Source organism: Natator depressus, chromosome 2, assembly GCF_965152275.1.
Source record: "Natator depressus isolate rNatDep1 chromosome 2, rNatDep2.hap1, whole genome shotgun sequence".
Taxonomy (NCBI): Eukaryota; Metazoa; Chordata; order Testudines; family Cheloniidae; genus Natator; species Natator depressus.
Window position 1 is genome coordinate 63,083,943 of NC_134235.1, and position 288,358 is coordinate 63,372,300.

Here is a 288,358-nt window from a genome sequence, read left to right on the forward strand (position 1 = left end):
ATCACTGTGCTTGTGAGAGTATCATTTCAGTGGCAACACAGGTAAATGTGTTAACTAGGAAGGCTGTAAAACAAGGCATCTCTCTTTAGTGACACTACAGTACTGTCTCCATTGAAGCCAGTGGAGCTATGCTGTGTTACACTACTTGACGATGTGCCCAGTGTATTCTACCAAGAATTTTAATGGGGGGGAATCACTAAGATATATGTCTTCAATCTGGCAACATGCTGAGTGCTCATTTGTGGTTCTGGGCATTCCTGCAAAGTGCTTAGGGCCCTCAATACTTGTTGACATCAGCATGACCTTGCAGAGCTCTTAGCACCTTGCAGATCAAGCCCTATATCTACCCCATCCTGCTGAGAAATACAAACCACAAAAATTATACTCTTTCTGCAATTATTCTGCATGTAACATTAGCAGCTGTAATAATCCCTAGTTGAGTATAATAGTATCGGACAGACCCCTTCTGGCCAGGTATAAATGTGATATTCTATGTCAGTTAGAGGTAACACATTTTATTTTCATTCATTAGGGATGACTATTCCCAGTTGAACTATGTCATCGCTTCAGTGTACCACTCACAAGTTATGTGGCCCTCCCTGAGGCATATTTAAAAGAGTATTATGCTGTCCACTGTCAACTCATGTTGTATATCTGACTTACAATTACCTTATTTGACATATGGGCAGCGACCACTTGTTCTAATAAATGCCATGTAGCACAACTGAATGAAAGGTAGAAAGTGCATGCAAAAAAATTGTACAATGGTTTAAAGAAATAAAGTCACAGCAGATGCAATTTCTTAACAGTGGATTGTTTTTATTATTATTTTTATCTATTTCCATTTCAGTGTAGGGATGGGATTCATTTTGCAAGTAGAGCAAAGAGAGAGATAACAAACTGATCTTTGGCATTTCAGTTCTACATTTCTGTTCTTCCACATTTCCTTCCAGTCAAAGTACTATGTTATATAATTCATTCTAAATTTTCCCTTTCCGATTTAACCACAGCCACCATCTGCAATCAGCAGATCCTTCTGGCTATACCTTTAGCTGATTGCAGGAGGGAAGAGGGTTAAATGGCTCTGCAGAGCTTTCATTTGCTGTAGTGACCTAAATGAAACAATCTGGATTGAACCATTAATCACCAGTGAATTTTTTCCAAAGAGTTCTCCCCGCCACACACATTTACAGACACACACAGGGCTCACAGGCTGTAGAGCTGCCTGTGGGAAAACACATTGGTAAAATTAAGTAATTGCATTTCAAATTGTGTGTGTCTGCTGCCCACGTAGCTCATTACATTTAGCTGACAGTTTTATAAAGGCTTCATAAATAAAGAATAATCTTTTCAGGGTACAGAAATAAATGAACCCTTCAAGCAGCCAGGATGATATCACATACTGTAATGTTGAATGACATTATGCTGGTGATGTTTTGGGTTTGGTTTTGTTTTGTTTTTTCAAAAAAAAACTTGGTAGGGATTGAAGGGTATTGGAGATGCTGTTATCTCAGGTCTGCGAGCTACATTAAACCTAATAATTCGACTGCACAGGTTAACTTCAAGATACTGTACTTTAAAATGCACTTAATCTAAACTTTGTTTTAGGAAAATTAAAGCGCATCCCTGCATAATGACTCAGAAAAACATCCATCTGTGCATTCTTTGTATGTGTACAAAGGAGTTCGTCCTTCGCTTTTCAGTCATTTTAATGTTGCAAATCTAAAAAGGAAAACAAATTTTTTTTTATTTTTTTTTTTTTTTTTTTTTTACAACTAGACTCCTTACTTTATCTTAGTTAGCAACCTGCACCAAAAGAAATCTCTGTCTTTGTTTAGCTTTGGCTGCACAGACAGGTGGCTGGTGACAATCGTTAGTTGGTCTGGAAAAATGAAGGACCTGTTTTCAAGCACACAGAGCGAGAGAGAGTGAGTGTGTGTGTGTGTGTGTGTGTTTAAAGCGTGTTGTGTGCTTTGCAGCTTTCTGGTGCTGTTGAAGTTTGGAAATGCGTTTGTGCGTGTTGGTGATGCAGAACTCAGTCTAGAGCCAGTAGAAGTTGGGTGTTCTCGCTCTCACCCAGTTCCTCATGTTTCAGCGTGCCAGGTTCCACCACAGACTGAGACCTGAAAGCAAAACACACACATGCTAAGAAAGAGTAAGGCAGAAATACTAACATCTTCAGCATGCCTTAGCTTCTTCAGGATATCGTGACCTTTGCTTTTTCTATGGTGCTCAATTGAAATGCATAAAAGTATTGATTTTACTATATATATTCCATATAAAATCACTGGAAAACATATGCTTAACAGGAATACCACTTGCTTATTACAAGTCCAATTTAACTATCTAACACTTACACATCATCATTCATGTTCTTTACTGTAAAGTAAAGGCCTGACCCTGAGAGGTTTAAAACAAACAAAAGGAAGTGTTTCTTCATACAATGCAGTCAACATGTGGAGCTCCTTGCCAGAGGATGTTGTGAAGGCCAAGACTGTAACAGGGTTCAAAAAAGAACTAGATAAATTCATGGAGGACAGGTCCATCAATGGCTATTAGCCAGGTGTCCCTAGCCTCTTTCTGCCAGAAGCTGGGAATCGGCCACAGGGAATGGATCACTTGATGATTACCTGTTCTGTTCATTCCCTCTAGGGCACCTGGCACTGGCCACTGTCGGAAGACGGGATACTGGGCCAGGTGGACCTTTAGTCTGACCCAGTATGGCCGTTCTTATGAGGTGCTGAAATGAAGACAATGGGATTTGTAGGGTCTCGCTTTCTGGATAAGGCCACAAGGCCCTGATCCTGCAAATACTTCAGTGGGACTTCAGATATGTAAGAATACTCATGTGTGCCCTGTGCTTGCAGGACTGATGCCTAATTTATTCTTGCTACACACCTTGAGGTTGGCAAGAAAGAATTAACCCTGATTTACAAATATGGGAAATTAAGGCACAGGGCTTCTATGACTAGCCCAAGGCCCCAGATGGGGTCAGACCCAGGATGAGAAGAGATGAGTCCCTGACTCTCAGTCCTGTGCTCAGATCTCTAGATCACAACCGTCTCTACCTGAAACAACTTGGCTTGCATAAACTCACTTTAAACAGCAGACCATTTTAAAGCCAACTCTCCATCCTCAAGCTGATGAGAATAGTTTGTCATTCAGTGCTAAGCTTTGTGGTGTGCCTATGAGCAGTTAGAGAGGAGAGAATGAGTGAGTATTAAGGGGAGTTTAATTTGATAGTGGCAAGATAACATGCAAAAACTAAAACTGAATGCATTAAACTAACAGGAAAAAATAAAACACATTCATTTTACTGGAGCTATTTGCCTCTACGTTTGGCCATGTTCACAATTTAAGAAGGGAAGGGCCAGTGTATTTTGTAGGATAGATATGCTGCGTAGCTCCAGTGATGTTTCTTGTTATAGTGGGGGATAAAGGATTTGTCTACATGCCTCAATCATCTGTTGTTTTGGGGCAGGAATTTATTCGTGTTGTTAGTTGGGGCCAAATCACTTGGTTTTAACATTTAAGAATAAACCAACGGGGAAATCATTTTGAGTTTTAAAATTAAAAAAAGATAGAAATAAAATCATAAACCACATGATAATCAGTATGGTTTTAAAGAACAGTCTTTCCTTGATACAGTTATCCAGGATTACTGCCAGTTCATTATCTATAGTACATGTCTCTAATTCCTAGTCCTTAATATGATGATAACCTCTATTTGACCACTAGCTGACTCACTGCTCACTGGTTAGATACTGCTGGACAATTGATAAGAATCATTACTTAAATGCATCCTGCAGTACTGAGAACAGAGAACAAATCCTGGTGAGGATTGATTGGTAAATTAGTAGAGTCTTCAGGTTTCTAAATCTTTTTCTTAAACCCCAAACTTATAAATAGCTGGTCTTTTACTAGCTATTTTTTCAAATTAAAAAATCTCCAAGCAACTTCATTCTAGGTTTTCTAGATCACAAGAACTAGATACGTAATATGAAGTCTTTGTATCAAATGTTTCAAGAAAATACATTTCCCCAAATATATCCATTGCATGGAGAATTCATGCATTTTAATACACAAAGATTACTGAATCCATTGTGTTTGAGTTCACACAAAAATAGAGATTGGACCCAGCTCTATACATAAAAACAAATTACACAGCTGTGAAAATGATGCAACCTGAGTTCAAATAAGAACATAGTCTCTTTCTCTTTCTTTCTCTCTGTGTGTTTATGCATATACATGCATGCACAGTACTGTAATATATCAAAGAAACTGAAACCAAGAGGAAAAACAGCATTCATAGTCTATCAGTCCTTTCCTCTGCAAAGCTTGGTTTATGCCCCTACTGGTTGCAATTAAAAAAAAAATCAACATTTGCAAACATACCACAGATAGCTCCTCTTCTACGTATAATGGAAAAAAATATCATGATTGCCAAATGCTGCCTTTCGGTGGCCACCTCTGGACATCTTTGCTCAAGCTTTATCGTCACTCCTCACTTGGGTGCTGTGACAAAGTTCCTCCTCTGCCTTGGTGGGTCCTGCGCTCATTGGCGGAGTTGCTGGCCTCAGAGATTCATGGCAGCCCTCAGTTTGGCCACTTTTGCTAGTGGCTCAAACCTGCCGTTCACTCAGCTAACCTCATCACTGGCCAGCATGGGAAAAAGGAAGAAGAACAATCCCTGCAGTCTCTGCTGACCCACCATGTGGGTCGGGGAACAGCCCAGAGACCTTCCCCTCTGGTGGAACCTACAGTCCAGGTCAACTCCTCCTGTGTCTGATCAGGAGTTGGGAGGTTTGGGGGGGACCCGGGCCCGCCCTCTACTCCGGGTTCCAGCCCAGGACCCTGTGGAATGCAACTGTCTAGAGTGCCTCCTGGAACAGCTGTGCGACAGCTACAACTCCCTGGGCTACTTCCCCATGGCCTCCTCCCAACACCTTCTTTATCCTCACCACCTGGTGTCTGATAATGCTTGTACTCCTCAGTCCTCCAGCAGTACGCCTTCTCACTCAGGTCCTAGTGCCTCTTGCTCCCAGCTCCTCGCGCACACATCACAAACTGAAGTGAGCTCCTTTTTAAATTCAGGTGCCCTGATTAGCCAGCCTGTCCTAACTGATTCTAGCAGCTTCTTAATTGGCTCTAGGTGTCCTAATTAGCCTGCTGGCCTGAATTTGTTCCAGCAAGTTCCTTCTTGTTCTGGAACTGCCGTTGTTATCTTACGCAGGGAAAATTGACCTGCTTAATCTGGGACTAATATATCTGCCTTCTTACACAATCCTGTAGCCTCCGTCTGTTCGCGTGTCCTGGCAGAGTTGCTCTGGCCAGCGTCCACTGACTCCCTTGATGCCTTCGAGGAGCAGTGGGCGCTGTCTGGGGTTCTCTGCTCGGTGTCCCTGTCTGGTTCAATTTGTTTGACCCTTTGACCACACTCCTGTCCCTGTTATTTCATTAGTTGTCCCCCGGAATTACTTGGTTTCCACGTCCTGTGGATCCCCGTCTTAGGCTGTGGGGAGGGATCCTTTAGCAGTGGGCGGGCTTCCACCCACCCACTTCCTGGATCCCAATAGGAACACTCTTCTGTAGCCATCTGACCTGACCCTGTCACAGTGCCTTTGCTCTGAAAGGCTGCAGGTCTCACCACTTCTGTTGTATTCTTCCCAGGCTCCTCATCTCACCTTTTTCCGTGTGGGCCCATACACCTGAAACTCCATTCTGGACCGGGTATGCTGTGCTTCATCTCCCTTCTTCCAATCTCCCTCTGTTAAACATGCTTCTCCCCTGAAGCCTGTCAACTCGTTTAATTCACCCTTCAAGCACCTGAGCATCCAGGGCACCTGGGTTTTGCTTCTCTGCTTAGATTGCAGGGTCCATATCTTCAGTTTCTTCCATGTGTCACCCACCACTGTTCATATTCCACACATAATTAACCTAATGTGGCCCAGTGATGTGGAGAGGAAGAGACACAAAAGCAAGGTCCCATGCATTGTAACAAACCATTCAAATCATACTCCCTCACCCCTTTCTGTGCTGTGCAGCTAATCCTAATGCTCTCTGAATGGCAGGTAATTGTTTCTTTGTTTTAATGAGAGCAGCCCCTTCCTTATGAACATAGCATAAGTGAGAAGCCCCCTCCTGGGATTAACTTGATGTCGCAGAGAATGTGCGCTCTCCCCCACAGAAGCAAAGGCTCTTGCAATGTCCAGCCTTAGAGGGTGACATTCACAGGCACACAAAGCCTAGGTAAATGATCTGCGGGCAGGAGAGCTACAATGGGGTGGGCGGGAGCGAATCCCCCAATCCACTGACAGGGCACAGAGCAGCCTTGCCACCGTACAGCTCAGGGGCTGGAATAGGAGTCACAACTCACACATGTGCACATGTAATCCTGCGCCCACTGGCTAGTCCTTCACTCCTTCCCCAACCCACCTTCAGTCTGAGTTAAAATAGCCTGAATACCTATTGAAAGATCCCTCATCATAATACACTTGTCCACTAGATGCATCACAGTGCACTTGTTCACCACATTCAAGGCCACTGCATAAACCAGGTCCAATGACCAGCACATTAAAATAATACAAACAGAGACCCAACCTCAACCTTATCTGTGTCCCAGCTCTCTGACAGCAATAATCTGTTTCCCCGCTTTGTCTTCATTAGAAGCAGCTTAGCCCCCCCTCCACTAAAACAAATAGTTCAGCCCTTTGTTTCTAATACTTAAATCCAGCTTAACCCGAGGGGCAGAGTACTGATTTAAACAATCAGCACAGTTTGCCTGATCTCGACTGCATCTCTAAGTAATCACAACAAAGTCCTGTTCGGATTTTCACTTTCTAAACATGGATATTTTTATTTGCTGGAAAATGAAAGTTTAGGTGTGTTTGGTGGATTTTGTTGTTGGGTTTTGTTTTTGTTTGTTTTGGTTGCTTGCTTTATGGAAGGCGTTAGGAAGAAACCAATGAAACAGCTGTTGATTATGTTAATTCTCACTGGGATGGAAAAGGAGTTTTTCATGTACATGGGCTCCGGTAGTTACTAAAATGTAGCTCCTCAGAAAGGAATGTTGTCCATTTACACCAGTGAGGATCTGTCTTATAATGTCCTAGATTTCACAGTGGGCCGCAATAGGGTGTCCATATTTCCCAAAGGGAAAACGGGACACCATGTGGGGCTAGCCCAAACGCTCCCCCCACCCCCACTGCAAGGCTGGCCTTAGCTGCTTGCCCAAATCCCCACATAAACAAATGGGTCTGGCCCAAGCCCTGCCTGCACCCCCCCCCCCCGCCTTCGGCGAGGCTGTTCACCTGAGCTCTGCCTGCCCCCCCCCGTCCCCCGCAAGGGGGCTGGCATCGCCGCTAACTCCTCAGCACCCAATCAAGAGCCAAGGGGAAAAATGCCCACTTTTGCCAAAAATTCGGGATAGCCGGGACAGGGCTTAAAAAAGGGACTGTCCCGGCCAAAACAGGACGTATGGTCACCGTAGGCAGGGTGCTTCTATTGATGTGATGATATGAATTGGTGGAAGGTTTGCAACATGAATGTATATTAGTGTTTTAAAATACGTCTTGAAATATTATATTCTGTAATTACTTTACCTAATTTTAGAAAGAGACTGTGGTCTATTACAGACTGCCTGTTTACAAGGCATTTCTGCCTGCCATAGATTATAATATTGTCTAGCTGCAAAAACCAGTTAAATAAATGAAATACCTGTTTTATAACAGTGAAACTCACTCTCTGGCTCCTGTTTCTGGGCCTACTTCATGTCTCTAACAAGTGCCTTCAATCCATAGAAAGCAGTAATGTTCTAGATGTGCACAAACAGATTCAACCCTGCATTTAAGGGTAAATGCTCAATCTAATAGTAAAACTAGGATTCACAGTAGGGTGGGTTTTTTTGTTTTTTGTTTTTTTTCAAAAATACCGAAATAGAGGAAGGTGTATTTACACTTTCTTCACAGCAATTCTGTCAGTCGCTCATCAAAATCTATCAATGAAATCTGATCATGTTGGCTGCATGATCGTGTATATAGCCCTAGCATTTAAATACCAGTTTAAGCCATTTTGATTTTAACTGTTAAGTGGGCAGTACAAAATTTTGCACTTATGGTAGACGAGTTTACCTTGACTTATACCATCATCCCTGATAAAACTCAGAGACTGTTTTCCTACCAGTGTCGTGCATAAACATGATGTAACACTTAGTTAAATGAAAGACACAAATAAGTGGAAGTTCATAATTCCAACATTTCTTTATTTTGTTGCCTTTAAGTGATTACCTAGTGCCAAATTCCAAAGTGATGGATAAGGTGGTATAAGTTAATTTAGATTCCTGCTCTGCGTCCATGTCTAACTTACATGCCAAGAAGCCAGAAGATGTAAGTTAAAGTAGAATGGAAAATACTTTAGCTTGCACCTTCTAGACTCTCAGTGAGTAAGGCAAACCTGTGTAGACTCCCTTAAGCATGAGTAAAGCAGGCATAATTAGGTCTAAGTGGGTATAATTAAATGTACATTTCTGAAGGTATCTCCTATGTCCCAGTTCACCCATGATGTAACTCCAATGCATCTGCATTTACTTGGCTCTGAAGGCCATTTTCACCATGCATGAATGGGATATTCTATTCCAACAATGGTGTATCCTAATAGGAAGCTAGACTTAGGGCCAGATCCTCAGTTGGATTGAATTCAATGGAGCTGCACCCACTTACACCACCTGAGGATCTGTCCCTTAGTGTTATAAACAGCTGCATTTTCACTTTATTGATTTCCATGGTGTAATAGCATGGTCTACTCTAGGCTGATTATTACACAGGGATCATATCACAGATATTATAAAAGAACTTGGATATTTTATAAGGTACAGTATCCACTGACTTCTGAGTGCAAAAATACACAGTGGAGATAAGTGATATACAGTAAAAGCTGTTTTATCTGGCATGTTGGGGGAATGGGGGTGCTGATAAGTGAAAAATGCCGGTTAACTAAGAGGGAGAGAGGAAGTGCGGGGCTGGGGGTGCAGGCTGCAGGCTCTGGGAGGGAGTTTGGGTGCAGGAGGGGGCTCGGGGCAGCAGATTGGGGCATGGGAGGGCTGTGGGGTGCTAGATCTGGGGGGCGCTCACCTTGGGCAGCTGCCCACAAGCGGTGACCTGTTCCGGTTGCTCCTAGGTTGAGGTGTGGCAGGCGGCTTTGCTCCCTGCCCCTCCCCAAGCACTAGCTCTGCAGCTGTCATTGGCTGGGCACTGTGGCCAATGGAGCTGCGGGGGCGGCGCCTGCGGGTGGAGGCAGCTCACAGAGCTGCCTGCCGCACCTCTGCCTAGGTGCACCCGGGACAGGTCACCGCTTGCAGGAAGCCGCCCGAGATTAACAGTCCCCGGTCCAGCACCCCGAGCCCCCTCCCATGCCCTGAGCCCCCTCCCGCACCCAAACTACCTCCCAGAGCCTGCGCACCAACTCCCTGCCAGCCCTGCGCCAACCGGACTATAAACCTGAATTTCAATGAAGATCAGAAATGTCGTTTTATAGAGCTTTCCGGTTGGTGAAGTGCCGGATAAAACAGCTTTTATTGTATATAAATTCAGATGTCATGGGGTTATGGTGAAATTGAGGTGATGGCTGCAGTTGAGAAATGAGTAGCTCACAGGACCAGGGAATAAGCCACAACCACTGAGAAGCAGATTTAGCCTATGTAGTCGTGCTTCCCTGCCCTTCTGTATTTGTTTTCTATATTCAAGAAGAGAATTCAGTCAGTTTCACATTGTTGTGTGTGTTTCCTAGTGAGTTAGAGAATGGAGCATTTTGATCAATTTAATTAATTTAAAACTGCATATTGCCGTGTATTCACTTTTCAAAAAAGAATGCTCTTCAGTGAATTTAGCTCTTGTGAATGTGGCTGGATGGACAGTCCTGGGTAATAAAGACCTTTGTTTATCCATGGAACAGGGGCAGTGGAAATGCAGGTGCCCCAAAACCCCTCCACTCAGTGTATCTTAACTCTGACACGGAGGATAGTTCATCCTCCCTGCCAATTAATTCCTAGGCCTTGCCAGTAAGATTATCAAGGGTGCTATCTGTGAGGTGGGTTTGGTGGTGTGGATCTCTGCTCACTGGGGGCAAAGGTAAGCACCCTAATTCACACTGAACAGCCGCTTTCAAGTCACTATGTCCTGGGCCATATGTGAGCCAATCATCTAAATAAGAAAGATGAATTATCCCTTTATCAATCTTCTGGTCCATCCAGTCCTCGTCCCCACCTCACTATATTTTAGTGATTTGCTTGCTGGTTTTCTTCTAAAGCATTTGCTGCCACAATTTACAATACCTATCACTCCAGCCTTGCAAAGCACATCTTTTGTCTCAGTGGTTTTCATACTGCAAACCACAATTGACTGACTAAACTGAAAAATCTCTGCTGAAAAACTCAAATGAAGGTTGTGGATGCAATACCTACCTCTAGTGTCACAGGAGAGGAGGAGGATGAAAACATTGGGACCTACCCGTGTTCCTAGTGATGCTAATGAAAGTTTTGCTGCCTTAACTGGATGAAGGCTTCAGTCCTTCCTGTGCATTTCAGGGAAACGTAAGTCACGATGGAGGAAAGGAATCCTGAATGGTGGTTAGCCTGAGCACTTTAGTCATGTATTCATTCCCTGCTTCCTTTGATAACCTCACTGGGATTCATACTGCTTCCGTGGTAATTGAACATTTTGTTCTAAACCCACAGGTGGTAGTGCCAAGTGATCCTTCACACACATTTTACTTTGTGCTGGTGACTCATTCCAGTTTAATACCATCCAAACATTAGCTGGCTTTAGAAAGTATGAATCATCTTCCTGATAATATTATCTGAAGTTATTGCTAGACGTGTCAAGCTAAAATACTAGGGCTAGTCAGAGCACTAACGTGTGACTGTTTTCTCCTTAAAACCCACTGATCTAAAATGGATGCTGGTTTACTTTGTATTTAGAAGTGAGGTCTGCTTGGGGGCAGGAGCTGGGCATGCAAACTCTGGCTTTGTCCTCCAAGGATCACAGCTGCTTCCACTGAAGGAAAGTAGAAGACATCCTCCACCCCTGGAAGTTTTTCTTGTCTTGAGGTAAGCCTGTGATGTTCACTGATTATTCACACAACAATTAAAGCCCCAATGCCCTTTGCTCCTGCTTCTAGGGTAAAACCTCACCTTGTGCAGTCTGATACAAAAGAAATTCCCATGGAACTTCTTTACATGATGTGATAGGATATAGTAATGCTGCTAATGCCTCATTGTCTAGGATTTTGGAGCTGTCGATGCTAAATCTCATTTAAGTATCCTTTTTAAAAATAGCATTAAAAGTATTTATTCTTGTGGCACAGACTCACAGCATTTAGTATTCAGTAAATAATATTCTACTTAAGATGTCTTGAAGCTTTTTCTTCATGGATTCTATTTTCCTCACCCTAAACCAATGAAAGATCAAAGACACTAGTGAGACTGCTTTGCAGGAGTCTAACCTGTAATCTTGTGCATGGTCTTTCAGGACCCGTCTGTGATCAGCAGATTGGTAGAGAGTACACCATTTATATGATGAAAGAAGCAGGGTGGGAGGGTTTACAGGCCAGGATTCATGTGTGGTGGGTTTACAGGCCAGGATCCATGAGCCAGGTGGTTCTGTCTCTATCTACTGTAGAACCTCAGAGTTACAAACACCACAGGAATGGAGGTTGTTCATAACTCTGAGGTGTTCGTGACTCTGAACAAAATGCTATGGTTGTTCTTTCAAAGGTTTACAACTAAATATTGACTTAATGCAGCTTTGAAGCTTTGCTATGAAGATGAAAAATGCTGCTTTTAACCATCTTAATTTAAATGAAACAGGCACAGAAACAGTTTCCTCACCTTGTCAAATCTTTTTTAAACGTTCCTTTTCTTTTTTTCAGTAGTTTACATGTAACACAGCACGGTACTGCATTTGCTTTTTCTTCTTTCTGTCTCTGCTGCTGCCTTATTATATACTTCCAGTTCCAAATGAGGTGTGTGATTGACTGGTCAGTTCATAACTCTGAGGTTCTACTGTGCATCCATTTTTAAAAGGGGTGGATTTACTTAGTTACACCCAGAATTTGCTGTCCCTCTGACAGTGTGTGGCGGTGACAGCTGTGGTCTCCCTGAGACAAGAATTAGGTGATTACGCTGTGATTTCTCTGCCTTGGAGTAGCTTTTGTGGAAGGCTTTGGAATAAATATGGCTTTGAAACCCAAGCTGGGTGATTATCACAATGATGGGAGCAGCTTGTTGGTGCTGGAGAGGGAGACACTAACAATTTCAGATTGATGTCTAGGTCCAGCGAGTGCGCCCAGAACTCCTCTAGTAAGGGAGGGTTCTATCATGCAGAAGAGTGGGAAGCACCCATTTTCAGTTATTTGGGGGTTGCCTGTTCAAAGACATGAGTCTTGCATGGTACTCAACAGTGGCAAGACGTGCTCATTCTGCTTGGGCTCTAAGGAGTCCCCCAGGCCTGGAGCTCTCCATCGCAATTGGCAACACAAATGTTTGCATTCACAGACCAGTTAGTTACACATTTAAATTCTATTATTTGCTCCCACACGGGATGGCAGGCCCATTTTAAAGGTAATTTAAAAACAAAACAAAACAGGTCCTAAATCTTTCCTCATAAATCAGTGTCTCATATATGTTGGAGGTAGAGGGGGATTTGTATTGTATCAGTCGCAAGTACAATTATTCACATCAATCCTCTTTCAGAGGACCACATAGCAACTCAGTTTTGGATCTGGCATTTAGTAGAAATCAGGTGACTCCTCTCTTCAGCAGTCTGCAAAGTCCTTCAGTCACTATGACACCTGCACAGAATATGGCCCTGATTCAGCAGAGCACTTAAGTCTCGATGGAGTAAAAAGAGCCTTGTTGAATGGGGACTTTAAATTGAGAGACAATATTTTTCACCTGTTGCAGTTACGCCCCTTCTAAAGCTAGCTCCCTCTATGCTACTCAACCACATAGAGTTAGGGGTGGGCACAAGTGAATCCCAGATTCTGTGGTTTTTGTTCAATAAAACTGTTCAGTAAATCTGAAAGTGAAAGTGCTCAGGTTAATGAGGGTCTGGAAGTGTGTGTGTGTTGGGGATGGGGGCAGGTGAGCTGGAGTTTAACCCCTTAGTAGAGGGTAGCATTCACTACATGTAAAAGGTTCCTGTGTAAGGCCCTGAGCTTGAAAACAAGTATTCATGTGTTCACTTTTATGCGTGTGAGTAGTTCAATTGATTTCGCTGAATCTGTTCTCCTGTGTTCAGTTAAGCATGAGTGTCTTTGCAGGGTTGGAACTCAGGAGTATGTCTCACTCAGAGCTATATCTGAATGTACTGAAAAGCCATTCAATGATCTTAAACTTCTCTACCAAACCAACCTTGCTTAGGAGAGCAAATCCAAAGTGGAAAGAAGAGTGAATCCTCATGTTCACTTCTGAAGCTTTGAGTAATGCTCAAATATGTTCTTACTATTGAAAGAGTAAATGAAAACAAATGGGGCGATTCACTCCTCAGTGGGGATATTCTGAAGTTGGGAAAGCCAAGAAAATCCTGCTGTTTCTCCAGCAGATTAGCCTTCGTTTTCAAATGACAGCATTATGTAGGGGTATGTATATAAATATGCGAGAGAGTGCAGCTGACTTTACATGTGTGTGTAATTATTTATATGTGATTACATTACATTCAGTCACAACTCTACAACAAGGCCCAGATTACTACTCTCTTAATCCAGGTTTATACTGCTCTAACTCCATTGGTTTCAGAGACAAGGTAGGGTACAGGTGAAGTAAACCTGTGGTGATTCAGCTGCCAGGAATTTAAGATGGCTGGATCACACTTCTGAAAGGCGTCGTAAACCAACAAAACCCCACTTCTGTACCAATAACGTGCTCATGACATGCTCACCTTGAAATCCACCTTTTCCAGTCCTATGCCTCCCTTATTTAATCTTTCCTTCCTGCTACTAACAAGCCGATGCGCTGTGGCAAACAAGACGGTCGTGCCAAGGTTGTTGTTTTTTTCCCCTCAGGAGTGAGAGGTTTCCAGCCTTTCAGACAGACACCAATTTGAGACACCAAGGACCTAGTTTTTCAGAGTACTTAGAATTATATAGCACTGCATATGTCCAAAGCCCAGCTCTCACTCACTTCAGTTTGCAGCACTGTGAGTGCTCTTCTGAAAATCAGGCCCTAGGGTCTCAAGTCTGGCACCCAGAAAATGAGGACCACGCAATTACTGACCACCTGTGAAAAGTTTGAGTTAAGTGGGTTGCTTCACGTCACATAGAAACTCTGGCAGAGGCAGGGATAGAATTCAGTTCCCCATGGCACCAATCAAGAACCTTAACCATAAGACTGTCTTTCTCTCCCTGCAATCCCGTCTCATTCACCACACACCTTCCAATTTCTGCAACAAACGAGGCAGGGGTCTTACACACAACAGTTTCCTTCACTACACCACCCCAATTCAGCCCCAAAGCAGTTTCATCCTGTGCCCAGAAGAAGGGCAGGGTCCTGTGGAAAAAAAGAGTATGTGATGAAGTAATTAAAGCCTGTATCATAAGGCACAAAGAGGCTGAATGAAAGTTACACTGGCAACCTTATTTCTGAAATTTTCTAACTTTTGAGTGGTTGACTTCACAACCTTAATAATGTTATTTTAACATAGTTTTTGTGTGTATATAGTTTCCTAGGGTTTTTAAAAAAGCAAACTGAAAAAAAAACACCCCAAAATTCCATCATGTGGCATTATTTTGATACTCATTGTTCACCAGCAGGATTGGAACCTTTAGATCCTCCACACAGACCTCTGCCACATGAGCAGAGGAGTAACTGGAACACCTGATAGCAATAGTAGGTTGTCAGACTCTGTGTGGACTGGCACTACAGGAGGAGAAGACACAATTCACCAGTGGGTTTTGTGGATATTTGGTGAGACTTAGGAGTCTTGGGTTCCCTGCCAGGCTCCAGAAGGGGTGTGTGCTTGAGTGAGCACAGACTCTTCTGCCCCATTCCCTCCAAAAAGTCCCTGTCCCAGTCCTCTCTTCCCCACCCATGGCTCCTTGTTCCAATTGCATTCTCCTTGCGTACCTAGTCCAAGGCTCCACTCCTCACTCTCCCTCTCTCTACACTCACGCCCAGCCTCCTTTTGCAACTGGTTCCAGATCCCCACTGCTGGATCTCATCTGATCTGTCTTTCCCATCCCCGCCCCCCCCCCACTGGCTTCCAGACTCCTCATACAATCTCAGTCTCCCCATTCTCACTCCCTCACCCCCTCTCTGGCTTATTGTCCCAATCTCTTTGTCTGGCCGGTGCCAGTTCTCTTCCCCATCCCAAGACTGCGCCCAGCTCCTTCTAAGATCTGTCTCTCCTCCCCTCTGCCCCCATTCCCTCCCACAGTGGTTCCCAGGCCCAATCTTCTTGTGCAGCCAGTCTGTCTCTCCCTCCCATCCCCAGCTTCTCATATGACATGTGTTATCTTCCCATTTCCCCTGTCTGCTCCCAGTCCCCTTGCCCAACCAGTCCCAGCCCTCCAACTCCCACAGTTTCTTTCTCCCCAACTCCCAGCTTGGCCAGACTCCTTGTCCCAGTCTACTGCTTTCCCTCCCCTCCCCTCTGGGCTGGCTTTTGGTCCTTCGATATTAAAATCAGATGGCTTCCTTCTCCCTGCTGCCTGGGTGCAAGCAAGGGGGTTATTGAGAGCACAGGAGAGACAGGCTCCTTGATCTCAGTTTCAGTGCTCAGCCTGGCCCAGAGCTGTTGGAAACTGCATCTACAGGAAAAGTTCAGCTTTGTTCCTGTACCCCTGGACTGAAGCATGTTTGGTTGTTCTTTGGGGATGGTCCAGCACTAGGAGCTGACTGAGTGGGCTCAGTGAAAATGGAATATTTGGAGCTTTTAGCTGCTAAAATCAAAGACATCTTTACTGAGCGTGTGCGAACTGTGATTTTTCAAAGGTTTATAATTTAGCCAAATTTGGGTGGATTTTCACAGAGATGGCAAAAGGCACATCACTGACACAAAGACCGTTTTCCCCCCCCCCCAATTTCAAGTCCCTGCTTCAAAGCATGGGGGCATTAGAGCTGTTCAAAGAAAAGTTCTTAAGAATATTTTAACATTGGCAAAACAAGTTTTTCCCCCTAGCTTCATTCTTGGAAACAGCTGTACAATTTTGGCTAAAATTTCTCTCCCAGTAAAAATCAGTCTGGCCTGGAGTATTTCAGCCCTGCTGGATAAAGTTTGGCAGAGTTATATACAACTGAAAATAGTGTGTTATAATGGGAAGCGTTGGGCCACCTTACTAATAGGCAGTGCTACCAGTCCTGGCTATAATACGTCAGCTGTATTTGTCTGCACTCCTACGGTTCACGGATCACTGTAGTACTTGAGTGCTGTGTATGGATTAAAACCACAGCCAGAGCTGCTTAGTAGAGCAGCCAGGTCTCTGCCCCATTCCGGGTATGCTCAGGATACCTAGTGTTGTAGATGTAGTCATAACCTGTTACTTCTGACCATGCCTTCAGATTCCTTGCCCTCTGCTTCTTTGGAGAACGCTCTAGCATTTCATATGCTGCCTGCCAAAGATCAGTTAACAGGGCAAATGCACCACAGCCTTTTCCATTAGTTTCTGAAACTTTAGCAAAATCCGGTCACCAGTTGTAACATTTTTCAATAGCTAATAATCAGCACAGGCTAGTGTACATTTGCCAATGTGATATATGACATTATGTGCCTGCAATGCCCCTCTGCCATGTACATTGGCCAAACCGGACAGTCTCTACGCAAAAGAATGGACACAAATCTGACATCAGGAATTATAACATTCAAAACCAGTAGGAGAACACTTCAATCTCCCTGGTCACTCAATAACAGACCTAAAAGTGGCAATTCTTCAGCAAATAAACTTCAAATACAGACTCCAACGTGAAACTGCAGAACTGGAATTAATTTGCAAACTGGACACCATCAAATTAGGCCTGAATAAAGACTGGGAGTGGTTGGGTCATTACAAAACCTAATTTCCCCCATACTAATTTTTCCCCTACTGTTACTCACACCTTCTTGTCAACTGTTTGAAATGGGCCACTCTCATTACCATGACAAAAGTGATCTTTCCTCCCTTGGTATCCTACTGTTAATTGAATTGTCTCGTTAGACTGACCTCCCACTTGGTAAGGCAACTCCCATCTTTTCATGTGCTGTGTATTTATACCTGCTATTGTATTTTCCACTCCATGCATCTGATGAAGTGGGTTCTAGCCCACGAAAGCTTATGCCCAAATAAATTTGTTAGTCTCTAAGGTACCACAAGGACTCCTCGTTGTTTGTACATTTACAATATGCCCTCAGGTGCCTCCTTGGGTATTATGGCCTCTTTCACTCATCATGAACCACTGACAGGGACGAGATGCCACAAAGAAGTAAGTAGTTTCCTCATTTTTGAACCCAAAATATGAATAGTAAAAACTAAGTGCCACCTCCACCAGTATTTTATATATTGTTTATAACGCAAGGAATAGAACTATTTTGACTCAATTCTCATATGAAATATCTGTTCCCCTCCTTGCATCCCTCCAGTTGGCGAGGGGAACAAGGCAGTTGCTGTTCATGGGCAATCAGAAGCTTTCACATATTTTCCTACTGATTTTTATTAGGGCTGTCAAGCAATTAAAAACATTAATCTTGATTAATCACACTGTTAATCGCACTGTTAAACAATAATAGAATACCATTTATTTAAATATTTTTGGATATTTTTTTCTACATTTTCAAATATATTGATTTCAATTACAACACAGAATACAAAAAGAAAAGGAGTACTTGTGGCACCTTAGAGACTAACCAATTTATTTGAGCATGAGCTTTCGTGAGCTGCAGCTCACTTCATCGGATGCATACTGTGGAAACTGCAGAAAACATTATCTACACAGAGACCATGAAAAAATACCTCCTCCCACCCCACTCTCCTGCTGGTAATAGCTTATCTAAAGTGATCATCAAGTTGGGCCATTTCCAGCACAAATCCAGGTTTTCTCACCCTCCGCCCCCCCCACAGACAAACTCACTATCTTGCTGGTAATAGCCCATCCAAAGTGACCACTCTCTTCACAATGTGTATGATAATCAAGGTGGGCCATTTCCTGCACAAATTCAGGTTCTCTCACCCCCCTCCAAAAACCACACACAAAAACTCACTCTCCTGCTATTATATAAATAGCTATTATTTATATATTATATAATTATTATATATTATTATATAAATAACTATTATTATAATAATAGCTATTACCAGCAGGAGAGTGAGTTTGTGTGTGTGTGTTTTTTGAGAAAAAAAAAAGGGGGGGGCGTGAGAAAACCTGTATTTGTGCTGGAAATGGCCCACCTTGATTTTCATGCACGTTGTAAGGAGAGTGGTCACTTTGGATAGGCTATTACCAGCAGGAGAGTGAGTTTGTGTGTGTGGTTTTTGGAGGGGGGTGAGGGGGTGAGAGAACCTGAATTTGTGCAGGAAATGGCCCACCTTGATTATCATTCACATTGTGAAGAGAGTGGTCACTTTGGATGGGCTATTACCAGCAGGAGAGTGAGTTTGTGTGGGGGGGGGCGGAGGGTGAGAAAACCTGGATTTGTGCTGGAAATGGCCCAACTTGATGATCACTTTAGATAAGCTATTACCAGCAGGAGAGTGGGGTGGGAGGAGGTATTTTTTCATGGTCTCTGTGTATATAATGTTTTCTGCAGTTTCCACAGTATGCATCCGATGAAGTGAGCTGTAGCTCACGAAAGCTCATGCTCAAATAAATTGGTTAGTCTCTAAGGTGCCACAAGTACTCCTTTTCTTTTTGCGAATACAGACTAACACGGCTGTTACTCTGAAACCTGACAGAATACAAAGTGTACAATGCTCACTTTATATTTATTTTTGATTACAAGTATTTGCACAGTAAAAAACGCCAAATAAATATTATGAAAGTTGAACTTACAAATGTAGACTTAAGTAAAATAACCCCATCTGCATTCAAAAATAAAACACTGTATAATTTTAGAGCCTGCAAGTCCACTCAGTCCTATTTCTTGTTTAGCCAATCACTCGAACAAGTTTGATTACAATTTTCAGGAGATACTGCTGCCTGCTTCTTGTTTACAATGTCACCTGAAAATGAGAACAGGTGTTCTCATGGCACTGTTGTAGCCAGTGTTGCAAGATATTTATGTGCCAGATGCGCTAAAGATTCATATGTCCCTTCATGCGTCCATGTTGATGACAGGTTCTGCTCGATAACAATCCAAAGCAGTGTAGACCAATGCATGTTTATTTTCACTATGAGTCAGAAGCCACCAGCAGAAAGTTGATTTTCTTTTGAGGTGGTTTGGGTTCTGTAGTTTCCACATTGGAGTGTTGTTCTTTTAAGACTTCTGAAAGCATGCTCCACACCTCATCCCTCTCAGGTTTTGGAAGGCACTTCAGATTCTTAAATCTTGGGTCAAGTACTGTAGCTCTCTTTAGAAATCTCACATTGGTAGCTTCTTTGCGTTTTGTGAAATCTGCAGTGAAAGTGTTCTTAAAATGAATAATGTGCTGGATCATCATCCCAGACTGCTATAACATGAAATATATGGCAGAATGAGGGTAAAACAGAGCAGGGGACATATAATTCTCCCCCAAGGAGTTCAGTCACAAATTTAATTAATACATTATTTTTTAACGAGCGTCATCAGCATGAAAACATGTCCTCTGGAATGGTGGCTGAAGCACAAAGGGGTATACGAATGTTTAGCATATCTGGCACTTAAATACCTTGCAATGCTAGCTACAAAAGTGCTGTGCAAATACCTGTTCTCACTTTCTGGTGACACTGTAAATAAGAAGAGGGCAGCATTATCTCCTGTAAATGTGAACAAACTTGTTTGTCTTAGCGATTGACTGAACAAGAAGTAGGACTAATGGACTCGTAGGCGCTGAAGTTTTACATGGTTTTGGGTTTTTTTACTGCAGTTATGTAATAAAAAAATCTACATTTTTAAATTGCACTTTCACAACAGAGATTGCACTACAGTACTTGCATGAGGTGAATTGAAAAATACTATTTCTTTTGTTTATCATTTTCACAGTGCAAATATTTGTAACAAAAAATAATATACACTTTGATTTCAATTACAACACAGAATACAATATATATGAAAATGTAGAAAAATATCGAAAATATTTAATAAATTTCAATTGGTATTCTATTGTTTGACAGTGCAATTAAAACTGTGATGAATCAAGATGAATGTTTTTGAGATAATTGTGTGAGTTAACTATGATTAATGTAGACTCCCTCCTCAGGCCCTATGCTACCAGCACTCCCAGCTATCTTCGAGACACCACTGACTTCCTGAGGAAACTACAATCCATTGGTGATCTTCCTGAAAACACCATCCTGGCCACTATGGATGTAGAAACCCTCTACACCAACATTCCACACAAAGATGGACTACAAGCCATCAGGAACAGTATCCCCGATAATGTCACGGCAAACCTGGTGGCTGAACTTTGTGACTTTGTCCTCACCCATAACTATTTCACATTTGGGGACCTTCAAATCAGCGGCACTGCTATGGGTACCCGAATGGCCCCGCAACATGCCAACATTTTTATGGCTGACTTAGAATAACGCTTCCTCAGCTCTCGTCCCCTAATACCTCTACTCTACTTGCACTACATTGATGACGTCTTCATCATCTGGACCCATGGAAAAGAAGCCCTTGAGGAATTCCACCATGATTTCAACAATTTCCATCCCACCATCAACCTCAGCCTGGACTAGTCCACACAAAAGATCCACTTCCTGGACACTATGGTGCTAATAAGTGATGGTCACATAAACACCACCCTATACCAGAAACCTACTGACCGCAATTCCTACCTACATGCCTCCAGCTTTCACCCAGACCACACCACCCGATCCATTGTCTACAGCCAAGCTCTACGATACAATCGCATTTGCTCCAACCCCTCAGACAGAGACAAACACCTACAAGATCTCTATCAAGCATTCTTACAACTACAAATACCCACCTGCTGAAGTGAAGAAACAGATTGACAGAGCCAGAAGAGTACCCAGAAGTCACTTACTACAGGACAGGCCCAACAAAGAAAATAACAGAAAGCCACTAGCCATCACCTTCAGCCCCCAACTAAAACCTCTCCGACGCATCATCAAGGATCTACAACCTATCCTGAAGAACGACCCATCACTCTCACAGATCTTGGGAGACAGGCCAGTCCTTGTTTACAGACAGCCCCCCAACCTGAAGCAAATACTCACCAGCAACCACACACCACACAACAGAACCACTAACCCAGGAACCTATCCTTGCAACAAAGCCTGTTGCCAACTGTGTCCACATATCTATTCAGGGAACACCATCATAGGGCCTAGTCACATCAGCCACACTATCAGAGGCTCGTTCACCTGCTCATCTACCAATGTGATATATGCCATCATGTGCCAGCAATGCCCCTCTGCCACGTACATTGGTCAAACTGGACAGTCTCTACGTAAAAGAATCAATGGACACAAATTAGACGTCAAGAATTATAACATTCAAAAACCAGTCGGAGAACATTTCAATCTCTCTGGTCACTCTATTACAGACCTAAAAGTTGCAATTCTTCAACAAAAAAAACCTTCAAAAACAGACTCCAATTCAAAATTGGAATTAATTTGCAAACTGGATACAATTAACTTAGGCTTGAATAGAGACTGGCAGTGGATGGCTCATTACACAAAGTAAAACTATTTCCCCATGTTTATTTCCCACCCCCCACTGTTCCTCAGACGTTCCTGTTAACTGCTGGAAATGGCCCACCTTGATTATCACTACAAAAGGTTCCCCCCCAGCCCCGCTCTCCTGCTGGTAATAGCTCATCTTAAGTGATCACTCTCCTTACAGTGTGTATGGTAACACCCATTGTTTCATGTTCTCTATGTATATAAATCTCCCCACTGTATTTTCCACTGAATGCATCCGATGAAGTGAGCTGTAGGTCACGAAAGCTTATGATCAAATAAATTTGTTAGTCTCTAAGGTGCCACAAGTACTCCTTTTCTTTTTGTGATTAATCAACAGCCCTAATTTTTATGTTATGGTATTTTAGCACTTCTGCAGTAACTAGGTGCTGACTGTGAGCCAGCATCAAACATGCCCCATAAAAACAGAAGGGGGATAGTAAGGTCATACTGGAGTTAATAACTAATAAAACAGTGAAAGACCTGACTTCCACAACCTAGCCATCAGGAGGCAGTCTGAATAAATAGGAACCCTGCATGTCTCTGCCCAGAATGAGCCCCTAGTTCAGGCTCAAAAATATTCCGAAAGATATTTCTTTGTTTATTATGCTGTCTTAAGTACTGTTTTTTTCTATTAAAGCAGGTATTCGTTGTCCTCATTAGATATGGGAAATAAAACCTATCCTCCCTAAACGTACAGCTCCTTCTCTTTGAGCACTGCAGGAATTTTCTGAGACAGTAGAAGTAAATTTGTTAATTAGATTCAGTTATTTGTCTTGAAAATGATCCTTTAAGAAACTGAATCATGAGCAGAAAATATCAAAAACATCTAATGTGTATTTAAAAATCAGTTTGATCTAATCTGGGGTCACAAACCCTAAAAATGCCTGAATCATAATCTTTCAGGGCCAGATGATCAAAAGAATTTAGGCACCTAAAGGGGCCTATTGGAATTTTCAAAGCACTTAACTAGGTCAGGCACCTAACTCCTACTGATGTCAATGGCTAACCTATTGAAGTGCTTTAAAAAATCCCAATAGGCATCTAACTACATTTTTAGGTACATAAATCCTTTGAAAATCTGGTCCCTGGTCACTACAGGGCAGAGTTAAGGATGTTTTGGTGCCTACACCATGGATTTCCACATGTTAGCATGTCTGGATTTCTTTTAAGTGTAACTGTAATTCTGAATTTTCTGGATTTATAATGTTTGATTTTTGGGATAATTGCAACATCCTTGCAGTGGCACTGGAACAGTTTTAAGAGTGGGGGTGCTGAAAGCCAGCCCCCTTATCCCTGTCCACCCCACCCCCCAGAACTGTGGCTGTGAGCAGGGCTGTGTCTCTGGGAGAGGGGGACTTGGACAAAGGTAAGGGGGCCAAGGCTGGAGCCACAGCTGGGAGCGGGCGTGGAGCCGGCATCCGGGACCCCGCATAAAATGGAGCACCACTAGTTCCTGCGCCTATGGTATTTTGCCCTTAAATCACTCATACGTGTTCTCAACCTAACCTCTGTCATAACACAGTGTTTTGGCTGGGTAGTTTTGTTAAATTTCATTTCTCAACAGTTTATTTGTAAGTGGTATTGGCTTTTCAGACCTGTCTTGATTAAGGCAAGTTCCAAGGGGTTGTGCTTGTGCTGACATGGCCAACAGAGAGAGTGGAGGAGGAGCAGTTAGCTGACAAATTGTGTCCCAGTCTACCACAAGTCAGGGATTCCCCTTCCATCTCCTTTGCCAAGGATCTAGCTCAGAGGAAGAAGTGACCCAAGACCCAGCTGTTGATAGGCGACGGCAGTATAATAGAGAGGCAGGTATTGGAAATGAAAGAGATTCACATGATAGTAAGGGCAGAATACTTACTGCTGCTGAATCCAAGCAAGACTAAGGTGGCACTCTTGGGAAAAGGGAAGATCTTCAAAGAATTACCTTCCTCTGTAACATCCACCCTGATTACTAACTCAGTCTTCAGCTTGGAGATCCTTTTGCACTCACTGCTAACGGAAGTCCAAATAGCTATGGGCAGTCATTTCCATCTGTAACTGGCATGTTGGGCATTCCTGACCCCCTTGGCTTAATTAGTTCAACCCATTATATCTAACTGTGAAGCTACATGGCCAGAAAAAAACTCCAACTGGTACAAAATGCAGCAGCTCATTGATTAAACAACGAAGATCTCCATGAGGACTTCAGTCTGGTGCTCTGGTCTCGTACTGACTGCCTATTGAATAGAGAGTCCAACTCAGGGCCCATATCTTGATATTCAAAACTCTGTGTGGCATTGGCCCTCATTAGGCGAGAGAGAACTTCTCCCTCCATAATCATGATCTCCCACAAGAGCTACATTGCTCAACCAAACAGGCTTGCCATCACTGAAGGCAGAACTTTCACAGGAGCTGGACCTAGACTGGAACGCTCTCCCAAAGAGAGATGACTGACCCCAGTTCTCACCCTATAAACAATCCAGAACCAAAGTAACCACACTTTAAGAATGAGTTGATCTTGCCATTACTGTATTAATGCTAGTTTTCATGTTTTATTACCTTGTCTATTTCAAAACATCATTGAGCTGAATCTTAGTAAACAGATCAAATCTGAATGGATTTTGTTGTTGCTGCTGCTGTTCTGGCTATTACACGCATTATCTGGAGTCATCAGCAGTTTTGCTGTGTTTTCCATCTGTTATTCAGTATTAGGGCTCTGGTATTTTTCCATGGTATGAGATAATTTCAGAGGCTGGGGCTATCATTTCCATTTGTTATGATGTTTTTCTCAGTGTGAGTGGTTGTTTTCCGCTCAGGTCCTTGGTTGGACCAAAAGGAAACAGCAGATGGTTTGAGTAAGACCCTGTTCACACTATAATATTTGCCAGGTCATGAAACTGCTTTCAAAATCATTTTAATTCCTAGGCTCAAGAACTATTTTCTGTGCTGTTTTTTAGAATGTTTTCCTCATTTACACAGACTGGCATTTGCTAAAATAAACATGAAATTGTTTACAGGAACAGATCTTGTCCAGCAGTTTCATGGTACTGGAAAAAACCTGCTGAGGATGCGGGAGTGAGGTACTGTTGTGGTCTCATTGCTAATTAGTATTCCAAAACTCGGCTCAGTTTTGCATCTCTGAGGCAGTGCATGTACCTGTTCCTTCTTCATTGTACCTGTACCATTTGCCATCATCCTAGACTTCCTGGGGTATTTTCTTATCTCTGGTGTTATGTAGTTTGATATGTGCAGGTGAGAATTTGACTAAAAGTGTCAGATATATGTATATTTTTAAGCCACTCTCTAAGCACACACCAGGTGTTGGTCATCTGATAAATTCTAAACAAAATTATGCCTTGAGTTAAAAGAGACAAGATTTTATGATGCCTGTGGAGAAGCAGAGCTTCTCTGAGAGGAGAAAAAAAGAGTGATTAAATGATGATAAGGGGAAAAACTCATTTGTATTGTATGAAAAAAGGGAGATTTAAGATCAAGAAATCACTTACTCCTAAAAATACACTAATGACTAGTGCCAGGCTTTGGTGGATAAGCAGCCAGTTATCTGCATGCTAAGGCCCTGGTTCCGCTAAGGCCCTGGTTCCACAAAGGCTTACAGATGCGGTTAACTTTGTATGCTGTGAGACGTTTCACTGAAGCCAGTCAAAGCATGTGTATGTGTATAAATCGTTACAGCAGTGGTGGGCAATTTGCAGCCCATCAGGGTAATCTGATTGTGGGCCGTGAGACATTTTGCTGACATTGACCATCCACAGGCATGGCCTGCCGCAACTTCCAGTGACCGCGGTTCACCATTCCCGGCCAATAGGAGCTGCGGGAAGCAACGGGCCACAGGTTGCCCACTACTGCTTTACAGGATCAGGGCCTAAATTTGCAGAATAAGAATGTGGAATCTCTCTTATGTGGGAAGCTTTAAAAAAATGCTTTTTCCCCCTCCAGAGCTGTAATTAATTGCATGTCATTATGGCTTGTCAGTCCTGTCAGGCTGGATTCCACTGTTACAAAAAGAGGTCCTATCCCTGTCACACGGAGTGATTCAGGGTCTGTGAGTCGTAAACGCCTCAAGTGTCACCAGTGAGGTAAGCATAGATGCAATCTTCATTGAAAACAAAGTAGTGGGTTGCAGTTTAGTGGAGTACAGAGCAGAGAGATTGTGCTGCTGCACAGCTGGTGAGACCAGTGGAGATGATGTCACATTCCCCAGGGGCCAACATATCCCTCCATCCTTGAGTTTTTCTTAGGGCAAGTCTACACTTAAAACTTACATGAAGATGCTCTAAGCTGACAGGAGAGAGCTCTCCCGTCAGCATAGTTAATCCAACTCTGCAAGAGGCGGTAGCTATGTCAGCAGGAGAAGCTCTCTCGCCGAGATAGCACTGTCTACCCGGGGGGTTGGATCAATTTAACTACTTTGCTCAAGGGTGTGGATTGTTCACACCCTGAGTGATGTACAGTAGAATCTCAGCGTTATGAACTGACGGGTCAACGACACTCGTTACTTGGAACTGGAAGTACACAATCAGGCAGCAGAAACCAAAAAAAAAAAGCAAATACAGTACTGTACTGTGTTAAACTACTGAAAAAATAAAGGGAAAGTTTTAAAAAAGAGATTTGACAAGGTAAAGAAACTGTTTCGTGTTTGTTTCATTTAAATTAAGATGGTTAAAAGCAGCATTTTTCTTCTGCATAGAAACATTTCAAAGCTGTATTAAGTCAATGTTCAGTTGTAAACTTTTGAAATAACCATAACATTTTGTTCAGAGTTAGGAACATTTCAGAGTTACGAACAAGCTCCATTCCTGAGGTGTTCGTAACTCTGAGGTTCTACTGTAGCTACAGCAGTATAGGTCTGTATAATGTGGAGCAGACCTCAAGAGTGTGGTGTCATCCAGCAATGACACTCAGAAATCCACAAACCTCACTATTCTGTACTGGGTCCCCCACCAGTCAATTAGTACAAATTAGTGAGCTTCGTGGATTTAAAAACTACCATTTTAAGCTTTGGAAGCACTATGCACAATCATCAGATCCAAAAGTAAAGGTCTTCCTGTAGGCTTAAGAGACCAGCTTTACTAGCTGAACAGATAATGGGTAGTGACTGCATAGGCACTTGAAGGAGATTACTCAGTTTTTAGAGGGCTACGGTGCTTGTTATACACCCCAACTACCAGTAGGACATTACAGGGAGCTAAAATCTATCATTGACAAGTGTGCTCAGCATGTACCAAATCAACATGTGAATGTAAAACAGAACAGAAATAATCCTGCATATTATGCCATGGAAACGGCATTCCACTGTGATATTTTTTTCATTGAATACAATGTAAACGGTCTCATTAATTTCAACTTGTTTTTGTTCACAATCATTTGTAATCAGAGAAGTAATTATGGTACTGCCAAGACACTGGCCTTTCACTGCTATGTAGTAATCACTCTTCAGGCTAAAGTGCCCCTTACTTTCAGCTTCAGCAAAATGAGCTCCTGCCTCTTACTAAATTGGGTTAGTCCAACCACTAGACTGGTGATGACTAAATACAAAACCTATAATGTGAAACAACAGGACAGAATTTGCACTCATGGCCAGTTCTCACCTTGTCATGTGTTTCGGTGAGCACCCCCTCTCTAGGTTGGAGGATGAGTGCTTCACGTGCATCGCGTTGTAGGAAGTGTGAGTGTATTCATTTTCATCACTGTAGTCAGGACCAAGTAATGTCCGAGCCCAGGTTCCCATGTCATAAGGAGGAAGCATACCTCCAAATTCAGAGGGCAGGCATTCAGGGTGTATTAGCTGGTGAAGACTGTTCAGATTGTTGCCATGGAGAAAGATCTGAAACAAAATAAAACGAAGGCACAGTCAGTTCCTTATTTCATAAAGCATTATAATTTAGAGCAGTGAATTTGCTCTGCAATTTATGGGCGGGGCTTTTCAAAAGCACTCAGCGTTAGCTTAACTCTGCTGTCACTGAAGTCAACGCTGAAAATATGGTACTAGAGATGTTCCCTGCCATTCCCATAAGATATCATATAAAACGAGGGAAAGTGGGTTGTGGAATTATTTTTGAGGGAAGGGAGGAAAGATTCCTGGAAGTGGGTTCTAAAGCAGGCTCTGAAGAAGAGGGATATGGTTCTATTATTGGGTGCCACAAGAGAGAGAGCATGAAGAAGAGAGTGAGAGAAGATAATAAAGGGATGGAAAAGGAGAGAGGTCTGTAAGGGAGCATAGGGAGCAAGAGGAGACAAGATCAGAGATATAAACTAGAAGATCATGAAGACCTTGAACATAAAGGCAATGAGTTGAAACTGGTACAGTAGCAATTAAACCTGGAGCCCAGCTCAGTGACAGAATCACTGTCTTTTTCAGATAGGCACCAAAATCTAGACCTATGTATTTTCAGAGCTGTTCAAAACTCAGTAGTTTTGGTGTGCAAAGGGTCATGTGTGAACATTTTCCTGCATTTGCATCCACATTCTCTCCAGTCAAGTGAGTTGTTTTGGGTTCAAACAAAACATGGCGTTTTGACTGATTTTTCATCAAAATTGCACAAATTGCTAATTTTGTGCTGTTTCAACACATTTATAAACTGACCCAAGTCCATGTACCAGAACAATTTTCTTTGAATTTATCCTCAGTTTCTGAATTTGTAACAAAACACTGAACCACACAAAGCTTCTAGTAATTTATGGTTTTATCTGAACACTGCCCAGCTCCAATTATCCTTCCACTCTTTAATCCAGATATGTTTTCACACGGAAGGACTCCTCAGCCTGTTCAATACTCCTCAGATGGAGCCCAGGCCAGATTTTGGTGCCTTTCTGAGATCCATTCTCGTGATTATGGACTTCAGGATAAAAGTGGACAAGGACAGTGAGGTCCACTAATCCAGGTACATCTCTTCAGCAGAGACCTGCTTCTCTTCCTGCTGTGTGAGCTGATGTAGAGAAGTGGAAGTTTTTGTGGACACCAGTGGGAGTTAAGAAAGGCAACCTGCTGAAGAAGCAAAACTGGCAAGTTCCTTGGAGTTGATGATATCTCACTGGGCAGAGGTCTAGCTCTGTGGAAGCTTTTTCATATGGGTGGCTTCAATGGGAGACTGTGCCTGTCTCTCCACTATCACAGCTCAGTAAATACTTCCTCCGTCCATAGGCATGCCTTGTCCACTGTATAATAGGATAGCGCCTGTTCTTTGTAAGTAATCAAAGATTCTCTGGGCCCTGACTTGAATTCTGAAAATAACCTACTTCTGCTGAATTACTGATTAAATCTAGGCTAATTCCAAACTCCAGCTGAGGCTTCAGTCATAGCTGCAGTTCTCAGAGGCCCATTCCAAAAACAAAAACAAAAAAACCCAGAGAAAAAAGAATAAAGCAAAGAAAGTAGAGTTATTCAAGCCACTCTGGGTCTGAAGCTTCATAGGTTTTCTCCCCCTCTAATTACCCTTTTCCTTGTCTTGTCTTTGAGGAATGGTTTGATTAGCGTGTACAGGGCATGAATGTACCAGGGCTGGTTGACAAAATGGACTCCCCCAAAACGAGCAGGAAAGCTGTCCTGTAGAGAAGAAAGAAAGGGAAGGCAATTAACAGATGCACCAAATTACTCAGGCAGCCAGCAGGACTAAAGTCAGAGGAACAAGTTTGCATCTTACTATCTGATACACCATTTAATCAGCAGTCCGCTTGTGGTGGGGGGATGGATAGTGCAGGAGGACTAAGAAAGACATGCACTGTTTTAAGGAGCCACTATCCCTTTCCCTCAGTGCAGTTACACCTTAGTTTCTAGTGCTTAAAGAAAGCAGATATCAAGATCTCTGCCCAACTTTCTTCTGACTCCACTCCAGCACACTGCAGCTTGCCGAGAAGGGAAATGCAGAAGGGGTGATGAACACAGCTTGTTTCCTGAAAATCCCTTGAGGGGACTAATTTTAACTCCTTATTGTGTTATGTAACTGAACTGCAAATTCCCTCTTACATTCCAACACACAGCTCATTTTTTCACCCTTTCTGCCACCCTTGCCCCCTGCCCCATCCCATTCCCCCTTAAATCATCATTACAATAGCTGAACTTTCTGGGTGAGTGAGCAGCACATTATGGGGAGCAGGGCGGGTGGGAAATGCTGATATGTGAAGGTGTTGACAGAGAGAGACAGAGCATGTGACAGCACCATGGAAACTGACACCACCAAGTGCTTGCTGCTGAGGTTTAGTACAAATATCCAAGCATTAACATTCAGGTAGAGTAGTCTAACAGAGGTGTTTGCTTAGGTGCAAGAGGATGCTACTGCAATGTGGTACACATAATAAATAGGCTACTGAAGTTTCTTTAAAGGTACATTGTAAATGATATTTTGTATCTACATTCACATCATGCAAATGTCAGGGTCTATCAGGGAACAGGCTAGGCTCCTTTCACTTTTGGAAACAGTGCAACGGCGGCTGCATATATGTGCTGATGACACCCACAGAGAGAGGCAAGTTGGCTGCTTTCTGACAGGAACTCGGGCCTCTTTGTAAATAACTAAGAAGATACGTTTGCTATTGATACATTTTGCTCGTCACCAGCTCCAAAGGGAGGCAATTATTATTTCCATTATGGCTATAGCATTCAGTAAGAATTTTAGGACCAGCTCCTCAGCAACTATAAATTAGTGTGGTTGCATTGACCTCAGTAGAGCTATGATGATTAACACCAGCGAGGATATGGCCCTTAAAGTAGATGCACCTGGAAAAAAATGGAAATATATGAACTTTCAGCAAAGCCAAAAGTGGATTTCTGCTCTGTACAAGGATGATGTAAAAAGAGCACCTGAAGCTGATTGGAAAATGGCATTTCCATCCCATGGGAAATTCCCATATATTGATATTTGCTTTTGTCCCAATTTGGGATGAAAAGTCAAAATATAGAAACTTTCACAGAATGACAATTTCTGAAAAATTTCCATTGAGAATGACATTATTCTCTGTGTCTGCCTGAGCCACCACAGTGCCTCATGGGAGCTGTAGTTCTGGGTCACTCTTGGTCTCTGTAGCAGAGCTGCAGACTGTCTCTCCCAGTAGCTCAGCCACAGGGAAAGACTGGAGTGCAACATAAGAGATGTAGTATGGTCAGGAAGCAAGGGAGCACAGAGGAATTAGGGACCTGGAACCACAACTCCCATAAATCACCATGGTAGCTCATGGTAGCAGACACTGAGATTAATGTTGACCCAAAACAAAATGTTTTGGTTCAAATGACCTGCTATTGCTCTTTTCCCATGGCAAATTTCAATTTCAACTGAACTCCATTTGCCAGTGAGAAAACATTTCACTTCAGAATATTGTGACCAGCCCTAATGGCACCTTCTCCCAAAGTAAATCTACTTTCTATGTGCATTCAGAATTATATGGGCCAGGTGGTCAGTGGTGTATATTGGCATACCTCCACTTGGCACTTATATACATATAATTTAGTGGGGAAAGTAAGTTTTACTACTATCAGTGCAGCACAGCCCTGGAGGTCAGTGATTCTGGCTTGTGTACAATGGGATATACTAAGTACAATAGTGAAGCCACCCATGCAACCACATTGTTTAAACACATTCACATTTAAACAATGTATGCCTTAATTACCGGTGGAAACCCCAAAAGGCAATAGGATTCCCCAAGGGGTACAGAGGGAAGCTTGCTGCAGCATCCTGCAGAGTTTTTATTACTGGGCTTTATGAACAGGAAAAAGCCCAGCTTGACTTTCAGATCCCAGCCTGGGTTTGTAGGGCTATCAGTTAGAAAGACACATCATTTTTCTTTTCAACTCTGTACATTCAATATGGATATTGCTGAGAGACAGCTCTGGAATGCCAGTGTACTATTTTTACAAAGACACCTATCATAGCAGAAATATATCTGAAAGAAAGGCTGACGTCTCAAGAAGTGTTTTGTATTGTTTTTAGCTAGTTGCACTAAGATGTGTGAGATCTCTCCCTGATCACGCCTGGGCTCTCTGCTGATTTCTCTGAGGCAAAATGAAAGTAACTAAAGTTGATTTTCTGTTGGAGAGCTTGTGCTTTTAGGAATTCTTTGTCTTCCTTGTGCCTTTGTGATTCCTTGGGAACGTGCATTTTATAATGAGAAGATTTTTTTGGGGGGGGGTCTGTCTTGAGTACATTTTATTTGAATCCATGCTGGGAAAGAGATCCTTAGTCTTTGCTCTAGCTGAGTCTTTCTTACAAAAGTTGGGCCTAAACTTTCCCATTGATATCAATGATAATTTTGTCATTGAGTTTTCTGGGAGCAGGGACTGCATCTTGCAAATAAGTCTGGAAATACATTAATGACTGGATCAAAAGCCATTTGAAATCAGTAGGAGTCTTTCAGTTTCTGCACTGGTGATGAAACTGTGACATCTGCGGATTTCTCAGACTAGCTATCTATGTCCTTATCTCACTCCATGGGGCTCGAATATGACAGCATCATACACAGATTGTAGGAAACTTTTTGTTTCTAGTATTGACTTAACTGGTACTGTAGAAAAGACTTTCTGTTGCAGAATTCCTCTTTTTTGTTTGACTGTGTTTCTTTCTCTCTCTCTTTCTAGTGCTTTTTTTCTCCAAAGAAGCTAGTAACAGAAATAAACACTGAAGTGCCAGAGTGGAACTTTCAAGAAAACTGTGAAGTCCACATCCACCTCAATATACCTTTTCCTTTCAGATTGTAAAGACAAGACTCTCCTAGTTCAGAGATCAGAAGGGAGGAGGTGCCACAAGTACACCTTTTCTTTTTGCGAATACAGACTAACATGGCTGCTACTCTGAAATCAGTTCTTTCCCTCTCTCAAGTTTTATGTGCCACCTGTGCACTGCAAGGCACAGCAGTCTGGGACCGAAAACTGTCAAGCACATAATGGTATGTTAAATAACTTGGGAGGAATATCTATGAGTTGAGCGAGAGACACTTTTTCACCACTTCCTCCCACTCCCTCCATCACCGTGTTCTTTTATTTATTTATTTATTTATTTTGCCATGTGAACACGCAGCAGAAACCTTCTACTGTTCTTTCTTCATTCTTTTGTGCTGAAGGCTAAAAATCAAGATGATCTTCTAACACTAAATAAAAACTTCTGACACCAAAGGATATTAGAGAGGGAAGTTAATCTTCTGAATATAAAAGTTAGAAATGGGTCTGAGGTGGAACACTGGATCCAAACCTTCCGAACTCAACCACCAATGATCTGAACCAACACACAAAATCCAAACAAACTTCCAAATTTGGGAAAGTTCAGATTGAAATCATATTCCAGTTCTGAATTTTGTGACTCAAACACATCACTAATGACAATGCATGTTGACAACCATTTGCAATCAAAAAGCAAAATCATATCTCCTTCAAAAGTCCAGTGCAATCTGTGTAAAAATCCCCTCATCAATGCAAATAAATGCACAGACTCTTCTATTTGAACACAGTTTTGCCTACATTTGGGGAGGATTTATTCGCAAACAAAAGTGTTTAAATTAGGTAATTTTTTTCTACATTGAGCACAAAAACTAAAGCTTCTTGCTTCTCAGTACATTTGATCATTCCCTATAATGGTTTAGAGCTTCCACAGATGGTATTAATAGTTCAGTAACAGTTTCTCCACAGAGAAGTACTGTGACTGGTGCCATAGTGGTGTAAGGAGACTTTCAGCTCTAGGTCCCAGGTCCAAAACTAGCCTAGTTTGGTGGTGATAGGAACTGAAACTTATTGCTGTCTGAAGCCTCTGCAGTGGCCTATGGCTATATGTAGGCTAGGCTAAAAGGTGTATTTTAAAACACGTTGGCTAACATGCTTTAACACATTTTGAAGCCCTCATGTAAACAGGGCAGATTGTGTTAGCCAGCTGAGGTGAATGTTTATGCTTGTCTACCCATTGAATGAGCAACTGTTTTCCTACCCCCACCAGCACAGTTCCTCAGACTCAGGGTGCTGGAGAGGCTTGTACTGGTACTGCCCAGGCTTTTGCTGTTTGGTGGATAGTTAGAAGGTTTCCTGTTCAACCTCACAGCTTCTCCCTGCACTAAATTCAATTTTAAAAAGACACTTAAGAACTCATTAATTTTCCTGTGGCTAATCAACGAGCCTCATGATTCTCACCAAAAGTCCTCTCTTCTAAGAAGGATTTAATAACAAAGGGCTGTAGCTAAATCTTAGTCAAATAAGATTTTGCCTTTTTTTTGGTAGCGTACCTAAGTACATACACTAGTATATGCTGAAATATTATCATATTGAAAACTGAAGTATAAAGTGAACATTGGGATGCACTATCCCAGGGGTTTTTATGTGTTTGTTTGTTCTCCTGCTATACTGACTAATTCACAAAATTCAGTAATTCACAACAGGTCTCCCAGTCATTAGTGCAAATTAATGAGGGCCCACAAAGCATCTGTTTGTGAATCTTGGCAGATGGTACCAATGAATTAGGGTAAAGAACACAGATTTGTTTAGTAAACTTTAATTTGTGATAGAATCACACTGTCATATCACATGGTCTAACCAAATAGCTTTTAAGGTAACCTTGGGGCCGCAGGGGGAATTCTTTCACTTTTTCCTCCTCCTCTTTCTCTGCTGAAGCAGCTCAGAACCATTTAAGAATTTTAAAAATATCCAAAACTCCAAAAAGCATGCTAAAAATTGTTATTCTGGGTTCCCCCCCGCAGACTAACTTTCAGCCCAAATCAGCCTCTGGTATGACTTCTAGCTTGAGTAACTGTCATGTCTTCACTTTGGAATCCTGGCAGAGGTGTTACATGCATACATGTCCTCTCTCCAAAATAACATGCAGTCCAATTAAATACAAAAAACCCCTCAACAGTGTGGTTGTGATTTTATAAAACAGAAGTGAGGAACTCAAAAGTTACCGGGACGCATTGCTCATCTGCATTTTGTATTACAATACCGGCCGTTCTGTATCCTCTTTATTATATGTCATATAGGTGTGTGCTTACTGTGACTAAGTTATGGTGGGTGTCAAACTATAACTTTGAATTTCTTAGCATCTGTGGGTGTAAAATCTGACCCATTAACTTATATTAACATGTTTTCGTTGTTTTTTTTTTAAATGTAGCTTCCCTGTTCTTTTAAAGGGGGTGGGGGTTGGGGGAATAAAGTTGCCAGTGAAGAAGTCTGCAAGATTATTTGATTATACCTCTGAACCCTGCGGAGTATACAAATTTTGAAATTACATGTTGGGGTAGTGGGGAGGTGTCATAAATATAAAGGGAAGGGTAAACACCTTTAAATCCCTCCTGGCCAGAGGAAAAACCCTTTCACCTGTAAAGGGTTAAGAAGCTAGGATAACCTCGCTGGCGCTTGACCAAAATGACCAATGAGGAGACAAGATACTTTCAAAGCTGAAGGGGGGGAGAAACAAAGTTTCCCTCTGACTGTGTGAGGCTTTTGCTGGGAACCGAAAAGGAATGGAGTCTTAGAATTTAGTAAGTAATCTAGTTAGATATGCATTAGATTCTGTTTTGTTTAAATGGCTGATAAAATAGCTGTGCTGAATGGGATGTATATTCCTGTTTTTGTGTCTTTTTGTAACTTAAGGGACTGCCTAGAGGGATTCTCTATGTTTTGAATCTGATTACCCTGTAAGGTATTTACCATCCTGATTTTACAGAGGTGATTCTTTTACTTTTTTTCTTCAATTAAAATTCTTCTTTTAAGAACCTGATTGCTTTTTCATTGTTCTTAAGATCCAAGGGTTTGGGTCTGTGTTCACCTGTGCAAATTGGTGAGGATTTTTATCAAGCCTTCCCCATGAAAGGGGGTGTAGGGTTTGGGAGGATTTTGGGGGGAAAGACATTTCCAAGCGGGCTCTTTCCCTGTTATATATCTGTTAGATGCTTGGTGGTGGCAGCAATAAAGTCCAAGGGCAAAAGGTAAAATAGTTTGTACCTTGGGGAAGTTTTAACCTAAGCTGGTAAAAATAAGCTTAAGGGGTTTTCATGCAGGTCCCCACATCTGTACCCTAGAGTTCAGAGTGGGGAAGGAAACTTGACAGGAGGCAACCAAAAGACCATCAGATCTGGAAGTACTTTAAGGTTTAACTTGAAGCCATAAAACTCCTGGGGTGCTATATGGAATCCTGTTCTAGAGGTCTGCTGAATGAATGCATATGCTACTGCTATACTGAGTAATCAGAAATAGGCTAGAGAACTCAGCAAAACTCTCTGAGCTGCCAAACCTACTGTGAACTATTAGCTACAGTTATTCATCTGAAGTCCTCAAAACAGCAGAGGAACTATATAGATGCCAGGTTTCTAAGAGGAACCATGTTTCCAAGCCTCTCCATGACAGCAGGTTTAGCAATAAGCTTAGGAGAGTAGTCAAGGCCTCGAAGTTAATTCTGTTTGTCTTTGTGTTACCCTCTGGTGGTTCGTTGTAGGTGGAACTTCAGGCTTGGATTGAACTGGGATGAGCCAGTGATAAGAGAGATGACATTGACTTGACCCTGACAATGTTTATGGTTAAAAGCTGTAATAGTTTTGTCTGTTGGTTAAATGATTTTTTTACCTGAAGATGTCCACATGGTTTTATGTTGTTGCTGTTATAGCTATGCCTGGAGCCAGAGTTCCAGGTCAATAATATTTCTTTGACTATTGTCACCACACTAGCTCCTGCAACAGCTCCCAATTTCCTCTCCCTTCTTTCATGAACCCTGTCCTCCTCGCTGACTGGATTAGGATCCTCTACCTCTGTGGTCTGTTGTAAGTCGCTTCTGAGAGGCATGAGGTAAGGCTGGCATTGACAGTAGTGCAGCACCTTTCTCGTATTGCAACGAAGCAACATATAGCATGTTGGCCTGTGTCCTGGTACAGAACCTTTCAAAGTAAAATGTTAGCACAGTATCCATCATTAAAAGTCAACATGTGGTCACAGTGAAAAGACCCCTTTCATTTCCTTATATTTGGAAAAATAACTGTGGGGTATTTCAGACAAAAAAAGGGAGCCAACTGTGGCTAAATGTTGACCTTTTAATGGTGACCACTAATTGAAAAACCTGATTCTTTTTAATTAAAATTTTCAGGGAGAGAGGAAAGTGGCAAAAAATTGAGTTTTGGATGGAAAGTTGAGTCAAAAATTCTAAATTCAGAGAATTTTGCCTAGCTCGAGTAAGCACAGTATTCTAAAGGAACAAATGGTGGCCACATATACATACCACAGCCACCAGAGGGGACTGACCCAGTAGAAGCCTCTCCCACTTGAGCTAAGGGAGTAACTGCTTTAATTGTGAATAAATAGGAGGCTCTTTTTCCTCTCTGGGAACAGATTTGATGGTTTGCACTTAGCCATTATAATATCCTGATTTACTGGTGATTAATGCAAGAAGCTGATTTGGACTGATGTTTCTTTATTTAGATGGTATTTAAAATGTGGCTATCACTGGACTATAGGCACATTTGAAAAAATGTAATGCAAAATACATACAATATCAATTGGACCAATACACAACATTTACAACTTACCCCAAACTATCCAGACTAAAAGTCTCCCTTCCTAGCTATTTCCTATCCTATAGAAAGCCTGTGAAAACAGAAGAGCTTTGCAGCCTGACCTGAAGGTAATAGATCCGTTATGATATCAAATCAATAGGTCAAAGAATGGGGGCACTGTGTTTCTGGAGGGCAGAGAAGAAAACACTGAGTCACTTTGACCAGATTTAAAAGGGCAGTGAAGGGAGACACATGAGTGCATGCAAACAGCCAGGGGTAAAGTGGATAAAGTACACCAGTTAATTTCTCATACATCAGGAACTGTAAAAGCAAAAGCTGCTTTAAAAGGGAAACACCTCTGTAGAGTCAGTCTCCTTAAACATGCATTGTTCCCCTGAGCCATATTGTTGAAGAAATCTACCCCACTAGTATAGCACTTTTATTCTGTATTTCCTTCACATTGGCCTTGCAGTATCTGCTCATCTATTCTCGGCTGAAAGAATTTCAGACATGACGAAAGTAGACACTGAATGACTTCTATTAAAATGTCACAGAGAGGACAAATGCCCATAGCATTGGTTAAAGTGGATAAAGACAACCAAACAAAAAGCTATTAGGGAAGGTCTGCTGGCACTTGCCTTTCACCTCCGGAGATCTATTAACTTTAAACCAAAACTCCCCATCATGCTTATGGTTGTGGCCATGTATAAAATGGGAATATCATTGCTGGACTAAGATTTGTTCTGTGATCCATCACTTTTATGTAACAAATATGACAATGGAGAAAAGAGGATTTCATTATTTATAACAATGGGCAAACTAGTTCAGACAAAATAGGAATGTCACTGAAACTTTGCGCAAGACCCAAACGGCTGGGGGGGAGGGGCGCTCTGGGTTTCGGCAGGGGAAGGGGGGCTAGAGGGGCAGGGCCTTAGGCAGAAGGGGTGGGCTGTGCTGGGGGCTAGCCTTCCCGAGCTGTGGTTCACCCACTACCCATGAATAGGCAGCTGAGAGGCTTCCACGTCCAGGAGGGCAATGAGACAACAGTGGCAGCAGCAGCCCTGCCGGTGGGGGTAGTGGGTAGTGTTCAGTGAATTTGGATTTGCCAGGGCAAGGATCACCCCGGTGTCCCTAGGCAAAGACTCTCCCCCTTCAAAATCATCTCTTCCTGGAGCCCCATGTTCTGCCTGGACAGAGACCACTTCTTCAAACCCTCCAGCTCTTTCGCAGCCTTGCAAACCCTAGAAGATGATAAGGGGATAAGTAACAGTCAGCATGGATTTGTCAAGAACAAATCACGTGAAACCAACCTGATAGCTTTCTTTGACAGGGTAACAACTGTTGATAGGGGGAGGCAGTAGATGTGGTATATCTTGACTTTAGTAAGGCTTTTGATACTGTCTCGCATGACTTTCACATAAACAAACTAGGGAAATACAACCTAGATGAAGCTACTGTAAGGTTGGCGCATAACTGATTAGAAAATGGTTCCCAGAGAGTAATCATCAGTGGTTCACAATCAAGCTGGAATGGCATATCGAGTGGGGTCCCTCAGGGATCAGTTCTGGGTCCAGTTCTGTCCAATATCTTCATCAATGATTTAGATAATGACATAGAGAGTACACTTATAAAGTTTATAGATGATACCAAGCTGGGAGGGGTTACAAGTTTTTTGGAAGATTAAAATTAAAAATGATCTGGACACACTCGAGAAATGGTCTGAAGTAAATAGGATGAAATTCAATAAGGACAAATGCAAATTACTCCACTTACAAAGGAACAATCAGTTGCAAACATACAAAATGGAAAATGACTGCCTAGGAAGGAGTACTGCGGAAAGGGATCTGGAGGTCATAGTGGATCATAAGCTAAATATGAGTCAACAGTGTAACATATTGCAAGAAAAGCACATCCAGTCATCTTCATTGTCTCTTCCATTCTTTGGGTCGCTACCACTGCTGCCTCTGTAGCTGTCATAGCCTTCACTCCTAAGCTCCTAAGAAGGAACCACCTCCTGCCACACACACACAAACCCTCCAAACCTACAAAAACACCACACACACACACACACCTTCCCTCAAACTCCCCTAACAAATTCCCCCCCAATGCTCCCCCTCAAATTCCCCCCAAATTCTCCTAACAAACTGTCCCCCAAACTCTCCTAACAAACTCCCCCCCCCCAAATTCCCCTAACAAACTCTCCCCCAAACTCCTCCGTTTTCAGCTCTGTTTGCTGTCTCCTGTGCCCCTGCTCCTGTTAACCAGCTCCAATTTCAACTCTTGTAAAAATGTAATATGACAATACTTTCTGTTCCCATCACATGCTTTAGATCCAAGTGGCACACAGCAAAGACAAGACCAGTCTTTGAATGTTGAGAAGACTTTAGAGCTAGTTGGAACAGTTCTGACAAAACACTCCAGGCTAGTATGGTCCCTCTCATTAAGGTTTGCATGTCCTTGATAAATACATGGGAGAGGCATAGCCATGATCTTGCTGAATGGTCTTTTGTGATTATTTTTCCTTTTGAGGAAGAGTTCTGTGGGGTTTAACTTCTGTAACTCCCATTGGCTTTAATGGGAGTGTGACAGAGTGCTGGGAAAGAGCAACTGAACCAGCACCCTGATCACTGTTTAACCATTTATGCTCCCAGAAATGGCCTGACTAAGGAGAGGAATTTCTGTTTACCAGATCAGATTGGGGCAGGGAAGCTAATGAGCTAATTAGCCCATTAACAGGGAAACTGGAAAACAAAGCACAGGAAGGAAGTGCAGAGCAGAAGAAAGAGAGACATAAGGCTAGCTGGACTATAAGGGAGCTCTTTGTGTGGAGAGACCTTTCCCACCTTTCCCCACCCCTTGGTAGAAGGGATAGCTAAGCTGAATGTCTCTGTAAATAGTATGGTTGCATGAGAATGGGAAAGGTGGTGAGGTGAAGCACTGTAAATAAACTACAGGGTGATATCTCCAGAAGGAAGGTCTGTGAGCAATCTGTCTGAGAGCAAAGAAAACAGGAGCAGCAGGTGCCCCATCACAGGGAGTCTCAAATCTAAATCCTGGTTCACTGCTGAAAATGTTCCCCTAGGGAGATTTAATACAAGGCAGCGCTTAATGTAATGATAAACACATTCCTACATCACTGCCTTTGATTCTGCATCACACACACATTCTTAGTTTTCAGAACAATGGAAATGTATGGAATCTATCTGATCATTTGGGATTACTTGTGTCATTCAGTCTCCACCTAATTTCTAATATGCCATTAGGTTTACTTTTTTGCCACATCCCTCCATGCAGAAGTGAAACTTGTTTCATGTATTTGTGTTTCGCAAAGACCAAAATAGCCCCAGGGCTAAATTGACAGGAGTGGAACAAAGTGCTTGCTCTTCAATAAAATCTAATCTCTTTGCGTAGCATTCTGCCCCTATAAAATCCTTTTTTTTCTTCTAATAATGCAGCAGTACCCAGATAATAAGAAACTTAATAGTAATTAACTGTCCTTGAAATATATTTTGAGGCCAAACACAATATGATTAATACCAGAGATTCATGGTTTCACACTGAGCAAAACGTAATATTCAAAAAAGTTGTCTTTACAGTGACAGATAGCTTTTTGAGTTTTATTCATGATATTTTCTATGCAATGCATTTAAAAATCAGCTATGAAGGACACTTTGGACTAAAAAGTCTACTGCTATACAGTACAGAGAGCAGAATGATTTTCTTCATCATGATTGATTATTTTATCTTTTTTAATATTATAGGCTTTGTTGGTAGCACCACCTATAATTAGGGTTACCCGACACTTTCCATTATGAGACCCTGTGTCAGTTGCTTATAAATTTACCAGACTGTAACTGTTTGGGCTGAAATGTTCCAGGGCAGGTCTCTGCCACAGGCTGATTTTTGTTTTCTAACAGTTTCAGCTAAAACAATTCACCCATTCCTGAGAATGAGGTTAGGGGGAAATACATTGTTTTGCCCGTGTTAATAAAATTCTTATGACCACTTTGTTGAAAAGCTTTATTGCCCAAATGCTTTGGAGTAAGAACTTAAAATTTGGTTGGGGGGAAGGGTCACGTTGGTATTAGGGATGTGTATTTTGATGTTTCTGTGAAAAGTTGCCCAAATTTGGCCAAGCTATGAGCCTCCAAAAATGGAAAAATCTCAGTTCTCACATGCTGTAATGCACCTGTATTGTGCAGGAGATCAGACTGGATAATCACAATGGTCCAATTTCAGTTCGCACATGCTATAATTAATTCAGGGGAGTCCTGTGGCTTGTATTGTGCAGGAAATCAGACTAGATGGATCACAATGGAGCCTTCTGGCCTTGGAATCTATGGATCTATACTCAATAGAGACTTAGAGTTTGGCAGCTAAATTTTCTGATGATTCCTTCTGCACCAAGCATGCTATAGCTTAGGGCAGATGGGACTGAGCAGGAGTTTTCCTGCAATTGCTGCTCCCAGCTTATCATAATGCATACTCACAAGGATCTGTATTAAGGTTGACTGGACAACTTTAATTCTGGTATCTCTTAACTTTTTAGTGCTTGAGTTTGCAACCTTGACCTTTTTTTACATATATATATATATATATATATATATATATATATATATATATAATATGATCACACATGTGCCATACTAAACTCTGTTAACTTACAGTGAAGGTTGCTCAAGGGAATTTCCTACAATTTCAATCACTAAAAATCATGGGAATTGCCAGTTAGGGCAGCATTAACACCCACATCAACCTCAGAGCACATGCCTTACCATACACCAACCATGCTCACAGACTTCTACAACAAACGCTTTTCCTTCCAGCGTACAACCAGCTTCAGCGCACTCATCCAATTCCTCATTCTTTCACTCCAATGCACAGTCATAACTCTGATCTCAAAAAGAGCATTACAGTTTACCAATAAAAAAATGTTGCTGAAAGAGCCCTCAATTTCCACAATCCAAGCAATTCCAAGGGAAGCGGTGGTTGTAGCTCACCAGCCATTTTGTTGCCTACAGCCAAGCATGAAAATCATGAGTAGAGGAAACTTTGACTAACTCCAGGGAAATTTTGCAGCTTGAGCAGGAAAGTTCATGCCTGTCTTGTGCAGGAGCTCAGACTCGAGGATCACAGTGGTCCCTTCTGGCTTTTGAATCTATGAATCTATGTTCAGTAGAAACTTGTTAGAGTTTGGCAGCTATATTTTCTGAAGAGTCTGCCTGTAGTTCCACCTTCCTCCACCACAATACCAATGCAGGACAAGCCTGCAGAATACAAGTAGATCTATCACTTTCCCCTCCCGAATCTCAGTAGCCACTTCCTCACCCCGATCCCAGGGAGTCCAGGTCAATTCCATGGTGCAGGCTAGATGGTTCTGTCGTATTTTTAAAATTAGTTCTGATTATTTTTATGAACTATTTTTCTTGGAGCATGAGTAGGAAACTGTGGCTATTCAGATTCGCTGAAATTTTGTGGCTAGCAGCAGACCTTGACTTCAGGTTTTGGCATCACCCACTTCAGCTTCAAGAACGCACAAAATTTCCCCTCTTCAAACTGCTTCTTGGGTTTAGCGTAAAGTCCTATGTCAAGGGTTTATTAACACTTAAAATATCAGATTAAATAAATCTTCTTTATCTGTTTGACTGCCTGTTGTACTTATAGTTCAGGTTCCCAAGGTTGCAACTGCTGCCTGGCCTGAGAGATTGGGGAAACGGGGAGTTCTCTGTGAGGGGCCCCCAGCTAGGGAATGCTCTTACTTGGATGTATCCAAAGCTCAAGACCTTTTGCTGTTGTTTCTGCTTCGTTTTGGGGGTTTGCATGTATTTTGTGTGTGCACATGTGTGAAATTGTTTGTTTGAGGTTTGTCAGACCTGTTGGGGAATTTACCTAGCCACGTTGCATACTTACGGAGTGACCATTAATCACGTCTTAGGTATGACTGCAGCTGAGTTTCTGTTTAAAGCTGAATTTTGCATCCCTTCTAAAATCCATCATAAAAATCCTGGTATATTAATGGCATGGAGGGCTAGGTTTATTTTTAAGATACAGACCGCAATAAAGTAAAGTTCATGCTTGTGAACATGACTGACAACAGTAAGCAAAAAAAAACCCCACCCCCAATTCAGACACAGCTAAATCTTTATCACAAATTACCTGCATTGTAGCCACGCTCCATAAATGCAGGATTTCTTTTATATCAGTAATGTGCTGGAGTCTAACATGAGTCATCAGAAAAGCTGCATTACCTACTGATTGCTAAAGTATTTCACACATACCCCTGTGCATATCCATCTTGCGTATGTCCATCAGCTTAACTGACCAACTACCCATTACTGAAACTGATAGCTGGCACAGTAATTTATCTAATCTTTTAAAATAGCTTCATTTATGTTGTTCCTTGGCCAGCTTTCCAGTGGGTCAAGGTTATTTCCAGTAGGAGCATTTCCAGCAGTTTGGTAACAGTTTAGATATAACATTTCAGAACCAAAGCTGGTACCTGTCCACAAAACATTAGTGTAGTGTGAGTACTATTGAAAAAAAACTAGGTTTAACACTGGGGGGGATACCTGACCAGGAATCAGAGTAGCAGCCATGTTAGTCTGTATTCGCAAAAAGAAAAGGAGGACTTGTGGCACCTTAGAGACTAACCAATTTATTTGAGCATAAGCTTTCGTGAGCTCACTTCATCGGATGACCAGGAATGTTTTTTTATGACATTGCACGTTTGCCATGTATGTGTAGTAGTTTCTCAGTGTAGTGAGTCTTTGAACAGAAATTCAAGAGAGGGGCCACTGACACACTTATGATCCAGAAGAAGGAATGAGTCATTCTGTATAATTACATCAGCACCATTCTTCTCTATCTCTACAGTCATCTGGTGGGAAAATTTAGGTGTCCACATTTGTTGGCACCTCCCCCAAAAGTGGTTTCAAGACCAATCAGAAAGCACCACTTTCATAATTACCTGATTTATTCCCTTGATTGCCTTAATCCAGCCCTGAAAACCGTCTGAAGCACACTGTGACACAGGGTATTCCATGGCTCTGACTGAATGGCCACACACCTACCAGAGAAACAGTGATGGTAGCATCTCCCTCCCTGCTTAGAGAGGGCAGGCCGGTGGGTAGCAGCAGAGGCGGAGAATAGAGAGATGAAGGCTGGAACAGTGGGCAAGATTGGACTGGGACACATGGCTAGTTTCAGTTGAACTGGCCATGAGAGCAAGACATCTGCTCTTCATGTGCATGACAACAATGGCTTTTTCATCCAGTCACACCACAGTTCTCTATAATTTGTGTTACTTCCATGGTGAATTGTTGTTATAGCTCCAATTCTTTCCCAATTCTTAAAACAAGACACAATGTAGTCGCCAGTATTGTTAACACCATCCATTCCAGAGTACTCTCCTAAATAGATAGTATACACCATAGAAATAATCAAGACTTCCACAAAAATATAAAGCAGCTAGCACCAGCGATTGTAATATAAATAAAATACAACCGCTGTTAGAATGTTCAGGAGTTCAGGTACTGCTTCCACAAGGCCATTTCTGAAAGATTTTAAAATGTGTTCTTCTTACAGAATACCCCCTTTCTTTTTTCTTTTTTTTTTTTTTTTTTTGCTATGAACAGTTAAACCAACTTCAACATGAATCAGACCAAGGATAATTCATAATCTTGCACACTGTTCATGTTATGCTCCCAAGCTCTGTTTTTGTAACTTTCTGTCTCAGGCAACGTTGTTGATCAGGATCAGGTTGCATTGTCTGACCAACTGTTAACTTCTCTTAAATTTCTCTGTTACTCATATTGATTAATGTTGCTCCCCCACACCTTTCCAAATTCCTACAGTGAAGCTGCTCCTTTAGCTTGCTGAATAGAAGTCTGTGGATGAAATCCTGGCCACATTGAAGTCATTGAGAGTTTTGCCATTCAATTCAATGGAGCAGGATTTTTTCAGCCAGTATTTTCTGGGCAAGAGTACAAGAGCTATATTCTTCATTGCTGCATAAACAGTATATGGCTCACTAACGAGCACATGTCTGTATCTTGCTAGAGATAGTTACAAGATTAACGTATATTTGTCAGGAAATGTAAACAAGATGTTAAACACTCTCTTTGAGTCACAAATATATACAAAACTTTAGTTATGAAATTCTGAAGGTCACCTGATTTGGGAGATTCGTGCCAAACTGAGTGGCTCATGAATTTGTACTACTTTATATTTTCTGCACAAAGCCAAGTGAAACTCAATCATTCTGAATGAGTTCTATTTCAAGCTTTGGGTTCAGGTTCGTGTATATTCATGAACAATGGAACTGAAGAGAAAATTGAAACCAAAAACTTACAAATTTTGCACACAGAGCAAGTTATGGGCAATATCTTCTCTACCACCAAGAGAAGCTGTATAAAACACTTCTCTGGGACTGAAGAATGAGAGCTGCAGTCAAATTTGCAGAATTCCTCTAGCTATAGAGCAATCCTGCTGTGAATATAAACTGGAGCCTCAGCTGTGGACCCAACTCCACATGAGGTTAGGGTTAGGAAAATGTCTGTATAAATGACAATTTGGTTCTGCACATGCCTGCCTCTATAGGGGTTCACCTCCCATTACAGTGAATTGGGAGCTTTTCCATCAACTTCACTGAGCTTTCGATCAATTTGTATAAATTAAATTCCTTCCTGGTGTGTTTCCAGTGACGTTATTGGAATTACACCAGGGATGAATTTAGCCCTATACATGTGTCATGTCATAAATCTGTCATGTTAAACTCACTAATGTATCTTAGTTCTGACTCCAGACTCATGGTTGTTGATGATGCGTAAAGTAGAAAATGTTTGTATCTGTAGTGTTTGCAGTTAGGCCGCTATTGCTTTATCTTTTAAACTGAACAAAATTTGGTGTGATAGTCATATGTGGAGAATAAATATAGAACATCAAGATGCCATTTTTTCCAGTCACTTTTCAGAGCATAATCACATTTCAGAGCCATCTATTGAAAGCCTTTCCTCCTTATAAAGAGGGAATCCTATAGTTTGGTAGGTATGGTGTAGCAATGTCAGGCTGTTCTAAAGAACCCATCACCATGGCATCTACATAATAGCTCAAGGCGTAAAGAACAGCACATACTGCTGAAGAATTTCAAGTTCTTTGTTCCCTTTTTTACCTCAGGCTCTGGAGAAACAACTGCCATATCAAGCAAGTATATTTTAAATGCTGCCTACGCTTTGTCTCAGGCTTGGGAAGATGAAATGATCTTGCATTTAAATGGAAATAATATGGAACACTGATCTGATGTCAGTTTGAAAGATTAAAATTATCAGTGGAAGTCTATAAGAGAGTTTGCAGTGATGTCTGACTACCATGGGGAATATTCAGCAGCCAATATTAAAGAGCACCATACAGTTGAATCATAGGATGGCTTGGATACTTGGAAGAGATTAGGCTCACCTCTTTTGTTCTCGGACATAGAATTCTTCTGCTTTGCACCGAATAACACTGTACACATCCGTCTGCATTACCACCCACCTTATTCATCCCTGTGCACACACCCCGCATAGTTGGACTTCTCCCATCTATCTTTCTCTCTGTGACTGCCTATCCCCAGCTTCTCTTTCATTCTCTTTCTTGGAGCTCCCCAAATTCCTCTTTCTCCCATAGTGACTTCTGATTCCCTCCTTCCCATCAATGATCCCACACTTTAAAATCCATCTAACCCTTGAGACTCATATATTGGGTGTCAGGGATGTCTTATCTCCAGCAGCTTTGATGGGTAGGCCTCTGTTTTTGTTCTTAGACCCTGGTGCCTTCAAATGTGGTGCCTAATGCACTCTGGGGTGTGCTCATTACAACGGAAGCCCAAAAACGGGGTAGACTAGAAAATAATCCAAGTCCCCAAGGGCCAGACCTAAACACCACCTTCCCTATATTCCCATCTTTGGCCCTGGTTGCTCCTGCCACTGTTATTTCTGGGGCTCCATTTTTTGACTCACCATAAACTTCTTTGGCTTTTTGAAAAACCATACAGTTTGATTCAAGCTCTTAGTGAAAGTAATTCACCACAGAACCCAGGATTCCCAGAGAGATGCAATTCTTGCATGAGTCCCCCAGAAGAACAAAAACTGTTATTAGCAACAAAGAGGTATAGTCTCATCTGGTTGTGCAGGGAATTGGGAGCTACCCACAGTAGTCCCTAAGCATGAGGATGTGAATATCCTTCACATACTTCAAATACTTGTCTGCCACTGGATTGTTGCCTACTATAATTCTTCTCTTGACAGTATACTGTACTCATCCTCTTACTTCCCATGGGCCTTTAAACTGTATCTTTTCTTTCAGGGCCCTGGATGAACAAGGGAAACCATACAAAACCTCGTCTAACAATATGACAGTTGCTGGGTACTATTTCAATCATTTGAGTCAAGTAAGAAAGAAAATGACCTACAGGACATGGCAAAGAGAAAAACATGTTTTCAGTAAAGGTCTTTGTACATGAGAAATTACTAAAGTTATAGCATGCTTCTAAACAAGGATCAATTGTAAAAAAAGCTATCCATTTAGAATAAACAAACATGCTGAACCATTCTGTTTCCATCCAATAGCCAGCATAAGGGAAGCACAATCCTGTTCTCCATGCATTATTGCATAATCATTTCAAAAATGAAAAAAATGGATTTTTAAATGTAAATCAGATTTTTTTAACTTAAATGTTTTTTAAAAATAAACCTATTTAAAATTAATTTGAAATTATGATAACCTAAGTTAAAGGCCTAAACTTACTACAATCTATTGAAATCATTTAAATTACATTTTAAAGAATAATATTAATCAGTTTGATTGCTGCTGAAATTTCAGTCAGATCACTGAATTGGTGGAAGTCACTGGCCAACCACCTGGAACCAGAGTTTGCAGAAGTGCCAGACCAGCTTTTGACTGCCTTTTGTAGGCGCAGAGAGAATATTTTCTTCATTTCAGTTTATTCAGCTAGTTCAGTTCAATTACTATTTTAAGAAACCAATTGGGAGTTGAAAAAGCAGAAAGGCTTGTTTTCCTCTTCCACTCTAAGATCTACTAGTTCTAAAGTCTTGAAGGATGTGGTAACTAGAAACAGTCCAGTTCACTAACCATGGGTAATACTTGCTTTGTTTAATTAATCAGTTGATTTTAAATGCAAAACACATTTTTATAAGCTTAGGGCTTGATGACATGAACATTTAGTTAATGGCAAGCTGGGGTGTGAATCTACCTCTCACTAGCCTGCTATGGACTAACTGTCTGGGTGGACGCTACTGATGTGTGTGAACTATTAAATGAATGCATGTCACCAGGATCCATGCAGGCTCTGTCTACACTACCACTGATGTCGGGATAATTTATGTCACTAGGGTGTGAATAAAACACAACCGTGAGCGACATAAGTCACACTGATATAAGCACTGACGTGGACAGTGCTATGTTGGCTGGAAAGCTGCTCCCGCTGATGTAGCTACCATCACCCGTTGGGGGTGGATTAGTTATGTCAATGGGAAAGCTTTCTCCTGTCAGCATAGAGTTGCTACACAAGAGATCTTACAGTGCCACAGCTACATCAGTACAGCTGTGCTGCTGTAAGCTCTTTAGTGTAGACATAGCCTCAGACAGCTAATCCACAGTAGGCTATTGTGGGTTGCGTCATACCCCAGTTTGCCATGCACTAATTGTTCATGTAGACAGGCCCTTATTTTTATTTGGTCTTGTGTATCTAGCACATTTCAGGTGGGTTTATTTCACTAATAAAATAAATTTTAAAGGGCTTTTTGTGCATTTTGAATTCCAATTTCCACCCAAATATTATTATTGTATTCTGTAGCCCCCTAGGATCTCTAGTCACTGGCCAGGACCTCGAGACAAATCATGAGTAAACAAATGAATAAAAACATCTACTAAATAATTAATACATCATTCACTATTTCCTAACATTAAAAAAAAAGAAGTAAAAACTGGGCTGAGCCTCTGAACAAAATACGTTAAGCTATATCATGGCTTAAATAAATGTGTATAGATTCACTATATCGGTTAGCATACAGAAGAATCAAATTTAGTGTAAAGGTTATATTTACTTGACAATCAACATGTTTTAATGGTTGTCAACGAACGAGAATCAACCTTTCTTTAGGGAAATAATTAAAAATTGCATATGCAAACCAATCCTGAAAAAAAGTCATAATTCAATAAAATCTTCTTCTGCTACCTAGAATCACAAGTATTTATTTATAGAAAAATAACATCAAAATAATCTTAAATAGGTGGTTTGTTTGGGCTATGTGTGTCAATGGCACGTTTATAAAATTGTGCTGATTGCATTTGATTAAGGTAGGCAGGCAGGTCTGCAAGGAGTGAGTGCGTGGGTGACATTATCAAATGTAAGATTTTGCTGCATTTTGTAGATGTCTCTCCTATTAAAATGTCAAATGAATGCTTTTATATAGCCCATGATATTGCACCCATCTTATTACCACCACTAGGGTAAATTTTAATTAGACCCCACTATAGAGTAGTGTGTTAATAACTGAACTGGTTTGCATATTCTTTTTTAAAAAATGAAGTGCTATGTATAGCATCATAATTATGATATTTCCTGAGGTTATTTTATGTGATAATACAAAGAAACATGCCAGATGAGACCAGCGGTCAATCTAACCTGGTATCTTGTGACAAGTACCGGAGGTTTCAGAGGAAAGACGCAAGAAATGCCAAAGAAACTCTGGCCAACAAGAACTCTCCCTGTCTAGGTAACCTGTAAAGTCTTGTTGCTGAAAAGCTCTCTCTAAACTCTGTCTTTTAGGTTCTATCTAGGGAGACTGCTACAAAATCCAGGAAGAGAATAGGAATACAGCTGTCATACTAGAGCTGGGGAACTTTTGTGAACAAAACTATTTTTTGCTGAAAAAATGCAGTTTTAGGTTGACTGAAACATTTAGCAAATCCATGTAGAATTTTGAAGGATCATGTCAATTGAATCCCCCGTTCCCCTCCCAAAAAATCCCCCCAAAATCAAAATATTTTGTGTCAACATTTTTTAATGTTTAATCCAAATATGTGGATGCTAACTCAGCATCCTGTTGATTCCCTCTTGAATTCTAACCCAATCACAAATGCTGATAGCTGCAAACTTTTCTTAAAGCAGGTACTCCAGATAGGTAGTCACACTGTGTAAAGGGCATATTTTCCAGGGCCACCTCAGTAGCTGACCAGCCCACTCCAGAGATGTGCTGTTCAGTCACTAGACGTTTGAATACGTATGTTGCATAAACTGCAGGTTTCCTACCCGCAGCTTGGAATAACATCTCCCTTTGCCAATCAGGCACCACAAGAACTATGTCCTCCAAAATGTGGAAGGCCTGAAATAATAGAAAAACTTTTGTAGCATGGCCACTGATGGGCCCCACTGCCACTACCCAAATCCAAGTAGTTTTGCAGTTTTCTAAAATAAAAAAAGCAGCTTTGTATTTTTAATTTACCATGCCTGCAATTCTTTTACTGCAATTAACCAGGCTGTGTCCAGGGAGCTTCTGTGGTCTGAAGCATCCCTTTCACAGTATACTGAAGTTCAGTATGTAAAAGCATCATTTTGAGTCCTTGAAATTCCACGAGGCCTTTTTTCCTCTGTTCCTGCACTGAGTTATTTGAGACAATAACTCTTGTGTGTCCTGTTCTGTTCTGGGCCCATTGACCTCTACAGTCTGCTGTACCCTCAACAGTTTGCACAGACTGCAGCAGAAGGCTGGGCTGGGCCAGGCCAATGAACCTTCATGGGCTGTTCCAAGAGGAAGCATTTCTGTGATGAAATTATGGCTGAAGTTCTAGAGAAGGCCCACAAGCAGCCAGGTTCAGTACCAAAGACAGAATGACCTGTGACTAGAGGAAAGGCATGGTGAGATGCAAGAGGAAAGGCCAAGGGTGCCAACTGGTGGGAGAGGGGGCAGGGGAGGGTGGCATCCCCCCCTCTCCTGAGTTTTATACAGGAGGTGTGCAAGCTCCCAGGTGGAACTTTTAACTACAGCACCGCATTAGAGTGAAATGTAAGTTCTGGGGAAGAGGAGGAGGAGGAGAAGTGCCCCTGGGGCAAGGAGTCATTTTTTTGTTTACAAACAGAGGCAGGGTGATTAAGATAAGAGAGGGCTGGTGTTTAAATTAAGGATATGGAAGTTTAGCCTGTAAAAGAGGAATCCCTCTGTGGCGGGGGGGCACTGAGCCTAGGTTGCATTCAAAAAACGGGGAGATTTGGGTGGTAGGTGAAAAGAAGAGGTCAAACCCAGGGAAGGGCTAGCAGTGTATAGAGAAGTTCCGACTCTATCTGTGGTACTTATGTGGCCCCATCACCATAGTATGCTGCGCCCCGCAATGTCTAACCTATTTCTCCTCCCAGGCCCTTCGTGAGGTAGAGCTGTGCTGTTATCCCCATTGTACAGATGGGGTACTGAGGCACACACAGACTAAAGGCCAGATTTTCAAAGGTATTTAGGCACCTAGTGAGATTTTTCAAACACACTTAGAAGTTTTGGTGCTTTGTAAACCCCATTAGATGCCTAGCTTCATATTTGGGTGCCTAAAAACCTTTCAAATTCTGTCCTTAAAGCACAGGCCTGGGGTCAGAGAGGAAGTCCATGGGGGGAGTAGAGCTCAGGTCTTTCAGAGCCAGCTCCCTGTCCAGCAGACCAGTCTCTCTCTCTGTTGTATGCGGCAAAAAAAAAGAGGACTCTGATAGATGGGAGCAAAACCAAGGCGGACTGTTCTCTGAGACTCCAGCAAATGGTCCCAGGATGGATGCCATGGTTGACAGCATGAAAAGCAGCACAGAGGTTAGGAAGGATGGCAAATGAGAGTCAGATGAGAGGAGATCACTTAAGTCCCAAAGGGAGGCAGATTCTGCCCCAGGCTGGGCTGTACAGCAATGGCTGCTGTGAAATTTTACGTTTTAACTGGAAACCATTTTGTTCAGTCAGTTTTTGTTCTGAGTTTGAGAAAAGGAAGGAATGAGAAAGTGTTGTATGAGTATCAGATATGTTTATGCCTCAAATTCTTAGGGTTTCAGCTGGATTCAGGCCAATTCCAGAACAAAGAACAGAAACTGCATCCACAGAGTCCATAAAGTCAACGATTATTGTCATGATTTGCATTATTTACTGGGCACCATCTGTATGCTCAACACTGTTCAGAAATTGCCAGAAAATCCAGTCCCTGAGCCAATGCATATAAGATGTAACTCTGGATAAGATGGCTCAGATACTTAAATGTGAAGAGTATAGTTACTGACCACACATGTTATCACATGTTCACTGTGATGCTTATATCTATGAGTGGAGGCACTGACGGCAATAGAAGTTTCAGTAGATTAAGGACTAGAAGATTTGACCCGCCAGCGTCTTTCTAAAGGAAGAACTGCTCAAAGTTCCTCTGCCTGTTTATTTTCCTTTCCTGCCTGTAGTGGCCCTGACATACCTCTGAAGTCTCAGGTTTCCCCCCCAACTTTAAAATATAGAATTTTCTTGCTGTTTGGTTTTAAATATTCTCCTGAGAGAATTGCAACTCAATCACTGTAGTGTTGTGTTTAAGAGCCTTCTGGAAAGTAACTAGCCTTTAAACAGAAGTAAAAGCAGTGTTGCCAACTCATGATTTTGTCATAAGTCTCAGGTTAATTGTTTTCCTTAAAGTCCCAGCTCCTGGAGTGAAGTGGATATGCATTAATTTCAGCCTTCATTCTTAAAGAAAAATGAAGTTTGTAGTCCTTGTGGCTGTGGAGAAAGCTTCAAAATGCGACCCCAGTGCACCCTAAAGGCTCAAAAAGCAGAAGGCAAATAAAAAGAACCCAAAATCTGTTGTGTTTACATAATCTCATGATTTTAAAGCCAATCTCATGAAATTTTGGTGAGCCTGATTCATGATTTTTTAACATGTGGAATTGGCAATACTGTGGAAGTGACTTGAAAGTGTAGGCTTCACTCCTGTTTAAGGTTAGTTTCTAGTCTATTATTTGTAGTGAGGTAACACCTCTACAGCCCCAGACAGGTGCAGTATAAACTCATGGGGCCTTGCCCTAGTAGGATGTTTCCAAAGTTAAATGATCTATTCCAAGCTTGATGAACTGCAAAAAAGTGATAGAAAGTAATCCAGATTTTTCTACAATTGTATTCAAGAGTTAGTAACAAAGAATATACATTCAAATTTTAAACCTAACCAGTGTTCCTTAAGTGACTTCTAGCAAAATGTGAGAACATGTTAGTACTGGAGCTGTGTGGGTCTAATATTTATTAAATCCTCTTGTTTTATATAGGAATTAGATACAGTGCTTCGATCAGCTAATTTCTAAGTTATTATCTGCAAAAATCCCCTAGAGTTTTCAGGTGCCTAAGTAGCTCTTAGAATCATGGTTAAAGTTGCCCTCTCCTCCCCCTCAAAATCTGAAATGGTACCCCTGGGAAAGGCTCAGGCTGGCTGCACAGCTTGAGGACAAGGTTTCAGCACAGGAGCAGGCACTTGTTACACAGTTCCTGGAACAGGAGCGGTGACTAACGCAGGAGGACAGAGCTCAGCAGAAAGAATTGTTTGAGTGGCTCGTGTCACGAATGACCGCCAGAGCAGCAGCTCCTGCTGCATCCCCCACACCACAGCCCGAGTCCCCTTCGTGCTACTCTGTGCTGCAGTCCAGATGCAGCTTGGAAGATTTCATAGCTGGGTGGCCCATGCAATCAGCCCCCATGAGTGGCTGGGCTGGGCAACCTAGCCCCATGCAGCCATCCCACCCAGCTCCTGAAGTCCTGGTCTGCGGAGGGGGCATCAGCAGCTATACCAAGTGTCATGAGCTGCATCAGCCAGTTTGAATCTGCCATGTCTGTGTATTCGTCCTCCTTTGCCTCCTCCTGCTCCATCATAAGCTCTGTCAGTTGCCTTTGGTGGGTCAGAAAATGCTGCCAAAATGTCCGCCAGCACCTCACAGAAGCTCTGCCCTTTTCATAACCCTAGAAGTTATTTAAAAGGCACCTCTTCCATGTTGCTGGCTCCAGTAGCTGGGAGTGTGCTGACCAAAAAGACTGCTTAGCAGTGTTAGCAAGCTGTTCAAATTTCCTGTAACATGCAGGGTGGGCAGTCAAGTTTTCCAGCTGTGCACCACAATCAAAGAGCTAGAGCAGCCACATTTTGGGATGGCACTGGGGAGTCTGGGATATGGTTGGTTTGGCTCAAGTCTGCATGCTGCAGTGTGGATGCTAGTGCCCCACGTTCGAGCCTGGGTTAGAAAATTCTTAATGTAAGGTTAACTATCAGTGTAGACACTCAAGCCCTGGGTTCTCTAAGCCAAGATCAGCTGATTCAAGTCCAACCAACCCTGGGATCACATTTTAGTGTAGACATACCCTAAGAGGTTGGCCTATACCCTGAAGCATTAGCATATGCTATCTTCTTTTTAAAGATTTCTCATCTTGTGAAAGGGGAGGCAGTATGATCCAGTGGTTAGAGAACTGATTCACTGGGCACCAAGGTGCAATTTCCCGCTCTGATTTACTGTGTGACCTTGGACAAGTTACTTGTGTTGCCCTGTATTTCAGATTCCTCTATTAGTGATAAGAGGGGTAAAGAGACTAACCTCCTTTGTGAAGTAGTTTGAGATCCATGGATGAGAAGCAATAATGTAAGTGTCAAGTGTTGTCGTTGTCATTTTTATTATAACTGTTTAAATTATGCTTTTGCTTTGTACTTTCTGAACTGGTAAACACGACTGATTTCATATCAATGTACTTGCTTCATGCTAGCACAGTGAGGTTATTCATTGTACTAAATCAGACCTCTCTATCTAACGCAGTGATCAGCTGTGCTGAAGATCTGATTGCTGGTTCAGCAGTTGATTGAGGAAAACCTTGGTTAATGGTCTGATGTGGAACGGAGGGACTCCTAATTTTGTCCCGCTGAAGTGGGACAGAAGGATGCTTATGGAAGCAGCCTGTAGTTCCTTGGTGACAGAGCAAATGACCAAATATCCACTGGAAATAATCACCTGCATTTGGATGCTGAAAGTAGCACAAGTTTGTGCTGAGCAGGATATTTTTTTCATCCATTGACAGGAGGGGGTAGTGTCCCCCAGTTTCCCACATTCACACACACCAGTACGGGGAAGAATGGGGAGACACGCACCCTGTCAAGCCCCCTGTTGGAGAAGGAGAAGAATGGAGAATTAATGTGTTTGCTGGATGGGGTAGTGGGCCTGTCAGTCATCTCTGAAGATGGCACATATAGGATATGTCTGCACTGCAATCTGAGGTGTGACTGCAGCTGGAATAGACGTGCTCATGCTAATTTTACCTGTGTTAGCACAGCTAAAAAAGGTGGAATAGATGACGTGGCATGGGCTTCAGATCAGGCTGTACAAATATGCAAGAGACCCTCGGTACTTACTTGTTTCTAGCTTACACTGAAGTCCCTCCCGCCATGTCTATGCTGCTAGTTTTAGCAATGCTAGCATGGGTAAAACTAGCATGGGCATGTCTATTCCAGCTGCAATAACTCTTTGGATTACAGTGTAGATTTACCCTGAGATAGCAGGTCACTTTGTCTGTCCCTTTTCCACTTCACAAGCATCTTCCTCTGTACTGAGAAGACATTGACAGGCAAGGGGATGACATGCTTTTTCCAGTTTTTGATGCTATTTTATAATATATGTAATCTAAATGCTGTCCTTCATAGCTGATCTGGTTTGGAGTTTAAAAAAAAATTTTTTTTTTGGCAAATTGTTTTTTGAAGCTTTTTAGCCACCTAACTGGGTGGTCAAATTTTTGACAAAAAAAGTTGTGAAATTTTATGTATTTTCAATCTGCTTTAGTTGATAGCCCTAGAAAAAGTGTAAGAATTATTTTTAAATTATTTGCAGCACAAAACAAGGCAACAAATTTCGCAAAAGAAAAGCTAAAACCATCCCTTGCTTGTCCCATGTCCAGTAATTACAGCGATTCAGAGAAGACCAAAGAGTTTTAAACACAGGAGATGAAATCCTGGCCCAACTGAAGTCAATGGGAGTTTTGCCATTGACTTCAATGGTGCTGGATTTCCTCCAGGATGTATAACCAATATGTTGACTTTTCACGCCTTCGTGTTGGCAAAAATCAATCGGACATAAAATCTTAAATAAAACGGAGGTGAAACCAAATATAAAATGAGCCTAGTACTTTATATTTTTAAACTTGAACTGCAGCTTTTTCAAATTCTGCCTCCCGCATCACAGTACGTTACTGTGTCATGATGGGTGGAACTGGAATCAGAGGCCCAATGTTCCTTGGAGGGGCTGTTTCTGAGGGGACACCAGTGGAAAGGGAATCGTGGAGTGTTAGGCTGGGAGCAACTCAGCCACCTGGACGGAGCAGTGCACGGAGCTTAATAGAACTTAACCTGTGTTCAGCTTCACGTTTTGTGAATGAAACACGATGGCAGTAACTGAGCCATGAATTCTCTGCAGTGCAGCAGCTGGCAGAGGGAGCCAGGCATAGGTGTGCGCAGCACATTTCATTAGGGTGTGCACACAGGGAATTTTGATTTTATTTTATTTTTTTAAAGGCGAACATTTATTGAATACTTAATCATAAAGAACGGTATTTTTCTTCATCAAACAAACTAAAGAAACTAAAATTTACCTAAACTTAATTTTTTTTAAATTAACAACTAAATTTTACTTAAAAAATACAAACTTAAAAAATGAGACACAAAATACCAAATTCTTGCTGTAGTGATAACCAGGCGTATACAAAGATACAGTCAATTTTCATGATCTTTATCTTTAACCAGATAATGAGCTAACCCAAATTGACCAAAACAGATTAAGGTTTCTTCATCTTGTCCTAGAGAATGAGATGTCGCTCACCAGGTGTTACGGACTTAAATTCCTCAATCACATCATTGTAATTAACTGACGAAGCCAATTCTTGTTCAATGTACAAAATCATGAGTGAGTCGAGGCACTGTTGGGACATTGTACTTCTTAGTTTGTTTTTTACATGTGCTAATTTCGAAAAGGTTCTTTCACATGAACAGCTTGTAACAGGTAAGACTGCAAAGCATTGAATAGATTTGTAAAAGGCCTGGAACATGGAAGACTGATCTGATTCCTTTAGCCAATCAACCCACTCTCTGGTGGTGTTCGTAGTGCTACCTTTAGGAACAGATCCGTCATAACCCTGAAGCAATCCGACTTCAGCTTCCAACTCATCCAAGGACACTTTAAATTTGTTGGCAATGAGTCTCATATCATCCCTGCCAATGTCTAAGCTCAGCAGTTTTCCCATTGCAGTCACAATTTACAAGTCTCCTGTTCAAATCGCTGGTCAATGCCGGTAATCACTGAGTCTAGGAGTGAGTAAAATGAAGTTATTCTCTCCTGCTCCTCTTTTGGATCACTTTAGACACTGCGCTGGGCAGGCCTGATGCAGCCGCTTATCCCTTATCCCTTATCAATAAATGCTGGATCAGTGTGAACTTTGTTTGCTGCATCATTAGAGGAGAAGAAATGGCAGTAAAAACAAAATGCTGCATCCTTTGATGGGCTATATTCTAACCACCTATACTTTTCATACCAATCGGACTGAAAACTTCTTTGTTTATTCCCTCTTTTACTTCTAGGAAACATGCTCAATCTAGGCTGATAAGGACCTCTAGATAATCGAGACCGGCGTTCTAATCTATTTTTTGGAATATCACAGATGGGTCATCAGTTGGAATGTTTGATGGCTTTGAATAGGAACTACACTGACCTGAACTAAGAGACAAAGTCTGTTTCTGTTGGTCATTACTCAGGTTATTGCATGCACTGGAACTGGTGGTGGCATTATCTTCATGTAAGTTCTTAACCGAGGAGTCCGAGGTATTTGCACTACTATCAGCACATGCATTATAATTCAGTTTGTCTGCTCCTTTTCTTATCATAACAATGAACCAAGCCATATTTTAAAATTAAAAGGGGGTATCATACGATTGAATTAAAACGTAAAGCCACGGGCTTGTTATGCTATTTCAGTAGAGTACACACTGAAGATTACAAACGCTGTAGACAAAGATTACAAACACTGTAGACACTGCGCTGGGAAGGCCTGACGCGGCCCCTTATATAGGTCAAATAATTTTCTAGAATAGTAGTTGGAGGGGAGGACCAATGGTAATGCGGTGCCGCAGTAGTGGGGACGTATGCTGCGAGCGAACGCGGGCTTTCTATACATTTCTACAACATCTATATTACACAATTCGGCCCTTATCGCATAATACAACAATCCATACTTCAAACTAAAAGAGAATATCATGCGATTAAATTAAAACGCAAAGCTACTTTTTTTTTTGAGACATTAGGGTGTGCTGGGCACACCCCGTATGCATGCCTGTGCAGCCAGGGAACTCAGTCTGAAGCCCGCAGAGCCCTGGAGTTTGCAGACACAAACCTCGGACCCAGTGGAAGCAGGGGTTTGAGCTGGACACAGTCCAGGCAATGTGGGAGGATGACAACAGCATGGAAATAAAACTATTACTTTATTTATCAGCGTATCAGGCAGAGAGATCTGCACCCCTCTGAAGCTCACCACTGCCTCAAGCCTCAGAGCAGTCCTAGAAGCCCTGGGGACCTACTGCTCCCCAGAGCAGAATGAAACTGTGGAGTGACACAGGTTTTTCACTAGAGACCATGCCAAAGGGAAGGGGATAGATCTCTAGGTTACTGCCTTACACACACTGGCTGCTACATGCAATCTGGGGGATTTGACAGACCCCCCCGCCCTGATTTGGGACAGCACAGTATGCAGCACATGGGGGATCACCATATGCAGGAGCAACCCCTCCAAGAAGGCAAGCTCACATTAGATAGATACTTAGTCATGGGGCATGTGGTGGAAGCCTCAACAGAGAGGATGAAACTTCTAAGAGGCATTGCACCTCCCAGGAACATGCTGTGAGACAACAGAAAAAGGGAGCAAGTAGCCATGATTCTGTACGCCCACAGTGAGATGTACTTACTGTAGGAGACAGCAAGTAAAGGAGAAGTGCCTTGCACTAGGACAGCATTGCAAGGAGTGTGCCATGGTGAACCCTTTCAGCAGTGTGGGCAAGAGCAGAGGAAGGTCCCAGAAGGATTCAGTCAGACTTGTACAAGTGTACAAGCATCAATTACATGTCCTCATTGTTTATATTAAAATGTTAATAAAATAGGGGAGTGTCACGTGATCAGTTGAACTGGAATCAAAGGGCCCATGTCCCCTGTGGAACAGGAAATGTGGGGAGTTAGGTGCGAAGCAACTCAGGCACATGAACTGGGTTTAATAAAGTGCACTGGGTTTAACAAAGTTCCACTTGTTCAACTTGAACTGCATTCAGCTACACACGCTGTGAATGAAACAATTACTCCTTCCCTCCAGAATAATTCATCCTTATTTGAAAAGAGAAAGGAAAATCACTTTTTACTTTAAGTGTTATGAAGTACACATAAAATGCAATCAAAACAGTGGGGAAATAGAATAAATTGCAGATGGCCTGAAGAAAGATGTGTGTGTAATCCTTAGTTTTAACAACCATAAAACTGTAAAGTGGTTCTGATTCAATGAAAAGAATGGTGTGACAGCTGGAAATTGATTAGAGGCAGCTTTGGGAAGTTCTTTGAAAGCCTGCCAGAAAAATCCCATTATGATTTAGTCTCAATGGGGCAAATGCTGCAGCCTGGACTTAGGCAGGACCTCCATCAATGGATGTTTTCATGTCTGCAGGATTTGGCCCAACATTAAGGCCCCATCCAACTAAAAAGGAGCCTATGTGATAAATGACCAATAGAAGCTCTACTGACCCATAGAGCTACATAGCCACTAAGGATATGTCTACACTATGAAATTAGGCCGATTTTATGGAAGTTGATTTTTGGGAACAGATTGTATAAAGTCGAATGTGTGCCTCCCCACTAAGCACATTAAGTCGGCGGAGTGCATCCCCAGTACCGTGGCTAGCGTCGACATTCCGAGCGGTGCACTGTGGGTAGCTATCCCACAGTTCCTGCAGTCCCCGCTGCCCATTGGAATTCTGGGTTGAGCTCCCAATGCCTGATGGGGCCAAAAATTTGTTGCGGGTGGTTTTGGGTAAACATCGTCAGTCAACCCTCGCTCCCTCCCTCTGTGAAAGCAATGGCAGCCAATCGTTTCACGGCTTTTTTCCTGAGTTAACCGTGCAGACGCCATAGCACTGCAATCGGGAGCCCGCTCAGCTCTCCGTCACCACTGCTGTTGCAGGCAAGTCTAAATGGTAGTGACTCTGGGACATGTGCGGGCCTGTTTAAATTTTAGCCGCATCATATTCATCTCCTTTGTTGCTGGAGAAGAAGTCTTGCGGCCATCCTCATCAGTAGGACTTGTAGCCGTCTGGAACAGCAATGGTGTTTTGCTCGCTCCCCCGCTTCTGCTGCAACTCTGCCATCCAGAGCTCCTGCAATCCAGCAGCAGATCATGCAGAAGGACTGAACGCTGTCGTCATATGTATGACTTTTAGCCGTCCTCGGAGTGGCAATGCAATGTTGCTCACTTGGCTGCTTCCACTGCAACTCTGCCATCCTGATCTCCAGCGACCTGGCTGCTCTCATAGCTGGCAGCACCGCATGGTTGCACCTACCCCAGCCTATCCCTTGCTCCCATAGCTCATGACCCCTGGATAGTAGTAAGGAGCAATGGTGGTGCAATGCGCCTTTGGACGTTAACAAGCTCGCTGCCGCTGTTCATCAAACCTCAGTGCAACTAGCATTTGCATTGTTTATTGCTGCTTGCTGTGTGCTACATGATGCCTGTGTAAGGGGGAGACGTTTATGGTGGGGTGGGCAAGGCGCGCTGTGCATTACAGAGACTTTGAAAACCAGTTTCTCATTGCTGCAAACCCGCCCCCTTTGTTGAATTTAACTCCCTGTAAGCCACTTCGAAATAAAGTAATTATTGTTTTGAAACCATGCACTCTTTCTTTATTACTTAAAAATAAACGAGATAACAGAAAAGATAGCCGCAGGTGGTTTGGGGTACATGTCGTCAGTCACCCCTCTTTCCCCTCTCCCCCGCCATGAAAGCAACGTCAGACAATCCTGTCACGCCCTTTTTCCTGGATTGCCCGCCCATGTGCCATAGCTCTGAAAGCGGGAGTCTGCTCAGATCACAGCTGGAGTTGTGAGCATTGTAAATAAACACCTCGCATTTGCCTTTGTCATCAGTCCCCCCTCCATCCCTCCCTCCATGAAAGCAATGACAGACAATCATTTTGCGCCCTTTTCCGTGGATTGCCCGCACAGACGCCATAGCACTGCAAGCATGGAGCCCGCTCAGATCACCGCGGCAGTTATGAGCATTGTAAACACCTCGCGCATTATCCTGCAGTATGTGCAGAACCAGAACCTGCAAAAGCAGGCGAGAAGGCGACAGCAGCACGGTGATGAGGACATGGACACAGACTTCTCTCAAAGCACCGGCCCCAGCAAATTGGCCATCCTGGTGGCAATGGGGCAGGCTCATGCCGTGGAACACCGATTCTCGGCCCAGGAAACAAGCACAGACTGGTGGGACCACATAGTGTTGCAGTTCTGGGATGATTCCCAGTGGCTGTGAAACTTTTGCTTGCATAAGGGCACTTTCGTGGAACTTTGTGACTTGCTTTCCCCTGCCCTGAAGCGCAAGAATACCAAGATGAGAGCAGCCCTCACAGTTCACAAGTGAGTGGTGATAGCCCTCTGGAAGCTTGCAATGCCAGACAGCTACCAGTCAGTTGGGAATCAATTTGGAGTGGGCAAATCCATTGTGGGGACTGCTGTGATCCAAGTAGCCAACGCAATCACTGTGCTGCTGCTATCAAGGGTAGTGACTCTGGGAAATGTGCAGGTCATAGTGGATGGCTTTGCTGCAATGGGATTCCCTAACTGTGGTGGGGCGATAGACGGAATCCATATCCCTATCTTGGCACCGGAGCACCAAGGCAGCCAGTACATAAACCGCAAGGGGTACTTTTCAGTGGTGTTGCAAGCGCTGGTTGATCACAAGGGACGTTTCACCAGCATCAACGTGGGACGACTGGGAAAGGTACATGACGCCTGCATCTTCAGGAACTCTGGTCTGTATGAACAGCTGCAGCAAGAGACTTACTTTCCAGACCAGAAAATAACCGTTGGGGATGTTGAAATGCCTATAGTTATCCTTGGGGACCCAGCCTACCCCTTAATGCCATGGATCATGAAGCCGTACACAGGCAGCCTGGACAGTAGTCAGGAGCTGTTCAACTATAGACTGAGCAAGTGCAGAATGGTGGTAGAATGTGCATTTGGACGTTTAAAAGCACGCTGGTGCAGTTTACTCATTCAGTTAGACCTCAGCAAAACCAATACTCCTATTGTTATTACTGCTTGCTGTGTGCTCCACAATATCGGTGAGAGTAAGGGGGAGACATTCATGGAAGGGTGGGAAGTTGCGGCAAATCGCCTGGCCACTGATTACATGCAGCCAGACACCAGGGCGGTTAGAAGAGCACAGCAGGGCACGCTGCACATCAGAGAAGCTTTGAAAACCAGTTTCATGGCTGACCAAGCTACGGTGTGACAATTCTGTTTGTTTCTCCTTGATGAAAACCCGCCCCCTTGGTTGACTCTACTCCCCTGTAAGCCAACCACCCTCCCCTCCCACCTTCGATCACTGCTTGCAGAGGCAATAAAGTCATTGTTGTTTCAAATTCACACATTCTTTATTAATTCATCACACAAATGGGGGATAACTGCCAAGTTAGCCCGGGAGGGGTGGTGGAGGAGGGAAGGACAAGGCCACACTGCACTTCTAAACTTATTGAATGCCAGCCTTCTGTTGCTTGGACAGTCCTTTGGGGTGGAGTGGTTGGGTGCCTGGAGGGCTCCCCTTCGCCGCGTTCCTGGGCATCTGTGTGAGGAGGCTATGGAGGAGGGCGGTTGGTTACACAGGGGCTGCAGTGGCGGTCTGTGCCTTTCCTGCACCTCAACCATACGCCGGAGCATATTAGTTTGATCCTCCAGTAGCCTCAGCATTGCATCCTGCCTCCTTTCATCATGCTGCTGCACCTCTCCTGTTGCTCCAGCCATCTATCCTCTCATGTGTCCCTCCTGTCCTCGTGTTCATTTTGTGCTTTCCTAGACTCTGCCATTGTCTGCCTCCACGCATTCTGCTGGGCTCTTTCAGTTTGGGGGGACAGCATGAGCTCAGAGAACATTTCATCGCGAGTGTGGTTTTTTTTTGCCTTCTTATCTGAGCTAGCCTCTGGGATGGAGATGCTATTCACAGCATTGAAACATTTGCAGCTGCGGGAGGAAAAAAGGGGATATTAAAATTGAAAAAGACACATTGGCCATTTAAAAGGAGGGGCTGATGTTTTGGGGTTAATGTGCAGCACAAACCCAACTAACCCCTCACCACACCCAATTTTCTGGGCTTATCACTTCACCCCTCCCCCTACCGTGTGGCTAACAGCGGGGATGCTTTCTTTTCAACCACAGGCACACAACCCAGCAGGAACGGCCACCTTTGATGTCCCCTTAATAAAATTCCCCTATTTCAACCAGGTGATCATGAATGATATCACTCTCCTGAGGATAGCACAGAGAGATAAAGAATGGATGTTGCTTGAATGCCAGCAAACACCGGGACCACATGCTGCCATGCTTTCTTATGCAATGATTCCAGACTATATGCTACTGGCCTGCCGTGGTAAAGTGTTCTACCATGGTGGACGGAATAAGGCTGCCCTCCCCAGAAACCTTCTGCAAAGGCTTTGGGAATACCTCCGGGACAGCTTCATTGAGATGTCCCTGGAGGATTTCCGCTCCATCCCCAGAGATGTTAACAGACTTTTCCAGTAGCTGTACTGGCTGTGAATGCATCCCAAGTCTTCAGGGCAAATTAATCATTAAAAATGCTTGCTTTTAAACCATGTATTGTATTTACAAAAGTACACTCACCAGAGGTGCCTTCTCCACCTTCAAGGTCCGGGAGCCCGGGTTGGGAGGGTATTGGCTCCAAGGTGATAAACAGTTCCTGGCTGTCAGGGAGAGCAGTTTCTCTGCTTGCCTAGTGTGCGCTATCATCTTCCTCGTCCCCAAAATCCGCATCCCTGTTGCGTGACAGTCCCTTGCAGGAGTCCAGGTACAGGTGTGGGGTAGTTGTAGGGGCACCCCCTAGAATTGCATGCAACTCATCAGAGAAGCAGTATGTCTGGGGCTCTGACCCTGACCAGGCGTTTGCCTCTTGGGTTTTTTGGTAGGCTTGCTTGAGCTCCTTAAGTTTCATGTGGCACTGCTGCGGGTCCCTGTGATAGCCTCTGTCCTTCATGCCCTTGGAGATTTTTTCAAATATTTTGGCATTTCATCTTTTGGAATGGAGTTCTGATAGCATGGATTTATCTCCCCACACAGCGATCAGATCCAGTACCTCCCATTCAGTCCATATTGGAGCTCTTTTGCAGTTCTGGGACTCCATGGTCATCTCTGCTGATAAGCTCTGTGTGGTCACGCCACGTGGCCAAACAGGAAATGAAATTCAAAAGTTTGCAGGGCTTTTCCTGTGTACCTGGCCAGTGCATCCGAGTTGAGAGTGCTATCCAGAGTGGTCACAATGGAGCACTGTGGGATTGCTCCTGGAGGCCAATACTGTCGAATTGTGTCCACACTAACCCAAATTTGACCCGGTGGTGTCGATTTCAGTGCTAATCCCCTCGTCAGGGAGGAGCACAGAAATCGACTTTAAGAGCCCATTAACTTGACAAAAATGGCTTTGTTGTGTGGATGGGTGCAGGGTTAAATCGATCTAACGCTGCTAAATTTGACCTAAACTTGTAGTGTAGACCAGGGCTAGGACTTCTCCTGATTCATTCTGCTCCTCATTACTGACACTGCATTAGGCATCAGAAAACCAGCCATGACCATCCTCTTGGTACAGACTCTGACCAGAACAGGCTCTGGGGAATGACACCTACTGATGCTACGCCACTTATATAACTGTTATTATTTCTCTTTGGATATAATATTAAGTACTTTATAAAGCTGAAATGTTTTTAACTCTAAAGACACAACGTCAGATTAAAATTCTACTTAAACCCAGTTTCCCAGTCTATGGCTAATATTAATGTATCCCTTGCATAACCCTTTACATTAGTATAACTGAAATAGTAGTTTAATTACAATTGCAGGAACATTTAACATCCGATTTCCTTTGTACCCTGCTGTTAGTTAGCGATGACTCAGATGTGAGCCATTCCTGGTCTGGGTTTTGAAAAACTCCCCCTCTCATTTTGCTCTGTTTGGAAAAAAGATGAACCCCACATGGAAGCGTTTATCTACTTTCCACCTAATTCCCAAGCTTGGAGGGGGGTAAGCAAAATGGGACCCAAATCCAAACCATTGGGTTGGAGATTACTGTAATTATTCACAATTAAAGATTGAGCAGTCTTGACTGAGTACCCGGAAGCTGTTAGTACCCTAGTGACAGACCACTGCTTTAGCTCAAATCACTGTTTCTGCTGAAGGCATCTTTAAGTTTGCCTTGGCTCAAGTAAAAGATAAACTACAAAGAGAAATCACCAGGTCCTAGGAGTGAGAAGCTGTTTAGTGCTGCATTAGTATAAAAATCTTTCCTATACTTCCCAGGAAGGCCGATTGCATTATTACCTTCTTGGCGTCACATATCAGCTCTTTCTTTACGTCTAAACTGCAAGGGCAAGATAAGGGTTGGAGGCCTTATTCTCACTCATACTTTTGCCCATCCCAGTCTCTCATTGGACTCAAAGTGCAGGCCAGGCACACAATTATCTCATTAAACACGATATTAACCATTTTGTCTTATTTGAAACAGACATTGTGTTCTCCTATATTTATAGTACACTAGTTCTTACTGGGAACTCTAAAAAAGACAGACCTGGGTCAACAAGCTCTTCATGATGTAGTTCTTCCACTTGAAAAATCAAAAATTAATTTGGGTTCAAATGAAAAGTTTTGTAAGTTTTAATAAAGAACATAATTTAGTAAAGAACAAAAGTAAATACCTGGGCGAGAAGGCCCAAGATTGACCTGACTAATAAAATTCTGTAGGTGCTGATCATCTCTTTCTAAGACTGCATCCTTGTCAAAGATTGATTGGTTCGGTGCATAAAAATGTTTCCCTTTAGATTTTAGATGCTGCCTTGTCTCACAGGAATACAAAGAGACAAGCAACATTAAAGTGTGTTTCTTCACTGAAAAGTGACTGTGCAAAAAGAGCAGAATCAGTTTTCCTATTTTTCATAGATTCCTAGATTTGAAGGCCAGGAGCAACCATTATAATTATCTAGTCTGACCTCCTGCCTAAACAGGCCATCAAATTTCCCCCACTGAGTCCTGTGTCAAGTCCTGTAAGGCCTGACTGAGCTAAAGCATATCTATTAGGAAACCCTCCAATCCTGATTTAATGATTTCAAGTGATGAAGGAGTCACCAAACCTCTAAGTAAATTATTCCAAAGGTTCATTACCCTCACCGTTAAAAATGTGCACTGTATTTCTAATCTGAATTTGTCTAGCTTCAGCATCCAGCCATTGGCTCTTGTAATGCCTTTGTTTGCTCGAACAAAAAGACCTCTTCTATCACTATAACAAATGAGTGCTTGTTGTCTATCTCACAATGATTTCCAAATCAAATATATTCATTTTGCAAGTAAAAAAAGATGTGTTCTTCCTAACAAACAAACCACATAAACTCAACCTAGGATTTGAAAGTACTGTTGGGTTCTTTTCTTCTTGTTCATTCTCACCAACAGTAAAGGGTTTGTAGGTCAAATTTTGACTTTAACACTTATACAGCCCAGTGAGTTTGCACAGGTATAAATGATTAGTGAAGAATTCAGTGGATGCACAAGCATTTCCAGCATACTGTCTCTTTGCTGGTTTGTCTCTGAAGGGCTAACAGAAACAAAAAGCAGTATAAATGTATTCTTTCATCACTGGAGTGCCTCCTAATTTAAAGGAAAACACATTTTTTAAGACACTGCCCCTCCCCTGTGATGGCAAATATCTGAACTGCAGTCAGTAATGTAATGAGGTACTTTTGTGTCAAAACTGGCCCATCCACCAGCACCCACCTAGCAGATGACTACTGACAATGTTCAGAGTAAGGGGGTAATTGAGCCCCATGTTTCCACTAATGGCACCACTTCAGATAAAGATGAATAAATAGATCTGAAAGCAGCACTGCAAAGGAACACAATTAGCACTTCCACAGGACTAGTAAAGGCCAGGTTGTGAGGAGCCCTTGCCTAAGCTCCCAGGGCAATGGGTTAGGCAAGCAGCCTTGCACCCCTATTGAAATCCTACCTGCATCTGAAGGCCCCTCCCCCAGCCTAAGGGGAGGAGCCACTGAACCTAGAATTCAAGTAGAGTTGGGGGGCAACAAACGATAAAGCAGTGATGGGATGCAGCTGCACAGTCACAATGTTGCCATCTCTCATGCTTTTATCATAAGTCTTGTGATTTTTGGCACGTTCCTTTCCAGCAGCTGGAATCATGATCTTGCATGAGGATCTCAGCTTTCATTTAAAAAAATTAGCTCGAGCCCTCATGGTGGCAGAGAATAGCTTGAAAACATGAATCAAGTGCACCTTAAAGGCTCAAAAACCTAGAAGGCAAATACAATTAGCCATGTTTTTTTTTTTTAAAAAAAACCACATGATTTTAAGCCAATGCTTTTGTGGGGCTTTATTCATGATGATTGAATGTTTTCGGTTGACAACACCGTACAAGGGCCTCCCACAGTATCAGTCTCTGCCCTCCCTGAGCTCTGGGAATTGCAAGGACAACTCACACCTGGCTCCACTGGCGAGCAAGATGCCAAAGAAAAGGCGGATATGGGCAGGGAGTAGGCGGGGTCACGGTCCAACTCCTTCCCCCTACTGGCCCAATGGTTGGTGCAAAGTGCCTGTAGAGAAGCACTGGGAAAGATGGTGCCTGTGTGAGTAACAATCTCTCCAGTGCTCATCCTGAAGGAGTACAACCACTCCACCTCCACCCCATCCCCTTTGCAAAATAAGGGGGGTAAATAACACAATTTAGCGCTCTGTGGAGATCCAACTGAAATGTTGGAATTATTTAAGGAAACTATGCTTTTAGTGCACTGAACTCTGACATGTACATGGCTAGATGCGCAAAGTGAGAAACGCAAGCAGCTTTCCACTGAACGCCAGCATTTAATACACTTTTCAACATTTTGGTTTCTTGCATGATTATTTTTATCCTTCAGGCAAATGTTTCCGCAGCCTGTGTACCTTTTTATGTAACTCAGCTGAAACATTTGGCAAGTCGTATCAAAACTGCAGCTCCATATATCATTGAAGCTGAAAATAAATGGAAATAATACATATGCATTAAAGTACAGATTTGTTTTAAAAATGAGGCCTGTAACTCAAAGAGGCTGGACTACATACATTTAGCGATTCCCTGTTCATTGACACTGCATATGATGTACTGATATATTTAAACAATATAATTCTGATGTTAATACTAATTTGTTCGCATTTACAACAGTGTGAACCAGAAATAGCTGTTGAAGTCGTAAAAGGAGAATCAGGTCTACAGTGTTGCTGTGTAGAGTTGGGCAAAAATGGATTTTTCAGTTTGTTGGGAATTTCAAAAAGTTGGAAAAAGTTTGTTTCGGGTCAGACTGAAACGAACATTTTCAAAATTTTCAGCAAATTGAAAAATCAAAAATTAATTTGGGGTCAAATGAAAAGTTTTGTAAGTTTTAGTAAAGAACAAAATTGTCAGACATGTAGATGAACATAACTTGTTGGGGAAGAGTCAACATGGTTTTTGTAAAGGGAAATCATTCCTCACCAATCTACTAGAATTGTTTGAGGGAGTCAACAAGCATGTGGACAAGGGGGAATCCAGTAGATACAGTGTACTTAGATTTTCAGAAAGCCTTTGACAAGGTCCCTCACCAAAGGCTCTTAAGCAAAGTAAGCTGTCATGGGGTAACAGGGAAGGTCCTCTTATGGATTGGTAACTGGTTAAAAGATAGGAAACAAAGGGTAGGAATAAATGGTCAGTTTTCAGAATGGAGAGATGTAAATAGTGGTGTCCCCCAGCGGTCTGTACTGGGTCCAGTCCTATTCAACATATTCATAAATAATGAGGGTAAACGGCTAAACAGTGGGGTAGCAAAATTTGCAGATGATACAAAACTACTCAAGATAATTAAGTCCCAGGCAGACTGTAAAAAGCTACAAAGGGCTCTCTCAGAACTGGGTGACTGGGCAACAAAATGGCAGATGAAAGTTAATGTTGATAAATGCAAGGTAATGCACACTGGAAAACATAATCCCAACTATACATATAAAATGATGGGGTCTAAATTAGCTGTTACCACTCAAGAAAGAGATCTTGGATTCATTGTGGATAGTTCTCTGAAAACATCCACTCAATGTGCAGTGGCAGTCAAAAAGGCCAACAGTATGTTGGGAATCATTAAGAAAGGAATAGATAATAAGACAGAATATATTATATTGCCTCTATATAAATCCATGGTACGCCCACATCTTGACTATTGTGTGCAGATGTGGTCGCCCTATCTCAAAAAAGATATATTGGAATTGGAAACAGTTCAGAAAAGGGGAACAAAAATGATTAAGGGTATAGAACGGCTGCCGTATGAGGAGAGATTAATAAGACTGGGACTTTTCATCTTGGAAAAGAGACGACTAAGGTAGGAGTATGATAGAGGTCTATAAAATCGTGACTAGTGTGGAGAAAGTAAATAAGGAAGTGTTATTTACTCCTTCTCATAACACACAAATTAGGGATCACCAAATGAAATTAATAGGCAGCAGGCTTAAAACAAACAAAAGGAAGTATTTCTTCACACAATGCACAGTCAACCCGTGGAACTCTTTGCCAGAGGATGTTGTGAAGGGCAAGACTATAACAGGGTTCAAAAAAGGACTAGATAAATTCATGGAGGGTAGGTCCATCATTGGCTATTAGCCAGGATGGATAGGGGTGGTGTCCCTAGCCTCTTTTTGCCAGAAGCTGGGAATGGGCGACAAGGAATGGATCACTTGACGATTACCTGTTCTGTTCATTCCCTCTGGGACACCTGGCATTGGCCACTGTCGGAAGACAGGATACTGGGCTAGATGGACCTTTGGTTTGACCCAGTATGGCCATTCTTATGTTTGTTTTGACAAAATCAAAATGACTACTCAAAAACATTTTTGAATTTTTAAAAATAAAATTAAAGGAACTTTTAAAATGAAAGTCATTAGCACAATATGTTTTGATTTTTTTTTTATTTTGGTGGGGGGGGGTTCAAAACGAACGATTTGGCAAAACATTTTCATGTCACTGACTCAGTGGTTTTCTCTGGAAAAAAGTTGCAGATGAAAAATTTTGCATTGTGTTGCTAAACAGTTGCCACACTCCACCCCATAGATGGCTATGTTTCAGCAATAGATGAATCCTTAGAAATAAAAAGATTTATACAATTATGATAATGATAGGAGTGGTTTATTTATTTATTTAATTTTGTGATGGGAGTGTATAAGGAGAGAGACAGATTGTCTAAAGAGAGACACCAACAGGTCTTTCTCACATGCTGATTGCAACTTCTTTCATTTTACAGGGCGCATCAGAGAGTTCTCTCTTTGATCAAAACAGTGTTAATCTACAAGTTTTATATTAATCAGAGGTAGATAAGCAAGAATTAATTAAAAAAATCATCTTTAGCAAATCTAGTTTAACAGGGTTGTTGTTTTTGCTTTTTATACACTTTAAACGTAATGGGTCCGATCCTCAGCTGGTATAAATTGGTGTAGCAATACTGATTTTAATGGAACCATCTGGTTTACACTCCTGAAGTTCTGGACCAGTGTCTTTAATGATGGGACAAATCCCAGCCCAAACTACTAATTCTTGATAGTACTTTAAGCATAGTACTCGCACGCTGATATTGATCCCACTGAGGGAGACAATGTGCTTCATACAGTTATGACTGAGATGGACAGGAAGAGACTGAGATCCCTATGAGTGGGTGTGCTGAACAGCTGGTGCCTGAATAAAGGGGGAAAGGCTTGGACATGCTGAACAGCTGGTCTTTGGACACTACTGATGCCTAGAGGCTGTTGTAGCTCCCAGAGCTCATGTGCCCCACTCAGCCTGGGGAAAATGGCTGGTGGAGCCCAGCAATAGGGTAACCTAGCCAGTCCTCCCTGTGCCCCCTCCCCCCCTCTGACTCTCGTGTGTGACCGTGCAGCGAACCCTTTATAGGGAGGTGAAATATCATAACCAGTTCTTCTGTGTCTGGGACCTCTAAGGACCTCTAAGGATTGGGGCAGGATTTCCTCATAAATCTATATGTATACTGCCCCCTGCTTGATGGAGCGTCTGACCTGCAGTCCTCTCTCCTCTAGTGGGTGCCACCAGAAGAGGATAGAAACCCTTATATTCGGTGGCTACTCTAGCTGTAGGTAAACTAGGCAGCTGCCTATAGCAGCATATTCTGCTTAGGGCATCAGGGTGGCTAGGCCAAACCTGAATGGGACTGCAAACCCGGACACTGGATCACGTCAGTCACTCAAATTTGGCCCATCTGACCCCATCATGAGGGAGGGGTGACTGGGCCAAATCTGAGTCAGTGGTGCTGAGACCTGCTGCTTGCCCCCTGCCCTCACTTCTGCTACAAATACCAAACCATTTAAAGGTTTTCTGCCCCCTTCCCCATGAAAGTCCAATGAACCTGGTTGAGAAGCTCTGTTCTCGGGCTAGGCCGGGGGCAGCACACTGAATTTTGCCTAAGGTGGCAGAGAGTCTTGAGCAGCTTCTGCTTATATTGCTACATAAGTAGGCATATTTTACAGGCATATCTACCTCTAATTTTACTTAATTTCTTTTGCCACAGGATGAAAACTAATGTATTTAATCTATGTTGTATTCATAGGGATTTTCAAGCCCCTGCCAAAAATAGGTTTATAATTTGAAAAATGTGCTGTTTCCCCCCAAATATATTACAAGTTTTTAAAAGCCTTCATCCCCAAAAGACTTTGAACCTTTCAAGATCCTCCCAGCCACCTGAAGTACATCTCTTTGAAGGAGAGACAATATCTCAGAAATCAGGTTTTAGAGGTAAAAATTATCGGAGGAAGGACGTAACATGGGAATGTGACGATTATGGCAATAAAATATGTGAAACAGCATGTTCTCTTGTATATTTAGCAAAGCAAACTACTATAAATTTCCTTCCATTACTGTCTCCTTGTAGAAAGCTTATTAATATTTGATGCATTGTCACAAAGCACGTTTGCATAATTCTGACACTGAACACAAATAAATGGCACTGACGGCTCTGCTTCATATAGTTTCCTTCATGGGAATATTTCACTACTTATTGCATGTGGATGCATGCAATAGCAAGCAGGAAGCTAAGCGAGGTCATGATTGAAGATGCAGAAATTGAGATAAAAAGGAATTGATAAAACATTCATAAGTTGCTGCTATGTTGCATTTGCATGTACAGACACTATTTAGAGATCTTTAAAGAACCGCGGTACATACTTTACATGACGAAACAGTTAAGCTGCAATGAAATTTGAGTTAAGTCAAGGAGTTCAAAGTGTCCAACTGTGTCCAAAGTGTCCAACTTTTTTCAAGGCTCTCTTTACAGAAGCGGACAGGTTTAGAAAAGAAATGCTGCCTACATACACATCAACAGATGTTTCATCTCCAGTGAAATCATTTACAAAATGTTTTTCCACTCTTTCAGTGTGCCAGGTTGCCTGATTTAAGAGAGCTCTGACTTGAAAGTGTGGCCTACAGGCCCCATGCAGAAGTGATGTGTGGTGGTTCTTTGGGTTTGGAATTTGCACACCCAACCTGTGAATGAGCACATACAGAGAAAGTCACAGATTTTTGCCTTTTGGTTGCCACAACGTCAGGAATAATAGCAACTGGTAACATTATATACTTGTGAAATTGTGCCCCCAACACAACATAAACAGTGGGGAGGACACTGTCTATGACCCAATGTCTGAGACAGTGATATTGCGGGGAAATAGAAAGTGCAATCAACCAAAACTATTGTACCAGCGGTGCCTTTAAAAATAGATTGTTACAGTTTCCAGCAAAATGTTCATGTCCTTGCAAATCATTCTATTATTAGGCGAAGCCTTCTAAGACTCATTATTCTGAACCCATGAAGTGGTTATTCAGTCAGTATTTGTACTGTATAATACAACCAAACAAAAAAATGTTGTTAAAAGAGGATTAACTGACAAAGTCGCTTTTAGGCAAAGATGATCACTTTCCAAATTCTTCCTGGCTATTAAGCTTGTGAACTTACAGACCTAGTTTCCTCCCTGGGATAGGGACATAAAATAACTCTGTATGCTGTAGTATGACTGGCTTCTCTCCCTCTCCTATCCATGCACACAGCTAGAGCTGGGCGAAATATATTGTGACTAAGTTTATCCTCTGCCTTGGTGGGTCCTGCGCTTATTGGTGGGTTTGCGTGCCTCAGAGATTCACGTCAGCCCTTGGTTTGGCCACTTTTGCTAGTGGTTCAAACCTGCCATTTATTCAGCTAACCTCATCACTGGCCAGCATGGGGAAAGGGAGGAGAACAATCCCTGCAGTCTTTGCTGACCCACCTGGTGGGTTGGGGGATAGGCCAGGGACCTTCCCCTCTGATGGAACCCACAGTCCAGGTCACCTCCTCTTGTCTCAAATAGGGAGTTGAGGGGGATGTGGGGGATGTGGGGGAACCCGGGCCCACCCTCTACTCCAGGTTCTGGCCCAGGGCCATGTGGATTGCAGCTGTCTAAAGTGTCTCCTGGAACAGCTTCATGACAGCTACAACTCCTGGGCTACTTCCCTATGGCCTCCTCCCAACACCTTCTTTATCCTCATCACAGGACCTTCCTCCTGATGTCTGGTAATGCTTGTACTTTGCAGTCCTCCAGCAGTACGCCTTCTCACTCTCAGCTCCTAGTGCCTCTTGCTCCCAGCTCCTCACACACACCTCACTAACTGAAGTGAGGTCCTTTTTAAAATCAGAGATGTATCTAAATTATTTTGCTTTGCCTAATAAGATAATACAAGTGGGATTTATTTGCCTTGCCGGCTCAGCAAACTTGTTGATAAGCCTATCTCTTTAAGAGCAGTTGCTCTACTTTTAGAGTAGAACATTTGTTAAACAGGGTACTTCATTAAAAATACCATAGCTGGCACTTTCCAGAGGCACAGAAAAAGAATATTCACTGGGTAAGTAACACATTATAAATTATAATTGAGATTCAACTCTCCAAGGGAGAAGGGAAGGTAACTTGTCAGTTGAAGCATTTTGCATTTCTGAAAATGGAGTTGGAGTTTAGACAGTATAATGATATCATTAAGAAATGCCCTTGCAAAGAAAGCAAAATTATACTATGCTGTTTCTTGCAAACCACAGGAGCTCTTTATTGTTCTGTCAGTGGCAGTTCAAAGAGCTCAGTGACCCCATTAACATTCACTCAGGCATTTATAGTAAATTGGAAGGGTGCAATTTATTGAATAGTTAATTATATTTGTGTGTTTGAATAACGATCACAGTTATTGATGTGGACTGCACTCAAGATTATCCAACTCGCACACATTCTTTGCCCACAGTTTTATTTTTTTTAAAACACTGCTCCAGGTAGAAGTTGATATGTAAGAGTGGAGAAAAGCAAGAGCATGGGACAGTCTCTGGAGGCAGGAAAAGGGAAAGAGATGTGTGAGAACATTCGGATAGATATAGTATAAAACCAGAGCTGGGCAAAAAATTCCAGCAAACTGTTTTTTGGCAAAAAAAATTGGGTTTTCAACTGAAGAATAATAACAAAAAATCTGCTTTCCATGGAAAATGTTGACTTTTCATCAACAAGCTGAGAACCCAGAACATTTTGTTTTGGAAATGGTGCGGCAGTGCCTCATAAGAGTTGTAGTTTGGCTGTCTCCTGCCTCCTTACTCCTCTATCCACCAGGTTCACAAATTGGACAATATCTCTCTTGATGCAAACTGTCCAGGGACTCCCATGATGCATCACGGTTGCTCAGTCAGAGGACGGACTGTGGTGCATCATGGAACATGTAGTCCAATCAAGTAGCCTGTGTCATGGAAGAGAATGGGAACTTGACAAACACCATGAGGCATTTATGGACTGGCATTTATGAATCAAAGTTTTTGGTTTTCTGCTGAAAGTTTTCAGTAACAAATTTTTAAAATTGGGTTTAGATTTTTTGCTGAAAAATTAAATGTTTCCTTGGGGAAAAGGACTATTTTCTGGCTAACTCTATATAAAACATACACATTGGGTAAGTAACTCTAACTAACCAATTATCCTTATCAATTCATTTTATTTTAGGTAAAGTGCAGACTCGAGAGCCCTTATAATTTTAGAACCAGATTCTAATAGCCTTACTCACATTGAATAGCACTTCTTGAGTGGTCTCACTGAATTCAATGGGACTGCTTGCAGAATAAGGTCTTATTCCTCTCAAGTAGTGTATCAGAACATGGCCTTTATACATTGTATTAAGCAACATAGAATGTACAATACAATAAGAAATTACAGAGTAAAATAAAGATGGTTATGTTATAGTTCCAACAAAGTTTAAAAAGTTTAGATCGATGGAACTGCACCAATTTATATCAGCTGAGGATTTGTCCCTGAATGAATTGACTTAACCTAGGATGTTAAAGCTTAATCAGGAAGTAACTGATAAATCAGAGACTTATCACAAGGAGATAAATTTGCTCCATGTTCTTTTAAGGTTGTGATTTTGGTATCAATATGGCTCCTTAATTCAAGTTCTTATTGATTCATCAGTCAAGCTTTATACTTTCAATATTGTTATAGGATCGCCAGTGAGACTATTAATGACAATTCAGTTAAAATTATAACGGGAGACAATTATTTAACTACTCACATGTCAGTTCAAACTTGCCTCCCAAATAACTACAACTGAGTCAAGCCTTCTTCCCACATATCACACACTAACCCTGAATATGGATTTATTGATTCAAAGCTACTTCTAATTTTGCATAGAATTTACCAGTAGTTTTAACTATAGGTAATTTGCAATTCTAATCTTAGTTTATAAAAGGTTGTGGTGTTATTCTAAGCAAATGTTTAAACAGCAGTAAACTCTTTGGCTCGTCACTAATCAATGTAAGCTTCTGTCTTTTGACTGACAACCTATCAATTTTGTGACATCCAAAATCATGTGTTAGTTAAAATATATCTAGCTGTAATTGCTCTAGGCAGCTATGCCTTTGTTCAGCTATATTTTCACTGCATGTAAACTAGAGCTGGTCAGAAAATTTAACTGAAATGGAAATGATTTTTTATTAAACTTTTTCCATATTTTGACCAGGTCTAATATAAATAGTTGGAAATAGTGGAAGATGCTTGGGTTGAAATGCAGTTTGCAAATGCAGATGATCAAATGGGTGCCTAACTTGTCTAACCAAGAGATGCATAACGTATATGTAAAGTGTTTAATGAGGTATTTACAACACATGAGGTTATAGTGGGTCAGGAATATTCTGACAAAATGTTTTTTGTCAGAAAATGCTGACTTGTCAAAACGAATACTTGTGTAGAAAAGGGTTGGTTTCTAGAAATTTCTTGAATTGGAAGAAAGTCCTGCTTCTCTGAACACAGTGGGAACCAAACAATAGGAGGCAATTTCTTTGTTTTCGCTTCAAAACCTTTTTTCAGCCAGCCCTGTGCCCAAAAAAACTTTTCCGCTTGGCTTTCTTTCAGGGGCTTGTTACCAGTGCGTCTCTTGCTGGCTGTTTCTCTCCAGAGACACACAGACCTCCACCAAACTAATACCCAAATCCCCTGTGTTTACATTCAGCCTCAGTAAAACCCCTCCACTCACATAGCTCAGTTTCTGGCTGGACTTGCATATGGTGTGTGTTTCAGGTAGTGACTCCTATTGTTTCAGCTATTTTACTCCAAAAAGGAGCTTAACTGTTTCTTACATTTGTCCTAAATGAAGGGCAGCTATCACCCCACCAACTTCAGTGCGGTTTCACCCACCCTCCATTGTGACAATGTAATACATCACATTGACATGGATCCCAGTGTGCCACCAAAAATCTATGTACCAGGACCATGCAAATTCTCAATAATAATGAGAAATAAAGTAAAAGCTTTTCTTGAGCAGATCAGAAAGTTAAATGTTATTGAGCAACCTGAGATATCAAATGACTGTGTTAAGGCTATGACAATCCAGGCATAATTTGCCATGATTATGTGCTCTACTAAGAATGTTGCTTTTTGGCAATGCAGAATGGCACTGGGATGACTAGGAAGAGAAAAGCTTTTGGGAATTAAAGAGAAGTTGTTGCAAAAGCACCAGTGTTGAAATATTTTGAATTAACAAAGATGCTAAGATCTCAGTTGATGCAACACAGGCACATTCACAATCCATGGCAGGCAGGAAGTTTTAGGATTTTACTTGACTGTATATGGCCTTGGCAGTGGGAGGTATCAGTTCACTACTGACATAAACTCTTGCTATTGTTTTAAGAGCTACTTGTAAGAAATGTTTGCTTCCTGGTTTTAAGAAATTATCAGTGTTAACATTGCTAAGAAGCCATAAAAGTTAACATAATATTCTCTTACTGTCTAATTTGTATAACCAAACTCCATGAAACCTATACTAAAATACAATAACTGCGACAGTAAAAAAAATGGCGCTAAGCTTGACATCTCCAATTTCTCTGTCTTAAGGAACACTAATGTTCATATAGCACTCTACTCTTGCCAAGAGCCAAATACTGTGAAAAGCCTCTGCCTCGCAAATATATTGTTGTGCTGATAGATTCTATTAAACAGTTAAATCTAATTTCCAAGTAATAAATGTGAGTTTATAGCCTGCTGTGCTTTTCTTTCTATTTGTTCCATTCAGTCTCTGGAGATGTTAGGCAAACAACCAGCATGGAGCTTCTCTTACTGAGAGAAAAGTCTGTTTATCTGCATTTATTTTATATATATTGAGTCAATCCCTATTTTCCTTCCCTAAAATTTCAGAGATGTCCCTGATAGAGTTCAGAAAACACTTTACTCTTCATCATATTGCAACAGCTGCGTCAGGCAGCTAGCACAAGCATGTTTTGGAATATTTCAAGTTGATCTGTTCCAATGGGTATTAAATGTTCATCATTGCAGTTTTAACTAGTTGTGACTGCACATTAAGCTATTCAACAAAGGAGGCTAATGTTATAAAACATTCCATGGTGGAGGTGGGGAGTTCAGCTCAATGAGCAAATGTATCAAAACCCTTTAGGGACAATTTTTCAAAATTTGGTATGTAAATTAAGTCTACAAAATATATTTGTATGTGTATCCATTGCCAGTGGGTACTTGTTTATCCAAATATATTTGTGTATACAATTGCATGTTTTGTGTGCGTACTTTCAGATAAATGTATTCACATTTTAGAATCCAAAGTTCTGAAATCTTTTGTCAGAGCTGTATGGGAGGCAAAGAAAGGTATCTTCACCTCCATTACAGCATCCAATAAATTGTAATCTGTAGACATGTGAAGGGTGGCGAATAGCCTTGAGGAACCTGGGGTTGTCTTTGTTCAGAAACAGTTGAATGTTTCTTGTTGTAAGGAGCAGTCTATTTTCTTTATTGAAAAGAGTAATCGGAATCTGACCAGATTTATAATCTCTGTGGAGGAAAAGTCATGTCTGGTACAGACAAATGTGAATCTTGCCTGTTTGACCATAAGCCACTGTTATTCATGGAGAAGCTAGAGGTGCCTGGGGAGCTCTGAGCTATGACTTGCAGACTTGACCCATATCCTGCCAGGCTGGTAAGATCAAGTAGGGAAGTACTGAGTCTGTTTTTTGAGGAGATTGTCAATCCCTTTCTTTGGTTGGCTTTTGCTGAAGAAACCTTGATTCTCAGAATTCAGCCCATTATCTTCTGTCTCTAATCTCCCTTTCTTGGGAATGTAATTCGAAAGGTTATGTGGAAAGGACAACTCTGACAAATCCAGAGTCCAAAGATTTCCTTGGTCACTGTCAATCTGTTTTTAGGATTGGATGTGACACACAGACTACATTATTGTCAATGTTGGATGTCCTTCCAAGAATGACTTAAAATAATGGGCCAAATACTCAGATGGTATAAATCAGTGTAGCTCCACTGAAGTCAACAGAGCTACACCAGTTCACACCATCTGAGGATCTGGCCTCAGATACCCATTCTAATTCTTTTATATATGTTACCAGCTTTAGACACCATTTGCTGACAGGTTAAGGACCGGAGCAGGGACATAAGGAGTGCTTCTTGAGTAGCTCCATTCTAGCCTGTCAAAGAGACAGCTTTGGGGCAAATGTTCATCTTCACTGAGGGAATTCTCATGCTGGGTACGAGGTGGTTCTATTCTCTCACCCCTCTAGTTCAATGTATATATCACTATTAGTGAGGTGTTTGGGTGTTCAGCCTTCAGTATGCAGTTGATACACAGTTCTGCATCTCTGTTTTTTGTGACTTATACAGTACATGAGGTGAGCCTTCTCAGTCACTAACACAGATGCATACTTAGATGTGAATGAGCTATCTTATTCTTAATTTGAATAAGAAATAATAGTGGTAGGCTGGGGAAATCACCCAGGAGAAGTGGAGAGATTTACAGCAGTTCTTTTACCTGAACGACTATGCCTACCTTTTGTTACTCATGTTTACAACCTGGGGATCTTGATCTGGATATTTAGATAGCAGCAGTGGCCAAGAATAATGTTAATCTCTGTTTAGGAAGAAGGTTGTTAACCTTTTTGCCAGTTACATATCTTGCCATGGTCCATGCCTGATGAGAGTCTTACGATGCACTGTGGTGGCTCAGCCACTGGGAGAGACTGTGGTGCACCATAGCAGATATAGTGTAGCTGGGGAGTAAGGCACGTAAAGGAGAAAGGCAGCATGAGGGAACTGGAATTATAATTTCCCTGAGGCGCGATGGCTGCTCAGTTAGACACAAAGATTAATGTTGACTGAAAATGAAATATTTCATTTTGACCACATAAAACAAAATTAAATGTTTCTATTCAATGAAAAGAGGCCCATGCAAAATATTGGGATGTTTCTGAATAGAGATTTTTTTTTAATTAATTTTTCTATGAAGAATTTCGCCTGGAGCTGGTGAAAGCTCAGAATTTCCAGAAATTCTGACAGTTTGAATTTTGTTTTCTTTTATACATAAATAAATAAATACAATCAAAATATAGGAAACAAATTCTTTATGAAATAAAAATTGAAATTCATTCTGGTAATGTCAAAATGGAATAATCAAAATGCTTCGTTTCATTTTTTTTTTCAAAATGAAGTTTTGTGGAGATCAGAAACAACGAAGAGTCTGGTGGCACCTTAAAGACTAACAGATTTATTTGGGCATCTTTAAGGTTAGTCTTTAAGGTGCCACCGGACTCCTCATTGTTTTTGTGCATACAGACTAACATGGCTGCCCCTCTGATACTTGTGGAGATCAGCACATTCCTGCAAAATATGTCAGTTTTGACAAAAAAGCATTTTCTGACAGAAAAAAATGTTCCATCAGAAATATTTCAACCAGCTCTAGTTTTGATATTTACACTCTTCATCCTATTTGGAACAAAACCAAATGCAGAAATATCAGAATTTCCCCTGGACAGAAGTTCCATTTTTCAGTCAGCTCCACTCTCAAATCTGTACTTCTAGGGAATATTTTTAAATTAATTTTTTTGCACATTTTTATATCAAATTGTTTGCATGTGATCCTAAAGCATGATACAGGTGCATCTGATTTTATACAAGAAATAAAATATCAGGGACAAATTCTCCACTAGTGTTAAGTCAGAGTCACACATTCTAAGGGACCATTATGATCGTCTAGTCTGATCTCCTGTATAGCACAGGCTAAAGAACTTTCCCAAAATAATTCCTAGAGCGTATATTTTAGAAAAACATCCCAGTCTTGATTTAAAAATTGTCAGTGATGGAGACCCCACTATGAGCCTTGTTAAGTTGTTCCAATGGTTAATTACTATAACTCTTAAAAATTTACACCTTATTTCCAGTCTGAATTGTCTAGCTTCAACTTCCAGCCATTGGTTCGTATTATACCTTTCTCTGCCCGCTCTGAAGAGCACTACTGTTAACTTGTTAACTTCAATTGAATTACACTAGCAGGGAAATAGCTCCCAAGTTTTTATAATTGTTTTACCAGCATATAGATAGAGTTGAGCAAAATCAATAATATACGTTTCAACTTGGTGAATTTTGCCTGGTTTGGGGTTTCATTCCAAACTAGGGCCAGGTCCAAAACCTTTCAAATAAACTTGTTAGCTTGAGCACATCTCCTGATATTAGCTGCTGCCCTATTTTGTGTAAATATGTCTGTACAACATTAGAGAAATTTATAATCAAAATCCTATTAGCATGTGGCTTTATTTATCCTTATTTTAAGAATTCCCTCAGAACAAATTCTGCCAATAAAATATATTGTGAACTTATTCTCTGACTAGAGCTCAAGGATATTTTTTTCAAGGATACTAGTGTCCTGTTTCTCACTTCTCTGGATGATACACACCGGACAACTTCCCAAGGAAAGTTTCTGAGTCAGCCGTAACCTGCTAAAGGAAGTTGTTAGTAATAACTTCCTCCACATTCTTAGTGACACAAGCCTGGGCACAGATGCTCAGTTGTCGTGCGGCTGCTTTGCATTGCTCTGACAGTGAAATCTGGCTACTGAGCTGGGTTAACGGATACAGACCCTGAATTCTCCAGGGGCACAGAGTAGGCATAGAGCTTTTATGCTACCTGCTCCTCCTGCACCTAACCCTTGTTCCTGGCATGGCAGGGAAAAAAGAGACCTGGTCAGGACACCTCCTGATTCTGTCTGTGGTTTTAGCCCCATGGGACTTTTGGCATGGGTGGTGTAAATTAAAGCAGCCTGAGAGCAGACATGCGTTATATATGGCAGCACCCAGTTCAATGGAGTGCCAAAATGATCTTTACGCCACCTTTGCATGCCCATCCCTCAACTGCTGACTTGTTCTGCATGCTGCTTGGTTGGACTTCCAGATCCTTTGATCTTCTGGATTTCTTTACTAAACTAATCAAATTGGGATCAGTTTTTGTGAGACACTTTTCCTGATTTTTCTCAAGTGTTCTGAAGTGCTTCTGCGTGGTGTTAAAGAAGCTGTCACATGTCAACTCATAGGTGGCTGCTCTTCAGTGCTGGCTGAGTGATCTATCTTTGTGCATTCGTATGTGTGTATACACATACTAGAACAGAGCACCAGTTGCTGGAGACATTATATTTGCGTAAGCAGGGTCTGAATGAGCTCTCCCCTTACATCTAGTGGTGAGCTGTGGAAAAAGACTTCAGAAGCTGATCTTGTTTGCTTGACACACCCACCTGCCTAGCTGCTCAGCATGATGGGATTGCTTGCCCAAATGATCAGTTGTGGCTGGTGTTAGATTCCCAGTCCTCTTGTTATTGGGGCAGGAATAATAAACGGTTGTTATCCTTGTTGTGTGAACCGAGGGCAGCAGAACTGTACTGGCATGCCCCAATAGAGGGAATCACCCTCAACTGAATGGCACTCACTAGGGAGGGGACATGAGTTCCAAAACCCAATGAGTTGAGAGAGGGTGGGGACAGGTACTTGTATGTGGTGGTGTAGGCCTTGTTTAATGGTCCTAGATACCATTTGACCCTTCCTCTCTCCATAGTATAATAAAAGAGCTAATTTAGACTCAATTGAGAGTCTTGTTACATGCTGTGGAGCTGAAATCACTCATACCTAGGTCTAAGTATTAGACCTACTTTTGGACAGTGTCTCTATTGCAAGAGACTGCCCATTGTGCACCAGCAGTGAGGCTCCCCCACTAACAGCTGAAATCACTGAGAGCTGTGTTAAGTGTGTGTGTGGGGGGCCCCTGAAGACATCTTGGTGAGTGGCCAGCCAGGCAGCTGGTGGAGAGGCGTGGCAAGTGGACAGCAGGGAGGCTGGTGGAGAGGTGTGGCCAGCAGAGAAGCTGGTGGAGAAGGTCAGAGCAGAGCCCCGCAGAGGCATGGCAATTGGCCGTTGGGGCGATGAAGGAGTGCCTGACGAGTGCAGCATTAAGGTGCCTCCTTACCACCCCCTGCCTTTCACACAGGATGGGAGGTGAACTCTGTGAATGGACCTCTGAACCCTGGGGGTGCACCGGCCAAGGACAGCAACTGTGAGTGGAGTACAGAGAAGGGACAGGCACGTTAAGGGGACTTTTGGGTTGTAAGACCCTGAGGGGAAAAAGATGCTGCTCAACTTACTTGGGGGTGGGTATTTTGCTCATGGTTTGTGTTTATGAACCCTAGTTGCGGTGTTTTCCCAAATTAATGCTGAGTTAATTCCCTCCTTTTATTAAAAGTTTTTGCTACACTCAGACTCTGTACTTGTGAGAGGGGAAGTATTGCCTCTTAGAGGCACCCAGGGGTGGTGTGTAATTATCCCAGGTCACTGGGTGGGGGCTCGAGCTGGTTTTGTGTTGTATTGTTGAAAAGGAACCCCTAGATACTGAACCCAGCCCTTGTTGCTGCTGGCTCCACCTGGCAGGAGGATTGTATTTGCATATGGCAGAAGAAAGCTCAGTGTCTCCAGGATGACCATACTCAGAGCCGTCCCTTGGGTAAGGTGAATCAGGGCAACCAACTCAGGCACCACACTTTGGGGAGCCCTGCACTTCAATAAAATCAGTACTGTCCCAATATTTAGCCCTTTGTCCCACATCCCAGCTGATATACAATCAGGATGCCATTTGTCCTGATATTCAGGTGAGGCGATGGGTGGGGAGATGGTTGAGTGGGGCGAGGAGGCAAATGGGGAGGCAAGCAGCAGGTGGGCGGGGGTGAGGAGGCAGGAGGGCAGGTGGACAGTGAGGAGGAGAGCGGTGGGCAGGCAGACAGAGGGGCGGGGGTGCTGGACGGACAGTGAGGATACTAGTGGGGAGGCAAGCAGCGGGCAGGTGGGTAAGGAGGCAGGTGGGAAGGCAGGAGAAGGGTGAGGAAGCAAGCAGTTGGGTGGAAAGCGAGGAGAGAGAGGTGTAGCGGGGGTGCCGGACAGACTGTGAAGAGACTAGTGGGGAGGCAAGTGGCAGGCGGGTGGCGGTGGGGTGAGGAGGCGAGCAGGGGCTCGGTGGACGGGCACGCCGGTTGGACAGTGAGGAGACTAGCAAGGAAGCTTATTTGTCCCGGGCCCCGCACCCACCTAGGGACAGCCCTGACCATATCACTGGCAACCCTTCATGCACCTTCAGAAAAAAAGTAGCCACAAAGACATATTTATTTTCGCATTTGCCTGTGCACAGGGAATGGGCCATAGCCCCAGTCCATCCACCCATACCCCTTCTGGGATGGTCAATGTGCCTAGGAATGCTCTTTCCCCTATGCAGAAATGCTGGGCAGGGAAAAGGAAATCTCTGTAGTTCTCCTTGCACCCAGTACAGCTTCACTGCAGCAGCTATACCTCTGCCCTAATTTTCTTAAGCATCCATGGTCTTTTCAGTGGAACACTCCAAAACGTGTGCCCCTACAAAAAGGATTGTGGTGACTATTTTCCACAGTTCACTATATTTCTTGGAATTGTTTTAGTTATCCACGAACATATTGTTTAAAGAAATGTTGTTATAGGTAAACCCTGATGAACTAATCTCCGATTAACTGAAACTACAGTCAATATCGCCCACAACCTTAGGGATAATTAATAGACCAACATCACAGACATGGAAATATGACTTCACAGCAGGAGCAATCAGAAAGAGAAAGGCTGTGAAGGGGGAAAGCTGTTCACATAGAAATGCTAACAACAAATAGAAATCAAAATCCAGCAAGTTATTGGCATAGTAAATTGTTTTTGTATAAATATCATCTTTTCCCCCTTTGCCTCTGTATGGCCATTTTTCTCTAAGATCTACCCTTCCCCCAGACATCAGTGAAAGAAACAGAAATAGAAAATGGAAAAACTCTAGAAAGAAATAGAGCATCTACTAAGACATACAGCAACTATTTCCTCACTATGAAAGAGTGGACTTCATTAATCAGAGCCTTGCTTAGAACACATTTGTCCTTGCACATTTGAGGTATAATTAAAAGCGCCACACTGTACACACAGTTATTTAGCATTAGAACGACCCTTGTTTAAGATGGTGATACTAGCACTATTTTAGGTAATTAAAAAGGGTAATTGAGAAAGAGGAGAGCTGCCCTGTAGAGCTATAATGAACTCACCGGTGTGATCTTACATACAGAGAAATCCAATAAACAATGGGAAAATGAGCAAAATGTAATTTCAGGCCAACTTCAGTTTTAACTGGAATTTGTACATCTGCAAATCTTCATAAATAAGAAATCTGCATAACATCTATATATGAATAATTTCATTACTATCAAGCATATTAGGTATAACTAGAGGAGGTTCTACAGAATGGGATTAATTAACATGTGCACTGAATAACATCCATTCTCATTACTTAGTGTTGTTGCATTGCAGGAGCAGATTGAGAAAAACTAAAAGGGCTGAGTCGCAAAGACAAGCAGCTCTCTTTCACCAGGATGGAGAACACGATGCATCTTAAAGGTGACAAGAAACATTATTACATAGACTAATATTATTCAATCAATTAATGTTTATTTTTCAATAATCCTAGATTTCAAACAAAGATGGGCCCAAAGCTCTGAGTTTGTATCCAGATCAGTTTCCCTAAGACGAGAGAGAGAGGGTTCAGATTTGGAGTTTAGGTTCAGCCAATTAGGAAGAGAATCTGCAAAATTCATATCTGAAGCTCCGTAGAGATCAGGAGTTGGGTTCAACCCCATATGTAATAATAAAATAATGAACTGATTTAATCCCTGCTATAACTCCATCCACTTCACTGGCCTGATGCAGGGATAAGTTTGGTCCAATATTGTTCCTTAAAAAAGAGAATGGGTATATTCCATTAATCTGCCTGGTTGAACATCTGCATGTGGAAATTAGTGGCTGCAGATATTTACAAAGCTCTAAAACCACTCAGATATTTTGTGGACATGATAAACCTTGAGATTAGAACCTCCTAAGTACTTCCTTTCAGATTGGGAAAAAGGCATACATTTTTAAAGGTGAGAGTAATTAACAATTGGAACAATTTACCAAGGTTCATGGTGGATTCTTCATCACTAACAATTTTAAAATCAAGATTGGATGTTTTTCTAAAAGATCTGCTCTAGGAAGTATTTTGGGGAAGTTCTATGGCCTGTATTATACAGGTCAGAATAGATGATCACAATGGCCCTTATGGCCTGGGAATCTGTGAATCCAGGCTCCCTCTGAAGTAGAAGCAACACACTCATACAGTGGTTCTCTCCCTTTCCCCCTCTAATATAGATCTTGCTTATATTTAAAAAACCATCTGAAGCAACTAAAACATTTATTAGGATAGTGACAGGTATGTTAAAATGAAAAAGTTACTGAAACTCTTTAAACAGGGAAATCAGTCACTTGAAAAGTCTGTATTTTATATAAGAGCATTTGACTTACAATCTCCACAATGATTTTGCAATTCATATGTCTGAATGCTCTAAAGAAGTTCCTGATTCCTTTATTCTGATGTCAGATGAATGGCCCAGTACTGGTTCGTGTCAGATTGGTAGATTATGTTCAACAAAAAAGAGAACAATTTTACTTTTTGGTTGGGTGAGATGAACAGAATGGTTGTTTGGAAGTCATGAGGTGTAGTAACCTTCAGGACGCATCAAGGCATTGTTTTCCAGCATTTGCAATCCAAATTGCAGCGTTTACAATTACCATTGCAAATGGAATCCTCCAGTGGTCTGCACAGTCCATGACACATTCCCCTTGTTTTAATTTGTTCTAGAAACAGTTATTTTTATTTCCACATATATTTATTGCAATCATCTGTGTGTTCTTTTTAAATAAAAAAATTAAGAAATCATCTGCCACTAAGACTGGCAGCCTGTAGATAAACAAATGAAATCCTTGCACATTACACAGGGATTTATCAGAAAATAATGCAGCCTCAGAACCTGTAATAAAAAGCTTTGGATTAAGGCACTAGATTAGGACTCAGGCAATCTGGGTTCAATCCTGTGTAATTTTGGGCAAATCACTTAATCTCTCTTTGCTTTAGTTTGCTATCTGTAAAATTGTGGATAATACTAATTCCCCATAGCACAGAAGGTATTGTGAGGATAGCTACATAAATACTTGGGAGGGAGATGCTAAAGTGGGAGCCATGTAAGTACCTAAACTGTTCACAGAAACACCTAATTTCTTGCTAATATTGTAAAATATTGTATTTTACAATTGCTAATATTGTAAAATATTTGCAGAAATTGTAGGCCTCTCAGAGTGCAGCATTAAGGTGCCTCCTTACCACCCCCTGCCTTTCACACAGGATGGGAGGTGAACTCTGTGAATGGACCTCTGAACCCTGGGGGTGCACCGGCCAAGGACAGCAACTGTGAGTGGAGTACAGAGAAGGGACAGGCACGTTAAGGGGACTTTTGGGTTGTAAGACCCTGAGGGGAAAAAGATGCTGCTCAACTTACTTGGGGGTGGGTATTTTGCTCATGGTTTGTGTTTATGAACCCTAGTTGCGGTGTTTTCCCAAATTAATGCTGAGTTAATTCCCTCCTTTTATTAAAAGTTTTTGCTACACTCAGACTCTGTACTTGTGAGAGGGGAAGTATTGCCTCTTAGAGGCACCCAGGGGTGGTGTGTAATTATCCCAGGTCACTGGGTGGGGGCTCGAGCTGGTTTTGTGTTGTATTGTTGAAAAGGAACCCCTAGATACTGAACCCAGCCCTTGTTGCTGCTGGCTCCACCTGGCAGGAGGATTGTATTTGCATATGGCAGAAGAAAGCTCAGTGTCTCCAGGATGACCATACTCAGAGCCGTCCCTTGGGTAAGGTGAATCAGGGCAACCAACTCAGGCACCACACTTTGGGGAGCCCTGCACTTCAATAAAATCAGTACTGTCCCAATATTTAGCCCTTTGTCCCACATCCCAGCTGATATACAATCAGGATGCCATTTGTCCTGATATTCAGGTGAGGCGATGGGTGGGGAGATGGTTGAGTGGGGCGAGGAGGCAAATGGGGAGGCAAGCAGCAGGTGGGCGGGGGTGAGGAGGCAGGAGGGCAGGTGGACAGTGAGGAGGAGAGCGGTGGGCAGGCAGACAGAGGGGCGGGGGTGCTGGACGGACAGTGAGGATACTAGTGGGGAGGCAAGCAGCGGGCAGGTGGGTAAGGAGGCAGGTGGGAAGGCAGGAGAAGGGTGAGGAAGCAAGCAGTTGGGTGGAAAGCGAGGAGAGAGAGGTGTAGCGGGGGTGCCGGACAGACTGTGAAGAGACTAGTGGGGAGGCAAGTGGCAGGCGGGTGGCGGTGGGGTGAGGAGGCGAGCAGGGGCTCGGTGGACGGGCACGCCGGTTGGACAGTGAGGAGACTAGCAAGGAAGCTTATTTGTCCCGGGCCCCGCACCCACCTAGGGACAGCCCTGACCATATCACTGGCAACCCTTCATGCACCTTCAGAAAAAAAGTAGCCACAAAGACATATTTATTTTCGCATTTGCCTGTGCACAGGGAATGGGCCATAGCCCCAGTCCATCCACCCATACCCCTTCTGGGATGGTCAATGTGCCTAGGAATGCTCTTTCCCCTATGCAGAAATGCTGGGCAGGGAAAAGGAAATCTCTGTAGTTCTCCTTGCACCCAGTACAGCTTCACTGCAGCAGCTATACCTCTGCCCTAATTTTCTTAAGCATCCATGGTCTTTTCAGTGGAACACTCCAAAACGTGTGCCCCTACAAAAAGGATTGTGGTGACTATTTTCCACAGTTCACTATATTTCTTGGAATTGTTTTAGTTATCCACGAACATATTGTTTAAAGAAATGTTGTTATAGGTAAACCCTGATGAACTAATCTCCGATTAACTGAAACTACAGTCAATATCGCCCACAACCTTAGGGATAATTAATAGACCAACATCACAGACATGGAAATATGACTTCACAGCAGGAGCAATCAGAAAGAGAAAGGCTGTGAAGGGGGAAAGCTGTTCACATAGAAATGCTAACAACAAATAGAAATCAAAATCCAGCAAGTTATTGGCATAGTAAATTGTTTTTGTATAAATATCATCTTTTCCCCCTTTGCCTCTGTATGGCCATTTTTCTCTAAGATCTACCCTTCCCCCAGACATCAGTGAAAGAAACAGAAATAGAAAATGGAAAAACTCTAGAAAGAAATAGAGCATCTACTAAGACATACAGCAACTATTTCCTCACTATGAAAGAGTGGACTTCATTAATCAGAGCCTTGCTTAGAACACATTTGTCCTTGCACATTTGAGGTATAATTAAAAGCGCCACACTGTACACACAGTTATTTAGCATTAGAACGACCCTTGTTTAAGATGGTGATACTAGCACTATTTTAGGTAATTAAAAAGGGTAATTGAGAAAGAGGAGAGCTGCCCTGTAGAGCTATAATGAACTCACCGGTGTGATCTTACATACAGAGAAATCCAATAAACAATGGGAAAATGAGCAAAATGTAATTTCAGGCCAACTTCAGTTTTAACTGGAATTTGTACATCTGCAAATCTTCATAAATAAGAAATCTGCATAACATCTATATATGAATAATTTCATTACTATCAAGCATATTAGGTATAACTAGAGGAGGTTCTACAGAATGGGATTAATTAACATGTGCACTGAATAACATCCATTCTCATTACTTAGTGTTGTTGCATTGCAGGAGCAGATTGAGAAAAACTAAAAGGGCTGAGTCGCAAAGACAAGCAGCTCTCTTTCACCAGGATGGAGAACACGATGCATCTTAAAGGTGACAAGAAACATTATTACATAGACTAATATTATTCAATCAATTAATGTTTATTTTTCAATAATCCTAGATTTCAAACAAAGATGGGCCCAAAGCTCTGAGTTTGTATCCAGATCAGTTTCCCTAAGACGAGAGAGAGAGGGTTCAGATTTGGAGTTTAGGTTCAGCCAATTAGGAAGAGAATCTGCAAAATTCATATCTGAAGCTCCGTAGAGATCAGGAGTTGGGTTCAACCCCATATGTAATAATAAAATAATGAACTGATTTAATCCCTGCTATAACTCCATCCACTTCACTGGCCTGATGCAGGGATAAGTTTGGTCCAATATTGTTCCTTAAAAAAGAGAATGGGTATATTCCATTAATCTGCCTGGTTGAACATCTGCATGTGGAAATTAGTGGCTGCAGATATTTACAAAGCTCTAAAACCACTCAGATATTTTGTGGACATGATAAACCTTGAGATTAGAACCTCCTAAGTACTTCCTTTCAGATTGGGAAAAAGGCATACATTTTTAAAGGTGAGAGTAATTAACAATTGGAACAATTTACCAAGGTTCATGGTGGATTCTTCATCACTAACAATTTTAAAATCAAGATTGGATGTTTTTCTAAAAGATCTGCTCTAGGAAGTATTTTGGGGAAGTTCTATGGCCTGTATTATACAGGTCAGAATAGATGATCACAATGGCCCTTATGGCCTGGGAATCTGTGAATCCAGGCTCCCTCTGAAGTAGAAGCAACACACTCATACAGTGGTTCTCTCCCTTTCCCCCTCTAATATAGATCTTGCTTATATTTAAAAAACCATCTGAAGCAACTAAAACATTTATTAGGATAGTGACAGGTATGTTAAAATGAAAAAGTTACTGAAACTCTTTAAACAGGGAAATCAGTCACTTGAAAAGTCTGTATTTTATATAAGAGCATTTGACTTACAATCTCCACAATGATTTTGCAATTCATATGTCTGAATGCTCTAAAGAAGTTCCTGATTCCTTTATTCTGATGTCAGATGAATGGCCCAGTACTGGTTCGTGTCAGATTGGTAGATTATGTTCAACAAAAAAGAGAACAATTTTACTTTTTGGTTGGGTGAGATGAACAGAATGGTTGTTTGGAAGTCATGAGGTGTAGTAACCTTCAGGACGCATCAAGGCATTGTTTTCCAGCATTTGCAATCCAAATTGCAGCGTTTACAATTACCATTGCAAATGGAATCCTCCAGTGGTCTGCACAGTCCATGACACATTCCCCTTGTTTTAATTTGTTCTAGAAACAGTTATTTTTATTTCCACATATATTTATTGCAATCATCTGTGTGTTCTTTTTAAATAAAAAAATTAAGAAATCATCTGCCACTAAGACTGGCAGCCTGTAGATAAACAAATGAAATCCTTGCACATTACACAGGGATTTATCAGAAAATAATGCAGCCTCAGAACCTGTAATAAAAAGCTTTGGATTAAGGCACTAGATTAGGACTCAGGCAATCTGGGTTCAATCCTGTGTAATTTTGGGCAAATCACTTAATCTCTCTTTGCTTTAGTTTGCTATCTGTAAAATTGTGGATAATACTAATTCCCCATAGCACAGAAGGTATTGTGAGGATAGCTACATAAATACTTGGGAGGGAGATGCTAAAGTGGGAGCCATGTAAGTACCTAAACTGTTCACAGAAACACCTAATTTCTTGCTAATATTGTAAAATATTGTATTTTACAATTGCTAATATTGTAAAATATTTGCAGAAATTGTAGGCCTCTCAGAGTGCAGCATTAAGGTGCCTCCTTACCACCCCCTGCCTTTCACACAGGATGGGAGGTGAACTCTGTGAATGGACCTCTGAACCCTGGGGGTGCACCGGCCAAGGACAGCAACTGTGAGTGGAGTACAGAGAAGGGACAGGCACGTTAAGGGGACTTTTGGGTTGTAAGACCCTGAGGGGAAAAAGATGCTGCTCAACTTACTTGGGGGTGGGTATTTTGCTCATGGTTTGTGTTTATGAACCCTAGTTGCGGTGTTTTCCCAAATTAATGCTGAGTTAATTCCCTCCTTTTATTAAAAGTTTTTGCTACACTCAGACTCTGTACTTGTGAGAGGGGAAGTATTGCCTCTTAGAGGCACCCAGGGGTGGTGTGTAATTATCCCAGGTCACTGGGTGGGGGCTCGAGCTGGTTTTGTGTTGTATTGTTGAAAAGGAACCCCTAGATACTGAACCCAGCCCTTGTTGCTGCTGGCTCCACCTGGCAGGAGGATTGTATTTGCATATGGCAGAAGAAAGCTCAGTGTCTCCAGGATGACCATACTCAGAGCCGTCCCTTGGGTAAGGTGAATCAGGGCAACCAACTCAGGCACCACACTTTGGGGAGCCCTGCACTTCAATAAAATCAGTACTGTCCCAATATTTAGCCCTTTGTCCCACATCCCAGCTGATATACAATCAGGATGCCATTTGTCCTGATATTCAGGTGAGGCGATGGGTGGGGAGATGGTTGAGTGGGGCGAGGAGGCAAATGGGGAGGCAAGCAGCAGGTGGGCGGGGGTGAGGAGGCAGGAGGGCAGGTGGACAGTGAGGAGGAGAGCGGTGGGCAGGCAGACAGAGGGGCGGGGGTGCTGGACGGACAGTGAGGATACTAGTGGGGAGGCAAGCAGCGGGCAGGTGGGTAAGGAGGCAGGTGGGAAGGCAGGAGAAGGGTGAGGAAGCAAGCAGTTGGGTGGAAAGCGAGGAGAGAGAGGTGTAGCGGGGGTGCCGGACAGACTGTGAAGAGACTAGTGGGGAGGCAAGTGGCAGGCGGGTGGCGGTGGGGTGAGGAGGCGAGCAGGGGCTCGGTGGACGGGCACGCCGGTTGGACAGTGAGGAGACTAGCAAGGAAGCTTATTTGTCCCGGGCCCCGCACCCACCTAGGGACAGCCCTGACCATATCACTGGCAACCCTTCATGCACCTTCAGAAAAAAAGTAGCCACAAAGACATATTTATTTTCGCATTTGCCTGTGCACAGGGAATGGGCCATAGCCCCAGTCCATCCACCCATACCCCTTCTGGGATGGTCAATGTGCCTAGGAATGCTCTTTCCCCTATGCAGAAATGCTGGGCAGGGAAAAGGAAATCTCTGTAGTTCTCCTTGCACCCAGTACAGCTTCACTGCAGCAGCTATACCTCTGCCCTAATTTTCTTAAGCATCCATGGTCTTTTCAGTGGAACACTCCAAAACGTGTGCCCCTACAAAAAGGATTGTGGTGACTATTTTCCACAGTTCACTATATTTCTTGGAATTGTTTTAGTTATCCACGAACATATTGTTTAAAGAAATGTTGTTATAGGTAAACCCTGATGAACTAATCTCCGATTAACTGAAACTACAGTCAATATCGCCCACAACCTTAGGGATAATTAATAGACCAACATCACAGACATGGAAATATGACTTCACAGCAGGAGCAATCAGAAAGAGAAAGGCTGTGAAGGGGGAAAGCTGTTCACATAGAAATGCTAACAACAAATAGAAATCAAAATCCAGCAAGTTATTGGCATAGTAAATTGTTTTTGTATAAATATCATCTTTTCCCCCTTTGCCTCTGTATGGCCATTTTTCTCTAAGATCTACCCTTCCCCCAGACATCAGTGAAAGAAACAGAAATAGAAAATGGAAAAACTCTAGAAAGAAATAGAGCATCTACTAAGACATACAGCAACTATTTCCTCACTATGAAAGAGTGGACTTCATTAATCAGAGCCTTGCTTAGAACACATTTGTCCTTGCACATTTGAGGTATAATTAAAAGCGCCACACTGTACACACAGTTATTTAGCATTAGAACGACCCTTGTTTAAGATGGTGATACTAGCACTATTTTAGGTAATTAAAAAGGGTAATTGAGAAAGAGGAGAGCTGCCCTGTAGAGCTATAATGAACTCACCGGTGTGATCTTACATACAGAGAAATCCAATAAACAATGGGAAAATGAGCAAAATGTAATTTCAGGCCAACTTCAGTTTTAACTGGAATTTGTACATCTGCAAATCTTCATAAATAAGAAATCTGCATAACATCTATATATGAATAATTTCATTACTATCAAGCATATTAGGTATAACTAGAGGAGGTTCTACAGAATGGGATTAATTAACATGTGCACTGAATAACATCCATTCTCATTACTTAGTGTTGTTGCATTGCAGGAGCAGATTGAGAAAAACTAAAAGGGCTGAGTCGCAAAGACAAGCAGCTCTCTTTCACCAGGATGGAGAACACGATGCATCTTAAAGGTGACAAGAAACATTATTACATAGACTAATATTATTCAATCAATTAATGTTTATTTTTCAATAATCCTAGATTTCAAACAAAGATGGGCCCAAAGCTCTGAGTTTGTATCCAGATCAGTTTCCCTAAGACGAGAGAGAGAGGGTTCAGATTTGGAGTTTAGGTTCAGCCAATTAGGAAGAGAATCTGCAAAATTCATATCTGAAGCTCCGTAGAGATCAGGAGTTGGGTTCAACCCCATATGTAATAATAAAATAATGAACTGATTTAATCCCTGCTATAACTCCATCCACTTCACTGGCCTGATGCAGGGATAAGTTTGGTCCAATATTGTTCCTTAAAAAAGAGAATGGGTATATTCCATTAATCTGCCTGGTTGAACATCTGCATGTGGAAATTAGTGGCTGCAGATATTTACAAAGCTCTAAAACCACTCAGATATTTTGTGGACATGATAAACCTTGAGATTAGAACCTCCTAAGTACTTCCTTTCAGATTGGGAAAAAGGCATACATTTTTAAAGGTGAGAGTAATTAACAATTGGAACAATTTACCAAGGTTCATGGTGGATTCTTCATCACTAACAATTTTAAAATCAAGATTGGATGTTTTTCTAAAAGATCTGCTCTAGGAAGTATTTTGGGGAAGTTCTATGGCCTGTATTATACAGGTCAGAATAGATGATCACAATGGCCCTTATGGCCTGGGAATCTGTGAATCCAGGCTCCCTCTGAAGTAGAAGCAACACACTCATACAGTGGTTCTCTCCCTTTCCCCCTCTAATATAGATCTTGCTTATATTTAAAAAACCATCTGAAGCAACTAAAACATTTATTAGGATAGTGACAGGTATGTTAAAATGAAAAAGTTACTGAAACTCTTTAAACAGGGAAATCAGTCACTTGAAAAGTCTGTATTTTATATAAGAGCATTTGACTTACAATCTCCACAATGATTTTGCAATTCATATGTCTGAATGCTCTAAAGAAGTTCCTGATTCCTTTATTCTGATGTCAGATGAATGGCCCAGTACTGGTTCGTGTCAGATTGGTAGATTATGTTCAACAAAAAAGAGAACAATTTTACTTTTTGGTTGGGTGAGATGAACAGAATGGTTGTTTGGAAGTCATGAGGTGTAGTAACCTTCAGGACGCATCAAGGCATTGTTTTCCAGCATTTGCAATCCAAATTGCAGCGTTTACAATTACCATTGCAAATGGAATCCTCCAGTGGTCTGCACAGTCCATGACACATTCCCCTTGTTTTAATTTGTTCTAGAAACAGTTATTTTTATTTCCACATATATTTATTGCAATCATCTGTGTGTTCTTTTTAAATAAAAAAATTAAGAAATCATCTGCCACTAAGACTGGCAGCCTGTAGATAAACAAATGAAATCCTTGCACATTACACAGGGATTTATCAGAAAATAATGCAGCCTCAGAACCTGTAATAAAAAGCTTTGGATTAAGGCACTAGATTAGGACTCAGGCAATCTGGGTTCAATCCTGTGTAATTTTGGGCAAATCACTTAATCTCTCTTTGCTTTAGTTTGCTATCTGTAAAATTGTGGATAATACTAATTCCCCATAGCACAGAAGGTATTGTGAGGATAGCTACATAAATACTTGGGAGGGAGATGCTAAAGTGGGAGCCATGTAAGTACCTAAACTGTTCACAGAAACACCTAATTTCTTGCTAATATTGTAAAATATTTGCAGAAATCTAATTTTAAATGCCTTTTCTGTGAACATTCTCACCAGAAACCTAATTCTGAGAGTTATGTTCATTCTTTACAGGAACAGAAACAAACAAGGTGACCTAGGGGTCTGTAATGGGGCATGCTGACCCTTTAAGACAGGGTCTGGATCCAGCACTGGCCTGTTCCTAGCTTCTACCCAGTACAAAGGCATTCAGGAGGGAAGAGAAGAGGTTGCAATTTCCAAAGCACATGAAAATTGTAGGCCTCTCAGAAAAGCATGCTGGGAAAGTGGACAAGGACAGCTCTCTTTTCTGAATTTAAGGGAGACTGGTGGAGAGTTAGACCTGTACTGGGTCTCCATGATGAGGCAGGCTGGGAAAGAGTAGGGTGTGGCTCACTTTTTTGAGAGAGAGATTGGTAAAGGGGTTTGAACTTTGGGTCTCTCCAATCAAAGGTCCTGGGAGGGGCTTTAGGAAGAAGCCTGTGAAAGGTCCTGAGAGGATACCTAAGAGACCGGCAGACTGAATGTAATATATCCCCAGTAGGGGGAGTTCATATGGACTTTATTACAGAGCCATCAAGTAGACAGAACCCTGGAGTGGGAACAAAAGGTTTCTTGAAGTATCCAAGTAAGGGTGTTAGGCCAATGAGCCAGACAGAGGACTTCATGAAGTCATCAAGTCCAGCACCTTGCACTGAGGCAGGACCTAGACCATCCCTGACAGATGTTTATCCAACCTCTTCTTAAAATCCTCCAATGGCAGGGATTCCACAATCTCCCTATTCCACAGCTGAACTACCATTACAGTTTAAAAAAAATCCTAATATTTAACCTTGCTGCAGATTGCTGATTACTTCTTGCCCTACCTTCAGTGAGCTTGGAGAACAGTTGATCACAATCCCCTTTATAACAGCTCTTTTAAAGAATGCTATGGCCCCATTGTATACAGATCTGGTTTTCATGTAGTTTTACCTTGTTCCTGTTTGTTTACAGGTGTCAGATGCACGTACCTCCTCTGAACTGGACCGTAACATAATTTAATGTCTGGTGTATTATCATGCTTGGAGGGCTTCTGCGGGAAATTAGGGAAGTCTGAATGGCAGTACATTGATTCCCACAGGGGGTCTTCCCTCCCTCTTCCTCATTACCCCCCAAACCCATATATATTTGAGGGTATGATTTGGCAGTATATTTCCATCTCCTGATAATAACAACTACTCCCCCTTCCTTTCCCTTCACTACCCTGCACATACATATGCACCCCGCACATGTATGGCATGCTTCATAAGGCAGAAGTTGTGGGATTTTAATCCCCAGGAACTCTTAAATGGATTAATTCTCAAATCTCTAAACATTCTTCTAATTGCTACAGTAAGTAATACAGGCTTGAGGCAATGATGATTTAGTGTTTAAATGAAAGCAATAGATAATCAAAAATAAACATCTGAAACTTGGGCTAGGCTATAACTGGATGATACTCAAATGATTTTCAGTTGAAATTTTGTATTGATTTTTTGTTTTCTGAGAAATATTATCCTGACTACAATGACAAAACCTAGTTAACTGAGTGCATGCTTGCATCCCACATTCAACATACCTGTAACCCTTCAATGGCCAGTTTGAGGATGGACGGCGTGAGCTTGGAGGCTTGCTTGAAGGAGAAATTGCTCCAGTCTATAATTAAAATGAAGCCGTTTATCTGAAGCTCTTGATCTTCAATGAGAACTTCCAAGGACAACAGAATAGCCCGTAGAATATCTGTGAAGGAGTTCCTAAGGCCAAAGCAGACGTAAAGGATTGTAATTATCTTCAGACCACAGGAAATGCAGATATGCCTGGGATTTTTCATGTACAAGGAAACAGATATTTATTCTGGTGAAGTTCTTTAGAGAAGACAGATATTTAAAAAGCATCACCAAGGTATTCCCTGATTTGATAACATCTGTTCACTGATGGATAAAATAGATCCTGAGTTAAATCTCTTGGCATTTTGTGGCATCCCTTATAATAGATTTTAGCTCAGCTACACTGGAAAAATATTTGTCTACAGTAAATGAAACAGCTTTAGGCTATCAGTTTAAAACACTCTGCATTAACTATGACAACTAGCAAGCCCACAGAACGAATGAGACAGACATGCATCAGCCAGATTTTCCTGTGTTTCACAAAATTCAAATGTTCTCTTTCATTAATTTTTTGCTGTTCTGTTCCTTTTTTACAATAATGCATCTGGTAACAACTAGAAACTAAATGTGATTAAACTCACACTCACAGACCCTAATAAATCAAAGACCTATGGTCAGATCTTCACCTGATGCAAATCAGCATTCTTGCTGGAAGAAAATATTCTATGAGCTATAGTCGTTCTCTTCAGAAACAGAAACATAGCCTATAATGTACGGAGTACCAGGTGTACACTAGCTGAGGATTTGACCCCTAGTATATATCCTTTCCTAGCCAGCACTGCCTGGCCATATATTGGCATGCTCCAAGGTATAGAAACAGCACAGTAACTCAAAAGTACAGATATCAGTGCTAAGATCTTTGAGTAAGGAAAGCCCGTTAGAATTTGAACAACATTTCTGGAGTAAGAAGCAATAAACTCATGTTAAACCACAGATGTTTTAAAAAACCAACAACATATGATGAAGTGGGTTATAGCCCACAAAAGTTTATGCCCAATAAATTTGTTAGTCTCTAAGGTGCCATAAGGACTCCTCGTTGCTTTTGCTGATACAGACTAACACGGCTACCCCTGTGAAACCTGAAACCACAGATTATATTTATTTAAAAAAGAGCTAGAGAACCCTGTTATAAACCTGAGACAATAGGATTCAGGTGGGTGAAATAAGTAATGCATAGAACAAGGTTTAGCTTTATTAAGAAAATTTGTTTGCGCTAGCCCTCCTATTGAATTCCTGCACCTTGGATACATTCCAGCAACAATTTGTTTGCAATATAAGGAGGAAAACCAGAAACAGACAGGCAAGTCTGTACAAGACATGCATAAATTACATAGCCATAAATAAGAGAGACTATTTGAAAAGGAGGGAAGGGTTCATTTTTTGTATAATTAATTTTAGCCATTGCCCAGCTTATATGGTTCAAGCATAAAATGAAAAATAACGACAACAGATCAAAATAGGAACTTTGTATTAATTAGCAGTAGGCTGACTGCAGGGGCTCTGTCAACTCAGAGAGAATAATTACTAACATACTAACATCTGTAGTTATGAAGAAGGGAGAGATAAACAAAGACAGAGAAGGAAACACGGTACATTTTTCTTAACATGTCATTCTGGACTGGGAAAGTTTCTTTGGTAAACAATGAGCATGAGTCTCTCCAAAAAAATATAGCTTAGTCCTTATGGAAATGATTATGTAATGCATAGGCACTGGCTTCCTCCGGGCCCGGGGGGTGCTCAACACCCCTCCCACCCCGTTCCACCCCAGACCCCATCCCATCCTTTCTCCCAAGTCCCCACCTCTTCCTGCCCCACCTCTTCCCACCCAATTCCACCCCCTCCCCTGAGTGTGACCCATCCCCGCTCCTCCGCCTTCCTTCCAGAGCCTCCTACATGCCGTGAAACAGCTGACTGGGAGGGAGGGGCAGTAGTTGATCGGCCGAGCTGCTAGGGGTGGAACGCACTGGGAGGGACGTGGGGGAGCTGGCTGCTAGAGGGTGCTAAGCACCCGCTAATTTTTTTCCGTGGGTGCTCCAGCCCTGGAGCACCCACAGAGTTGGCTCCTGTGATGTAATGTACTGGTACAGTAGCCTTTGTTATCTTTGCACTGTCTTTTTTAATTTCTAAGAGCTCTGACCATGTGGAAAGATGGCTGCCATTTTGTTTTCAAAGTTAATATTGCCTGTGACAGGGGAGGGACACATTGTGCTCTCTCATGGAAAATCTAGTTCTGTTTTATTTTGCTGGTTTTTTTAATCTTTAATGAGTCATTTTATATTGAAGGTATATTGTTTCTATTTGTATTAAACAAAACGAAAACTGGAAAGCATAGTTTTAAAGCAGGTTTTGCCCTTACTACATAAAACCAAGGGCAACTCCACTGATCTGTCAGGACTGAATTCAACCCTTAGTTTTGCTCACCCCTTTTGGCAAATTTTGATCTAAGAGTTTACAATTTCTGCTTTGAAGAAACTGTATCCTGAAGATTGTTGTGTTGTGCGTTGTTGTAGCCCTGACCTGAAGAAGAGTTCTGTGTAAGGTTGTCTTTCTCACCAACAGAATTTGGTAAATAAATATATTACCTCACCCACCTTGTCTCTCTAATATCCTGAAGAATCACTTTATTTTCTGTGCTTCTCTGTTCCCGCTTCATAACATAGTAAAAATACCCTTCAAAGTATAATCACCAGGGAAAAATATGATAATCTCAGAAGACTGCAGATGTTTGGGATGAAAGTGTGTTTAGCTTTCTTGGCATTGGGCATTATCAGCACCCTAGCAACAACAAGGGGGCTACTGGGAACCTAACCAAATAGTACCCCAAAAATCTGAGTTGGGAAGTCAAACTAAAGACAGTGCTTTCCTCGGTAGTGGAAGGCTGCAGCACAACAGTAAATTAATCTGTGTCTCATCTGAATATTTATTCTATTAATTTTAAGGATCCTATTGTCCAAAGAAGTGCCAAATGTACATATAGCATTTCCTCTCTTACCATTCTTTGGAACCACATCCAAAATAGGTGGCCAGGTCCACTCGTTAGCCTTTGTTGTGATCATTCAGATTTACCCTAATTGTGAGCGCAACTGTAAAAAGTGAGTGACAGTTTATAAAAGGTGACCATAACCTATAATAACAAATGTTGATGGGAAAAGGTATTGGAGGGAAACAGACTGAATTAGTCAAATAAAAAAAGTCTATTGATATAACTCAAGGACCGTGTTAAGATCATGCTGGTAATCAAGAAAAGTGTGGAACCAGAAATTAGTAAACAAAAATTGGAGTGTCGGCAACTAGGCCTAATCGGTGCACAAAATAATGAGAGGACAGGCTATTCCATTCATCACTCCCTTTGGAGGTCCTTAAAGAAAGAGATTTTGGAAACAAACCTGACTACTGGAGTGAGCTTCATCATCATGGCTGTCACCATCACTTCCTCATCCTAATCCTGAAAAATGTCCTGACCAGATTGGGCCAGATGATGCCACCACCTCTACTGGCATTGGCTGAATCCCGAACACCACGTAGAATGTGGGACTCCATTTCCTCCCCTGCCGCCCATGTATCCTTTTCCTTCCTTGCCTCATTTATCCTCTATCCTAGTCCTCTCCTTTTTCCTTCTGTCTGATAAGAGTCTGGCCTAGTTGGCCAAGACTGTATATTTTGCAACACTACTGCAGGCTTGTGACCAAAAAGAGGCAGCTAAAACCAATGCCCTAAATAGCCCAATGCTGGTACAAGTTTGCCAGATCGAGTAGCTGATAAGACCACCGCTGTGCCTGTGTTTTTCCAGCAGCGAGATTCCCAGTGAGAGTAGCACCAGACATAGAAGCTGCATTTTTTGTCTTTGATGTTATTTTCTCTCCCCTTTGTGAGTGTGTTTGCCTTGTTTTGTCTTCTTGGGAATGGGATTGGACTCTAACAACAACAGCAACAATGAGAGCTCCAGCCCATCTCAGCTAATTTCTTCTCTTTTCCCCACAAAGGACAGTTATTACCATCTTTAATACCATCTAAGAGACTGTCAAACAAGAAGGTTTTTCCTTCTAAAAACTCTCTCCAGCTAAAGAGAAAGGAAACATTAAAATGAAAGCCATACTTAATACGTTACATTTCAAATGAACCTCATTTGAAAGTGTTTAATGGTCAGACCAATGACTCAGTTATGTGAATACCATTGGCCCATATATAAATTAATACAACACCTCTTAGCAGGATTTAACCAATAAACACTTCAGACAACCATGAACTTCCAATAAAGGAAAAGTAATTTCTTCTTCAGACTCTGTGCCCTCAATTCACACCCCACTGGCATTCTTGTCACATCATGGGAGGGTTGCTTTAGCTTGTGGTCAGACCTCCATGAATACCAGTAGCAACTTTCTAGTAGGGGGCATTGAATTGGAAAATGTGATCATGATATACTGGCCATGCCTCCTCACACTGTGCTCTCTCTTTTTGGGGCTGTCCTGGATTGTTGTAGTTATCAAAACAGAAAGGGGATTGTAGGCACCTTGCACAATTATGCCAGGTGGATTCTCTGCCAATGGCAGCTCTGTACCCTGGATTATGTTGTGGGGGGGAGAGAATGGAATAATCCCAGTCTGAATTTAATCCCACATATGCCTTTTTAAAAACAGATTTAATGTTCATCACTGTGGGAAGCAACAAATAGGACTACACAGGGTGCAGAAATGGATTGGTCTCCTAGTTCTGGCCAGGAAAGCTTCCTTTACAGAACATTCACGGTGACGTTCCTTGTGCTGCCACCTTTGACACCTTAAAAGGAGACGGGGTGGAGTAATTTTAGGGATGGATGAGAACTGCTTGCACAAAGCATGAATATGTTTTATTTAAATTCTAAATCATACTGAAATGTTTGTTATGATTGGGCCCAAATCTTCTTCATGGATGCCTACACTTAGGTACCGAAATCTGTATTTAGGCACCTAACTAAATGACCAGATTAACAGAGCTACTGATCACCTGCATTTCCCATTGACTTTAATAAAGGTTACTTGTGGAAGAGTTGGACACCTGATTTTGTGAGTGTGGGAGGATTAACTAATCTAGCATTTTCCTGCATACTGTCACACCCTGTCTACAAATTTGCATATTCTAAGACATGGCACATATAAAACTGAATGCTAATGCTGTTTCTTTTATTGGGTGAGGTACAACTAGGCATGAAGGCAGCACAATGATCCTCCAGGTGGATTCTTTGCAAGCATGCCAGTCAATGTTTGCAGAATCTCTATGGAAATCATGCTGACTGCCATCTGACGTTGAAGCCCTCAGCTTCCTAATCTTGTGGCTGTCATATGAAGCACTCAGCTGTTTCACTGATTTGCATCCAAATCATTTTCCATACATTAACTCATAATAATTTTATGGGATTCAACTACTTTTATTACTTGGTTCAATTTTCCATTTCCCGCCCCAGCTTGACACACTTACAAAAAAGTGATATAAATTGCTGTTTCAAGAAAGGGAACTACAATACCGCTGTGTGGCCTCAGCATGGAGCCTACTTCAGCCTGCCATTAATAAATTACCAAAGATATGCACATGCCACTCAACAACAAAAGCCAGGAAGGAAGGAAACAAGCAAACAGTTTGATTGAATAGCAAGGTACCATAAAAGAAGTCCTCAAGCCAAACAAGTATCCCTAAGAAAATGGGGAGTTAGTCAAATGGAAGATAGTAGTAAGGAACCAATAGCATGATAGAAAAATGAGAAGGGTTTAGCTAAGGGATTTTGAAGGCAGATTAGTCAAACTTAGTCAAATTTATAAAAAGTAATTAAGAAATTACTTAATTATAGCAGGAGTAAGCCACCTGTGAGAGAATTAATTGACTGAGTGGAGTATTGGATACAAAGGGATCAGTTAAAAGGGATAAAGACATCGCAGAGAAGCTAAATGATTTATCTGCTTCAGTCATCACCACCACAGATGTTGAGGACATACCTACAATTTTCAACTGATAAAGATGAGGTGCTGTTGAAGATTAAGGTGCTGAAAGAAACATATATTTCTGAGAAATGGTATCACCCAGGCGTTTTGAGATCACTGGACTCAATCTTCAAAGTACTTAAGCATACTTAGATTTAACCATGTGAATACTCCTGGTGACTTCAATGGGACATAACCTGATTTCAGTGGGACTACTCACATGTGTAAAGTTGAGCATGTGCTTAAGTGTTTTGCTGCATCACTGCCATTAAGGATGAAGTGATACAACTACTAACAGAAATATGCAAATTCTCATTCAAATCTGCTGCTGTACCACAGGGGGAGGGATAGCTCAGTGGTTTGAGCATTGGCCTGTTAAACCCAGGGTTGTGAGTTCAATCCTTGAGGGGGCCATTTGAGGGGTCTGGGGCAAAAATTGGGGATTGGTCCTGCTTTGAGCAGGGAGTTGGACTAGATGACCTCCTGCGGTCCCTTCCAACCCTGATATTCTATGACTGAAGGACAGCAAATGCTGTATCTATCATAGATCACTGAGCTTTAGTTCAGCACCATATAGACTTATTTAAACAATAATTAGAGCGTTATAAAGCTGCTAGGTAAACATGATATAATGGGGACAACAGCTTCTGTAAAGGAAAAGTTTATTTCCCCAAGGTACTAGAATACGTAACCCATCTCAACAAAATAGTGGTTAAACTAGAATCAGATTAAATGTATTTGAACTTCTGATAAAGTTTTTACAGAGTTTCTCACAATAAGTTATTAAAGAGTTGAAATATCATGGAATAAGAAATAAAGTTTTGTCATGGATTAGAAACTAGCTAAGAGACAAAACAACAACTAAAATCCCACCAACAATGAGTAAAAATAGTTAATTTTCAGTCTGGGAAAGGTTGACAGTACAATACCAAAAGGATTCCTACTAGGACTGTGGATGTGTAATATATTTTCTTTAAAAAGTGAAAAAGGAGGTGAAGAGCAATGTGGCAAATTTTGCCAATTCCCCAAAATGATTTAGGTTAATCAAATCTAAAGAAACTATGAAGGGAACTCCAGAGGGACCCAAGAAAGTGATGTGTATGAGCCACACAATGGGAGGTGAAACTTAATACTGATTCATGCAAGCTAATGCAGGCAGCACTATTTTGATCAACTAAGCCACAGGAAAGAGTCTTAGTGATCATTGTGCACCTCGTTTATAAAGCTCTTGTGATCAACTGATGAAAAGTGCAGTATAAGAGCCAGGCATTATTCTTTATTATTGTTTTATTACGTAGTTCCCTTTGCTCTTCATGGAGTATCAATGAGAGGGGCCCAATTTCCTTGAATTTATTTATTATTAGAAAGGGCTTGGTCATTTGTGCAAATTGTTTAACTTCATGTGACTTTATCAGTGATCTCTGCTGAACAGGTGACTAGCAGGGATTACTATTCTCATCACTATAGTTTGTTCAGATCTTTGACTCAAAACCTGCAAATTGTGGACTGACGCACTCATGCAATGCCTCATTGACATAAATTGAACTCTGCATGGGCACAGCAGTCAGTTCACACATTGTAACCGCAGGATCAGAGCCTTCAAATTTAAGTTCTTTGGGGCAGAGTCCATCTGTTCCTATGTTGGTTCTGTCTGTTCCTACCACACTCAGCCCAAACTGATTGGAGCCACTGGGAACTATGGAAATATAAATAATAATTAATGATAATGATTGTGAACAGGTCTATAGAAATATGTTTCAGTATTTGATCTTCAAAATGTGATGGTTTGATCTTCAAAATGTGATTCACTAACAGAGAAAAAGGGCTAAATTCACAACTAAGATTATTCACATCAAATATATTAACCAGCCCTAATTATTTTCTTCATGGAATCCAACAAGTTAAGTTAGTCATTTTCTCTTATCTCCTGAAAAATATGAGCAATTTAGTAGCACACTCAAAACAGAGAATTATCTTACTGCAATACAAGATTTTGATGAGGCTCAGACTCATTTTGCTCATCACAGTAAATCAGAATTTGCTCATATCTCTACAGAACCAGAACCAGCATTAAATTAGTTGGTGTTAACTCCAATTTACTCTTCTCTAACATCAATTTAGTTAAAGACCATTATTGTACGTCATTTCCAGGCAGGCATCTCTAACTGTTTTGTTACTGGAACTCATTTAATTTTTCTGTACAGCATTGTTACCCATCAGCTCTGTGTTCTTGGGGAACCAGGGCGCAGTACCCAGCCTGTCTGACTCACGAAAGACCACTGCCCCTCCGCCTCTGCTTGAACCAAAACCGATCAGAAGAAAGACTTACAAAAAGCAATGAAAAGGCAGTGGGAGACACAGCTAAACCCATGGGACCAGGGTGACAGAATTAAGGAAACTCCCCTAGCCTCATTTGCATCGAAGATGGGACGGGGGCATCTCCATTAGCATACAGAATGGAGAACAGAGATTCCAAGGCAAGAACTGCATGGAACGCTGGGACCAGAAAAGCAGGGAAGCACTGCATCATGGGGGTCTCTGCTCCGATGTTAATGAACCCATGCTGTACACACCCAGCTCAGTAGTTATCAGACCAATTCTAGTAATAAATCCTTTATCAGTATCCAACATAGTGATGCTCCCTAATTGCATTGTGAGCTCCTTCCAAGGAACACCACCCATAGCCAGAAATGATCAGTTCCTATTGTCTAGCCTGAACAAAACAACTTTGGTATATTCCCTTGAGCCATCAGTTTACCCCAATCTAGTGCTCTCCCTTGAACCACTGTTCTTTCCCTACAAAAACTCCTGTCCATGCTCAAGTAAGTGTTCTGATGCCTGGATTCAAAATCTTGCAGCATTTCCACTGCGACTTCATCTTCTCCTGGCTGATTGTGCTGGGGGCTCTGCCTGCCTCCAGCACTCAGGACCCTCAGCTACCACCACCACCTGGGACCCCCGATCGATTCAAGCTTCACGGAGTGGTGAGAACCCAGCTCTCTCTCTCTCGGTATAGCCTTCTGACCCTGACTTGTGTGATCAGGTATAGTTTTCTAAACCTGACTTTTATAATCAAATTTAGGTTAGATTTAATATAATAACTGTTTTGTTTGTTTGGCTCCCCTATGATTATTACCTGGTAATAAACAACTGTCATGTTAAGCTGGTTGCTTCTCTCTCTCTCTCTCCCGCACTCCCCGTCCCCCCTCAGCATTCGCTCTGCAGCAACACTCCTTATACCTAAGCTAAAGATCCCCGCAGCGCCAAAAAATCCTGTGGGGTTTGCTCATCAAGTGGGTTATTACCAGAACAACTGTAATGTGAAAGTGGGGATAGGGACGTGCTGAAGCTGGGACATGAAGGTGGCAGCTTGGAAGTTCTGCTTTATCCAATGGGCTGGCATATAAGGGTGGCATATAAGGGTGGTAGATTGAAAGTGTTGCTCGACCCAGCCTGCTCAGGTGTACGCTATTCCGGTGCGGCGCCCAGGGCATATGAGGGTGACAGCTCGGAGGTGCTGCTTGAGCCAGCCTGCTGAGTCCAGGGACATATAAGGGGTCAATTTGGGAGTGTGGATTAACCTGGTCCTCTTAGACTCTGTGTGTGTGTGTGTGTGTGTGTGGTCAATTTGGGAGTGTGGATTAACCTGGTCCTCTTAGACTGTGTGTGTGTGTGTGTGTGTGTGTGTGTGTGTGTGTGTGTGTGTGTGTGTGTGTGTGTGTGTGTGTGTGTGTGTGTGTGTGTGTGATTCTGGGGCTGGAAGAACCCAGGCCTGGGGAACCTAGGTCTTGCAGGAGAGCTCCATTGGGAGGGAACTTGCAGCAGGGAGAAGTAGAGCTCCATATGAAAACACAAGTGACACAAGCAATACGTTGATAGAATTGCAGAACTCCCCACCCCGGCCCTGAAGAGTAACCCTAATAAATGAGCGTACGCCAAAGTAACAGGCAAATCTGGTAACAGCATGTGTGTGGGAATATAAATATTGTTTCCAGGTAACCATAGATCTAGGATAAAGGGATGAAATAGGTCAGCGCAGTAGCTTTGTGGAATCCTTGGTTCAAATCTGTATGGGGTAACAGTAAGAAGAGTCCAGTGGGCTAAGGTTAGGCTCTAAAAGATATTTGTCCATGTCAAAAAAATACCATGTAGTTTAACATGATTAAAAGGGGGACAGATTCCCCCCACATTTCCTGACTGGCTTTGAATTCCTCTGGATATATTTCTTTCCTCAAAGCAAGTGGGAATCTTTGAGGTTTCCCACTGGAGTGAAAATATTCCAACTCCCAGAAGAATTGCATAGCCATTTTTTCTTATCTTTTCTCAGAATTTGCATCTGTCAGCGAGTGCTTCTTAGATGTACAAAAATATTCACCATATTAGGTTTCTGTTTGAAGACCTTTTATATACCTGTATTATCCCTTTATGAGGCTTTTTGATACCACTTACTGCTTCAATAGGGCTCTATAGCAACCAGTAAAAAGCAAAGGGGGAAAAAAGCATCACACGATCTACGTTCAACCCTATGTTACAAATCTCTTCCTACATATGCTCATTCATATGTGGACACACATATCAAATGACTGGTTATTCCTTGATCATAGTATGAATATGCAAGGGGCGGAGGAGGAACTCCTGATGCACAAGGGCCAAAGACGTTTACAGTCCATGCACTTGAGGGGTGGGGGAAGCATAGGAACTGTGCCTGCAGTGAAACTCTGGAAGTGGGAATTGCCTCAAAAGAATATGGGGAGGGACAGGCAGGAGGTGGGGAGATGGCAAAGCGGTTTCCCTCTGCACCAGTCCATGGAAAGAAGAACGAGCTGTTCCATCCCACGGTGCTTCGTTCCAAGGCACAGTGAAAAGTGGGTACTCCCCCAATGCTCTCTTGAGCTCCAAAAATCCTTCCCTGAGCTCTCCTGGGGCTTGATCTGAAAAGCATTCTGTCTCGATCCAGCAAAGCACCAAAGCACATGCTTAACTTTAAGTATATGAGCAATCCCCTTGATTTCAACAGGACAACTCAAATGCTTAAAGTTGTGTGTGTGTCTAAGTACTTTGCTGGAGAGGTATGGGGGTGGGGGCAGTGTCCTCAGCACCTTGCAAAATCAAGACCCTGGCAGATGACAAAGAGGTACGTGGCTACACACTGCTCCTTACTGCTCAGGGTAAATGCTACAATCTAGCTCCAATATGTAATATGTGCTCTGATTTCTTTCATTTGTTTGTTAAACAGGAAAATGCCTCTAAAATATTCTCTGGCTATTTTCTTGGCTATGTAGTTTCCAAACCTATGCTGGATATACACACAATTCTTACATTCAAAAGGAGTGGGGAACAGGATGTCTGTCTTTCACTGTGGCTGCCAGTCCTGGGCAGTATGTTGTTTTTACTTATGTAAATGCACCCTGAGGCCGTGGCAGTCCTTACAAATTCTACAGTAACGGCCACAAATACAATCTGGTTACAACAGAGCTACTGCAGTGTTCCAATTGATTACTATAGACTCCCATAGCTTTTTTGCACAAGGGACTGGACAAAGAATACCTGTCTATACAAAAACAAAAAAGTTGACATAAATATCATGTATGGTTATTTTGGAAAGGTATTTATGACTTATTTAACTTCTTCTTTAGGAATCTAGGAAATGATGTGCTGAAACAGACAAATGGTCCGTTCAATCCTATATTCTTTCTCCATCAGTGGTCAGTGTTGGGTACTTCGATAGGCAGGCTTAAATCTCCCGTCACCCACCTTGCAATGTTGTAAGTACACCATAGCCGCTGGGCACTATCGTACTACTACTACTACTAATGATAATAAGGACATTTTCTCTAATGCCACTTGGTGAACAGTTTATGCTTGGAAGCATGAGAATTGATGGCTTTTGTAGTTTTTTCCTAGCCTGTGTAATTGCATAGTCTTTTCTTATTCAAACACTGTGTGTTATAATCTGTTCTTGCATCATATTAAGCTATTTGCTTCAATTTCTTGCATCAGTGAGTTCCACAAGTTAATTTTTTCATTACAGAAAAAAACAATTTCCTTCTGTACATTTTAAATTTAGTGTCTAATTACAACATGGTTCAGCCTTTGTTCTATTATTATGGAAAGGCATGAGCAGGAGCAATCAGCCTTCTCTGTACCATACATTGTTCTAGATAACCTCTTTTAAATCTCCTGTCTTTTTCCATTCCAATTTACATAGTTCTGGGCTTTTTAATCTCTTCGGATGTGGACACCTCCTTCACTCCTACCTTCCACAAATTATATCCGTTGCCCTTCTTTGAACATTTATATTTATGCTATGCCCATGTTTTTTCGACGACATGATGAAAAATGAATTCAGTATTCAAGGTGAGTGTAGAATGTCAACATACATAATGGCATTTTCCATTTATTCTCTAGTTAATATAACTTAACCTTATATTTTCTGACCACCACTGTGCTTTGAGAATGCTTTTTAATTGTCCTCTCAAGAATGACTAGACGTTTTCCAGAGAGGGTAAAAGTAATTCCGAATCCAACAGTGTGTACAAATATAAAGGACAAAGGACCTGAGTACCAGATATGTCCATATGATAAAACTTGGCGTTTACTTACAATGAACATCGTCTACTAGCTCATTGTATGATTAGCTAAATCTAGAATTCTTTTCACTCCTTCCTAATCTTCACTAACCCACAACATTTTGTTAAGTGCCCATTTTGCCATTTCACTATTCACCTCACCTTCTTGAACAACAAAGATCTTACTACTGGGGCAGTTTACTATTAACCTCTGCTGATAATTGGCCATTTTTGACTCCCACTCTTTGCCTCAAGTCTTTTAAGGAGTTTTAAAGCTTTTAGTTCTCACCATATCATTGCAAAGGGCTTGTCTACACCGGCACTTTACAGAGCTGCAACTTTCTCGCTCAGGGGTGTGAAAAAACACCCCCCTGAGCGCAGCAAGTTTCAGCGCTGTAAAGCGCCAGTGTAGACAGTGCACTAGCGCTGGGAGCCGTGCTCCCAATGCTGGGAGCTACGCCCCTCGTGGAGGTGGATTTTTCAGAGTATAGGGAGAGCTCTCTCCCAGTGCTGCGCCGCGACCAAACAAGCCACGTTAAATGATGCCCTCTGGTTGACTTGTACCCATCGTTTTGTTAATGCTGACAAAGATCTCTAACAACTGCCTAATAAACCTATTTGTGCACAAATTGATTATTCTTACAGTAGATATATACCTAATGGTAGAATGGGTCAAGTAGTAAAACTAAGCAAGCAAACAAACAAAAACCCCTTTAAATTCACAAATATTCGCAAATAAGTGCTGACTTCAGTTCACTGTGGTTCTTCCTACAGTGGCTCTGGCAGCTCCCAGACATTGCCAGTACAAATATGCTAGCGCTGCAGCTGCTGTGGTGGTGGTGTGGGCCTACCCTTAGAATGTTAATATGTTCAGTTATTATTTTGACAGACCTCCAAAAGTTTCCTGAGGACTGCAAAAGAGAGAAGGGAAATAATGTTTTCTAACAGTTTATAACTCAGCTAAACTGGAATGATATTTCTTGGGAAATGCACTTCAAGGGCATTCCCTCTGCTGAATTTCAAAGGCCTGCAGCAAGCAACGCAGCTGTTTGAATATCTCAAATAATACTAATTACAAAAGTATTAGACAACCTAAAATGTAAAGCAGCCTAAATATAGGGGTCACTATCAGTTCCCTTATAATATAGTGCACTCATATTTACAGATGTTTGATCCCAGTCATGGGCCAGGTGCTTGTGTTATGTTATACATACTTTTATCTCATCTAAGAAACTTCCTGTTGAGGATTTGGGGTGGTTTATGAACTTTTATTTGTGGCTGTATTGTTTATTTTTGTGAAACCAATGTAAAGAACACTAAATGTTTTTTTTCACAGTAGCAATAAGACACTCCCACACAGTGCATTTACAGAGAAATATTAGAGAGGTTAGGTAACTGAAGTCATCGTTGTGCCCACTTGTTTAATTATAAATAGCTTCTTATGTGCGAATGCATATAGCAAATAGATGTGATAAAGAGCTCATACCAAAAGCTTTAATGGTCAAAAAAGCCAGAATTTAGTCCTGCTTTTGATCTGACAGGTTTGATGCCAGTAAATGACTGTCTTTATCTTGGACTTGATGTCACCATGTTCATACCTTGATTTATTGAGGCTGTTGTTTTGTAAAAGTACCTGTGGGGAAAGACGCGGATGTACAGGACATGGAAGGAGAAACCTGAATTATAAAAAATGGAGTCAACCCTTTGGAAGATTTAATTTACGAAGACTGTAATTTGATAGGATGGGAGTCCTTGATGAAATTGCAGGGTTTGGTAATATCAGTTGGCTGGCCCTTTTTCTCTGTTGCTCTCACAGTAACATTACATCAAAAATGGAAAATCAGGACTTGGAGGTTTTACTCCTATTGAGTTAAACACATTCTTATAACATGTTTGGGCTGCTTGAAAATCTGAGGAGTATCTTTTAAAGCAACTGTGGTGTATACTTTTCTTTATTCTAGCTAGTACTGTGACTTGTCAAAAATACTATTAAAGGGCCTTTACTGCAATACCAAACTTTGACAAAATACAGCAAGCCAAGCTTTTGCAGGATAAAAGTCCCAATATATTGTTTGTTAGTTTCCTTCTGTAGCAATGCAAAGAATGAAAACTTTCCCAGCCTCCCTGCTTTTGAATTTATGTTTATATTTAAACTGAATAAATCAGAGGTCTCACAGAATTCTCTGCCATTTCATTAACTTGCATTCAGCATTAGCTAACGTTTTGTAATTTTAGTACTGTATAAACGAAATAGGGCTCTATATTTAAGGAAGTGTGCTGGTTTCATTTCCATTTAAGACATACATATCAGTGACTTAGGTTCCACTTCAGCAAGGTACTTAAGCACATACCTAACTTCAAGCATATGAGCAGTTCCATTGCTATACTTTGTCTCTGTAGTTAATGTCCACGGGACTATTCATAGGCTTAAAGTTAGGCATGTGGTTAATTATCTTGCTGAATGGAGGCAGGAGGGAAAATCTCCAGTTTTCATTACTGTGCTATGGAAAATTATTGTTGGATTAATGTTTATGCTTTTGAAATAGTGAGCTAGACATATTGGCTCGCTTTAGCCAGTCCTGAGAGTGAACAGCCATTGTACAAACTCCAACCTTCCTCCCCATAGCTCTGCCAATGCACTTTGTTTTTGAGCTGTATAGTTCCTGCTTCTCCATTCTAGTGCCTCTCCTGAGCAGAGACAGCCAGCTGTGCTCTATAATGATAAATCATATACAAACACAAACATGGTTTAGGTTGAGAATTCTCACATTCATTCAATCTCTTGTGACTTCAGTAAGATGTATTTTAGCCCAGACCTCCAAAGCAGACAGGCTAATGGAGTGGCTCTCAACGTTTCCAGACTACTTTACCCCTTTCAGGAATCTGATTTGTCTTGTGTACCCCCAAGTTTCACCTCACTTAAAAACTACTTGCTTACAAAATCAGACATAAAAATACAAAATTGTCATAGTCACACTATTACTGAAAAATTGCTTACTTTCTCATGTAACTGTAAAATAAGTCAATTGTAACGTAAATATTTTACTTACATTTCAGTGTATAGTATATGGAGCAGTATAAACAAGTCATTGTCTGTATGAAATTTTAGTTTGTACTGGCTTCGCTAGTGCTTTTGATGCAGCCTGTTGTAAAACTAGGCAAATACCTAAATGAGTTGATGTACCCCCTGGAAGACCTCTGTGTACCCCCATGGGTATATGTACTCCTGGTTGAGAGCCACTGGGCTAATTAATAGATATGCTTTGGATTCTGTCACCTTGTCTCACGTTGGACAGTATCTTAAGTGGTCCCATAGATTTTAATGGCCTTACACTAGGAGCATGGTACCACTCACCATTAATAAGGATGGCACAATCTAGCACTTTGTTACTTGTGGACTGGATCCTTTATCCCACAGATGTCAATGTGGCTACTGATGTAAGAGCTACTGTATCTGCCCTGGGATAACACAATCCAATGTTAGTGGGAAAGGGGCTTATTCAGGCACCAAAATCTAAATGATTTACTTTAAAATACAACAAGCCACGTATATTTTATTGATTTTAAAGTGTAACTATTTCCATAGGTCTCATCCCTTCTGTTTTCCATTACTATACCTTTTCTCACCCTGATTGAAATTCCCCCCATGCAAAAGTGCCTGAGCAAATGCCTGTGCATGATTTAAATTCCATTCAAGCCGCTGTAGCTCTTAAGATTAGGCATGACACATATGAGGAACAGACCTCCTGTGATCCTTCTGTACAGGGGTGAATTCAATCTCCACTGAATAGAGACCACCAAGAAGCAATTTAGGGCTGCTTCTCAGCCTATGATCCATGCTGGATTCAAGTCTTAAACCAAGCTGCTCTGGGCTGGATGTGGGAAGGCTGAAAGCACCAAAATTGAACATCTCATCCGAAGGATACACCTACATCATTTCTGCAACCTTCTCCAGAATGGGGTGTGAGCCCACTCAGAGTCATTTATGCAACTGGAACTCACTGACCCCATAGGGACATAATATGGCACTTTTTAAAAGAAGACATTTAGTGTAATAAGTACAAAAACGACACTGTGCTTGCTCCTTCATTGTGCCTGCACAAGAAATGTCCATTTGCATACATAAATGCCACAGCTTGCAGCCAGGCCCATTGCACTTAGCTTTTAAGGTTTGGCCATAAACCCATCCAGACTGAAGTCAGTTGTAAGACTTTCACTGACTGCAATAGGGACAGGATTGAGCATTTAGCCCTAACTGTATTTCTAACTTTAGCTAATTTATCTCTAATTATTAGGCATTAAGATGAGACCTCCATGGGTGGGGGGGTGCTGATTAGCTCATATTTGCCTGTGGCAGGTTTCTTGCCCATTTCTCTGAAGCATTTGGTGTTGGTCAATGTTACAGACAGGCTATAGCACCAGGTGGACTATGGGTGTGATTCAATATGGCAATTTCTATCTTTCCCATATTTGGGAACTTTCACTGTTTCCTATGAGCCATAAATTCAAAATCAAAATTATGAGTCATTTAGGGCTTGCAAAACCAAAACTAGAATTAATGTGATTTTGACAAAATCAATACCACAAGACTGCTTCAGCCCATTTCAAATTTCCACCAACCACAAGTAGAAACTTCAATAATATTTTATATTAAACATAACTAACAAGGATACTAAATGACTGATGATTTTTTTAAACTTAATGTTTTATAATCATTGCATAGATAAATCCCTTACTGTGGATGTAAAACTGTAGTTAATCAGTTCTCTCTCTCTCTCTCTCTCTCTCTCTCCCTCTGTGTGTGTGTGTGTGTGTATACAGAGAGAGAGAGAGAGATTGAGTTTAGCCAAAGGAAAGGCCAGTGTTACTGACTAAGAACACACTGGCTGGAATACGTGTGTTCCATTCGTGCTAAACTATGCAGTAAATTTGTGATGTACCCAACATTCACTAGGAGTAGGTTGACCTCAACAAACTAATGTTAACTTGTGATCTACAGTACGTAGGCTTTGATCCATGGTCTCCAGAAATGAAGAATTTGTGAGGTATCCCATAGCACCACTTGCCCACCATAAATTTTTCTTGGCCATTAGCCTAGGAACTAATTTAATCTCTCTAGGTATTTCATGATAATAAAATAGCCATTTATTATAACAGACATATTTATATTAGTAGTTTATGATGAGCAAAATCCTAGGCCAGGTTTATGAGATGGCAAAAGGAACCATTTCAGATTGTCTCTTCAGGAAATGTTATTATTTCATGAAAGGAGGTCGCTGGAGTAAGGAATTCATACTGCCCACCAGCTTCATAAGGATCTGAGCAGCTGGATCATATTCAGAGATCCAAAGAAGGAGAAAGACAGAGAGATGCTAGGATGATGTCCTGTCGGCTATCCATAAATTCCATAACATATTAGGGGGTAGGTGGGTCCTTAACTTGGCATTTCAGTTTTACACAGATTTACAATTGTTTCAGGGTTACAAAATGTTACAAGCGAGGGGATGGGAGTGTGATGTTACACTCCATATTCTTCATAGAAATATTGTTATGCTATGAATATGGCATAACTAAGATATGTTTTATGCAAGATGGGTCATGTGAGATATCATAGGAAAAGTTATGATTTATTGAATGTGATTTTCCAATTTGTATACACGTATCATTCTGTATCTAAAATTAGTAATATTGACTATATAACAATTACAACTGTGTGTGTATTTGGGAAACACCCACCAGACAGCAGGCCATCAGCCTTGATGGGCCATTAGGAAGAAACAATAAGACTTTGAAGATACTAATCTTGCTCCTTCTTGAGAAACTTGGACGTTGCTTTGACACTACAAGATTAGGTGGTCATGTCACCTGGTACTAAACACCATCTTGGACGTCTAGGGATTTTCCACTAAAAGGAGTGGGAGGTCAAGACTGGGAAACAAAAGGTTGCCACCTTAGGTAAATTCCATTTAAGGCTGGGGAGTAAGTTGATCTAGGTTCACTCTTCACTGAATCCCCACCCAGGATGACAGCTAGAAAGATCTAAGAAACAAAGACACAAGGTGGGTGAGGGATGGGGAGAGTTGAGCCCGGGTTGGAAAAGGGATCTGGTCTGTGAATATGGTGTCTAAAGATTTAAGATGCAAGCATGGTAGCTATCCTTCAAGAATTTCTGCATCCTGCCCCAAAGCAACATTTATGGTGAGAAATTACTTCTTGAAACCAATCTATTTAAGATCTTAAGCTTAGTATGCATGTTTTGTTTTATTTGCTTAGTAATCTGTTTTGTTCGTCTGATCTTCCTTATAATCATTTAAAATCTGCCTTTTGTAGCTAATAAACTTGTTTTTGTTTATTATAAAACCCAGTTTGTGCAATTTATAACTGGGTGGGGGGCAAGAAGTTGTGCATATCTTCCTCCACATTGAGGGAGGGGGTGAATTTATGAGCTTCTGTTGTACAGCTTTCTCTAGGGTGCAAGACAATATTATTTTGGGTGTACTTTCCAGAGGGGAGCTGCACTTGAGTGCTGGGCAATTTCCTAGCTGAGTCTTCCCATAGAGAGCTGTTTGCAGATTCCTGTGTGATTCTACAGCTGGTGCATCTCTACCTCTGTGTGTGCTGCCAGAGGCTGGAGAGCCTGATTCAGCAAAACAGGGAGAGGGAGTCAAGGCTACTGGAGCAGACAGGCTCAGTGAAACCCCAGTACATCAGGTGGCACCCTAGAAAGGGGGTCCAACGCATCACAGGGGGGTCTTGAAAATCACCAACAAATGTGTTACAGAGTTTATGGACAGTCCTCCATGGGACATTCCCTAAGTCAGATGACTGCGAGGAGGTGACTAGCATGTTTCCTCATTGGCTGTTGGGTGGGGGCTTTGACCTCCAGGAACTCATTTGGTCACTGGCTAACTGCTCTATATCAAAGGCTTCATCCAGTGTTGCTGTCTGTGGGCAACACAGCTCATTCAGTCCCTCTAACTATGAAGAACATTCCTCTACTCTGATCCCTTTAGTGTAACCCCACACCCCAAATCCATACATGACAGGAAGGGATAGGGGGAATTAAAACTTAGAATACTTTCAGTTGGAACAGGGTGATTCAAAAAATGTACAGAACGATTCTGAGACCGAAAGGCAACATTGCACACAAATGAGAAGACTCATGTATATTTGTTTTAGAGATGGGAAGAGAGGGAATGTTGCTCAGAAACCCCACAGCTGGAGAAGAAATATTTCATGTGGTTAAAATGCTGGACTGAAATTCAAGAGACTTGAGTTCATTTTCTGATTCTGCCACAGATTCACTCTGTGACCTGGAACAAGTCACTTCATCTCTTTGTGCCACAGCTCCCCATCTGTAAAACGGAGTTGATAGTATTTCCTTTCTCCCACCCTCCATCTAGCTTCTCTATTTAGAGTGTAAGGTCTCTTAGGCAGGGATAAGTCTCTTACTGTGGGTTTCACAGTGCCTAGCACAATGGGACTGTGATCTCGACTGGATCACCTAAATGCTACTGTGATATAATTAAATAAAGTTAATAATAAATGTTTGAAACTGGCTTGTTCGTCAATGACCACAGCATTGCCAGCATTATTCTACTGCTGCTTTATAAGTATAACACAATAGGCAACCACCTATTTGTGTATTGCTGTCACTATAAGAGTTTTGGTATAACTATATTTATATTCCATATTTAGCTCAGTTTATATTTTATATTACTCTTGGCTGTTGTCTATATATCATCTCCCTGCTTACACATTCTGCACTTTACCAAAGCATGGTAAATAAAAGCTTCAGTATTTACAGCCTTACTTGATTCTTGTATCATTGAATGGGAAGGCGCAGTAAACAATTTATATACCTACCCCAGTGGCATTGTGATACAGTCAATATTTCCAGATTAACAGCCCTGAGTGTATTCCAAGAAGTATATTTAAAAATCTTGGGGCTAGATCCTCAGCTGCACCAAAACAGTGCTCCAGTGTAGCTGGTGGGGATTAAGGGGGAAAGTGGGTTTATACCAGCAAACTAATCCTGGATGTAATGGCCGCAAAGAGACCAGAAACAGTCAGGGATAGCCACAGCACAGTGGTGCTTTGGCCATGCTTCCTGTCCCCAGTCACACTCCAGCATGCCCCCTATGCTGTGTCTGGGAGGTTTGGAGCAAGTGGCACAGGGCTGGTCACACCATCTCTGGGATTCCCCTACATGAAGATGTAGCCAGATTTCAGACAATGGACAGGATCTGGATTTTAAAGTCCACGGATAGTGAGATCACTTCCCCCACCATGGAAATACAAATACCTCTGAAGATAAAAAGTGCACACATAATTTTCCTTCTCCCTCACCTCTCCTGCATGTCATTCCTCTCAACATACTTGTGCACGAATGCTTTAATTCCTGGAATTTCCCCCTTTTGGGAAATGCCAGCAAATCAGTGTTGATTACCTTGGAGGACTATTTCTTGAAACCTTGTCTGAATATAAATTCTGTACTGCAAAATGACTAAGCACATAGTAGGATGCACAGACACACACTGCATCCCATTGTCCTCTCACAACAATTTGAACATCTCCATTATTAGATAGCTGCATACAGGTCTGTAACGGTGTGTCACCCACCACTTGAGAGCGCCACTTCTGCTCAGGCATGTCTGAGGTCTTTAAACCAGTCCTGGCCCTGGTATCAGGCCGTACCCCCAGGGCTTTCTCCCTGGAGGCAATGGTTTTGCCCCTTACTTTGTTCTGGCCCCAGCTCTCCAGCTGGACCTGCTGACCATACATTCTCATTCTCTGGGTATGTTGCTGTCCAATTTTAGGCCCTTCATCAGTGGCCTGGGGGGAAGGGAGAGGACATGGGCCCACCCACCCAGAGACCCTAAGAATTGCAGCCACATGCCACCCTGTCCCTTTAGCAAAACTGCCTTCAGTTCCCAGGGCCACTTCCCCACAGCCCCAGCCTTCATCGATACCTTACCCGGAACTTAGGGGCCCTGAGTACAGAAGGATATCAGGGGGACCCAGACAGAATCCCAGGAGCAGTGGGATACAGTTGGGACCCAGACAGATTTTCAAGGTCAGCCAGTTATAGTGGGAACCCGGGCTGTACCTCACAGTGAACAGGTTAGCATAGGTCACCCTAAGGGAAAAAGGTAGATCAGGCCAGTTCTATCAGTTCCCTCCTAAGTGTTGATGAGCTAACTGAATAGCTGGAGCCAATGGAGAGTGAAGTGGTGGGTCTCAGGTGACAGAGAGAACAGCTGGCCATGGATTTCCAGTTTGCTAAGGAGGAGAAATAATGCCTGCTCCACCTGGTATATTACCTCAAGACAGAAGTGGAGGCTTGGCATTCAGGGATGGACGAACTGTGGCGTGTAGAGATCCTGAAGTCCCAGAGGCAAAGGTGAACTGAAAGGACTCTTAAATGCTCTCTACGTAAGAGAGACCTAGGAGAGCAGACCCTGACTAAAGGGGGCAAAAGGACAGTGAAAAACACTCTCCAGACAGAAGTCTGGGAAGGAGAAAACCTTGCTAAAGCAGGGCAGAAGACAGCAGTAGAACCCCACCCCAATCCTGTCTGAGGGGAGAGGTGTGTGATAGGGTGGACTAGGCCCAGAAGCCCCCTGCTGGAGGCCTTAGCATCCTCCTACACCCCGTCCCAGGAAATAGCAGAAGAGAAGTCCTCCAAGCAGCCTAGAGTGGTTGTGGAGAAACAGCCAATTAGAGAGGCTGCAGGGAGCAGGCAATCAGGGCACAATCAGGCCATATAAAAGAAGCTGCAGAACAGAACAGAGTCAATTGCTGCCTGGAGCTACAAAAGAGAGGACTGTGTTCCTGGATGGCTGAAAAAGCATCCGGACTACAGATAGCTTGGCGCCGGCAGGGACTGGGGGTGGGAAGAAAGGAGCTACTGGCTGGCTGCTGGGCCTAAGTGACCCTGGGGAGGGCTGCAGGAAGGTAGTGTCTCCAGGGAGGGAGCCCTGCGGGTATAGCTCCATACCAGGGCCAGGACTACTTAAAGACTGAGCCCATGGAGGGCTAGTGAGACACCAACCAAGGGGTACTGAGATAGACCCCTGGTGGACTGTATGTCCCGGAAGGGGTCTGTTCTGATTCACATACAGGTAGTGTGTGTGTGACTCAGCCGGAAGGCTGAGTCACTGAAAAAACACATGAGAAACCATTGACAGGGGTCACGAGAACTGAAAGACGGCAAGCACACCTAACCAGAAGGGGGCACATGTGAGAGGTGGGTGCTTCTCTGTTATAAGGCCCAAACCAGCGTCATGCACTTACGAGATACCAAAACCAACAGGGATCTTGTAGTCATCATCTTTGGAGGTGTGCAGCAGGCTGTGAACACTAAAGTTCAGATCTTCAAAGGTATTTAGGCACCATAGAGGATATGGGCCTAAGTGTGGGAAATGATGACTCTAGCAAATAACATAACATCCAAGCTATCCTCAGTGGTTGCATTTTTAAGTATGAGAGATACATAAAGCACATAGAAAATATTAAAGAATTGGGAACTAGATATTGGAAGAGAATTTGGTTTCATAAAGCATCTTTAAATACAAGGCATCCTACAGCACTTTTAGATACACAGTCTGCTAACATAATCCTCATGTTCTTTACTCAAAGTACTTTATTGGTTTATCCTTTTCAAATGCTTTTGTCTGAACTAAAATAATCCAACCCAAATGCTTTTATCTAAAAACTAGGGGGCAAGGCCCCCTCTTCAGCCTAAAGCATCTGCTAGAAATAAACCTGCAATGACAGGCACATCATGTACTGTGTGTCTATCTAATAAAGGACATACTGGGTTTACATCTTTTTTGACTGTTTTTAGAGTAAATCACCACATAGTTTGAATTTTGATGCACCAATGAATTATGTTTTAAATGAACTGTATAAAGCGTTCACTGAAGGAAAATAAGTGTGTGTGTGTATATATATCAATAGAGAATAATAGGAAGATGCTGGGCATTCATTTCATGTTATTTCACTCATTCATCCTATCTAGGGCATCCTCAAATTGCCACCCAGTATTTCCTGCCCAGAATTGCAGGCACTGTTCCATCCAAAGAAATGAAGGGCTTTAACAAAGTGAAACTGAATTTAAATTGCAGTGGGTGGCTAGAAATCGCTTGGATTAGAATGAGCAATTTTCTATAGTTTTTCTGTTGGATCAGAGCTTATTCCTTTTTATTACAGTTTTGAAATGAATTTTGAGAAATATTTTGGAGAAAGATTTTAGATTTCTTTATGAGCTTAAACTGTTTTGCTCCTGTTTGCACTTACACAACAGAGAGTTAAGATTTGGCCTAGGAAACCATATTCACAAATCTTTCATATTCACAAATCTTAAGAAGCTGTTTCCCAGGAGGATAGGTCAAGATTAGAGGTGGAGGAAAAAGGGGTAGGAATGGAGGAAGAAGGAAAGTCCAAGTTGAAAAACAGGTACCTGGAGGGAACAGTCGGAAAGAAACTTCAGAAGAGGGGATAATAGAGTTGGAGAGGAAGGGGCAGAAGAAAGGAAGAGCCAGAGGAAGAAAATGGGAAGATACCATAACACATCATTAAGATTAAAGAGAGAGAGGCAAGAAAGAAGATAAAATAAACAAAATGGAGAAAACAAGACAGGTTGGAGGGGAAAAGAAAAGGAAAGAATTAAAGGTAGAATTAAAGCTGGGTGAAAATTTTCAGCCAAAATTTTTTTTTGTCAGAAATGCAGATTCAGGTTGACTGAAACATTTCACAGATTTGTGGGGAATTTATTGAATTGTTGCAGCTGGGAAAAAAAATCCTGAAAAAGTTGAAACATTTCATTTCGACACTTTTTAAATGAAACATTTTGACTTTTCAGTGGAAATGAACTTTGTTTTAAATTTCAGTTCAATTTTGTTTTTAAAGAAAGTTTTAAAGACCTTGAAAATGATATAAAACATTTTGTTTTGGATTCAATGAACTATTTTGTTGGACTTGAAATGAAATTTTTCCAAGTTCTTGGTTTGACCAGCACACTGAAAAATCAGTTACTCACACATTTCTAGTTGAAAGTAGATGGAGAAGAGGAATTAAGTGAAGACAGCAACATCTTTTAGGTTAGTGGATTTTATTCTTTTACATGTAGTATTTCCCTGGCAGTCATCCAAGAGCAAGGGTTTAATTTCGTCTTCTGCCTGCTTCTTTTTTGAACTCAGGTATTGAACTGTGTAATGCATTTGCACTACTCTGATACAGTATTTGCTGAATTCTGCTCTTTGGTAAGATATTGGGATGCACATCAGAAGTGGTATTGGGGATGTAACTAATTTTCATGGAACAACCTGCATAGTAATCAGCTCCATTAGGTAAGTGTAACAAACATTTGCATTGCACTAAGATGATAGTTCAAAGCTATCAGTGTTGTTCTGAACTCAGACAAGGCACCTAAGTTGTGCAACAAAGGGCCTGATTCTCCTCTCACATCACTGTAAACTTAAATCAGGAGAAGCTCAATGGAGTTACAGGAATTGGACCTTGTGGTGGGGGAAGGGACCTGGACATGGACATAGAAGGAGCAGGCACCATTTGTATCTCTTCACTGAAAGAATTTGGAACTCAATAAATGAAACAGTATTGGGTAAAAGAAGAAGCAAGGGCATGAGGTTCCAATTTATTTTATAGGCTACGTACTTAGTAACCTAGTGAGGAGGGCTTTAAACTAGGTTCACCGGGGAAGGAGACCAAAGCCCTGAGGTCAGTGGGGAAGTGGGATACCGGGAGGAAGCATGAGCAGGACAGTGCAAGAGGGGAGGGCCCCTGCCTCATACTGAGAAAGAGAGATGATCAGCGAGTTATCTCAAGTGCCTATACACAAATGCAAGAAGCCTGGGAAACAAGCAGGGAGAACTGGAAGTCCTGGCACAGTCAAGGAATTATGATGTGATTGGAATAACAGGGACTTGGTGGGATAACTCACATGACTGGAGTACTGTCATGGATCGATATAAACTGTTCAGGAAGGACAGGCAGGGCAGAAAAGGTGGGGGAGTTGCATTGTATGTAAGAGAGCAGTATGACTGCTCAGCGCTCCAGTATGAAACTGCAGAAAAACCTGAGAGTCTCTGGATTAAGTTTAGAAGTGTGAGCAACAAGGATGATGTCATGGTGGGAGTCTGCTATAGACCACCGGACCAGGGGGATGAGGTAGACGAGGCTTTCTTCCGGCAACTAACGGAAGTTACTAGATCGCAGGCCCTGGCTCTCATGGGAGACTTCAATTACCCTCATATCTGCTGGGAGAGCAATACAGCAGTGCACAGACAATCCAGGAAGTTTTTGGAAAGTGTAGGGGACAATTTCCTGGTGCAAGTGCTGGAGGAACCAACTAGGGGCAGAGCTCTTCTTGACCTGCTGCTCACAAACCAGGAAGAATTAGTAGGGGAAGCAAAAGTGGATGGGAACCTGGGAGGCAGTGACCATGAGATGGTCAAGTTCAGGATCCTGACACAAGGAAGAAAGGAGAGCAGCAAAATACAGACCCTGGACTTCAGAAAAGCAGACTTTGACTCCCGCAGGGAACTGATGGGCAGGATCCCCTGGGAAAATAACATGAGGGGGAAAGGGGTCCTGGAGAGCTGGCTGTATTTTAAAGAATCCTTATTGAGGTTACAGGGACAAACCATCCTGATGTATAGAAAGAATAGTAAATATGGCAGGCGACCAGCTTGGCTTAACAGTGAAATCCTTGCTGATCTTAAATACAAAAAAGAAGCTTACAAGAAGTGGAAGATTGGACAAATGACCAGGGAGGAGTATAAAAATATTGCTCGGGCATGCAGGAGTGAAATCAGGAAGGCCAATCAGACCTGGAGTTGCAGCTAGCAAGAGATGTTAAGAGTAACAAGAAGGGTTTCTTCAGATATGTTGGCAACAAGAAGAAAGCCAAGGAAAGTGTGGGCCCCTTACTGAATGAGGGAGGCAACCTAGTGACGGAGGATGTGGAAAAAGCTAATGTACTCAATGCTTTTTTTGCCTCTGTCTTCACGAACAAGGTCAGCTCCCATACTACTGCACTGGGCAGCACAGCATGGGGAGGAGGTGACCAGCCCTCTGTGAAGAAAGAAGTGGTTCGGGACTATTTAGAAAAGCTGGATGAGCACAAGTCCCTGGGGCTGGATGTGCTGCATCTGAGAGTGCTAAAGGAGTTGGCGGCTGTGATTGCAGAGCCATTGCCCATTATCTTTGAAAACTCATGGCAATCAGGGGAGGTCCCAGACTACTGGAAAAAGGCTAATGTAGTGCCCATCTTTTAAAAAGGGAAGAAGGAGTATCCGGGGAACTACAGGCCAGTCAGCCTCACCTCACCTCAGTCCCTTGACTTTAGCAAAGCTTTTGACACGGTCTCCCACAGTATTCTTGCCAGCAAGTTAAAGAAGTATGGGCTAGATGAATGGACTATAAGGTGGATAGAAAGCTGGCTAGATTGTCGGGCTCAATGGGTAGTGATCAATGGCTCCATGTCTAGTTGGCAGCCGGTATCAAGCAGAGTGCCCCAGGGGTCGGTCCTGGGGCCGGTTTTGTTCAATATCTTCAATAATGATCTGGAGGATGGCGTGGATTGCATCCTCAGCAACTTTTCAGATGACACTAAACTGGGAGGAGAGGTAGATACACTGGAGGGTAGGAATAGGATACAGAGGGACCTAGACAAATTAGAGGATTGAGCCAAAAGAAATCTGATGAGGTTCAACAAGGACAAGTGCAGAGTCCTGCACTTAGGATGGAAGAATCCCATGCACCGCTACAGACTAGGGACCGAATGGCTCAGCAGCAGTTCTGCAGAAAAGGACCTAGGGGTTACAATGGACAAGAAGCTGGATATGAGTCAACAGTGTGCCCTTGTTGCCAAGAAGGCCAATGGCATTTTGGGGTGTATAAGTAGGGGCATTGCCTGCAGGTCGAGGTACGTGATCATTCCTCTCTATTCAACATTGGTGAGGCCTCATCTGGAGTACTGTGTCCAGTTTTGGGCCCCACACTACAAGAAGGATGTGAAAAAATTGTAAAGCATCCAGCGGAGGGCAACAAAAATGATTAGGATACTGGAACATATGACTTATGAGGAGAGGCTGAGGGAACTGGGATTGTTTAGACTGTGGAAAAGAAGAATGATGGGGGATTTGATAGCTGCTTTCAACTACCTGAAAGGGGGTTCCAAAGAGGATGAATCTAGACTGTTCTCAGTGGTAGCAGATGATAGAACCAGGGGTAATGGTCTCAAGTTGCAGTGTGGGAGGTTTAGGTTGGATATTAGGAAAAACTTCTTCACTAGGAGGGTGGTGAAGCACTAGAATGTGTTACCTAGGGAGGTGGTGGTGGAATCGTCTTCCTTTGAAGTTTTTAAGATCAGGCTTGACAAAGCCCTGGCTCGGATGATTTAGTTGGGGATTGGTCCTGCTTTGAGCAGGGGGTTGGACTAGATGACCTCCTGAGGCCCCTGCCAACCCTGATATTCTATGATTCTATGATACTTGGTAACTTGCAAGTTATTATTTTGGGAGGTGGGCATGGGTGAAGTGGGAAAGATATTGATTTGCTCTGAAGAGCAGTTATGATTTCTCATGTACACTAAATCCATATTTGACACTTTTTAAAAGTATGCCACTGTAATGACTTTGACATCAGTGGAGCTATTTCTGATTGACACCAGTGTAAATGAGTAGACAAACAGATCCTGAATTTGGACCTAGTATATCATTATGGCTAGAAAGACCTATTGTGGGCTGTTATGTAAATGCTTGGGTTTTTTAAACAATTTGTTATTGATGTTACATACAATGGCTCCTTTGGATATGTGATTTATATGGCTGTATGAATGATAGTCAGAGCTATGTGTAAACACATACACATACATACTCCAGTCACATCTCAACTTCAATGGAATAATGGTATTGTCTTTCGAGAAGGAGAAAACACTGACAAAGATACTTATACTTTGCTCTACCTGTTCCTTTGAAAATCAACCTCTACTGAGGCAACTTTACTCAGCATGATCAGAAAATAGATAGTTAAATGGTCTATTCCAGTAGGTAGGTATCTGGCTGTGTTGCATTATGACCCCTGCTACAAATCGGCCCAATATGATTTTTCTGTAGCTGAAATTCATCTTGGGATGATAGAAAACTCTTATTGTCACTATGCTCTCTGCATTTATTAAAAATATCAACCTTGTGAGCACAGATAGAATTTAGTTGTAGACAGTTTCCAGTCCTCAACTTGCATTTTCTATTTTCTACGCTTTAGTGCTTTGGAAACTCTTGTTCTGATACATTTAATTACTGCTCACCCTCCTTTTTACAGTGCCCACCCATAAACACAGGTATGTTAATCCCTATATTGTATTAATTAAGAAAATAAACCTACTTGAAAGAGACTGAGCATGGCAGCACATATTTGGCCAATAGCTGTTTCGGAGGGTGGGGAGAAGGGCGTCTGTTTTCTGGCAAAAACTCAACTTTACAAATACTGGGCAAAAATGTACACATTCCATGTACACATTTAAGTCAATGGGAGTTTTGACATTGACTTCACTTGGGCCAAGATGTCACCCAAAGTGAACAAACTACTTTTGCACATGCAGAATAAGATAGCTGAATGTATTTATCCTGAATTTGCACGTGCAAAGGTTAATGACACAGACATCGAGTTTTTCATACATGATAACATATGGGTAAAAAAGATGTTCAAAAAAACTTCAAAAAATGCAAAATACAGGCACAGCTCTAGACTTGCCTACTAATTCCTGAGTTTGAAAGACATACTTTTACTCTTGAGAGAATTCTGCACCCAAAAAACAAAAATTCTGCACACAATATTTTAAAATTCTGCAAATGTTATGGTCGGTAAATAAATGTGGAGGCTCCAGCCTGACAGTGGGAAGCATAGGCCACTGGCTAAATGGAGGTAGGAAATCACCCTGCACACACACCCCTCGGGGACATGTACTTGGCTGCATCCAACACTGACACAGCGAAAGGGCCAGGCTTTCCCCAGAGTGCCCCCCTGAAGTGATTTCACTCTCTACTAACTGCTCCGGGCACCCATGCTGCTGGGGAGAGGCACAGGACCATTCTTATGACTTGCCTTTGCTACCCCATCAGAAAGTCATTTTTCTGCAGGGAAGCAAGGAAATCTGTGCGTGACATGAATTCTGCATGGCCAGTCGCACAGAATTCCCCCAGGAGTAACAAACCCCGCATCTGACCAGCACTGAATTTTCGGGTTAAAATCTTAATCCTGATATAGATTACACTGCTTTTGGGCCTTATCTTTATAATGAGCCATCCCAAATCCCTGGAACAGAACAGTGCAAACTTTGGGAAGTTCAAAATTTGAATTTGGCCTTTTGCAGCTTGAGCTACCCTGCATTAAAATCCTGTATTTTATTAAGTTTCTCAACCTCATCTTGCAGGCAGAACAACTGCAGGGGAGTGACTTGAGAAGAGAAAGATACTGTGAGAAGAACATTCCAGATCTGCCCTTTTCATATATGTCTATACCACCTCAAAGGGGTAGAGAGAGCTGAATAAATAGTCACATTAAATTTTAATATCATTTTATTTTAGGGGTTGGAAGAGATCTTTGGTTGTAACACATTATAGCAGAAATATGAAAATACCCTTTGCCTGATTGTATCTCCCAAATATCTGACTTACCCACAGGCACCAAAGTGTGTAGAAATTAAGATGCCGTTCTTGTGAATATTTCATTCAGAGGCTGTACTTTCTGGAATGATTAAAACCAAGACTGTATCCCCTAGAGGTGTGGAGCCAGAACAGGTAAGGTAAATGCCCTGTTGTAATGGGGAGTACTCTACACACTGGTCTTGAGAGGGTTGAATTAGGCCAGGCAAGATTAGAGGGTTGGCCTGATTTCCCATACCAACCACTACAAAGTGGTACTACTAGGGGTAGTGAACTAGAAGACTGCCTGAGTCACTGCAGGAGTGACAGGGTCAGGGTGGCAGGCGTGAGGACTGCCTAATGCCACCTGAACAGAAAGACTTTGAAGTACTCCACCTTGGAAGGGAAAACCACTTAGTGACCTGGCCAGAGGGCTGAGTCATGAAGAGGAAGCTGCAGCTCCTGGACTGAGATAGGGGCCCCAGAGTGAGAGAGACACAGAGTCATGGAGTGCAACTGCAGGAAGGGGCATCGGCCTGGAAGAGCTAATCCCCAGAATAGCCAGGAGGGGGTGGGGTTGAGTGCTGAATAGAGCGCCCCATCACACCTATGTATCACAGTTCATATGAGAATTGTCATGTGGTGACAGATTGTCAGGTTTTTGCTCTCAACCTGTTCGGCTCATGTCTGACATTACTAAAGTTATTGTGTAATAGGTATTAAAGTACTTATTGCAAGAGGCAATTGTCTGGCTTAAATCTGCAAACATTCTGGAAAAATATGAGCTACCTGTTTGAAGTGATGTATAGTAAATCCTCAGTGGCATAGGTCTGAGAAATGATAGACAATCACATTAAATGAAGGCTTTAGTGAAATGGACTCATGTTTAGAATACATGTTTATCAAAATGATCTCACTGCCTAAAATATGGTCATTAATCAACAGTGAACAGGTTTTGTGTGTGTATAAATATATAAGTACACTATCTACATTTACCTACTCTGATCCCAGTTAGCTGCAAAAAGCAGAAGAATCTTCCTGCCATAGTGATCACGTTTTTCCAGCACTCCAGGGAATCCATCAATCAGAGCCCGTTTGATCCCAGGATCATCAGCCTTGAAGTTTTTGAACATATCCAGATTTAACTGGCGGTACTGGAAGTACTGGGCCAGCAGTCTGAAGGCATCTGTTTGGTGAAACTTTCTGGCTCGGAGAAATCTCAAGATGAAGGCATCATCTGTACGTAAAAACCCAATGTCAGGCCTGGTGATGATCATGTCCCTGACTTGTTGGATATCCTGATGCAAAACATCTGGGTTTTCATTCAGTTCTAGACGGGCTTTCTCTATAGTCTCTGGACTAAGTCCAGTTTGTAAATGGGTCATCTCTGCAAAAATCTCTTTTCCAGATCCTTAACTTCAGATTATTTAGCAGGAGAAATGCTGATCCCATTCAACTAATGGTCTGCTGTAAGCGTGATCCATTCAAAAGCTTTTTGCTCCCCAGCTGTTTGAAAAGGATTGTTCGAGGGCCTTTTTCATCTCCTTGCAAGGAGGTATAATTTTCAGTTTGTATGTAGTGTAATCCATCCAAAAGCCAGTGTAGCTTATTCCATCACTCACTAAAAAACAAATATATATAAAAAACATGGATTATATATGTACTGAAGGCTTAAATAATGCACTTCTGAGCTCGTATACAATAATCACTGCACTGCTTCTGTATTTAAAGTATTCGGAGGATAACAACCAAATAGTCTTTAAGTGGTCAGTTATCCTAATGCTATCATTGACATCTTGAATACATAATATATAAGTATCCCAGAAAGACAATCTGATGAATTTAGCATTATATTGAGCATATAGCAATGGCAATGTTATACTGGTTTAGTACTAGATTATTCTTTCTCAATTATCTTAGAAATAATAATGTAGAAAGGCCAGCACTTCATAACCAAGCTCTATTACTATTATGCTTTTCCTGTGATACAAGTCTCTTCCAGGGCCAGCCTGGAGTGACAGCTGTAAAAATAATGGCAGCTCATAGTTTACTGGTCTGTTTTTTCATACATGATATGACAAAGTGTTCTCTTCTGATGAGCCAGGCTAAAACAAAAAAGCAACATTTTTAGCCTTTTAAATAAGCAAATTTCCACTTTTCATGATGAATCTAGTATTTTTTAAAGGTTGGTTTATTGTGAATAGTATCATTTCATAAGTTTCCCTTTATCCATTTATTCCCTGTGTTTATAACTTTTCCCTAGACTTAGGCAGAGAACCATGATAAAATTGTGAACACCATGGCAGCTGGGGTCATTTGATACATGGAGACCACTCTCAGAAAACATTTTCCATTGAGGGTTTTCATTTTTTAAAAAGTTCTTCCTTGTTTTTTCCAGTGGTAACACTTGTCTGAGCCAATGATCTAGAGGCTTTGTCTTCACTGCCATAAAAGGTGTGTTTTCACCATGTGACAACTAAGGTGTGTTACCTCTTGCTGTAAAATCCTACTGGAGACAAGGCACTGTAGTTTTACAGGGGTAAACTAGGCGAGGTCAACCGCAGGTGGGGAGAATACAGTGCTGATCTCACCTAGCTTCCTCACAGTAAAAATTACAGGTGCCTTGTCTCCACTAGGATTTTATGACTGGGTAGCTCAGGTGTGTAAACTATGCCACTAAAAGAATCCACCTTTTCTGGCAGTGAAGACATAGTCATCATCTCTTTAATTGCCAGGTGCAGAATAACATCACTAGCAAAGTTTAATGCTCAATACAGACTCCCAACACACTGATATTCCTCCAGCAATGTTCTTCCTGGTGAGCATCTCTCTCTCTCTCTCTCATTCTCAGACACACACACAGTCTCTTCTCACCTCCCAGTCCCTTGTCACCTTCTCTCTTTCCTTTTAATGGTCTTTTAAGTAACGGTGCTTATCTTCTTAAAAGAAAAGAGTATCTAATTTGCTTAGCCCAGTGGTCTAGAAGTTCAAAACACGAAGTCTCACAATGAATATACTGTGAAATGTGTTTGATAATTCTAGCATTGCGAGCTTGATGTTTTAATAGTTAAGATGATAACTTTATTGTAAGCTCTTACTTTCAGTATCTTGTAATTTTTCTGGAAAAACTTTACAATTTGTGTTTAAGTTTTGCATACTTGTTCTTAGCTATGCTTATAAAAAAAAAGTCCGGGACTGCTATAAGCATAACAAAAAATGCCACAGAATCTTCTTAGGAGTTTCACCGGTGTAAATCAGGAGATACCTCCACTGAAGTCAATGTGTGAAGTAAGATCAGAATCAAGCCCAATTTTTCAGCCTTTACAGAAAAAAAAAGTTCAGAATTCTCTTTTGAGATTGAATACCTGAAAAGGAGATTGGTTTTAAAGTGTAGACACTACATACCCCTCAGTGAGGCAGGTACTTTATTTAGTTTGAAAAAGGTTGTTTGAAAAATAATGGAGTTTTAGGGAATGTCTACACTGCAATTAAAACCCATACCTGGCCTATGCTTGCTGACTCCAGCTCGTGGGGCTCAGGCTAAGGGACTGTTTAATTATGTGTGGATGCTTGGGCTGGAGCCCAGGCTCTAGGACCCTGAATGGTGTGAGAGTCCCTGAACTCAGGCTGCAGCCTGAGCCTGAACGTCTACACCACAGTTAAACAGCCCCTTAGCCCAAGCCTCATGAGCCTGAGTCAGCTGGCACGGGCCAGCCATGGGTGTTTAACTGCAGTGTAGACATACCCATAGACAGTGACATTGGGTGCAATTTGAGGTAACTCCATTGATGTCAATTGAGTTACACTGGTTTAAAACTGATGCAGGCTGCACAAGAACAAGGCCTTTGTTTTTTAATTAAAATTTCAAACTTAATGTGGCATTAGTTTTCTTGCATTTAATAAGTTTTTAATTATAATTGGTGGCATTTAACTTATTTAAAACTGACACCCCCTAGCATGGGAGTGTTGTCTAAGAAGTGGTATATCAGTTTCCAGTCTGTTTTAGCAGTGGCTCAAAATCCAAAGAAACACATGGGACCAGAATTTTTGCTGCTGTAAGGTCTGCTAAGCAGAGGAGGGGTGCAGTCAGGGAGCCAATTAAAGCTCCCTAATTCTCAATCTGCAGCAGCTCTGACCCTACCCCTGGAGTAAATTAAAGCAGCCTAGGAGCTACTCTGATTTATGTCAATTGGATATGGTTCTAAGGGATCATACGCCAGCTGAGAATTTGTGGAATAGAACTTCACGCTGCCCTGCTCCTTTCCTGCCCCTTGCCTCCTTCACCATGTCTCCATTGTTAGAGTCTGGGCACATTCTTGTTTGAGTTGAGACAGCCAGATTCTGCCCCTCACCAGTGAACAGGGGTAAGAAATGGGGGAAAGAATCTGTCTCATTATATTTATTTAGTTTTTTAACGCTACTGTTCTTTCAGATTCTTAAAGTATGGGTGGAGGCTTTACGACTTACAGTCTGTTTTACATGATTTCTGTACAACAAGCATCACAAATGATGCCACTTCTTAATATGAGTATTATTTTTATTACCTTATTTAGGTTATGGAAGCGCCCATAATGTGTTAAACACATCCAGAGGGAGACACAGTCCCCACTTCACGAAGATGGTGGTTGCCAGCAAGCGATTTAGAAATACCCAATGCAATTAAGACCATTTATTTTCAAATACATTTTACAGTTTGTTCCTATAGATACAAGCTTCTTACCCTACTGAACACTCTGATCAATGGGCTAAACAGAGTTTTCTCTGAACTACAGTATTGGTACTGCAAAATAATCCACAGCACATATAAACGAAGCAGTAATGGTCAGAATTCCATTAGAAATCATGGGACTCATTCCACAGCTGTTGTAATTTGCTGTAGCTATGCTGATTTACACCAGCTGATAATTTGGCCCCCATGGTATTTACATTAGTAACATGCATTAATGCCAGAGAGCTACCCAATTTAATTGTCACTCTGATTTCTCACATGGTACTGAGCTCTTGAATTCCTAAATATGTAACAGATGCACATTCCCCATCATCATACCCACATGTTGCCATTTTCCCTTTCTCCTCTTGGGGTGTCTACATCTCTTGCTTGTGTAAAATGCTCCAGATTTTTCCCCCCCTCTGGAATGGTGTTGCTGTGCAATGGCAAAACAGAGCCTTTGTTCGGCAAGAGCATTGCTCAGAACATATTATGACTTCTTCCTCTGCTGGGGCCCTTTCACAGCTTCTTAAAACAAATCGGCCCTCCAAAGGAACAAAGCCCAGACATATACCAGGAAAAATAATGATCATTATTCAAAACAAGAAACATTGAACGAGAAGTAATTATTCATCACATACGCCATTTTTTATTTTCAGTGTGTTCAGTTCCCAACAAAATTCAGAGAAGGGGCAGGATGCTTGTGATACTGAAAATATACTGGTTTCTCCAGTCTGTGGTTTTGCCTGCTATGAGGGACCTGTGGTTTTGCCTGCTATGAGGGACCTGTGTTTATTTTATAGTAGTAATAATAATAACACTGTTGGTTCACAGCACTTTATTCTGTAATATTCTGTGTGACCTTTCTGGATTTCCCCAAAGACAGGCTACCCCCCAGCCAATACCCAGGAGACCTACCTCTATGCTGTTGTCCCAGCATGAAGTATCTAGCAGAAAGAACTGTATCGAGGAGAAGGAAAACTCTGATTTCAAATGGGGACAGACAGGGATTACTTAGCTTCCTCAGGCAAGTCTATCTAGGAGAAGGAAACTCTGATTTCAAATCTGAGCAGCCCAAGCTCATTAGCTGTGGAAGGTAAGAGGACAAGGCTGGAACCACTGATACCTGTTGCCAGCGGGATATGACATGGTGTTCCCATGAGTGGGATAGAGTGGGTTGGCCTAATAAGCCACTGTTTCTTATTATAGAAACAGTACAGCAAGCCAGACTGACTTATGTGGATTTTGACCAAGGCTCATCACGCCTAGCAAATGGAAATATTCATGGATTTTTGGATAACAGCTGGAATGTTAGAACTCTACTTTCCCCTAGCCTAACTGAGCTAGAAGCAGAGGAGTTACAGAAGTTACACTTTCCCTTGCTGCCTTACAGGAGACACATTGGCTGGGTACAGGAGAGTTGACAGTTAAGAATTATACTTTCCTTTAGTCCGAACATTTAAGTGCACAAGTGAAGCATAGGCATGGGGTTGCTATAACAGTGGACAAGAGAAGAGTTACTTCAATGAACAGCTGGAAACTGATGTCTGAGCAGATTGTCACTACTGCCTACAATGAACTATGCATCACTGTGATCTGTTGTTATGCACCATCAGAAGCATCAAAACAGGAAGAGAAGCATGGATTTTATCAACAGTTGGATGCCACTGTAGATGAGATTCCTGATTGTTATAAGATCCTGATAATGGGAGATATGAATGCAAAGGTTGGTAACAGATAAAGGTTAGCAAATGAACAGTGTTGGACCACATGGCATTGGGATGACAAACCATATGAGGAAAGGTTAATGCTGTGAGATGCACAATCTGGTTATTGGTGGTACTTGGTTTCAGATGACATGCCCAAAGTTACATGGAATTCATCGGATGGTCAAACCAAAAACCAGACTGACCACATTATTATCAGTAAAAGGGACAGATGGTCACGGTAGGATGTTAGTCTATAGAAGCACCAAGTGTAGCTGTGATTAACTTAATCCTTCCAATTAGTAGTTCAAGTCCAAGAAAAAGATGGGTGCAACTGGAGCCAAATTTGACCTTGATAAATGAAAGGGTAGCAGGGTGACACTTGGAACATCTTTCCAGTTATTAGTTTGCTATGATGAAGAAATCTCATTATGGAATGGATAGAAAACAATCAAGGGAGTGATAGGAAACAATGCAAAGAAAGTTATTGGAAGGCATAAGCAAACAAAGAAGAGCTGGACAAGCAACAAAACAAGAATATTACAAGAAAAGTGTAAATAAGCCAAGACTGCTGGGAAAGTGGAAGAAGTAAAAGTGTTGGGGAAAGTAATGAAGAAATCACAAAGACTGGGCAAGCAAAAGTTCTGGAAAAAAGGCTCAACAACTATAGGAGGCATCAAGAAAACAAGACATGAAAATGATATACACAAAGGTTAATTTGTATGGAAACACAATCAGGTCAATGATATGAGCAGTAAGAAAGGCAACCGGTGAACTGACAATAAATGCCAAAGAAGGGCTGGAAGTATGGAAGGAGCATTTTGACAAAATGCTCAACCTTGTAGTCCATCCAGATGCAAGCATTCTAGACAAACTAGATGAACATGGCCGCTTGCAAGGCACAATGGATATCAGCACTAAACAACCATTGAAAGAAAGAGCAGAGAAGCAGTTAGAAAACAGGAAGGCTGCAGGAATCGACAATATAACAGCTGACCTGCTAAAAGTTGGCAGGACAAAGTACTATCAAAACATTAGGAAAAATATACATGAACATACATGAGCAAGAGGAGATGCCGGATGACTGCAAATACAATAGTTGTACCAATCCTGAAGAAAGGAGACCTGCCAATCCAAATAATGATCAGTCCTGGGAAAAATGAAAGCAGTTGTTAACAGATTAAGGCCAGTTTTTGAGGAGGAGTAGGTGAGGAAGAATGAACCTTCACACCTTGGCAAAGTTGCATTTGATATTCACGCTCCAACAGTTAATGGTGTAGGAGTGGGGAAGTGAGAATGGGGATTATAGATGTTTTCGGTTTTCATGTACTTCTCTCCAAACCAAATCAAATGCTTTTGTGAACCATTACAGAAAGTAGTAAAACCATATGGAATCCCAAATAGGATAAATGCAATTATAAAGGTTATATATGAGGACTCCTGTAGTGCCATAAGTATTGGTGGAAAATTAAGCAACTGGTTCAAGTTGAAGTTTGGCATAAGACAAGAGGGCATGGTCACTTTTCATCTTGTACTTAAATTGGATGTTAAGAATAGTAAATGAGTTTGGTGGCTGTGATCTAAACTTAAGCTCTTTAGTTTATGCGGATGACATCATATAGCTGGAAGACATCTGAATTAATGATGAAACTCTGCACACCTTGGAAAACTGGTGTAGTTGACTATATAATAAATGTCAAAAAGACCCAGTGGGTGCATCTTGGAAAATGGACAATAGACAAACTGTTAAATGCAGCAGCAGTGAAGTCATAAAATTGTGTGTATCTAGGAAGCTTGATCAGTGCTGATGGTTCCATCAAGGATGTGGTTAAATGATGTGCCTTAGCTACAAGTGCAGCATAGAAGTTGATGAAATGAGAGACTGATAAAAACATTGGTACCAAAGTGAAAACTTATCAAACCAGTATGCTAACACTATAACTCTGGTCTGGCAGCAGCTGCAGAAACAGCTGCATGAAACAGACACCAGAAAGCTGGAAGCAGTGGAGATAAGTTGTCTAGAAGAAGACAGGTGTAAAATGAAATGGTTTTAAGGCAAATGAAGGCATTAGGAGAGAAGGATGTGAAATCTGGGTGCAGGATTGGCTGAAGTAAAAACGATGATGTTGGTAAAGATGCTGCTGAAGATAAACCGCTGACAGGATGTCAAAGAAAATATTACAAATACAACCAAGGTCAGTCCAACCTAGAGGCCAATCAGCTTTTAGATGGTGGGACATCGTATGCAGGGACATGACCAGGATACGCTTAGCGGAGGAACAAGCCATGGACAGGAATGCATGATACTGTACTGCTCTCTGTCTGTAAAGATGCTTTGAGATGAGAAGAAGCAGCAGCCCTTATATAGGTCTTTCCATCAGAAGATCTCAAAGTGCTTTACAAAGATGGGTAAGCACTGTTAATGTCATCTGATATGTGGAGAAACTGAAGCACAAAGTTTAAGTGACTTTCCCAAGATCACACAGCAAGTCAATGGCAGAGCCAGAAGTTAGCACTTAGGTATCCTGGGCCATCTGCATTATTTTCTTTGGCATCCTACCAGCTGTTTGTCTCTACCATTGAAATCTTTTCTGCAGCCAATCCTATACCCAGATTTCTTTGTTTGCCTTAAAATCATTCCATTTCCATCTTTCCATCTTCCAGACAATTCTTATCTCTATTGCCCTTCACACTACTATATCTGGCATTAGAGCTTGTGAATCATCATTGATAAATTAATGCTATACATCACCAACAATCTGATGACTCCAGCTTTCCAATGATGTATAACATTTCTCTAGTCCTGTGGGTTCCCATCAAATTAGATATTAACATCACTTCATGTGTATCTTTGAGCACTGCTCTGATTATTCTGATTACCATCTTGCCTTTTACCATTAACTTCAGTTCCAGTCGGATTTGTTACCCCTATCTCCAAACCTTTGAGAGCTAGATCAAGTCTGTAAGTCATCTGAAAGCTTGCTGTCATGGCTTTTAGATGATCTAAAGTATTAGGGCAAGCTCCTCAGCTGGTGTTAATAGGCATAGCTCCATTAGGATCTGATCCTTAATTTCTAACTCCTGGCATCCGTGAGGATATTGGCTGCTCAAAGCATTCTGGAAGGGAAGTGAGTGGGCAGAAATGGAAGTAAGATGATAGTCCAGAGTGACTCAACTTTCACCATGTGGGTGTCATCTCATTAAATTGCTTTTTAAAATATGTTGATATTAACTCTGTGAAACAACTTGGGGTTAGATTCTACTCTCTACTGGCATAGATGCTGGAATACGAGTGCGGGGTGCTGCAGCACTCCCTGGCTTGAACTGGTTTCCATTATATACAAGGTTTGCAGTCTGGTTCAATGGCTGTCAACACCCACACTATAAAAATTGTTCCAGCACCCCGTCTAACAGGGAAGGAGAGATGGAGTTATAACTGAATCTATATATAGTGCATATATGGCCTCTGTTACACTAAATACCATGAGATACTATGATATTTATCCTCATATCACCCCTATCGTGCAGCAAAGTACTATTATCCTCATTTTACAGAGGGGAAACTGAGGCACAGTGGGACAAAGTGGTCTGCCCAAAGTCATACAGGAAGTGTTTGATGGAGCAAGAAGCTGAACACTGGTTTCCTGAGTTAGTACCCTCACCATGCAATTCTCATTCCACCCCTTACATACTGACCAGGGTTATGCTGTACCTCATTGGCTGAAATGGAGCTATGTGCATGTTCTTCCTATGCACTAGAGAGCTCCATGAGACAGTGTGGCCAGTGCTCCTTCCAGGGCTCTGCAGCTCCACATTGTCCCCAGTGTAAGGCTGAACCTAAATGGCACAATCTAGACCTCAGCAGTTTAATGTTTCTTTATGTTTCATTAATATTTGCACTTCTTCTTTGATTCGCTCTCCCATCAAAATCCGAGAGGTTGTTAGAGACCCATCTTACTAGTGCCATCACAATCATTTCCTACTTCTATAGATGAAGAGTTAGAATGGCTCAGTGAGGTTAAATGGGGGGAAATATCTTATTTCATTATCTTTCTAAGTCTGGTATTTACTTCACTGGGGCATTGTAGCTTCTCTTGAATGTGGGAATAGGAAATGGTTGTGATTATAACATCAACATCAGACTCAACAACTCAAGACTCCAGAATTTCCTGGAACTAGGAATCCTAGCTACGGTACAAATATAAACACTTCCTTAAGTTTAGTGACACTAACACATGACAGATCACTAATGCTCTCAAGTTAGTCTCCCCCCTACTACCCCCCCCACACACACACACAACTTTTGGCCAGGTCTTAATTGTGGAGTAGTGCACATTATGGGAGTATGATTTCCAAAGCACAGTAAGGTGTCATGCAGTCTGTGCAGACCCTGCTCATTCCCTACTGTGTGATAGTTGTTAAAAAAATAATAGGGAACTTTTGAGTATGAACCAAAGGGGTCTACATGGACCAATTACTGTGCAACATAGTAGTGGCTTTAGAAATCATACCCCTGTAGTTTGTATTGCTGCACCATGTAGACAAGCCCTAAGTCAGTTACAGGTTACCTGAGCGCAACACGTATCTATCCAGCACTGGTAGTTCAGCCATAGTGCAAGACAAAACACTGCAGCCACTAGATTGATATTTGTGGCACCTTTCCACAACAAGTAGAGCAGCAAAGACTGCACCACCTGCTTCCATTTGCTCCTGTTGTTTCTATGGGTTGATAGACATTAAGAGATTCAAGTAATAAGGTGGCAGGGTGTAAAAGCGATTGAGAATTTGGCCAATTATCTTTAAGTCTGGAATTTGCATCATATATTTTCGTAAGTTGTGTAGAAACAGTGTCATGGTGGCACTCAAATATCTTTTAAATAAATATTTTGTACAAAATATCTTATAAGCTAATAAAATGATACCAGTCTTTCCTCAAATAATTTGATATCAATAGGGAACCAAGCCTTGATAAAATGTATATCATATGCAATGTCATCAATGAACTTGGGCATCCAAAGTATGGAAAATTCAGAAGGAATAGCACAGGCAGTAGGACACATGTTATTCATGAAATGTGTGTCAAATAGTCCAAATGTCAGTAGGCAGTCCTTCACAAAGCATCATATTCATAGGCTTTTGTCATACTCAATCCAATGGACTACACTGTGCATGCAAGTTTAATATTCTTCTTTTAGAATACATTGTCAGTAATGGATAATGCCATGAATTCTCGCATACAAATAGGATATCTGTGAAACATGCTGAAATCTGAGTGGTGAGTGACTGAAATGCTGAGGGACAGGAGTTACTATATGGGTAGAGATGATTGTGTTACAATATCTGCACAAGCATATGTATAAGTTGTACCTGACACATAATCAATGGATTTATTCCTATGCCTTTAAAAAAACACAATTTACCTAATTTTCCTGTTCTTTTGATCCACATTATAAATGTTGGATCCTTTAAAAACAACAGTTCACTGCATGCTAATGTTAATCATACATGACTGGCACAATCTTGCCGCTTTTAGTTCTAATTGGGGGCATAATTCCCAATGAAGACAGTGAACATTTTTCCTGAGTAGGGCCTGCAGGATCAGTCCCTTTACTAACCCTGTACTGCATTTATTTTGAAAGAAAGAGATTGGACTTCCACACCACTGAAATGAGGAAATGCTGGAATTTTCCTGTAGTTTTACCTCTGACCCCTTGCACACACCTTCAGTTCCAAATTTACATAAAAGGAGAAGTTTAATGTCTTTTTAGAATGGATAAAGGTTTGTAGTCTCTTAAGGAAAGTGCTAGACATTAGGATTTTGATTTCCACAAATCCTATATGGAAGAATACTGTTTGGGGAGTTCTCAGATTAAATCTCTTGAGATTATATTGAGTTCAAAAGGGATGAGGCTCTGTTTATTCACCAAACAAAATCAGCATTGGCCACTACTCATTGAACTTCACAACCCTTCCCCGCCTCAGTAAAATAAGCCTGATATTTGTTCTGTTTCTTTACTACATGCCATGTGTATGTCATAGTGGTGTCCAGATGCTACAGAGATGGTAACACTAGAAATAGCAATAGTGAGAGAATAAAATGCTCTTGCCAAACAGTGATGTAAATGTTTCATCGATTGCACATGTAACTGGAAAGCTGCAGGGACTTACAGATCCAAGGTTTAAGGAACGTATCTGAAGTATACTATAGAACTAGTCAAGACATTTGCATTTTATCTGATATTGTCCTCTTTTGGAACATCAGCAGCCCATCCTGGTGTTTGAATAAGGTATGCTCTATGTACAAAGCAAACAGACTTTAATGAATTATATATGTGAACCAATGCTGTCAAATTAATTCCTGCAACCCTTACATTGCAGAATCTCACTGGAGTAAGAGCTATGCAATATAAGTAAGAGTTGTAGAATCAGGTGTGCACAAGATTAAAAAGTCAGGAGTGATTAAATAATGAACCAGGAACTCAAAAGGTTCTTAAAATGGATTATTACAGTTTCCATTATTTTGTATTACTTTGCAAAAGGCTGACTCCTACAAAATACTCAATGATTTTCAAAGATGAGATTAATCAATAAAATCCTTAAAATCATCAGCAATATTTTCTATATGTTAGAACTGATTATGCTGACAAAAACAAATGGACCCTGTTAATGTCAAGCTGGATACTTAACTACAAATCAGTAAAAGATATATAAGGTTATCCAACTTACTATTAGCTGAAAAATAAAATCCTTACCTTTGCTATGCCATGCATGGCATAATGTTGTTGCATAGTATGTCATTTACATGCTGGCGCCATGTTAACTTTTCATATACTAGAAAATCAATTTTATCATCTGATTCCATGAAATCTGTCTTTCTATAATTTGATCATTCCTTCCAAAATATGATCCAGTCCAGTCGCTGACTAGTGAAAGAAAGACCAGCCATCTGTTCCTTAACTTCATTTTTATTTAGGCTTATTTGGAGCAAATATTTAGGAATCAGCATTTTGAGAAGGGGGAAAAGACCCACAGAAACAACATCCTCCCCCAAGCTTTGAACAGCTGACAATCAGTTACAGTCGGTCCGATAAAATACATGGTATTTCTTGCCTTTATTTTCCTTTCGGGTGTTTTTTAATCGATTAAGATAAATCCTTTTTTTTTTTTAATCTTACATTACATGAGAGCAACTTGCTCCTTGAGTTTCTGCAGTGGAGGAGCTGAGGGGAGCCGGGTGGAAGTGACTCACCCCACAACCCTCCCCCGCGCGCGCACCACCATTAATGATGATTTCCCTTCGGGGAACCAGAACATCGGCTTGACCCCTGATTGTTCTCCCCAGCCTGTCCTCGCGCTTCGGGTTTAACGTGCCGGATGAAAACAGACAGCAATTTACTGAGGAGGAGCCGCTCCCTGCTGGTCTTGGGCACGCGCCCCATCTGCCAGCGCCTGGCTAGGGGGTCCTTCCAGCCTCCCCTCACTTTCCTTTCCTCCCCCCTTTGTTTTTAGATTGCATCATTCAGCTGAACTCCCCCCCCCCTCCAACTTGCGCCCCTGCCCCTGCCCTGCCGGGGTTTTGGCTGGAGAATGTCTATACTACTGCTCCCGGAGAAGTGCAAGATGAGGAGCGGAGGAGCAGCGGCCAGGGAGGAATGCGGGGCAGGATTGCGGCTCAGAGCTGTCCAGGCAGGGTAGTGCTGAAACGCCGCAGCCGTGGAGGGGTTGGGAGCGGGAGGAAGGGGCGGCAGGAGCCTCTGAAAAGCCAGAAGAAAACAAACCCAAATACCTGCACAGGGCCACGCAGCCTTGCCTGGGGGGTATTTTTCCCGGCAGGTGCCTTTGCTGCTGAGATGGGTGGGGGAGAAGGCTCCCTCTCTGCCGGCGCCAGGCTCAGATCTCTCGCGGAACCGGGGAAGGGGAGCGCCCCAGCGCCACCGGGCTGTGCATTTTTGGTAGAAGGCGTGGGCACCAAAGCCTCGCACGGTGGCTGGCATTCCCCTGGGTCCTAAAGGCCTCCCGGGTCAGCTACTCCTCCGGCAGGGGGTCACACTCGGAGCCCCCATGATGTGAGAGCGGCTCCGCGACCAGCGGCGCCCAGACCGATTGTGAGGTTCACCCTGGAAGCAGGATAGGAACACATGACAGGAGGACTGGGGGAGAGCTCCTCGGTGCTCCTAAATTCACCGCGTGGTGAGTGGAGGTCCCGTGAGAGGTCCCGTGAGATTGATGATTTTGCAGACGTTTCTTACAGCTCTAGCAGCCTGAGCTGCACTGGGCAGATGCGGGAGGGGAAAAAAAATATCCACCCCAGGCTGTTCTCCAGATTCCCCAGTTAAATCTCAGCGCTAATGGAACCCCCTCCTCCCTGACTGTCTAGGACTATGGCTGTGAGTCCAGCCAGGAAATCTGGGGCTGTCACAGAGAAAGCAATCTTTAATGATAGCCTTAATCTGTGGGCCTTTGGGGGCTGGGGGGGGGGGTTGCTAATATTGCTGACAAAACCAAGCCTCCCCCTTCAATAGTCCCTGAATACGTTTACTTCTCTTCTTTTCCTCTGTGTTCCCATCTCTTCATAAGTCCTTGTGGACACTAGACCGTTGTTCCAGTACCAGTTCTGTTTGGCATTGTGACACCAACAAAACCATTTTGGCAGCATGTGTTCATACTTGGCTGCTTGCGCCAGTGTATTGTGTCCACACAGTTGTATCAGCCAAAAAAACCAAGTTGTTCTGTGATTGGGGATCCTTGTGTACTCTACCTCACCGCCAGGAGCACTACCTTGTAGGAAATTGCCACTGTGCATTGTGGGACAGCTGATGTTTATTGTGGGATAAAAGACTCTCAGAAAATTGTGTGGGATTGGAGTCAGATGCCTACAATTCCTGGTGTTCTATCCTGTTATCAACAGCTCTCCCATGCCAGCCAGTCACTCATGAACTCACCACTGGAAACTGCAGAAGAGAAGAGTGAGGGGGGATTTGATAGCAGCCTTCAACTACCTGAAAGGGAGTTCCAAAGAGGATGGAGCTTGGCTGTTCTCAGTAGTGGCAGATGACAGAACAAGAGCCAATGTTACAGTGGGGGAGGTCTAGGTTGGATATTAGGAAACACTACTTCACGAGGAGGGTGGTGAAGCAGTGGAATGGGAGGTGGTGGAATCTACCATACTTAGAGGTTTTAAGGCCCGGCTTGACAAAGCCTTGGCTGGGATGATTTAGTTGGTGTTGGTCCTGCTTCGAGCAGGGGATTGGACTATATGACCTCCTGCGGTCTCTTCCAACCCTAATATTCTATGGTTCTATAACTCATGAATTCCTTCCTGAAAACACTGATGCAGCACAGAGGAATACATCTCTCTTCTCCATTGTAAGGACAGGACATATGATACTGTTGTATTTGCAAGGACATAGCACTCGGACAAACTAAACAAGATGATTGGACAGTGACTACAGAATGACTGCAACTGGTAGAGTGGCTGTTTGGGTCCCATCTGATGAGCACCAAGTGGTGGGGCCAAATTGAGAAGCAAACCTGAGATGACAAGCAGTGGCTCCAGAACTTTCAAATGCAGAAAAGCAAATTTCCGGAGTTGTGTGCTCAGCTCAACCCCATCTTGCAGAGAATGAACACCAAGATGAGCGCTGTCCTTACACTGGAGAAATGAATGGTGATCACCATGTGGAAGCTTGCAACCCTAGATTACTTCCAACTGATGAGTCATCAATTTGGCATTGGAAAAATCAATGGTGGAGGTACTTGTCATCAAGATATGCAAGCTGCTAAAGTGTGCCTTGATGTAGACAGTAGTGAGGCTGGACAATGTGCAGGAAATAATAGATGGGTTCACTGAGCTGGACATCCTAAACTATAGTGGGCAGTAGATGAGACACAGATCACCATTGTCTCTCTGGCCCTCCCGATGTAGTATCTCCTTCTTCCCTTTTCCAAGCTAGCTGGGGTTGGGACACTGGATTAGTCTTTTTTCAGGCTTGCTGGTCCAATGTTCAGTCCTGTTATATGTTTGAATTTATTAACAATTTGAAATTGTCAAACAGGCTCAAATGGAATTATTTAATCAAAGATGATCAGTCTGAGATTCGTACAGCACTATTCAGAATACAGAAAGAATAGATACATTATTACCCGTAGTGTAAGGTAAAGAGCTGGCTTTTGCATCTCTCTCTCTCTCCTCTGTAACTGGTGGGATGCCAGCAGTTTGCACTCCCTACCTGATTTTCAAAACCTCTGTCCTTCTATAGGGGAGGAGACAAACCCCTTTTTGGAGGGAAAAATACTTTCCCATGATTAATTTCACTGTGTCATGTTTTAACATTTTTTACTTCATTACTTATGTAATATCCTTTATGGTAGTTTTATCTTATCAATCATGTAACCTCAAGGGCATTCTAATCCAGTCATTATTACTGACAGCTGGAACAACCAGCAGTTGTCACTGAGTTAACATCCTTTAATGGATCCCCATTTCATCATTACAGAAAACATCTGCAATAACAATTGTTCCTTATCAATCTCCCAGTCCTGATTATATTTCTGCAGACACTTTTACTAGTCTGAGGGGGGTCTCTTTCCTGAACAACTGTTTTCCCAGAGTTGGAGGCACCAGCCATAATGAAGTATGGTCCAATACTCAATCTTAAGAAATTCTTTAATATAGGTCACTCACAGGTTATAAACCAGCACTCTGGCCTTACTATTCAAACACACTCTTTGCTAATACCTTAAAGATTTTGGGACAATAGTTCATATGTAAATACATTTAATATACAAGAAAAAGAAAACTAAAAGGGTTAATATTTACTAACAGGTGCTAACACTTTACGTCCACTCTGTCCTCCCATACCTTGTGTATCCATTGTTTTCTTGGCCGTGCTCTTTTTCTCCTCCCATGTATCCTAGTCTCAAATGCCTCCCCAAAAGAGATCCCTTTATCCATGCATGGCCATACCATCTCAGCCTCCTCTCTTACAGCTTCTCTTTGATATTGTAGATCTTGGTTTCACTCCTGATGACATCATTCAGCATTTTGTCCAGCAATATCACCCCACTCACTCCCCTCAGACATTTCATTTCAATGGCTCCAAGTCCTCTCAAGTGCCTCTCTTTGGTTACCCATGTCTCTGATCCATACAGAAGAGCTGGTCTTCCCATGATTTGTATAACTGACCCTGAAGTAATCTGGACATCTGTTTATCATGAATAAATCCACTTATCTTTCCCCACACTGAACAGGCTTGTTGCAATTCTCTGTCAATTTCTACATTTCCTTCTAACCGGCCCCCAAAGTACTTAAAAGCAAAAACCTGATTTAGGCGCTGGCCCTTGATGTTGATATTCATCTCTCATATGTGAGTCACCCATATGTCTTCATTCTTTTCTTTACTCATTTTGAGGCCATAGTTTGTTAGTTTCCTGTTCCAGGCATCAATCATCTGGACCAAAACTTCCTCACTATGGGCCATTAATGCAGTATCATCTTGTATTTGGATTTGCTTTCTTATGAAGGCCACCAGAATTATGAATAGTAATGGACTAAGGGCTGATCCTTTATGGAGCTCAACCTTCACCTCAAAAGCTTCCATTACACTGAAGGGCATTCTCACCTTTTTCATGGAATTGTCATACAAACGTTGTCTCACCTCATCATAGCAGTAGTTGCCAAAGTACTTTGTTAAATGCTTTCTCCAAATCAAAAAAAGTGCTCAACATTTCCCTCCAGCTTCTTTTCTACCAACTGTCTAGCAATGAACATACTATCTGTTGTCCACTTTCCTTTTCTAAAAACAAACTACTTCTTTTCTAAAATGGGCTCCGCTATTTGATGAATGCAACTATCTGATTCTCTGTAATAGTTTCATGAAGTGGGACAGCAGCTTAATTCCTCAGTACTTTAAACAGTTGTGTACTGTTTGTTTAATGGTACGAATATACATTCTCCAGTCTTTTGGGATTTTTCTTTTATTTTGAAATAGCATTCAGGATTTACATGAACCAGCGTATACCAACCAGTCTCAAGGCTTTGATCATTTCCAACATGACTTTGTATGGATCTGCTGCTTTTCCAGGTGCCATCTTCAGCAGGGCAGCCTTAACGGTCATCAACATCTGTGATTGTCAGTTCCAATGATGGTAGTATGGCATATAAAGGGTTCTCCTCATTAAGTAGACCAATGTAATGTTTTCACCATTGGTTACATACATGTAACAAGCAGCCTGCCACTTGCATCCCTTATGACTGGCATGGTTGCTTCATGTTCCCCCCTTTTGTTTCTTGTCCGTTTGATCACATATACTTCTTGTTGTCAAGTTAAGGACAGTTGTTCAACTTATTATACAGCTCTTCTTAAATTAGGTTTCTTGCCTTTCTGACTACTTGATTTGCTGTTTGCTTGGAGGCTCTGCAGGCAGCAACTACTTCTTCTGAAAGGTTATTTTCCATCACCTTTCTGGCTTCTCTTATTTCTTACTTCTTTCTGCATCTCCTCAGTCCACCAGTTTTACATGAGATTGTGATCTACCCATCTTAGCACATCAACATAACATATCAGCTTCTTGGATCAATATGTTCCTGAAGATGCACCACTCCTCTTCTGCTGTTCCAATGTGTATATCTCTTGTCTCAAACCTTTTAATTGTCTCCCTAAACTCTACTACAGTCGTGCCACATACTCCCCACTTTTGATACATGTCTCACTGGAGCAAAGCTCAGACTGTGTCTATTTGCCAGTCACAACCGTTGCCACCAATGGGTTGTGTTGGAATGAGACTGTTTTTGCTCAAGATAACCTTGCAATCTTTAACCATCTTACTCTGGTTCATTTGGGTAAGCAAGAAATCTATTTCTGTGCATACTGCACTGCTTTGGTATGTGTAAAGATGATAGTCTCTTTTCTTAAACCAAGTGTTGGCAATCACCCACTGATTGCCTAAATACACGTCATGCACTTCCTCTGTGTTCTGTAATCCCAGTACATTCTGTCCCAATATCTGATCGTGGTCTGATTTATTTGAGTCTCTATAGGCATTGAAAGCTCTGAAAATGAGCAGTAATTCTTCTGGTCTAGCATATTCACTAGGTTCTGCAGGCACCAAACTTATCAGCTGAGTATATAAAGTGCAAGGAGTACTATTCCATGAATATGAAGGCCTTGGTGAATCACTCTGGGTACATTAGTGACAGAAACATTGGCTGGTCTGGAAAAATCCATGACACCTGGATTTTTAGAAACACTGAACTTTTTGACAAAATGAAAGTAGGGATTTTTTTCTCACGGTCCAATTGAATTTAATGGAGCTTTTGTGCCAAATATATGTGGTTATTCAGACTTTTATTTCCTTGGTTTATGGAAGATATATAACAGCAACCTGGACAGTAGCAAGAAAAGGTTTAACTATTGCCCGAGTAGTTGTACAATGAATATGGAGTGTAGTAGGTTGTCATCCACTATGTAGACCAATCACTAAAGGAATACTAAACACATGCTTTGCCACAGATAATTGCTTACAGCATCAGAATGGTGAGACTCATGAATCTTTGATTCCATGACAGGTTCTTGAGGGGACTGTGCTTTAGTGGTAACAGACACATCTGCCCCTGCCCTTTCCCCTCTATTCTGTCCCTGTCCACCTTCTCCCAGTTGCTCATCCTAATCTGCCCCCTTTGGCTCCTTGACCCACTCCCAAGGCTCTCCCTTTGCACAGTTAGACCCAATCTCACCCTCCAAGCTCACTGTCCAAGACCCAGTCTTCCCCCATGGCTACCTCTGATTTCTGTTTTCCCCCCCTTCTCTAGTTTCCATCTTCCACCCAAACACTTTGTCCCAGCCAATCCCAGTCTCCCCTGATTCTTTATCCAAGTCCACCTCCCACCCAGGTTCCTTGTCTGATTGCAGTCTTTCCCCCTTACTCCCAAACCCACTCAGATAGTTGTCCCAGTATCTGTGCCCAGCCAGTCAGCCGTCCTCGCCTCATCTCCTCACCTGATCTCAGTCTCTTGCTGCTCACTGGATCTCATTTCCCCCCACTCACATTCCCCACTCTCACTAGCTTGCAATCCCAGTCTCCTGGCTTAGCAAGTCCCAGTCTCCAACCCAGCTCCCAGTGTCACCTCCATAGCTCCCAATCTCCCCCTACTTTTTCCCAATCTACTCCCTCCACCCCTACTCCATCCATCTTTTGTCCCCACTGCATCTGAGTCAGGCAGTTTCCTCCTTCTGTTCCACACTGCCTCGTTGCCAGGAAAGTTGGGGCTAGGCAGGTATTGAAAGCACAGGGTATTCAGGAGGAACAACTGCAGGTAAAATCATGCAGGCCCAGGCTGGAGCATGCTCAGTCTGTCTGTGGAAATGGTAGATGTGCAGTTTGGTTGGCAGGTAGGAGCTCTGAGGGTATGGTTCATTCTCAGTACCAACAGATTCTTCAGAGAATTTAGCTGCCAATCTCTAATAAGACTCTATTGAGCATGTATGAACTGTGTTTTTTCCCCAAGGCTAATAACTTGCCCAAATTGTGGCAGTTTTTCATGAGCATGAGAAAAAGCACATCCTTGATACCAGGGCAACCTCCCTGACAAGCTTCAACCTCCTGCTCCAAAGTAGGGAGGGTCTAGAGCTTTTCAGTGAAACAGCTACAGGAATTTTTCCTAATCTTGTTCTAAGGAATGGCTGAATCATTTGTGCTGAAATAGGGTTGTTGTTTTTAAAAACAGACACTCAGCAAGGAAAATTTCAGGCTGAATGATATAAATAAGCAATCGAAAACAGGGTCTTGCAATGGGACATGTCCAGTAACTTTAACTATGGGCATCGCCATCAGCACTGCCTACAATTCAGAGGTTACATTCAATTCAAATAAAAGGGGGAGCTTTCACTGCCCCAGCCAAGGGGAAAGGGAGATCTGTGAGGCAGATCCTCTGCTTTTAGCAGAGAATGGTGAGCTGTGTCCATTTATTCACCCCCTTCCTCCAACCCTGTATATTTAAAACCAGGACACCAAGCCGCTTGTAGTCTCTGACCCAGCCACAGGAGCTGGGAGAGGTAAAGCAGCAGTTTCCAGTGGTAGAGGCAAGGAGCTCAGAGTTCAGAAAGAGTCATGTGGCACCCCTGGAAGGCATCTTCATAGCTCTCTGGACACCAGGGGTGTCATCAGACATTTATGTCCTGTACTGAGAGAATTTTTGAATAATAATATACATTCTATTTTTAGAATCCTCCTGCAAGTATCCACTTACTGTACATATAGTAAAAATAATCTACTATACAGTACTTCAGTGGGGATTGCTAACACTATTACATACAATGAACATAATTCTATAGACCACCTTGAGTAGGCAGCCCACTTTCTGAAGTGACCACTTCAAAGGTTTAGTAAGAAGGTGCAGGTTTTACACAGTCACTTTTAAGAGTGATCCAAAATGATCTTTTGATATGATGCTCACTATAATTTGGCTATTGCTATTTCCAGAGGCATGTATGCTTCATTTCAGAAGAAAGCCAGTGAGATAACACAAACATTTGAAAGTAAAATATATTTGCATCAATAACAGAAATCCTACCACTGGACACATATGTGTGGCCTGCATTGACAGAAAGTCACAGGCGAGCAGAATTCAGCTCTTCATGTCACAGGTAAGATTATAAATGGATCCAGCTGGTTACCATCTGGGCTAAAGCAAAAATGTTTATCTTCATACAATATCAGTGGCTGTTAGTAAGCTGTATAACTGGAATTTGTATAGTAGGCAATAACCATTATATTAAGTGTCAATTTAAATTTTATATGAAGCGTTCAATTAGAGTCTGCTTTCACTGACATTAGGTGCAAAACTCTCAGGCCCAGCTCCACAAAATGACTCAGGCATCGCAAAGCTGATTCCCACCAAAGCTGATTCTGATTGAGAGCTGCGATTGGCCGAACCTGTGGATGCTGCAGGTAAACAAACCATCCTGGCCCGCCAGCAGATTTCTCTGACAGGCTGCGTGCCAAAGGTTGCTGATCCCTGGGTTAACGCATTCACCTAAGAGGTAGGAAAACCTCTGTCCAAATACCTTCTCCTCATCAGGCAGAGGCGGGAATTGGACCAGGAGCTCCCACATCCCATGTGAGCCCAGCCACTGGGCTAAAGATTATAAGGGAGGCCTTTCACTCCTGGCTGTATTGTGTGAAGTTGGGCATGCTCTTACCACTTACCAGGTCAGGCTCTCCAAGTAAGACAGGTGGGTCAACATCTATCTTCACCTGACTGAGGATCATGTTGGGACTTCGGTGTGATATAGGTGCCCAGACACCTGCCTGAGGCTTCAGTGTGCATGTCCAGAGGCAGAAAAATAGGGGCCTAGGGAACTTTTACTGCAAAAATGTCGGCATTGAGTGAGTTTAGACACCTACAGGGTTATGCAGCAGCTGCACAGGGCTTTTGTGAATTGCAATAGCATTTAAATCTGGAATTTAGGTACTTAAGTCTCTTGTGGCTCTGGGCCTCCCTGACTTCAAGCAGGATTGGGCCCTTTAAGTGTTAACCAAAACTTGTGCACCAGTCTCTGGTTTTTATGCTGTTCATGTGAATGTTATCCCTGTGCAGAGGACCAGCATAAGACCTATGCACCACTTAACCTGTCAAACTAGGGCTCAGTTGGGTCTTAGGTGGTGCAATGACCTCATGCTTTGCTCTTGGAACAGGTATGAATTTTACCCTTCAGGATTAGAAGTGTTTAAAATAATTAGCAAAGAATCCAAGAGGGGAAGGAGTTTCGGAACACAAATAGCACTAAACTATGTCACTCACTTCTCTGCTGATGCATACACATAGCTACAGCAAATGGCAGCTGAAGGCATTTAGCATTTTAAAGGGTCAGAAGCAATGTTAGTGGAAGTTGCACGTATATTAAGAGGACAGTAGATCTTAAAAAAAAATCCCTCTAGTTTCATTTTGGTTTTTTCAGTGTTAAGTCGCTGGTCTTCAATTTGTAGCAATCAACTGGTGGATAGGAAATTTTTAAAAATAACAATAAAGAAAAATTTGGCATACTCTTGTGTCTTGTCTTGTCTTTCATGAACAAGTTGCTGTACCTAAAACTAATAGTCCAATTTTAATAATAATTGGGAACTCATTCTTTCCCCCTCATCTACAATTATCTGTGTTTATTTCCTTGCAAAGTTAATGTACTGACAGCTCCAGTAGATTAAAAAAGATGCTTAAACTGTTTGAGCCCAATAACTTACAATTCTTAAAGGAACAGTAATGCCTATATCAAATTTCAGAGGATTTCATATATATGTTAGAAGACTTTGAATATTTTTCAAACTCTAAGAATATTTTAAAATATGTACACAATGGGCTATTTTCACTGAATGAAAAAATGTTCACTAGTGAATTGTTGATGTGATGAATTTAATCACAGATAGCCTGATTCTGTCATGCTTATTCATGATGGGTAAAAGTCACCCCTCTGCTGAGTGCTCTCACATTTCCTGTGCACCACATAAGTCCCATGTAATGCCATCCAAATAGGTCATAGGTGGGGCTTAAATAGAGATGAGGCCTTGGGGTGAGCCATCTTCACAGGACGAATTTCAAATGTTAAGCAGTACCACACTCCAAGGAATCTCAATGGGCCAGACCCTCGGCTGATGTGAGTTAGCATAGTGCCATTAAGTTCAGTAGGGATACCCTATTTTAAACGAGCTAAGAATCGGGCCCTAACTGAATTCAATGGAATTATTTATAGGGTAAGATTTTACTCAGCGTGCATGAGGGTGGCAGTATCATGCCAAAGATCAGGAAATGAAATGTTTTTTCACTGGAATGTTATCGCCTTGAACATATGCAATATTTTGGATGGCTAGTTAGGATGCTGTCTTCATTTTTAATATCGGAATTTGTGCAATGTGGATCAGCTGACATTACAGTAAGAAATTAACTCTTGACCTGCCAAATGATTTTGTATGTATTTGGTAACTTTGCTGTGCCCAAGTGCTGTCAACCAAGAGGACAATAAGAAAACAGATTTAGAGTGAAGAATGTCTGGTTATATTTTGGCTGGCCCCATACACAGGTTTCCATAGCAGAGGGGGTGTGAAGAACAGACCCACCACCTTGTGTAGGTCAGGTAAAGCCCCTGTGCTCTGGAGCCCTCTGGGACTGCATACTCCTTACTCTTCCAGGGTGCCCTATGGTCTAAATATAGCTATTGCTGCCTCTCCTTCACACACTGGCATATCACTGGGGGGCATAGGCATCGACTTCATGGGTGCTCTGGGGCTGGAGCACCCATGGGGAAAAATTAGTGGGTGCTCTGCACCCACTGGCAGCCAAGCTCCCCTCCCACCCCACCCCACCTCCTCCTCCCCCCTGAGCACGCCACGTCCCTGCTCCTCTGCCTATCTCCCAGCATTTCCCACCTGGCCGCCACCAAACAGCTGTTTGGCAGTGTTAGCATGCTCCGGGAGTGGGAATGTGCCGTGCTCAGGGGAGGAGGGGAAAAGGCAGGGCCAGAGCGGGGATTTGGGGAAGGAGTTGGAATATTGGCAGGGAGGAGGTAGAGTTGGGGTGGGGACTTTGGGGAAGGGGTTGGAATGGGGGCAGGGAAGGGCTGGGAAGAGGAGGGGCAGGGGCGGGGCCTCATGGAAGGAGTGGAGTGGGGGCGGGGCCAGGGGTAGAGTGGGGGATCAAGCACCCATGTGAAAGAGGGGAAGTTGGCGCCTGTGGTGGAGGGAAGTAAATTATGTTGCACAAAGGAGTGTAGTAGCAGGCATGCTGCCTCTATGTACCCATTTTGTATCCCTGAAGAAGGAATTCCCCTGGTGCTACTCTTGAGGTGTTATTCAGCAATGCTCCTTACTGTAGGCTGTGTCTAAGTACCATAATCTAGCCCTTAATGAATTACAATGCCATCTTATAAAATCTACCATTAGTATTCTGAGATCAGAGCTAATGTTTTTCTCCCTGATCCTGAGATAAAGATCCCTAGTGGAAACCAAGTCTGCAGAGAAGACTTAGGGTGAGGAAATTATCCAGGTGGTAGACAAGCCTAAAGAGAAGGTTTAGAATGGGGTTTCATGTAGAATTATTTTAGAAATACCTTTTTGTTTAAAAACCTGCACTCCAGGAAGGAGGACAGTTTCTTGGTCCTATGAGTGTGTAGTTTTTGTTGGAGCAGTGTGGTTATATACACCACACAATTATGTATTCTGCCTACACTACATTTTACAGAAAACATTCTGGAAATGTTTCAGAGAGGCTTTTAAACTTTTTTATTGGCACTATATTTTTGTATTCTTCCATCTGCCAATCTCAACTTCCTTAGTGCAAGGGGTCCAGTGTCCTGGCCAGGCCTTTAGAATTCACATCCCCTTTTCCCCCACTTCTGTCCCAAATAATCTCAGTTGTTGACCTCAAAGCACAATTATCTGCCTTCTGATTGGAGAGAACTGAAAGGTGAGTTTGATTGAGATCGCTGGAGATGGGGCCAATATCAGTGCACTGTCAGTTGGTTGTTTAATTTGTTGGATAACTGGGGGATGGTTTAGACTGAATTTGTTATTTTAAAATATTTTGTATGTTATTTTAAAACGAATGAAGCACATAAATGTTTGACGCTTTGGCTAGCAACTCTCTAAGCCTATAATAATATTGATGCTAAGGTCTCACATGTGTGCAAGCAAGCATGCATGCGGTATAACCTCAATTATCTGAATGTCACTGGGGATATTGAATAATGTCACATATTTCTGGTTTTGGATAACCGGGAGAGTTTTCAATGAAAAAAACAGATGGGGGACATGACCCCATTTTGGATAGCTGAAGTTTGTGTAATTGGGGTTGAAGCGCATGTATGTGCATACACAGAGAACAAGCGAGATTATGACCCCAATCCTCAGCTGGTGAAAATCAACAGAGCTCCACTGAAGTCAACGGAGCTGTGCTGATTTACACTAGCCAAGGCTGTGGCCTTTGTGTGTGTGTGTATGTATTTATATGTACATAACTGAACAGGAGTTATTTCACTCACCTCTGGGGAGAAACACAGTCAGCAGTTTAACAGCTTACGCTAACACTACGTATCAGGAAATGAAAGTCACAGTAACCCACTGAAACTGCTTCCTAGTGCAAATTCATCTCCTAGGGATCCAGCATTAGAGTTGGGGCCTAAACATTGACAATATTATCTTGCTACTGGTGGGTGCATTTAAATATCTCTGGTGAGCTCCTGTACAATCCACAAAGAATGTATAGCAGATCTAGGGTCCTGCAGCAGCCTGACAGGTTGGAAGCTTTTGTGTTTTCTGCTTGTTAAACCTGGCAGGTCCCTCAGGAGGAGAGGCAGCTGCTGTCCCCATTCCAAATAGGTGCTGATTTAATCATTAAAATGTGTGTTCATCGTACTTTCCCAAGGCCTGACAGTGCACGACAGGTTTAACTACATTGCCAATAAAAAAACGCCTGAAATCATCTGCTGCCCTGACTGGCAGCACCAGAAGCAGATGCAGCAGCAGATCCTAGGACTAACAGGGGCTGTTTAGCAGCAGCTTTGCATTTTTGTATCAGCCAGGTATTTTCATCATTAATAAACAAACAAGAAAAAGGTGGGAGAAGCAGGAGAGAAAAGGAAATGCAAGAGCAATGGCACCTTCTCACTGTCTTATTTGTGTCATTAGCCACTCTTTTGTCAGCTGTTCAGGAGGAGTGGAGAAGGAGCCGCTACTGCAGGCACCCTAGATTTTATGTTCAGAAAGGAATTAATAGGCTTGTTTTCAGAGACCATGGACCTGGAGGAGGGCTGACTGGAGAAATGCCAATGAGCTGTCACTTCATAGATCACAGAGCAGTGGTTCTAGTCCTTTCCTTCCCCTTTTGGCTGGGACTTTAATTGCTCTGAGGGACATGTCTCTCTTGTTCTGTCAGTGTGTGTGTGGACAGATAGTGAGAGACAAAGAATACTGGGTATGTGAATATTCTGTGTGTGTTCCACTATCTATACATGCTCCGATTATATATAGCGAGTTAAAGAAATCCTTAGAATGGAGAATTAATTCCAGCAGAAGTAGTCCCTTTTGCCAGGTGCTACTGAAGTCTGTTCCATAGCTGCCAAGACATCTCTGGAAAGCCAACATAATCCAGAGATTGTTTAACCCTGTGTTTAAACTAAATTGTCATCTATAAATTGGGTCTGGCCATTCAACCCTTAAAACAAGAGCAGGGGTTAGCTTTGGGCCATTTCTGTGGTGATAACTTGGTAGAAAGCTAAATCACCCGTGGCAGACGCTCCCCAGTATAACAGCTACACTTATTACCATTAAGAATAAGCAAAATTATGCTGCATGTAGGATGTTGAGAGAATGTGAGTCGGTGAGGCGGACACTCAAGGTTTGATGTGATGGGAATTTTATAATGTGTACGTGTTGGGGGGGACAAAATAAATGTTTTGTTTTGTTGATTATCAAATTAGCTCTTTCTATCTTTTGGGAAAAGGAAAAATTATTTCAAAGGTGTACAACATAATTTATTGCAAATTATTGTCAAATTTCCAAGTGACCATTTTGGCCTGCCCCTTTTTTTTTGATTGTTTGTTTTTTGGTAGTGCACATATATCTTTTGTAAGGCACATGCTCACTAAATACATCGGGCGCAATCTTCAGCTGGTGTAAATCAGCGTAGTTCCAGTGATTTCAATGCTGCGCTGCTGATTTACACCAGCTGAAGATCTGGCCCAATTTTTGTCTTTATATATACTGAATTCCTACAGAACATACCATTTTTCATAAGGGTTTCGATGGGTTGTCTGATTAAAAATACCACATTCCCAACTGAAATAATAGATTTAGGCCAAGCAGACTAGGTTTTGGTGTTGCAAAACAAAATTAGGGGTAGCTGGGATCCAGACTTTATTTCAACTTAAGCACTCAAGCTCAGCAAGTTCAGATAAGGGGTTCCTTTGGTTCCTTTCTACTGACTGTGGCATACTCAGGATTGAAAACCCTCTCAGTCTAAGACCCTCGTCACTGTAGTATCTGAGTGCCTCACAATCTTTAGTGCATTTATCCTCACAACACCTTTGTGAGGTAGGGAGGTGCCGCCATTCCTATTTTATAGATGGGGACTGAGCTGCAATGGAACTAAGTGCCTTGCCCAGGGCCATACAAGAAGTCTCCTGAATCCCAGGACAGCACCCTAAGCACTGGGACCATCCTTCTTCTAGTAGATGACGACTTGGTGGCCTGCAGAAGCACTTCAGAGGGGACAATTTATTCCATTCTGCACCATGGCTTGAAATGTGCTAGTCATACCCACGATCAAAGAGACTGTCAGTTCTTCTACAACTCTACATGGTAAGTGTTTCCCTTCATTGTTGCTTCTAGGGCAGTTTCCTCATTAAATATTTTAATGGCCCTGAGATAGCCCCGTAGGCACAGCTACAAGAAATCCAGGTATGTTAGGCTGTATCTGTGTTTGAAAATGGTTTCAAGCACATGAACAAGACACCAGGGATGCACAGTATTTCCGAACCCCTTCGTTGTTCATTGTGTGGTTTCTAGTTTCAGAGGTGATGCAAGATAAGTGTTGCTAGGAAAGCAGGAATAGGATTACACGAGGGATTGTGACTAAAATGTGCATTGAATATATGATATCTGAGGATCCTTATGCCATCGTCCAGGACCAGCATTGTACCTCTGCTGTACTTTGTATTTAGATTCCTATTCCATGTTCAGCACTATGGTATCTGAAGAGCTGTTACGTGCAGTGACTATGAAATAAATGTTGTGGAAATGCAAGGGGGATGCATTGGTGAGCTAGCTTTGAAAAGGTGGTTTACACTTAGACCAGTTAACATAAATTAAATCCCTGCTTTTTGGAAGAAAGGCTCTTATAACAAATGTGTAATTTAAGAAGCATTCTCCAATGGAGAAGTTACAATACTGAGGATCAGGAGATCTGGATTTTATTCCTGTCTCTCTTGCAGATACGCTGCATGACAGCGGACAAGGACAAGTCTCTTACCCTATTGCACCTCAGTTTCCCTTGCTGTAAATTGGGGTAAGTAATACTTGCCTACTTGACAGGGGCATTGTAGGAACTAATTTAGTAGGATTTGTAAAGCCCTTGAGACATTACAGAGGGGAAGCACTAAAGAAAAGCAGAGTATTCGTAATACAAACAGGATCAAAATCTTAGGGAATTCAGTTGTATTTAATGTTATTGGTAAGTAAGTTTATTGGCTAACAGGCCATTTCTGTGGACCAAATGCCATTGTGACTTGAAACAGCCACAGCTGATACCACACCCCAAGAGACTGCAAGAGAACCAAGATCATCTGTACTATGCAGGCGCCCCTATTTCTGATTACTGAATCAAAATTCTCTTAGCACATTAATCCATTCAAAGCACATTGACTTCTATTGTTTAGTGGATTCTGCCTGGTGTGCATGGGTTTATTGTTTTGGACTTTAAGGCTGAATCATGCTTGGACTCCAGGTTTTGATAACCCTCCCCTTATATGGAGCAAGACATCATATCTCCCAGTTTGGCAGCACATGGAAGGTGTCCCACATTAATGCCATTATGGTGACTTAACAGTCATGTATGCTCACATAGGGCTGTTGAGATCAATGGAAGTTTTTTCCATTCACTTCAATGGACATTGGGTCAGGCTCATCTCTAGGAGGCTATTTTGGGATTAACCTGAAGAAACTAGAGGACCCACTTTCATTTAGGCTAACAGCCTTGCATAAACACAATGAGGTTGAACTAAAAGCTCTTTCATGGAGTCTGATTATGCATATATTAGGAAGTGGGGCTTCTTTCCTTGAAGAATTGGGGTTTGGTCCTGGCAGACCATGGCATAATTCTAACCTGATGAGGAGGGCTCTTATAGAATGATACTACCCCAGCAAGAGAACAAATTTAACAGTAAACTTATACACCTGACTTTTGCCTGTCTGCACACTAATGACTGGTAGTCAGTTAAGTTTGCTATGCATGTCCTGCACCGCATACTGTTCCTTGGGTGTGCAATTAAAAACTGAGCACAACCACTGCTGAGCTTGCTCAGTGAGTGATTTTCAAACCCTCCTAATGCAGACAAATCAAAATCAATTTCCTTTGGAACTAGATTTTATACTGCTTTCATGCCACATTTCTGCTTTCAACCCTCAGCTGCTGGAAAACCCAGAAAAGTCATAAGAATGCTGTTGCAGTGGAGAATAAATTGGTCAGGAGTGGCCCCAGCTGTTTTGCCAGCCAGGGTGGAAAACAGTTTTTGTGTTCCCCTCCCCCAACATACACACACACACACACACACACACACACCAGAGTGGCTGGTGGGGGAGGGGAAAACCTGAGGGGCTTAGTGATTCAGCGTCTCCTGGAAGTAGGCTGTTGCCTTGGATGCCAGCTTGCCCGCCGCTAGAATCGACCCTGTACATGGCCAAACCATTTTTGCTCAAATTAAAAAAAAAAAATTCTGGATCACTGTAGCTGTCACCAGTGGAGCTAATTTACTTCAGATTATAGTATAATTATCCGTGGTCACAAATATGCAAGCCCAGGAGTTACCAGCCAACTGAATGCATGCAGCACGAGGAAGAGAATTTAGGAGGCTTAACTCTAAACAGTTAAAGGAACAATTGGGATAGGACATATGTGCAACACTTCCTTCAGATCTGATCTACTTCATCCAGTAGTGGACAGTCATGAGTCACTGCCTCAGAGCTTCCCCCCTACTTCAGATAAAGATGGTCTTCAACTTCAGTATAGAGAATCTGGGAGTTGTAGCATTCCATTCCAAGACCTGGATACGGATATATAATTATCTGTCGCTGATGCATAAGGACAAAGTCATTAGGTAAACATAACTGTGTCTCTTCAAATTCCAGCTAAAGACCTTTAACTGCAAAAACACGAGCCTCTCTCTGAGAAACTAAGGCAGCTGTTCCTGTAGCTTGGCTTATAGAAGTTGCTGTTGTACGCGAGTAGGTCTTTCATATTCTATTCCACATACCCGTAGTATTCAAAAGAAGAATCTTCAAGCTCCAGGACTTGCAAAAAAAAAAAAAAAAAAACCACCACACAAAGTATGCATATTCCATGAAATTATTTGGCTAGACACCACCAGACTGCTTCCATCTTTGCCAAGGCTACTAGGACTCAGCTCTCCAAAAAGGAGACAGAAAAGGATGATCCCCTTGACCACCTCCTAGTATTCCTGAAATATATGTCCAGCTAGTTCAGAGCACTTTAGGATACTAAAAATACAAAAGACATTTTATTAGGTGAACAGTTAAGCATTTAGCAAAAGAAATTTGCAGTTCATGTTCAGTATGGGCCATACTGTGATTCCTTTTCTTGGGTTGAATAGTACCTTACACTATAGTGTAAGCCATGGGGCCTGAAACCATAGACAGTAGGGAGTCCACTATTGGCGAACAGCAACAGAGCTGCTTGAGAACTCCAGATGAACAAGCTATGCCATTAGGGTGACCAGATAGCAAGTGTGAAAAATTGGGACAGAGGGTGAGGGGGGAAAATGGAAGCCTATATAAGAAAAAGCCCCAAATATAGGGTCGGTCCCTATAAAATTGGGACGTCTGGTCACCCTATGCACCATAGGGGAGAGAGAGCTCTACTGGCATCTATTGTGAGCAAGGGGAAATGACTAAATGAGCCAGGCCTCATTTGCATGTCTGTTATATGACAGTTTGGGATATTTTGGTCAAAAATTCAGTTAAGTTTTGTGTTAACAATATTGTTATGCCTGCTGGGTAATAGAAGGGCAAGAGAACTGCACCAAATGTGTTTAGGGCGAGTGGTGGCCCTAACCATAACCACAGATGGGTTGTGGTGCCTGGACAAAGCCAGAAAAATAGAGGGTGCTTCTGTAGTGGGAGCAGAACCATGGGGGTAAGGACTCTACTTAGGGTTTTATATGCCACTGAGTCATCATTTTGGGTCATTACAAAACCTAAACTTAATTTCCCTAATACTATTTTCTCCTTACTGTTACTCAGACCTTCTTGTCAACTGTCTGTAATGGGCCACTCTCTTACCACTTCAAAAGTGATTTTTCCTCCCTTTGTATCCTGCTGTTAATTGATTTAACTCGTTAGACTGACCTCACACTTGGTAAAGCAACCCCCCATCCTTTCAGGTATTTATACCTGCTCCTGTATTTTCACTCCATGCATCCGACAAAGTGGGTTCTAGCCCACGAAAGCTTATGCCCATATAAATTTGTTAGTCTCTAAGGTGCCACAAGGACTCCTCGTTGTTTTTGCTGGTACAGACTAACACAGCTACCACTCTGAAACCTGATTCCTCACTGAAAACTTTGTGAAGAGGTGGCTTTTGTTAATGCCACAGAGGGTAATCAAGGTAGTCTAAGTTGCATCTTCAAACGGACTCAGAGCTTATGTTCTGAGGGTTGAATGGTAAAAAGATCCCTTACAGTGGAAAAGCTGGAGTAACAGGCCTTCTGAACTTTGGGAGTGTTTGAAATTCAAAAACTGACTTGGATCAGAACTTTCCTAGAAATCCTTGTGTGCATAATGGGCTGAAGCAAATCCCTAGATCCAGATGCTTCAAAACTTTGAAATGTTCAGAAGCACTAAGAGCTAAGTAGTTATTGCTTTCCTGTTATTCTTTATTTTTGGACCTAGTTTAGTATTGTCTGTCTTGAGCCTTTAACTCAGGGGTGGGCAAACTTTTTGGCCCAAGGACCACAGCTGGGTATAGAAATTGCATGGTGGGCCATGAATGCTCACGAAGTAGGGGTGCGGAAGGGGCTGAGGGCTCTGTCTGGGGGTGTGGGCTCCAGGGTGGGGCCAGAAATAAGTTCAGGGTGTGGGAGGGGGCTCCAGGCTGGGGCAGGGTGTGGGTGCAGACTCTGGCTGGGGGTGCAGAAGGGTGCTCCAGACTGGGACCGAGGGACTTGGAGGTCAGGGGTGGGGGTGGGGGGGGAGAATCAGGGCTGGTGCAGGGGATTAGGGCCGGGGGGGTAGCTCAGGGGTGCAGGCTCCAGACAGCGCTTACCTCAAGCAGCTCCCGGAAGCAGTGCCATACCCCCCCCCCCAGCTCCTACATTGAGGCATGGCCAGGTGGCTCTGCTGCACGCTGTCCCGTCTGCTGGCACTGCCTCTGCAACTTTCATTGACCGTGGTTCCTGGCCAATGGGAGATGCGGGGGCTGTGCTTGGGGTGGGGGCAGAGAGAGGAGAGGAGCCCCCTGGCTGTCCCTATGAATAGGAGCTGGAGAGAGGACATGCCGCTGCTTCTGGGAGCCATGTAGTGGCCCCCGGCCCTGATCCCCAGCTGGAGCACCAGTGTGGGGCAAGTCCCAGACCCCGCTCCTCAGCGAGAGCTTGAGGGCTGGATTAAAATGGCTGGCGGTCTGCATGTGGCCCGTAGTTTGCTTTAACTAGTTAAAAATAGTTTTTAGTAAACAATTTAATCAATAACATGGTGAATATATTATGTTGTGGGAATACAAAGTAATACTAAAATACCTGTGCTACAGAGTTCACTTTTATGTCGTCCTATTTCACTACCTCTATGAGACACCTTTCTAGATGGACCGCACCCCACCACGACCCTGCCCAGTCTATTCGAGAAAAGCTGGTGTTTAAGATTGATGGATTGGAAAAAAAGACAAAAATCCTTTAAACAATATACTGCACAAGAAATAAGATGAAAATAAGAAAAGTTAGTGAAAAAAATGTAGTATAGTATTACAGAAAAAATATTCCATGCAGAAGAAGACTCTACACGTAGCAAAAATCTGTTGACACTTGCTCATATGCACATATAACTCTAATGTACATGTATCTAACAAACAACCCAGTTGTTTGCATGTTGATGTGGAGTGGAATCATCCCTCAGGGTTATTTTATCAGCCCACCTGCCTGGCCAGCAGCTGGTATCAAATGTCTGAGTGGAGCTGATTCACACCCACACATGTTCATTTGTCATCCCTAATGTATGCTGGGATTCACAGATTTGTTATTGGTAGGGAAGCAGAATACACAGTTAGGAGGGGAAAAAAACAGAACTGGCCTTATTTTTAACATTTTCTAGTTTTACTGGATATTCAAAAGCAAGAGAACCTTTCCACACAAGTTTATAGGGGCAGTGATTTAATGTTAACACATTTAGAATTGACTGAGAAGGGTCATCCTAAACATGTGCTGAAAAATTCTAATAAGTTATAAATCTTCAAACAATGCTGCTCATTTGTGAAAATAACTTTGAAAACGCAGGCCAGAAAACAGATGCAGAGTTCAAGGATTTGTAAGATGAGATCACCAAGATTTTCAAAAAGGTGTAGGGATTTTTAGTTCCTCAGTTTATTTTGAGTGCATCTGGTTTAATCCAGTGTAGGGTTGTTCACTCAAAGGGAGCCTCATTTCATTGCAGGGATCACCAATTTGATGTGGCAATGCACACAAAACCTTCCTTCAATTACGTCATTTTAAAAGTTTTATCGATGGCCTATGAGTATTCACCTTGACAGTCCCAGAACTGCATTCTGTTTATCATAATTCTCTGTGTCCATGGATGATTGTTGAGAGACGGTCCCATAATTCTTACAATAGCTGTCATAAGGAACATGATGATATTACCCTAAAATGCCAGCATACTGGCATGCTCTGATATTTTGAACATGTTAAGCCATGTTAATTTTAAGGGCTAACCATGGTCCTGACAGTGTTATGCGGGGTTCCCCTTGAACCCAAAGCTCAGGTAACCCTTGTTACCCAGAGTTCCAATGAACCCACAGCTCATGGTAATTTACTCTGTGAGTCGGTATCAGGACAGACCAAGGGAGATGCAGCACCTCTGTCTGCTATATGGTGGGCACAAACAAATCAAAACCATGTGCTTTCACTTAATGCCAGTACTTTATTAATTCCCTGCACTCCCAATGGAACGCCTTTACTTTGTCACTGCTTTATCTAGTTTCAAACATGCATAATCATAGGTTATAGAACACCCCAAACTGCAAAATAACCCTCAGGAGTTTGGAGTGGTCTTCGGGTGATTTCAGCTGCACATTTCCAGTGGCCAACTTTCCGTCTGTGGCTGGAGATTGTCTCAATGCGTCCACAAAGTGATCGGCCTGACTAAGACCCACAATTCCCCTTTCATACCCCAAAGTTACAAAAACATGTCAATCAAAGGTGAAACATAGCTGATCAGATGGAATCGCTAGTTACAAAGCAAGTCAAAACAGGATGCGGTTTTGTGGTATCCAGCGGTTAGTTTGGCAGGTGTAAATATTTCCATACTGCCTATTTTTGCACAGATGCTCACCCCCATACTCCATGAAAAAGGGAACAAAGGGTCAGGTTCACCCCTCCTCCCTTTCAACTCTGCCTTAACTAAGCTAAGTTACTGCAAAGATCTACTAAATAACTATCCCGAGCAATAAGCAAAACAATTGATAGTCCATCCCAACCGTTGGCAGTGGCTTAGGTACCAGGTTGTTTGTTAAAATACCCCTCTACGACAGTAACAGGAGGATGGGGAAAGTGGTGGATTTAGAATACACAGATCCAAAGAATTAATTAATGCTTAAACAAAAAAAGAGCCCAGTTGTATGCAGTGATGATAAGCACCCTCGTCTCCCTTTGACTTCACGAGGGGAGATAAGGATGCTTAGCACCTTGCAGGATTAGACTCAAGGTTCTGGATGAGAACATTTTATATTAAATGTTAATGCTTTTGAGAAGAGTTGGCTCTTTAAAGTAGCAAACCAGCTATTCACTGTACTTATTAATCTGCTAATCTTAAAGGAGGAGGATCAGTTTTCCTTTCATAATTATGACAAAACTTGCTACTGGGCCTTGGTTTCCTGAGAACATTAAATCAGTTTAATTGCAGAGCGCAAGCTGTTTGGAGTAATCTGCGAAGCAGATGGAAGAAGTGTACTGAACACTTAAGGCCTGATTCATCATGCCATTATTCCAGTTTTAAGCCCTGATTGATTTCAAGGGAGTTACACAAGCTTAAGATTGGAGTAATGCCGGGATGAATGAGACCCTTAGATTTTCTTTTAATGTTTGTTTCGATCACCTACATATTAAAAGGCAGAGAAAAGGAATATTTTCATAGGCAGGCCTATTCATTTATTTTGCCAACAGTAATATTTGTGTGTTCTAACATAAATTAATCAGCAATTAATTCTTATGGAAGATCCATTTTTTCCCTGGAGTTTATTGGAAATACACTAGTTAAGGCATGTTTCATACCATCTACCTGGAATACTGTGAATGAGTAGTTACACACATTAACATTAAGCAATAACGAAGGACATGCAGAGACACAAGGTGGGTGAAGGAATATCTTTTATTGGACCAACTTCTGTTGGTGAGAGAGACAAGCTTTCAAGCTACATGGAGCTCTTGTTCAGGTCTGGGAAAGGTACGGAGACTGTCAGAGCTAAATACAAGATCGAACAGATAATTTAGCATAAGTAGTTAGCACATATTCTAAGGGACAATTGGGTAAAATTTATCAAAGGTTACAGTGGATTCTCCATCACTGATCATTTTTAAGTCAAGATTGGATGTTTTTCTACAAGATGTGCTAGGAATTATTTTGGAAGTTCTATGGCCTGTGCTATACAGGAAGTCAGACTAGATGGTCACAATGATCCCTTCTGGCCTCAGAATCTATGAAGGTGAAGTTAAAGACCATTAACCCAGCCAGTCATTAATCCCCAGGAAATGCCCTGTGCTGAGATTGCTACTGCCATTATCAAACTTACAACATACAAAAGCATCTGTAAAATTTTCAAGGTCAGTTTTTCCTATATATTTCATATGCTGAAGAATAGGTACATGATGTCATCCATGTGTGCATTACCTTATGCATTAGGTCACTGAATGCTATATATGTTCAAGTACAGCACAAAGATTGTCAGTCTCTTTCTTGCCTCCAGCCTTGATTTGATAGTGCTGGATAGATCAGGCTGCTATAAGATTGAGACACCTTATGTTCAAAGCTTTTCAGAATTTTGGAAAGACCAAAGACGCTTGTGTGATGGCATGAGATATTTGAGTAGGAACCAAAGGCCAGTTTTCACACATGCAGAATGTATGGGGTGCCCTATGGATCAGTTCTAGAAATGGAAAATGGGCAATGTCTTTATTAAAAATCTGGGGGGGCGGGTGGGTAATGAATGTGGAGAGAGAAGTTTGATGAAAACACAAAATTATTTACATTGGTCAAGACCAAAAAAGATTGTATAAATCCCAGGAAAGCCAAATAGAACTCAGTCCTGGTCAGTCCTAATTTTTCCCACCCAGGTGCAGAATGAATTTGGTTATGTGCACCAATATGGAGGTGATGTGTGACACATAACCTTCATATCAGTCCACATAACAAAATTCGTGTGGTGGGGCCAAGGGGTTCAGAGTGTGGTAGGAGATGGGAGCAGAGGGTTGGGGTATGAGGGCTCTGGAAGGGGATGTGGGCTCTGGGGTTGGCCAAGGATAAGGGCTTAGGGATGGGGCGGGGGGGGAGGAGGGCTCCAGCTGGGGAGTGAGGGCTCTGGGGTGGGGCCAGGGATGAGGGGTTTGTGGTGCAGGAGGGTGTTCCGGGGCTACAGCAAGGACTCCCCTCAGCTCTCTCCCCCCGCAGCAGCACCTGGGCTTGGGAGGTGGGGGGAGAAGAGGTGCCTCTCCCTGCCACAGCAGCTCTGGGGCTGGGGCAACAGGATCGGCACCCGTTGCCTGGCCCCCACAGGTCTGGGCTGGGGCTGGGTTGAGGAAGGGGTGTTCCAGCCACGACAAGTCCGGGCCGGGGCTGGGTTCCAGGAGGAGCGTGGCAGTTGGGCTTGGGCCAGGCTGCCCTGGCTGGGTTCAGGCCGGGGTAGGGGTGCTCTGGCCTTGGCAGGTCTGGGGCAAGGCACAGTTGGGGCTGGGCGGCCGCACCAGCCATGACAGGTTGGGGGCTGCAGCAGGTCCCTGGGTGGGTTCCCTGAGCGCTTGCACAGCCACACAGCTTACAGGGAACTTAGGTCCTGGTCTACACTAGAAAATTTGGTGGCATAACTATGTCACTCGGGGTGTGAAAAAATCCACAACCCTGAGCAGCATAGGAAAGCCGACCTAAGTCCCTATGTAGACAGCACTAGGAATTCTTCCATTGACATAGCTGCCACCTCTCAGGGAGGTGGATTACCTGCGCTGACGGGAGGGATTCTCCTGTGGATGTAAGTAGCGTCTACACTGAAACACTACAGCGGTGCAGCTAGCTGCACAGCTGTGCTGCTGTAGCATTTTACGGGTGCACAAGCCCTGAATAACTGCACACTGTAATGGCAGATACCATTTAGTTTAGATAAATAAAAGGCTTTCATATATGTACTTTGGGCCTGATCCAAAGCCTGATGATATAAATAGGAGTCTTGAGAACAGAATCATATAAATTTATTCTTGTGCTGATCATCATCATGATGATTTTTGGTCATTTGAGCTCAGAATGGATGTAGCAGATACTGAAAGGCCCATCAAAGGGCGTTGAAAAAAAAAAGATTAGAAGCATGAAGACAATAAGACTCTTAGTTTAGGCAAGACTCGGAAGACGAGGTATTTAAAATGGAAAAGTGATGACTATGTTCAAAGTATATAAATTAATGGTATAATGAAGACCAGACATTTGGGCCCATTATCCCTTTATTATACTACAAAAACAAGTCACTCATCAAATCTGAAAGGTAACAAAGTGATAGAAGGACATACTGTGTTTTGTACCACATATAATTAACCTGTGGAGATCATTGCCACAGGATATTATTGAAGGAAATATTCAGAAAGGAATATCATCTGTTGTTAAACTAGATATGACAAACATTTAAAGGTATATCAACCTTCGTGCTTCAGGCTATAAACTGATTGCCAGCTGGTTTCAGGAAACCTTTTCCCCTTCTATGGCCTAATATTATATGAGGTTCCACATTCATCCAGTATAGACCACTGCTGAAGGTAGGACCATTACTTTGTACTAGTATTGCAATCACTGTCTCTCTGCATATTTCCCCTTCACATAATACAAGAACCAGGGGTCACCAAATGAAATTAATAGGCAGAAGGTTTAAAACAAAAGAAAGCACTTTTTCCCACAACATGTGGAACTCGTTGCCAGGGGATGATATGAAGGCCGAAACTATAATTGGCTTAGAAAACAATTAGATAAATTAATCGAGGACAGGTCCATGAATGGTTATTAGCCAAGATGGCCGAGGATGCAACCCCATGCTCTGGGTGTCCCTAAGACTCTGACTGCCAGATGCTAGAATTGGACTAAAGGGGATGAAAGAATTGCCCTATTCTGTTCATTCCCTTTGAAGCATTTGGCATTGGCTACTGTGGTGGAAAACAGAATACTGAACTAGATGGACCATTGTTCTGATCCAATATGGCCCTTCTTATGTTATTTTTACATAATTGGAGGGGATAACCTAATTTTAATCAAGAAAACCATTTTATTAAGATCACATAAAATGTCCTTATTCATGTTTACTCCTTGTAAGATTCATTCTCTTAGCAAAATTCAAGAAAGATGTGATTTGTTTTTAAATTTGGTTTGAATATTAGAATGGTGGCAAAACTGACATCAAAAGCAGAGAATGTAGTCATCAGAAAATGAACTGAATTTGTATCTTGTAATCCAAATGGCAAAAATATTTAAAATGAATATCCTGTATCCAGTAAGGAACTATGGCTATTAGAGCACAGTATTAAGAATTAGAAGCTTTGGGTTCTGTTCCCAGCTCTGACTCAGAATGTGTGTGTGACCTTGGACAAGTCATTAAACACTTATGTCACTCAGTTTCCTCATCTGTAAAATACAACTAATAATACTTCCATACTTAGAACAATATCTATGAACTTATATTGTCTGACTCAGTGATCATGACCCTTTTTCTCTTAAAGATATTCAGTTTCCATTGGTGTTATCTCTGTTGAAACCTCTGATGGAGGAGATAGCAAGTATTAAGAACTCTCTCTCTCTTTGTATTTAAAATCCTGTTGGATGGATTATGGTAGGATTGGTCTAACTGGCAAGCTAGATGATCCCTTTCCCCTGCCCCCCCAGCTAAGTCTGATCTGGAGAAGGAAAAACCTAAAGTTATAGGGAATTTTGAGTCAAACTCAAGATAGAAATATACATTTTATTAATGTCACTAAGGCTAAATCAATTGAAATTAACTCTTCTTCTTGGTTTGTCATACACAGGATTTCTGAGGTTTCAAAGGACTATTTCAAGGAATAATTCTTCCTTTCTTAGAAATCTTTCAAATATCTTAGACACTTGGAAAATTCCAAAAGTTTGGCCCTCTGATAATTGACAAAGTGTCTCCTGCATTGATTTTTAGTGGATTATATCATATAGGCAAGCCCCTTTCAGCTATCAGTTTAGATCAATTACTGGCTAATAAGGTTCATTTTTAGCTACCATCTAATTCTGTTAAATTTATACAGCACTGTAACAGGGTGGGACTCACCACCATGGTGCCTCCTGCTGGTTGTTCTGGGAATTAGCTTAGTCTTTTCACAGGGTGCCATCCTCTGATGGTGTCTCGCCTGCCATCACTTCTGCTACAGACCCGCATCGCCTCAAGGATTGCGGTGTCCTCTTCAGGACACAGCCCTTCAGCCATGCCCCATTCGGTTCTTCCCCCTTCCGAGGGAACAGCAGTCCTCTGTCTAGCCACTCACCTCCATGGCTGGCTGCAGCCCAAGGTTCTAGCCACTTGCCTCAGTGGCAAACTGTAGCCCTTCACTGGCCACTCCCCTCAGTAGCAAGTGGGAGGGGAGACCTGAGCCCACCCACTACTCTGGGTCCCAACCCAGGGACCCTCTAGGTGGCAGTCACATGCTGCATCTCCATCAACCCCCACCATCCATTTCCCTGGGCCACTTCCCCATAGCCCTAGCACCTTCTTTGCCCCTGTATCCAGGCTTCAGTCTTTCAGCCACTCAGGCTGGAGCTCCCTTTCACTCCCCTGATCCAGCTCAGCACTGCTCTGTCCAGGCTTCTGGCAGTTCCTTCAGCACTGAAAGGACCCAGTCTTTTCTCCCTGGACTCCCAAAAGAGAACTGTCTCCTCTGCCCTGCAGCTCTCTTTATATAGGGGCCTGCTCTGCCCTGATTGGTTGTTCATTGCAGCCTCTCTCTGATTAGCTGTCTGCTGCACAGCTTCTCCAGGGCTGCTTTTAACCCTTTCTCCACCAGTGTGGGGCAGACGTCCCATCACAGCACTTTTATTCTTGCAATATGCATGAGAGGTGGGAGGTAGAATTCTTAATGGCAAGTAGTTTACAGAATTCGGAAAATGAGGAAACAGCTATGGCTCCAAGGTGTCTTCATCTCTAGAGTAGAAAACACTCTTGTGAGCTCCTTACTTTTGAGGGAATTCCCAAATAATATAAGGTATAATGTTTTGGCTCTACACAAAGAAGCTGGTTCTTACTTTCTTGAGAATATATCTCAGGATTTTACATCAACTCTTCCTCGGGTACGTTATAGAACTTTTTGTACTATTGATTTAACTGGGTCATCTAAGTCTGACCATCTGGTCTCTTCCTCTGAACCCACTAGTTTTACCATTCCCCCTCCATGAAATGGGGCTTCATCTTTTTTTTGAGGTCTTGAGATAGAATTCCAAGAGGATCGCCCCTTATGTTTACAATCTCGTATGTGGATTGCTTGTCAGAATAATGTGATATCTGAAGATGACAATTTTTACAATCAGGCTGTTGACTAGATTCTCTGATTTCATTTCCTCCACCTCAGGAGAGATTTTGCCAGAATAATTTATATATCTTATCCTGCAATTCATCTGGATATAAAAATAAGGTGAAAAATATGGAATGTTTTTTAATTTTTGGAAACTTTGGATTTGTTTTTTTACAGGAAACATGTTTATCAGAGTCTGAAATCATAGTCTTTCCTGGTTTTGAATCCTTTCTCCAAGAAGGAAGCCAAATGTCTAAAAGGGGCCATATATCAAGAAGACTTGCCACCTGGTTTCCTTATGCCTGAAAGCCCATATTTTCTCTCTTAAATCAAAGTGTCAGGGCATTCTGGCTGTATTTTTTTTAAATGTTCCTGATTTCCAAATTTTAGTATTCAATATTTATTTTTCCCCATGTCTTCCTTTTATTCTGAGTAATTGTAGGAGTGACTCCAATTACCCTAATCTCCCTCGAATTTCTAGAGATCAGGTCTCTAGACAAATATTAAAGGCATTATTAGATAAGTTTAATCTGATACCTGTAAATGGAAGAAGTGTAGGGGACAGAAAAGAATATTTTACTTATATTTCAATGATTGGTGTAATATTATTGATTATATTATCACCCCTATAATTAATTTGTCCTTTCATAGGGAATTTTCTACGCTTTCTCGCCCAGATAGTGACCGCTAACCTCTGGCTATAATTATGACTGATGTACCTTTTCTAGAGAGAGTTTTATTTCTGATGGGTTAGAATACCTTAATTACCCCTTGGAACAATGTGGTTGTAAAAGACTAACATGAACCTCAGCCACTCATGACAAATTATCTAGGCAACTGGAGGACTCTGATGTTAAGATTTCTCAGAGACATAATTATATTAAGTCTGAGAATTCCTCTCAAATGTGTGTGAATTATATGAGTTGCTAGTAAAGTCCTTACAACCATTTGCTTCTAAACAAATTGATTCTGGTTTACCTATTCCAAAAGTGCGTTCAAAGATAAGTGCATTTGTTTTGATGCATAAAGGAAAAGTCAGCTCTAGGGCATGTAGCGAATAGGGTGAGACACAATCCCTCTCCTAATTTATTTCAGAATTTAGTAGCTTCCAGAAGAGGATACAAAGGTTTATTATATCATAAAAAACAAGAATACCTTAGATAGTTGTGGAAGGACTTAGAAGCAGCAGCTAAAGCTAAACATTCTTCCATGTTTTGGAAGATGGTGGCCTCAGGCTCTGGTAGATATACTCTAGTTGAGGAATGCCATATTAATTATGAAGCCTGGAAAGTACATTTGGGCCAGGTCTTTAATAATTTCTCTACCAGTTTTTTTTTATCTAATTCTACCTTAATTGCTGCAATGAGGAATCCTCTCTTCGATTTACCACTGTGACCTTCAGTAAGGGACAGTAAAGTACAGTCATTTATTTTAGCCCAACAATGGAAAAACGCTCCAGAAGAAGATTTTCTCCATGTTGAAAATTTTCAGGAGAATCTTAATTGGTGGTATGATGCATTTTACTTCTCTTGTATAAAAAAGAATTTTTATCACCATCCCAAAAGATAATGTTTTACATTTTTTCTCAATCCACAGTAGTAATCAAATAGGAGGCAGTTTTGCCCTTTCAGCATTGTGCTGAAGAAAAGAATTTTTGTTAGGTTCTGACTGACATTTTAATGTATTACAAGGGTGCTGTTTTAGACTGTGTATGTTTTTCTTTTTGCATTTGCAAGAGACATATAACAAATGTGATTTAATAAAATTTAATTGAAATTGAATACTTCCCTACTTAACAAGAATGTTGGGACATGCAATTCACTAATGTTTGTACTGTGCTTTGAGATCCTAGGATGGAACATGCTATAGAAGTGCAATGTGGTTTTGTTTTTGTTGTTGTGTATTTAAAGTTGTTCTGATATTCTTACAGAGTAAGGCCTGGGCTACACTGGGAGGGGGGCGGGGTTCAAACTAAGATACGCAACTTCCGCTACGCTATTCACGTAGTTGAAGTATCTTAGTTCGAGTTACCTGGCTGTCCTCACGGCGGCAAGTTGACCGCGATGGCTCCCCCGTCAACTCTGCTTACTCCTCCTGCCGAGGTGGAGTACAGGCGTTGATTCGGGGATCGATTTATTGTGTTTAGACGAGACACGATAAATGGATCCCCGATAGATCGATCACTACCCGCCGAGCCGGTGGGTAGTGAAGATGTACCCTAAGAGTCATATTTCACAGTTATCAACTCTTAGCTAGAACATAGTTCTCTTATTATACCACAGCTGTGAAACAGGACACAGTATGATAACTGGCTATAAGGTTATTATTATACCCATTAAAGAAAAATGGATAAAACTCATACCTCAAGGCTCCTATCTGAACTTCTGTGAGAACAGACAGAAGAGCACTCTTGGTGGAATCCATCTAATTGCAGTGAGACAAGATCTATGTGCTGCTTATGCTCTATGTAAGACCTATTTTAAGGGTTGAGTGAGCCTTGACCTTGTCCTGGTCCTCTGCAGTTGAATGGATTTCATTCTCTTGATGGAATGGAACTTACTAAAGAGTATTTTAGGTTTCACGGGGATATTTGGAGTACCTTTACATGAGCCAAAAGTTATACAGTGCAGTTGGTTGACGTCAGTGGGAGTTGTAGGAGCTCAGCAGCTCTAAAAATCAGATGATTTAAATCTCCCAGTATGATTTAGGTAGCTAGCTGTGGGCACCATGTTTGAAAACTTGAGCCCTGGAAAACTTGAGCCTTATAACAAGTGCTGGTTTGACAGCCATAGTGTTCCAAGTCCTCTCTCTAGCCATCAGAACATATATAAGAGGGCAGTACAAACTTCCTTATTTAATGTGTCTCAACCCTAACCTGGATGGAGCACTTCTAGCAGTGAGGAAGTAGTTCAGGCTCCCATTAATCGTTTGCCTTCCTGCTGAGGAAAGCACCAAAAATATTGTTGGTTTCATGATGTGGACTAGGAACTGCATTCAAGTTAATTCAGATAGATCACTTTGCTGTCAAACAGCAATGCATTTCATTCTCTACCGCACTGGACTGGATTCAGAGGGACCACACAGTAGAGAAAGCCACTGTATCCTATTGTCAGTTCCATAAGCCATCCAGTCTTAGTTCTGTAAATGTCCAGTGCCTTTATTTGATCTAGCAACAAAAAACTACACAACAGTAATTTTAACACCAATTTTCACATCATCATAATTCAAGGACAAGAATCTTGAGGATTCTTATGTACGGGGCAGGTGCCCTATTTTTTTTATTTCAGGTCTCGGTCATCTTAAAATGAGTGTCAGTGATCACATTGTTGGGTATAACAAAACCAGTTCTTTGCCTCCTACTTAATCCCAGCAAGCATTACTGTCCTCTACCTTTGTCCACATGCATTATCATTTGTGTCTATTATCCATGTCCCCAGAGACCTAATACTCTTTCCTTTGGTGCAGCTTGATGTGGAGCAGCAGTAAGAATCGCTGCAGGCAGTGTCTGACAAACACCTGCCATTTGGTCAGTGTCAATTCCTTTGGGGAGGGGCGGGCATTTGTTTCATTATTGAAGGGGAAAATCCTATATTCATCAAGACCCAAAGAAAATACGAAACATTTGGAACAAAAGGTCCAAGTTCCAGTCCAGCTGGCAATACTAATAGCTACAGAGCCAGTCTCCTGATGAGCACATTCATTAAGGCCATATTAATACTATGTAAAAATAGTAGAATGTGCAGGAAATGTCTCTTTCCTCTGTCAGTTTGAATTTCACCTTCCTCTACCTCTTATTGATCCTGGCATTCGAAGAGTCTGTGTGAAACAGCACCTTGTGTAAAACCGGAGACTGTTCAATTAAAGTGCTTGGGAGAAGGAAGTAACAACAGTGAGTGAGCCCAAAGCTTTAAAAAAATAGATCTGAAGCTTATTCTGCCATTTATCATCATGCTTTTATATGGATGCAGGCTGAATGTGAATTTCCATAATTGATTTCCCTCCCCATTTAGTGAGGTTAAAATGGATATGGATAAAAACTTTGTCGAGTTACTATGGGGCATCTTAGTACCACACACAGATATCCAATGCAAGTGCCCTTAGTCTGTAGTGAAGTGCTTTTCCACAGTTGTCCAACATGACTGTTCAATACCCATGTTTCCTCCTTTGCTTCACTTCTGCGTCCTCCATGTAAGAAATGGGATCTGAACACGATGGTTACCCCTTGTTACAGTCAGCAATGAGGCCTAAAAATGGGCAGCGGTGCACAGACACAGGGTGAAATCCTGGCCCTAGTGAAGTCAATGGAAGCTTTTCCATTGACTTCAATAGGATGGTGATTTCAACCACGGTGTGCCAGTGATCATCTGAGTCAGATTGTGGCTGGGACTTACATGGGAATCCAAGGTGGGAGAACACAAGGAGGCTCCCCCACTTTGAGGATTCCCATACAAAGGTCAGCCACAATTGAAGTGCAGTCAAAGCAGTGTGCTTCAAAAGGGAAACAAAATGTACATTTATCCTGGGTACAGCTGGCTAAATGCTGTGGAATTTTGAGTTTATTTTATTCTACTGTGTTGTTCTTGGGAACTCTCTACCATATGATTTGATTCTGTTGTGGGAAGGCAATGGGTTTTGTTTGTGGGACTGTTTTAATATCAATAGTAGTCATTTTGGCTCTTAAAAACAATAAATATTTATTAATATGTCATTTAAAATTTGCATCTGATATAGTTGGGTTCAAGTGGTATTGCTGACCCATTATGCAGAGAGTTCTGTACCCTACAGTAAAAAATGTGAGACAATACTTCCACAATAACAAATATCTAAAAAGGCTCTGAATGACAGACATTTGGAACCTAGTGTATTAAATATTCTGTCCAATGCAGACTAGCTTTATTTTTGAAAACCAATTTGGTTTTGTATTGTACAACTATAATTTATTATCTTTCAGTGTTGTCTCTTTAGGTTTAGTAGCACGCTAGGAAATGAATCTATTTCTTTACCATTAGATAGACGTGCTTACAAATTACATATTTGTAACAGTCCTGTAAGAGTCCCCCCCAAAAAAGAAAATCAAGATGTGTGAATTAATGGACGAGAAGGGGGGGCATTTGGACAAAATGGCACATTGGGGACACTGTCAGAGTCCTGGACTCAAATCCCCATTGAATCACCAATAAAGGTGGGTTTCACAGTTTCAGTCTAGTTCCTACACCATGTTTCTATACCACAGAATTGGTTTTGATTACCAATTTTTGCTCTGCAGCCAAGTTTGGATAAGCCAGTTTTAAATACATTGGCACAACAATGTGCGAAAGGTGTTCCAATATCTGTCACTGTAGGCCATCTTGGGCACATGGTTAGTAAAAGTTATCTTGCCTTTTTGTTGTATATTATAGGGTCCTACACTTCCTTCATCTTCTCTTGCTTCTAATGTATTTATAAAACCTTTTCTTGCCCCTTGATAGGTGTAACTCATTTTGCACCTTCACCTTTCTATGTTCTGACATGCTTGTGCTCTTCTTTTGTTCTCATCTTTAGCAATTTGTCCATGTTTCCACTTTTTGTAGGATTTGTACAGCTCATTAAAGAGCTCCTTATGCAGCCATATTGGCCTTTTACTATTCCTCCTATCTTTCCTTCAGATTGGAACAGTTTGCTGTTGTGCCTGTCTCTTTAAGAAATTCTCCTGAACTCCTACTTCCTTTAGATTTGCTCTCCATGGTACCTTGTACTTAGTTCTCTGAGACCTGTTCTACACTGGGGGGGGGGGGTCGATCTAAGATACGCAACTTCAGCTATGAGAATAGCGTAGCTGAAGTTGACATATCTTAGATCGACTTAGAATCACTTACTTCGCGTCCTCGCGGCGTGGGATCGATGGCCGCTGCTCCCCCGTCGACTCCGCTTCCGCCTCTCGCCCTGGTGGAGTTCCGGAGTTGACGGCAGAGCGATTGGGGATCGATTTATCACGTCTACACTAGATGCAATAAATCGATCCCCAATAGATCGATCACTACCCGCCGATCTGGCAGATAGTGTAGACGTGGCCTGAGTTTGTTAATCTCCCCTTTTTTAAATCCATTGTCCTTATTCTGCTGCTCTCACTCCTTTCCCCTTAGCTTCATGATTCTATCATTTCATGATCACTTGCACCCAAGTTGCCTTCCACCTTCAGATTTACAATCAGTTCCTCCCTGTTAGTCAAGATCAAGTCTAAAATGGCTGAACCCCACCCCCACACACTTACTTCCTAGAGCAAGAAGTTGTCCCCAGTGCATTCCAAGAAGTTACTGGATATTTTGTTCTTTTGCTGTATTACTCACCTTATCTTGCTGTGCCAAAATGACATCAAATGTCTTTAAAATATCAGCTAGCAAAACATGAGCAACACAAAGACTTCTTGTTAGTCAGCCTGTCACAGGGTAATACTGGCCCTGTAAGAGCTCAGTTGACCTCCAATGAGGTTTAAGAGAGGGCACTTGGGTCCTACGGGGGAGAAGATTGGGTGAGTCAGAGATCTGGTGAGTCAGAACTTGAGAGAATCAGAAAGGTGCAGGTGAGAATCATCTGAGCGCTCAAAACTGAGTCCAGAGAGGGGGCAAACTCAGAGAGGATGCCCCTGAAGGAAGGAGTGGTGAGAGTTCTGTAGTGAGGTGCCCAAGGCAGGGCTCACCTTATCACGTGGCCATCTTAATTTAAATACTTTATAAACATTCTCACCCACAGGGGCACTATAACATAGCATAATCGTGGCTGAAGTTTGCCACGTGATTGTTTATCACAATACTGACTATAAACAAATGTACCGTCACTGAATGGAGAGCATTAACAATAGTTCTAAAAAACCCCAAAAAACCAGAGCCACTCAAAAATGTTCTAACATAATGTTTTGTCATTGGAAACAGCCATTTCATTTATATTGAAACTGTCTGTGGGAAAGTTTTTTGACACAATTTTGTTTAGAAAAACAATCACAATGTGGCATTTTGATAAGACTGATCTTATTAGAATGGAATGTTTTGATTTTTTGGGTTTTGAAATTTATATTATACTAGAATATAATGTCATAACATTAAAAAAACAAAATGAAACTTTTACTTATCTAATTGCACTTTTTCAAAATATTTTGTGTTGTGGAAAATTTCAAAATTTGATGTTTTGTTTTGCTTTGGAATGAAAACAAATGTCAGGACCATGGACATGGGAAATTCCAGTTCCTTCTCAGCTCTAAAAAAATATATACATATAGCATATTTTATAATCAGACTTTATCAGAATTTCACTGAAGACAAAGATGAAAACATTAGCTAAACAATCCCATCCCTCCAAAACCAGCTTAAAGCTTCCTTCCTACACATCTTTTTTTCTTCAGAGAGAACCAACTGCATGATGCAGGCAGCAATATATGGCAAAGAAACAAACACAAATCAATATGTTTACAATTTTGACATCCATGTTCCATCCCTGGAGCAGGCATCTGCTTCAAGAAACCCTGTGGCGAAAGCAGCAAAAATGTGCTGTGTAATGCCATTATTCGATTAGCAAAAGAACTTGACCTTTATAAAAATGTAATAAACCCATATGAATACTCAGGGCAGATGATGACCTTATGGAAAAATATTCTATTCTCTGTAAGGCATTACATATTTATTATGTGTTATATTCTATCAGCTTTGCCTGTATATATTAAAATATAATGTGCTACATATCATATGGGTAACCTTCAGGTGCACTATGGCAAGATTCTGATGTCACAGCATTTTTATACTGAGGAAAATCCACTGACTGAAATGGAGTTATTCCTAGTGTAAATAGGGGAAGTGAGGGAAAATAGAGCCCACCATTCACTCACAAAGAGGAGCGGAATTATCCAAAATGTATTTATTTTTAAATTTGGCTAGAGTTGAAACACCAAATATGAGGCACTAGTTGTATAGCCGTGAAGAGTTCAGTATCCTTCCATACCTATCACTAATTGCTCTATACTGAATCCTCTTCATTTTGCATTCTTCCCCCAAATTAAGAGGAATTTAAATTAAATGAGGGGACCTATGTGAATAAAAGATAAAAAAAATAGTTGTACAAAGAGAGAACTTGTAATGGATGGATATTAGAGATATGTGAGATCTTTCTGCTGAATCACATTTAATGGTCACCAACGCATATTAAATTAGAAGTCCACACTCCAATATAAACTAGTCTATTTCCCAGATGGACTCTTTGCAGATGTTGTGTTGATCATATCCAAGATTAGCTCAATTGATCCTTCACTCCAGTTCAATGAGATTTGGTTATGGGCCCCCAGATGATCAGAGAGTTAGGAGAGAGCTTGTTTAAAAGGCTACTTGGATAGTTCAGGTTCCTTCCACCACTGACAATTTTTTTAAGCAGCAAAGAATATATAATATGCCTAAAAAGGACTCATTAGGGCTCAATAATACAGATCTTTGAAGCAAATGAGAAAAAGTTCTGGTTGGCATGCTGGTCCCCCCACTGCCCATTTTGAAGCTTGATTTGTATTCCAACCCACCCATCTAGCAGAAATCTCCTCACTACCTGCCTGTCCACTCACCTTCTGTCCCCCATCTGCCTGCTCAACATTCCACCTCACCAAACATAAAGCCAACCACCAGCTAGATCTGCCAAAATTACAAACCCCCCGGGAAGCTGTTGCTGCAATGCTACAAACACTAAAGCAGAATTAAAACAGTACACAGCTGCTGCCTTCAAAAGACCCTGCCTGAACTCCAGTCTGAAAACTTGCGTTAGCCATAGGCTGCAGAGTAAAGCATTAACAACAAAAGTGAATCACTTGAGGGAAAGCAAAAGTTTGAGCATGCGGTAAATGAAGAATGACAAGAGATTCACTGAATCAAACAAATTATTTGCCACCACAAGAAGGGTCATTAAAAAAAGACAAAAGTTTACAGTGCTGTGGGTGAGGGAAGCAGAGATGAATGGAAGGAAAATAATCTCCCTGAAAAACTGCCTCTAAATTCTTGAGTAACAACTGAGTAACAAAACTGAGTAACAACAAATAATTAAAATGAAGCCTAACAGGCTTGTGTACCTACCCCCATGCCAACCCACACAATCACAAGGTTAAACATTGGCCTCATCACATGTCAGGAATGAATCACAGATAATTTGGGGGTCCCTGTTTAAATCATGTAAATTACAAAGTAACCAAAGATACTTCATCAATGATTTAGTACACTTATAAAGGTTGCAGATGTTACCAAGCTGGGAGGGGTTGCAAGTGCTTTGGGGGATGGGAATAAAATTCAAAATGATCTGGATAAACTGGAGAAATGGCGTGAAGTAAACAGGATGAAATTCAATAAGGACAAATGCAAAGTACTCCACTTAGGAAGGAGCAATCAGTTGCACACATACAAAATGGGAAATGACTGCCTATGAAGGAGTACTGTGGAAAGGGATCTGGGGGTGATAGAGGATCACAAGCTAAATATGAGTCAACAGTGTAACGCTGTTGCAAAAAAAGCAAACAGCATTCTGGGATGTATTAGCAGGAGTGTTGTAAGCAAGACACGAGAAGTAATTCTTCTCCTCTCCACCATGCTGATTAGGCCCTCAACTGGAGTATTGTGTCCCATTCTGGGTACCATATTTCAGGAATGATGTGGACAAATTAAGAGAGTCCAGAGAAGAGCAACAAAAATGATTAAAGTTCTAGAAAACATGACCTATGAGGGAAGATTGAAAAAATTGGGATTGTTTAGTCTGGAGAAGAGAAGACTGAGAGGGGACATGATAACAGTTTTCAAGTACATAAAAGGTTGTACAAGGAGAAGGGAGAAAAATTATTCTCCTTAACCTCTGAGGATAGGACAAAAAGCAATTGGCTTAAATTGCAGCAAGGGCAGTTAAGTTTGGACATTAGGAAAAACTTCTTAAGTGTCAGGGTAGTTAAGTGATGGAATAAATTGCCTATGGGAGGTTGTGGAATCTCCATAATTGGAGACTTTTAAGAGCAGGTTAAACAAACATCTGTCAGGAATGGTCTAGATAATACTTAGTCCTGCCATGAGTGCAGGGGACTGGACTAGATGACCTCTCAAGGTCCTTTCTAGTCCCATGAGTCTATGAAAGAGAAACAATTTCTCTTAATCAGATCCCATAAGCACAGCCATGTGTTTGTAACCAGTTCATGACACTTTGTTCTGATTCAGACTCAACAAACTTGGCTGAGTTCTCAAAGAAGCTTTTTTCCCAACACAATACAACTCCTGTGTCAGCGGTGTTTGTGCATGATACTTACCACTTTCTTGAACAGGGTTTTAATCTGTGCATTCTGGGAAAATCTGGGCAGCTATCCCATAATACTGTGGCACAGGATATAGTGCAGGAAAAAAATAACCCTGAGCAGCATCAGCAGCGTGCATGGGAATGCACTTTGGAATGTCCTATTGCTGAGAGAGCTAGGGAAGAAGGCGAGCTATCTTAGATGCACAGGTAGCAGTGTTGCTAACCTGAATCATTCAAAAACCATAGATCGGGACTAAAATTATCATGAGATTGGCTTAGCAATCATGAGATTTAAAATATGTCCACATTTTGAGTTATTTTTCTTTGTCTTCTAGCTTTTGAGCCTTTGGGACGCTCTCAGCCACATTTGCCAACTTTTCTCTAAACCTTGTGGGTTCGAAACTTACTATTTCCAAATGAAAGCTGAGATTCACACATAATCACAGGTGTTCAGGAGCTGAGGCTTTAAAAAAAAGTCAAATATTGTGAGACTTGAGATCAAATTGCTAGATTTGGCAACACATGCCACTCTTCTCTAGACCTTTCTGATACTAAAGACCAACAACTATTTTAACAGATTTGCTGCTCGCAGTGTTTACTCTTTCATCTGTTTCTATATTAGGGAATTGTATCATTGTCACTGGTGCTCGTACAAGTTATGATCTGCATTGTATCCATTAATGATATTGACACAAAGCACACTTTCTGCAGCCATTGCAGATTGTTGCACTTATCCCAAAATTCCAGCCACAGATCACTGCAGTTTTCCTGGAGCAGATAGGAATTTAGAAATTGCCATCTTGGTCCATCTAGGTCATTATACTGTGCCTAAAAGGGGCCAGCAGCAGATGCTTTGTTGGAAGGTAAAAGAAACCCAGTTGGCAGATGGGGAGTAGTTTGTCCCCCATCCACATCTCCTAATTCCCAATAGTTAAAGATTGGCTTAAACCCTGATAGTGGAGGTTTAATATCCCTTCAAAAATTTTATCATGAAATATTATACAGCTGAATATTCTTGTCCATCTAAATGTCCCGTCTGTTTTTGAAGCTTGCTAAATTATTGTCCCCAATAACTTCCTGTCGCAATGAATTCCACAGATAAATTATATGTGGTGTGAAAAAACGTTTCCTTCTATCAGTTTTGAATTTGCCACCTTCAGTTTCATTGACTGTCACCTTCTTCTTTTGTTATGACACAGGGAGAACAGAAACACCCAACCTACTTTCTACCTGCTGTTCTTCATAGGCTGTCACATTGTTTGGCCAACACATCTCTGTTGTCTAACGTGATTGCTTTAGAATGCCACATCAAATCAGTTCCAAAATTTCAGGGAATCATCTAGGCATCAAAGGGTAGAACCCCATTGATTTGAGGGAACATTGAAAAAACAGACGGGGGAATGGCAGATACATGGAGACTCACGCATCTGGTTAGCAGGCTCAGAGCTTCAACCACCTCTGTAATTGCCTATACATCAACAAAAATGTGATGGCAGCCATTAACATTTTCACCATAAGAACACACCCCCATCTTAGCTCTGCCCATTCTCCTAATACAGTTTAGAAATGTTGACACTCTAAATGAATTATATCCCAGACAGAAAGAAAAGCCATAAGAATGGTGGGGGATGGGGAGAAGGAGGTGGCACGCAGAGCCCCTGGCATTGGGCTTGGAGGTAGGTGTTGCAGGGACTTGTTTATATAGAGGGAGATGGAAGGGTGGCACAGAGAGAGCCTGTGGGATGCAAGAAGCCCCTGGCATGTACAATGAATTTAGTCAACTGAAATAATAAAGTTTGTGCCCCCCTAGTTTTATATACTTTTATCATGTCCTCTCTTATTTATTGCCTTTCTAAGATAAGCAATCCCAGTCTTCAATCTTCAATAAATCTGTTAGTCTTCAAGATGCCACTGGACTCCTTGTTGTTTTTGTGGATACAGACTAACACGGCTACCCCCGAGACTAGTCTTCAATCTGTCATCATATGAGAGGCTTTCCTAATCATTCCCATCAGCCTTTCAGATTCTTCTTGAATTCTTCATAAGGGTGCATACAGTCTATGATATGTAATGTCTATCTTCACCTGTTTAGGTTTCTGTTTGTTTCCAGTGGCCTGCTTTGGTTCTGTTCTACATGAGGATTTGTGTCTGTGGCATAAGGGACAGAGGATGAATGTCCTACCACACTCTACATTCCCAGAGTAGTTGCCTTAATCAAGGCCACCCTGAATCATTGCCAGGCTTGGTGGTCCAGAGTTATTGCACTGAGAACTGCCCACTTCATGTGGAAGTGCTTGAGGAGGGAATCGGCATTTTTTAGCATTTAAAATGGGGACTTTGTTGCATTATTGTTCTTTTCTTGTTTTCTTTTGTGGTTTGTTTTTCAGCTGAACTTATGATTTTATTCTCTCATGTTTCTCTCTAGGATCCAGAGACTGCAGTGGTGTGTGCCTGAGTCTGTAGAGAGGACACCCCTTTAATCCCTCCATATGGCCCAAGGAGTTCTCCTCATCCCTCGATCCGGTCTAATGTGGTGGGACCCCTGGGAAATATCCTGCCTCGAGGAGGTAGGAGGTACTAAATCTGGCCCTGCAGGGCTTCTTTCTCCAATTCCCCTCTTCAGATGCCACTCTCACAGCCTAGAAGATTCTCCTCAAGATGAATGCTATGGAATGACATCATTCCCTGCCTTGGCCCAGCCCCACCACAGCCAAGGGTCCTCTGGCAGAGACAGACACATCAGACAAAGGCATCTCCACACACTGAAACATATCACTGCCATTTCAAAAGCATACTGGGGAAAGGCAGCCTACACTCTCCCAGCGCCAGGAAATGTGTTGTCCCCATCCTGATAATTAGTGTCAGTTGCTATCATTAACCAAATGCTTCTGGTATCAGAAGTTATCAGTGACCTAAAGCAAACGCTCATGTCCTGAAATTTTCAACTTTTATCCTACCACATGAGTGCAAATACTTCTGTCAAACAGTCATGCTTTCAATCACTGTTATATCTGTGTTTGAAACTCTTCAGGACAGGGACTCACTCTTTTTTGTACATCTGTACAGTACTTCACACAGAAGGGCTGGGGCCCATTGGTGCTTCCACAACACAAATAATAAATATATACCCTTATCCTAAGTTTAAAATTTACTGCATACATTCAGATGCAGAGACCCATTTAAGTACAGCGTTTGGATATAGTGTTTTTGTTATTTTTTCTGCTAAAGAGATATGTCAACATACTTCTTATTTTTATTATATAAATCAATTGACTTGGCTTAAGTACAGTGTGTCTTCTTTAATCTATTGATTTCTCTTAAAATGTGACCCAGTGGTCTATTTAACAACAAGATTCAATATTTATTGACCTGGCTGAAGCTTCTCTTACATTCTGTCACATATCCTGAGTAATCGTTGCATAAATATTTCCATGAGGAATATTATCATGGTTTCTAAAGCTAAGGACTTGTCTGTGTGGACACTTAGTACACGGCAAGCTGGGCAAATCTGTAGCACACTAGTCTGCTGCACACTAAATGGCCATGTGGACCCTGCTACCTTGCACTAAAAGTATCCCATTGCATTCACAAAAGGCAAGCTAGGTGCTCTGAACAAGTGGTGTTCACTTGTCATTTTGATATGCCTCAGAATTACTGAAAAAAAGGGACTCTAAAGCCTTCTCCATAACCAGTAGCTTTAATCAGTTAAAAGTAAACAAAATAGAGAATGAGTCCTTGCACTGTCATTAGAATAAAAAATTAAATACCTCTGTAGGTAAGGAAATGCCAGTGAAGGCATAAAAATGAAGTCAGCTCAAAATAGTCTGAATTTATGGCAGGAGAAAAAAGAATATGGTCTGATGTTTCATTCCCCCAGGGTTTTGTCAAGGATACAAATGTGAAGAAAGACAAATGTGAGAAAGACTCTAGAGGGTTGAAACATAGGCCACTCTGTATTCACTCTTCAATAAATTAACCATGTGCAAGTTTGACTTGCTTTTACTGACAGTATTTGCTGTACTCAGAGAAGTGTTTAATTTTTGATAAATATCTGAGCCTGATAAAAGTTTGAGCGCCTCCCCATATGCGGGACTGGTCGGCTCTGGAGATTAGCATATTGATCTTTTTCTTCTATGTCACTCGTTTAAATCTAACTCATGTAGACAGTAGCCATGATTTGAGGTGAGCAGCACAAGTGGTGATCTGATGTGGGTTAGGTTTAAAGTTGAATCAGCACTAGAATTAGGGTTCAGATTTGGCAGCACCAAAATATCATGCCTTTGGGCCAAAATCTCACAAGAACCACCTCTCTTGCAAGATTTCAAGTGAATAAGAGCTGGGAAACTGGTGCATTCTGGCTTTGGATTTGAGCCTAAACTGAAGGTGAAGAGTCAGAGCTGAGGATTCTATTCAAACTCTACCTTCCTCCCCTCCTGAAATTCGCAGGATTGCAGATTAGAGCCTTTAGTTTTAGATTACCTCTACGTGAAAGTCATTTTTCTTTTCAGATGTCTGTATCTTTAATAATATTCAGTCAGGTAGCCAGATCACTAAAACCTGGTCATGTCTTAGTCTCTTGTTAGCAGTCTCAGCAGAAAGGTCAAACTTGAATGAGCACATGACTAGAAACTCCAGTACATTCTTAGCATCCTTCAAGTGGCTCCCATCTTTGTTTCTATTGGTCTCTGTTAGTTTCTAATGCATGATTGTAGCGGGGCAGTTACCCCGCTCCTGAAAGAAAAGGCTAGGCTGATTGGGGAAGCAGCCACAGCTGGGGCCACAACCCAATCAGGCCACAGCTGGCCCTATAAAAGGGCTGTGAGCCAGGTGCCAAGTCACTCTCTGTCTCCCTCTCCTCTCCTCTCCGAGAGAGAAGGACCCAGCTGCCTGGGAGCAGGGTACCAGAGGTAGGGACATGCTGGGGAAAGGCAAGAGGAGCTGGAGAGCTCCAGCCTGGCAACTCCCCAGGCTGCAGGCCTTGTGCAAGGCCTAAAGAGAGGTGCTGGGCTGCAGGGAAAGGCAGCAAGTCCAACCCCCCCCTTGCCAGTGATGAGTGGTTTACAGACTGCAGTCTGTCCCAGAGAGCGGGGGCTAGATGAAGACTGGCAGTAGCCACTGAGGCAAGGTGGGGATAGAGGGTTGAGGGTTTCCCTGGGAGGGGAGACCCAGCTTGTGGGTTACAGCTGGGGGCAGCACCCCAAGGTAAAGGGCACTGGGGTCTGGGAGGGACACAGGGCCAGCAGCAGGTGAGACACTGGCCAGGAGGAGGTGCTCTGTATTCTGGAGAGCTAATTCCCAAGATAACCAGTGGGAGGTGCTGCACCAGTGAGTCAATGCATCACTACAATGATTCTAATAGCTACAGGAAACTGTAACACAAGGAACCAGTAGATCCATAGACCTGTTGCTCTGTTCTAAAACATAGTTACTAACTGGAACCAGCTGACACTTTTCAACTGGAATTTTCATTAGGACATAGAGATGAAATAACTAGACAATGATGACCCATATGGGGAAAACTGTTAAGGTTCTGGAGAATCTGATTAACTTCAAATATTATGTTTATTTTTTGTGCTTTTCTGCACTTCCTGATCTTGGACAGAAGCAAAATATAGTGAGAGAGACTGTTCTTATCAGATTACCAGTATTTCCTGTTTAAGAAGCTTGAATAGTTAAGGTAAGGCTGGGATAAGTATCCAGATCTTTGGGTGCTCATAAATGGCCATGGACGAATGGGGGATATAATTTATTTTTATTTATGTGGATTATAGTTTTATTTGCAACCTAGAAACATGTTTAAAACAATGTTAAATGGTGTATCTTGTTCAAGGTACTGATGAACGTAAGAATGGCCATAATGTGTCAGAGCAATGGTCCACCTAGCCCAGTATCCCATCTTCTGACAGTGGCCAGTGCCAGCTGCTTCGAGGGAATGAACAGACTAGGGCAATTTCACGTGATCCATTCCTAGTCGCTCAGTCCCAGCTTCTGGCAGTCAGAGGTATAGGGACACCTGGAGCATGGGGATGTATCCCGACCATCTTGGCTAATAGCCATTGATGGACTTATCCTCCATGAACTTATTTAGTTCTTTCAAGTAAAATTGATGGGGTGGAGGGAAGGACAATAGTTCCAGACTGGACCATTGCAGGCAGCTGTCCATTATGACTCTCTTCTGACAGAGCAGCAGCACCACCACTCTGGGAAGCAATAGAGTTGAGCAGGACAGGAAAGCTGACTCAGTAAGGCAAAAGAGGAAACTCGGGGGCTAGTGTGGGTTTTGGCCCTTCAGAATGAGTGGGGGACTTTTCACCTTTACTGGGTAAACTTTTGGACAGTCTAAGAAGCCCAGTCTAGGGGTTGTCAAGGTTTGGGAGAGCTCTGTGCAGATAGGAGACCCCTGCCCAGGGAAGTTAAGGAGTCACCAGAAGTAACGGAAAGTGACTGTTCTTCTAGTCATATTGAAATACAGTTCTCTACAGCTTTCTGTGCCTGCATAGTCCTCCAACCCCTCCATGTTGTTCAGAGTGCTACATGTAGCTAAATAGAACTGAACTGGTGAGCCTTTGGAGGTTCACCCATCAATCACTACTATCGATGGATAGCCTATTACCCTTATTGATGATGAGCTCTGCAGATGAAAATTGAATTGGCGCTCCTTTGCTTTGTCTTTTTTGGAGAGAGAGAGGACTTGAAACACTTAGGATGTCATCCAAAAGCACTAAATTCACTTACGTTTATGTTTGAACTACCTCCGTTTACTTTAAATTCTCACATTCTGTGGTGCCAAGAACACATTATCAACTTCCCAATGATCTCAGGGGCCTATCTCAGAATGTGTTGTAAAATCAGCAGCTGTGTGTACATGCACCCAAGCATAGCAGCTGATTTTACAGGATAAGCTGTGATACGCACTTCATATCTGAAATCAGATAACGCCCCAAATCCATCAAACGTTTGGTTCAAAAAAAATCTGGCTACTGTGAAGTTTACAGCAAACATGTCTCTTTATTAACTGCCTCACAGCATGGTTCCTAGCTCAGAATTCAGCTGTTTCTGGGTTGCAACTCCCTGTTAAGGAAACATTGGCTCGTTTTGTATTATGTCTGCTGTCTGCAGGCGACCTTGTGACTTTCTGTTGTCTCTTTAAAAACCCAGAAAGACAACATTTCTGCCTGTCCATTCAGACACTGGGAAACATGGGACTAGAGGAATGTCATCTTAGGTCACTCCACCCAGTATCCATGGAGTCCTGTATCAGGGCTGTGATTTTTTTTTTCCATGATAGTCTCTGTGAAAATATTACAGCCTTGGTCATATGTTAAAAACACAGTAAAATGCTGGAGTCTGTATTCAGGCAAAGGTCCCATTAAAGTCCTACAGGATTATTACTGTTGATGATTTGTATGTTGGTAGTGTATACAGGCCCCAACCAAGGATCAGGGACCTGTTGTGCTAGGTACTGTTCATACACATAATGAAAAGATATTTAATGCCCAAAGAATTTACAATCTATCTATAAGACAACAGGCAACTGGTGGATACAACACAGTTGTGGTTAGTGAAAAGTAAAAGTGAGGTGATTATAACTGGAGTAGTAAACAACGGTTACAGGTCACCAACTGTCAGACCACTGTCGAGTGTTTATTTTCACATCTTTATTGCTGAATCCAAGCTCCTTCTGCAAGGTGCTGAATGTTCAGCTAGAGTGACCAGATGTTCCAATTTTATAGGGAGAGTTCCAATTTTGGGGATATAGGCTCCTATTACCCAACCATCCCATCCCGATTTTTCACGTTTGCTGTCTGGTCACCCTATGTTCAGCCTCTTGCAGAAAATGCTCTGTACCTCACAGTATAAGGCCCTGAATAGAGACTGCAGGATTCAGCCCCAAATATTTTATGCCTCCCAGTTGGCTCTACCAGATCGATAACCATGCTTCTCAGAGCTTCCACCAGTTCTGATAGGCATGATTCCCAAACACAGATGTTTTGTCAAGATGAGATATTATGTAGGCCAGTGTTGGTGTTTTTATCTGTTAAAAACTCCAGCTAAATTTTAAACAATTTGAAAAGAGAAAATCCATGTTTGTAAATGGAAAAAGCCAAAAGCACCAGGGAGAAAAATGATTCCCAAGCCTGTAAGTGAATATTGCTAACAATGAAAAGCAAAACTAAAATATAAAGTGCAAAAGAATTACTAGACAGAGCTTTCACAATTGCTCCTTTGGGTTTCTCCTTAGCCTTTCTCTCTCAGGGACTTAAACAGATTTCTGAAAAAGGAAAAGTATCTAAAAAGTGAGTACTTACACTTTAATAGTCCTGTTTAGGTGATTAGCTTTCCAATCCTCTTGACTTCCCCTAATTAGCACATTTGTTGGAAATTTTATTTCCTGTCTACACCACAGGTGTTTTCAACAAGGCTTAGTGTTGACTTAACTCGGTTCCTATGGAAGTCAGTCCAACACAACACTTATGAAAAACAATTTTTTTTGCAACCAGCTTGTGACTCTCACCTGATCTGGTTACAACAATCAAGACTGCATTGTATCCACATCAATTCTGTGTACACAAAACAATCATAATCAGTGCTAACAAATTTTGGAAGGGTTATTAAACTTCATACTTCAGGGTTTAGACCAATCTCTATTAGGGACTATGATGAGACCTAATGGGGGTGGGGTAAGCAGATTATCTCATATCTGCCCGCTGCAGGGTTCATACATCTTTTTCTGGGGCATTTGGCCACTACTGGAGGCAGGATACTGGACTAGATGGACCTCAGGTCTGGTGCAGTAGGGCAGTGCCTATGTTCCTACCATGTATCAACCATGTTGCTGCTCACAAATAGGGAAGAATTGGTAGGGGAGTTAGAAGTTGGTCAAGTTCAGGATCCTGACAAAAGGAAGAAAGGAGAGCAGCCGAATACGGACTCTGGACTTCAGAAAAGCAGACTTTGACTCCCTCAGGGAACTGATGGGCAGGATCCCCTGGGAGGCTAATATGAGGGGGAAAGGAATCCAGGAGAGCTGGCTGTATTATTAAAAAAAAAAAAAAAAGCCTTATTGAGGGCTCGGGAACAAATCATCCCAATGTGCAGAAAGAATAGCAACTATGGCAGGCGACCAGCTTGGCTTAACAGAGAACTTCTGAGAGCTTAAACACAAAAAGGAAGCTTACAAGAAGTGGAAACTTGGACAGATGACTAGGGAGGAGTATAAAAATACTGCTCGAGTATGCAGGGGTGTGATCAGGAAGGCCAAAGGACAATTGGAGTTGCAGTTAGCAAGGGACGTGAAGGATAACAAGAAGGGTTTCTACAGGTATGTTAGCAACAAGAAGATGGTCAGGGAAAGTGTGGGACACTTACTGAATGGGGGAGGCAACCTAGTGACAGATGATATGGAAAAAGCTGAAGTAATCAATGCTTTTTTTTTTTTTTTTTGTCCCCTCAGTCTTCACAGACAAGGTCAGCTCCCAGACTGCTGCACTGTGCAACACAGTATGGGGAGGAGGTAAGCAGCCCTCTATAGTGAAAGAATAGGTTAAGGCCTATTTAGAAAAGCTGAACATGTACAAGTCCATGGGGCCAGATGCAATGCATCCGAGGGTGCTGAGAGAGTTGGCTGGGATGATTGCAGAACCATTGGCCATTATCTTTGAAAACTTGTGGTGATAGGGGGAGGTCCCGGAGGATTGGAAAAAGGCAAATATAGTGTCCAGCCTTTAAAAAGCGAAGGAGGAGAATCTGGAAAACTACAGACTGGTCAGCATCAATTCAGTCCCCGGAAAAATCATGAAGCAGGTCCTAAAGGAATCCATTTTGGAGCATTTGGAGGAGAGGAAGGTGATCAAGAACAGTCAACATAGATTCACTAAGGGCAAGTCATGCCTGACCAGCCTGATAGCCACAGAGCAAGTTCTCATCATAGAAGGCAATGGGGAAAGCAGCGGACATGATATATCTTGACTTTAGCAAAGCTTTTGATACCGTCTCCCACAGTATTCTTGCCAGCAAGTTAAACAAGTATGGATTGGATGAATGGACTCTAAGGGAGTATAGATGGAAAGCTGGCTAGCTCGTCAGGCTCAACGGGTCGTGATCAACAGCTTAATGTCTAGTTGGCAGCCAGTATCAAGTGAAATGCGAAATCAAGTCAGTCCTGGAGCTGGTTTTGTTCAATATCTTCATTAATGATATGGATGATGGGATGGATTGCACCTTCAGCAAGTTTATGGATGACACTAAATTGGGGGAAGAGGTAGATATGCTGGAGGGTAGGGATATGGTCCAGAGTGACCTAGACAAATTGGAGGATTGGGCCAAAAGAAATCTGAGGTTCAACAAGGACAGGTGCAGAGTCCTGCACTTAGGACGGAAGAATCCCATGCACTGCCACAGGTTGGGGACCGACTGGCTAAGTGGCACTTCTACAGAAAAGGACCTGGGGAGTACAGTGGACAAGAAGCTGGATATAAGTCAACAGTGTGCCCTTGTTGCCAAGAAGGCTAATGGCATATTGGGCTGCATTAGTAGGAGCATTGCCAGCAGATCGAGGGAAGTGATTATTCCCCTCTATTCAGCACATGGTGAGGCCACATCTAGAGTATTGCATCCAGTTTTGGGGCCCCACACTATAGGAAGGATGTGGAAAAATTGGAGAGAGTCCAGTGGAGGGCAATGAAAATGATTATGAGGAGAGGCTGAGGGAACTGGACTTATTCCATCTGCAGAAGAGAAGAGTGAGAGGGGATTTGATAGCAGCCTTCAACTACCTGAAGGGGGGTTCCTAAGAGCATGGACCTAGGCTGTTCTCAGTGGTAGCAGATGACAGAACAAGGAGTAATGTTCTCAAGTTGCAGTGGGGGAGGTCTAGGCTGGATATTAGGAAAAACTATTTCACTAGGAGGGTGGTGAAGCACTGGAATGGGTTACCTAGGGAGGTGGTGGAATCTCCATCCTTAGAGGTTTTAAAGGCCAGGCTGGGATGATTTAGTTGGGGTTGGTCCTGCTTTGAGCAGGGGGTTGGACTAGGTGACCTCCTGAGGTCTCTTCCAACCCTAATCTTCTATTATTCTATGTTTGTATATGTATGTCCACTAAGCTCCCTTATGTTTCTATCAATGCATTACAGGACAGTCTGCTTAAATATCCCAAGTGTTTCAGCATGAGACAGAAAGCCCAGAGGATATGCACATAGTGTGGCAGCAGCAGTATACGGCAATGCACTCTGGAACGGGTTACAGAAGCACCGTTAGGGGGTCTCATTGACACTGAAAAGAAACCTGTTACCACCCGTTTAGAGGAAGAGAACCATGCACCAGCCTAGGCTGCTGGCAAGGATGACACACTGTTAGCCACTATGATTATTAAGTACTGCATGAACCATGTTGTGTGTGACCTAGCATATATTTAGAGACAGCCTGTCACAAATAGTGCAGTCAGCGTTGTAGTAGTGAATGGCCAGTGAAATGTCAGGGACGCTGTTCTGTTATTTCACTGAGCGAGGGTGGTTCTCTCCAGGAAAGGGCTGAGGGTGGGTCAGATAGCAAGAACAATTTGTTGGCATTTCATATCCCATTTTGATTACTTACTACTTCCTTCCTGCATTCGCTTTCCTGTAAGCAATTTTTGTTTGCATGACGTTTGGGCGGGTGCTCGTATTCAGGAGAATGCAATTAGCCATTGCATGCCGTTCTGTGTGTTTGTGCAAACCTGTGCAAACTCCAGCCCACAGATCCTAAGAGATATTTGAAATATTGTGGTTGTCAGATGGAACATGGTGCTTAACAATATAACATGGAAGGAACTGTTCCCAAAGCTCCAGGCCACAGGCACTAACAAGGGTGTGTGAATGCACCCTTCATAGTTAGATCTGTGTAATAGCCCTAACCAGACCTTAGGCAGAGAGGAAATGAAGTGGAAAAGAAGAATCTGACTGTCCCCTTCACAATTAAGGGAGAGCTTGTCATATACACACGTAATTAACTGGTGTGTATGTTACAAGAGAACATTAAATCTAAAGTCTTCTGAAAACATCCAATAAATCTTGCTTTGAGTTGTGTGTGTGTCTTTCATGCTCTCTCAATCTGGATTAAACCCCACTATTTTAAACACTTGGGTCCAGTTCAAGAGCCAGAATATAATACACTGTTTTATGTGAAAGGTCCTTGTTAATTTTCCTAAACCTGTTTATCTCCTGGCCCCCTCTCTTCTTCAGGGTTCTTGTACATGCCCTGTGAGAAGCAGCATCTCAGTGCATGCTTGTTTGTTATTTATAAAGGGTTAGTCATCCAATTAACTGGATGGGGTGGAGCCTATTTTAAAAAACCCCACACAGATTAGTTTTAAGGAGGTTGATTTTTCTGCTTCCAAATGAGACATATGACAGTGGCAGTAACAAGGAGATGAACTGAACTGACAAGATTTCCATTCTTTTAAAAAAAAAAAAGTCAATCTTTTTATATTTTATACATCTCTTACTTGATTATCATTGTTTGGATACCCAGCACAGCATTATCACAGATTCTCTTCAACGCTGCTGAAGAGTATTTACCCCATTTCTTTGTACCTGCTGAAGTAAAATCAAGTTAACAAAAAAAAAATCTAGTTGTTCAATATTAGCAGTGTAGTCACTCCAACCATGCCCCCTCCCTCTTCTCTTTTCCTTGCTTACGGTGACTCACTGGTGCTAACTGAGAACCAGCAGAGCAGATGCCCTTGGATACACTGCTATCAGCAGGAATAATAATAAAATTGTATTTCAAAAGCACTCCCTGCACAAGGCTTGAACATACCAGTTGGACAGACTTTGCAAAATGCATTTTTAAGGGTACATTTAAGAACTTACCCATCTTTTGTGACCAGTTTCATTCCATAGTGCTTGTTTTGTTGCACTCTTTGACATAGTCTGCATAGTTTGCTTTTGCTCACGTAGTTGATTCATTCTTATATTTCCACACTGGGAGATTTTAATATAGTTGTGACACACTGAACTGACTTTCCTCCTCCGAGCAACAGAGAAAAATGATTTGTTGGTTTTATTTACACAATATAAAGGCAGAAAATTGACCAGATTTATAGTAGGTCAATAACCAAGAAAGTAATTTCATGAAAATTTCAATATTTTCTCTTTAACTTCGAATTTCAAAATTTGAAATTTAATCAACTTTTGAAAAAAGCAGACCATCTCCACTCCAGACAAAGATCTGCACAAAATTATGCTTTTCACAGCAGTAGACTGTGATATTTACTCACACTGAGTCGTCTCTTTGTCACTGTGAGCTGCCTTGAAGTCTACAGGACTATTTGAGAATTAAGGCACTACCAAATGTCAGTAAGAGTGGCTGTCAGCATGCTGTGGCCCCACGCCACTCCTGGAAGTGGCCAGCTGGAAGGGGCCAGCTGCTGACAAGTCTTGGCAGCCCCTGGCGGGGGAGGGGGAGCAGGAGAGGCAGCTCCACACACTACCCATCCCCCAGGGCTATTCCTGCAGCTCCCATTGGCCGGTTCTCGGCCAATGGGAGCTGCGGGGCGCAGTGCTTGTGGGTTGGGGGGCGGTGCTTGTGGGCGCGGGCAGCACACAGTAACACACTGTCCCCCTCCCCCCAGGGGCGTGCAGAGTTGTGCTAGAAGCCGGCCACATCTGGGAATGGCGTGCGGCCACGGCATGCAGGCAGCCTGCCTGAGCCCTGCTGCGCCACCGGCCAGGAGCAGCCTGTGGTAAGCGCCTCCCAGCCAGAGCCTGAACCTCGCACCCCCTCCTGCACCCCAACCCCCTGCCCCAGGTCAGAATCCCCTCCTGCACCTAAACTCCCTCCCAGACCCCGCACCTCTCACCCTCTCCTGCACCCCAACACTCTGCCCCAGCCTTTAGCCCCCTCCTGCACCCAAACTCCCTCCCAGAAAGCAACTAACATAACAGCTGTTCTAAGGTAAGAAGTAGGCTATTTTGAATTAACTTAACTATATTCTGCATGTTTTAAGACTCAAATGTAAGCAGAGAACGGCTTTATGTTAATTAAAAGGCAAGTTTAGTATAGCGTTAATAGCCTCGATGCCATAATTGTGATCATTTTGTTTTAAATTAGGAAAAAGACTTGTCTACAGGGGCCCCACAAAATCTAACAGCCCTGGGCCCACAGGAGAGTTAATCCAGCCCTGCCTGGCTGGCCATCAGGGGCAGCTTTCTGCAAAGTCCCAAATAAGATTTCATGAGGAGACTAATCAATTTCCAAAACACTTGTGTGATGCATAAGCCCTGCCTACCACCCCCAGTGTCCCACTGGTATTTACAAAAATAACCATTTTAACAATTACAGTGATTTAGCAAAGTCCATTCCATCTTTTTAATGCTCAGAATGGACTTCATAATCAATACCAAGTCCCTAAAGAGAGAACATACAAAAGTATAGTAAATTTTTGTAAAGTAACACATCAAGCAGTTTAGTGTAAGCCCGAAGCAATGTACAGCACTACAAAAGACATTACAAAACATTTACTTATGAGCTTCAAATTCTTTGGATGATCTAAAGCAACAACATGGATAGGGAGATCTCTTCATATTAGAGCAGGCAAAAAATGCAAATGGAGTAATTCATATTTTTTTATTTTGAAATTTGTTGAGATTCTGAAAATGTAAAACAAACAGATTGCTCAGCGAATTGATCAGACAAAAAAGAAGAAAATAATTTCATTAACATTTCATCAACATTTTCCCTTTTCTCAAATTTCAAAATTTTGACCATTTCCAGTCCAGATATTATCCAAAACACTAAGGGTGAAACCCTGGCTGCATTAAGTCAAAGGCAAAAAGCGCCCATTGACTTCAGTGGAGCAAAGATTTCACTCCAGATCCCTGCAATGTAACTTACGAAATATAGTTCCAGTTCCCATGGGCTGGCCAATACATAGTAGGGAATTAAAATAGTATTGAAATAACTTAAAAGATTAGGGCACTGATCAGAATAGGACATTTCTTCACCATATGTAGACAGCAAGGGTCAACCATTGTTGCATTTTTTGCTCCAGAGGCAGAAAAGTATAGTTCATAATTCTATAGGCTCTTTGTGAATATACCATTTTATAAGGTGACTCCAGAAGCCTAAAGATGAACAAATATGGCTACTCCCTGCCATATGGAGCTGGTTGCTTTTCTTACCAAGTCATAGTTAAGTTACATTTACCAATTTGTAATCCATTCCCAAGATTAATTGCTCTCACTGTTAAAATATGCATCTTATCTTTTATGGGTTTCCTGTACCAAGCAGAGGGAACATGAGCACCCCCTGTTGGTCCTGAAAAAATTGCAGAAAAAAGGCTTGTACTGATAGACCAGGGGTGTCAAACGTTCAGCCTCTGGGCTAGATCCGACCCATGGAACAACTCCTCATGAATCTTCAGACTTGGCTACACAACCCTGAAGTCCATACTATGAGTGTGTGATTTGTAGAGCACACCCGTGTATTGTGCTGAAACTACATCAATGTGCACTAAGGAACATTTGATGCATGCCAGCAGGATTTACACACAGGACAGTTAGAGAGCAACCCACTAGTGCACTCTACAAATCACACCCCTGTAGTCCAGACTCTGGTGCAACAATCCAGGAAAACCTCACATGCAGGTGTCAAACCAGCTGTTGCATTTAAGAGGTGCTGGAGAAGCCTAAGTCTGGCAGGAGCTGATACATGTCCAGGCAAGGGGAAATGGCACTGAAGAGAGCTTACCCACTTGCTGGAGAGTAGATAACCCAACTTTGCAAGTCAAAGAAAAGGAAACTTCAAGTAAGTCAAAAGGTTAATACCTATTGCAGCTGGTAGACTGGCAGGCTCACCTTTAAAAAAAGAAGAAAAAAGAGAAAATAAAAGGGCTTACCCTTCCTTCGTTTCTTTATTCAGCTTGTGACAAGTGACCATCATGTCTTTATCCAAGATGAGAAAGGTAAATCAAAAGTATTGTGCTTTTCAAGAGGAATGGAGAATTTCATATTTCTTTGTGGACATGAATGGAAAGCCCACCTGCTTGATTTGTAAGCAGCAGGTAGCTGTGGTAAAAGAATACAACATTCAAAGACACTATGAATGAAACCATGATGAGAAATGATAATTACACAGGAAAGTTACACAAAGATAAATACTCTGAATTAGCTCTGTAGTTGAAAAAGCAGCAATTAGTGTTCACTAATGCTCATCACGTAAGCGATTCTGCTGTTAAGGCGAGCTATGTGATTGCCCATGAAATAGAGTTGTCACCAAAACCATTTTCTGAGGGAGAAATTTTTCAGAGCTGCATACTAAAAGCTACAGAAATAGTGTGTCCAGATAAGTGGCAAGTTTTTGCAAATATCAGCCTCTCAAGGAACGTAATTGCTGAGAGAATCAATGATTTAGCAGAGAATTTGAACAGTCGGCTTTGGGACAAAGCAAAGTTCTTTGCTGCTTTTTCAATTGTAATTGATGAAAGCACAGAAGTGGTGTCTTTGCTAGCAGCATTCCTTTGTGGAGTTGATGAGAACATGTGCGTAGCAGGGGAGCCTATAGAATTGGTGCCAATGAGAGACACAACAGCCGCAAATGACCTCTTCAGCAGCTTAGTAGAAACTCTGAACAAATTAGATGTGGACTCATCAAGAGCTGTGAGTTTGGCCACAGATGGCTGGGGCACCTTCAGTGGTGGGCAAGAAAGCTAGAGATGTGACAAAATTGTAGGCCAAATTGCAAACTATCAACCTTACCAGTAGTTTAGCAGTTTTCACTGCACTTTACATCAAGAAGCTCTCTGTAGTAAAAGTTTGAATATGAATCATGTGAAGGACGTGGTAGTTAAAACTCTATATTTTATTTGAACTTGAGGGCTCAACCACTGGCAGTTCAGCTGGCTGTTGAAAGGATGTGACATTCGTCATGGACTGCCGTATCACACTGAAGTTTAGTGGCTAAGTTGGTGAGCTGTGTTGGAGCACTTTTTTGAATTGCATAATCAGATTCAACCCTTCATGGATCAGACAGGGAAAGATGTCACTGAATTACAGGACAATGAATGGCTTCAAGACTGCTTTCCTGGAAGTATGGGAACAAAACCATGCTCTGAAGTGTCCCTAGCCTCTCTTTGCCAGAAGCTGGGAATGGGCAAAACAGGATGGATCACTTGGTGATTACCTGGTGTGTTCATTCCCTCTGAAGCACCTGGCATTGGCCACTGTCAGAAGACAGGATACTGGGCTAGATGGACCATTGATCCGACCCAGTATGACTGTTCTTATGTATTATGGAGCACCTGAACTTGCTGAACACAAGAATGCAGGGGGCACAATCAAGTAGTGACAGAATGCTATGACAACGTTCACACCTCTGAAATTAAGCTTCAGCTGTGGGAGAAGCAACTTTCCCAGAGTAACTTGGCACATTTTCCCGCCTTGAAATTATTACATGATACTGGTGGGTCTCAGTGTGATGATGCCACAGAAAAGTATGTGGACAAAACTGCTGAACTGAAAAAGGAATTTCAAGAATGATTCTCTGACTTCAGGAACCAAGAAGGAGAGCTTGCAATTTTTAGCACTCTATTTTCTGTCAGCATGCATAATGTACCAGAGGAGCTCCAGATGGAACTGCAGTGCAACACTGAGGAAAGACAAGTTTTCTAATATTGGTATTCTCAAGTTTTATCACTATCTGGGATCAAATTATTCCAAACTGAAGTCCTTTGCATCAATAATTCTTTAAATCTTTGGGAGCACGTGTGTGACTAGGTATGCTCCATCAATATCAACAAACCTATGTTCTCAGCTAAGTGACACACACCTGAACTTGATACTCAGCATAGCTTTAGCCCAGTCATTTTCTCCAAATGTTGATGTGCTGGTTGAAGCTAAGAGACCCCAGGTATTGGGGAGCAGCAGGATCAGTCACTAAAATCTAAAATAAAGGTAAGTTATCACCAACAAGATTTATCTTTTATCTACTTCTATTTTAATAACTTTTGCTTAATGTGGCCCGTGCCAAGGGGCAGGGTATCAGATCAGGCCAGCCACATGAAATGAATTTTACATCCTTGGATTAGACTGAAGGCAGCATCACAGAAAGAGCAATAGGTGAGATTCCCACAAGTACTGATTTGCAAATGAATGAATGAAACATTTTAAAGTGCTCCCACTGTACTCCATAATTGTACCTTCATCTAGCTTGAGCCAACTCCCGTTAACTTCAGTACAAGCAACACGGGACCTTTAAGTATACTGTTTCCATTTCTGGAGCTGCAGTGTTCTGTGAGTAATTTTTTCTATAGCATTTTATGAAATAAAATATTTTCCCCACTAACCCTTGAAACTCACCAAAGATTTTAGACTCCCCCCCTTTTTTCATTTTGAAACTTAATATCTGTTAAAGCCAGATTCTACCTCATAGATATTTGGGAGCTGCTCCCAGTGATTTCAGAGGGAGATACTCTGTCTTTGATATCAGAATTTGCCCTTGAGTATTTCTTTGTAAGAATCTCTCTCTTCTATACATTTGATTAACCTGACTGACCTCAATGTCTCTCAGGTTTTCCTCCCGATACCGTGACCTGAAACCTTATTGACATCTCCCTTTTTTTCTTTCTTTTTCAGTTCTTAGTTGCTAGCAATCTCAAATGTTTGTTCTTGACCCTTCCATCCATTTTCTGTCACCGAGGGCGGATAAAATAGACTTTTCTTTAGCGTCTCATTTCTTCTTCCTCCTTGGATTTTGTATTTTAGGAATTGGTATTTCAAAAGCTGTTCAGGAGCTAAGTACTAATTCCGGCAATTGTGTGTCTCCTGGACTATAAAGTGATCTTCTCCTGCAGTGAATAATGCTGACTCTCTCTTTAAAATAAAATATCAGCAGTCTAGGCTTCTTTCACAAACTCTCTCCTTATGCCTTCTAAGCCCTTATTAACAAGACATATGTGTGGATTGTTAATGTTCTGGGTTTCTTTTCTCTCCTTTGTCATATTTCTGTATTGACAGAAATATCAGCTAAAACCTTGAATCCTACTTTCCTCTGCCCAGCCAGTGCTCTCTTGGTGGAATGTCCCTAATGATGGGTGAGATGAGTACAGCTCTTCTTATCACAGCATGCATTCCAACCTGCTAGGAAACCCAGACTCCCTGGATCAAGAGATTAATGGAATAATTGATATATCAGTAACTATACGGTGCCCACAGATAACAAGCACTTTGCACACCTATTCCATAAACCAAACTTTACTCCAAGCCTTTCTATGGTGTTGGACTGTATGTTCTCCCTCATGTTTCTCACACTTTTCCTCCTTTGAAACATTTTGGCCCCAACACACTTTACAAATCAGGAAATCACTTTTTATATCTTTCTTTCTCCCCCATCCAAAATGGTAAGAGAACATCTATGGCCACAAGTGAGCTGAGCTAAACTCATATAGAGGCTTCCAGGAAAATAAAGGAATAACTCACCTGCCTCACTTCTCAATTCACAAAACCAAATGTTCAGGAGCTAAAAAACAAAGGTGGCCATGTTATGACTTTCTCCCAAGGTAGTCTCTTGGTTTTACCTTATTGTGGAGATAGTGCTGTCCGCTTTTTCTCCTCACCTGTTGGCTACATCCACACTATACGCTATTGACAGTGGCATGCAGTGTACATGTAGCTACATGCCACAGTAAAAAGCAGACTGCATCCACCCTGCGGAGTGTAGCTACACGTTTTAGTGAAAAGCTTTGACACGGCAAAGGCAGTGGGGAAAGGCTTCAGCAGCTCTCCGCTTCCAGAGCCTTTCACTGAGCCTTTCCCCATTGCCTTCCCACAGCCAGAGACTTTCCCTGCTGCCAGAGGCTTTCAATGCAATGGGGATATGCTCCTGTCGCAGGGAATCAGCACTAAACCTTACAGTGTGGATGGGGAGGCACTGCTTGGGCAAGTAGAGAGCTATGTAGGGTATGTACTTTCAGGTGTGTTTTTACTCTACTCACTTAAGCCATGCCTCACAGTGTACACAGCTATTTATACTCATGCGAAGGACACTAAGCGTGTATGTACATTACATGCCATAGAAAGAAAGAGTCAGTGTAGACGTACCCTTTAAAAGAAAACTGTACAGCTTCACCAAAGGCCTCAGCTCTGTTTCAAGTGATCCTAAAGGGCTGGTGTAAAGGGTTTTGACTTCAAGCCAACTGGTGTCTCAACAACAGTGACTTTTATTGCTGAGCGTGAAGGTCCTTGAGGTTTCCTGGACCTACTGACAACTGCTCTTTGCTGGTAGGAAGAAGGCAGCAGAAGCACCTTTCACACTTTATAAGGAATTATGCCCCAATATTTATTATTTGTTGGTAGGAAACAAGCAGTTTCAAGGGCTTCCTTCCCTCCCAATGAATTATATCTCAATGCCTCAATATCCCCACTTCAGCGGGTTCTCAAATCTTTAGAATAAACATCAGAAATAAAGGTAACATGTGAAAACCAAACTACAAATCATTAAGCCACTAAATTCACTAATATATTCACGCCTGCTCTGCTAAACTGCACAAACTGTGGAGAACTGGAGGATACCATACAGAAAGGAAAATACTGTGTAGAAGATTTTCCTCCATGCTACACAGCAACCAACAACCTCTCTGGGCCCACGTCCAGGCCATAGTTATACACGAAAGGGGTGAGGGTGGTTGAAGAAGTGAAGTTAGGACATAATGAAGTGAGCTGTAGCTCACGAAAGCTTATGCTCAAATAAATTTGTTAGTCTCTAAGGTGCCACAAGTACTCCTGTTGTTTTTGCGGATACAGACTAACACAGCTGCTGCTCTGACACCTGTATGTGGCACGTTCCTTTTGGGAAAAGGCATAAGCCAAAATAACTGTCCCTACTGCTTTAAGGTGCAGTAGCTATTATTATATATTCTGTGATGCCTTCCCCCTGTGCACCTCTCTCAGAGAGGACACTTACCTTGTCTATGTGCTGTTATGAGTGCTTGTGGAAGTATTCAGTTGGCAGCATGGAGTTAAAGGCAACCTACACAGATCTTAAGACTTTGAGATTTGCACTGTTATTTCTCAGAGACTCCCCCAACCAACGTGTGTAATGTGGAGATGCATCCACACCTGTTCCAGGGGTCCAGAAAGGGATCATGTGGCATAATGGGAGATTCCCCAAGCATCTTTGGTGGTAAGTTTCTTTTTGTAAACTTTTACCTGGGAGGAGACGCACAGGCATCATAGCCTTACCTTTCAAATGCCCCTCATTGCACTCACTTTGGTCCCAAATTACCTCTGCTCTAACACAAATTAGGTGTCTCCTCCTTCTATTACTGAAATTATTTGCATCAGAAATAAAAAATCGTAAAACTAAGATCATGCAAAGTTGTTTGTATAAAGGAATTAATCTGACATCATTTAAGGCTTCCGGCTGAATAATATTTTGAGATCCCTTATTTTTGTTCTTTGTGTCCCTTAGGCATTGTGTCCCACAGAAAAAAAACAACTCATTATTTTAATGCTTGTATCGGATAATAATATTTATAGCTTTTCATAAATAATGAGACTATTTTTCTCATTTTAGATTAGTTTTATGTAACCATTATCAGGTTTAATAACATGAAGTTTCCTGATGTTAAGTGATATCTGACAACAGGTATACCCAGGAGTGACTCTTACCTGACTCTGTCATCAATTTCTCCTCCTAAAAGAAACAATTTGAAAGAACCAAAACTATACTAATCACTCAGGCCAAAAAGGGTTACGAAAACAATCATCATCTAGTTTGTCAATCCTCAAAAATGGTTTGATGTGGTTTGGGTTCCATTCCAGTTCTAGATGAAGATTTTGGACCAATTTTATTTTATACAAGCCAACTAGCTCATCCCTAGGCTGTGTGTCTTGGTGTAAAATGATGCAGGAGATTTACCTTTCCTAGTTACAAACAAAATCTTGAAGCAACATTCTTTGGGGTAAAGTGTGGCTGCATTTCCCTAAAGTAAAATGACGGATTATACCTGGTACACACTCTGCACAATGATGCATGTGGCCAAGTTTCTTTAATGATATGTGATACCTGAAGCAATATTTGCCTGGTATAAAGAACATAAGAAGCTACTCCTGGCCTTTCCCTATCTATCGTGATGCATGAGATACAGTTTCTCTGATATCCAGTGATGAATGGCGTTGTGTTTCCCTTATGTAAATTGATATAAGATGTAGTGTTTTTCTGATGCCCATTGATGTGTAATTCAATTTTTCCCATGTGAAAAGAGAAACACGAGGAAAGAATTCCTTGATGTAAAGTGATATTTGATGCCAGGGTTCACTGACATAAATTGATGCACGAGATGCTGAGGTAGCGTTTCCGTGATGTAAACTGTTGTGTGAAGCTGGGTTTTTCTGATATTCGTTGTCACTGGTGGCTGCATTTCCCCTATGTAAACATATACAAGACACAATATTTTTCGGATGTCCTTCAATATCAGAGGCCCACAATGGATGCATTCATCCATGTCTCTCTGATTGGGGGAGGGGGATAGCTCAGTGGTTTGAGCTTTGGCCTGCTAAACCCAGGGTTGTGAGTTCAATCCTTGAGGGGGCCATTTAGGGATATGGGGCAAAAATTGGGGATTGGTCCTGCTTTGAGCAGGGGGTTGGACTAAATGACCTCCTGAGGTCCCTTCCAACCCTGATATTCTATGATTTAAAAAGTGAGACAACCTTCCTAATTTATACTGTATCTACCATTCAATAAGACATGATACCAGTCTGTCTTAATGTAAATTGAAGTACCTAATACATGCTCCTGTGCACCCCAACTGGGCTATACATTCCAAGTTTGCATTCCAATATTTCTGCAGATGCTAGGAGGTGAACGTAACCTCCTTCAAATCACCTAACATCATAGCATCTAACAAAGTTATGACACTCCAGGAACCATCATCAAAACTCAAATACAGTGATAGAACCTAAAAAGTTCATTCCATTTTCTGCAGCGGTGTTTCCCATTTTAAAAGTATAGCAGTCTGGTAGCCAAATGCAAGATTTTGGCAGTGTCTTACAATGCATTTTCTTTTTAATTCTGAATTTCAAGACCCCAAATTCAAAGAAACTGCTTGATGACACCTTGTCACTATTGAGCATTTTGAAATATAAGCAGTTATTTCCACCCCGTCCTGATTCACAAGCCAGGTGACGGTGAAACCACTTTCACTGAATCTCCATTATTTTCAATATAAATTTCACACTAATATTTTATTATGGAACTAATTAGCTAGCAGATGCATATGTTATGTCCGTATCAGTGTCTGTATTAGCCGTATACCTTGCTATTATGTCGTCTCTTTCTCCCCAAACAATGACATAAGGCATATTCTTCTTGTGTTCTCAGAGCATGCTCACTTAACAAATTCTTACCTATTCACTCAAAAGAATTCATTTTCAAGTGTCGGACAGCTATAGAAATTCATAGATTATAAACCAAACACACAGCATCCCTTTGACCCAAGTAAGCACCCAGAGACAATAGTAATCATTGTCAGTGGTAGAGTGGCACCACTATCTGTCAAGGTAGAGGACACACTTCCAACTGGAATTCACCAAATGCAAAAATTTATATGTATCTGGCTTTTATGGCCTAATATCAAGGATAGTAGAAACACTGGCAGTGACCAAAAAAAAAAAAAAAAGCACGTACAAGCTGGTCCAACAAAAGGTATTTGACACTAACATTATCTATTCAAGAGTGATAGGCCTCCCTTTAAGTTCATAAGAGGCTGATATCAAGAATATTTTGCCACAAGATTTGGCTCCTGTACCAACATCAATGTTCACTGACTCTGATGACATATGGATAGCCGAAGCTAAGTCTAACCTAAAGAAGCAGCAGCAGACAGCGGTGCCAACTAGACGTACTTCACAAGAAGTCAGCTGCACAGTCATTGACAATTCTGCAGTTCTTAGGGTAGTTCTATAGGCCAGCCAGTGGTATCAAGGGCTTTGTGACCAATTTCAGAGTCTACATTGAACACAAGTTGGCAGCAGATGATGTACACCTTGTCTTTGACAGGTACAAAGACTTCAGCACAAAGCATGTCACAAGTTCTCGCAGAGCTATAGAAGCAAGCAGAATGAATCTGTTGAGTACAAATACACAGTTACTTCCACAGAAAGTTGTCTTGACTGTTACTGAAAATAGAAACAGTTGAATGAAATCATCATTTGTGCAGAACACATTCAGGACAAGAAGTTTCACCTTTGACACTCACTAAAGCATAAGGTAGTTATCATGGGTGGAGACAACACCCCACCTGAAATAAACCAGGGAGGTGTGGTGATCAACAGAAAAGATATGACAACCTCACATGAGGAAGCTAACAACATCCTTGTACAGACTGATGTATTTGTCTTACTCTTGCACTACTACCTTATACAGGGCCTAACGTCTTTAGTGATTATGGAAGCCTTAGTCCAAGACAGACCTGTAATAGACCTCCATGCTACTGCAGAGCAACACCAGAAAGTTGTACAAGGACTGCTAGTTGCCAGTGGTCTCTCAGGCTGATACAATAGCTTCCTACTTTGGCCTTGGCAAAGGCACTGTATTGATACTCCCTCTCCCTCCTGGGTGACATCAGTGCAGTAATACCCCACATTGATGTCAGTGAAATACCTTCAATCCCATAGAGAAGTACCCCTTTATATTGCTGTACTCCACCACATGATGGTCAGCAGCCAAAATTGGAATATGCATGCCATCTATCACCCCGCCGCAGTTAGGGAATCCCATTGCCGCAAAGCCATCCACAATTTCATGCACATTGCCAAGAGTGGTAGCAGGATCTGATTAATGGCCCTGCACACTTGCATTACCACAGCTCCAACGGTCAACTTCCCAACTCCAAACTGATTCATGACTGACTGGTAGCAGGCTGGAGTCACCAACTTCCACACAGCAATTGCCATGGACTTCTCCACCAAGAGGGCAGCTCTCATTTTGGTATCCTTGCACTTCCGGGCTTGGGCACGCGCCGCACACGGTTCCAGGAATGTGGCTCTCCTCATCCAAAAGTTCTGCAGCCACAGCTCTTCATCCCAGACCTGCATAACGATGTGATCCCACCACTCAGTGCTTGTTTCCAGAGCCAAAAGTGACAATCCATCATGTTCAGCTGTTCCATGAATGTCAAAAGTAATCTGCTGTTGTTTCTTTCCATGGCATACAGCAGGTCAGTAAACTCTGATTCCTGTTCGTATTGGGTGCTTATGCACGACCATCTATAATGTGTTCATAACAGTGATCTCAACAGCAGAAAGCAGTGCAGGATCCATCCTTTTAAACAGAGATGGCAGGTGCAGAGTAAACAAGGGCCATTGAAAAATGCCGCAAAATGCAGTCAGAAGCCCATGGAATGCTGGGACAGAAAGAACTGCGTCCAGTCCAACTTCCCACAACTCCTAGCTGCAGAAGGTGGTGAGTAGCACAGTGGAATAGCTACCCACAGTGCACTGCTCTCTCTGTCTATGCTAGTGTACCAAATGCTCTGCCAACAGAAGGAGCATTGTGAGAAGATGTACAAGCAATGTAATTATACCAGTTTTTGAAATTTGGCTTACCTTGCATCAAGAAAACTCTGTAATGTGACAAGCCCTGGGTTGTAAAACCCAACCCATTCAGACAATGTGAGGAGCTCTTGCACTGACTGTAATGTTTAGCACTTCTGCAGGAATCTCATTTGAAATATTTGTTTCAATAAAGTTATTGAATACATTTTTTAAAAATTTTACTGTGGAATTTAAGAAGCCAGGTTTTCCTGGTCCAAAATGATGCATGATTCCAGAATTCACTAACTTAAAGTGGTGTGAAGCTGGTTTACACTAATTATAGAGTGAAGATGCACAAGGCTGGTTTCTATGATGTGAAGTGATGCAGAAGGCTGCTTTCTTATGTGAAAAGTAAAGCATAAGGATGGAATTTATGGACGTAATATGATTTGTGACGGTGTTTATTTCCTCAAGGACACTGTTATGGGGCCATGTTTTTCTGATGTCAGTTCATATGTGTGAAGATGATGTTTTCAGTTAGAAAATTAAGCACACTGATTACTCTGGTGCAAAGTGATGTCAATGGATGCGTTAGGTTTGGCTTCTCTTATTGAAAATGCAAAGTGAAGAAGGGATTAATTTTATGACCATTTGGGAGCCAGGATTTCCCTTCTTCAATATACAATTATACAAGATCATAGTGTTCCTGCTTGGGTTGACGTATGCATGCTAGCTCTGATGGCACTACCGTGCACAGATAGCAATGTGAGTGGCAGGATGGGCTAGCTACTTGAGGACGTAGCTAGCGTCTTGGATGGGCTCACGTTTGAAGTGCCTAACCCATGCTATCGCTTGTGCTGCAATGGCTACTCTACTATTTTTAGCACATTGCTGACTGAACCTGGGTTACTTTGGTATAAGACAGTGGCATGAGGCCAAGTTTCTGAAATGGAACCATAAATATTGATGGAAGTGAAAAGCATGAGGTAGGATGCTGAGCTCCAGCAATATCAATGATGTAAGAACCTAGATTTGATTATATTGTTATGGCACGCTGTGGCCCTAAGAGCCCCTTTATGCCAGCTGACAAAGAAAACACTCAACAGTCTGTTGTCAGAATATTTAGCCAAACAATGGCTTGTACGGTATCACATAAGAGCTGGTGACACGCTGGTTAGGAATATTATTGTGTGATGTATGCAGGATTCTGTATAAAGACAATGAAAGTACATTTACATATTAAGTAAACAAAACAGTCAAACTAATAAGCATTAGAGAAAACAGCTTGGAGAGCACACCAGGGGAGACATGGGAGTTTTCCTGGCTCTTGAGACAAAGACAATGGACTTTGGGATATAAGGCCAGCAAAAAGACATTCTAGTTTATCCATCACCTAGGGGACAAAGAGAACAGCAAACCCAGATTCTGTGAAAGCTGGATCCTCTTGCCTGGAGGGCTGGAGATGCTGATAGCTTGATGAAAGTGAGAAACTGTGTGAGACAAAGACACAGATTGCTAGAATTAAGTCTTAGGCACTAGAAAGCATGTTTTATTTTGCTTTGTTCGTAACCCTTTTCTACCTCTTTTATTCTTGCTTGGTATCATTTATATCTGTGTTCTTTATTAATAAACTTTTTTCTTGTTGTATTACAAAACCACCTCCATGCTGTTATATTAAAGTATGGGATGTCAGCTAAACTCACAGACTCGTGTGTGCACTATCCCTTTGGAGGCAATGAACTTAATAATTTCTGTGAATGCCCAGTGAGAGACTGGAGGCTACAGAGCAATGTCACTGGGGAAATCAAATACTGGGTTTTAATGATTGTTTCCTTCAAGGCAAGGTTAACACTGGCAGAATCTCCAGGAGTTGGCTGGTGAAGGGGAAAGACTGTTGTGGCAGGGAGCTGTCTCACAGGGTAAGCTCTGGCAAAGCTCTTGTTTGCTAAGGCAGAGAGGTACCACAGTGGCTTACAGTTCTGGGTTCCCAGAGGAAAGCATCACACAGGCATCAGTCATGGTGATGTTACACTTGGTCTTTCAAGTGTTTTTCTTAGCATCTGAGCAAATGTTCAGTCTACAGATGAAATACAGTCTTGTCAGTTTTTGAGCTATGCAAGGTTCTGTGCAGCGGCAGTAGTTGCTGGAGAGGGAGCTGTGTGAGCAGCCGGAGAATTTGCTCTCTGCCTTGTTCTTGGATTTGAGTCAATTCTTGAGGCAGAGTTGCGCTCCCTGGAAACCAGGCATTGGTGTTAGGCTGGGATTCCTGGAAGAAGGGCTTTCCCTGCATACTGTTTGACCATCTCTGTTCTAGGACTGGTATACATGTGTATCTAGAATATGTTACACTTAGAGTATACCCAGACATTGCATCACTGATTGCGTCTCCACTGGGAAGCTGCCCTGAAAGGTCTAGGTGTCTGCTACTGTTCAGCAGATGGGTGTCATAGATGTCAGATTTTTCTGATGTCCACTAAATCATAAAAGCATAGTTTCCTTCATGACATTGATTTTCTCAAATGGCCAGTGATGCAATCACTGCCATAAAGCTGAGGTCCGCTGACAACATATGATCTTATGTTTCCATCATGTCTAGTTGGCAGCCGGCATCAAGCGGAGTGTCCCAAGGGTCAGTCCTGGGGCCGGTTTTGTTCAATATCTTCATTAATGATCTGGAGGATGGTGTGGACTGCACCCTCAGCAAGTTTGCAGATGACACTAAACTGGGAGGAGTGGTAGATAGGTTGGAGAGTAGGGATAGGATGCAGAGGGACCTAGACAAATTAGAGGACTGGGCCAAAAGAAATCTGATGAGGTTCAACAAGGACAAGTGCAGAGTCCTCCACTTAGGCTGGAAGAATCCCATGCACTGCTCCAGACTAGGGACCGAATGGCTAGGCAGCAGTTCTGAAATAGAGGACCTAGGGGTTACAGTAGACGAGAAGCTGGATATGAGTCAACAGTGTGCCCTTGTTGCCAAGAAGGCTAACGGCATTTTGGACTGTATAAGTAGGGGCATTGCCAGCAGATTGAGGGACGTGATCATTCCCCTCTATTCGACATTGGTGAGGCCTCATCTGGAGTACTGTGTCCAGTTTTGGGCCCCACACTACAAGAAGGATGTGGAAAAATTGGAACGCTTCCAGCGGAGGGCAACAAAAACGATTAGGGGACTGGAACCCATGACTTATGAGGAGAGGCTGAGGGAACTGGGATTATTTAGTCTGCAGAAGAGAAGAATGAGGGGGGATTTGATAGCTGCTTTCAACTACCTGAAAGTGGGTTCCAAAGAGGATGGATCTAGACTGTTCTCAGTGGTAGCAGATGACAGAACGAGGAGTAATGGTCTCAAGTTGCAGTGGGGGAGGTTTAGGTTGGATATTAGGAAAAAGTGTTCACTAGGAGGGTGGTGAAGCACTGGAATGCGTTACCTAGGGAGGTGGTGGGATCTCCTTCCTTTGAGGTTTTTAAGGTCAGGCTTGACAAAGCCCTGGCTGGGATGATTTAGTTGGGGACTGGTCTTACGTTGAGCAAGGGATTGGATTAGATGACCTCCTGAGGTCCCTTCCAACCCTGATATTCTATGATTCTGTGATCATCCGTAATACTGAATATGCCTGATGATAATGATGTGTGAGGCTGGGTTTCTCTGATGTAAACTGATTGACAAGCTTGTTTTGTTCCCTACTGTCGAACACCTTCTGTGTTTGGATTTTCTTCATGCTAAGAGATGTACTATTTTTGCAGAGGTCAATTGTGATAATTCATCAGACTGTGTTTCACTCTAACAGAAGGTAATGTGTGGCTAGGTTTTTCTGATATGAATTGATGTTTGAGCCTGGATTTCCATGAAACTAATGGATATAGCTACATTTCCCTGACGCCCAATGATGAATGAGTCTGGCTTTCTTTGATATTCTCTGATGCATGGTGCTAAATTTCACTGGTATAAACCAATGCATGGTACTGAGTATCCTTGGCTTAATATGATACATGAGGCTGGGTTTCCCTTTTCTGGACATAAAGAGGTGTACAAGGATAAATTTCTCTGACATTCAGTGATCTATGATGCTACATTTCTCTGATGTTCAGAGAAACTCCTTCCCATGCATTAAGCAGTTGCAGTCTTTTCACACTTCAGCAAAGACGCAGCCCTATGCATTACTGGTTATCAGCAAACCTGAGCTTCTTCCACCATTTACATCAGTGACAACAGATCTCAGGCACCATTTTTATCAGACAGCGCCAGTCTCATGGATGCCTAGACAGAAGAGATGGCTACATTATGAATCACTTTACATGAAATAAATGTACTTTATCAGGGTTGGGTTTGTTTGGTTTTTGGTTTTGGATACATCTTTTTACATCTGGAAATCTCAGCCTCACTCAGGATTTTATATTCTGAAAAACTCCGTCTCACACATCACATAGAAACCAAGTGTTGTGCAATACTGTACTTCAGGAACAAACAAACAAACAAAAAGAGTCCGATCTATCTCTTTATGTCTGAGAGAGTAACCCAGCCTCATACATTTACTTCTTGGAAACATCATCTCTTCATTCACTTTCCAACAGGGAATCTAGGCCTCAACTGTCACAGTGCGTCAGAGAAATCAAGTTTCATGAATTTCTTTGTACATCAAGGGAAACACATCCTGAAGTATTAATTATTATCAGGAAATTGCAGCTCATTTATCAGCTCTTGTGACCTTCAGTCCAGAGGTCTGTCACATTTATCTTGAATAAAGAAACCTTTATCAGAAGACAGAGAGAAAATCAAAGTGAATCAAAGTTAAGCCATATTAAAACCATTTATAATCTAAGGTCTGGGTAACAGTTTAGCTAGATAGTCTAACTTTTTGTATTTATGGATTTAATCTAGAGTAAAAGTCTTAGGACCAATTATTGTGTCGGTGCACAACTCCGGTTGACTTCTCTCTCTTTCTCAGTATCTCAGTCTGTGTCATAGAATCTTAGAAATGCAGGCCTAAATTAACCTCAAGAGGTCATCTAGTCCAGCACCCGCTGCTGAGGCAGGACCAAATTTACCTAGACTACCCCTGACAGGAGTTTGTCTAACCTGTTCTTAAAAAGCTCCAGTGATGGGATTCCACAACGTCCCTTAGAAGCCAATTCTAGTGCTTAACTATACTTATAGTTAGAAAGTTGTTCCTAACGTCTAACCTAAATCTCCCTTGTTGCAGATTAAGCCCATTATTTCTTATCCTGACTTCAGTGGATGTGGAGAGCAATTGATCACTGTCCTCTTTATAACAGCTCTTTACATATTTGAAGACTAACAGGTCCACCTTCAGTCTTCTTTTCTCAAGACAAAGCATATCCATGTTTTTAAGCCCTTCCTGATAGTTCAGGTTTTCTAAACCTTTTATCATTTTTGTTGCTCTCCTCTGGACTCTCTCCAATTTGTACATCTCTTTCCTAAAGTGTGGTACCAAAAACTGGACACAATACTCCAGCTTATGCCTCACCCACACCAAAGGGAGTGAGACAATTACCTCCTGGGTCTTATCTATGAAATTTCTGTTAATACACCTGTGGCAAATTGCCAGCACTACTTCGATGGGTCTCGCACTCTCTCTTCTTGGGGAGGGTTCAGGGCACCGTTTCTCGCCCCGGAACTGGGGTATTAACTGCCCCACTAGTGTCCTCGAGGAGGGGAGTGGAGAGGGAGGGACCCAGGCCAGCCCTCTACTCCAGGTCCCAGCCCAGGGGTCCTAGGGATAGCGGTAAACCGCTGGAACTAGCGGTTCCTTCCCCTGGGCTACTTCCCTCTCCTGCCCTTCAGCTTGTGGGGCTTCCTGCCCTCCCTCTGCACAAACCAGGTGTCCCTTTACCCTAGGGTCTTGCTCTTCTTAGCCCACCGCAGCACTTCTCCAAACTCTCCTCTGCTTCCCTCCAAACTGCTCTCTGCTCCAACATCAATCCACTCTGCTTCAACTCTTTCCCTTGTCTGATTGGAGCAGGGGGGCGGTTATCAGGTGACTGGCTTCAGGTGCTTTAATTGGCTTCAGGTGCTTTAATTTATTTATAGCAAACTTCCTTCCCTCTACAAAGAGAGTTGCAACATTTTCTGACAGGGAAGCTCTTGCCGGCCTATTTATATTATGTCTCAAGTCTTTTATTACTGAGCTGTTGATCCCTCTCTATCATTTGACTTCCACACAAACCTCTTTGTAAAATGAACACTGGGATTAGACTTCATCCATATAACTACATTTCTGCCACTATACAGTTCTCCACTGTGTTTTTCAGTTTGCCCAATATTTAAAGAACCAAATTAAACAGACACTTATATTCTTTTACCTTTTGTATTACTTCAAAGGAATCCTTTGAATTCAGGTCTGTGTGTAGGGTAGTTACTCATGTCCTACTTGCATGCAGTTCAACTTCACACCTGTTGTAGTTTGTCCTTTTTAGACCAAAGTCTAGCTGCGTGTTGATACCCCTTCCTCCTCATAGGGTCACTTGCTGCCTTTGGAGGATTCTTTTAGTCATAGTGTAAAGTACTATATTTCTTTAATTTGTGTAATTTATATCAAATATGATCTCACCTGGATGATCCTCCGTCTGTTACACCTGTTCATCAGCAAATCCCAGCCTCAGACCATTTATATTATGGAAAAACAGGTACAGATTTCACATTATATTGAAGAAGCACAGCACCATGGATCTTGGAGCATCAAAAATCCCCCAGTTTACATCATGTATATCTGACCTCAAGGAAACCCAGCCTCATATTACTCTTTGTTTCTGGAAAAGGAATTTGAGGCCTACATATCCTGGTTAATCAAGATACTAACCCCGAGACATCACTTTATATCAATGAAATCCCTGCTCACTCATCACTGAACACCAGGGAATCCCAACGTTATTCATCATCTTGAATTGTGAATAACTAGGGTCAGCCATGCCTTTACAGTAGAAAAACCTCAACCTCATTCATCACTTCACCACACAAGGGCTCTTTCTCCTACATCACTCTACACCAGAAACAGAGCAGACTAGCCATGTGTGTTATTTTACATCACTGGCTTACCTATGAGTTTACATAGGATGTTTCAGCATCAATCATTTTATATAAAGGAGCTACCTTTGCCCATCACTGCATACCAAAGAAACCCAACTTTCAGCATCACTTTGATAGAAAACCAGCATCACGCATCACTTTACATTAGAACAAAAAACAGCCTCATGTAGCACTTTAAATCAGAGGATTCCAGATCCAAAATGATTCAAGAAACAGGGTTTCCCTGGTATAAATAGATTAATGAGGAAAGATTTTACTGATTAAATCTGATAAATGATATTGTGCTTTCTATATCTAATATGATGTGCAAGGCCAGGTAGCAAGAATGGGAAAAGATACATAAGACTAAGCTTCCTTCAGAGTGTGATAAATGAGATTTAGTTTCTCTTTTATTATACAATTCACGGGGGTCAGTTTTCCTGCGGCAAAGGAATACAACAGTCTGTGTCTTTCTCATAGAAAGTGGTGCTTTATGTTGAATTTTCTGTATTTAAAGACAATATTTTAGGCTGGAAGTATGAGTCTGAACAGATACCAAATATATTTTGGACAGGCAGATCTCTTAATTCAAGATAATGCATGGTTTTATAATTTATTAGTATATTTACCTGTCTCTTATGACTTAGCAATATTTATTCAAATTAAACAACAACCCCACACCCTTAGAGCTAATAGTGGGTTGTAGATATCTGTGCAAAGGAGCTGTCCAATTCATTTTACTGGATATACTGACCTCTGGTGGTTCATAACTGAGTATGACATTTCTTAATTCTTAAAATTTCTTAATTCTGAGCCACAATAACACCAAAACATTTTTTCTTTACAATAACTAATCCATCTAATTATTCAGGTATTTGAATATTTATATGCATTTAATTAGAAAAGGTAAATGTCAATTTCCAAAAGTGTCTTTGGTGCACACTTTGCTCAATGCGAACATTTGAAGGGCCACATTCTGCCTTTTTTGTTTTCCCTAACACCAGGGAGTTTTTCTTTTATTATTTGTGAGAATTATGATTAGTTTATAAAGGTTAGTTTTAATATGGCAACTGATATTGTTCATATCTGTGCACTATTATCTGAGTACATTGACTCTATTAGTTATTTTAGTTTAACTCTGTTGATAATATGAGAACATCTCTGCATGGCTGAACTCTCTGTCTGTCTAACTTGGCCTTTTCATATACAAAATATTTTGAATCATCAAATGAATATGAATCATCCCTTGCCAATGGTTCTTTCCTAGCAGAAAGTTTCCCAAGTTCAGAACAGATAGTCAATGCGTCTTTTTCTAATGTTAATTTTCAGTGTGTGCATTATTTCCATAGCTTTTCCTATAATATAAAATGAACTACTTTTCTGTCTTTAGGACAAGACTTGAAGCCCCAGTGGATATTTTATCAATTTAAGGATTGTGTAAGGACTTCAAAAGACTGACCTCATATTAATAATACTGCCCTTTGATTTTACTTTTGGACGCTTCAGTTTTATTTTTGGCTAGTCTCTTTATGCCTTGTCTTCACTAGGATTTAATAGTTATTTTTAACATGTGTTAGTTTTTCCCAGTGAAGGCAAGGCCTAAAAGTGTTCCATTCAAGTCCATTTTAACAATGCAACTCAAAATGTACAGTAACAGCCAAAACACTGATAACAAGCTAACTCTCCACTGAGTTAATGATTTGTTCCTAAATTGTAACGATAATTATCTTTTCCCTTTACCGCCTATCTTTGATTTTAATTTCCTAGAGATGTAGAATATATTTGAAAACTGAAACATTCATGAAAGTATATTTTCTCAGTAGCTTACTGGCATTAGTGTTCCAGCCTTTTCAGTGATTCACTTTTAATTACACATCAAAGACTAAGGCGATTATTAAGACAGATTATTAAAGGTATTTAGGTGATGTAGTGGTAACCGATTTAAGAGCCTCAGTGGTTGTCTATACAAACACTTTGTTTGTGAAAGCTGGAGTGCAAATCTACCCCACACTAGCCTGCTGTTCACTAAGGGTCCACATAAACCCTGCTGCCATATATTAAAAGTTCCAAAATGCACTTTAATCTGCTCCCATTTCAAAGCAGGATAGCTCAAAGAGCACTAGGGGGCATTTAGAGCATGGCAGGCTACTGCAGGGTATGTTTACACCCCAGTTTGCCACAAATTAAGTGTTCATTTAGGCAGGACCTAAATCTCACTTTCAAAAGGATTTAGGCACTTAGGAGCTAAAATTCCATTGACAGTCAATGTGACAAATGAACTGCTCCGTAGTCTTTGGTATGTTATCATTCAAAATTGTTGCGCATCTTGTAAGTCTAATCCTCTTACTTCTTCTGAGGTAATCAACAGTGCTGTGCTCTCGCTGGGTAAATCTGTGCAACACTGTCTCTGTCTCTTTGGTCACAGCCTTTCAGGATCCACTCACAAGCACAGTTTTCAGAAACAATGTTGTTTTTCATCCAAACTAACTCCCCATTGGGATTTCTAATTATTATGGCCTCTTCTTTCCTATGGCCATCAATAAAGAGCTTATAAGAACCCATGTCTGAGCCTCTTGCACCCACAACATATTGTGTGTAATGCTATCTGTTCTCCCCGAAAGGTTCTCCTTTACCTGTACAACAGCTCCATTTTCTTTAGGGCCTTGCTTTGCCGTTTCCAAATCTCAGGTCTCAGAGAGGAGCATTAACCCCTCCTCTTGTACTTCAGCTGCTTCTTGGGCATGCCTTTTTTTCCTCACCAGCTTGGAGGCTTTCCCTGGCAGGCACAGCCTCACCCGGTCTGTCTTGGGCCTGACATTCCCTGGGGTTCAGTTCCTTGTTGGGGGCTACCTTTTCACCCTCCAATGATTCAGTCTTCTTATCCTGTGCCTTGATAACCTGGGACTCTTGAATGGCTTTTTCACAAAGCTCCCTCAGCTCCTTCTGTCATTCATTGTCCTCCTTTTTTATGCTCATGCAGACTAACTCTTGCTCTTGTTTTATGGCTACAGCTAGGATCCAGTCCCATGAAGAGCGTATTTCCTCTAGCTCCTGCAAGGCTACTGCCTTTTGGCCCTCTGGGGTGCTGAGTTGTGCCATGACTTCCTCTTTGACCCTATTGGCACAGCAACCTTATTTTCTACCTTTCTCCATTCCAATGGGGATTGTTTGTTGGGTAGCTGGAGATCTTACTGCAGCTTCTATAGTTGACACAGGCTATGGACGAACATGCTAAGTCCTTCACTGGGTGGTGAATCCATTCCCTTACAACTTTGTGCAGGGTGCTTGAATAATTACCCCATTCTCCTCTGGGGATGTAAGCTTCCGTATCAACTGTCACCAGGCTTTCTATTTCAAAGTTCATGCTTGTGCACTTATTGCACCTCTGTGCCTCCTCCTGGACTGTCACCTTCAGTTCTCTCGGTTCCTCTGTTTGCTCCAGGGGGTGGTTGTTGGCTTAGAAGGATTCTTGTAGCTGAGTTTAGAAGTTGTCCCATTGCCTTATGAGCATCTCTTTCTCACTCTGTTGCTGCTGCAGCTCCAGGCTAAGCATTATGCTCTGGTCTCTCAGACACATCTCCTGAATCTTCAGCATCTGGATCTGGTCCTGGCAGGCTTGTCGAGCCACCTCACGTGCCTTCTGCTGGCTGTGTAGTTGGTCCTTGGAGACACTCCGCGTAGATGTCTGAAGACCCTGTTACATTTTATGGTGTGAAGCTGCAGCAATTTCAGCTCCTTGTCCTTCCTGCCCTGGATCTCCTCGATTTGTGGTCTTGCTATGACTAAAAGGAGTTTCCTTCTCTACCAGTATCTGCAGAAAACTCTTTTCGATTTTTAATGCGCTTATCCAGCTCATCCTGAAGCCTGGAGATCTGTTTTTTCACAATCTATACATTCTGCAATTGTTCCTTCCTTCAGCAGCCTCTGCTCTTCTTTCTCCATCAGCAGCTGCTGGGTCTGGGAGGGGCTGCTGTCTGGTGTCTGCCTGTCTGCAGGCTCTGCCTCTTGCGTTGGGGGTCCTGGGGGCTACCCTCTACCCCCCACCCCTGTCCTCAGCCTGATGGAGTACTTCCTTTTGTATTGCTCCTGCAGGGGTGCCACATTTTTCTGGAGTGCTGTGTTCTCAGTCTGTAGCTTCAGTTGCTCCCCATCTATAGGGCCCGGGGTCTGTGAAGCACTGGGACTCTGTATTAAATCCTCTTGTCCTCTTCCAGCCATTCAGTCTGAGAACACTTCTCAGAGGACTTCTGCATGAGCATGCTGTTCTGGAGGTGAAAGTCATCCTCCAGGCTATGTAGCTTGTTCTGGGGCATCTCATTGTCATGGAGCAGCACCTCAACTTCCCAAGTCTTTCCACTTTTACTCACAGCCTTCTGAGCCGTGTCAGATTCCTTGTCCACAAATACTGCATGCTGGTCAGCTCTGCACTGTTCTTCTGCGGCTCATCTGACAGCTGACGGTTGTGAGTCTGGAGTTCTAGCAGTTGCCCCTGCATGCACTGGAGTTCCTCTTGGTCGTCTTCTCATCTCAAGACGTGGCTGTTACTCCAAATCCTTTCAACTTGGTGCTGGCCAATGTCTGTCCACCCTTTCTGCAGCATCTCTATTGGGGCCAAAAGGCTTGTTCAGGTCCTTTCCATTTTGTCTCCTGGGAACTTGTCCTGTTAACAGTCCCTTCTTCCCCTGGGTTGCCTCGTGGCCATATGAAACTGGTGCTTCCTGGACTCTGAGTCCTATTGCTGTTGTTGCCAGATTACCCTTCCAAAGCAATGAGGGAAGATGTGTACTTGGACACCATCATATCTCCTATCATCCTTATAGTCTATATAAGTCTATATTTGCTTTCCTAAACTGATTGTCCCTCGTTAAACTTTTGCTGTGGCACTCCTCAGTTTGAACTATACAGTACTCTCAGCCCTGCTTCCCTTCTAAAGTTAAGGTTCCCTGGCCTCGCGTATTGGCCACCACTACAACTGGTCCTTCCCAGCCACGTGCCATCTGGCCTTTGATATCTTGTTCATGTGTACAGTCCTCCAGTGTGGGGACTACTTTAGACATCGCCTAATGGAGCAGCACCCTCAACTGCTGAGCCTCTTGGATGTTAACCCAGGCGTTCTCTTGTAGAAGGCCACATTCCCTATGCAATGCCATAATCAGCCCCTGTATCTTAGATTCAACTAGGTAACTTACCTCTACTAACTCAATCTACGTCTTTGGTAGTCTCTGGGTTTGCTTCCCTTTTTGGAATAATTTTACTAGGAAAGCCCACATTTGCATCTGCAAACTGAATAAATGCTCCACCATCTCATTAGTAATCTTGCTCCACCTGTTCCCTGAGACGCTGAGGACTTTGGGACCTAGGCTGACCTTCCCCACCTTCTAAGCGATTTTTTTCTGGTTCCTGTATTATGCCCTTCAAACGTCTCAAACTCTTATGCCCTGAGCCTGAAGGAGGCATCACCATATCCACAATAAATGGGGCGAAGCGTGAACCCCATTGTTGAGCACTTAAGCTGGCCTCTATATCCTGGGTCTGCCCAGACATACAGCCTCTGACACACTGTAGTGATGTCCCATCTGTGGTTTAGAGCTCTTTCTAGACAATGTCTCTTTACGTGCCCCAGCTCCCCACACTAGAAACATATTATCCCTGGGACTTCACTCTTCTCAGTACCAAACTATGATTCATCAGACGTTTTGTTTGGCTTTATTATCCATCGAGGTCTCTGGCATCTGAGATGCAGTGTTCTGCATAACCTGGACCTCCCCAAGTGTGTCAGTGCTCTGCATCACCAAGCAACCCCTTTGTCTCTGCCATTCTAGGGACAAGCCCAACTTTCTGGATGCTGTGGTGGATACTGGGCTCCCTGCCATTCCCAGGACAGGTGCTCTTGGAGTCCTTGCTGCTGCCCCATCTGTAGATATGGGATATCCAATATTTAGTGCTCAAGAGGGATGTAAGCATTGCTCTGTATCATCATCCCTCCTTTATGGGAGGGGCTCTCATATCCCACTTTTCGTACCATGTGTAATATGGGTCCTTTATCTGTTGGTGCTCCCTTGTTGGTGCTACACCACCTGACTCCATCCCACTTTCTGTCACCACACACAATTCTGTTTTCATCAAGTTCTCGTTATGGCCCAGTCCTTTGGCCAATACTCTCTTTCCCCTTCAGGATAATGGGGAGTCAGAAGTTCCATGGCTCCAGTGGGGCCAGACAGCGTTAGGTCTCTTGGGTTTAGAGCCTTCTCCAAAGTCTTTGGATGGAGTAGGCAGGGGAACTCATACCTTTCCACTCTAGTCAGCTCCTGCTCAGTGCCCATGTTTGGAATAGCCAGAACCAATCCTTCTCAGTCCCTTGCTGCTCCCTAAGCTACCTCTCCTCTTCTGTGAGCTTCCCCAGCCACCTCCTGTGCCACTTCTCCTTCCTTGGAGTGTCAGCTTCTCAGGCAGCTTCTCACCAGTTTGCTGGAGGGATCCTCTCTCCGTTCTCTCACTAAAGTCAATGGCAAATTCCCATTGATTTCAACAGGGCCAGGGTTTCACCTTTTAATTTTTATATTGATCATATTTGCCAATTACAGTAAATTTTTAGGGCCAGCCACTTGCCCACCCATAGCAGCACTTCACCTGGAGTCTCCTTCTCTGCCCCTATTGCCCCTCAGTCTCCTGCTCTCCCCTACTTTGTGCCCTAACTTTCCTTTGTCCTATTTAGCTTTTAAACATTTAAAATTAAAATTTTTAAATCTAAAAGTGTTGATTAAAAACACATTTAAAGCCTGATCAGGGCAGGGGACAGAATGGAAGCAAGAAAAACTCATCCAGTAGTTTGGACACCCACATGGGATTTCAGAGACCTCAGTTCACTTCCCTGCTCCACCACAGACTTCCTGTGTGACCCTTGAACACTTAATCTCTCTCTGCCTCAATTTTGTAAAATGGGGATAATATCACTTCCCTAACACACAGGGGTGCAGTGATGACCCTGTTTTCCTCCTTTCCCCATACCACATAGCTTGCAATGTCGATATAAAAACTTTTGATTAACTGATGTCTGATTGTCATGGGTATCAATGTCAGCAATGAACACATCAGTGCCTCAAGTGCTGTGAGGCTTTGTCACCAATGTGTTTGTCATTGAGCTCTGTAGTCATCGAAGAGTCCCATACAATGGCATCACATGAAGGCAGACAACTAAATATTGACAAATTTGATAAGTGCTTGTATATAAATGCTAGATGTCTAAATGTAAGCAGGGTCTGAATGAATTCTTCTCTGACAGCTAGCTAGAGACTTTAGGTGTGTTCATGTAAATACAATTTGCTCCTGCTCTGCTTAGATATCCAGCAGATAGAGCGGTGTTTTGCTCAAAGTAATCAACTTTAGCTGGTGTTGGGTTACCAATCACTTTAGTACTGAATGCAGGGATAGTAAAATGCTGTTACCAATGCTGTAATTATTGTATGAATAAATGGGAGCAGAACTGTACTTAACCTGTCCCAATGCGGGGGCCACCCTCAGCTGAAAGGACCTCGTTAAGCCAGGGGCTTGAATGCCAGAGCCCTGTGAAAGTAAGAGGGGTGGGGACAGGTGTCCCAGCCAGGAGGTGTGGACCTTTCCGCAAGGGTCCTCCCTGGATTGTTTTAACCTGTTTCCCTCCCCCTCCCCCCAACACACACACACACACACACACACACACTTCAAAGAAAGAGCTAAAGAGGCTTCATTAGGTGCCTCTTTGTTATTTTAAATGCTGAAATCAGCTGTGGTAGGACTGTGTTTCTGCCCTGCCTAAGAGCTAAAAATTACTAAGAGACTGATGTGCAAAGGTCACAGCAGAGAGGCAGGTGGCAGCAGAAAGTGACTGACAGTTGGCTGGTGGTGAGCAGCCAACTGGAGGAGAGGGGCAGCAAGGGTGGTGCATAGACAGCCAGCAGGAGTGGCCGGCGATCAGCCAGCAGGGCAGCTGGCAGAGAGGCGTGGCGAGTGGCCAGCAGGGCAGCTGGAGGAGAGGGCCAAAGCACAGCCCCACATAGAGGCATGGTGACTGTCCAACAGGGCAGCTAGCAAGTGCGCGGTCAGTGGAGCCAGTAAGGTGCCTCTTTACCCCCCATCCACCCAGGGTGGGAAGTGAACTCTGCAGATGAACCTCTGAACTCTGAGTCTGCACTGATCAATGACAGCAACTGTGAGTGGGGTGCAGAGAAGGGTCAAGCATGTGAAAGGGACTTTTGAGTTGCTGGATTTAAGATCCTGAGGGGAAAAGGACTCTGTCCAACTTACTTGGGGTGGGTCTTTTACTCAAAGTTTGTTTATGAACCCTGATTGTGGTGTTTTCCCAAATTAATGCTGAGTTATTCCCCTCCTTTTATTAAAAGTTTCCTTTCTACACTCAGACTCTGTGCTTGTGTGTGGGGAAGTATTGCCACTCAGAGGCACGTAGGGGCAGTGTGTAATTTTCCCAGGTTACTGGGTGGGGGCTCAAGTATGTTCTGTGTTGTATCAATGGAAAGGAACTCCTAGATATTGAACCTGGCCCTGGTTGCTGCTGGCTGCACCTGCAGAAAGGTTACACTAAGATGAGTGAACTTGAGTGCCTGGTATTATGAGGATATTGATATAAAAGGCATCACAGAAACTTGGTGGAATGATGATAAGCAATGGGAAATGCAGGGTACAAAATATATAGGAATGATAGAGTAAGTTATGCTGGTGGATATGGCACAATATGTGAAAGAAAGCGTAAAGTCAAATATAGTACAAAACTTAAATGAATCAGTCTATACCATAGAATCTCAATAGATAGAAATTTCATGCTTGAATAAGAAGATTATAGCAGTAGAAATGTGCTACGAGTCACCTGACTAGGATAGTGACGGTGGTTGTGAAATGCTCAGGGAGAGTAGACAGGCTACAAAACCAGAAAACCAAGCAACAAGGGGGGATTTTCCAGCTATCCCCATACTGATTGGGAACATGGCAGGATGCAGAGATATAATTTTTAGGTACCATGAATGACTGCTTCTTGGAGCAGCTAGTCCTGGAACCCACAAGGGGAGAAGCAATTCTTGATTTAGCCCTAAGGGAAGCACAGGATCTGGTCCAAGAGGTGAACTGCTCAGAACTAGCAAACATAATGTAATTTTAATTTAACATCCTTGTAGGGGGGAAATACCAAAGAAACCCACCATAATAGCATTTAACTTCTAAAAGAGGAACTACACAAAAATGAGGAAGCTAATTAAACAGAAATTAAAAGGGAATGTCACAAGAGTGAAATGCTTGTGAGCTGCATGAAAACTATTTTAAAACACCCTAATAGAGGCTCCAATTAAGTGTGTATGTCAAATAAAAAAAACAGTAAGAGGACAAAAAAAAAAGACACCAGCTAAACAACAGAGTAAAAGATGATTACAAGCAAAAAGGTATCCTTTAAAAATTAGAAATCAAATCCTACTGAGGAAAATATAGTAGTGTGTAAAAATATAATTAGGTAGGCCACAAAAAAAATTGAAAGGCAAGTAGCAGACATAAAAACTAACAGTAACAAAATTTTGAGTACATCAGAAGCAGGAAGTCTGAAAAACAATCAATGTGGCCATTGGATGATTGAGTGCTAAAGGAGCACTCAAGGAAGACAAGGCTGTTGGAGAGAAGCTAAATTAATTTTTTGCATCAGTTTTTACAGCAGAGGAAGTGAGGGAGAGTCCTGCAGCAGAGCCATTCTTTTTAGGTGACAAATCTGAGAAACTGTCCCAGATAGAGGTGTCAATACAGGAGGTTTTGGAATAAATTGATAAGTTAAAAATAAGTCACCAAGACCAGATGGTATTCACGCAAGAGTTCTGAAGGAACTCAAATATGAAATTGCAGAACTACTAACTGTGGCATGTAAACTATTGCTTAAATCATCTATACCAGATAACTGGGGGATAGCTAATATAACACCAATTTCTATAAAAGGCCCCAGAGGCAATCTTGGCTATTACAGGCCAGTAAGCATAACTTCAGTACCAGGCAAATTGGTTGAAACTATAGTAAAGAACAGAATAATCAGACACGTAGATGAACACAGTATGTTGGGGAGGAGTCAACATGTTTTTTGTAAACGGAAATAATGCATCACCAATCTATCTGAATTATTTGAGGGCATCAACAAACACATAGACAAGGGTATCCAGTTGATATAGTGTACTTGGATTTTCAGAAAGTCTTTGACAAGATCCCACCCCAAAGGCTCATAAGCAAAGTAAGCAATCATGGGATAAGAGTCATGGTCCTCTCATGGATCAGTAACTGGTTAAAAGTAGTAAACAAAGGGTAGGAATAAGTGGTCAGTTTTCACAATGGAGGGAAATAAACAACAGGACCCCCCAAGGATCTGTACTGAGACCTGTGTTGTTCAACATATTCATAAATGATCTGGAAAAAGGGTAAACAGTGAGGTGGCAAAATTTGTCGACAATAGAAAAGTATTCAAAATAGTTAAGACCAACACTGATTGCAAAGAGTTCTCACAAAACTAGGTGACTAGGCAGCAAAAAGGCAGATGAAATTCAATGTTGATAAGTGCAAAGTAATGCACGTTGGAAAACATAATCCAAACTATACATATACAATAATGGGGTGTAAATTAAGTGTTACCACTCAAGAAAGATATTGGAGTCATTGTGGATAGTTCTCTGAAAACATCCTCTCAATGTGCAGGAGCAGTAAAAAAAAAAAAGCATCAGAATTTTAGGAATCATTAGAAAAGGGATAGATAAGACAGAAAATATCATAATGCCACTATATAAATCCATGGTACTCCCACTCCATGAATACTGTCTGCCCCATCTCAAAAAAGATATATTAGAATTGGAAAAGGTACACAGAAAGACAACAAAAATTATTAGGAGTATGGAACAGCTTCCATGTGAGGAGAGATTACATGTTCATCTTAGAATAGAGAAGACCAATGAAGGTACGATAAAGGTCTATAAAATCATGAGTGGTGGTGAGAAAGTGCATAACAGTTTTTTATGCAATCATGTAACACAAGAACCGGGGGTCAGCCAATTAAATTAAAAGGGAGCACGTTTAAAACTAACATAAGAAAGTACTTCTTCATACAATGCACAGGCAACCTGTCGAACCGGTTGCCAGGGGATGTTGTGAAGGACAAAAAAGTATAACTGGGTTCAAAAAAGAATTAGATAAGTTCATGGAGGATAGGTCCATCAATTGCTATTTGCCAAGGTGGTCAGGGATGCAACCTTATGCTCTGGGAGTTCCTAAGCCTCTGACTGCCAGAAGCTGGGACTGGATGGCAGGGGATGGATCCCTTGATAATTGCCCTGTTCTGTTCATTCCCTTTGAAGCATCTGGCATTGGCCAATGTTGGAAGACAGGATACTGAGCTAGATGGACTACTGGTCTGACCCACAATGGCCATTCCTTTGTTTTTATGTTGTGTTCTAAGGGTAGGATTTTCAAAAGTGTTCAAGACTGTACTCACGTACTCAGATCTGCTCCCATTGAAGTCAGACTTCTGAAAGTCCGTCTACCAATTCAGAGTTTAGCAACCATCTGGAAGTAATGAACTGGCAGTGGAACGCAAAGTGCTGATGTACCAAATTAACACAGCACCCAGGTGCTGATGTGTTATTTCCAGCTGTTGATCAGTCTCCATCATTCAAGTGCATAGACTTCAACGACAAGCACATTAGGATCTTGATGTTGTGGTGCTTTTGTGCCAGTGTGTTTATCGTTGCATTATATTATTGCTAGAGCTGGTCAAGTAATGTGGAAAGTTGAAATACTTTTTCAAAACAAAGGGCAAGTATTTTCCAAAAAATATCCCCTTTTTCTTTTGCCCAACTCTAAAAATCAGGTTCAATAAAACTTTAAAAATTGTGTTATTTTCCTTGATTCTCTTTTTTCCTTTGCTTCTGTATTTTTTCTTGCATTTATTTGATTGCTATATATGTCTCTCGGTCTCCCCCACTCATTTGTTTCCTAATACAGATTTTTTTTCTCCTCTGATTCTCTATTTCTTCACCTGAACTTATTCCTTTTCCATCCCAATATATTCTCCTTCAGCGTACATCTCTGTGCCCTATATTTTATTCTATTTTCATACCTTCATCATGTTTCTTCTCTTGCTTCATCTCTGTCTCCACCTCTCACTTTTCATCACCACATCTAGATTACCCTGTCTAGGCCACCCTCTACAGTTCCTCCCCACATTACTCTTTGTCAAACTTTACATTCCCTACTTCCACCCTATTTTCTTTGCTAGTTCACAACTTCTGTCCTTTCCCCAGGCTCCCCTTTCCACCCCATACCTTCTCCAGCCTCTCCCAATCCCCATGGTTTGCCAGTTCCAATCTCCATCCCCTCCTCCAGGGGTTTCACTCAACAGTTCACACTTTCCATCCCTTGTTAGAGGTAGATAAAGAGTGTGGAGGGGTGGCCCCTTCTTGGCCCCATTTTAGTATTAATATCCATGTAGGTGTTACAAGTGAGTATGGCCTGTGGTCCCCAGAAAGATACTGGCCACCTCCTATGCCAGGTCACAACCGGGAGAAGCTACTTGCATAGTCTTGTCTTTTCCCACCCAGAAGGGTCAGCTAGGAAAGAATCCTATTGGCTTAAGAACATAAGCTTTTGTGTGGAGATATAAGTAAGAGTAGTTTATTAAGAAAGGGGAAAAAAGTTTTTGTTGCAAATGTTCCCTTATGTTGAAATTTGTTTGAAGATGAAATAAGATTAATGCTCAATTGTTGGATTAACAAAGTATGCAAAGTGAATAATAACTATTTAAAAAGGAAAAAAATCTGTTGTCAGGCACACAGGTTTGATTCCCATTGACTTTATTGGGAGTTACACCCCTGTAACAAACAGAAGACTTTGACCTCAAATATAGGATTGGATGACCTCTTTGACCTCAAATATAGGATTGGATGCTGTGCATGTGTTGTTTATTGTATCATGATCACTGTTAGCAAAAAGATTTTGTGGGTGAGAGGAGAGGGAGGGAATAGAAAGGGAAGCTATCGAATGAGGGGGGTATTCTTGGCTCATAAATCCCAACACATTGAAACAGATAATAAACCCCTAACATTTGCATTCTTTTAAGCCAGCCCTTGCCTAAATTTCACTCCCGTCCTGAAATTTGCTGAACTGTTCAGCATATCTACCCTGAAGTAATGAATTGGCAAGCCTATTTCTTATGATGATTAATGAAGCCTTTCAGATGCAACCCATTATTTGATCCAAAGTTAAAACAGTGGTTCACCATTAATCACTATAAGGAATAGCCTCTCAGATTCATAATTCTAAGCAACCCCATTTCATTAAGGATCCCAATCTTTCTTTTGTTAACCCAGAAGCTCCACATATTTCACAGCCCTTTGCTAATCACCTTCCTGACATTCTATTTCCCGATTAGTTTAAATAAAAAGTCACATTCCCTGGCAATATTTTTCTGAGCCTCCAAAGCCTTTGAAAATTGAAACCTCTTCTTTTATATTTAAAAAACTCTGCTCCCATAGAAAGATGCCTCCGTATATTACAGATGAGCCAACATTGGCACCCAGTGGCTGAACAAATTAATCACAGACTTAGATTCTCTTGAGGCTACTTTTACTGTTCTTCAAAGACCACTTTTCCATAAAGGTATATGTGCTATTTAAGATATATGTGCTATTCTCAAATAGCGTACCAGCCCAGTCCCACCTATCCATAATTTTGAACCAGTGACTTTAAAGAAAGGTAGAAAGAAAACACAGATGTTTTGAACCTGATTCTCCTCTCCCACTGGGGTAAATCAGGAATAACTGCATAAAAGTCAAAGGCATACCAGTGGTGTAAGTATGAGGAGTGTCAGACCTTTCATCTTTACATTACCTTGTCAAATTTGTTGCAGGCCAGAATTGACTGAAAGTTGTTATCAGAGGGCAGTTATTTGGTGGCCTGAGTAAATGCAATAGCAGTCACAGGCCATTACCAGCACAGTCGGCACCAACAGACACCCTTTATGCCAGTCTCCACAGAGAGGTCAAGGATTAAACAGATAAAAGGCCAGACTGGCTTTAAGCCCCTATCTGCATTATAGGCAGGTGAGGAAGGGCCACAGATCAGCCAGAGTCCCTCAAATTATTTTCTTAAGCTCCTTTGGACGAGTTCATGCTGGCTGACTTTTAATGTATTCCTCCCATGAGGCCAGATCTCCTGACTGGCACAAAGGGAAAGGTGCAGACTTTCTTCTTGGCCACTTCTTCATGTGAAGTCCTTTTGTGGTGTCTGCTCTGACACTAGCACTGTAACATGGTGCCTGTGTTCCCCGCCCTTACTGGCCGTGCTGCACCTGTCATGTGGACAAAGAGGCTTCAGTTATCTGGACTATCCATCTGGCTCCTTTCACAATCACTAAATTCACTGTGAAATTTTAAAGGAAATCTAAAGAGCTAAGTGGAGGAAGAGGATTATAATACTCAAGTTGGACTGTAAATAATAATAATTAATCAATTAATTAATAACACTTAGTATTTATGAAGCAGTGCGGATTTTGAAAGCACTTTATAAACATTCAGGCCCAGACATAAGATGAGATAGTCCCTGCGAGCCTGCCTAGGGTTGAAGGAAAGCCTGGAGACTTGTATTGGACTCAGCCACAATCAAACCCCCAATGAGCTTGGATGAGCAAAGCTTGGATTAGCATTCAGGAGTTCTGGACACTCAATCTAACACTCATTCGTCTACACTACGATCTGTGGGAAAGTCTGAAGTTCTAAATTTGTTATTGTTCCAAACTGAAACAAAAATCCAAAATTTACTGCAGAATGGAAATTCAAAAAAAACCCTCAATTTGGAAACATGAAACATTTCCCTTAAATAATGTTGAATCATTTTGTTTTGATAATGATGAAATGTTTCATTTTGATGGGGTAAAAACAGTTAGTTTCAAGAATGTGGAAACATTATCATATAATGTAAAGTGTTAAATATATCATATCATATTAAATATATTGTACATAAATATAATGCAATGTTTAAATTACAGTTGTAATACAATATAAAGTCCAAACAAAATTAAATGAAATGGTAAACCCGAAACACAATGTTTTCATCTTGTCACAACAAAATCTTTCAACATTATCAAGATGGAATGAGAAAGTCAAAATGATTTGGTTAGATTTTTCTCTCATTAGAAATCTTGTTTAAATTACACATTCCCACAAAACATTTCAATTTTGATGAAACTCCATTTTCTGATGGAAAACTCTTCTGTTTAAAATATCATGACCAGCTCTAATCACTAAGCCCATTTTCAGATGTGTAAACGTAGGAGAAAAGAAGTGACTGTCTCAAGGCTGCACAAGTAGTTAGTGGCAGAGTCAGGGATAAATTGCAGGGCTCCTAAGTCCCAGTCCATCGGTCTCTCCACTGTGCAATGCTTTCCCCACTAGGTTATTGGGACTATGTCCATATAACTATTGTTTCAATTAGCAGTGAGTAAAACTCAGGCTTTAGTTTGGCCCAGCCCAGTCCCCAAATAGTAGCTGAAGGGACAGATAAATTTGCTAATCCATTTTTTTGTTTGGCTGTTTTTCCTATGGTGCCCCATTTATCTCTTGCCCATAATACAATTCTAAATATTTATAAGTGTGAATCTATACCTAGCACTTGAAATACAGATGCAGCATGGAATTGGACTGGATACCTAAATGCAGGTGTTCGTTTATTTATAGACTGAAACAGATCAAGACATGAAAAGGCAAAAATATCTTTAATTTATAACATTCAAAGCAAGATTATCCAAAAAGAACACAGCACTTAAAGGAAATGAAGATAAAATAAATACTAAATCAAAATGAAAGTCTTATATGGAGAAAGCTGATAAGAGTTAACTTTCTTACCACTTCAATGTATGTGTCTCATCATGCATATTTAATAGTGCAGCCAAGACTAAGAAGATGTACAGTAGCATGTACAGTGAACCACATTCAAGGAGCATGTTTCATGGACAGACCAGGTAAAGCTACTGAGCTCATGAATTGAGTTTTTAAATACGCAAAAACTAAAATAAGAGAAAAATAAATCCATTCTGGATGCCGATCACCTTGCATCTTTATTGGAGCCTTGTACTGGTAACAGTCTCACAGCGGAGTGGAACATTTGTTCTCATGCCCTGTCAAACAAAAAAATGCTTTCCCTCATGAATTTTGAATACAAGCTCTGCATTGGTTAGGTATACTCAGCAGAGATATGCTTTCTGTAAATATTTTCCTTTTCTGTCCATCAGGCGTATCACACTATGGCAGAAATGGTAGCAGCGAAAGTTTGAGTGCATGTGCATGAGAAGATCATTAGTAGTTGGACAGGTGACAGACTGCAAAGGTAGTACCTCTACAGTAGATGCCATATTTGCATAAGTCTGCATGTAAGTATATGCATGAGAAGTTTTTAGTGCTGCTGAAAAGTGCCCTGGAAAACGAAGTTTTCTATTTACGAACAGAAAAAGTGGCACAACTGTCGTGTGAGCACAAGCTTTCTCACACTGCCTCACCAAGGCACCTCAACCTTGACCCAGATGGGCTGTCTTTCAGAGTAAGAGCCTAGTTCAGTCTCCAGGCCTATTCAGAGTCCTTGCCCTCTTGGCTGATTCTCTCAGTAAACATGCCAATTACTGACATTTGCAGTGTTAGCTTTGCAATATTGACATCTGTCCACTGAGCATTCAGCTGACACTACCAAATGCTTAATGTTCTCAGAATTGCCCTTTTTATTGTTTGTGATTTGGCAAAGGATCTATTTGGACACCGCTTGACTACACTCATTATCCACAGCTAGAGAACATACAATTGCTCATCTCAACATTGCATATCTGTGTCTCTAAAAGGGGTTTTTTTAAAAAATTTATGATCTGACCCAAAATCAGTAGAAACTCTCTCTTTGATTTCCACAGGCTTTGGATCAGGCCCAAAGCCTCTTGGATGGCATAGCTAGTTTTGATAAACAAAATGTATGGTGCTAATTTGAGTTTTCCTGCTTTTTGAGTGAGAGAGGCAGAGGGATCATAGAAAAGGCTACAAATAGTAATTAAAAATAAATTTTAAAATGGACACCGAGCTGGACAGAGGGAAGGAATATTTTGCAAATTCATTTTGTGAAAATTCCTCTTCTTTCCTTAAGGTGGCAGCATGTATTTACAGCTCTTAAATCACAGGCAGCGGTTTCACTCCTGCAGGGGAGCGTACATTGTGTGTGTTCAAATATTGCTGGTTTAATTTTCCAGAAAATCTGGCACAAGCAATTAAAATGTTAATATTGTGAGGGAAATGCCTCTGTGGAAGTTCAAGAGTCAGTTGTGCTTGGTGGAAGGAGGAACAGTCTATTGATTTTGAACAAGGTCATATCAGACTTGCCACCTGGATTATTTTTGTTTGCCTTGATCAGCTACTGAGTCCTTGATTTCACAGTTAGTTTGAAACCACCTTACTGGAGAAAAAAAATTCCCACCAAGAGTTTTTTCATTACAGAAATATACTCCTTCACCTGTTTGTCTCTGACCACCTGTGTACCTCTGTGCTTCTTAATGGTAGCTCATTAAAGAGACAATGCTTTAAATTGGCAAGACCAAATTCTGACACCATTATTCACACTAAGAAGTACTTTCTGAATAGTGCCACTGAAAGCAGCAAGACTACTGGTGAGATCCTTTCTTTTGGACATATGTGTCATATAACACTACCCACCTGGGATTGTGCAAAGACCCCACAAATCGACCCCTTTATTTATTATGACTTTAAAAGCCACAAATGTAGAATTTACATTACATTTTATTCTGCAATGTAGCAAGAATATGTTAAAAGTATGGTTCTACTTTCTTTATGACCATTTACACTGATCAGCATGTGGACTGCATAGCACTGAAGATGGCCTAAGGACACTAACCATATATATGCACAATCAAATGGTCAGTACATGTTTCATTATGTCATTAAGAGCGAGAGAGAGATAAGGGGTAGATGCTGCCATCTCAGTTTTAGTCTTTTTGGGGACACCTCCTCCGAACCCAAGCATATATTCCCTCATTCACAAGCCAGAGAGCTCTTATTGCTCCCCCTTCATGACCATGGCTACACAAGAGATGCGAAGACAGGTAAATATAGATTTTTTTGCTTAAAGTAAAATGGATTACATTATTTCTGGCGATATTTCTGGCCATGATTCTCTAAACCATCTGCATGAATAAATGCATTAGTGTGCCTATACAGGGTCGCTGTAGCCATGTCAGTCCCAGGATATTACAGAGACAAGGTGGGGGAGGTGATATCCTTTATTGGATCAACTTCTGTTGGTGCGAGACACAAGTGTTTGAGCTTACACAAAGCTCAGACCTGAAGATGAGCTCTCTTTTAGTTTGCCTATTTCATGTGTCTAATTACCACAATTGCACATGCTCACTAGTTCATTTTGTGTGCAAATGTCATGTTAGGTACATAACTGACTGTAGCATGTGCAATGTGTCTGAGTTGTGTTAGCACACATGGCAATTTTGTGAACAGCTGCACATGTGATTTACACACTAAGGTTCAGATCCTGTCGTAAGAACCACACGAATAGAAATCTTGTGCCTGCGTGGCGTTCAATTTAAACAAATGGGCAGAGATTTCTTCTCTTGTGGATCTGATGTCAGGCTAAGGTCCTTAGTTTGGAAAATCACGTTGAAGGTATCTGTTGTGTTTAATCAGAGTTTTATGATTACCTTGCCAATTGAGTTTGGGTATTATAAAGCAGGATATATTCAATATTTATTTGAAAACTAATAATCATGAAAGTGCAACTTTATAGCCTGATTGCCTTGGGTTGAGTTAATACAGACTTTCCCTGTCAGATGGGAGACAAAGCCCAGCCTGTCTCTTCCTATATTCCCACAGAAAGCACAACTGTGAATAACCTAAATAGCTCAGTGTTAGCAATAAAGGATACTAGCACTGCTTTGGACCAGAGCAGCTGGACAGCCTTGCTGCAGTAGCAGGAATATAAGAAAACCCAAACTTTATGGACAAAAGTTTGTACTTTCCCCCTTTCACGAAAGATACATGATTTTAAAATAAAAATACCCAAGAAAGGACCAAAACATGTATGAATTCAAGGCACAGAGAGACTGAGTTGTGATTTGTTTAATCCTTCACTTTTTCCTTCTCCAGCAAGTCTCTAAAGTCTCTTGCTTTGAATTTATGACATGCAGTACAAAAGGGACTGTCTATAGATTTAACATTGACATTTCCTTCATGCATTAATCCTTTGAATCCCATTTACTGTACATTTCTGCTGAATGACAGAAAAATGATGATTTTTTATTAGTGAGCAAATTATAATGAGGAGCGTTTTCACCACTGCTCAAGAAAATACTGAATGGGAGTCAGAGCCCTTTGAGCACTGGAATGTGCCTTTATAGTACTATGAAAATATAGACTCTTTCATGAAATAATATTATTTATTTGACAATGCCTGCAAACATTTTATACCACAATCAGCAGGACTACTCAAAATAGTAAGCACTATGCCCAGGATTACATAGTTCCTGTATAGGGCCTTTAGTAATGATTGTTTGGGAACGGGATATATGGAGGCTGAGGGTAGGTGTTTAAGTCCCTTTTTAAAAAAATCCAAATGTGCAAACAATATAAGAGTAATACTATTGCATACAAACTGAAGTCAATACTTGTTTTGATTATGGTTTGTGCTCTGAACATATCTGTCATGTGCCTGCTGATGTTCTCTGTGCCCACTGCCAAATCATTCTTTCCTGTGTGTGGGGTTTTTTACAGGAGCTCAGCTGCTAGGGTGTTGAGTAGAACTGATCACAAATTTTCAAATATTTGAAATTTTGAGGGGAAAAAATTGCTAAATATTTTCAACATTCTTTGACCAACCCAGTGCTAAAGGATGACTAGCTAGAGAGAAAGAGAGAGATTTGTCCATAAAATACCATATCCTCTCTGGAGCTGTAGAAATATTGACAATATGATTCCATAGTTTATGTAGGTTCTTTTTTACTCCAAGATAATATGCTTTTAATTTTAAAAAGCAAAACAGAGAGAAGTTGATACCAGGTAATAAATGTACTATGATCAGGATAAAATAACCACAAGAAAGAAAACTCAAGGGATAACTGTTCCCATACTGCTTTAGCACACCCAGCAGACTTGGAAATACTTTCCAGGCCATGAACTTTCACAAAGAGCTGGAGTACTGCATTTTTCTTATTAATTCTGACTAACTTTGAGCCATCAAAGAATGGAGAAATGACTTCTTCAGACCTACTCAGAGAGATTTCTGGTCAATCAAACCTGCAGGTCATTCCTGGAAAAGTGATCACAATGTTAAAGATTTCTGCGTACTCCCCTGAAGTCTACAGCGTCTCTTTTCCACTATGCCACTCCATGCCAAACCTGTCTAAAGACTTTGTTGATGGCAAGAGGTTACGAGTCTTCCAAATGCAGATGATGGCTTATTTCCTGCAAGGATTTAGACTAAGATTTTTAAGAACCCATATTAATGAATGATGGTTAAGGTCATATCATAATCATTACTTATTTTCAAGGCTCAACTTGACCTACAAAGTCTTGCATGAGAATCCATTTTTTAAAAACACATTTTTAAAAAAATAAAATCAATTATTTTTATCCACTTATACTTTGCACAGGGCTAGATCCTGCCATGTAATGTTCAGGTAGATTAGAAACCTCTTCCCATCTAATGCACTGATGCAACAGTTGTGAAGGATTCCATCTTAGCTAAGTGGGGGCTCAGCTAACATACCCACCTGTACCCCAGGGCAGTAGAGTCTATCCATTTGAAGGCATGACCTGTTTTCTTGTCCCCCTGAAATAAGCAGTCGACACTAGGAGTGAGAAGGACACACAGTGCTTTTTTTACGCGCAATGGAAAGGTGCACTACACAATACACTGCCTTCAAGACACAGCAATATCTGGCAAAGGCAGGATTGAGTCCTAAAGGTCCAGAAGGCATCTCCCAATGACAGGTATCAATTGTAATGTAAATCATTTCATTTTTCAATCCAGGGGACATTCTCTTCATTACAAAGAAAATTCTCTCTTTCTTTTTCCCCAGAGAGAAAAAATTCCCTTGTGACAATGGAATGTTCCAAGAGGAGGAAAACTCCTTTCCAATCAGTCAGATTTTCACAGTATTCTAAGGGCTGCACTTAGCCAACACTCTCAGAAAAACAAGTGTGCTTCAGAACCTAGGCTGCTGTTTGGAGGTAATTATACATGATGAAATATACAAGGGGAGACAATACAGGGCCTGATCTTGAGAAGGACTGAGCACTTATGAGGCACTGAACTCCATCAGCTCTCAGTGACAGTCGTTAAGGGTATGCAGCACTTTGCAAGAGTGGCTAAGCACCTTAAAGACTCAAACCATAGCTCAGATTTCAGAATATTGCACTGACAAAAAGTAGATTTTTTTTAAGTTTATTTTTATTTCTAGCCCGATTCTCATTTACCTGAAGGCCCCTTTACACCAAGTTAAGAAACATTAATATTACCCGCTCTTAAACTGATTGAAGAGTTACCCACTCTCATATCAGTTTAAGACTATCTTCACAAAGGAGTTGCAGCTGATTTAGCTACATCAATTTAGCTACATTAGTTTTCTATATAGATCAGCTCTTACCTTAAATGAGAATCAAAACCACTGTGGCCCAATTGATTCTATTACACAGAGAAACATCTTTTTTTCATTACAACAAAAGCCTAAATTTAATGCAAGTTTAGATATGAATGTCAAAATGTGATGGGGTATTTTATCTATATCTAGAGTGACCAGACAGCAAGTGTGAAAAATCGGGATGGGGGGGGGGCGTAATAGGAGCCTATATAAGAAAAAGACCCCAAAATCAGGACTGTGCCTATAAAATCGGGACATCTGGTCACCCTATCTATATCAAGTCTGTTTCCAGGCATCCCTGGGGACTACATCTCCAGTTAGGCCCATGTCTACACTACCACATATGTTGGTATAGCTTCTGTAACTCAGGGGTCTGAATAAACCACCCCCCGAGCGACATAAGTTAGAAGCTCCAGTACGCACAGCGCTATGTTGGTGGGAGAACTTCTCCCGCCAGTGTAGCTACCACCACTCATTGAGGGTGGGTTAATTGTGTCGACGGGAGAGCTCTCTTCCGTCGGCATAGAGCGGCTACACGAGAGATTTTACAGTGGCACAGGGGTTTGTGCTGATGCAGGGAGCAATAAATGATCCCTCTCTGTGCTAGCTTGAGTGAAACATAATGATGTGATATAGAAGATTAGTAAAAGACTGGTCTTTATTAACTGGACTCTGTCATGTGACAGCTTAGGGCTCCGAGTTAGTAACCTTGGGTCAAGGTTACAAATGGTAGCATCTCTGTCTCATGGCAGAGTCAGTACCATTGACTCCATTGGGTACTGTTGCACAGTGATTCTAGCACTGTGAGACAAGCTCACAAAAGCCAGGAATGTCAAAGCTGACTCTGTGCCTTTAATTCACCTCCTTCTGCCTAGGTTCTGCGGGGACCATTGGTTTAGAAAATGGAATGTTCTAATATACCCAGAATGATCTATGGGTTCTGATGGCTTAATGTTTATTGTTGTTCTTCCCTCAGAGCATCAGTGGTCATTGCTAACATTACCCTGCTTACCTATCTACTGCCCCTCAAGCAGTCTAATACAGTGTTACAAAGATATACATTATAGGACTCTAGGCACTTCAAGCTGTAAATATGACACTGCCCCTTAGATACCGACAAATGCATCATATAATTTAAACCATACTCTTCATCAAGAAGTCCTGAAATAAACAAGGTAGACAGCAACAAACATTAACATCATACAGTCCCCTGAAGATCTTCCCATAATATTTGGTCTGGATGGACAGGCCCTGAGTTGGATTCCATTTACAGTGGTATAAATCAGGAGTAACTGCACTTCAGTCAATGAAGGCCCAGTAGTGTAAACGCAGTGTAAGTAAAGTAAAAAACCGGTTCACAAGGCTAGTGGAGGTTCAGCACAGGAAAGTCTCCTGGTTTGGGTGCTGTAAGTAAAAGACACCTCTTTAATGTAGGAATTGTGTAATAACCAGTCTTTCACTGACAGTTGTAATCTATTTGTCATGGCAACAGAGCTTTATTCTCTGTTTTTGTCTTCTCAGACCTGCAAAACTCCCTTTCTTTGCCATTTACCTTCAGCTGTCGAGGCACTGCTCTTCAGGTGGCCTTAGCCTGCCTCTTAGCTTTGACCTTAATTACTCAGTTTCCCACCTGTAAAATGAGACTAATAATATCTCCTCAGCTCAGGGGAGGTGTTGTGAAAATAAATTAATTGATGTTTGGGAAGCAATCCGATGCCATAGTGATTAAAGTACTATATTGTCTACCTTATGCATGCCTTCTCTAATCCATGGACTATAACCATTTACTTTTTCCCCCTTTATAGATCCCAGTTCAGCAGCCATCCCTTTGACTTACGCACATGCCTAAGGTAAAGCCCATGCATAAGTAAGGTGACCAGACAGGAAGTGTGAAAAATCGGGGCGGGGGTGGGGGGTAATAGGCGCCTATACAAGACAAAGCCCTGAATATCGGGATTGAGCCTATAAAATTGGGACATCTGGTCACCCTATGCGTAAGTCCCATGGACTTGAACTTAAGCACATACCTAAAGTAAAGAATGTGCCTAAGTGCTTTGCTGAACAGGGATGGACTTAAGCATGTGCTTAAACGCTTTGCTGAATGGGGCCCTAGTTCACGTAAATTGTTTTGGGTATACAGTTTTTTTATATACATATATAAGCAGTTGATATATATATCAGCACTAGACAGAGATTTTTGAGTATATCTCTGTAGTATGTCAGAATAAATAAACAGACCTGCCTGTTTCTTCCTAGCTCTTACTCAGAGGGATCCAGCTGTTAACATGTTCACAATTCACCTGATGAGAGGATGAAGCACTAGAAGCTTTACTGTTTGTGTTTACTTTGAAACATGAAGGAATGAATTTGGTGTTTGTGAAAGGCGGCAGCGTCACAGCCACAGAGCATAAAGTCCTGTCTTTTCCACCAACAGCACAGGCCCTGGGAACAGTCTTCTCCTTGCCACCCTGCCAGTGTACCTCAACGCTGTATTAGAGGGACCACATTAAGGGCTGAAAGGATAATTCATTCTCCATGCCCATTCAGCCTTTGGTTTCTCTGCTGGATCTGCCAGTTTGTGCCAGTTGTGTTGGTGGAACTGGACTGATATCACCAAACTCAATTAACATAGGTGGCCAAAAAGCCTTCAGTTAGATGGTAGCAGAGGGGGATTGGTGAGACTGATGATGCCTGAGGCTTTACAAACCTCAAACTAGTTTTGGCTTCACAAGACCAGCTGGAATGTAGAGAAAGGTTTTTCTTGACATTGAAATCCAGGGATATCTTTTTCACCACCGGGGTGATGCACTTTTTAAAAACAAATTCCACTCCTCACCCCTTGCTAAAAGGAAACCTGTCCTGTATATTGGGAAAAGAACACCGAGTTGTGGCACACCTCGTTTGTGTGTATACAGATAACATGGAAGGAGAATGCACAGTAGACAGCTTCAGACAACTAGATACCATATTTGTGTTCCATTAGGATTTACCTCTTTGTCCCTCCCCCCTTCCCAGTCTTTCCTCAGCTATGCGCAAACTCAACAATCAAGTTCAAACGATTATAAAATTAGGCAAAATGAATTCATCTATCAATCGTAATAATTTTCCAACACTATTGACCTAACTGAGGTTCTCATGTGGCCCCATTACAATAATATCTGAGCACCTCACAATTGTTTTAACGTATTTATTCCACAACATTCCTGCGAGGTAGGGAAGTACTGTTATCTCCATTTGGAAGACATAGAGAAACTCAGGGTACGTCTACACTGCAATTAAAAACAAGAGGCTGGCCCATGCCAGCTGACTCGGGCTCTCAGAGGTTATTTAATTGCAGTGTGTTTGTTTGGGATCAGGCTGTAACCTGAACTCAGGGCCCCTCCCACCTCGCAGGGTCCTAAAGCCTAAGCTTCAGCCGGAGCCTGGAAAACTACACTGCAATTAAACAGCCCTGCAGCCTGAGCCCCATGAGCCCAAGTCAACTGGCACAGGCCAGCTGCAGATATCTAATTGCAGTGTAGACGTACTGCAAGTGACTTGCCCAGGGTCATACGGGAAGACTGGCAGAGCAGGGAACTTAAACCAGATCTCCAGCTAGCACCCTAACCACTGGACAAGTCTTTCTCTGAACTTGTACTGAATTCAACCTAGTGACTTTAGAGGTAAATAGCTCCATATCCCAATTCCAGTCTGCTAAGCTGGGCACTCCCTCTATTTCTAGTTCGGTTGTGAATAAAACAAAACTATTGTTTTCAATCTCTTGCTTGTAACATCTTTTCTTTAAGCCTCAGAAGCAACTCAAACCCTTATTTTTCAGATTGCTTTTACATACTCTAAGAACATATTTTAAAATTCCCCACTTCACTCTTTCCAGTGACCAGGTCAGAAGTGTTGTAATAAGGAATGCAATAAATGTCAGTTTGTCTTAGAAGACACTCAGCAGTGGTTTAGGTTCACCATCCCCAAACAGTATTATCTTCAGTGCTATCATAAACCTGGAGGAGGAATGGGTTACCCCAGACCTTTGGCATTTCATGTGAAGTAAAGTTATACAATTAAACGTGTTAGGAAATATCCATAACTTATCAAAAGAGGAGCGCAGTTAAGAGCATTACCAGCTGTCAGCACCTGAGGAACTAAATTGACTGGCCAGAGTATTGAGATATGAAAAATAAAGAGAAAAATTGCATTTGCCTACTTACTTTACTGCTACAGTGTCGTAGGTCATATGTCCTGCTAACCCATAAGAAATAATAGGAACTCAAAGATAAAATATAGCTCCAAGTGTGAAACAGGGCATGGCACAGGAGAAGTTAAGCAAGAACAAACAGATTACTTGAACTCAGAAGTGTAAAAATAAATGTCTCAGAGACCTCTCATTTTACTACTGCAGCTTTATTAGCTAAAGCAACTGATACAAGTAACACTATTTGCAGGTTTTTTAAAAAGAGACGGTTGTCCCAGTGCCTCTCTCTTATTTATTTTCTCTGGTCATAGGAATAAATAGGAATTAAAGTTCCTGTATGCTTTTCTAATATATAAATGTTCCTCCCCACACATTTTTACTTTAAAGAAATGCAATTTTTGCTAAACTTAATTACATCAATTTTAAGAGCCATCTTGTAATCTCAAATGCATGGTGCCCATGACAGTGATTCTAGAAAACTCTGCTTATTCACTTGTGCATGCAGTATTGTTTTAGGGGGATACACAGTAATAACTAATACTAATAACAAATAATTTGATAGGATTTTCTAACCCATCAGAATTTGAGGAGACATCCTGACTAGGAGATGTCTTGCCCCAAATCACTGGGAGTGAAGAGGAGCAGTAGCTCTTGGTGTCTTCCACCACCTAGGGATGATGGTGAAGAAGGTGAGGCATCCCCAGCAGGAGAAAGGATGAAGAAGAGTAGGAATCTCCTACCCCTGGGGTGGTGAAAAGGGACTACCTGCACCTCCCCTCATGGTAAAGTGGGTGCAGAATCCTTTATCTGGATGCATGGTATGTGTATGGGAGACAGGGTGCATCTTAACATGTATCAATAATAAAGAAGTAAAGGAGGGTAATGTAATTAAATGATGTCAACATGGGTTTAAGGAAAGTAGATCCTGTCAAACTAACTGGATACCTTTTTTTTTTTTTTGCTTCGATTACAAGTTTGACTGAGAAAGTTAATAGTGTTGACAAAATATACTTAGACTTTTATAAGGCATTTGACTTGGTACTGTACTGTATGACATTTTGATAAAAAATAGCAGACCAATATAAAATTAAGATGGCACCCATTAATGGCTTAAAAGCTGGCTAACTGTTAGGTCTCAAAATGTAACTAAATGGGAAACCATCATCAAACGGGTGTGTCTCTGGTGGGGTCCCACATGGTTAAGCTTGGCCTTAAGCTACTTAATATTTTTATCAATGAATTGGAAGAAAACGTAAAATCATCACCGATTAAATTTGCAAATGACACAGAAATTGGGGGAGTGGTAAATAATGAAGTGGACAGGTCACTGATTCAGAGCGATCTGGATTATGAGATAAACTGGGTGCACAGAAACAATACACAATTCAGTACGGCTAAATGTATACATCTAGGAACCAAGAATGTAGGCCATACTTACGGGATGGGGGACCCTGTCAAGGGAAACAGATTTGGTGGACCTGGTGGATAATCAGCTGAACATGAGCTCCCAGTGCAATGCTGTGGCCATAAGAGCTAATGGGGAATAAATATTGAGGGTAGTGGGCTGTTTAATCTAGCAGAAAAAAGTATAACATGCTCCAATGGCTGGTAGTTGAAGTTAGGCAAATTCAGACTGGAAATAAGGCATACATTTTTAACAGGAGAGTAATTAACCATTGTAACAATTTACCACGAATTATAGTGGATTCTCCATCACTGACAATTTTTAAATCCAGTTTGGCTCTTTTTCTAAAAGCTCTGCTCTAGGAATTATTTTGGAAAAGTCCTGTGGCCTGCGTTATACAGGAGGTCAGACTAGATGATCATACTGGTCCCTTCTGGCCTTGGAATCTATAAATCATAGGTATATTTTGCAAAGGATTGGTGTGGGGCAAGAGTTGGCAGGATAGAGGGAGTTTGGGGCCATGCAATAGGATGGAAGTTGGGCAGCAAGGGCAGCAGAACCTTCCCAAAAGGGGAAGGACAGGGGCCCTGTCCCCTCCATGGCCCCACTCCTGCCCCTCCTCTTCCCCCCAAGGCTCCACCACCAGCCACGCCAGAAGCCGAAGTGTGCTGGGAGCTGGGATGGGAGGGCCGAGAGCAGCCCCCAGCCCGTATCCCCACCCTGCAGGCCCCCCGCCCAAAGTAGGAGGGTCTGGAGCTCCTGACAGCTGCCCGCGCAGCTCTTAACCTGACCCGGCTCTGGCGGGGGGATGGGGCCTTGGAGCTGCAGCCGGGCCATGGTATGAGCCACACAGGAGCCACGGACCCTCCATTTGCTCTGGGCGGGGGGCCCACGGGGCAGGGACACAGGCTGGGGTCTGCTCTTGGCCCCCCCACCCTGGAAAGGTGGCGGGTCCATGGCACGGCACCTCACAGCTGCCCAGGCTGCCCAGCCAGGCTCCAGTTGCCAGCCTGTTGGGGGAGGCGGGGCTCGGGGGAAGAGGAAGGGTGGGGGCTGGAGTTGGGCCATGGCAAAAAGTGGGAAGGCCAGGCCTATCCACTTTCAAGAAGTGGGAGGGCCATGACCCCCTGACCTCCCAGCTAGTGCCTTGGGGATTTTGAAAGGCAGGAAGTACAGGGTGACTGAGTGATGTGGTATGAATTAAGAGAATGAGTAGGAATGAGTAAGAATTAAGAGAGTGAATAAGAACAGGAAACTTTCACACTTTTCAAAAAGCTTTCTGAGCAGTGATAATGAAACAGCAGCCCAAAGGCACTTACTCCTATTTGCTTCTTTAATGCATCAACCTGAACCACTGCTATCATCACACACTGTTCCCACAGAGCAAATGGAAGGGGGTGGGGAGGCTGGTCAAATGCAGGGCACAGTGACATCCTTACCTTGGGGTACGTGAACAGCACGTACCAGAGCACGTAGTAAGACTCAATCCAACCCATTCCCGCCTGGTTCCTTGCAAGACAGAGCACAGCTTGTGGTACTAAAACAGAGCAGAAGGTGTGTGGGGAGGAGGAGGGGCAGAGGAAGAGCCAATATGCTCAATGCATGACAAAGAGCTACACACCTCAGTAAATGACAGGTTTCAGAGTAGCAGCCGTGTTAGTCTGCATTCGCAAAAAGAAAAGGAGGACTTGTGGCACCTGAGAGACTAACAAATTTATTTGAGCATAAGCTTTCGTGAGCTACAGCTCACTTCATTGGATGCAGTGAGCTGTAGCTCACGAAAGCTTATGCTCAAATAAATTGGTTAGTCTCTAAGGTGCCACAAGTCCTCCTTTTTACACCTCAGTAACATCACTTCACTGTTTGGGTCAGAACATGGCTTCAGCCAGGCAGTGAGGCAGCAGGAACACCTCCAGGGAAACTGACTGACTCACACTGAAATGAAGGTTGTGAAAATGCAGTAATAGAAGAGCACATTTGTTTTTGTGCGTTGATCAATCACTTACTGCTGTCATGGAAATACAGACAATAAGCGCAAATACAGAATCTATCCATAATAGTGAGAGTGAATGGATACAATTTAGAAATTCTGACATCTGAAATATGGCATGTACAAAACTCTTCTGTTTTGTATTAAATTACAAGTGCAAATCAGTAAACAAACCTAACGGGCTCTAGAACTCTGTGTGATGCTAAGTATTGCTTCATCAGAGCTACATAACGGTACTGTCTGTAGAGGGGAGGGGAGGAAAGGGAGGGTAGCACAGGAAATACACTGTATTTCCATAAAATGAAGGGGGCAGGAGTAGAAGCTTGGACCAAAGTCCTTATGTTGGGTTTCTGGCCTCCTTCCAGTGAAAGATATTAGAAACTAATATCAAGGGTGGAGCAGCAGTAACTCCTACAGTGACTCATTCCCCCATGACGGTAGCTACCCAGCTGGCTGGCATGAGGCTTTGCTGTGTAGATGGTCTTTGTGATCGCGTCACGTAAGCACTTGGCACATTTTTCTCTTTTAGAACATAAAGAAATAACTAAAATGCAGATAGTGTAACATGGATACATGAGCTTTATCATACAGATAAGACAATTATTTTATAATAGAATTGGAATCGGAATGGTCTTTGCATGACTTCTAATCCTGCCTGCACTGCATAAAAGCATACAGCATTATGTTAGATAACCAGGAAACGAAAGTCCAGATGGAAAGAGATTAGGGGCTGTTAAAAATCAGGACTAACCTTCGTGTTCCATGTTCGAGCATAAAACGCGTGACAGCCATGACAGTGCAACATTCAGGCTTTATTCCTTCCTCCACACGTGCTGTTCTTTCTCATCAATCACCACCTAAAAGTGGCGTTCTCTAAGTTCTTAGTCATAATTGTACCTTTAGCACCCACTATTGGGAACTATTCATCATAACATTCCTTTTGTTGTATTTATTTGAGATAGCAAAATGATATATGACTACCATTACCTGCATACATAACATTCTGTTATACCCACATAAAGTCTATATCATCATATATTTAACTTAACACCAACTCTTTTTGTTTTAATTAACAAACTTTTAACTTGCTTAGTTACCAAGGTATTTTCCTCTGAGTTTGGGAGGGACGTTCTTTCATTCCTTAGTGTTGTGTAAAGTCTTGTGTGTACCTTGCAGGTGGTTTGATGTTGGAGTGCAAGTCTTTTTTGTGATGACAGGAGACTGCCTTGCACTTGGATCCTTCTGATAATGTGATGTTTTGAGAGCCTGTTCTGACATCCATTATTGCTCATGGCCTGTGTTCCTTCTGCATCCTGCTGATCAAGTCTCAGAGGAGCACAGATTTCCATCCTTCACATTTGTGCTTTTGTCTTGGATTCACAGTGAGCAAATGTATTGCGGTTTAAGTGAAATACATGCTTACCCACTACTACATTATATCATTGAGGATTTATTCGTTCAATACATATAGCTTGCTTCCAACTGCATGATTTGTCCTGAAGAAATAGTTTGATCCTGACAAGGTTCCCTTGTTGTAGTTCTGGGAGGTCTTTAGCTTGTCGATGTAGTAGTCTTTGGCCTTTGAATGCCTCTCTTTCTTTAGTCAGTTACTCTGTACATCACCGATGGCTGTAGTAATTCTGGGGCCATAAGCACCAGGCCATACATGTGACTTGTCATCAAGTGTTGAATCAGATTGCTATCAAGGCCTTCAGAGGAAGAGTTTCTCCATTCAAGGATGGCTTGCCATATATTTTCTTTACTTTCTGCAACTTTCTTTAATAGCATCTTAGCAATTGTAACTGCTGATTCAGCTTTGCCACTTGACTGGCTATGGTATAATGATGATGTGATATAAATGAATTCCCATTCCATGGTAAATTGCATAAATTCACTGCAAGCAAAGTGGGGTTTGTCATCTGAAACTACACAGTTTGGGATGCCATCTTTGCTGAAATGCTCCATTGCTTTGTCTGTGGTGGTCATTGAGGTAGCATCTGACAGTTCATCCAGTTCCCGGAAGTCTGAATAGTAGTCTACAATAATGAGATTTTTTGTGTTGTTTGTGGTGAAGAGGTCCATTCGTATTTTGCTCCAAGTATGCTGGGGATGCTGTGTGTTTTCATTGTCTCTTTTTGCTGCTTGTTCTACATTTCTCCACATGCATCACACCTGCTCACCAGCTCCCTGATTTCTTGGTCATACTTGGCCAGTATATGGCATCTCTGGCTTTCCAAAGTCATGCTTCTATTTCAGAATGGTTCTGATGTATTATTGAGAGAATTTCTGTTCTCAGTGACCTGGGTATTATGATTTGACTGCCTTTATATATTATGCCAACTTGGACAATCAGCTTGTCTTGGTAGTTCCAATATTCTTGTGAGGCAGGTGGGGCTTCTCCTCTGGTGTCTGGCCATTCTACCAGAATGATGGAGGTAAGCACTGGTAAATCTTTGGCTTGTATAGTCTGTTCTCAGATTCTTTCTAGCCCCTGCCTAGAAACTGACACATAGCTGGCTTGGTTGATAATTTTATATGTATTTCTGTGTTTTCTGTATTTCTGAGACTCTCATATTCTTGTTCAATAGGCATATTTTTGTGCTGAAAGGTTGCTCCAGATAAAAAGTCAGCTATATACACCTTAGTCCCTTTCTTGTAGTGTACATCTGAGTTATAGCATTGCTGCTTCAGTGGCATACACTAAAGGTATTTTTAAAGGGCTGCCAACACGAGCTTTTTTTAAATGCTCTCTCGTGCTTTATGGTTATATTCTACACAAAAGGTTTCCCATCCTTGAACTTTTCATGTGGAAACACTGTTCCAAGACACCCCCTTTCAGTCTGGGTGTCTCTTATTTTCCCATTTGTGACAATGACCTTGATGTGACAGCTACCAGCTGTCCCTTTTGTAGAAGTGATGCCCCAAGCCCCGTCTTACTCATATCACATTATTGGTTGCTTCTTGCATTCACATCACAGTATTTCAGGATGGCATAGTTGGTCACCAGCTCTTTGACATGTGTATGGCTGCATCCTGTTGAGGTAAGCATGTCCACGCTGCATCTTTCTCCCATAGTCACCTCAGGGCTTTACATATGGCTTGGAAGAAATTTTGTCACCTAGTTTGCAAATCCTAATAGTCTCTGACATAATTTAATATATTTAGGTGTGGGCATCTGCTGTATTGCTTTTACTGTTTCAGGATCAGGTTGTAGCCCTTGGGAAGTCAGAAAGCATCCCATGTGCAGTACTGCAGCAATCACAATTTTGTCTTGTTTTTCTTTAATTTTATATTTACTTCCCTCACTGTTTCTAGGAGACAGGTGAGGATGTAGTTGAAATCTGCCACAGCTTCCACTATGTCCATGGCCATACACCAAAATGTCATTAGCTATGACACTGATCCCTGTGAGTCCTGTTAGTATATCTTTTGGGTGATGTTGATATTCTTCCACTGCAGGTTTGATCCCAAATGGCATTCTCAACCATCTGAATCTACCTGATGGTGTTCAAAATGTGGTGAGGTAGTTGCTTTCCTTATATGATAGCACTTGCCAATACCTATGTTCGGTATCAAATATTGAGAATATTTTTGCTTTTGTCAAGTTAGGTAGGATTTCTTCAATTGTAGTAATTGGTAGTGATAACTTTTTAGCACTTTGTTTAAGTTGCTTGGGTCTATGCAAATGCACAGCCTGCCTGGCTTCTCAGTGGTTATATCATACTGGAGCTCTGAGCAATCATACCGCTCTCTTACATACAGTGCAACTCCTCCACTTTCTATAACTGGCTCTGTGGATATGGGGAAAGCAATGGATGAGATATATCTGGACTTTAGCAAAGCTTCTGATACCGATTGGATTAATGGACTATAAGGTGGATAGAAAGCTGGCTAGATCATCGGGCTCAACAGGTAGTGATCAATGGCTCAATGTCTAGTTGGTGGCCGGCATCAAGCAGAGTGCCGCAGGGATCGGTCCTGGAGCTGGTTTTGTTCAACATCTTTATTAGTTATATGGATGATGGGATGGATTGCACCCTCTACAAGTTCACAAATGACACTAAGCTGGGGGAAGAGGTACACTGGAGGGTAGGGATAGGTCCACAGTGACCTAGACAAACTGGAGGATTGGGCCAAAATAAATCTGATGAGGTTCAACAAGGACAAGTGCAGAGTCCTGCACTTAGGACAGAAGAATCCCATGCCCTACTACAGGATGGGGACCAACTGGCTAAGCAGCAGTTCTGCAGAAAAGGACCTGGGGATTACAGTGGATGAGAAGCTGGATATGAGTCAGCAGTGTGCCCTTGTTGCCAAGAAGGCTAATGGCATATTGGGCTGCATTAGTAGAAGCATTGCCAGCAAATCGAGGGAAGTGATTATTCCCCTCTATTCGGCACTGGTGAGGCCACATCTCGAATATTGCATCCGGTTTTGGGCCCCCCACTACAGAAAGGATGTGGCCAAATTGGAGAGTCCAGCGGAGGACAACGAAAATGATCAGGGGGCTGGGCACATGACTTATGAGGAGAGGCTGAGGGAACTGAGCTTGTTTAGTTTGCAGAAGAGAAAAAGAGTAAGGGGGGATTTGATAGCAGCCTTCAACTACCTGAAGGGGGGTTCCAAAGAGGAGGGAGCTAGGCTGTTCTCAGTGGTGACAGATGACAGAACAAGGAGCAATGGTCTCAAGTTGCAGTGGGGGAGGTCTAGGTTGGATATTAGGAAACACTATTTCACTAGGCGGGTGGTGAAACACTGGAATGGGTTACCTAGGGAGGCGGTGGAATCTCCATCCTTAGAGGTTTTTAAGGTCCGGCTTGACAAAGCCCTGGCTGGGATGATTTACTTGGTATTGGTCCTGCTTTGAGCAGAGGGTTGGACTAGATGACCTCCTGAGGTCTCTTCCAACCCTAATCTTCTATGGTTCTATGCTGCTTATCCAGCTTGTGGGTTCTGTGATGTTAGCAATGATGCCTTCTTTTTCCATTCACTTTTTTGGTCCCATTTTTTTTCCCTCTTCATGCACTGGGTAATGTATCTATTTCCAGGTGTCACTTGCCTGGAAGACATCCCAGCCTTTCAAATTCATCATGGTAATCTTTTAGCAGCTTTGATGCAGGGATGCCACAGCGTATTGTCTGCTCTGGATATGGTTTGTTTGTTTTTTTGTTTGTGTGTTTAGTGTATGAATTGTTTGTCTCAGGTTTAATGTCACTAAGTTAATTAATTCACTTGTTTTAGTTAAAAACAGTGGTTTGTGTTGTCTGTATTACCTGAAATGTCAGCCTGTATTCTTTCCCTTGGTGTTCTGCTTGTAAAGTGCACTATCCTAGTGGTATTATGAACATGACATCATACAATTTTAGCTTGGCTTTGCTAGGTGGCATCTTTCTTTCTTTCTTTTACATAATCTGAGGAATTCTTTGTAGCCTAGCACATCACTGATTCCCTACTGTCCGTTTGGCATTCAATTTTCTATTTGTTTGTGCACTGTCACACTGTCTTTATATCTGAAGCTAATCAGAGTTTAACAAACCATTTATTGTTGCTGTTTTGTACTGCACTAATGTGTTAAATCTCACGCTCTGAGTCACTGTTTGCTTCCTTGATGCAGTGCATTTTTTTGTTTGTTTTTCTTGTCTGCAAGCTTTGGCATAGTTATTTCTCTTGTCACAAGTATTGAATGTGACACCATATGCTGTGCTGTCTCAACAAGCAATTCTGGAAAGTAGAGTTCTCTGCATTCTTATACATAATCATACAGTAGTGTCCCCTGTTGGGAAGCTATGTATTGTTACACTTAGGACTCTGGTGAAGGCTGGTGAGATGGTCCTGTTCCTCCTGCAAATTCAAACATAACTAATTTTTTAAAAATAAAATGATAGGATGGTTGGTTGGGGCCACCAGCAGTGCTGAGGTTTGTGCACAGGGGCCAACATTGGGGAAATCTACCAGGAGTCAATGTCTGCTAAACCTGGCACCTGATCCGACAACCACTGAAATCAATGTGAGGCAGTGCAACTTAGAAGATAGGATACCTGGACTGGGACTCAGGAGATGTGGATTCTATTTTCAGCTCTGCTGCTGAGCGACCTTGGTCAAGTCGATTTCCCACTCTGTGTCTCAGTTTTCCCATTTGTAAATGAGGTTAAGGATGCTGACCGCCTTTGTTAAACTGCTTTGAGAGGGGCTATATACACTAGGGAAGGAGGAGTAATGGAACTGGAATGCATGTTGGATCAGGTCCTTGAGGCTTAATGAGCTGAATTGCAGTTGCCCCTCTAGCAAGTGTTTTGTGTGCATAGTCAGGGGCTGGAGGCTGAAAGAAGCAGAGGAGCCATCCCCTCCCCACAAATAATACATATGAAGGATTCAAATCACTTCCATTGTGTGATTATCATGTACTATTAAATGGCAGGGGAAGAGGGCTAGTTCCTGTGCCACAAGTCTCTCCTTCTCCCCTTTCCTAATAAGCTACTAAGAATCCATTTGGTTCCTTTTCCCACAGACTGGTTGTTATTTAAAACTTGTTTGTGTCATATGATGGCTGTCCCCTTGACTGACACACTGGAGAATGAACTGGAGACTTCCAGAGCTAACAGCACAAACTGCTGCGACTGAGCTGAAGAGCAAAGGCTGTATAGAGGAGGTCTTCAACAACTCATATCTTCTATGTAGCAGCACAGCTGAGGACTTATAAAACACACTCACCAAACATTCACACAATATTTTAGCAGCTGCTTGCAGCAAAGTGCTTTGAGATCTGCAGCTGATGCGTGTCCTGACTTACATTGAAAAATGGGATCTGGTGAATTTTCTTTTACATAGTTTAACATAAACTAGAGTTGTCACCACTAAATTATCCCTATTTTTGTTGTATACATCTTGTAGTTAAGATTTCCCTAAACTTGGAATTTCATCTGAGATTTTTTTCAAGGCCATCATATTAGGTCAGTGGGTTTAGATCACCTCTACCTCCTCATCTCCAGGGTTCAAGTTGTCAACTGTCTCTTAAGCACGCTTTGCTAAATCAGGATGCTTTGCTGACATGTCGATTAAACACTGTATCCATGAAATAAAGAAACAAAAACTCAACAATATTTACAAATCTGACAAAATTTTGCTGCAAGGGCTGAATCCTTCACTTTCCTGAAGCGCAGGGAAGTGGCTCTAAGCCACCCTTTTCTCTCCCAATTCTAGAGCTGGTCTAAGAGCTGATCTAAATTTTGGCATCTGCAATGGTTCCTGTCGACTCCACTCCACCAACTGTGGATTGATCGGCATGTTGTGCAGTCTAACTGTGCTCCCAACGCACCCCAATATTCCTCTCCCTAACCCTGGCATCCCCCCAGGCAGAGGTGGCTTCATGGGTACTATGCCAACTTTGCGCCACACAGATAATTCTCTTATGCTTGGTGGTTCCCGTAGGGATGTTTTAAGTCACTTTGTGCTGCTTGAGCAGTGCTAGTTACACTGATAAATATGTACAGATGAACCAAGCTTTCAAGAGAACTTATCATAATATAGCATTATGTTGAGGTTGGGACTCGCTGCTGTGGCACCTCCTGCTGGTTGTCCAGGGAATTAGCTCTTTTCAGCCAGGAGTGCCCTCTGCCGGTCGGTGTCTATCCTGCCGCTGGCCCCATGCCCCTCCCAGACCCTGGTGCCCTTCTAGCTTAGGGTTCTGCCCCCTGGCAGTACCCCTCAGTCTGGGTCTCTCGTCCCCAGGGGAACACCCCAACCCCCTATCCCTCCCTTGCCTCAGTGGCTACTGTCAGTCATCGTCTAGCCCCCGCTCCCTGGGGCAGACTGCAGTCTGTACCACTCATCATCGGCAAGGGAGGTGGGAACCTCTCTCTAGGTCTGGGCTGCCCCTCTGCGTCCTTAGTACCCTTTTGTGGGCCTTTACCTTGGCCTTCAGCCTGGGGCTCTGCTAGGCTGGAGCTCCCCAGCTCCCTCTGCCCTTCCCCAGCACTGCTCTGCCCTAGGTACCCTCCTCAGCTTCCCAGGCAGCCAGGTCCTGCTCTCTCCATGTAGCTAGAGAGAGTGTCCCCCTCCTTCTGGCCCACGGCCCTCTTGTGAGAGCCAGCTGGGCCCTAATTACACAGGCTATAGCTGTGGCTGTTTTCCCAAACAGCCCAGCTTTTTCCCTCTCAGCCCTCTCCCAGGGCTGTTTTAAGCCCTTCAAGGCATGGGAGGAGGACCACCCCGCCACAAGCATATTAAGAATATTTAAATAGTCTTATTAATAGGAAAAAGCCACTAATTTCTAATACTAAAGTCAAGAGAAATTTATACCACAGCCTCTTTCTTTAGGAGCATGTATTTAGCTGTATTCTACCAGCACAAGCCATGCAACCTTAGGTCCCAATTCTGCAAGCACTTACGTATGTGAGTAGTGATGTGGAGCTCATTGGGACCACTCTTCTTCAGGAAATTACACAAGTGCTTAAGTTTTTCAGTTTTGCAGCATCAGGACCTTAGGCCTGATCCACTCCTGAAACTTAGGTTAATCTAGGTACATTCCCCAGGGCTATGAAAAATTTCATGTCCTGTGAAACATATTTATCATAGAATCATAGAAGATTAGGATTGGAAGAGACCTCAGGAGTCCAACCCCCTGCTCAAAGCAGGACCAATACCAACTAAATCATCACAGCCAGGGCTTTGTCAAGCCAGGCCTTAAAAACCTCTAAGGATGGAGATTCCACCACCTCCCCAGGTAACACATTCCAGTGCTTCACCACCTTCCTAGTGAAATACTGTTTCCTAATATCCAAGCTAGACCTCCTCCACTGCAACTTGAGACCATTGCTCCTTGTTCTGTCATCTGCAACTACTGAGAACAGCCTAGCTCCATCCTCTTTGGAACCCCCCTTCAGGTAGTTGAAGGCTGCTATCAAATCCCCCCTCCTCTTTTCTGCAGACTAAATAAGCCCAGTTCCCTTAGCCTCTCCCCATAAATCATATATCCCCATCCCTAAATCTCCCCTGTAGATGCAGATAGGTCAATGGAAGAATTCTACCTTTGACCTATCTACCACATCTCAAGGGGCTGGATTTACTACAGTGACAGAAAAGCTCCTTCCATCACTGTAGTGTCTGCACCACAACAACGTAGTTGCAGAACATAGTGCTTGTAGTGTAGACATACCCCTCAGTCTCTTATGTCCCTGGGTTACTTAGGACAACTGGGTTTCCAGCTTTAAGATTTATCATCCCTTAACCTGTGAGACTGTAGAGTAGCCACCCACTTCTTCTCCAAGCAGTGTCTAACACCAGACTCCCTGTCTCCCATCTCCACTGGACAGCAGCACTTGAGAGCTTGTATCACTTAACAAATATAATTTTTACAGTGAATAGGGTTAATTTCATGTACTGTATCAGCTGAAGAAGTCTTTGGTGTCCCAACTTGATGAAATGTGGGCTGGTTTGATACAAACAACAACAATATTCAAGCACTCCTTGTGGCCCATCGAGCCATGCACCAAGTTAAACTGAACAACCCCGCCTCCCTCACGGCTGCAGAAGCCTTCCAGAAATCAAAATCTGAAGTGTAGAAAAAGCTGCAGGAGATGGAGGACACTTGGTGGAGAAATAAAGCAACAGAACTAAAAGTTCTTGCTGATACTAACAACACCTGAGGTTTTTTTCAGGAGTTAAAGTCATTTACAGACCATGAAGAGCCAATAACTGTCCAATCGTGCCCTCTGATGGGACCACCCTCCTAACTGAGCACAGTATGATAGTAGAAAGATGGAAAGAACATTTTGCAGCTCTCCTCAATCATAAGTCAAGCACAAATGATCAAACTGTAGACTCAATCAAGCAAAGACCAGCCCGATTTGAACTTGAAGATCCACCAACTTTGACGGAGACAAAGGACACACTTATGGAAATGGCAAATGAAAAGGTAGCTGTAGCCAATCAAATCCCAGCTGAAGTGCTGAAACACAGTGGTCCTACATTTCACAAAGCTTTACTAGACTTATTTACTTTCTTCTGGAAAAATGAGGTTTTACCCCAAAGATGCCAAAATAGTCACAATCTACAAGCGTAAAGGGGACATGATTGTGGCAATCATCATAGCATTTCATTCCTCTCCATTGCTGGTAAGCTGTTGCTGAAAAGGTTTCAGGTTATTGCAGATGTACTCTCTAAATCCCAGTGTGGTTTTCATTCATCACGCAGCCCTATTGACATGATATTTACCTTACGCCAGTTACAGGAGAAAGCTGCTAAACAGCAAATGCCCCTATATATTTGCCTTAGTAAGGCATTCAACTCCTTGGACGATCTGCTCCCTGGTGCCTTCTTGCAAAGTTTGGCTGCCCAGACAAACTCCTAATCAATCTTATAACTGCTTCCTGTAGCCTATGGAGTTAAACGGGGCTGTGTGCTTGCCCCTACATTATTTACTTTGTTCTTGGCAGGAGTGCTAGAAGTTGCCGCACATAATACCACTACAGGTGTCACTTTAACAACACAATTCGATGGCAGTCTTGTAACCCTCTGCTGATTCAAGGCCAAAAGCAAATCCCAGCAAAGTAAAGTAAAGGATCTACTGTATGCCAACGACTCCACCTTTGTTGCCCTTTCTGAGAATGACCTGAAACATTTGTTGAATTCCTTTGCCCATGCTATACCTATTTTTGGCCTTTGTATTAATGTAAAGAAAACAGAAATCCTGTACCAACCATCTCCTGGCAGAAACCCATCACTTTCATCACCACCAGAAATAAAATTGAATGGCTGCCAATTAAACAATGTCAAGTCCTTCTGCTACCTAGGTAGCACAGTTACCAACGACACCAGCATTGATAATGAACGTTCAGCACACTCATCTGTCTCAGCTTTCAGTCATCTACAAAAATAGACTTTGGACAAGATGGGTGGGGGGTCAAAGTGTCCACAAATGCCAGGTTTAGAGAGCTGTACTCCCTTATCTTCTATCCTCCTTAGAGACCTGCCCCCTTTATCGTTGCCATATCCAAAAACTTAACTGCCTGCAACAATGCCATGTGCACAATATAAAGGGAATCAAATGATCTGACAAAATCACCAGCAACGAAGTACTACAGCTGGCAGCCATGCTAAGTGTGGAAACCATGCTAGCAAATGACTTGGGTCGGCCACATCATACGTATGGATAGCAATCAACTGCCCAAGAGAGTTCTGTATACTGAATTTGAAAAAGACCACAGGAAGGGGTGAGGGATAGCTCAGTGGTTTGAGCATTGGCCTGCTAAACCCACGGTTGTGAGTTCAATCCTTGAGGGGGCCATTTAGGGATCTGGGGCAAAAATTGGGGACTGGTCCTGCTTTGAGCAGGGGGTTGGGCTAGATGACCTCCTGAGGTCCCTTCCAATCCTGATATTCTATGATTCTAAGGCTGGCCATCCCAAACCCTGCTACAAGTATTGCATCACACGACACATACAGTCTGCCAGGCTGGGGCTTAATGATCTGGGAAGCTACAGCCCATGACGGGTGAACTTGGCACTCCACTATGAAGGAAGCAGAATATCAGAACAACAAAATATCACCACGCCACCTTGGCCGACAGTAGGCGGGAACGCTGACACCAACTTGCGTGGGCACGTTTCATGAACCCTACATGTGAAAACTGATTTCCAATCATAGTCATACTCGAATACAAGTGACAGTCATTATCCTGTGCTCTGATAGAAGGAACACAGCATGCATAAGGAAAGAATGATGTGTGCGCGTATGTGTAGGAAGACGAGGCATTACTATAGTGTTGTCGGTTGGAATCTTTGCCTTCACCTTTGTCCACTTCAGATTTCATTTATAATCCCTTTAATATGCTTTCCCAAGTCCTGAGTAGTTTAAATTATTAAATGTTTTCTTTGCCAGCATAGTTTTTATTCAGTGTATGTGTGTGCATTATTACATTACATATCCACATATATGTAATATTGAATAATTTAAAAGTATAATCCACCCAAAAGATATTTATAACAATTTAAACTTCCCTGAACAAGGAGTTTAGAGGATTAGAAATGAGATTTAAGCAGTTGCCAAGGGGATAAATGTACACTTACTTTATATTCCAGCACTCATTGACTTTAAGGCCAAAGGGATGGAGATATTCGCAGACAGAAGATGCGACAGACATGAAGATGCGAATTAAAAGTTGTCAGGGTTAAAACCAAGAGTCTGTTCATTATTATGGCCTTTTATCTTGTAAGTTTGGAGGGCAGAACACAACTGGGCAAGTTCTGCTGTCCAATCTCTATCCCTATCCCTTTCCCCCTTCCAGACAGCCTCTTCCTCTCAATCCAGCACTGGTTGCCAGGACCCTGCCTGGGCTTAAAGGGAGAGAGCAGGCTGAAATGTACTCTTGCTAATATCAGTGGAAAATCTCCAGATGCACTGTGACATAGGGCATGTACTGTATCTGAGGACACATGTGGACATTAAAGGTTTAAACTATACTAACTCCAAGTTTGTCAGGGAAGAAGAGAAGGGCAAGCATCCTAGCGATAACAACATACATACCTCAAAGAAGCAAAGTGATGTTACTTGACTTTTCTGGTGTCTTGGCAATACAACTTAGACACAAGTATTGCTTCAATTTTAATACATACCTGTCATATGTTTATATGGATACATTTATGCTTTTTTTCCATTCACAGACTATTTATATTAGATAATCATTGTTAGTCTGACAGTTTCCTTTGAAGTAAAAATCACCCAACCTAGTTATCTCTTTCACAACCCCAGCAGCCCTTTCCTGTATTTCTGCCTTGCTGATGAAGCAGAAGGTGAATTCTGTAACCATCTCTTCTGACATATTAGCACTGAAGGCATTTCTCATTTCTTGGTGCCTAGATGTTAAAATCCAAGAGGCTTAACACAAAAAAGTAAATGCCTCGTATGTGCAATGTTTCTACATGCTGGGCCAAATTCATCTCCAGTGAAACTCAACAAGAATGATATCTGAGGCAAGTTTATTCCAGTATTCTCAGAAAGAATTTTTTTTAAAAGAACATCTTGTTTCTGAGTAACTGCTTATCTACATAATCTTCCCCTCACACCTAAGGTACCAGTTTACAATTGCTCGGCCTAGGAGTGAGCAACCATAAAGGGTGGAGAGTTAGATTGGGGGCATCCAGCTAGAGCAGACTGTCCAAGCCACAATTCTTATGGGTTTGACACAAAAGGAGTAATAATGTGGAACCCAGACCCCTTAAATACAGGTATTTCCTGCAAGACCCTTCCAAGCTTCTTCACAGGGAAAACCATGCTCCAGTTCACATGGGGAAATATGGCTTTGCTAGAGTTGTCAGGGTGTGTCATGAATGTAGGAGAGCTGTTTATTAAACGTTCATTTATTTCCCTAGGTTTCAAAGCCTTTTCTACAGTAGCAATTTTCGTAGTTTACTTGGAAGGGAAGAGAAATAGTGGCATTTGGGTACTAAGTGCAAGGTAGAACTGCAGTGTATCGTCACCTCCTCTAGGTGCACCCTAGATGATGGGGTGCTTAGGGTTTTCATGATTTACCAATGCTAAGAAAAAACCTAGACATTTGTTACCATTCTTCTTCTGATTATTGCTACTCTTCTGAATAAAGATGCCTGTTAAGGTAGCTGAACCCCAAACCTGATTCTATTTTGCAAAGCCTGTAAAAGCCTGTATTTATGTGGGGGGAGAGGGTGTTTAAAAAGAGAGAGATTTCAAACCATCTTTCAGTGCCCAATGCACTGCCTTCTCACAGCAAATCACAGTATGCAGACAATACAGGGGGAAATCATGTTTTAGATAAGGAAACAGCTTTCATATGAAAGTCCTCAAAAGGTTATTGCATATAATGGGGGGAGGGGAAAGAAATTACCAAAATGATGATAAATAGCTCATCTATAAATTCCACATGCTGACACGGTTTAGTGGGCAGACATGAGCCCCACCTGAAGGAGGAAAAGGGAAGCCAGCAGCAGGACAGGAAGAGGTTAGGCAAGATACGAGTGTACAGGAAGCAATAAAGGTTGTGGAGGTTTAGCAGGAGTCTGGTGTGTGTTTGACTGAATCCTTGGTTAGGGAGCAAACTTGACAACATTATCTGGTTTTGCATAGGAACAACTGCTCACTTGTCTAAATCTTGCCCTCAGTGCTGATCTCTATCAGCCTTCAATTTACTTTTGCTTCCATTTGAGTCACAGTATGAATCAAGCACATCCCTCCCTCCCCCCAGCTCCTATGCAGATGGTGTGCAGAAAAGACAATGCACAGTTTGTTTTAAGTGTGTGGCTTTCTTTTCAATTGAATTAGGCCTAATTTGTTCTTCCATTTCCTGCCTAAAGCTAGTTTTGCACTGTGCAGACAGGTGGTGTTTTCGAAGGGTTGGGCGGGCAATTTGGATGAAAACTCCAAGGTGTCTGAACATGCAGCATTCACGCCTGCCAAACTGAACCCAAATTTTGCAAGTTCAAGTTTGGCAGGCAGCAGTGGCATGAAGGCAAGCCACAGCGAAACAAAGAGAACACTCTTGGAGCCCAGCCCCCGGAAAAGGCAAAAAAATGAGGCCAGCCACTTCTGAGCAGCTAGGCAAACAGAGTTCATGTCTGAGAGCCAGTTCCCTGAGCACAGCCTGAAAGAATGTATGAAATGCCACACTAGATCAAATCAGTGACCCCATCCAGTCAGGAATCCTGTCTCCTAGTCTGGCCAGTAACAAATGCTTCCAAAGCAGGAGTAGCACTGCTCCCCCACAGACAATGATCATTCAATAACATGCCCATGAGTGAACTTTCATTGTAAACTAAGCCAGGAGTTAGTGATTGTCTCATACCCTGAAGCATGAGGTTTGATTTTTCTATGCATTTTTTTTTACTCCCCGGTAGTTTAACTGTGGATATACTTAATATCCATAATCATGTCTAATATTTATTAATCCAGCTAAACTCTTTTTCTCAGTAATGTCTTGTGGCAGTGATGTGTTAAGTATTTAGTGTTTCAGATTTAAACTTGTTGCTTTCACGTCATTGGGTGCCCCTTTGTTCTTTTATTAGGAGAGAGGGTAAACAGCAGCATTCAAATGATCTCTCTGTACTTTCCACTATTTTATGTACCTCTCTTACTTGCCATTTTTCTAAACTCAATCAACCTCATCTTCATCTCAAAGTCTTTCCACACCTCTGATCATACCTTTTGCTGCTCTTCTCTACACTTAAAAATAATCTCTGCCATGTAACTTTTTTGAGGTGAAACTGACTGTCAAGGTTCCTCCCCCACTCTGAACTCTAGGGTACAGATGTGGAGACCTGCATGAAAACCTCCTAAGCTTACTTTTACCAGCTTAGGTTAAAACTTCCCCAAGGTACAAATTAATTTTATCCTTTGTCCTTGGAATATCCACTGCCACCACCAAACTCTAACTGGGTTTACTGGGAAATGTAGTTTGGACACGTCTTTCCCCCCAAAATCCTCCCAACCCTTGCACCCCACTTTCTGGGAAAGGTTTGGTAAAAATCCTCACCAATTTGCATAGGTGTCCACAGACCCAAACCCTTGGATCTGAGAACAATGAAAAAGCATTCAATTTTCTTACAAGAAGACTTTTAATAGAAATAGAAGTAAACAGAAGTAAAGGAATTACCTCTGTAAAATCAGGATGGTAGATACCTTACAGGGTAATTAGATTCAAAACATAGAGAATCCCTCCAGGCAAAACCTTAAGTTACAAAAAAGACACACAGACAGAAATAGTCATTCTATTCAGCACAGTTCCTTTCTCAGCCATTTAAAGAAATCATAGTCTAACACATACCTAGTTAGATTACTTACTAAAAGTTCTAAGACTCCATTCCTGTTCTATCCCCAGCAAAAGCAGCGTACCAACAGACACAGACCCTTTGTTTCTCTCCCTCCTCCCAGCTTTTGAAAGTATCTTGTCTCCTCATTGGTCATTTTGGTCAGGTGCCAGCGAGGTTACCTTTAGCTTCTTAACCCTTTACAGGTGAGAGGATTTTTCCTCTGGCCAGGAGGGATTTTAAAGGGGTTTACCCTTCCCTTTATATTTATGACACTGGCTATACCTGAATGGAGTATTCCAGGTGAGGACATACCATTGATCCATTCACAGAATGACATTATAAAGCTTTCAGTGTTATCCTTTATCCCTTTCTTTATACAGATTAATGAGGAGGCCAGGAACCTATCATCAGAATGTTCCTTAAATGGAAGGAGGAGTTCAGGTTCTCTGAATTCTGAGCCTTTGCAGAACTTTGTGTTGAACAGCAGAAACCAAATCTTATCCTGTTATCAGGAGTCAGTTTTATCTTATGCATAGAAAACTCAATGGGCATTTAAGGGGGTAATGCCATTTACATTCTGATCCATCAGAATTTTCAATGTAGTTTCATTTGGATAAATTATCCTTTGCCTGCCATTTTTAAATAAACTGCTGAGCTGCATGTTGGCAGAAGCTGACTACTAGCTTCCACTCCCCAGAGGTGGCTGCATTTCAGTGGCAAGTGAAGGTGATACCACTGTGTGTGTGTGAAAGTATTTTGGTATCCCTCTCTGTGTGTATGGACAACATTATTATATATAGACCTCCCCAACTCCTGCCACCTTGCACACATTCTTGGTGTATAGGGACAGCCCTATTCTAGGAATTTTATAGGATGGGGAGGCCACCTCAATCAATTTCCTCTGTGGCTCTTCAGTATTGTCATAGAAACAGACTAGGTGTTTACTGCTTTATCCCAGAATGCTGTCCCCTTTTGATACCCTGCCCTTCGGTATTGAAAATGCAGTGGTTTTACGCTGAGTGACTTACAATGGGATGCCAGAACTAAATATGAAAAAAGCAGATTTAGGAAGGAGGGGCTTTAAGGATTTAGAGATAATTGAATCTAATAGACTCAGCTGAGCAGATCCTGTTGGAGTTGGGATTTTTCACTCCCTCTGAAATGCATACATACTTGGTCAGAGTAACAGTGATATATAATATCCCTGCTTTGTTATTTTTTTCTGTTTGTACCTGAATCCTAAAACTTAGAAAATGTGTATCCAAGTGTGTCTAGCTTTGTGGTAGGCACTTGAACTTTAAAAAGTATGGGGAAAAAAGGAGAAGAGAAAGGAAATAGGAAGAGGAATTTCAGAAGATCTGAAAAGCATGTTAGAAGGAATCTGACATGTAAAGACTAACAGGAACATCAGGAAGCAAGTTGTTTGTTCTGTCTATGTCATTACTCAGCTATTACAGCAAGATATTATTGCTTTGTCTTGATTATTGTGATTGACTTTGGTTCTTCTGCAAAATATAAGAAACAAATATTGAAAATATAAAAAGAGAGAATGGTGAGAGGAAAGAAGAAAGAAGAAAAGAGAGGTAGGTATATTTAAGAGGCATAAAAGAAAACCTGACGTAGAAATTTGTAATGGATTTCCAATAGCTGTGGTTGAAGTAGGGCATATATTAGAAAAATATCCAATCTTGATTTCAAAATTTCCAGTGATGGAGAATTCCCCACAACACTAGATAAGTAGTTCCAGTGGTTAATTACACTTACTGTTAAAAATTTGCGATTTATTTTTAGTCTGAATTTATCTAGCTTCAAATTCCAGCTATTAGTTCTTGTTATGGCTTTGAAGAGCCCTCTGTTATCAAAGTTCTGTTCCCTGGGTAGGTATTTCTAGACTGTGTTCAAATCACCTCTTAAACCTTTACTCTGTTAAGCTAAACAGATTGAGCTCTCTAATGGCTCTTCTCTGAACCTGTCCAATTTTTCAACATCCTTCTTCATGTGTGGACACCAGAACTGGACACAGTATTCTAGCAGTGGTTGCACCAGTGTCAAATACAGAGCTAATATAATCTCTCTACTCCTATCTGATATTCCTTTCGTATACATGCAAGGATTTATTGCATTAATCTTTTTGGCCATAGCACTGGGAACTCATGTTCAGCTGATTATCCACCTTTTTTGGAGTCACTACTTCACCACGTCTCAACATCATCAGTATGGATAAAGGAATATGTTCTCAACAGTGTAGAAACATTCACATACTTGGGCAGCACCACCAGCCAGAACGGTGGAACAAGCCAGGACATCTGGAACAAAATCAATAAAGTCAGGAACACCTTCAGGAGCTTAAATAGAGTCTGGAAATAATCAAAATACAACACCAAACCCAAACTCAAGATCTATCAGAGCTGCATACTTTCAACATTACTTTATAGTGCAGAATGCTGGGGAATGAGAAAGTATGACTGTAGTCCAAACTGTAAAGTCCAAACTGTATTCATTCCATACAACCTGCCTCAGAAAAATCTTCCATATTTTTTGGCCCAGAACAATCTCAAACCAAGATCTATTGACACAGTGCAGCCAGGAGGATATGAGCACCATCATTACCAGGTGGCGTGGGAGATGGATTGACCATGTGCTTTGGATGGAAACTGATTCCATCACCAGAGTAGCGCTAAGATGGACACCTGAAGGCAGGTGAAAACAAGGCCACACAAAAACAACATGGCGAAGAGCTTGGAAGCTGAGCTGAAAAACCTGGGGCACAGCTAGGGAAACACTGAAAGACTTGCCAGAAACAGACAGGATTGGAGGAGTTTCGTCATTGCCCTTAATGCCAGAGGTGTAATGGGAACATGATAATGACTTCACCATGATAGAGTCCCCTATCATGTCAGTATAGCCTGCAGTCTTTATTCCATGAAGTATGACCTTACATTTGACCGTATTGAAATACATAGCATTTGCTTGCACACAGCTTATCAAGTGATCCAGATTGCTCTGTATTAGTGTCCTGTCCACTTCATTATTTACCACTCCCGCAATCTTTGTGTCATCTGCAAATTTTATCAGTAATGACTTTATGTTTTCTTCCAGATCATTGATAAAATTATTTATTAGTGTATGGTCAAGACCCAATAGCTGGGTGCCCCAACTAGAAACATATGTATTTGGTGATTATTCCCCATTGACAATTATATTTTGTGACTACCCATTTTTTAATCCATTTAATATGTGCCATGCTGATTTAGTATCATTCTAGTTTCTTAATCAAAATACCATGTGGTACTAAGTCAAATGCCTTTCAGAAGTTGAAGTACATTACATCAACACTAGTACCTTTATCAACCAAACTTATAATATCATAAAAAAATTATATGAAGTTAGTTTGATGAGATCTATTTTCCATAAACCCATGCTGATTGGCATTGATTATAAAACCCTCTTTTAATTCTTTATTAATCAAATCCCATATTGGCCTTTCCATTATTTTGTTGAGGATCCATGTCAGCTTGACAAGCTTATATTTATTTTGGTCATGCCATTTACCCTTCCTAAATATTGCACTAGCTTTCTTCCAGTCCTCAGGATCTTTCCCAGTGTTACTAGATTTATTAAAAACCTGTGTTAACAATCCAGAGTGCCTCTTTATCCAGCTCTTTTAAAAGTCTTTGATGCAAGTTATACAGACCTACCAATTTAAAAAATGTCTGACTTTAGTAACTGCTATTTAACATCCTCCTTAGTTACTATGGAATGGAAAGTATTTCATCATCATATGATATGAATACATTGGCTTTTTTCCAAAATGCAGAATAGAAATATTTTTGGATACTTCTGCCTTTTTTGCATTATTATTGACGTCTACCATTTCCATCTAGTAATGGACAAATGCCATTGTTAGTATTCTTTTTGTTCCTAATATTCTTTTAAAATACCATATTATTTTCCTTAACTTTGTTGGCTATAGATTTCTCCTTATGTTATTTTGCTTCCCATATCAATTTTCTACAATTTCTAGCCTCTAATTTATATTCATTGCTAACAACTTCCCCTTTTGTCCATTTGTTACAGTTTTTTTTAAAAAAATATTGCTTCTTTCACATCCCTTCTAAGCCAGACTGTTCTTTTAAACAATGTAGCCCTCTTTCTTGATTGTGGAAGGGGGTTTTGGGGCATCATGTAAAATGTTCTTATACAGTTCCCAATTATCATTCACATTTTTCTGTTTAAATTCTTTCTCCCAGCTGACCTGGCTCAGAATTGTTTTCAGCTTTGTGAAATTGGCCATTTTAAAGTGGGGGTGGGTGGGTGTGTGTGAGAGAGAGAGAGAGAGAGAAATTATACAACTTTAAAATCTAGCCTCTAGTGCCTGGTTCTTGTTCAAAGATCATTGGGGCACAGACAGCCTGTGGGTGCTTGGTACAGTGGGGTCTCCATCATCCCTGACTAGGGCCCTAATTACTATCACCACACAAATAAAAACATACACCTAGAACTTCACAGTTGAGTTGTGATGTAAATTATGGCCCCATGGAACTTCAAGTTGGCAATAGGACAAATAAGAATCAGATCCTCCTACTACGAACTGCAGGTTCCTACTATTATTTGAGCTAGAGGATCTCTATTAGCTATTATTGCAATAGGCTCTGTGGCACACAGATGAGCAGTTTGGATCTCATGCAACAGAGAGCACTGCTGCTCAAGTAAGCAGGATCTGAATGAATATTCCCCTGACAACTAGCAGTGGGGTGGGAGAGACTTCAGGAGCAAACTGTATTTACATGAACACACCTCTGCTAAGATATCCAGCAGTGTTGCTCAAAGTGATCAACTTTGGCTGATGTTGGGTTATAAATCACGTTAGAACTGAATGCAGGGGTAGTGAAATACTGTTACCAATATTGTTCTCGTTATTGTATGAATAAAGGGGAGAGAAACTGTGCTTAACTTGCCCCAAGTGAGGGGGTCACCTTCAGCTGAAAGGAAATTAAGCCAGGGGCTTGAATGTCAGAGCCCTGTGAAAGTAAGAGGGGTGGGGACAGGTGTCCCAGCCAGGATTCTCCCCCAAGGACCCAGGTCTGGTTTAACCTATACCTCCCTATTGTTCGAAGAAAGAGCTAAATAGGCTTCATTAGGAGCCTCTTTGTTATTTTAAATGCTCAATCAGAGCTGAAATCTGTTGTGGTAGGACTGCGTTTCTGCCCAGCCTGAAAAGAGCTGAAAATTACTAAGAGACTGATGTGCAGAGGTCACAGCAGAGAGCAGGTGGCAGCAGAAGGTGACTGACAGTCGGCTGGCAAACGAGTGAGTGGTGAGGCAAGGAGCGGCTTGCGAGGCAGCAAGGAACCGCGGCTGGTGGGACGGCCAGCGGAGAGGAACCGCGGCTGGTGGGACGGCCAGCGGAGAGGAACCGCGGCTGGTGGGGAGGCTAGCCAAAGCATGTGCTCAGATGGTGGAACAAGTAGATGCCTTATTCCCTGGGTGGGAGGTGAACTCACACAGATACACCTCTGAATCTTGGGACTTCACCAACCAAAGACAACCACTGTGAGTGGGGTATGGTGGGGGAGAAGAGAGGGGCACAGACAAGGAACTTTTCGTTGTGGAACTCAAGAACATGAGGTAGAAAGCGCTGCCCCATGCACTCTAGGGTGGATGTCCTGCTCCCAGTTTTATGATTATGAATCCTGTTTGTGGCATTTTCCTAATTAATGTTGGGTGACTTTCCTCCTTTCATTAGAAGTTTCTTTCTTACACTTACACTCTGTGCTTGTGAGTGGGGAAGCATTGCCTCTCAGAGGCCTCCGGGGTGGTGTGTAATTTTTCCAGATTACTGGGTGGGGGCTCAAGCAGGTTCTGTGTTGTATTGTTGAAAAGGAACCCCTACATATTGAACCTGGCCCTGGTTGCTGCTGGCTCCACCTAGCAGAAAGGTTACACTCACATATACTAACCAGCGCTTTAAAATGCTTTACAAGAAGGCATTGAAAAGGGTAAGGTACAGTGACATTTTCTGATATCTTAATCCTGTATTTGAGACAGAGGGATAATTGAAAAAGGGTGTACGATTGGGAGAAAAAAGATCACAGGGAAAGAGGAAATTCTTCAGAGGGATTCAACAGATCTTATATTGATCTTTGTGGAAACCTCTACTCCCATTCCTAGGTTTAACTTTAATCTCTGTTTAAATGTACATAGTAAGGACCAGATCAGCTGGTATCAACTGGCATAGCTCCACTAAAGTCAAGCTTGCTACACTAATTTACATCAACTGGGGATGTGGCTCTACCTCTTTTCAAGATGGGAGATTGATTCTCTGCATAACCTCTTCTGTAAATGAGTGTGATTGCAACATACTTCCAAAAAAAGAAACTCACACTTTCTCCTTCTAGCGATACTGTGGATGGAGGGTGTCATCCCTTTCTCAGCGTTATTAGTACAATGCCAAAGCTTAAATGGAGTAGATGGGAACACATCCCATTAGCCATGAGGGTGAGATTTTAAAAATTAATAGACTAGAAAACTGCAAAATGATCAAGTGAAAAAGTAATATTAAAGTGAGAAAAGCCAGGAAATTTAGAATAAGGGCATAAACACCACCCTTACCCTTCCCAATCATGTCTAGATATTGCAGGGCTTTCCAAACAGTGGATGATTTTCATATGTGTTGCAAAGTCTATTCATGAGCTGATTGTGTTGATGAAAATGACTTCTGTTTAAATAGTAGCAACAAACAAATGTAAGTCAGGCAACGGCCCTTTATAAGTCACTAAAATAACAATAATAATTTGCACTTCTAACACGCATTTCATCTGACAGTCTCAAAGCATATTGCAAATATTAACTAAGCTTCAGGACCTCCTTTGAGATCAATAAGTATTATGGGTGAAATTCTGGCCTCAGTGAAATCAATGGGTATTTTGCCTTTATAAGCTATGTTCCAATTCATAAAGAGAAAAACAAAAGACATTTTAGGCCAAAGTTTACTTTAAATGAAGGCAAACAAAACAAGAAAGAACAAAAGTCTCCAGAAGAATGCACTGTCAATCTGTCTCCTCTGTAAGAGGGAGTCTCCAGAAATTCTGAACAAATTCTGATCAAAACGGCTGCTGGTTCTACCTACAGGTACACCCAGCACCACGTGTTTTTTTTGGTGGAAACTGCTGGATGCTAAGCTTTTTGAAAAATCTAGTCCTAAATGTGATGTACACAGAAAACAAAGTAAACTCTTTTTAGGGTAACCATACGTCCTGTTTTGGATGGGACCATCCCTTTTTTAGGTCCTGTCCCAGCCATCCCAACTTCTTTGGCAAAACTGGGCATTTGTCCCATTTGCTCTTACCAACTGATCAGTTGGCAAGTACAAACAGGACAAATGCCCAGTTTTGCCAAAAAAGTGGGGTGGGATCCCTAGCAGGGCACAGAGGAATGTGCCAGGGGGAGGCAAGCAGCAACGCCAGCCCCACACTGGAAGGAGGGCTAGGAAGAGCAGCTTGGGTCAGCTGGCCAGCCCTACATTCAGGCAGGCTGTATGGGGGTGTTGCACAGGGGAGAGAGAGGAGAGGCCTCGGGCTGGGCCATGGGGTGTCCTGTTTTCCCTTTGGGAAAATATGGTCACCCTAGCTCTTTTAGGCCCAGATCCTGAAATCTGATACACATGGGTATTTATGGAATAGCACTGGCTTCAGTGGGACTCTGTAGAGGCCTAAGACCCTGCCCAATCATAGGAGCCTTAGATGGTAAACTCTTCAGGTCAGGAACAGTGCCTTTGTTAATGTTTGTATACTGGGGCACCTCGTGGACACTACTGCAAACTAAAGAATAATAATTTGAAGTGTCTATTAAAAATAAATACTAATAATTGCAATTTCATAGCTACACACACCACAATGCCTGTTAAAAAATGGAAAAACTAAGGAAAGGGTAAGTGACTAGGTCACAGAGACAAGGTAGGTGAGGTAAATATCTTGTGTGGCTCAAAAGCTTGGTCTCTCTCACCAACAGATGTTGGTCCAATGGAAGATATAACCTCACCCACCTTGTCTCTCTAACATCCTGGGACCGACACAGTTACAACTACACTGCATAAAATCACAGAGTCCATCAAAAGCAGAGCTAGGATTAGAACCTTGAATTTTTGACTCACAGTCCTATAGTCTAACCCAGGGATTGGCAACCTTTGGCACGTGGCCCATCAGGGAAATTCGCTGGTGGACCAGGACAGTTTGTTTACCCGCACCGTCCACAGGTTCAGCCGATCGCAGCTCCCACTGGCCGCAGTTCTCCGTTCCAGGCCAATGGAGGCTGTGGGAAGCAGTGGCCAGCTTTGGCCAGTGGCCCACACCGCTTCCCGCAGCCCCCATTGGCCTGGAAAGGCGAACCGTGGCCGATGGGAGCTGCGATCGGCCGAACCTGCAGACGCTGCAGGTAAACAAACCATCCCGGCCTGCCAGTGGATTTCCCTGATGGGCCACGTGCCAAATGTTGCCGATCCCTAGCCTAACCACTAGCCAAACTATTTCCCAAAGAGGACTATACCAAGATAAAGCACTTAAACAATATTTATTCTTAGAATGGAGGAAAGGAGACAAGACAACACAGAAGATCTTTTTAAGTGTTTAAGTGAAAACAGACTTTGCCAGGACTTTACACAAGACTTTAAACAGACTTTACACAAGTTCCAGTCCCTTTCTGGAAGTTCAAATAGTCGCCTTCTGGTTTGGCTGCCAGCATCAATGTCCAGTCACAGACTCTTAATTCCGGCAAGCCAATCACTTGTTGTCAAGGTTCCTCCCCCACTCTGAACTCTAGGGTACAGATGTGGGGACCTGCATGAAAACCTCCTAAGCTTACTTTTACCAGCTTAGGTTAAAACTTCCCCAAGGTACAAATTAATTTTATCCTTTGTCCTTGGAATAACCACTGCCACCAGCAAACTCTAACTGGGTTTACTGGGAAATGTAGTTTGGACACGTCTTTCCCCCCAAAATCCTCCCAACCCTTGCACCCCACTTCCTGGGAAAGGTTTGGTAAAAATCCTCACCAATTTGCATAGGTGACCACAGACCCAAACCCTTGGATCTGAGAACAATGAAAAAGCATTCAATTTTCTTACAAGACGACTTTTAATAGAAATAGAAGTAGATAGAAGTAAAGGAATCACCCCTGTAAAATCAAGATGGTAGATACCTTACAGGGTAATTAGATTCAAAACATAGAGAAGCCCTCTAGGCAAAACCTTAAGTTACAAAAAAGACACACAGACAGAAATAGTCATTCTATTCAGCACAATTCTTTTCTCAGCCATTTAAAGAAATCATAATCTAACACATACCTAGCTAGATTACTTACTAAAGTTCTAAGACTCCATTCCTGGTCTATCCCCAGCAAAAGCAGCATACCAACAGACACAGACCCTTTGTTTCTCTCCCTCCTCCCAGCTTTTGAAAGTATCTTGTCTCCTCATTGGTCATTTTGGTCAGGTGCCAGCGAGGTTACCTTTAGCTTCTTAACCCTTTACAGGTGAGAGGATTTTTCCTCTGGCCAGGAGGGATTTTAAAGGGGTTTACCCTTCCCTTTACATTTATGACACTTGTCTAGGTCCAAATGTCAACATGCTAAAGTGAATTGGCACCACCTGATAAAACAATGACTCATTTCTATCATGCACCACATAAAATGAAAGACAAGACAAATCAAAACACTTATCATGTAGAGAAAGAGTTATAAAAAAATCACACCTAAAGCAATCAGTGTTTACAAATGGATGATGAAACTGGACTTATTTTGCTCCTGATATAATTGTTACAACACAGAGCACCAAACTCATTAACAATAGTATATCACTCACAGAGTAAATATTATACAGAGTATTCACACCAGTGTTTTGTGCAAAAGATATCGTGGTTAATAGTGCAGTGTCTAATATTACACAACAAAGCTCAACAGTAACATATTAATATTACAAATCATAGCTGAAACCCTTTTCAGAAATTATAGTGGCAAGGCTGGATTTTTTTTTTAAACTACTAGGTTGCTCAATGAGTAGAATCATGAAAAAGAAAATCTATTTAAAATTCTCATGGATGCCTAAAATAGGAGATGGAATGCTCGTAAAGCCTCCAGGAGAATCCAATGCTAATACATGCAAATTGGATGGATAATAAAGAGACAAGGTTCCCAAAGAGAAAAGGATATAGCCGTAAAGCAGAATTGAAAAAAATAAATAAAAGAATAGGAACAACAGCAAGAATAAACCCTCATCCTATAGCACTCAAATAATAAGAAATCAAAGACGGGTAGGTGAAACTGAATACATACCTCACTCAGCCACCAAACTTTTTGGAAGCCGTGAATCAGACCTCTGTCCTCTCCTCATAAGATGCCATTCCAGGTATCTTCTGCAGTCACCCCACTCTGACAATATAAGGAATAACTATCCAAACACAAAGCAAAAGAACTGTCCTTCCTAACAGAAAGTAGGACTTACTTATGTCCTTATTTCGAAATCGACAAAATGCAGATTCAGAAAGTCTCACATTGTTTTAATATTTTATCATCTCACCAATTCCTCTTCAATCTTGGAACATGCTCATACCCCAGGAATCAGAATGGTGAAAGTGAACAAGAGTTATCCAAATACTATTCAATGGGGAAATTCAATAGTTTCTCTCTTAAGGGCTGATTAGGGGTTGATCATCTTTGTTTTAATGCTCCAAAGGTCTTCCCTGTATAACACAGGCCACAAAGCTATAGTAAATTGCTAAACAGGAAACACACATAATTCTAATGGTCTTCCCTCAGTATGATGTTTATTCCCTGTTGCAAGATGATAACATTGATTTCCAATTATCTTATCATGGCAATTTATAAAAGTGCCCACAGGCAGGATGTTCATGAAGAGAGAAACTGGCTCACATCTAGGTTAGCACGTGTGAATGGCCTCTGAATTTAAATTCTTCTTAGAACAGAGAGGTATATTATAAATATATCCAGCTATAAAAGGGACCAAAGATCTTTGGGGCAAGGATGCTATATACATATGTGTTTGTACAGCTCCTGCAATAATGGGGCCCTGATCCAGACTAGAGCCTCTGCACACTCCTGTGACACAAAATAATAATAACCCAAGGTTTTAAATAAATAAATCTTCATGTCCTGAGCACTGAGACAAAAGGTCTAATCTTGTAGTCATTCAGTACCCAACAGTTCTTTGGGCAAAACTCTGCGCTTACTCAAAACTCCCACTGAAGTCTATGAGATTGCATGAGTATGACTGAGAACAGAATTTGGCCCCTTGACTTCAATGGGCCTTATGCACTTCTGGGTGAATTTTAGTCCTGTGCAGAGGTCCAATACAAGGCCTATGCAAATCGTAAGCCCTAGGAGGAGTTAAGTGGTCCATAAGCCTTGTGCTGTCTTATGCACAAATCCCTTATGCAATGGGATTTGAAGAATCAGCCTCCGAAGGTGGAATTGTTGATAACAAAAAAGTCTTTGTGCTCAAATATTCAGTTCCCTTTAAAAGACTCCATCTATTTAGAGGCATTGTTGGGAGTTCATGGGCATGTGATGACCATTTTACACAGAGGAAACTGGCATAAGTAACTATCAGTCCTCCGCACCCCATACTCCCAATACAGGAGGCCACTTCAGGAGGCACAGACCCAACCTAACTGGCTTCCTGCCCACCTCCATTCTAGAAGCGTCCCTAGCACAGGTGAACTCTCTTGCAGCTGAGTGCAAGTTAGGGCATCTTTCAGAGCTGCCTTACCCTGCACCGATGATCAAACCAGCCCCTGGTGACCCAAGATAGGGGAAGAACAAGCTGCCCGCATTCAATCTCTGCACCAGAGTCACTGCCACAGGGATGAATTTCTCCCATAGACAGCAGGGATTTTTCTGAGCTGAAGGAAGCATTTACTGGAAAATGAAATCCTTCAACCTTCAAACTAACAGATACAGGAGAATTACTCCTTAGCCAAGTGAATCCAAGATGGCTACTATGATTGTGTGTGTGTGTGTGTGCGCGCATGCGCACGCACGCTTGCATAAGATGGCCTAACAGATATATATTGGACATACAGTAAACTAGTTTGAAAGGGCCACATGCTGAACTCTCTTTTTTTCCATTCTTCATGAAATTCTCTTGGTGTTTGTCACTCCTGTGTAGCCATGTTTGTTCAGGGATTACACAAACGCCTCTGCATTTTCATTCATATATTCTGGGAACACGTGCATGGGAAATTACAGTGAAGTATTTAGTGGTGAGGGAAAGAGCGCGACAGAGGCAGTTCAGGAGTACAGTGAAAGCCTCCTTCTTTGAACAGGCTGAAAACAAATACAGCACTTTGAAGAGTAAGGGATTCATGAAAAAGATAAACAGAGAATCTTCTGTTTTCAGCTGTTACCAAATAAATAGCATTGCTAATGACTGTTTACATCAAACTCCTATACATATGGAGATGAAACACAATTCAGTACTTCTGAAAGGCCAATTTTCTACCAAAGAATTCAAACTCACTGCTGGAACTATTTAATACATTGCAGAAGGACATACTCAGCTGTTGTAAATAAACATATCGCCACTGATGTCGAAGGGGATATGCCAGTTTACACTGAGAAACGGGCACTCTAGGAGTATTATGTAGCTGGTGAAATTCAAAGAATTTGGGCTAAATTCTTCTGCTCTGGTGTAAATCTGGAGAAACTGCAGTGAAGTCAGCTGAGTTACTCCAGATTTACACAGCATTTGGCAATCTGCCTTTTATTCCTTTCATGAGTCCACCACATAAAACTATCAAGTGAAGTCAAATCTTGTTTTCCATGTGCTGTTGCTGCTGCGGCACTTAAGCTTCTTCTTCCCTGTTGGCACTTCCCAATGCACACATTCTCTCTCTCTCTCTCTCCTCTTCCCCCGGCCGCTCAAGATATCTCATCACAGTTAGAACAGGCTCTTACCCAGGTTTTAGCACCCACCACCACGGTTCACACATAAAAACCTTTCACCCAGGTTTATATGTGCTTTGAACCAAGACTCTTTACCTAGCTGGGGGTACAGGTCAAAGCCAGGTCTTCACTTTAATGTGGGCTCTAACCTGCCCACCTTTTGGTGTGCAAGCAGGTTGAAACCCAGGTTAAAGAACTTGGGTTCTGATAGGTCTCCAATGTCTTCCCACAATTCCATGAGGAATGTATTTTCCTGTCCTTCTATCTACTCACTTTCTCTGCACCCGAAGCCATCCACCAGTTTTTATAGAGATGTATCTGGTCAGCATTTGAAACCTCTCATCCAGCAGGGCCTCCTCCATTTTTGCACAGCACTTGAACAGAGCAGCCATCCAGGACATCCTCATCCTTATGTGCTGCTAGCTGGCCGAGGACCCACACCACGGGTCTGGTGTGAGGTTCTGGTGTAAGGTTCACAATCTGGGGCGATGTACCCAAAATCAGCACCTCTATGACAACATCTCCAAGAGGTTGGCAGAGAAGAAGATTAAGCCAATGGCAATTCAGTGCAGAGAGGGAAGAAGAAGGCATCCCACAAGGCAAAAAGATACCAATGGCAAGTCTGGAAACTAACTGTCAACTTGCCCCTACTCTGAGGAGTTTGACTGGGCACTTGGCACTGCCCTGAGCAGTCTAGTGTCTTGCTGACAGGCTTTTGAGACCAAAAGGGCTTATTTTTGGCTCAGCAGAGCCAGAGGAGACCTCCGCAGCAGAGGGCCTAGAGGAGCACAAGCAGATCCTGGAACTGGAGCAGAGGACTGGAGATGTCCTCAGCCCAGAGTCTGTGGACCTGTTCAGGGAAAGGGAAAGTGGTTGTGGAATAGAGCAGAGAGGAAGCAGCAGGAACCAGAGCCAAAGTCAGGTAATAGGCTGATGCTATCTTTGTTATTCTTAGGGAGGAAATTACAGAATAAGGGGTGGGGTGTGTTAACTGGTTTATGACCAATTCGGTTATTGTTATGGAGGATATTACATACTGTGGGCAGCTTTTGTTTCAGCAGAGGGCCATTTCTCTGCCTCCTTTTCCCCCCTGAATGTGCAATGCAAAAACATGTGGGGAAAAATGTAAACATGCAACTAGTGATTTATTCTAGCTGGGATTTAACTGATTTATTCAGAGCTGGAATTACAAACTGAGCAATGCCTCCAGACAAGGGACACGTATAGCACAAGCACACATGCATATCTGTTTGATACTGCACTGTGTTTTCTCACACTGGCACTAACATTAAAGCACTGTCCAAGGACCTGGATTATAAATCCACTGTATGACCTAGGGCTATATTAAGCAGAAAAGTCTCTTGTTATTGCTGATCTACTGGGTTTGCTAATCAGTCACTAGGTGACAAAATATCTCCTTCACATAAATGGTCTTCTACCAGAGGCCTGGGGAAGTTGTTCCCTTTTCCAACCTGGAATCTCCAACAAATTAACATCTTCCAGTCCCACCACTCCCTGAAATAGTGTTCAAACCATCACTGCTAAAAAGTCCCTGGTCTATGGAACCAAAGCCCCTCACCCAAGTTACTGAACCAAAAACAGTTACTGAATTGTTTTAATAAAATATTTCCCATTGGCTGGGGGGGCGGGGCTGATGATTTGAGATGAGCTGCTTCTGAACAGGCAAAAATGGAGAGGGTCACAGATATCAACTTGTGGCCTTGCTGTTTCACAGAATGTTAAAGGGGGAAAACTTTTTTATTTCTTTCCTTGAACAAAAGTATTGCCATTGCAGCACTTTCCACCTTTGCTGGGCCCAGGCAGCCACCCAGGCCTCTGGGGCAAGGACCCTGAATCAGCAGGGGAAAAGGAAAAGGATCAAGGACGACCTACTGCAGGACATACAGAAGGACTTTACTTTGGCTGCAGGTTGGACTAGCAACTAGAATTCTAGAGCCAGCTGCTGGAACAGGAATGGGAGACGGGGATGAACAGGGAGGTGAAGGACAGAGAGAAGGAGGACAGACTGGTGGTGGAATACTGTGACTATCACAGGGCAATGAGGGAGCAGGACCAAAAGCAGCAGATGGAACTGTTCGAGCAGCTGCTTAGCCTGGTAGCTAGCAGTCAGCAGACCCTAGAACCCACACCATCACCAATGGACTCTCCTCCACACTACCCCATCCTGCAGCCAATGCAGCCACTGGACAGTTGTGGTGCAGGGTGGTCAATGAGTCAGTCAATGAACTCCAGGAATGGAAGTGTGCATGGGCAGATGTAACCTGTTCACTGTACCTCCACGCAACCATGGGGGAAGAAGAACAGATAAAGTGATGATGTGCAATTACACGGACATTGCACTGATTAGCATTAACAATTATTTTCATTGTACACTGCACTTTTTGCTTTTCTTATCATTTGCACTTTCTATATAGTGGCAGCTGCGCTGCCTGTATTTGTTTTCAATAAGGCAGTGGTGGGCAACCTGCAGCCCGTCAGGGTAATTCGCTGGCAGAACCCAAGACCGTTTGTTTACATTTGCTCAGCTGCCCACAGCTCCCATTGGCCAGGAACGGCAAACCCCAGCCACTGGGAGCTGTGGGAGACCATGCAAATGTAAACAAATAGTCTGGTGGCCTGCCAGCAGATTACCCTGGTGGGCCAAGTGCAACCCGAGGGCCACAGGTTGCCCACCACTGCAACAAGATATTCAGTTATACAATCCATCAGCCTGTGAGTGCTTGGGAAACAAAAAAGAAGCAGGAAGTTTAAACCAAAGCTTTTAACAATAGCAAATAAACAAACTGATATGCATTGATCACAACACCCTATAGCATCACATTTCCCCATGCAAAGCAAGAATGTGGGCTCACTGGGCATCCCTTACTTCCCTTGCTTTCCTGGACTCAGCCCCAGTGATCAGAGGTGCATTTTCTTGTTATCTGTAGCAGGCCAGTAGACCAGCAAGGTCTTGTACCCACTCCTGGTGAAAGCTCTCCCCCTATTCCTGACCAAAAGTGTGCAGTACACAGTGCATCCCAACACCACAAATGGCATTGTGCACAGTGGCATCCATATGGGTCTATAGGCAGCTCCGTCTTGCCTTCCATCAGTGAAATGCACGTTCTTCCACAATCCTATAGCTACTCAGTGTGTGATTAAACCTCCTTCCACAAGGAGCTTGGGTGGCTTCATAAGCCAGAAGAGTAGAGGATAGGCAGGGCCTCCTAAAATAACAGTGGGCACAGACCACCATTTAAATCCATATTATGTGGAGAGAATAAAAGTTCCTTCTTGTCCAAACAGGTAAATGTCAGCTTTCCTGAGGACCTTGGCATCATGCACCCGCCTGGTGCATCCCACATTGGTGGTCATGAATCTCCTTCCATGGCCAACCAAGGCCTGCATAATGAACAAGTAGCGTCCTTTCCATTTGACATTCATGTGCACCGTATGAGGTGTGGTGGAGTACGGTGGAGGGGATTGAGGATGAGATTCAAGCTCCAGGCAAATTAGGTTCCTGTACCAGGAGGGTAGATGTAAACCAAACACATGAGGCCTCTCTTCATGCCTTGCTGATCTATCTATCAGCTAGAAGTAGCTAGCTAGCAGGGTGAAGGTAAACCTGATAATACTGAGATGAGAGAATGATAATCTGTAATTGCTGCCAGATTAAACAGAATCCAGAGCAAATCCCAGGTTTGTTACAGGAAACAATGTCCTGGACATAAAGAACTGGAGACACCATACATTCTACATTGCAGCACAAGGGTTTCACAAGCATCTGGCTTCCATAATTCCTCTTCTAAACATTTGGGAGCCACACTATCCATCCGAGCTTGGACTCAGGTGGCTAGTCCAACCTGCCATCTGTGCAGCAACATCCTGTACATCCTTCCCATGCCAATGTCAGTGCACAGGACGGAAACCAGTCTCTTCTATTCCTCTCTGTCATTTGCTGCTGCTTCCATTTCCTCTGTGGTGTTGAGACTTTCATTCTGCCCTCCCTGCTAAGGATTGCCCTTAAGGGTTCTTCTTGCTTTTGGGAGCCCTAGTCTCCTCACACCAGTTGGTTTCCACTGAACAGCTTCATGTGAGTGTCTCTTGGCATCCAGAATACATGCACCAAATATGTCCAGAGCTTCCTTCTGATTCTGGTGCAAAAAGTAGCTGCAGGTTGATGACTTCCTGGATCTCTTTGCTGGTGATGAAGTCTTTCTAACAAATATCCAGAATCTTTCACAGGCACTTATTTTGGAAGCCAACTAGTTTTCTGTGTAATGTTTTAGTAAATCTCTAGCTCTCACAGCTGTGTGCTAGCACCAAGATTACGTCTGAATTGAAAATTCTCAGTTTTGTTCAGGTGCTGTATATTTTTGATTTCCATATGTTGTTGAGTTTAGTAAATGCTGTGGTTGCATTTCCTATTGTTGATGCCATGTCATTCTTGAGGTCTCCACTGGCTAATATGGTTCTATACAGGTAGATGAACTGTTCTACTTTCTTGATATTTTTGCCTTCAAATATGATGCTACTGCTTGACGTCTGGGTTTTAAGAATGTTTGTTTTAGCATAACTAATTTTGAGCCCTGCTTGGCCTGCTATTTTTGCCAAGTTATCTGTCTTTGTCTGTAACTTTTCAGAGGGGTTACAATATTGCAATAGTGCAATATCAGCAGCAAAATATAGGTCTTCTGGGCGGTTTGCATCTGCCCAAGCTATAATTGTGTTTGTGTTGCTAAATGCTTCTTCACTATCCAGTCTATGGCAATGCCAAACAACGAGATGAAATGCTGCCATGTTTCATACCAGTGTCCACACTGAACCAATCTCTTGTCTGGTTGTTCACTCTTATAAAGCACTTTGCATCTCTAGATATGGCCATGATGATGTTGACAACTAGCTTGGATTCCATAGGACCGAAAAATATTCTGTAATGTATGTCTGTGCAGGCTGTCAAATGCCTTTTGAAAATCAATTAAATTGATGAAGAGGGGGGCTTGTCATCCTATACATTCTTCTGTGATGGTCCTTAGTGCAACCATGTGATGGACACAGGATCTCTTGGGTCTGAATACAGCCTGATTTCCTCTAAGCTTTACACCCATTGCCTCTTTTGTCCTGTGTAGTATTACACTGCAGAAGGCTTCCCTAAAACAGAGAGTAATAAAACTCCTCTCCAGTTGTTACACTCAGTAAATTCACCCTTTTGGGGTGCTCTGATAATATTCCATGTTTGCACTGGTCAGGCAGGGTCTCTTTTTCCCAAACTTCACTGAACAGCTCTGTCAATTTCGTTAGGACAGAGGCGTCAGGTACTTTTAGCATTTCTTTTCTAATGTGATAATCTCCCAATGCTTTGTTATTTTTCAGCTTTTTGATTGCAGCTTGTACTTCTGACATCTTTGCTGGGCCATGTTAATGTCAAGTTGATCAAGTTCATAGGTTTCATTAAAATCTGGTGGGCTGGGTCTGTTGAGGACTTGTTTGAAATGCTCTGCCCATATTCTACCTCAGTTGTAAGCATTGCTTTTTATTGCCCCTGTCCCGTTTTGAAATTTGGAGTCACTTAGTAAACGGCTCTGTGGTTTCCTGTCATAGCAGCAGCAATGTCCACATTGCAATTTTCAGTACACCAGCCCAAGCAGAGCTAATGCAAATCTGTCCCCCTGCACTGGGGATCACACCTCCTAACTGCAATGCAGACATACCCTATGTTTGGAAAAACGATAGAGAACATGCATGATGCGGCATGACATCTCTAGAAATAAGGAGCTAATCAGTTATTCTCAGTATAGGTATGCAAGGACTTGTAAATGCCCTGTCATTAATAATTCATTAGATATTTATCGTAATTACTCTGCTTGTAATGGTTTCATTTGGTATTAATTTAGATGTCATATGGACAATATTTCTATAAGAATTGCTGTATGATTCATCGTTAATTCATCTATCTTTAAAGCAAAATATTAACAATCAGTTCACATTATTAGGGTACTTAAATTGTTGGCAGCACTTTTATTATGATTATTATTATTATTTACAGACTGGAGGAAGTAGACTATTACCATATATGCAATTATCTATGCTTTCCATACGTACAGCACAGTCCAAGACATCCATATATCCCCAGGGTCTTGCCAAACTGATTTGTCTAATCAATACACCAATGTCCTTATCTCTAAAGATGTCATCTTGTATTTACGGTCATTGGCAAGTCACTATACATAAAGATATCTCAACTGGTTCTTTTTTTTATTGACAAAACCTACTGTATATTAGTTTTACACCAAATTTGCCTCCACGACTTTCCACTCTTCTTTCTTCATTGCAGAGACAGAGGAAATGAAAAGCAGGTGGCCAAGGTTTAAAAAACAATCTTCAAGGAATTTGCATCAAAGAAGGGGGATTTATGCAAATAATAAAATGACACTTGATTTAGAAAAGGCTTTATTGGTAAAAAGAAGTCTTATTTTAATCAGATCTTGATTTAGTTGTACTACAATTTAGTTCTCAGTACTGTAATAAGAATGCAGTCATTTATTACAGTAAGATATTCAAAGGCATCAAATAAGAACAGGCGTTATTGCTGTTTAACTGCACCCTATCCTTCACCTTATGAAAACTCCAAGGCAATAAAAACGGAGCCACTTTTAGAGCAGGTAAGAACTATCAACTCTATTTAAATTAAAAGTAAATAAGAGAAACCAAAGTTAAGCTGCAGTAAAGCTGAATTTACTGTGGGGTCAGGGAACAATGAGAGATAGCCCTTCATGTTATTCTTACAGTGATTTTGGATACATGATTACCCTTTGTAGCTCTCTTGATACTTGATTTCCAAATCCTGGGAACAGACGTCTGATGCCTGCTGAGATCTTTTTATTCAAAGTTTCCCCACTGACGCAACGTAACACTTTGTACTGGGCCAGTGAATAGCTTATTGTAAAATACAGAATTAATATTAATGCACATTCTTAGTGGCTTTTATCAGGAATACAGTGTGAGCCTCCTTGAAAGATTTTTTTTGTCCTCTTCTTGGGGTATGACAGTATGATGTATATGATCTATCATGCTCATTTCCTTCACACATTCTTACTGCTACTAGAGCAGCCTCAGAGTGATGGTAATCTTACAAAAACTCAAAATGATTTGTTTATTACTGAAGGTTTATTTAAGGCTGTCACCATGACCTATATCCATTAGTAACCTCAAGAATTCTTAAAGGGACATTGGTCCCATTACCTGCTATTTTCAGCAGTACTCCCTGATAGCAGAGAGCTAGGGCTGTTGCTTCTAAGAGCCTTTTTATAAATTATATCTCTATCTCACTGTCCCCATCAACCTTCCTTGTTCTACGGTGATTAGGGTTGCCAACCCTCCAGGATCGGCCTGGAGTCCCCAGGAATTAAAGATTAATCCTTAATTAAAGATTATGTCATGTGATGAAATCTCCAGGAATACATCCAACCAAAACTGGCAATCCTAACAATGATCTTGCCTGAAAAAAAGTTTAAACCCTCACGTATCATCACACATGTAAGGTGGATCGAAAGAAGGGAAAGCACACAGCTAACATTGTGCTTTTCAAAGTATTTGGTCTCAGTGATTTCATGTAGCCAGCAAATCATTTTGAATACAAAGCAACATACAGTTTTAAGATTATGAATACAAAATACATTAGTTAGTTGCATATGCTTCTCCTGTGTCATGGCTAAATCACCCTCATTTCCTCATTAGCCTCTGTCCTCCAACCACCCCTTCTCCCAGCCAAAATATTTTAATCTTTTGGGGCTTGATCCTCTGGTCTGGCTGATCTGAGCTCTGCACAGGACTCAATGAGGAATGAAAGAGGTAGCATGACACCACCTTTAAGAGCCCAATCTGGAGGGCCGCAGCCATGCCCCTCTCTTTGCCCCTTACCCCAACAGGAAATCTTCAGATGGCTGTTTAAGGGGCTAAATCAAAGGCCAGAACCTGGCCCATTGTCCGTGATCTCAAAACCAGGATGGATTTAACTAAATCACCACAGAAATGAGAGATGGGTGGAGGGACAAGACTTATTGGGTCATATAACACTAATTCCTGCAGCTTCTTTTCCCACCGCATATATTCAGTTATTTTATCCTATCCAGCTTTAAATGGCTCAAGCATTGTGGGTCTCATCACTTCTATTCTACAGCCTAACAAATCTACTAGGAATTCTTCCCGATATTCATCCTACCATCTCCATTTATTTCAGTTTCTCCTACTAACATGACCCAGGAGAATATTCAACAGTTCTCTCTCCTGCCTTTTGTTTGCACCATTCCAGTGCTTGTAGACAGCCCTCAGCCATGCCCTCTAGTCTCGTGTCCATCCCACTGAACGATCCTTGTTTAGCCAAGCTTCTACATGCATTTGAGGAATGAAAACTAAAATAAAAACTTAATCTGCAGGTGCTGGGCCTGATCCTGCAGTCCTTACACAGTCAATACTCACACTGAAGGAGCAAAGGTCTTGTGGTTAAGACACAGACCTGAGACTTTGTTCCCATGTGGCCCTGTCACCACTCTGTGCCTCAGTGCCTCCATCTGTAGAATGGAGATAATGATGCATACCACATACAGGGTTGAGGGGCTAAATGTATTGATGATTATAAAGTACTTTGAACTTGGAAGTTGCTAAGAAATCGTGTTATTAATTATCTTTATTATAGTGGTATTAAGGACTGAATGATTAAGCTTCCTTAGGACCAATTTCTCTCTTCGGGCATGCACACTCAATTTCCACTGAGACACCTAGGCAGATATTGGCCTAAATCATTTCAGATTACAATACAGCCTCAGCATGGACACATTTGTGCTACCATGTTCCTTGTCTTTCCTCGAATGAAATGAAGCAAAACTCTGTTTAATATCAAAAACTGGCTTAACATGCAATGATAAAAATATTCCTGAACAGAAAGTCCCAAACCTGCCTATCCATCTCTCTAAAGCATTTCTACAGTGCCCATCACCAGCATACCAAAGCACTATCAAAACCAAAGCAAGGCTGAGTTCAACTTAAACATTTGTTTATATTGTATTTATAAAAACAAGCACCTTTTACTGGGCCTCTGGACATGGATACATTAATAAAGACATAATTAGTATCAAAATTAACTACATGTAAACCAATGTAATCTTCAAATAAATTTCTAATTGCCACAATAAAGAGCACCAGCTCTCCAACAACATCCCCACCACTTGCCCAATGGTTCAGCAAAGCACCCATCATGTCCTACCCACACTCACACTAAGGCCCAATCGAACTGATGGGCTATGCATACTGTGCACTGAATGTCAACAAGAGATGGCTCCAGCAAATTGACCAAGGAAGTGAGTTCTAGAGACAGGGACAATCCATGAAAATCCCCTTTGCGTCCAGAATTTGAAGTCTAGAGAATGTAAATAGAAGCACCTTTGTCTGATTAATGATCTGGAGGATGGCGTGGATTGCACCCTCAGCAAGTTTGCAGATGACACTAAACTGGGAGAAGTGGTAGATACGCTGGAGGGTAGGGATAGGATACAGAGGGCCCTAGACAAATTAGAGGATTGGGCCAAAAGAAATCTGATGAGGTTCAACAAAAACAAGTGCAGAGTCCTGCACTTAGGAAAGAAGAATCCCATGCACTGCTACAGATTAGGGACTGAGTGGCTAGGCAGCAGTCCTGCAGAAAAGGACCTAGGGGTTACAGTGGACAAGAAGCTGGATATGAGTCAACAGTGTGCCCTTGTTGCCAAGAAGGCTAATGGCATTTTGGGCTGTATAAGTAAGGGTATTGCCAGCAGATCGAGGGACGTGATCATTCCTCTCTATTAGGCATTGGTGAGGCCTCATCTGGAGTACTATGTCCTGTTTGGGGCCCCACACTGCAAGAAGGATGTGGAAAAATTGGAAAAAGTGCAGCGGAGGGCAACAAAAATGATTAGGGGACTGGAACACATGAGTTATGAGGAGAGGCTGAGGGAACTGGAATTATTTAGTCTGCAGAAGAGAAGAATGAGGGGGGATTTGATAGCTGCTTTTAAATACCTGAAAGGGGGTTCCAAAGAGGATGGATCTAGACTGTTCTCAGTGGTACCAGATGATAGAACAAGGAGTAATGGTCTCAAGTTACAGTGTGGGAGGTTTAGGTTGGATATTAGGAAAAACTTTTTCACTAGGAGGATGGTGAAGCGCTGGAATGGGTCACCTAGGGAGACAGTGGAATCTCCTTCCTTAGAGGTTTTAAAGGGGTCAGGCTTGACAAAGCCCTGGCTGGGATGATTTAGTTGGGGATTAGGTCCTGCTTTGAGCAGGGGGTTGGATTAGACCTCCTGAGGTCCCTTCCAACCCTGATATTCTATGATTCTATGATCTCACTAGTCAGGAGTATTCACTGGGAGAGCGTCACTCGTTCAGGCACCCAGGACCCAGACGATATAGGCCTATCTAACACACCTCCTTTAGACTTGCCCATAGATTTTTAACAACCAGCTCTTCATTTTGTCTAATTCAATTAGAACTAGTAGTGTAATGTAATGTAGTGGTGCACTAGAAAATACCATCGAAGCTTGCAAAAGCAGGTACCAGTTTTAACTTGTCAAACAGCTTATCTCCAGCCTAGAACATATTTTTCCTACTGTTCTGGAAAAGACTGGGTACAACCAATAACGTCTATAGAAATACAACAATGTCCCATAGAAATTTCTCTATAAAAACTATAGGATCAGATCCTCAGTGTGAATTGGCACAGCTCCAAAGAAGTCAAGAGAGCTATGATGAGTTACACAAGCTGAGGATCTGGTTCAGAGAATTGAATACAAAGCTAAAAGCTTTCTCTAGGATTTTTAGAACCATGCTATAGAATTCTATCAGAGGGAAGGAACTGTCTGTCAAATTCCATTGGATAGTTAAAGCAAAACCCCATAGAGAAAACTTCTATTCCAGTCTATGGGATTTTTCCATAACAGATACCCTTTTATTTTTATGGTTCCTGGGCAACTTAGGTGTCTCAGTAAATTACAAAGTTGAAACCAAATGAATAAAACGTTAAAATGTGCCAATGGTTTTAGTAAATAATAGGAACTTGACACCCTTTGAAAAGGAGTTAATTTGATGGCCATTCCAAGGTCAGGAAGAGGGGTATTCTTAAGACCCAAAGACACAGAGGAAATAATATAGGAATGTCTATCCTGCCTCTGCAAAAGCAACATTCCCTCTGATTTAATAGGATGTTTTAGCCCATATGGCAAAAAATGATTTTTAAAGTATGCAATTCGTGCCCTCAAACAGGTGGGTTTTTTGCCTTGGAGATACGTTTTCCTTTTTAGCCAGCAGTATTGATGCAGCGTTTGGAAATCTTACTTGTGGAGGGAAAGTTACACTCATTTTCAGTAATAAGAAAGGAGCCCTTATCTGGAGCACTACAATTCCAATCACAGCAAATGGCCCGAAATGACCATCTGTTGCTCTGTTGAAATGTTTGAATGAGAGAGTGAAAGAGGAGGAGATGGCTGATAAATTAGCGCTCTCCTGAAACATTTATATGCATAAATATTACGGCTGAAATTGATCAACGTGATACCGGGGGAACATGGAACTCTTCTGATATTCTTGGGGGGTGGAAAGTTTTAATCAGATGCAGTCTTTCATGAGGAAACCCAGCCTTCAGAATGACAGAGTTACATGGGCCCCATATATATCTTGGCTATCTTTCCGGAATATACATCTAGTTCAGCCATGAATTGTTGGGCTAGATGTAGAAATCACTGTGTGAAATTCTATGGTCTGCATTATGCAGGAGGTCAGAATAGATGATCATAATTGTCCTTTCTGGTCTTAAAAATCTATGGACTATTAAATCTTACATAAAACAGAGCTTATTCAGACAAGGAATGTGAAAACTAAGTGTAAAATTATAATGCTAATGTATTTTAAATAGGGATTTTTAACCTAACCCATTGTAAATCTAATTCTTCAAAAACTGATTTTTAATTTATTAAAACAGAGAATGAATATAAATTAAACTGCTCTGTACTTTCAATCTCTCACTGAACCAGAGTTTGAATCCATGTTGATATTTAAAATATAAAGACATTTCATTTGAAATGAAAAAAACAACAAAAAACAAACAAACAACTAAAATTTTAGAACAAAACCCCAAGTAAATAGTAACATTAATCTGGTCCTTATCACAAAGGGACCTTTTCAAACCACCAGCATCTGCCTCTAAACATAAACTAGCTTCCTCAAAACTGAAATGCACATGAGAAAGATTGGCATCTGGTAATGAAAGTATTGCTTCCCGGATATGTTGGGTAAACATCATTTTGATTAAATCATTTGGGGTTTAATAAAGAAGAATGGATGCAGCAAATACACAACAAAATTGGCTGGATCTGTGGCAGGAGCAAAGTATAGATATCCTATTTTGTGATTTTTTTCCCTGGCTGTCTCAATGTTTTTGAGCGCACCAAGGATATAAAAAGGAGCTTCACAGAATATTTAGAACTTGATTTAAAGACAACTATAACTTCACATAAATGTGAAAGATACAGATAACATGCTTGTGAAAGATTTTGCATGGTTGTACAGCTCAATTCATTTAGATGCTATGTAGCAGCAGCTGATACATCCTGGGTCAGGGGACTATATTGCAGTGAAGCAGCAGGATGGAGTCATTGATATAATGGGACTTTCCATCTCTAACTACCATGATCCAAAACCATTTGGCCCAGAAAAATAATGAAAGTGCTACTGTGTCAGGTCCTTACTGAGATAGTGGGTGTTCCAAACGCAGCCAGTAGATGGGGCACAAGGCTACAAACTCAGCTAGGTGGAACCACAGTCATTGTGCTGCATAATAGCAGAGTATTTTGATTCATAAAAAGCATAAATCCTACAAGATGAATAATAATAGGAAAATGAAATGACTGCTTTTGCCCCATAGGAATAAATTTCGTAAAGGCCTAGAATCCAAGATGTTCAAGCAAATATTTATTTAGTGTGATTTATTTATTCACATTTGCATGACTCTTCAATATGATCATGGAGATGACTTATTTAGATTGTATAGCTTCTAAATGTTTCTATTGAGTGTGAATTTTGCTCAGCTGCTTGGGCCTCAAAGAGAAGTCCATTCCCATCCCCACCCTCCGTGTAAACACACATACGGTAAAAGAATTTAGACATTGTAAGAGCTATCCTACATATTGAATATGAGAAGGAGGACTCGATAAGAAACTGCTAGTTTACCCATGCACTGAGGCCCATTCAGAAGAATCGTAGAAAAACAACTTTTTAAGGAAACAAATCACCATTAAAGACATTAACAGTATAAAGCATTGCCTTTATGGGCTGAATGACTCCTGAAGAATCATCATAATACCTTTGCTATAGTTTATGCGTACAATTGATTTTTGTATTAATATCAAAACTATATAGAACTTAATGTATGAATGTGTATATTTATTTTTCTCCCAGTTTTATTTCTAACATGCCTCAGACTATGAGCAAATGTGAATTTGTGTCTGTGAGTTCAATAGATATTTATTATCCTTAAAGGAGGGGGACAAAAATCACATTTCTAAGTGCTCCCTAAACACACACACACACACGCATGCACGCGCGCACACACACACACACACACTAGATCTGCTGTCTGTGTACCACTCCCCTATTGTTTTCACTGTAACTGATTTTGGCACCAGCTCTTTAGCACTTTGGAAGGGCCTTCATTAGCACTGGGATACTGTCCAAAAGGAATCCAGAAAAATCAACACATGGCTGCTCTTGTTCTCATGATAAATGACAGCTTTGGCTGAAAAACAACAACAGTAAGGAAGCAAAACAAAAACCAAAAAGCAACAAGGGTAGCCATAACGTGAATAGAGGAAGTCAGACATGACTAACTCAGCGTAGATGGGGGAAATGGGCTTGGCTGGAGGGGAGAGGAGGGGAGAGGCGATCTTCGCTTGGCACTGTATTAAGAAAGGTAGTTTGTCCTCTTTGCTGACATGGGTGGGGCGTTCTCTATGGTGTGAAGTAAAGAGGGTGAGCTAAAGAAAATGGGGACCGTGTAGAGCCAGAGCCCACTGCTTTGGTGAAATGAACAAACAGGCAGCAGCAGACAGTAGGCTACAGAAAATAAAATGCCTGCTGCCTTCACCCACTAAGGAGGGGAATCTGTACCCTTTAAATAAAATGAAGATTACAAATGCAGAGAATATATTAATGCTGTATGAACACGGTTTTCCAATGAAGGTTTTACAGTTAAATGCCGCAGTCCTTACTCAGGCAAAACTCCCCCTGACTGAAAAGGAGGACTTGTGGCACCTTAGAGACTAACACATTTATTTGAGCATAAGCTTTCATGAGCTACAGCTCTCTTCATTGGATGCATTCAGTGGAAAATACAGTGGGGAGATTTATATACACAGAGAACATGAAACAATGTGTGTTACCTGACTGCCGGCCCACTAACTTCAATGGGAGCTTTGCCTCAACAGCAATTCAGGATTATACCCTAAGAAGTGTCTAAACTAGAGCTTGTTGGGATTTTTTTTGTACAACATGATCTTTCCTTGAAAAAACCTTTTTTTCCAAAAGCAAAACTTCATGACAGTTTGTCAGCAGTTTTGACTTCCCCCCACTCTCCCACCCCAGAAATTTTCTGTGATCATTTTTACAAAAACATTGACAGAAATTTTAATCGAAAAGTCTCCAGAACAGTTATTTGTAAACCAAAATTTTCAATAAAAGTCATTTTCAATAAACAAAATGTTTTTGAAATTATGTCAGTAAAAATTATGGTAACAAATATCAGGAAAAATGGGTCAAGCTGGAAACTTTAAATTTTTCAGAAAATGATTTCCTTGTTTTAAGCCATCTCCAGTATAAATTATTAAATACTATTTGGGAATGTACCAGAATTGATAGGAAATTGCCTTAAGTCTCTAAAACCTAATTTCAGACCTCATTATGGAAACTGAAAACTCTCACATTTAGGCCCTGATGCCAGAAATACCAGCATGTGCTTAATTCTATATACTGAGAGGACCCCACTGACTTCAGTGGGACTTCTCACAGTGCATAGTGTTAAGCAAATGTCATTTTAGGAACAGGGTCATATTCAGTACAGTAAGTAACCCTTTAACTAGATTATGTGTAAGGCCACACACACATGTAGATGTGTATAAAATAGCCACAATAAAAGGAGAAACTCCTGGAACTATTTGAAAATTGGGTTGCGTGCATTTCATTACAAATCTGAAAATGTACTCCTTTTCCAGGCTTCCTCTTGAAGTTCACCTTTTTAAGGGGGAAACAAATAACATTTCTGAGTGGAATTGAACCCAATCTGAGCAAGATGGGGCTTTGAAATTCAGGTTTCCCATTGTTTAAAATTAGAAAATAGTCAGTTTATTTCAGAGTAACAGCCGTGTTAGTCTGTATTCGCAAAAAGAAAAGGAGGACTTGTGGCACCTTAGAGACTAACCAATTTATTTGAGCATGAGCTTTCGTGAGCTACAGCTCATGAGCTGTAGCTCACGAAAGCTCATGCTCAAATAAATTGGTTAGTCTCTAAGGTGCCACAAGTCCTCCTTTTCTTTAGTCAGTTTATTGAATTCCACGGAAATGCAAGATTTGAGAAGCACAATAGTGCTCCAGATGAAAAAGCAATATTTTCTGGGAAATATTCACTAGCTTTGTACCATGCCGGTCTCATGCAATCTTGGAAAATATCAGACAACTGGTTAAGAATTAACTTGAGAATACATTCAAAACCCTCACACATTAGCACACATTGCAACTTCTTCATTATCACACTCAGCATCACCCATTGTTCATGAATATATATTTCATTAGAAAACAGACTGCACGCTTACAAGAAAGAGTTTTGAAATGCTTCCTCTTGAAGTGCACCTTTTTATGGGGGAAACAAATAACAATTATAGATTCCCAGACTGTATACGACAGTGATTAGATGACATTTTATTAGATCTCAGACCCAAGTCTAGATCTATGCAAAACAGTCATAAAAAAAACGAACACAAATTCATCGGTTGGGGTTTTGTTACAGATTTGAAGCTCAAATGGGGTTTGCTATAGCTTCTGAATCTGGATCAGGTTTAGAGCAAATCTGGATCAATTTCTGGGTTTGTAGCAACACAAAACTAGGAGCTTTCAGTGGTTTCAAATGAGTTTCATTTAAAGTTTTGGGGTTTATTCGGACCCACACATCAAAAACAAATTCAGGGGCACACATGGATTAAAGCTAAACATTACCCACAACTCCCTCTGCAAAGCTAAATCACTCAGAACAAACAGTTAAGAGATTTCTAAATTCCCCTTCAGACCCACCCAATAAAACTTTCATCAAATTGGTAGATCCGGTATGATATAAAACACAAGTCTGTCTTAATGCAATTTGAAGTTGTGGACTGCCTTCTGGGAGAATGGCAGATGCCTGATGTACCGTAAGTTGATTCAGTTTTTTTCTGCTTTATGCCATTAAAACACTTGTTCACCATATCCCCTACCATGCTGCCATCAGGGAATTCCAAGTTTGGCAGCAAGCTGGGATCCCTGCCTCTGAGTTGAAAGAGGCTGAGCTATTTGCAGAAATAATGCTTTCCAGACGTACTAAACAGCACTCAACTTTCCAGATGGAGTGGCATTAGTACTGCTTCCAGCCATTTCTTCACCTTCTGGTATACTTGTCACTCCTCCCTTATGTACCATGAGTCTTGTGTTTTGGAGACTTCCTGCATTTTGGGAATCTCTGATATCTGCCTGCATCTCACACCCTCAGGAAGATGCTACAGATTGTCGAAATGCTGTTCCCCTCTCCCCCCTACCAACCCCCTGGAATGTAACAGATTGTTCACTGAGGGAAGTAGAGGCCTTGAAAGTAGCCAAACATTAGGGAACCCCCAGCGCCTCCTGGATTTGATATTTCTACTTAAAGTCCTTACAAATGAGAGGGCTTGGCATGTACACTGCCGGCTAAATAGAAGTTCTGATGGCAGCCAACTTCAAGGGATTGAAAGAGACAGAGAAATTCAGTGATAAAGAGGTAACCGCCCCATTGCAAAGCCAAAGCTTTTAACTGTCCCATGAGGCCTGCAGACTGTCTGGTCCAATGACTAAGAGCCAAGCCTTGAACTTGCAGTTCTTGGATCTGCAGCACAAAAGGCTAGCCCAGCCTAGGTCAGCTGGATCCTATGAAAGCTGAAAGTCAAAGAAGTGGAAATTTTTTATTTTTGCTTTTTTGCGGGGGGGGTTCTTCTCGTGAATCCCCATGGAAGAAATCCACCAAACAAGCATGTT

At 41.9% G+C, this 288,358-nt stretch overlaps 1 protein-coding gene and 1 pseudogene across 2 annotated transcripts; both read right to left on the reverse strand.

Annotated features, from left to right (window-relative positions):
* Window positions 1-819: 819 nt before the first annotated feature.
* CLVS1 (clavesin 1) lies at window positions 820-142,549 on the reverse strand. 2 transcript variants are annotated; one of them, XM_074944330.1, is made up of 6 exons: window positions 142,247-142,549; window positions 129,043-129,667; window positions 97,770-97,944; window positions 29,238-29,348; window positions 27,394-27,629; window positions 820-2,123 (listed from the first exon to the last, which is right to left on the reverse strand). In XM_074944330.1, exons 2-6 carry the CDS (start codon window positions 129,429-129,431, stop codon window positions 2,036-2,038), a joined length of 999 nt encoding a protein of 332 aa, XP_074800431.1. In that variant the 5' UTR covers window positions 129,432-129,667; window positions 142,247-142,549; the 3' UTR covers window positions 820-2,035. The 2 variants fall into 2 exon arrangements, with proteins under 2 accessions (XP_074800431.1, XP_074800432.1); XM_074944331.1 differs by lacking the exon at window positions 142,247-142,549 and adding an exon at window positions 141,213-141,230.
* Window positions 142,550-216,476: 73,927 nt separating this feature from the next.
* On the reverse strand, window positions 216,477-225,168 carry LOC141981849 (GRIP1-associated protein 1 pseudogene; annotated as a pseudogene).
* Between the last annotated feature and the right edge of the window lie 63,190 nt (window positions 225,169-288,358).

What these genes read in the sequence shown, in the direction of transcription:
- CLVS1 (XM_074944330.1), bottom strand. Translation starts at nt 129,431, where the DNA reads ATGACCCATTTACAAACTGGACTTAGTCCAGAGACTATAGAGAAAGCC. An exon ending in TGGCCATTGAAGGGTTACAG is followed by an intron (nt 29,349 to 97,769) that starts GTATGTTGAATG and finishes TCTTCTCTACAG; the next exon opens with GACAGCTTTCCTGCTCGTTT. An exon ending in AAGACAAGACAAGGAAAAGG is followed by an intron (nt 27,630 to 29,237) that starts GTAATTAGAGGG and finishes ATTTTGTTTCAG; the next exon opens with ATCTTTCTCCATGGCAACAA.